The 241,387-nt window shown below is 40.0% G+C and overlaps 6 protein-coding genes across 7 annotated transcripts; 5 read left to right on the top strand and 1 right to left on the bottom strand.

The window, feature by feature from the left end:
* The first annotated feature begins 67,693 nt into the window (after positions 1–67,693).
* On the top strand, positions 67,694–73,758 carry LOC128357806 (cytochrome P450 3A40-like). Its single transcript, XM_053318187.1, has 13 exons — positions 67,694–67,861; positions 69,424–69,517; positions 69,613–69,665; positions 69,813–69,912; positions 70,009–70,122; positions 70,263–70,348; positions 70,479–70,627; positions 70,721–70,848; positions 70,946–71,027; positions 71,503–71,663; positions 71,746–71,972; positions 72,056–72,218; positions 72,294–73,758. Exons 1-13 carry the CDS (start codon positions 67,791–67,793, stop codon positions 72,393–72,395), a joined length of 1,530 nt encoding a protein of 509 aa, XP_053174162.1. The 5' UTR covers positions 67,694–67,790; the 3' UTR covers positions 72,396–73,758.
* A 1,977-nt stretch (positions 73,759–75,735) lies between these two features.
* Positions 75,736–90,996, top strand: LOC128357801 (CTTNBP2 N-terminal-like protein). The gene is made up of 5 exons (XM_053318180.1): positions 75,736–75,818; positions 78,813–78,920; positions 87,315–87,566; positions 88,118–88,225; positions 89,373–90,996. Exons 1-5 carry the CDS (start codon positions 75,813–75,815, stop codon positions 90,660–90,662), a joined length of 1,764 nt encoding a protein of 587 aa, XP_053174155.1. The 5' UTR covers positions 75,736–75,812; the 3' UTR covers positions 90,663–90,996.
* Positions 90,997–91,881: 885 nt separating this feature from the next.
* Positions 91,882–96,756, bottom strand: capza1b (capping actin protein of muscle Z-line subunit alpha 1b). The gene is made up of 10 exons (XM_053318186.1): positions 96,683–96,756; positions 95,120–95,183; positions 94,926–94,977; positions 94,629–94,692; positions 94,338–94,544; positions 94,166–94,245; positions 93,898–93,976; positions 93,733–93,804; positions 93,556–93,618; positions 91,882–93,428 (listed from the first exon to the last, which is right to left on the bottom strand). Exons 1-10 carry the CDS (start codon positions 96,719–96,721, stop codon positions 93,288–93,290), a joined length of 861 nt encoding a protein of 286 aa, XP_053174161.1. The 5' UTR covers positions 96,722–96,756; the 3' UTR covers positions 91,882–93,287.
* A 2,370-nt stretch (positions 96,757–99,126) lies between these two features.
* Positions 99,127–107,505, top strand: apeh (acylaminoacyl-peptide hydrolase). 2 transcript variants are annotated; one of them, XM_053318177.1, is made up of 23 exons: positions 99,127–99,169; positions 99,687–99,816; positions 99,905–100,031; positions 100,133–100,220; positions 100,427–100,502; positions 100,816–100,907; positions 101,502–101,576; positions 101,702–101,839; positions 101,963–102,054; positions 102,149–102,189; positions 102,804–102,925; positions 103,152–103,212; positions 103,310–103,407; positions 103,565–103,616; positions 103,803–103,891; positions 104,042–104,180; positions 104,686–104,769; positions 105,355–105,435; positions 105,878–105,966; positions 106,225–106,415; positions 106,533–106,635; positions 106,717–106,823; positions 106,929–107,505. In XM_053318177.1, the coding sequence occupies exons 1-23, from the start codon at positions 99,158–99,160 to the stop codon at positions 107,032–107,034; spliced, it is 2,193 nt and encodes a 730-aa protein (XP_053174152.1). In that variant the 5' UTR covers positions 99,127–99,157; the 3' UTR covers positions 107,035–107,505. The 2 variants fall into 2 exon arrangements, with proteins under 2 accessions (XP_053174152.1, XP_053174150.1); XM_053318175.1 differs by lacking the exon at positions 99,127–99,169 and having other exon boundaries at positions 99,609–99,816.
* A 1,111-nt stretch (positions 107,506–108,616) lies between these two features.
* tlr9 (toll-like receptor 9) lies at positions 108,617–112,290 on the top strand. Its single transcript, XM_053317968.1, has 3 exons — positions 108,617–108,639; positions 108,953–111,968; positions 112,084–112,290. Exons 1-3 carry the CDS (start codon positions 108,617–108,619, stop codon positions 112,288–112,290), a joined length of 3,246 nt encoding a protein of 1,081 aa, XP_053173943.1.
* A 3,686-nt stretch (positions 112,291–115,976) lies between these two features.
* LOC128357310 (ERC protein 2-like) lies at positions 115,977–230,612 on the top strand. Its single transcript, XM_053317636.1, is given in 18 exon segments — positions 115,977–116,813; positions 120,526–120,549; positions 120,693–121,448; positions 130,190–130,234; positions 131,605–131,760; positions 134,527–134,694; positions 149,062–149,229; positions 164,215–164,352; positions 168,940–169,128; positions 175,271–175,312; positions 176,379–176,578; positions 186,021–186,114; positions 188,851–188,857; positions 190,639–190,778; positions 194,433–194,593; positions 221,140–221,287; positions 225,959–226,120; positions 230,586–230,612. Coding segments are annotated over 18 exon segments (3,462 nt in total).
* The last annotated feature ends 10,775 nt before the right edge of the window (positions 230,613–241,387 follow it).

Genomic DNA, 241,387 nt, shown 5'->3' with positions numbered 1-241,387 from the left:
CATTACTGCTTTACTTCCAATTCGTCACTGTTATGTTGTGTCTGACCCTAACACTAAATGCAACCAGGAGACATTATGCATATATGGGTTCCCAATCTGACCATTTTTTGTGTATTATTTCAATTTATGTCCATCGACATTATAATGAATAGGCTATAGGCTTAATATTAGTTTGCATCCAGCGTGCTGCATGGACTTCATTACATCTGCTGCACCGCTGCTACCACAATTATGAAATGCTAAGTTTCTACAGTCTGTGACTGTGACCCTCATAAAAGTAATATTTTACAAATCTGCATTATATAAACTAACGAAATTCATTTAAGTAAGTCATCTGGCGACTTCTAAGTCATTCAGTTAAACGAAGTCTATTCCTGCGAGCGTGAATGATCACTCGAAGTGATCGAACTTTCTTACTTCTACTGGAGTAAAGAGTTAAATCAGTGCATCTGCTTTTACTAGAATCTTTTTTACACAAGTATCTGTAGTACTTTTGCCACCTCTGCATACTACACAGGCAAGACTCAGAAGAACATGCTTGCACTTTTGCCACTTTTCGCCATGTACCTCCACGGTAGCATCCCTCACATGTTTCTGTTGCTTTTTATTGACCCAGGAAGAGGAAGGGACAACACTTGTTCCTGAGCAAAAAGGTTACTTTGGGTCTAGACACACCTCTCTTGGTGTCAACAATCAACAAGCCAAACAGCAAGAGGATCTACCTCCAATGTCTTTTTATGGCCAGCAAAAATGATAAGGCACATGAGGCATTTTTCCTGTCAGAGCTATAGAAAAACTATTGTCAGATGATACAGTGTATTTGTCACAGTCTAAACCCTGTCCAGTTATCAGATCTGTTGGACATATCTGGGTATATATTTCTGAGACGTAGAGCCCATAATGCAGATGGTTTACACTTGTGCTGTCATACACTATTTCAACACTGGATACTGTGATACTGAGGGCGCTTTCACACCACTAATTCGATTATTTGGTCTGCACCAGGCAGTAAAATTGTTACTATGTAGCGTACAGGCTGCGGTGTGGTCCGCGTTCACACCTGCAAACGAATCAAGATTGGTCCGATTGACGTTCCCTTCATCTTCCGGTTGGTCGGCATTTGGTGCGGAGTCAAGCGGGCCGAGACCATCTCTTTTTGGAGGTCTCGGTCCTCTTCATTTAGTGCGCACCCAAGTGCGATTGATGCTTTCACACTAACGAAAACAAACCAAACTAAGAGCTTTTGGTCCGTATGGACTGTTTAGTGCGCACCAACTGCTGTTGGTGTGAAAGCGCCCTGAGAGCGTTCACTGCATTAGTCATACCTTTTGAACCTCAGTGCTAAGTGCTGACAGGCATAACATGAGGTTAGCTTATTTTCCACTATTAATGGATGAGGATGACACTGACCATGACTGACTTATTTGTTTGCACTGTGGCAGGTAATCAGATCTGTGTGTGGCAAGTTGTCAGCGTGATGCTATTGCAGCTGGGAGCTGAAGTCATTGGCCTCAATAACTAAGCGAATAGAGCCCTGTTTAATATGGTAAGTGATATGAGTCCACTAATGAGTTGCCATGGCACTCACAAGTCTTTGTGGACTGTAGAGTACAACTATGTTGGCCTTATACCATAGGGCTTATCCGGACTGGCTGAGTGAATGATTGTGAATTTAACTGCACTGAAGAAACTCATAAATTACATTTTTGAACTAAAAAACAGATTAAAGGCCTCCTCCTATGATAAAATATTTATAGTTATCTGTAGAGTATGTATGAATATTCTGTATATCCAACATCAAATATGGAGACTCTATGATACAAATAATAGATATACAGATATTTCCCTTTAATTGCTCACTGTAGTGATTGGTTAAACAGTGTGACTGATCATCTTCATTTGTCACTGTCTTGGCAAATATATTGGAGTTGGAGCAATATGTCATTGGTATTATTGTTGCCAAATGTGCAGTTTACATTCTGTACTCAATTCTTAGCCATGATTATGTCACTGAACTAGTGTTTCTCCCATCATTTATCATCTTTTAGTTTAATAATTGAGTATAGTCAAATTAGAATGTATGTATTGGCCGTGAATTAAACATGAGAAGTAATTTGAGCAGGAAATGGAACCTGATTTGCCAAGGTATGTAGTGACATCCAAATGTACGACTAAATGACTCACCAAAGCAGATTTGAGAAATAGCTGTAAAAACACATGAAATATGCATGTTGGAAGGGATATTATTAGATCACAGATGTTCTATTCAGTCTACACAAAGGTAACCCACAGTAACCACCAGAGAACCAGCACTCACACCAACCTAATGCAGTCAGTGTTAGTTAGCAAACTGCCAGAGGAAAAAGCTGCAGAAATGTGAACACTGATGGGATGCGAAGGAGTGTTCCTAAAAATTATTTATAGTTCTTTCAGCTTTTATGTTTGATCTAACCATGTCCTGACAGATTTATGCAGTTACAAATTCACAGTTTTTTTGGAGGTAAAGGCAACAGTTGAAAGTGAATCTGCAGTAGCCTTTAGGTGTAGTGATGAGAGAAGCAGCTTTAAATTGGTGTGCGGAAGGTTCAATAGCAGCATGAAACTCCCCTCATTTGGAACTATGCTAATTGTAAGATTTGGACCAAAATTAAGTGAGGCAGGCAGTTTCATCTACAGGATATGATGTAGCCTCCTGGACAATCTGCCCCAAAATCTCAGTACCCTCTCCTCTCCTCTCCTCTCCTCTCCTCTCCTCTCCTCTCCACCAGAAGTAAGCTTAGTCTAAGCCTCAGAATTAACCACAACCCAAACACTGAATATCTTTAGATAACTTTTCATCCTATTTAAAATATCAGCGTCAACCATTTTCAATAGCTTTCAAATCTCTCTCTAAAATAATGCAACCCAACTGGCTATCCTTTCCTATTAGAAGTGAAGGAAATATATCAGGAGCTGGACTATTGACTGTGTTGTGTTCTTTTGTAAACTAAATGAGAAGCCTTTATCACAGAAAGTGGATACACCTGAATTACTGTACTGGGTGTCAGATTATATTGGATTTTTTTTTATTTGTTTCCTGGCTTTTAGCTCAGGACAGCCAGACAGCAGGGAAGTAAATGCAGCATTGTGAAAGATAATTTGTTCTTTAATTATGGCTGTGCAACACAGAATGTTCATTTGACATCTTAGTCATTGTGACCATCATAAAATATGTTATTTCATCTTTAACTCAATGTTTTAATGTCTGGTAATAATTGTAAATATAACTAACACTAAGAGCCCTCGTTCCAACTCAACAAATACACAAACAGAGGCTGAAAATGACTACTAGCATATGTTGAACCTAAGGCGAAATATGGGAAAAACAATACTCTGTTATGCCAAATAATGAATGGTTATTTTACTCTCAATCATCAACAGTGTCTGCAGTGCTTGAGTGAAGCACCTGTAACGAGTCTGCTTTCAAACAAGCGAGGACCAGACAGAAAACAATTTTACATAGTTGTGTATAATGACTGAATAAGGGCAAAAACCAAACTGAGACCCATTCAGCCACCAAACTTCCAACATGATGATGTTTAAGTGAAAAGTAAAGTTTAAATTATAATGCATAATGCATAATGTGTGTGTAAGCCCCTGTGTACTAAACCGGACTCAGACTACAGGAGCTTTAAAGTCCTAACTGATTTTGAAATTGGGTTGCATCACACATGTAAAGAGAAACTCTACAGTTCTTCTCTTTAATCTCAAACCTGTACATGCCAGATTGGAAAATAATGGCATATCACATGCTACAGGATATTATTAAGATTATCCAGAGAGAGAGGTGCACCACCTCACGTGATCTCACATGATCTCATGGGGGAGCTGATATGATGCAACAAAACAAAAGCAGACCAAGTCTGTTCGAAAAAAAAAAAGGTTGTTTGAGAACTAGAGGTGAGATTTTTAACTGTCAGTTGTAATATCTCTCAACAGTAGTATGCCACCTAACGTTAGCCTCATGGGCTAGAATTTTTACTGTTGCTCAGAGATACCGTCTGATACTGAGACTTGTCTCTCTCATTGGCTCATCCAGATTTTTAAATCCTGAATATGAGTCAGTTCTGGAGGTTTAAGATTGGATCTGTAAAGCCCTCACATTACCAGATAATCTGGGCCAAACACTGGTGTAGACCAAGGTCCCAGACCAGATTATCGGGAGAGTTGAATTGGGGTAAATCAGCCCAAAACTCCTGTAGTCTGAACCCAGCTTCAGAGAGTTACACAGAAAGATAATGAGGTTTAGTAGAAAGTGATATACCCTCATTCCAGCTGTCAGAGGTAGGAGAAATAAAAGAGGCTTCTGCAGTGGTCAAGCCATATTAAACTGAATTTCATGGGCTTTATTAACCCTTAATGGAGAACTTAAGCTGCCTTTTTAATATCATTCACTGTATCTGCACTCTATCTTATGAGGAATATACTGTGGTATGAGATGACATGTTCACTGGAATGAGAAATGTGTTCATTTATTGTGTGAGATATGTAGCAAAGCATGAACATAGTGGCCCCAATTTAAGTCCAAGCAGTCCAACTTAAAGTACATTTCTCAATATAATGTACACTACTAATAGGTTGATTTTTGTCTCCCAGTCAAAGCACAATTTTGTTTTGTTTGCAGTTGTGTTTTGAGGGCCTGGTTTCCTTTTTACAGCATTACTAAATGTAAGGTTAGGAAGTAAAATCCATGGCAACCCAATATTTCAAGGCCATTGCTTTAGTGAAAAGAAAATCCTGCGGCTTATCTGGCTGTTGAATTTGTGAAAACAGAGTAAAGCTTCTGGCGTCAAGTCTCTGACCTCATCATTGCATGCAGACTCAGCATATAGAAAAATGAGTTGTGAAGGTAAGAAACTTCCTTATATGGGAACAACAGGAAGAGCCTATGGGTGGATGCTGAGGTGGAGGTGGGGCTAATGAAAAGTTAAATAACTTAATGTTATATGTTAACATGCTAAATAAGGAGCAACAGCAGCTGTGTAGCATCAGCAGAGCAGAAAAGGGAACAGTAGATTGTCTGATCATAATATAGAACCCCTCATTTGCTGGATGTACTGTAGTACAGAGTTTAGTGCAATCAACTCATGTGTCATAGATTATTGTGTAAATGTACAATAGTACAGACTTGAAGGTTGGATTCAATGACCTCATCACTCCCCACAAGAAATCATTAAACTCAGCACAGAGCAGGGAATGATGATACTGCCTTGCCACCAAGTACACTCAAATCCTACAGGTGGATGCTGCGCTTATGAATAGCAACAGCATCAGCAAACAACAGTGGTAAGTGGTGTGACAGCAGGCATCAGCAAAGGAAAAGAAAAAAAAATGCTTGATGATGCTTATTTGTTGGCAAAAAAGTATAGCGTGATGTTTTTATAGAGCCATTACATACACAGATGGCGGATGGTTAGCTCTACAAAATGCTGGACTTTGATATTGGAGATCACTGTTCATTTAGTACTGTGTTTGTTACAAAACCTTGACCATGTGGTTATATTTTAAACAATGCTGATGAAAGTCCTCTGTCTGATTTTAACCAAATCATGCTTTCACATTACTTGTGTAAATAGTTGTGATGTCACAAATCATGCTCATGTCCACCCCTGAAACTTAAAGACCTTCTAGGATCAAACATTGTAGGTTCATCATTCTGCAAAGTGAAGCTCAAACATACAACTTTATCCAAAGTAACAAAAAAAACACATGTTTGAGCACAAGGTGGACTTCAACCAATTTTAACACTAACCATAATCTTTCCCTACTACTAACCACATTTTTTGTGCACCTTACCAAACCTTACCCATGACAGTGGTATTTTTGCAATACGCTACTGCTTTGAAAGGCAGTAACAAATCAAGTTGTCCTGTAGTGAATGGGGAATCAGATTAGAGAATGTTAATATGTGTTGGATATGTTTTGCAATGACAAGAGTATGTCAGGACAGATGTGGTGGTGGACTCCAGTCGACTGCCTGTACAGTAGCTCCCAGGCTTTGCTTCGTTTGTTGAATTATGTGCCTGAACTGCCTTGCAGACATTGCTCCATGTAGACAGTATTAATTATAAACTTTTAAAACTCAACAATGTGTAATAGAATTAAATTTTTAAATGACTTGGGGGGTTTGAGTCTGTGGTTACAGCAATAAGTTACAGGTCTGATTTGGTCAAACTATAATGGTTTCATCGATTATGAAAAGGGCAAAATAGCGGGCAAAAGTAGTAAAATGAGCATGAACATATTTTACAGATGTCACTTTTTCATGCCTAGACATGCTAAAATGAAATAAAAATGAAGATATTGTGGATGAGATCCAACATCACTGTAGTTTGGATGAAATATCTGTAGCTTAAAGCCTTATGTCTCCGGCAGCCATGACAAATGAATAACTCTAATCATATGTCTCCCAACTCTGAGACTCATGAATCATTCCACATGAACAGATTAATAGCTCATAAATCTTATGAGGAACATTATATCTCTGCAATTAGAGCAGTTGAGCTGCAGCACAAGCCTCATGGTATATTCACAATGTTTGGTGAATATTAAAGTGAAAAGACCAGTTAGGAATACAGATCTGAGTGCAGAGAGAAACGAATTGTCACTCCAGGAATACATTACGAAAAGGAGCTTTGGTAATGTCAGAGAAAAAACCAGGGGAGGGGGGAGAGGGGGGGGTACAGGCCTTGATACACGAGTTCTGCCACAGTTATGAAAATGTTAAGAATGTCTATCAGCCCATTTATAGATGAAGGCTGCTGTTTAAGGATGTGGTCATTACACCCCATTCTTCTTGAAGAATACAGCTTCACAGAGGCACAATTTAATGTTGGATGAATGACAAAAGTAGATGAAAAAGCTTGCAAGGCCTCAACATCTGTGCTGTTACTGTATCAAACAGTAAATAACACAGTTACCGAACAGATTGAGCATTCAACTCATTCCGACTCTCCAACTTTTCAACAAGCTTTTTTTGCAAGCATTCCTGATTACTGCAGCATGTGTTCTCAGTGATAAAGCAGGAGAAATTCCTTGGAGTGCTGGAGGGAAGTGGTGTATTCAGCAGCATGTAATTATGATTTGGCAATCTGACAACTTATGAATAATTGTGTCTGGAGCATGAACTGCAGACAAGAAAACTACATCGAATCCCAAATAATAATCTACTCATATACTGTTTCAGGTGATGTCCTTGGGTCTCTCTTCACTCATTTTCTTGCTGCAAAATATGATTTATGAAGCAAGTATGGCCTAAATCATCCCTGTGTGTTATTGAGTAAACTTCACAAAGTATGTCTTGAAGCTAAAATGCTTGATATGAAGCATTCATGTAATCAGTATCAGATATGTCAGGTGAGTTTCTGTCTTGCCATCACTTGCTCATGGTCTGCTGCTGCTCTGCTTCTCTCAGTGGTACCACAGCATCCATTTGTGGGCCTTTTTTAAAGTAGTTAAAAGAGGGCTGCTCTTGATCTGCTATTGTTTTGACTGTTTTTAAAATTACATTTATTCAAAAAAAAAAAACCCCAAAAAACAAAAACTGGTTATTTCATTTGTGAGTTGCTTTATTGAGCCATGTTTTAATTTTAAAATGACTTGGTGCTGTTTGCTGATATCTGTATCAGTGATTTTAGATATGGAATTATTTTCTCCTAAATTATTTTGACTGGTAGTATAATAGTGCTTAAATTTATGAGAAACTATAACATGTTTTATCCTAATCCTCTTTTGTAACAGTGACGATTAAAGAGTGGATCAGCAAAACTACAGCTCCAACTCACATTTTTTTCCCCATTAGGAGACAACAGTGAATGTTCAGCTAAACAATGACCAGATTTCTGCTTAAGAAATGAAGATTATTTGATGTTGAAGGTCTCTAAGAAGCACACTATATCTTCAACACTGGCAGATATCCTGATTGTAGGGCTTGGCATGTTATATTTTCCATTGCCACACAACACAAGGCAAAATATTTGAGCTGACGTTGGAGATTGAAGATTAACCTAAATATTTTGTTATTATTCTTAAAACCCTTTATGTATATTTCTTAGGCCATAATCTGCTTCTTAGTTCTCAATGTTGATGAACTTTGTATATGTGTTTTTGTATGTCTCTACATGTGAAGCATCCTACATATACACATACAAGCTCAAATGGAAATCTAATAAAAATAGGGTGGCCGCTTTTGTTACGTGTCCTCATTTCGCTATAAGTGTGTATAAAAGAGATGAAATTGAATTTGCCCCCCCTTTACTCCCTTATTTATTGTGTTAGGCCAAGCCTGCGCAAACACCCACACTGACTGACAAATAAACAAAATGCATTTCACACGTGTTTGTAAAACTGAGCAAAATGGAAAATGTGCCCCCGTATATGAAACTGCTAGAGCACATACTGTCACTTAATCTGGCTGCTTTGCTTTGTGTTGCGCAGTGGTTACATTGCAGGGTTAGATGGTGTTACTGTGAATACTGAACCCACTATTTTCAATCTTCATGCACACCCACACACTCCCAACCACACACACACACTTTCTGAGCCTTGCTATCAAAAATGTATGTGTCTAAGATGCAGCATTATATGGATACAAAAAAAAACATATAATGGATCATGTTTAAAAGCATTGGGAATTGGGCATATCATGTGAGTAAATGTCAGCAGCTGACAAAGATACTTCTGCTGTATACTCGCTGTACCCATACTCCATTTTGCCTCTGATAATCACCTAACACTGGGGATGAAGATGGAGTGAGACACTGTCATTCACTGCCAAGAGCACTGGCTGCAAAACAGAGCCCTGACTGGCCTTTAACGGCTATACCATGCTCTTGAATATTCATAGGGCTTTGGAACATGTCCCAGCATTCAGAACAGAACAAAGTGGAGCACTGTGACAGATATCAATCTGGCTGCTGGGTTCCCGCCACAGGAACTAAGAGTAGTCTTTTTTTACAGCCATATAAAGTCTGCTAATGAAATCTATTTCACTGGAGCATAAACAACTCACAGTGTGGTTGTCCATCAAAGTAGTCTCCAAGGACTCTGATTTAGACCATGGGGAAATTAAATCATGATCCACATCACATCATCTGCTTCTCCTTTCGAATATGTCATTGTTTTAGTTAACACTCATTATATAATACATAATTAAACAATGTTTTAGATTGAATCCAGCATCATGGTTATGCAAGAAATGAAGCCTGCACAGCACACATTAGACCACGGTCACTTTTGGAGACATTACATAGACTTACATTCATTTCCTGGAAACTTAGCCTAACCCTTACCATCACCACTATTTGCCAAATCCTAACCCTTACCCTAACCTTAAAGCTAACCATTAAACTAACCCTAACCATAATCTCTGACCCAAAAATCAGCATTTTCCCAATGGAGGACATGGCTTTTTGACGGCCCCCAATTAACTGGTCCCAAGTCTGAAATTTGTCCCAAAAAGTAACCTATGACAGACCACACACATACACACACAGGAACAGACAGAGAGAGAGAGAGAGAGAGAGAGAGAGAGAGAGAGAGAGAGAGAGAGAGAGAGAGAGAGAGAGAGAGAGAGAGAGAGAGAGAGAGAGAGAGAGAGAGAGAGAGAGAGAGAGAAACTACCAGTGTAGTAACTACAAAAAAGTAGAACTCACTGAGAAGTATTAAACCATTTTATTTTGTTTACTGCAGGGGTAACAGGTGTGTGCCTGGGTAGGTTTATGTGTGTTACAGTACCAGGTTGATGGTTTATGGGTTTTCTCCTGAGTGACTTATGAGAGAGAGAGAGAGAGAGAGAGAGAGAGAGAGAGAGAGAGAGAGAGAGAGAGAGAGAGAGAGAGAGAGAGAGATGCTGTCACATATCAAGCTGACAAAACAAAAATAGAGATGCAAGCATTTTAGAAGTTTACCACCTGAATCAAAACTTGATCACAAAGGTAAGTTTCATTACAAGCTCTCTTTGGTGGGTGTGTAAGTCTGCTGTCCTTACTCATTCTGCCCATATGGCAAAGAGAAAAACAATTGGCTTTGAATTCATCAACGTTCATTATGTTAGAATGATCTTCGGCTTTATGAGTACTGCTCAGTATTTGCATATCCTAAATGTCAGCTGAAGAAAAAAATCAATATTGACAATAGACCAACACAAATTGCTTGTACAGCACATGTGGTCGAACACCATGTCCAAAACAGCTGTCAACAATCAAGCCAAGTGTGATAATCAATGTTATATCATTGGACATTAGTTTGTTTGTTTGCACTATTGCTAATTTTGTCTCCACTGACTGTATGATCTCAAACAACCATAAACCACATTCAATTACTGTTGGTGACTTTTGCTCCTTTGAGGTAGTGTTGTGGTTTTATCATGATCTGGGAAACAGCAGCCTGCCACTTCATAGGACAACAAGATATGTGTGTGTAACTGTTAAACGTACAGTAACAGCAAACATGTGACAAGGGAGACATTAAAGTAACATGTGTTAATGGTTTTGAGGATGGAAAAATGGCAGAAAGCTCCAGGGCCATTCACATCAGAATATATACCTATCTATACCTACCCAGACATAATGATCAATAGGCTTGGGAAATGTTTTCACAAAATGGCCATCAAATATCTGAAACACTAGATCTGCTGTAAAATTAGTTCTTATAGTTTAGAAATATGGCACTGTATGTGTCACTGAATGGCTTTAAAATAAGACTAGTGTGTGCTGAAACCCATGAGTCTGAATATAAAAGTGTTGGAAACAATGTAAAATATAGTTCCCAAAGCAGGCTCTAAAGTGAATAAAGCCTCATTTAAAATTAATGAAATAGATGAAAAATGGTCTTGGTCAATAAAAGCAAATGACAGTCCTCAGGTTGATTTACAGCTTGATAGGGGTGATGCAGAACAACAGTTTTTCATCAAGCTACTAGCTTCCAGCTACTGTATTAGAGCACAAGTCAACCAGAAAAGTTGTAAGTAAGCTTCATCAAATATTAAATTGTGTCAGTTCTAATTTTCCAATGTCAAGTCTGGAAGAAATGCAGTCAAGACAATACACACTGAGGTGATAAAACAGCAGCAGGTTGATGGGCTGTATGAGTTACAGCCAGCTACACTCTAAATTTGTTGGGACAAAAGAAGTGGGTGTGTGTCTGCACATATGCTCCACTATGCATGTGCCTGCCAATGAGTTGTGTGATATTGTACATTAGTGAGAATGAGAGATATGCTTAGCGTGAGCACATGGTTGACAGCTCTCATTAACTAGCAGACTGCATTGATGAGATGTAGTGAAATGTTATGGATTAAAAATGGCAAATATCTCCCTGTAGATCTTGGTGGCTGCTCCCCCAGAGATTAAATAGGTGGCAGGAATGGCAAGGTACATCTCAAATGTCTGTGACACAAATTACTGCCTATTTTACGAGCACTATGCAGCTACAGTCCACATCAGTTACATATACTGTAGGTGAGGTGTGGGTTCACGAATACCTTTTAAAATATTTCCAAGCAGTGTTGATCATAACAATGTGCTTTTATATTTACTATGGTCCCTCACAGATATATAATGACAATAGCATTAACAGTATACTTGTACATCACTGGTTCTACTACTGCGTTGAGTGAGCACACTAATTGCTGAATTGACCTCACAGCTATCATAGTTCCAGGCTGCAACTCCTGTATGACCAAGCAGGCCTGGAATGGTTATAGTAAAGTCTGCCTCTGGAAAAACTGAAATAAATCCACTGACTTGGAAAAAACCCCCATGTTCTGAACAGGTACAACATGAACATGATACAGTCCATCAGGATTGGTAATAGTCTCTGCAGTCTGAGACCATCGGCAGTACAACAATGCAATTGTTTTTCATTTTGCCGTGACCACTGAGTGAGTACATTATGATATTTTACCATAAGTCTTGATACTGGTGGTCAAAACATGGCTCAGAGGCACAGTTATGTTGCAGTTATTACATCTGAAGTTATTTGTGGTTGTATTACTTCAGCTCTGTTGCAAACACCCTAATATAGTATCTGGTGGTTATTGAACCATATTCTTACGCCATTTCATTTACAAAGTATCTTAGTTTTGACTTTGACTTTTGACTTAATCTTAAATTTGACAAACAGCATGTGATAACAAAAACAATTAACCAAATAACAAATATGTGCTTTAAGTGGTTCTTACACTAAACTACCAACTGTAAAGCTAGCTAACAAATTATTGCCACTTGGATTAATCATAATTCTAACTCTGCTTTGACTGGCACCATTGCTATCAACGCCTCTTCCGATCATTATCCCAAATGAATTACTTTTCCATTCCACTCCAATGTCTCAACCTCTGCCTTTCCACTTATCACTGAGAGCAGAGGAGTGAAGGTCCTGTATCAATCAACATTGAGATCCAACTCCACAGCGGAGAAATAACCTCTCTTCTGTTCTGGCATTTATCATTTATTGATGACAGTAATTGTTCCTGGCACCAGTGAACAGAGCAGTCCAGACACCGTGGATATTAAATCAGTTTATCACCCCGAATGAATGCTGCCTATTCCACTGCATCAGACATCATGTGACAGTTTACTTTGTGATACTTTTCATCGTCAATTAGGACCTGAGGTGAGTTTTTCCACTGTCCATTGTTTATATTGGTGTCCCACTAAATGAAACTCTCTAATTCGGTCTGAGCCTCCCTCAACGTGGTAGCCAGTACATGAGGTGGAGCTGTACATCTGTTATACTAGGATGAGGGAGGGTTACGGTTTGGGTAATTTCCTCTCCACAGGCAGATGAGAAGTGCTCATTGAACCTGTCCTTTCTTTAATTATTTGTGATGCCTGTAAGTGGTTTAAAAATAAACAGTATAACCTGGGTGATGTGTACCTTAATTGCTAGCAACTATGCCATGCAATTCTACATATGAGGTACATTTAGGGATTGAACATGTTTCAGAGTATACAGATTACTTGGACTACAGAAGTTGTATCAAGGTGGCTGTTGATCAGGAGAGGAGAGGAGAGCTGGGGCAGTGCCACCTGGACATAAGCCAGGGTTTGGTCAACCCAAGCTCGGTCACCTGGCTGAGGGTGTCTGATTGTTGAGAGACCAAAAACACCCAATGACCTGAGATAGCATCACTGATTATGTGTCCAGGTGCATCACAAGATGATGTATGTCACAAGAAAGCTCTGTTGCAATGACACTTAGTCCTGGATATAGGGACAGCCAGAAGTATTAAGTGAGATGATCTCAGGTCCCTGGCAGTATGGTATTGGGACTGTAATGTAATCAGCAACAAGGCCGTTTATACTTTATGCACAAACAGAAGGATTTTAAATTCAGCTCTATAGCTAACAGGGACCAGTGTTGAATGAATGGAGGTAATGTGGTCCCGCATTCAGACTATTGCTGCAGCATTGTGAAGTGGTGTAGTGTTCTTCTTCTTAGCTGGATGTGAGAGATATCATCACAAGTACAGACAACAGCCTGCTAAGAGGGATAGGCATATTAATGATAACAAAAAGTTAATTTATGACATTGTAAAAATACAGATATTAAATAAATTTAGACTTAGTGAAATAAAAATCTAATAAAAATGAACTTAAAACTGTAACTATGAAAATAATTAAATGCAACTTTGGTATTATTAAATCTGTTTATTCAGTATTAACTATTTTGAAGTTCTTTGACTATTTTAGCACTTTTCTGTTTGCTCTTTGAGGTTCTCTCACCAGAGTGTTTTCCTACAGTTGCCTGGAGGGGAATCTAAATAAGCAAATGATGACTGAGCACCAGCTCAAGAGTCATTTTATTTTTCAGACCACTTACTCAGCAATTTACACAATTTTCTTTCTTGTCTGTATTCAATTCTCCACATATGGCTTGACATTCAGTAATACTATAACATAATTGCCTTAGATTACTGGGGCGGATTGAACATTATGGGAATATTTCTATAAAAACTTAATTTTATTTTGGGTTTTTCTAAAATGTGTGTAGCAAGTTTTGAGTGAATCAGCAACACTGAATGTATAAAATAGCAGGAAACATGGTCACAACAGAGAATAGTCAGGATATAGAAGGGGTAATGAGTGCATGAAAAAGCAGAAAGACTTTAGCATGATAGATATCACTCACTTCTTTCTTCCAGTTCTTTTCAACAACTCAACTCTGAAATCACTTTCCCTTCAAAAGTATTCTCTCATGATTTTCCAAAGGTTTTTTATCTGTTCAAAAAGCTGAATGGACAAGTGGGAGGTCCTCTGAGGCTGAAAACCTGCATGGAAATTAAGTGATTTGAATATTAACTACGATGCCCAGAAACATGTATCCAGGACCAGTAGCTGGAAGCGAAAAGGGATTGAGATAAGCCCATTGACTGAGCTGGGAGATCAGCAGAGATGAATATCAAGTTCAAATGTCAGTGCAATCTGATAAAAAACTGATAAAGAGTCAATTAGCCACGCCAAATATCAGCTTTGTTTATCTCAACCATCAAAAGATCTACATTAACTTTAACAGCCTCTGAGTGTCAGTATTCCAGAGGTGTGCATATCTACTGCCAATCAGCTTCATATTCTTGATCCAATTAGTTCAAAGGGATTTTTTAAATTGCTCCAAGCAGAGAAGGAAAAAGATCACAAATTATTTTGTTCTCAGTGTAATATATGATAAATAAAGTAGGAAAACCATCTTATATGAAACTAGTGCCAACATTAAGATTAACCCTACCAAAGGGAATATAAGTGAGTGAGTGCTAGCTACCCTTGTTGGCTTTTTTCCTCCTTTGTTTCAAGAGAATGATTGTCCCAACAGACATGTTGAAGGATTGAAAAAATTTTTCTTGGAGCGCTTTGGTAGCCAAATGCTACTTTCAAATAATAAAAAATACCTCCAAAAAATATTTTCTTCAAATATTTATCTTATAGCTTTAGTATCAGACATTGCACGTTTTAATCATCAAGCTGCAGCACTCACATGTTTATTGTATATTAGGGATGTAACCTTCACGGTACGGGCGTCACGTTTTGGTGCACGCAGTCATACGACGAATACGTCAGAGTGAGTTTTTAAAAAAGTTGAGTCCTCACTTTAATCCAGGTGGCGGTAATGAGCCTAAAAAAAGAAATGAAAAAAGCTAGTCTTTTTCATGTGATTTTTTGTTTTCCTGTTGTACTGAACCCGTACCGAACTGTAACCCCGTGACTTGTGTGTACCGTTACATCCCTATTGTATATTGATCAAAAATATCTCAGTAGACATTATTGCTTTCTCAATTAAAGGGGAAGTAAGGAATCATTATGTGACAGTTTAATGAATGTTTTGATTTATTGAATGTCAGATGCAAAGTTATGTGTTTGTGCTCTTCACTATTTGATTTGTGTATTCTAAAATGTCAAATTAGTAACTCCTACCATACTACCATGCCCAATAAATACTTGCATTGGGCATGAATGAATTTATTCATGGATTGATTATCATCAGTTTGCATAAATCAATTACACATATTAAAATAGAGCTAATTTGATAATTGTATTAGGGATTCAAACCCTGAAGAAACTGATACATGAGACAGTCTTGTATACAAAATGACATTTATACGGTGGTATTACTTTTAGTGGTATTACTTTTCATCTCAATTATTGCTTTAGATAAACTACATAGTAAACTCTCTGCATCTGTGAAAAACCGGGGCCAATGACAGTTGAAGCAGTATGTTTTTACTGTGGGCCACTTGGAGAAAAGAGCAGAAAATGCTGCATCAAAGACATCAATGAGTCCACCTCTCCTTGGCTGTCAGGGACACAACATGACGTTGCAAGCAATCCTATCCCCGCTGTTACAGATAATAGCTGGCCTGATTCCTGATCAAGGGACCGCCGAGAGCAACTGAGAAGGCTCGTCTGATTCCCAAATGCAATCCTCTGGCATGAGGTTTTTGACAGATCAATTACACCATCTTGCCCATGCCATCCATGGTAGGTGGGTGGGTTTTTAAAAAAAAAGGCTGGCATAAGCCTGTGAATGAATAGCAATGCTGTCTTCTTGTTGGAAACAGTGGTAAATGGCTCCAAGCTTGTAGTGTTCGCCTGGGCATAGGGTTACACATAATCGTGTCTTTGAGAAGAGGACAGAGGCTGAATAGGGGAGCTGGGATATCATTGGTTCTATCTTCTAGGCTATTGTATCTCCGTCAGTGTGGTGAGTGCATACAGACAGGTAAAGGTATGGAAACATCTGAGACATTATCTCTGAATGACAGCTGATACCAACCTGGGAGACAACAAGACATTAAATACTGACAAGGTTTGTGTGTACTGAAATGGTGATGGAGAGATGTGTGTGTGCTTTTAGTTTTTAGTTTTTTCCTTTTTTCCTCAGTGTCTATGCTTTTGTAACCTGTGTGCATGCATGTGAATGCAAAGTGATGTGATGACGCCTAACCTGCAACTATCTGTCTCTTTCATTCCTCGCCAGTGTTTGGTGAGTTGTTTAATATTTCATCAGTGTTGGTGGTGGTGAGTTCTCCTGGGCAGGTGCGGTTTTGGTCCTCACCTCAGGTAGGCTTAAATTTCCTGGCGAAATTAAATCATAAGGTTGCAAAGTAAAAGAACGTTTTTACAGTCAATATTCTAAATATGATTGACACAAACCTCTCTGTCATCAAGGGGTGAAAAGCTAAAGTAGCAGAGAGATCGAGCACATCCAAGCAGCAAAAGGCCAGCTAATAGAGTGAGCTTCACGAAGAAAACTCACACCAACAGTGTACATAAATCTGGGTAGCATACACACGTTACAAAAAGACACAAAAGAGAGACCAATGGGTGTGCAGAAGCTGCCCTCACAAATCTAAATCTAAATAAGCACAAAGGATCACAAACACACACAAACATACAAACATACACAATCTGATGTCCATGGGCGTTATTTTTTTGGGTTAAATCTGCCCATCCTGGCCTTTATTAGTCCAAAAAAATTGGGATGTAGTCTTTCTGATTTGGTCCAAATATAGTCCTGTACACTACACCCAAATTAGTCTTTCTGAACATTTTTGCATATAATCACTGCTGTTCAAAAATGTATTTATATAAATATAAATATGTTTAAAATAGGTTTTCTCACTTCTTCATGACACACACACACACTCTCACAAACACACACACAGGCCAGATTGGTCAAAACAGTTGCAGGTGACTGGGCATGGAGGATCAGAGGGGCAGGGCTAGTGAATAAAGCTAGGTAACAAGATTTATTTAGGCTAGAGCGAGAGCCACAGACATACCTTAATCTGGGTATTAATTAATTATAATTTATTTAGATGATACAGAAATCCCGTTTGACTGAAAATTAGTCAAGCTAATCAGTTCCAAGGTAAAGTGAAGCTGAAGAAGCTAGGTTTACCATTAGCAGCTAATGCTAGCGTTGAACATAATTGTCAGAGGCTAGCTAGCACATTACACTTGAGCTACAGAGTTAAACTGGATTTCTGAGGCTTTAGCAGGGTTTTTGTGAGACGTTCCATCTGAATGGAGCACAGCTCTGTTTACGGGAGACTCTCTCACAGCTTCCACTTGTTCTTCAGTATTATTGAGCATGTTTGCAGGGTGTCTATGTCTAATGGGTAAAGTTTTTTTGTCTCTTTTTGGAATGCAGCCCACTTCGCTGTGTGCGTGTGAGTGGCATCTGATCTAATCAAAAGTCCAACTTGACAGAATTAACATTTAACCACTTAACGCACGCTGTTCTCACGTGTACTCTGAGATGGCCATGCAGGTCAGGAAATGACGTAAACGGACCGTATATGGTTTGTTATTTGTGTTATTACGTTACGTGTTGGACTAAATACATGGACATATTGAGGAAAATATTCCGGTTTTATGGAAACGGATTTCATATTTCACAAGAATGGATACTTGGCGAGCTGTACAGAAAGTCCTGAGTCATAAGATGATCGTTGTGGATAAAGGGAAGACTTTGAAGGTATGTAGGCATTATAGCTTTTCTCACTTAGCTGAGTGGCTAGCCGAGCTAATCGGTAATACTATTACGGCTGTGAGCAACCATATAAGTCGTGAGTGGTCTTGAATGAATCAGAACAACCTAAGCTTTCCAACAATGTACGGTATGAGTATATATGTTTAAGGGTTGGTGTTTAAAACATTCAGAAGACCGTGTGGCTACCTCCTAACATCCGTCCCGTCCCGTAGACGGAACAGCGTGCGTTAAGAGGTTAATGATCAAATATCAAAATCCGAATAGCGTCAGAAAGTCAACCCACTCTCCACATTTCCATTGCTACCGTTTTGATACTTCATGGTACACAAACAAATAGCATCTCATATGAAAGCTAAGACCCTGGCGAGTTCACCAGTACCACTATTATTGCGCTAAAAACTCAGTGAACCAGCAGCATACAAAGGTAAACAACCACTTATTTACAGTGACTAACAGATATTCTGTCTTACCTTCGAAGTTTTGTGATGAAAAGTTGTACTTGAGAGCAAAAAACGCTGGTTTTAGTGAGTCCAACACGGCCGTGTTTGTTTACAACTCCATTTCACCCAGTGCCAGCCTACAGTAGCTGCACCGGAACAACAGACAACCCTGGCAACCCGCAATTCCGGCCGTTAATTGGCTGGTACAATGTACACAGAACGTGTCAGAACTGAGTCTGAGTCTCAAACTATGTGGGATCTGTGCTGCTCACAACTTGGGCATGTCGTTTAGGCTAACGACATAAAAAACAGGGGCGTGTGTGTGAGCACTACCACATCATACCTCCTCAGCCAGGCCCCCCTGTGGGGTAAGTAGGTCTCCATACTGTAGCAGCAGCATGGGAGAACAGGATACAGCCTTAAGCCCCACTCCCACAATTATTACGTCTATTACTAATATTATTGTTGTTACTGTTATAGTATATGTTCCAGTCAGGTATAAAATCCAACAACAATTTCCCTCTGAAGGACTTTTAATATCATTAAAAAAATCTACTATACATTACTACAATCATCCTACATTCTCCTACATTCATGCTTAAATTGTGGATTACATTATTTAACAATTAAATCCTCGACAAGCCAACTAAATTGACAAATTCAACAATAGCCCTACTAAAATAACCCAATTCAACATTGTTAGGCCTATTTGTGCAATTTTACTCTATTCAAATAATTCATGAACACATCAAAGTCAGTTGGACACTTTTATCACCAAACGAAATCATCACTATGCACCATGCACAGCGCTGCTTTTCATATCACTGCTTCAATATGCAGCGCTGGACTACCCGTCCAGCTGAGTGGAGAAGAAAGGACTCTCCTTAACACTGTCCTGCACCTTTTCTTTCACATCAGATGCCTTGCCTGAGATGTGGCACTGGATGTTATTGTCAGACATTGGGGTCGCATATAGTTTGCCAGCAGCTTCTCCCATCATTACCAAATATGTTTCTTTAGCAGCAGGGAGAAGTAACATTTTACCAATGTTGTGGGGCTTACTGCCTAAGCTTTGTGTAATGCCTTGCGATATAATGCTGCATTACCATATGCCTTGGTATTTGCAGTGCTAAATGTCTCAATAACTTTCTTCGAATGTGGATGCTTGGTCTCAACATGTCATTGTCTCAATTATATAAGGCCTGTGACAGACACAGGCCCTATGAAATAAGAACATTAGCTAGTATTTTTAGTAACCTAATCATCATTCAAAATTAATATACATAATAGACAAAATAATTTACATTTTACTCATTAAACAAACAGTTTCTTTTTCCTTTTGTTATTCATTTTTGGCGAAAGTGAACCATCCAAAGCCTCTCTGTTGCCCAAATTTCCCCCCTCTGTTAACATGAAATGGTTCAGTCCTGCATCCAAACCAGGGGCACTTGCTAGAAATGAAGGGGGAGTGAGAGAGTGCAGCATGGGCGTAATGTCTCAAGAGCATCATAAAATACAATCAGGGTTACAAAAATGAACAACAAATAAAAAAAAGACAAGAGAGAGAACTGAAAAGGAAACAGTATGTCACCCATGGGTCTTGTCCATGAGTCGTGACATTTAACCTGTTAGCTAATATGAAGTTAGTTATATGAAGGGGGAAAAATTGTAAAATGTCCGAAATGATTACTACAGAAATGTGACAAGCCAGTGTATATTTTTTCTTTTTCACATACAAATGTCAATCAGAAGATGACAGCAGTCATCTCTACAATAATACAATTGTTTGTTTTGTTTTTTTGATAAAAAATACTCTCATTTACTTGTTGATTAGAGATTTTACAGGGTTTCTGGAGGGCTGTTGTTGTTGCAATTGGGAAGAAGGGATGAAATGCTATAGCCTGCAGTAATCCTTCACATTTTTGTGAGTGATTGCACTGTGCACCATAAAAAAAATAATCACAAAATGACATTGGTAAAACATGGCTTATAGTGAAGGGATTTGAGCTGTGATTTTATCATCCTCCCAAAGTCAGGATGAAGCCAGCCACTAACCAGCTGAAGGGTAGGTAGAATTTTATCTTCATCTTATCCATGCTGTTATTAGTCTGTGTCTTTACTGAACGCTTACTGGTTCTTTTCCATTACAAAAGAATTGAGATTCTTGATCTGCATTATATTTTAAATAACTTAATATCATTTCTAGAGCAGCACTAATAATTACCACAGCAAAATCACTATATACTGTAAGCTGAATCTCTCACTGGAAAAAAATAAATCAAAATACTCAAAAGTTTAGAAAGAATGAACACAGACAGAAGTCACTATAAGTCATTCCTCTTAACTAACCAAAACAGTAATATACAGACAGCATTCATTTTAGCTTGTTCATATTATTAGCTGTTAGCTTAGCCAGTGAATAGGATACTGTCAGGTGGGAATATTGTTTATCAACATGCTCAAGCTTGTTGAATACATGGTTTGATAAATTACTATTGACTTTTTACTCAAAGCTTTTACTGCACCTATGTAACAAGTGTCAACTTGATGTCAATTTCAGTTATTTCAGTTACATTATCTTCACTTAAGCATGTACAGCTTTCAGGACTCTACTGTGTGCAGTTATGAGATCTCTTGCGGTGGAGAAAGCGCTCTCCACAGAGACACTTTTGCTAGGAATGCACCGGAAACATTTTGCTACTCTGGATATGTTCATGTTGTTTTTCTCAGAGTGACAAAGGGGTTTCCTCTCTAAACGTCTCAACTGCAATAGCATCATGTGCAGATTTTGGTGCACGTGGACCTAAATGTGGAGAATGAAGGAAAAAAATGTCTTTATTCTTGAAATCACATGGGAAAACACAAAACTAGCTAACCAGAAAAAAAACAAAATACAGAACAAGACCGAATACACAGAGCAGAACCAGAACAAAGGATCCAACAAAAGGCAAACAACAAATGAACAAATAGGGAATATAGAACAGGTGACTAGACTCAAGTGCAGGCTTCGAGTGATTGGGTGGGAAAGACATTGGGAGCAGGGCTAATGATGAATTTCCAGGTCAGGTGTGGAGGGAAACGGAGAACAGAGACAGACACACCTACAGCACATACAAAGAGAAAGACTCCCAAGACAGAAAATAAAAAACAAGAAGACAGAGAGCAGACCAACTCTGCTACATGCAGCTATGTACAGCATGCTACACCTTGACAACCCAGCTGTATATTGACGGTGCTGTGTTAACATATAGACTAACTTATCAGAGTTAACTTGAATGCATCAGTTTTGGACTAATTCATGCAGGTGTTCATGATACTAACTATTTGCGAATTCTGGTTTTATTCTATTTAGAATTTGGCCAGGCATCGCTGAGGAAAAAACAAAACAATTCTTCCTCCCGAGTGCATGTACAGTCATATGAAAAAGTTTCGGCACCCCTGACGATTTCCATGATTTTCATTTATAAATAATTGGGTGTTTGGATCAGCAATTTCATTTTGATCTATCATAACTGATGGACACAGTAGTATTTCAGTAGTGAAATGAGGTTTATTGGATTAACAGAAAATGTGCAATATGCATCAAAATAAAATTAGACAGGTGCATAAATTTGGGGACCCCAACAGAAAAATGACATTTAGTAGAGCCACCTTTTGCAAAAATTACAGCCTCTAGACACTTCCTATAGACTCTAATGAATGTCTGGATTCTGGATGAAGGTATTTTGGACCATTCCTCCTTACAAAACATCTCCAGTTCAGTTAGGTTTGATGGTTGCCGAGCATGGACAGCCCGCTTCAAATCATCCCACAGATTTTCAATGATATTCAGGTCTGGGGACTGGAATGGCCATTCCAGAACATTGTACTTGTTTTTGACTGTTCTCACCATCCTTTGCCTTTGCCTCTCCGATATTTTACCTGGCCTGCCATTTCTGGCCTTAACAAGAACTGTGCCTTTGGTCTTTGATTTCCTCACAGTGGAAACTGACAGCTTAAATCTCTGAGATAGGTTTTTATAGTCTGAGCAACTTGCATTTGGCCACATTAAATACCTTTTCTCATGATTGGATGCACCTGTCTGTGAAGTTGAAGGCTTAATGAGCTCACCAAACCAATTGTGTGTTCCAATTAATCAGTGCTAAGTAGTTACAGGTATTAAAATCAACAAAATGACATGGGTGCCGAAATTTTTGCACAGCCTATTTTTTTTTACATCATACAACTTAATATTGCTACACTAAAAAATCTTTGTCTGGAGAATACCCCAGTACTCAGCTTTTATTAGAAAATGAAAGGCATGCCACTGTGATCAGTTTCTGTGACGACAGAGTAAATTATTATGCAGCCTCAGAGGGGTGCCTAAACTTTTTCATACCACTGTATGTAGTGGAGGGGCTATTTACACACATTCTGTTGTCAGTGTATTTGAGACAGAGAGTGAGATAGTGGGGAAAGAGTGGCTGAGCGAATTAAAATGCTGCATGTATCTAGGCTATAAAACAAGATTTGATCAAATTCAAATAGTAAAAAAAAAAAAAATGTGGCTTATATTGATCCACAAGTAATTAAATGTATGGTAAACCCTGGGCATCCTTCATTGGCTTGAGTGCCTGAGCGAAGGTACCTTGCTCAGTGTAAATATATCCTTTTCACTGTCTCTCACCTGGAGTGTTGCATTCCCTAGTTACCCTACAATGTTATCTCCTGTGTGGCTGTAATGCATTGCTTTTCTTATACAGCTTCCTCTCACCTGTAATGTGATATGCTGTTATGGTTACATACAATTCAGTTTTTACCTGGTGTAACGTAGGCACAGCTATTTCAGTGATGTGTTTTCAGGAGGGTATGGCGTAACAAGGCTCTGTTGTATCCTTCATATTTCAGAAGCCTTGATTCTCTTGAACACTAAGAGAGTGCATATCTTTTCAAATGAAAGAAAGTATTGATTATTTTGGTTGCTTGAATTGAGGTCTGTGTTATGTGAGTATTTGGTTTTGGCATTGGATCCTAGTGACCACCAGTTACCCAGAATGTTTAGTCATAATATTACTATTTATTGTATCTCGACTCCTCAGTGCCATCACAATAAAAAGTCCTTATTTACAAACAAGATAGTTGAAATGCTTAAACAAATTGTCATGAAATACTTTAATATGAAATATTTCAATGGGTATACAGTGTTACAGTACAGAGCACATTGTTGGATTACATGTTCTGTCAATGAAACGTTTCAATGATTGAGGACACTGTTCTCACCACATATAGCTGCACCATTCAGCCAGCCTGGGCCATTGTAAAATCATGATTCATGGTCCACAATTGTGGCCCTTATGTATTTCATTGGGAACATGTCTGTGTCCTTAGCCTCTTTTACTTACTCCTCCTCTTCTTTCTGGCCATTGACCCTGTTCATTTGCTTGCTGTTCTTCCATTGTCAAACATAATAACTGCGTTGTGCTCTGTCTATATATTCTTACCATTTGAAGCTTCATGAGATTTACCTCTGAGCTATTTTAGAGAACTGGTCGTTCATTGGTCAATCTAACACTTCACACATTCTCCTTAATTAATGAAAGTCCAGACTCACCAGAGAGCAATTCATCAAGTCAGGACACAGTTTGCATGTGATGACTGGAGGTCAAGCAAGTTTTGAGAATTTCAATCCTGATCATAGAAATGTATCCAAGCAACTGAGAAAATCTGTTTATTAATGCTAAAATATTTTAATGAAATGTTATCGCAAAACTTTTTTTTTTAATGTTGTTATCCTCTAAAATAATATTTTGGTAACATTGAAAAAAAAGAAAGAAACTTGCTGTTTTAAATGTTTTAAGAATGTTAGGGCAGAATGTTCTACCAATGTTATCACTTAACATTTTAAGAAGGTTATCAAAAAAAGTTCCTGTTGTTAGGACATAATGTAATTATCAGCAAACATTTTATAATAATGAGAACATTCTGGGAACAATAAAAACCCTTTCTGCTGAAAACAGTATTAGAACATGTATGTAACATTGTAACATTTTTTGTGGGGACAACCACGATTATTAACATAATTCCACACCATTATATCCTTTTTGTTACCTGAAATGTATTACTAAATATTTAAAGAATACAGATGATTGATAGCCTCATCAGAAATGATTCTATTTTGATGGCTAATATCTTCATTAATGTTCTGTAATGAGTTTTACTTTCGTGCCAGCAATCATTGTGTCAGAGAGGGTGTCACATTTTTCAGATGGCGGCTCTCATTTTGGAATAGGGCTCTTCTTGTGCCCTTTACATCATATTTAATTATCAATCCTGTTCAGAGGGCTTTATTGGCATGAAGGGTTCAAGAACAATGTTGCCAAAATATCAAAGTACAATTTGCACAAAACATTCCTCTTAATCTAGCAACACATGCAGGTAAAGGTTAGATGCTTGTATACACACTCACATGCACTACAGGAAAAAGATGAATATCAATATGTTGTATAACCTATCATTTTGAGACATAATCAAAGTCTTTTTTTTCAATTTCCTGTCAACATGTAAGAATACAAAATAATTAAAATGGGCAGAATTCATCTAAAACAGGCAAGCAAGTAAACAAGGCAGTGGATCATTAACCTTCATTCTCCTGAGAATTAAGTCAAAGAGCCCCAACATAAACATGCTCTATTGGATAATTACTTGTCTCTCAAAGTGTTTTTATTGTGCTTAACAATGATTAATATCTTTTGTTTTTAATCTGCTGTATTGTGTTGATGATACAGTGATAATGTTCATATCTTTTTTTTTACAGACTTTGCAATTATCGAAAGCATGAAGGTGAAGATGGGTTGTACCTGTCTTTTCATGTTTTGTGCAGTGATCACATCTTTATTGCCTCTGTGACCTGGTATTTCTACCTGAAATTAATCACTGTCAAGAGGAAAGAGGTTTACAAAATATCCAAGGTCAAAAGTCTCTAAGCTCCCCTTAAACCTTTAAGCCCTGAGTAGGGATGCTTGGAAATTGTCTTCAGTTTTCTGTTCAAACTGCAGATAAATACAATTCTGTCTTATACATTGATATTATCTTTAAAAAGTATAACAAAGTAAATAATATCTAATAGACAGAAATGATCGGTTTATACTTTCTCACCACTTTGCCAGAAAAAAAAAGAAAAACAGAAGAAAATTATGTATCAAAGAACATATTTAATCTTAGAAAAAGAAGCAATATTAGACCTAAGTGACAACAATGACGTTTTTCAGTATATATGAATGAATATGGGTTCATATATTCAACATATATGGTGTCTGTGATCCAATACATTCATTAAAGGATATGTACTGTACTAATAGACACACACAGACAGAAAACTTACTTGCTGCTGCTCAATGTTTAAAAGAATTGTAAAATCTCAGATCTCTCCTTCCACCAGAGAACGTCTTCAGATCAGAGTAGACTCCTGTGTTAGTTGTGGGTCTGCTCTGGCTCTGCTCCCGGCTCTCTTCTCCCGGCCCCCAGCAGCTGTCTGTCCCCCTGTTCTGTCCGAGGCATTTATAAACATCTCACACACTCAATGCTGCAACATTGCTCGTATTATATCTGGATGATTTTTTTGTGCTCTAATTTACAGCAAGTCAGTATATGAGGAAGGCATTATCAGCAAACTGTGTGTGTGTGTGTGTATGTGTGTGTGTGTGTGTGTGTGTGTGTGGTGGGCCAGGGCATCTAAACCATGCCAGTGCTTTTTGCTAAGTGTGTATATCCATTTGAAAACCCCGAATGAAAAGCAATTTGATGTAATCTTGGATTTCTATGATGTCCTCCAAAACATTGGTGATATTGTAATCAGTTAACAAGCTAGAGGTGAAAAGGAAACAGTATTGAGGAAAGGTGAGCAGCGATCCTAGCGCCTGTCACATTCTGGTATCTCAGCAGCACTGTGCTGCTCCACAACTGACCATGATTGTAAGTAGCATACAGTCTGGCCCTCTCCTCTGTGCTCTGCGTGAGACACTGTTGATGAAATATTGAGTAGAATTTGATTTGAGATTATGGAATAGTTATCGCTCACTAGCACAAGCACAAATAACGCTGCTCGTTTGAATGTTTATGATAAAGTACATCTATAATTAATGTGTGATATGAAGTTAAATTAACTGTGAGAGAGAAATTATTATACAATCTGGCTTCAATTTACCACCTTACCATCTGCATCACCAATTTCCCCTGTCTCAAATGTGTATATGAAATACACACATTTTTTCCTAACACATTTCCCAACACATTTTTTAAAAATAAATCCCAACTTTTTTGTGGGAAGTGGCGTATGCCTCATTCAGGCCCCATTTTTTTGTGTACACAATGGTTAAAATGAGGCCCGAGGTGAGCAGAAATCTTCATGATGACACCCAGCTCCACCCTCCATGGTTCCTAAGGGAAAGACAGCTGCCCAATTTTCAATGACTCCTGTAATTTTGAATCCTCAGTTTCCCATAATCAAATATTTGGTGAAACGGTTACTCAAAATGTATTAGACTGATCTGCAAGTTGTAATTGATAAAAGCACACATTTTCATATACTGTAAGCATCCATGCTGTGTTGTTTATTACAGGGACATTGAAGTACATATACATATAAATGTGGAGCACAATTCTCCAGGTGTTCCTCATGTGCTTAAGTAAAATGTCAAAAAAACTAATATGTCATTAATTAAAATGCATTCAGTGAACTTTGTGGAGATCAAACCTTTGAAATGAAAGAACATACTCAGAGAAGCTATAGACTCAGGCCCTTTACGCTTGTCAAGACTCAAGCTGTGCTCTGTTAGCAAGCAACATGAAAAGCTCTGCAGGCTATCTCTCAAAAAAGGCCTTTCCAGGATAGTGATGTAACTATTTCAAATGAGTTGCTGAGGTTTATATTTATTTCATTAAAAGTGTGTTTTTTTTTCTTTGTCAAAATGTTGGCTCAATTGAAAAAAGATTTGTTGATGTTGGGAGTAGGGTTTTTTTTTGGAGGGGTCTGTGCTGGGTCAGTCCTTGGGCACTGACCTTGGGAGGTGTATGTCGGTCAAGTGCCTCTAAAGGAAATCTGGCATGGAGGATGGTTGAGTCCAGGAGAAATCATAAAAGATAGTTACAAATCCCCGGATAGAAAGAAAGAAAACAAGGAAAGGACCGGAGGAGAAGGATGAGGAGCAGTTGTGGAAAGAGAGAGGAAGAAGAGGGGGGCGGGGGCAGGTGGTAATCAAACGGTTGTGGACTGTGAGGTGATTGTGGTGTAGTGGCCACATTACTGTATTACTGTAGTGCATCAGCTAACCATAGACTGTACAGATGGACACAGTGAGGTACAACATTACCCATTGGTTTGCTTTGGAGCCAGTTTGAAGCTCAGAGTCATTGCTTAGATTGGCGCCATCTTTTCCATTTGGAGCCAGGACCTTCCAAATGAGGAATGAAGGGTGTTGCCTTTCACGCTGTGGAAACTGAACTTGTTAACACAGCATATTGTTAACACCGTGCACAATTGGGCTGGCATTAGCTACTTTAGCTAATAGGGCAGGTATTGTAATCAAGTAACATTAAAACATATTGTCATAGTAAACTGACAAGTCCCATGCACCTGCTGCTGGGGGGAGCAGCAGGTGAGTGGACTGCCGATCACAGCTGTCAATCAAAACCCACACGGCATACATCAAGGTTACTATAAGCCTTCAAATTTTGGACAAGAACACTTATTAGAGGGCCCAAATTTAGCGATTGAGACCATAATGACTTGAAATGATTGATTTCTCTTTATATTAAGTTAAAATAGGTGGAGGGAAAAATAGAAAAAAGGATGAAAACAGTAAGGTAAAATGGTAAGGAGGAATGGAAAAGAAGTAGGCCAGGAAAGGTATAAGAAAGAAAGAAAGAACAAAATAAAATAAAAAAAATTTAAAAAGAAAGAGAAGGAATGGAGGGAGGGAGGAGAGCAGGTTGGCAGGTAAGTTTTGACAAAAGGCAGAGAGACATTTCTGGCATGCAGGGCAAATGATCCGCAGGTTGTCTTGCCAGAAGCAAGGTTATGTTTATTTCCATGAAGGACATTGCTATAATATTTGCAAGTTGTTTTGCAAGAGACAGGGTGATTCTTTCAGTCCGGGCGGTTGGTTTGCCACAGGTAGGGCCATATTTCTGACAGGTGTTGTGATTTTGCAAAATAGAGGCATGTAAGGATGAAGGGGAAAAAAGAAGAGAAGACAAGGTATGGCAGGAAATTAGGATGGAAAATAGAAGGAACATGCAGAGAAAGGGATGCCAGGAAGGAGATGTTTCATAGATGCAGTTGATATTTAAAGGGACTGGTTGATATATATTAGCGGACTGATTCTTTTTAGACTCCAGTACAAGGTCACTGTTGGTTTGAGCAAATTAGTCAAAAGCAAATTAATGTTTATATGAAATTAGACACAGGCACTTGGAATCAATTACATTTTAAATGGCAAACTTATTATTGGCTCTTCAGTGCAAGATGTGAATGCAGCTCAGAACACAGCTATACTACATCAGGCTATCATGGCTAGTGTCTGCTCCATCAGCAGGTGTCAACATGCTGGGCAGACTGGCCTGTCAGACTTCATTTTCATATTCCAATGTCGTCCATCTCTTCTTCTTGTTATACCTCATTCACACTACAGTTATAGTTGCAGCCAAAATAAGTTTGCATTGATTTTTGTACAGCCATTCTCCAAAACTTTATCTTTCTTCGCATCACTTTCTGATGGTCCTTAAATATGATGCTGCATAGTATTAACAACTACAATATAATTACCATAAAGTACTGTGTTTAACAAATGTATTCAACTTTTGAAATTAAAGAAAATGAATAACCCACCTGATATGATGCCAATTTTACAGGAGAGAACGAGAGTAGTCACAAGTATCATTGGCTTTTGATTGTGTTGTTAGCATATGACTTCTGGCTTCTTGTACCTGGCTCTTGCTCTCATCTCCTCCATCGTGTCTTCCAGTCCAATGGAATCACCTGACTTGTTGCTTCAGACTCTAAATGATATGTTAGTCTGGTCTCTGCATTGTGGTCCGTAAAATTGAGCAGCAGCATGCAGCACTCCCCTTGCCTTGACAGAGTCAATATAGTTTGCTGTTTGTGCAGCTGAACCTTGTGCAGATGGTGTGATATAATCTTCAGCAGTTAATCATACTTCAGTGAGATTGAACCTTTCCCAAGGGCTTTGAAAAACAACTGTGGATGTGCTTCAAGGGTGTTGGTAAGCACAGTTGGCATGCTTGTGTGACTCGGCCACCATTGTAACCTATAGTTCCAACATTTTATTCTCATTCATTAAAATGACTACATCTGGTATGGTAACAGTTTCCTGTTGGTAAACAGAAACTTGGCTGACTTTTTCATAGGCCACACACAAATAATTATTGCACAACAGCAGTGACATTACGATGTAAAAAGCTAATTAGATTTGAAAAAGCTAATTAGTTTTGAATGTGTATGAAAACAGCCAAATGTATGAGACAAAGCACAAAAGGGGCCCAGACCAATATATAGCATCTATTATTAAAAATAAAGTTTTTTACTTCCTTGACTTTCATTCCCTCTGTATCTACCAAACTATTCATTCCAGTCTATTCTTTACTTGTGATATTTTTTTCTATATTTCTGGTTTTTCTATGTGCAAAGCCAAACCAACATTGAACTCATCATTCTTTGTATTGTGTGTATATCTAAAGTTTGATAAGTATCCTTCTGTGCCGTAAACCTCTTATGTTGTCCAAAATCAATTAAAAATATGTCAATGAGACACACCATTGCACTTGGTGACATGTTCCTTCGACCATAAGGTCAGCACTTTAGTTTGTTTAGAACTGACCAAAGACAAATAACAGCGATCATGTTTTCAGTCACAATCAAACAGGTTGATGCCACTGCACACATGGGAACAAAGAACACAGTTCTGCTTACAATGCTTTTGGTAGCTTGTCAAACTCCTTGACTTTCTGAGAAGTTCCTTGAGAAATAGAAAAAAGATGCATTACAAAGTCAAGAGCTTGTGATATGTAGCATAACAAGCTAGCAAAGCACTGTAAAGAGAACCACAGTTTTTGATTGACAGCTGTAGGGCTACAAAATATGAGAAAAATCTGTGATGTGCGATAACATTGTTCAATATTGCGACTAATGATATAAAACCCAAATATTCAAGTCAGGAATATGATACATCAGTCTTTGGATTAGTGCCCGACCAATTTATCGAAAGGCTCATATCGGCCGATATATCAGTATTGACATGCATGTTTTCCGATTCCTATATAAGGTGCTGGAGCATATGGTTTTGTCAAAACCATACAATCGCTACATAATAAACCCACAGCTAGGATCACCTCATGATCACCACATGAAATGTATTGATAAACAAGAAAAAAAGCATTTCTGATTGGATTTTCTGATTAAATCAATTTAAATGACTGATACTGTACAGCACTGATGTTTGTTTTGCTATTTTATTTTTATTTATTTATTCTCTATTTTGTTAGTGTTCATTTCTAGAAATCTTAACAATGTTGGAAATACTTCGTTAGTTAATAGTTTAATAAAGCAGCCTCATATCAGTGCAAAATTAGTGAACAATCCACATAGAGAGGGGTCTGGTTTAATTTCATTTAATTTCAGTTCAAAAATTCATTACATTGGCCACCATATCGGTTAAATTCATATCTGTGAATTTTACCACTCTAAAATAATGATCGATTTCGGTTTCAAAAATCCCATATTGGTTGGGCTCTACTTTGGATACATACACAATAAGTAGGAGTTTTTCATTGTTGGTTTGGTTCTGCATGTGAGATATATTGAGAATAAGAAAAATATAGAAAATCGGCAGGCATTTCCTTTAAGAATCAAGTTTATTGTATGTATTTCTTTTAAATTGTGAAACTCGACATGTTTGTTTGTGTCTATGCATGTTTGTGTGGACTGGTTACATGTTGTCTTACATGTTGCACAACCTGATCACCTACTCTCCTCAGTCCTTTCCTAAGTAGACAGGGATTCAGATGACACCAGTGCCAAGTGCATAGGTGTCTGGCTGGTCATGCTGTTGGTAACTGAGACTCTGATAGTAGTGAGTTATTCCTTTAATTGCGTAGATTTTGATCCCTACCAGTGTCAATTCACTTGTAATGTAATACACTGTGGAACTGTGGTGTAGATTTGCTTTGTTTTAGTTACGTGGCTATATCCAGTGCCAGTCTGACCACACTCACAAACACCTACACACACACCCGCCATCCGCTGTGCGCCCACTGCAAGATGGGGCCCCAGGTCTCTAACAGTGCCCTACTTCGATTCATTAAGGATCCCTCCAGAAACACTTCTATGGCTGGTATCATTACAGGGCTCTCTGAAATAAAGATATGCACTCTCATTCCCATTTTCACACACATACTGTATGCATGTACACATACACAGCCTTAGTCCAGACATCAAAGCAGTGAGAGGAGGCCTTGTTGAGCCTCCATAGGCCCTGTTCAGCAACAGGAGACAAGCAGCCAAATAAAACATTTAAAAATCTAGGTTACTGGCACGCATGAATATCTTATGCAGCTCTTTTTATGTGGGAGGGTGACACAGTGATTTGAAGCAGGGGGAGAGATGCTGCACGCCTCTGCATAGCATAACCTGATTTCCCAATTCTGCTGCATATCTGGAGACAGCGATGCCTTACTTCTTTGATTTGAGCAGTCGTGTTAGCATAGTATTTGCAAATATCAACATACATATAGCAGTGTGCCTAGGGGTCCATCAGGGCCAGTTGCTCTAACTACATCCTTGTTAAAAACTCATCCATGATCTTAATGGAAAAAAGGGATTTAAACTGATACTGCAGCTTCAATCAATTAGTCATCTAGTCAGGAAACAGTTACTACGAACCTGGAGGGCAGATTTAAAATGGTAATGTTGTTTACCTGGCAATCAATCATTTGTGAGTAGAACCAGGGACAATCTGTTAGGGTTGATCTTTTTTGCTAACCTCTTGCGACTTGTTCACCAACATCATTCACTGCTGGGGATGAACAGTGTGATTCAGGCTTTAGTAAAAGATTACATTTCTCCCAACTGAGCCCCAGTGTTTGGTTGGTTTCACCATCCTGTGTGTCAAAAACCTTTCCACTCAAACATAAGGCATTACATTGCTTTTGTCGGAAAGCAATGAATACAACCTATGCAGCCACACGTGTAAAATGAGATGCACTTATTTGTGTACTTTGGATTGAAGTAAAAGCTGGAACTAGATACTATAGGTTCAATCCTAAAAATCCTGTGGTATCAGAGCAAAGTGCATTATGTAATACTGCAAGGAATTAACTCTTAAACTTCAGTGTATCACGGTGTGTTGTTTTTTTGAAACAAATCTAATCTCTCTGAAGGGAAGTGTGGTAGTTATGCATAGTACATTTTAATATTTCAACAAAATATGAATGGTTAATTAATCTTTACAGAAAAAATCTCTTTGTTGTTATGGGTCAAGAACATTGTAACAGAAATGTAATGGGATAATTTAAAAAGTAAAACAGAAAATCAAATCTGAATTGATCAGGTCAAAGACATTATTTGAGCTTTGCACTTCTAAAAATCCATCTTGTCTGATAATTCACAGTTGATGCGCAGCAGAGTGCAATAGAGTTCTACATTATATATAAATAATATAATAATACATTTTGTGCATGAGCAGCAGAGTGTAATGCAGTTCTGTGTTCCTAATGACTTTGACCTGAACATCATCACAACATAATAAATTGTAAATGGGCTGAGCTTTTCAGAAACACTTTATGCTAGGAAGCATTTATAAGCAGTGTAACGTTTAATACATGATTTCAAACACACTATTGTAAGCCGATACAAGGACATCCTAACTGTAATAATATAAAGAATACAGAAAAATGTTAACTTCTATGAAAACATTTTTTGATATTGTAGTTGTGTTTTAAATTGTTGAAATTTGCAGTTCTAGAGTGAGCTATGTGGAAGCAGAATTTGTCACTATGTCACATCAGAATGTCAAATTAAATATGCTTGGAAGCTTTAGCCTGAGCCTGCTCCTGCCATAACTTCTGCAGTCAGAGTTTGAATCTAAACCTGATGATGAGCAAGACACAGGAATTTAAAGTTTATGACCTTCAGTCTTTGGATTAAGTTGTAAAACAAGCGTTCTAGTAAACATCTTGTCTGTTCCTCAACTACACACAGCTACCCTGGCTTTTAAATTATTTTAGCTAGAAAACTTACTCAGTACTAATAAAAATAAGTCAAAAAAGGTCATAATACCAGATCTTCAAGGTGAGCACTGAGAAACTTTCCACCTTAAGCGGATGAATGTGAAAACAGCCTTCTAGTGTCAAACTCTACACATATATCATGCTGCTCAACATCCAAGTGAAGGAACAAGAAGAAAAACACATTTTTGACCGGAGGGAGCCTTTAAGTATTTATATACATCTTATAAATACTAAATGGGTGTGGTGGGGCTAAAGTGAGGTGTTATGAATGGCTTTACAAGCTCATTTACACACACTCTCTCACTCATTAATGGTGGCAGAGCTGTGACTGTATATCAGGAGCAATTTGGGGTCTTACTCAAGGATATATCAACATGTGGGCAGGAGGAGCCAGAAATTGAACCACTGCCCTGAGATTAATTGATGACCCGTTCTACCTGAGCCACAGCCAGATGTTCACTGAGTGTAACACTGCTGCAGTTGCCCTCTCCACTTCTCCTAAGCCAGACAACGGTGGATGCAGTGTGTCAATTTTACTGACCGACCAGCATCCACAAAGATTTATTTTTTGATCTAATATGGAAATGTCAGTCTGGGTCCTCCTACAGTGAAAAAAACAAATTACCTTTGGATATTATTGACTCATAAAACCACATTGACGCATGTAGGCTTAGCAGTTGTTTTACAGCTTGCGTCTTAATAAAGTGTGGGAAGATAGGGCTGGCCTTTAAGATAATGTAGTCCACCTTCTCTTTGACCCTTTGGGGTTGGGGGACAGGCGTGTGTTGAACAATACCACTCATCCTCAGCTTTATGGTAATGTGACTCATTATTACCATGACCTTGAAGGCATAAAATAGCTATGAACATATATGCATGAAAACGTGTTTGTATGTGCAAGCATGGAAAACTGTGGCTCGTGTGTGCGTGTGTGTCAGTATGGAACTGTGCAGCTCATGTGAAGCATTATGCTGAAATATTGCAGCCTGTGGCATTCACAAATCCAGGATTATATACTACACACCAATGCCACAAATTATCATGCTTCCTGTACTACTCATCACTGTCTTCTACATATGAAGTCATTCAGTAAGTCTCTTTGTTTTTTGTTGTCCCTCTGCTGTGTTTCCAGTGTTCCTGCATGTATCAATGTCATCTGCCCTCCCTATCGGCTTATGATTTATGAATTCTATCCTGGTCTGCCATTACTACCTCCAGAAGGGAGCATTGATGGACCAATATGTTGAGTCTGTCACCAGGAGAATTGCCCCACATCCACAAATATCATGAATATTCTTCTGACAACCTGTGGCCTGCAGGAGTTCAGATTTCGATGATCCGAGATGAAATATTAAGATGTTACAAGAGATTCTGGGTTATTTCAATTTGGAGGTACATCACTTCTTTTGGCAGAGGTCCTCCCACAAATTCAATGTTTCATAGGATATATTTCTGTGGCTGTCATAGCACTCCACCTGGACAAATCCCTTTTCAAGAAACTTACAGTAGTTGTTAAGTGTAACAAATGATATCTTCCTCATTTCTTCTCTTTTTGGCTGGACTGCAAAAGGGGCCAGCCATACACACACATATTTGTGTCCCTAGCACCTTATTCTCAAACATTTCCACAGTTTCCCCATGTAGCAGCCGGTTCCAACCATCATCCCCAGAGTAGTGGGCATGAGGACAAAAGGGCAGCCTGAACTCTAAAAATACAGCCAACTCTATCAGTCTCCAGCGCTTTTTTAATAACAGTAACCCAGGGCGTGATACAGTGTAATTATCACAGGCAGAGGCTCCAGGGCAGAGCTGTAGACAGACACTGCACACAGTGGTCATGTTAGAATAAGGACACTGCACAAAGCTTTCTACAGAGATGCATCTATCTATTTGCCTGTCTGTCTATATTACTCTATATTACACTCACATATATAAATCCTACTGTTCATACTGTGTAAAAGCAATATAAAACCAAAAAAAAAAACAACCTTATCATCAGACAAAAATGTCAACTATTTATTGAGAGCAATATTTACAACCAATGCCAAACGTTCTTCAAATTCTCATTTTCTGCAGTATCTGCACATGGTAAATACGGTATGGTTAAGGTTCAGGCATGCGACAGGACTCCTACATCCTGCATGTGTGTTGGTACACTACACACTACACCTCCATCGAGCACTGTGACCTTCACACTACTTGCAGCAATCTGGATACTGGGCTGATATAAACACAAGGAAACATGCTGCGCATATACATACACACATACATAAACACCTGTACCACCACTAAGCCTCACTTAGTTAATATTTTCATGTAATTTTTTTTAATTTCATGTGTTTTTTTGTCTAAAATTGCCTCTCTAAATTGATGTATTCTTTTCAGTTTTATTTCATTTCATTTATCCTACTTACTTGACTTTCCTGTCAAAACAAAAGTGAGTCTCTCTTCCATTACAGCTTGTTCCTTTATTCCCTCAAATTCATTACATTTTTATCTCAAATTAGTCAACTAAATTCACTCTGAAAGAGAATATGCTGGCTCAGATTTAAAAATTAGGAAACAATTTGCAGGGATGTTTTTAAGAATTTCCAACTAAATTACTAAATCCCATGAAACTTCATAGTGAGACTAACTCAATAAGTTTCACACAACCAACATGATTTGCATTGTCTTCTACAAGTTTCATTAAGTTGAACCAACTTCATTTCAACTTCAAAGTGTTGGTGTTAAGTGGTAGTAACAAGTACAACTTATTTAATTTGAGTCAGAAAAAATTATACATAGCAATTCCAGTTTTATGATCAAATTGAGTATTGTAAAATCAATATCAATACATGTATAAATGTTTTTTGTGTTTTGGGGGATTTAAAAATTTTTTTTTAAGTGTGACCAATTTTATACCATCGTCTGTACACAATATATAAATGCCCATTTCCAACTTGGACAAAACAAACATATAAATAAATAAATCCACACCCAAATAAGTTTTAACAAAAGCTAACAGTGTGTTTGAGAGCTCCAAATGAACACATTAAGTAAAATATTTACAGGCATTTACCAGAAAGTTGCCCATAAAGATAAAACAAAAACAACATATTCAAATTTTTAGTGTAGGTTTTCAACTGAACTGAACCCAGTGCTTCACTCTCTGTGCATGTTAAAATAACCCTATACACTATGTGAAAAGGAATACATCAATTTAGATTTGCTTTTGTTGGCAAAGACACATCAAATAACTACATTTATTCATGTATTCTTATTGAGGGATATAGAAGCATGTTTTCCAAGTTCAAAGTCCAAATCACAACTTTCAAAAAAGAATACAGAAAACACTGATTTGATCAACATACACTTATAGTTGTCATGTTATTTGATCCACTTAACTAAAACTAATCCAGTTTTTAAAAGTCTTGCCATCAATCCTAAATTATTAAGGCTTAATCAGTTTTTGTTCAGGCAGCTTTAGGGAGGTGTCAACTTTACACACTGTATAGATTGTGCTTTGTGCTTGTTGAAAGACTGCATTACACTGATGTGCTTCTGTCTTCTATCCTATTTATTTCAGTGAGAAAAGACTACTTATTGACAACAACTCAACAGCAAAAAGTACAGTTCAACATCACAAACTGCAGCCTCCAAAATGACCATAGTCATACTAATACCCTGTTAAAACTGTCTCAAAAACACTGGCCATTGTAACATTCATGCTGGTACGATGTATTGCAGTGTTGTATTAAACTGCATTACTTTTAGTTAGTTGGACCCAATAAACTGTCAGGTGTCAGAACATATAACAGTGTAATATTTTCTGTTGAAATTGGGGACAGTCTAACTCTTCATATTTTTGTAGTACAGCAGTTTATTTTTGAGAAACATTACCTTTGGACTGGCTTTCATCCATCTCAAGGAATATATTTTGAAACACTTCAAAAGTTTTTTTCAGTTCTATTTTGTAGCTGAGGTTGAGAGTGTATGTCAGCCCCATTAGCAAGGCACAGGCTCTGGGTACATCCAGGTCTTCAAAGACTTCTGTTCCCTCAATCCCGATGCTTGTGGTCCCTGGATCAGACGTTATGGAACCTCTGGTTATGACAGTCTTGATCTCTTCATTGGTATTATCCCCACCATCCTGGTATAAGTAGGTAAGAATCAATGTCAGAGTTTCATCAAATTTTGAAATGAGAGTAGAAGTATAGTAATTATCTTGAGCTTCAATGGATATCAGTAAAATACTATGTCCTTTGTCAAGATTGTGGAGTAATGGCAACCACAGCAGAGAATTAAGCCACACTACCTCTGTATGTTGTTATCTGTGCTTCTCTATTCTTTGTTTTGGTAGGGGCACTGGGCCATGCATGCATGTTGGTACATGTGAGTGTGCATGTAGTGTGTCGAAGTCGAAGCAAATCGAAGTTAAAGGACAGGAATATACCATAAAAGACATCAAACATATCATCCATCTTATAAGCATAAAGGTTGTCCAACATCCACTTTCTGTAGCAGTGAACCAGCATAGCACCACCCATAGCCTGAGATAATGTATAAATCATGATCAACTAACCCAACATAGCCTACTAGAAAAAAGTGGATTTTTCTATTTGAAATGAACTACATTACATTTATTCATACCTCGAGCAGCCCTTCCTCTTGAGGACACCAAGGACTTTATTTTGAGGAGTACTACTCCAGTTTTGCTATGAATGTTGATCCTTCAGAATTCCTTGTTTATCTGGATAAAAATAAAGGCACAAATAATAAATTAGTTGATTCAGAGCTGTAGTGCTTACATCTTGTACAGAATCAGTCTTGGAGTAATCTACTTTATATAATATGCTTACAAGAAACTGCATAGATATGGAACATTAATATGTGAACATTATAGCAAACTACACTGCAAGGAAAATGCAAAGCTTTTTAACTACAGTGTTATCATGATCAGATAGTGAATCTTTATGAAAGAAATGTAAAGATTTTAAACTATATTTTGATTTTGTCAGTAACCTGTTGCTGACTAATGCATCTCTCTAAATGTCTGGTCTGTTTGGGTAATGACCAAAAATGTGAAATTAAGAAGGAAAAAAAGCAATTACCGTAAAGTTTTATACCTTTTTTTCATAACTATTTACAATGGTGCCTCCTATACACCAGTAAAATAAAGAGAGAGGTTGGATCCCGATTTGGTTAGAGGTCTGTAAAGGGCTGTCCACACTAACAGTGATAATTATAACAATAACTATAACTATAATAACGATGTGAGCATCCACATTTATAAACTATAACGTCCTGTAACCTTCCAGCTGTGTTGGCAGCTAATAAAAATAGAGAGGCTATTGGTGACCTGTTTTTTAAGCGCTCTATGGATAAATTTGACCTTGACCATGACCTTGCTTTTATATCACATTACAGGAACATTTGATAAGAAACGTTTGGTCATCTCCAGCCTCAATGACATCCTCAGAACATTTTCTTGTTCATTTGTCATCATGTAACATTGAGCGAATGTTTTTTATAAAATATCATTTTATAATCTTTTACCTCAACATTGTCCACAGATTGTTGCAGGCAAAATGTTTTACCTTTGTTAACATATCACATTACAGGAATGTTCTGTAACAAAAGTTATCATCTGAAGAACAAAAGCCAAATTCACAAAGATATATGAACAAACAGACATGCATTCACTTTAAGTCGGTTTATCTTCAAGCATCACTGTGTGTGTCATGCTGTGGGGAATCACCTCTCTTATGGGAACAAAAAGTAAGACCTCTTAACCATTTAATTTTAGAGTTAAGACTTGGTTTAAAGTTAAGGTAAGTTTAAGGTGGTGTCTGGATTAGGATAATGGTTTGGGCATGTGGTCATTATGGTTAAAGTTAAGATAAGGTTCCAGGAAATGACAGTGTGTCAATGTAATGTCCTCTGAAGTAATGGAAACACCACTGTGTGTGTGTGTGTGTGTGTGTGTGTGTGTGTGTGTGTGTGTGTGTGTGTGTGTGTGTGTGTGTGTGTGTGTGTGTGTGTGTGTGTGTGTGTGTGTGTGTGTGTGTGTGTGTTGGGGGGGTAATGCTGCACCACTGTAATCCGACAATCCTACCTCATCTGTCTCTGTCTGACGCTGGATATCAAGGCCTATTGGCATTCACTAGATAGCAAGCTAAAGCTAGGGTGATCTCTTGCCACACACACATCACCCAACCTCATTTGTCTGTGGATTTACTGATAATAGAAACTAGTGTGATGTGTAGAACTGTACATATTTGTTGTTTCTCTTTTTTGGATTGCTTGACAATGACTTCTACTGGTGTCACCATTTAAATAAACGAGTTTTAATGTTTACTGAGTACCTCAGATCTCTTTATGGCAATGAATTCTACTTTCATCATAAGGGTAACAATAGACAAGGATTATCATATCACCCTGTTACCCGTTTAATAAAAAAACGTTTAAAAGCAGCTGTTTTCATTGGGTTTGTAAGATGAAACAGGTGCCCTCTGATTACAGCATATTTCAGTGCATTGTGTTGAGTGCTGTGCAGTGGGGACTGTAACAGGAAGAATGAAAAAAAAACACTGCTGCGGCTTTCTCAGGCAGGAAGATGAGTGATCTTCCCATCACTCTAATGAGGATGGATAGCATTCTGTTAAGCTTCACAACCCTTTTATCACAACACAAACAGTGGCTTTATGAATCACAATCGCAGAGGTCTGAATGGGAAACAGCAGAAATAAATCGCATGCATTACTGAGGGATGGTAAGTAGATGTATTGTCATCATTTGAATGCAACAAGAAAGAATAGCTTTGTTGTTGAGGAATGTGTGTGGCTCAAAGTTAGCTATATGTTAGTGTTGCATGGGTAAACACTTACCTGTACCTCCAGGGGAGGTAATTTAAGCAGGAAATGTAAATTATGGATAATGTTTATGAAAATAGCTTTTATTGATATGAAATTTTCGCCTCTATCTTTTTTAACACATGAATAAACAGCAATTGATATTTTTACAGAGAGGATTTAAAACTCTTTACATAAAGTATGACAATACAAAAACAGTCAGACTAAAGGTCTAAATGTTAATTTAGACTTTTCTATTTTTTACATTTGCATATGTTTTAATGGTTGTTTCGTGTAATACTTAATGTATACACATAAGCAGCACCTAGGAGAATTGTCTGGGAGTTTATTGATAGCAGTTGGTTAGTAGACTTTTTACTGGCATAGCAGTTGCTTGATAACAATAGGGCAGAATGAAGAGGCTATAAGAGCAAGGGGTGATGAGCCCATATTAAATAAGGTTGATAGGGCCAAAGCCTCCCATAATTATTCTTATTTTCTATTTGGTGATGCTAGCTTGCAAAACTATCACAAAGCATTCCTGAATTATTTATTGTGAAGCATGTCACTACAATTACATGGCAAGACATTTTGTTTGCTATCTAAACTAGCCTAACTCTGACACATTAACATTGCATTGTGAACTAAAATGTTGATTGATGTGTACTGTCCCTGCTAAGTAAATCTTGAGTAAAAAAAATAGTAATAAAGTAGTCTAAACCTGTTGCTGCTGCTGTATGTGTAGGTGGGTAAAAGGGTTGAAGATTTTGGCTAAAGAGAGACTGAATGGACTGACCACTCAGCAGGCTATTATCTTTTGAGAGGATTAGAGCTTGGGACATTGATATAATATATTTTGTTGAGGGTTTTGTACAATACCAAGCTTATTGGAGGCAGTTTTAAAAGGTGAGAGATTGCTTTTTCAAAGGGAATTGGAGTTTCTGATCAGCTGCTATATCAAGTTCGAGTTAATGTAAAATGGATTGTTGCTGACTGTGTTTGTGATAAGAATTATTATAAGAAAGTATACAATACATACACAATACAATATCACCTGTGTACAACTTTCTGTCTGAAGTGTTTTGCTCTTCTTCCCCTACTGATATATAATTCCTAAAACAAATATGGTCATTTAGTAAATGAGTGTATTTTTTGACCTAATGTTTGCATTGGTAATTTAAATGAGAGGCTGTACTGTGAGGCCCAACTGTGCTTTAAGCAAAATACTGACATTGGCATACAATGCTCACATGCTCACTATAGCAATGCTAACATGCTAATGTTAAGCAAGTATACTTGGTTTCCATGGTAGCTGTCTTAGCTGAGTGTTACAGCTCAGGCTGATAGGAATGCCATTAGTTTTGCATTTGGTCATTTGGATTGGACAAATTAAAATGCTGACGTTATTTTGGCATCATAGCTATTGCAATTCATCCTGAGGGGGCCATGAATGTCTGTACCTAATTTTGTGACAATTCATCCTGTAGATCTTGAGATATTTCACTGGTTAAATGAACATTTTACAGGGTTCCCACAGTCATGAAATTCCTGGATAAGTTATGAAACTGTTTGGAATGAGGTGAATGTTTTGGAAAAGTTTTGAATAAGGGATGGCTTGATCTGATATCAAAGATAATTGATGTAAGACTGCATGAACTTGGACCCCCCACTTTTACCATGTCGAAAATAGATTCATTTAATATGAGTATACAAATCAGCAATTTCTATATTTAGCTTTTTAATATCTTCTAATTTGTGATCTGGGGGCAAGATTATTAGGATCTGGACATCATGGGTTTCATGGGTTTCTTCAGCAAATTTGATGACATCAAACAGTTGTCTAGACAACCTCATTGGGGCCCTGGAGGACAACTCAGTCAATAAGATTCCTTCTCTGGGTACCATGTATGTCTTCATAAAATCTTATAGAAAAAAAATATGGAAACACTATAGATTAGGAATTGAGCAGTCTGGATCAAGGTAGTGGACCAACTAATAGAAAAACTGACAAACAGACTAATATTGGCATCCATAAAGGCTTTGTTGCAGTGTGTCTGTGTCAGTGTATGTGTTGTCTCACAGCAAGAAGAGGAGGTCCCATTCAAAAATCTTGCACTGTAGACCTTCATAACCAAGCAACTGCCACTTACACACATACATGCAGGCTTGTGACCTCTGTCTAACAGCGCAGCTAGAACCTTATCCTCCTAAATCAGAATTGTGTGTGTTCGCCACCGTACTGGCAATAGCCTATTTCAGAGGGGGATGAGAGGATAATCTCACTGTAATGACTATTCTTGGCCATGGCTTCACACATACACGGTATACAAGACATAGATACTAACTCATGTAGTAGCAAGTCAAAGGCCTCTGATAAATCAAATGCCTCCATCCACTCTCTTTTTTTAAATATTGCAGTTGTGACCATTTCCTTTTTATTTATTTTTCTTTTACCTTCTAAAATAGACCATAAATCTTGTCAGACACATAGTTACTATATATCCTCTCTCTCTCTGTCTTATCTTTCCTCTAACTGATGAATGAAGAACAATATTGATCAAAGCTGACGTCCAAAACTTCACAAACAGCAGCCTTGGGGACATCCAATTCATTCACATTTAACCACTTATAGAATAACAGGTGGCATCCAGGTGGTGTGCTGTTGGCAGCAGTGTTCCATTTAGAGGTCATGCCAATGTCATATGTCCTAAACAGTAATTGTAAGGATAGAAACCCACTGTAAGCTTCCACATGCATCTACTGAATGACAATATGAAGTTAATGGTTAGATATTTATGTCCTGGACGGTCTTCTAAGCATATGCATGCTCTTGAGTTACATGTTTGACAGTGCTTTGCCCTGTGTCCTCTGTGTGTGTGTGTTTGTGTGTGTGTGTGTGTGTGTGTGTGTGCTTTTGTATTACAATTTCAGCTGTCTGAAAATGCTGAGAATGAATTCCAGTGACACTACAGCCCCTGTTCTACAGCTCGGGGTGGCCATGGTATCTGTCTCAAATAGCATTATGTCTCAACATACACATGACCTTCTCACAGAAATGTAAATTTTTAATAAGAATAAAATTGGCCTGTCGGGTCTGCTTGCTAATGTGCTGTATTATTCATGAATGAAGCAATAATGTTTCGAACTACAGTATTTCTTACTTTCTGGAGCAGCTTTTCATACTGCACAGCTTTAAGACATGAGTCTTAGCCTGAGCTGTAGATGTTCTCATCTATAAAAAGGATTTAGTTATCTCTCTAGTTTCCCTCCAAATGGGGGAAAATACTTGATTTAAGATTTAGCATTTGTTATTCTTAGAGACTCTGACAGCCTGATCAATATTTTTGAGCATAAACAAATCTTTTTGGTTACAGGAAAAAATCCAAACTCCTATCTTGGAGAGAGACCAGCCCACTCACTGTCTTTCTCATCGGTCTTTGTCACAAGTCACACAAATCAATGGTTTGATTGGCTTCTCTAGGGACTCACAGATTGTTCTAATACATTTATGCACATTTGTACACACGCGCACACACGCAGCGGAGTAGCAGACGCACTTGAACACATGCTTTCAGGTCTACATCAAAGCTTCACACTCTCATTAGCATGCAACAGAGCCAATCTCCACTTAAGGAATGGGTTTGTAATTGATGACGTTATCAGTTCTGCAGCAGATGATGACGAATGCCATTACTAAAGGCACTCATTCGGTTGGAACATGGCAAGTCAGTTATTATTCTCCTGTCTGTTTGGAGAGTTACTTTCTGTCAGAGACACCATGTCCCAGCATATCTTCAAGGGAAACAGCTATTAGGGACTCACCATGCCATCCAAGGATTTCACATCCACCCAAATTTCCCTGAAAAGCATCTGCAAACACCCAGATTATTCAAAGCAGCCAGAGATATTTTTTTTTAGCTTTTGAAGACACCCTACTCTCAATCAAACCCCAACTTCCCCTAAAGCACAATCAATGCTTACCAACAAGGTTGCCTAGCACCAGTTGCTTAGTAACCACCAGCCCATTGCTTTCTACTACAGAACGTCTCACTAATTCTATGTCAGAGCTAAATTTAGAAACGCCTTTGATTTATCCCCCTCACTGGATTGACAGAAGTTGGCTGCACAGAGGGAGTCTTTCTCGAACAGGAGCGTGCTTGATTTTCACTCAGCACTGTCTTCCTCATACTGAAATCAAAAGCTGCCACCTATAACAAACAGGTACAATCTCATTTTATCAGTGGAAAGATGGAAAAATGATTCAGTCCTGTCATGTGTAGCTTAGTGCTACTGATTACAGCCATTCAGATGTCATTGATGCTGATTGAAAGATAAAGAATAATAGCTGCCATTATGTCCCACAGTAAGAAAGACAGTTTGCGGTAGTTTGCAGACTGTAAACACATCAGCGTGATGCATCTGTATTTTCTTAGATGATCAAAGCCCTCTGTGGGCCTAAAATTGTAAAACTGACTCTGTCAAGTCTTCCTGGTAAGCTGCTTATTCCGATTTTTAAAGATGACACATGATTTGTTGTATAAAAAGATTGGAACTGGGTAATATTTCAGCTCAGAAAAGTACTTGTAGATGTATATCAACAATGTGCATATCTAATAGACAAGGTCAGCCTGGAAAAAACAAAAAACCAAAAAGTAATTTCTCCATCATATCAAACACTCACATACAGACACACAAAGCATTCATTCTGAATACTCAATTGGATACCAACTATTTCACCAATTGTCTTTTGGGGCCTTCACCAACACAGTAGACTGACAAGTCAGAGCTGCTGATACATCCTACTCACTCCTCTAAATTCAGAGAGACAGAGAGGGAAAGTAAAGAGAGAGGAGAGAGGGGGAGAGATTGAGGGTAGATAAACAAGCAGGGATGCCAAGAAATGCAACTGTAAATGGAACTGAGCAGAACTGAACATGCAGAAGCAATGGCTCATCACCTCATTGTCTATGAGTCCTCCTTATGTTAATGAACTTTGAGTGAAGGGTGATGTCTGTTTTTTGTCGGTTTGCATAAATTGTATGTTTCTGTGTGTGTGTGTGTGTGTGTGTGTGTGTGTGTGTGTGTGTGTGTTTGTGTGTGTGTGTGTGTGTGTGTGTGTGTGTGTGTGTGTGTGTGCACGTTTGCCTTATCAAGACGTAGTAGCCTTCACTTTCTTGCTCTCTAGACATCCATCAATGTTTTAATCATTTAGATGGGAGGCAGGACCAGCAATACTGCCCAACAACCTGCATTACAACACACAGCAATCACAGTCGAAACACAGATTTACATACAGTACTTCATCTCACTTTGACTTTCTCTTATCTTTTCAAACTGTCTAACGTACTCATAAAAGGGAAAGAGAATGTACAAGATGACAAACACGACTTCTTAGAAATATACAGAGTAAACGTGTGTGAGAACCTACTGGTGTAGCAGAATTGTATTTCACAGCAGACACTGCAAATGTCTGTGCTGTACCTGAATATAAATAATTGCGTAGGCTGAATCTGAATATTCCAAAGCTTATGCTGTCTCTGTAACGGTATTGATCTGTGGCCTAAGCTAAGACACAATATATTCTTTCTCTCTGTCTTTCTTTCATGTATTTCCCTATTTGTGTTTATTACTTTATAACACATATTTAAAACTCCTCCATATTCCCTCTCTATTTAACACTTCAAAGAAATGATTTCAATAGTGTAATACCTCAATACACTGCAGCATTTTTCAGAACTTTAAGCTCAGTATGCAGCATTGATCTCTTATTGTTTGTAGGAATATGAATTGCTATAGAATTTGCTAAAACCTGAGAGGTCCTTTCATATTGCTCTAAATGCTGGCAGCCTTTTTTATTTGACCCTTTAGAAGGCTTTGCAGAGGCAAAATCCTCTTGCTACGTCAAGCTAATATGGTCAACCATGTTGTGCTGCTATAACTATAAACTCTGAATTTAAGACAGGGAGGTATTCATTTATTTCCTGAACTATGTATTCTCATTGCATTAAAAATGTGTTTTCAAAAGAGCTTCTTTAGCCATCATTAGATTTCTATGCCACAATCAACATTTTCTTGAACTTAGTGTGGAGACCTTTTGCTAAATGTTATAACAATTATCTCCAGCTACACATACTGAATAATAATGTCGCTGTTGATTTGATTACAACACAGCTGTCATTTTCTTCAGAGACAGAGCCAGGGACTCTCCAGATTGACAAACAAGCCAAAATTGAGGTAAATTGACAGTCACAGGCGTTTATAGTTAACAAATTAGCAGACGGTTGTGGAAGCATGTTGGATTAAAAGAGACAGGTCATCAGAATCTTAATCAGGACTGTGTGAACGTGTTGCTGCACCACTGATGGAGCAGTTAACAGGTTTGGTCTGTTGTTGCACCTCAGGTGCTGTGACAGTTTTATCTAGCGTTTCTTTTGTGTGCAGGGGGAAATGAATGGCTTGCCTAGGACAACACATGCCATGTTCTCATTAGTAAGATAAAGCATGGTGTTTGATTTACTGACAGAGGTGGTGGTTGGCTTGACTGTGTCATGATGCGATACTTAGGCTGATGTCATTGCAAACAACCATCAAACATAAAATGCATTTTTTTTAATTGTATGGTTGTTTCTGAAAGCGTGAACAAATTATGTTTTTTTGTTCTTCTGTTGTCCTTTCCTTCCTTCCTGAGGTGTTTGTCATTTCACATATTACTGTGAGATCAGGTTGGGTGTTTGGTACACAAACACATTTTTAACATAGAAATCTTCAAACTGAGTTTATTGTACTAAATTATCATTGTTACTATCCAAATCATCAGCTTTTAGCAGTAGAGCTCACCTCACTGATTAGTGACAGCACCTTTAATAGCTCAGCATTACTGGTCAAAAGCCTATAAAAGACCTTGAAAGTCAAAAACAAATGACCTTATATAATAAATACATTAACCTTATTACAAGACTAATTATCTTTCACAACACTACTGGCACTGTGAGGCTGTATTTAGGCACAGTGGTTCTTTGAATTTGATGCATAATGCCACCATGCTAACATGCTCTCAATGACTCTCTCAGTGATGTTTATCACCATCTACAATTAATTAACTAATTACCAACAAACATACAGTGCGGCAATGTCATTAGGTTTTGTATTGAACAAATATGAATTTGGACCTGATGATGATACTAGATAAAAAGTTTATGGATGATCAAAGCTGTTCCAGTTCATCCTGTTAGGAACATGGATGTCTGTACAAAATCACAGGGAAATCCATTGAACCATTGTGGTGATTTTTCACTCAAAGGCAAAAATGTCAACTTCATTGTGGCTTGAAGAAAAGCCAGGGGGTATCTTAAGTCATTAGGATACATTGTGTGGGAACCATGAATGTGTGTGTGTGTGAAATATAAGTGCTGAGATATTTCCATCTGGACCAAAGACTGATTGACTGCTTGTATGGGCCTAGTTTTGTACTGAACTGGATGTAACAGTTTAAACAGACTGATTCTCTGAACAGTGACAATCAGTGCAGCGCTATTAACAGTGATGCAATCCTGTAGGTAAAGAAAAATATGAAGAAAAGGCAGAGTGACCATGAAACTATGACTTGAACAAAAAAATATTCTAATCAACAAGATGGCTCGTAAAGTCCACCTCAACTTGTTTTTCTCACCAACCTCTCCACACAACTTTCCTCTAATGAACAGAGAGGACAGCAGCACAATGACAGATATGTCAGATTCCCTCCGTGCTGTCCAGCACCCACCAAACCATGACATGTCATTCTGGTACAGTGCCCTGCTGTCAATGTGCACACGCCACAGTTCTTTGACAAATCCTGTGACATGACAGAATAATTGTGGCATATGAGAAAAAGAATTGCCTCTGCTGAACAAGATAGATTTAAGGGAACAGGGTAATATATTGTATAGTATTACATGACCTCTAAAGGTGGTTCCTTGACTGAAGTCAGTTGTCACAGAGAAATAGCTACTACCATTAACAATGGCTAAGTTTCACTAAGTGCTTCAGCTTGCACTGGCTCACATGAATGAAATCCAGCCATCATCAATGTTGTTAATTACACCTGTGCTTTTCCTGCTATGACATGCTAAAATACCAGCTGTGAAAAAGGTTTGATTGCTCTGTGACAACAAGTCAAAATGTCTATGCCCACCTCTAATTTACACGTTCAGGTAGTTAAGTTGAATTCAAATCAACTGAATTCAATCAAATTAACAAATCAAATGAAACTGACCTCACCTGAAATTAATTAAACTGATCTCTGCTGACTCCATTTGAACTGAAATAGCATTTGAGATAGCAGCAGTTTATCTGTTGTTATCTTCCTGCTCTGCTCTTCAACTCTGTTTCCATAATGAGACCTTGAGAGGGTCAGTTAGGCTGTCTGTAGGCAATACAAATCAGTGCAGATATCTACACTCTTGGCTGATTTGTTTTCTTTAAATCAGTCTGGAAGACTTTACCTCCTCTTTCCTCATGTTGTGATTTCCCATGAGTTCTACCTTACCCTGAGAGATTGTGTGTGGGATTGTGTGTGCTGAAGCGAGTGTTAGCATGCCTATGTTTCTTAGTGCTATAGGGTTTTCCTTGAAAACTTGCTGAAAGGGCTGTCTAGGGTGCTATGAAAAAACACACACTAGACATGCAGCTGCTGTTTCTGTCATTTCATGAAAACAAAGACACAAAATAGTGATTGGTCAGTCAACCACCACTGCTAGCTTCTATACAGCCATAACATCATAAGATAGTGACGGGGTACTGCAATAATTCTGAATAGTCTTTCCTCCTCTTAATCTAATTATCTATCTATCTATCTATCTATCTATCTATCTATCTTTCTATCTATCTATCTATCTATCTATCTATCTATCTATCTATCTATCTATCTATCTATCTATCTATCTATCTATCTATCTATCTATCTATCTATCTATCTATCTATCTATCTATCTATCTATCTATCTATCTATCTATCTATCTATCTATCTATCTATCTATCTATCTAATTTTTGTTTGTTAGTTAGTTTGTTTGTTTATAATTATTTGAACTGCAAAATTGAGTCTGAGTTGTTTGCATGCACTTTTTGAATCCGCTAGAATAAATTGGATTCCAAATTGTTGTTTTTTCAAATGAACAGTCTGTGATCCAAATGGAAACAAAAGAGTCACACCATCAATACCTGCTGAGCACTGTGGGTCTAAACTTTGTGTTTAAATTGATCAAATCTTCTCTATTGCATGCAGAAACACATTTTTACAACATGTCTCTATGACAGCCGTAGGTTAGGAGATTTTTTTTATCACATAAAACCACTTGAAGCCAACAGACCAGGCTCTATATATCATTTAATGTGATTTACAACCTGACCTGTAGGCCATACATCATTTAGAAGTTTCAGGGCAAGAGTTATAGGCTATGTTAGTGCTGTGGTAACATCCATGTGGCTGCCTCAAACAGTCTTACAGTGGGGAGGAAAAAGAGCTGGAGGGGGGAGAGGTCTCAGTGACGGAGCAATGGGTTGAGAGCACCTTACAAAGACTCTGTTCTCCACATGACACTTTATAGCATGACCTTCGATCACAGCATGACTGTGTCTTTTGTGCTGTACATTTTCGAGCACCAGCTAAAAGCTTTTCCAGGCTCCTTTGAGGAAATAGATTTGGTCATGGAGAGATGAGAGTGACACAGAAAAACAGGATCTATACTCTGAAATCTACAATTCTCTCTCTCTCCATGTCTCTCTCTCTCTTTCAAAATTGTGCAAAAAAACACCCCTGTGTAGCAAATGGATAGAAATGCAGAGAGCTCTTTACATTTCCTCAATTTTACATTCCCCCAGATCTGCCTCTATTCATTTCATTTATCTCTCCATGTCATCCCTTGTTTTCTCATTGTCTATATTTTTTTCATACAGGGGTGAAAGAGAACAGCAGAGTCTAGAATATAGGGTTCACTTGATTTTATTTTTTGCAAAAGACCAGTAGTCAACTCCAGTGACCCCTTTGTTAAATCGCTTCCACTTTTGACGTGTTGTTGTGAACAGCATTTGCTTCCCTAAACTATTCTTGTACGTTGCCATTTTAAAACCTGATAATGAGTTAAAGAAATAAAAAAATAAAAAGAGAGAGAGAGAGAGACAGAGAGAGAGAGAGGAAAATAGGTGTCAAACATCATGCGCATCCTTTTACACATGAAGTGGGACAGACTGTTAGTGAAAATCGGGGTTACCAGGAGATAATTGCAATAACATGGCTGTGGGTCATTCACTGATTACATCTGCATATCATTTATTTCAGTCGTGGAAGTAAAGACTCTCTTTGGCTGCTGAAGACTGATGTCTTTATAGAAAAGACAGCGTTTATCCTTTGATCCTCTTTATTGACAACCAAGATGGATCAGATCAGAAACTGGCCTGTTTACTGCAGCACTGTATGTATATTAAGCTTAGCAACACCTCTGCCAGCTTCCTACAGAGTCCTAGAAGTTACACCTTTAAATGCTCAGTGTGTGATATAACAGAGCGTGTGTGCATACGTTTTGTGTGTTTGTATGAGTAATAGAGAGGTTTGCTAAGCAAGATGCATAGTAATTAGTAATCATCTCACCGTATGTTACATGCAGGGCTGTGCGTGCCTGCAGTGGCTGCTCCAGTGTGATGCAATAGAAAAGAGCAGAGAGAAACAGTCTAGGAACGTGGCCGGACTGTGAAAATGCTGCTATGGAAACACATTAAAAAAACAAACTCCAGGTCAGGCATAATAATGAATAAAAGAACTAACAAAAGAAACAACAACAAAAGGAAAAAAAACATCAATTTTAAAACGCAAAAGTAAAGAAAAACACATTTTATTTGTGATTTATACAATCATGAACTCCACTGTCTTCAGGTGGGTGGTGTCTCTCTCTGGATTAAGGCATTTGTTACATAAAAAGTAAATTTGTTTGAGAGAGTTTGTGAATATTTTGACCTGATGGTGGTATTAGATGACAATTCGGAGGAAGGCCATGATGTTGAAGAACCATCCTCTGGAGACTGTGAGTGGCATACCAAACTTACTGGTGCGACAGGATAGGATTGGTATATCTTGATCAATGTGTTGGACGGACAAAAAAGCCAAAAGGATGAATGATTTACTGTCAAAATGTGACACACCAAAAGTTGAAAATGCTGAGATTTATTTCCAAGTAAAATCATCACTTTTCCTTTCTGATAACAGCTGACACAGAAATGTGACACCTTTATGAAATAGTCATTCCAAAACCCAAAAGTTACTTCAAGCTAAATAATTGAAAGTATTGTCCAAATGTATTGAAAGATTGCTCTAATCTTTGTCTCCCGATTAACACAACATTAAAAGCAACTTTCGTAACAATGCAGGCAAATACCAATAACATAACCACTGTACAGCCTAAAAAAATAATGTAGATTTTAATCAAAAGCTCTTTGTCATGGGGGCAACAAAAAGAACGTTATAAACTTCAGAGGTTGGATTGTGTGAGATGTTCAAGTGCTCTTAATAACTCAGTGAACACATTGTTACAAAGGAGCAACTCTGCAGGACAAACCCATCCCCAAAGCCCAGACTAACAATGTAGTCATCCCAGTGGGGTATTTCATCAGTGTGAGATTGTGCTCATGTACAAATATCCATACAGACACACACACACAGAAAGAGAGAGATATGTACATGGCTACCACCAACACACAGTTCAGTCACAGACACTATAGGATAATATAAGGAATAGTTAGATTTGGTGGAAAAGAGTTCTCAAAGAATCTGAGCAGCAACAAGACTTCTGCTGCAACTATCTAATCCCCCTTTCATGAAAATGCATGAAATCTTAGTTCAGTCAGCGAACTTGTGTGGAACAGATTATTTAAAAAAAGAAATGCAAAAATTACTAATTAAGGGACTGTCAGAGGTGTTGATAGGTAAAGTTTGTTATCTTTGGACAGAGCCAGGTTAGCTGTTTTCAGGCTGCCAAGCTAAGCTAACAAGCTGCTGGCTGTAGCCTTACATGTACTGCATGAATGACAGTGCTATTAATCATCTTATCTTACTCTTGACAAGAAAATGAATGAACGTATTTCCCTAAATGCTGAACTGTTGCTTTAAGGTATGAGGTATGAATATTTCAAAACATAAATGTGTTTGTTATGTTAACTGGTTCTTTCCCGGATTTCATCCATTTGCTTTGCCACGTGTTGCTTTTTTATTGTTTATTCTATGTGTGTGTGTGTGTGTGCATGGGTGCCTCTGTGTGTGTGTGTGTGTGTGTGTGTGTGTGTGTGTGTGTGTGTGTGTGTGTGTGTGTGTGTGTGTGTGTGTGTCTAGGGTTGCAGCGTTCAGTTATTTATGTGTGTGTTCTTATGTTGTCTCACATCTTGGGCTGTTCTAACAGGCAGCCGAGCATTGTCAGAGAGGCATTAATAAGTAAACAACATGGCCTTATATCTGATACATAGACACACACATCTGTGATTGCCACTGTGTTGTGCATTGTGTTCAACAGCTGCAAGGAGTATTTGCAAAGGAAATAAAAGCACAACAGAGCACACAGACATCAATGTATCGAAGTCTGTCCAAACTGTCTGTCCAAACAGACAAAAATACAGCAGCACTGGGTAAAACACACAAACACACTCTCGTCTATGTGTATCAGATATTGGCCTTCCATTCAGAATTAGATGCCAGGCCATGCTGGATGTGATGCAGATTTTTGGTTTAAATTTTCATCGTGTAAATCATTTAGATACACCAGACACTACCAGGTTTTTCGATCAGGGGTATCAGTTAAAAATATATTACTTCTCCCCTTCACATTGATCAAAACTTAATGTGCACTCCCCACTGCTTACGTGTGTGTGTGTGTGTGTGTTTGTTCATGTGTACTACTGCTGCACATGTGTTCCTACAGTGTGGCAATGGTGATGATGGATGGTGGGTCAGCATGGGAGACTGTGTGATCCATGAGCAGTGTGAGTCCATCACCACACTGACAGGCTAGGCTAGAGTATGATTAATCCCCACTTCCTCTGGGTATTTGTCATGAAGCTTCGATGTTATACGTATTTCCCATAATGCACTTCTTACCATGCTGACGATAAGGGGTTTGGTGAGAATGGTGCTGAACAGCTGAACAGGAGTGCTTATAAGGGCAGTTTGGAGTTATTAAGGAACAATTTCTACTTATTACAAATTGGGTCTCATTTTCATAGTTTTGGCGATCATACCTATCTGTTATGATTACGTTGTGCGCATAAAAGTAACTGATAACATCTGGAATGGCAACATTGTCACAACGAAGTCTGACGGAGCAGAAACAAGAGCAGTCAGACATTCAGACGCGTTGTAAACAAGCTGACATTTTAGTTAGATTATCTGAACAACTTTATTAGGAAATTGTGTTGTTAATGAGTCCGAATCATGCTTTAAAACTATCTCAGTCTTGTTGGCTTTGATACAGCACTTACCCTTACCACTGTTCCACTCTTCTTCATGCACTCTGACAGATGTAATTGACTCTAACATCAGAAGCTAACAAGGTAAGCCTGGTTGGGGTGGACCATCTCTAATCTGTTGTGTTTGCTGCTCTCTGGTTGTGAGGTTAAAAAAAGGAGAAGAGAGAATTACTAAATTTGCCGTCAGTAAATCCATGCAGGTTTTTGCACAAGCGATGGAGCCCAAATCCAACTAATGCATGTTATAGGACCTTTCTGTTCCCTGCTTTTGAGATTAGAGAGACTACCACTGAGTGCAAAGTAAGATAAGTGTGACGTACATCACAGATACACACACGTGTATAGACACAAACAGAAACTAAGTCATCAGATGAATGTGTGTATATCTGTACAATGTGTGTGTCTTATACTTGAAAATCCTAAACTAGGGTCTATGTCAGAATGACTGACACAGTTTGGGGCTTTAGTGTGACAACAGCTGTGTCATCCTATACATCTCAATAAACCCAGTCAGTTACAGTACACACACCAGCTGCATGGGAGATACAGAAACACACACACACACACACACACACATAGAGAAGCAGGGAGAGAAGCACACTGAAACACAGTGAAAGACAGACACATAAATAGATTGTCTTTTATAGTATAGGATGCAGTAATGCAGTAAATGAGAGGAAACATTTGTGATGACTGTCTGCTCGGACAGCCTCAGCCACTCCATTGGCATCTATCCAAATATCAACACTGTAGATATCATACTAGGATAAAAGTGTCATCTTAATTGTGTTGGGTCTTGTAAAGATGTCTGTCACTAATACTGCTGCCTTAAAAGAACCACGAGTCATCTAAAATTGAAAAATATATAATCAATAAAACAATAATGGATATAAGGAGAAGGAAGATATGCAAGAAAAACTAGTGACCCATCAAAAGGACTGACCAACCTGGAATCCATCCTACAGACACAAAGCACAAACACTAATGAGGTTTATTGTTTTGTGGCCACACCTGTCATAGATCTCAGGTCATCAGACAGTTTGTTCCAGGAAACAGTACAAAAGAAACTAAAGGCACCCTAATCAGATCTGGAGCTTGTTCTTGGTACAGTTACAGTTAGACAACCATCTTTAAGTTCTTTATAAACTGTTTTTAAGACTGTGTTATACTGCCAGTGAAGTGATTTAAGCACTGGAAAAAAATGTTCAGCTTTGCGTGAAAAGCATGAGGAGTCAGTGTGCTGCATTAAATGAGCTCAAACCTTGCTATTTCAGCAAAGAGAGCTTTACAGTAATCTAAATTGAGATTAACGTATGAACCAATTTCTCAGAATCAGCCTGAAATGTAAATCCTCTAACTTTTTAATATGTTTTATTCAAGTGATAAAAAGCTGCCCTACTTATCCTGCTGTTGTGACTTTAAAAGTTAAGATGAGAATCCAAACAATTCCAAGGACCTTTAAAGCAGTGATTCCCAACGGGGGGGGGGGGGGGGGGGGGGGGGGGGGGGCCCTCAGGCCTCAGGGGGGCACCAAAGATCCACTGAGGGGCGCAAAGCCCTCTTGATTTTAAGGGGCATTACCATTTTAATGTGTATATTGTGGTAAAGAATGTGATATGTGTAACAACAAAATGAATGATCGATCATAAAAGGAAACATAAAAATGAGAATGACCACTGATTTCAGAGCTACTGATGAAACACAAGAGCCAGTTACTGAGAAAATTGCCACTCCTGGCTTCCACCCTCTAATAATGCTGTTCCTTTGATGTTTAATCTGTCACAGATATAACATAATATATAGCCTACTCAACTCAACTAAAACTTATTAATAAACTACATTTAAAATGGGATAATGTCTGCTATCACTGCTGTTGATACTGTAGCAAACAAACACATGCCACATATTTAATGTCTGGAAGCATTTCATTAACATATAACTTGAGAAAATAATCATGTCAATCATTTTCAACATCATAGAATAGATCACACACACATATATGACAGTGAAATAAAAAGGAAAAGGAAATCATAAAACAGAAATTGTGTTAATAATAATCAGAAAATAAGAAGAACATAATCTGTTCTGAAGTTTATATATTACTAATTTTACAATTTTACACAGGTATCCTGCAGGTATTAAGAGGCTAGGTGGTCACCAAAGTTTGTAATGGTAAAAATATGGGTCCCCCAAGAAAAGAGTTGGGAACCACTGCTTCGAAGGATAGGACTCAAACTGTATAAAAATACTATTTATACTATCAACAAGTACTGCCTTTGTAGTCACATCTAAGTATCACTTATGGCTCTGTGACATACTGTAGATCTCCATTGTTATCCAAAACCTATTGAAATTACATGAAAGCATAATATTGCATTTGAATGATATATACTTTCATGGTGGGAAAGATATCAGTGGTATAATTTAGAATAACATCCACAAATATGGTCACATGGTAGGAAATTTAAAAAAACAACAAAAAACAAACACTGGGATAGTATGTGTAAGCGATGCTACACATAGCTACTGGCTAAACAATCAGATAACAAATATGGAAAGAAACACAAAGTGTAATGGGGACACATAGTGTGGTGTCACCCACTCTGTCACACCTATCTCAACAGGTTTTATATTGATCAGTTGATTCTTATATCTGTGATGTTGGTCGCTCATGCATGGTGGCAAACTTGCTGGATAACAGACATTAATGAGTATGTCCCCTGACTTTGTCACTTTCTCTAATTTTCTCCTGTTACACTGCATTTTACTACACAACACGATGACATCTTTAAAGCAGCTGACTCAAGAGTAAGGTGGCCTATTCATTGTGCCTTGTAGTTATGATTTGAGGCCACAGTAGCCACTGTTCAGCAAAACTTTGCATTCACTTGCAAATCCTCCAATGAGATTTTATTCATTTAGATTTTGAATGTGTCTGTGCTTTTTCTCATGCATCTGTCTGTGTGCCTGTGATTTTGCAGTGCACGTGTGTGTTTTAGTGTAGCTCTCTCTGTGTGTGTGTGTGTGTGTGTGTGTGTATGTGTGTGTGTGTGCGCATGTGTGTGTATTTGTGCTGATCTCTGCCCTATCAGTAAGCAATCAGTTAGACAGCTGACACACATCCTGCGGCCAGGAGCCTGCCCAACAAACCAACAAAACTCTAAACCCTTCAAAACAACCCAAAGATGGATTGAGAGATTAAGATTCCTCATCTCCGAGCAGCTTTCACACGTTCCAAAATGCCCCTGGTATTAGAGCGCAATCTGCAAATATGACCCAGAAAACCCCTGGGTGTGTACAGCTGCAAATGCAGCCAAAACACATATGCTGTCAGGCTGCTTAAATCTATTCTGAAGAGAAACACATATTGTATGTGCCATTTTAAGCTGAACTAGTAGGTTGATTCACATGTTTGCTGATTCATTACCAAACCTTTTTGGGCAGTGGTTCTTAACCTGGGGGTTGGGAACCCTTAAAGGGTTGCAAGATAAATCTGAGAGGTCACATCATGATCAGTACAATATAAAAACAGGAAACAATATTTTTCATTTCCCTCTAATCTTTGCTATTTTCCTCTAAATGAATTGCAAATATTACCTCTTCAAATCTCTAAAAAGGACTTTGTTGGTGGAAGTGCAAAAAAGTGTTTTGTCAGCAAGTCCTGCTGTAGGGCACAGAGATTCTTATTGATCAGTGGAGTGATCACATCATGTGACTAAATGATGATATTTTTGGAGGTTTTATGACTCCCAAGCACTACAAGCAAGGTCAGGTTAGAAAAGTTAAATGGTAGGCTTTAGATGTACAGTTTGGTTTAGTTGACCAATTTACCCCTACCGTATGCCATTGTATTATGTAAATTCAGTTTTAATCTTTAATCTTTTTTAATCTCCATAACTGCTGCAATACTTGAGTGAAAGTGGTGAAATGATAGTTCTGTAACTGCACTTGTAGAATTAATGGTAACAGTGCTGTAAAATGCCAGTCAGATAAGGATACAGCTCTGACCAAAGCTGTCTGCCCTCTGGCGGTTTCAAACTACACTGAGCCAGGATTTAGAATCGTAAGTAACAGGCTCTGTACCTCTCAGAAAACCTTTGGAAAGGCAGCCAAATGTGGAGCAAGTGGATTTAGTGGATTCAGTGATTTAGCACACACCACTGATTGCAGTGATGGAGTCCTGGTCTTCACGGTCTTGCTCTTTACAGTGGAGATCTATGTAGGTTTCACTGCCCTCCCTGCTCACTCTGCACTTTTCTCCGCCTTCAAGTGTCAGACAAGAAACAATTTAATGGACCCTCAAGCTTTCTGGCCCCCGACACCCACAAACCCTGGGCCAAACTGAGCCCAGTGTCTGACTGGAGTAGAATCCTGTTTCATGTAGTGCACCGATGTTTGCAATCAAGTGCTGTGAGAAATGGAGCGACAGGCAATTTAGGAATGATTAAAAGCCACTAAATCACCCTGTCACTGTACCATATACGAATGTGCTGTAAATCTGTATGTGCTTGCTTGTTTCTTGCTGCATTTTTCCTGCAAAGTTGCCTTTCATCACAGCAGCTCGCTTGAACAAGCAGCCATAACTCACTGGAAGTGGCCACCAGATGGAGAACATGATTTCCTGTCTAAATTAATGGGATAGATTGGACACCAGTGTTGGCATCGAACAAGTAAACATTACATGCACACCCCAGAAACTTGCATCAGTATCTCTATCATTCTTGCATACAGATTTTCCATCTCTCTATCCTTCCCCCTCCTCCTCTTGGTTTTCCTCTAACAGAGAAAAGAAACTGCATTCACATTCCTATTTTCCATCATATAAATACATGAAATACAAAGATAAAGAGACAGTCCAAACTTTGGCGCACTGTCACTGTGATGCAGGTGTGTGACTTTGCAGTAGCACAGTCACAATGTTAACTCAGCTCCCTGGAGTGAGGGTGTGTGTTGGGGGGGGGGGGGGGATCTTTGTACCTGCTGCTGCACAGAGACACATTGCACCAGCCTGACTGCCATTAAGTGTTCCTGTATGACCCCCCCCCCCCCCCCCCCCCCCCTCGCCCCACACACACCTTGTGACTCCAGTGGTTCTTCCTGTTATAACATATCAGAGGTTGTGCATCCGGACTCATGCTCAGAGGACTAAAACTAATTGGTAGAAAGTGCATCAACCTGCAGAGAAGAGCTACACATGAACAGAGCTAAGAGCTACTATAAACCTTAAGATTAACACTGATTAGTAAGTGCATATTCTATTACTTCATTTAACCTGAGAAAATTGTGATAGAGTTGGTGGATGTATTGTGACATTAATAAGGAACCATATTATATGACCTTTTGAAGAGGAGGAAAAGGTTATCTAAGAAAGCCAGGCAGCTGTTTACATCTTACTTTCAGCAACTCCCTGCTGCATGATGTGACCATCGCAAATGTTACCCTGCACTGCCCTCTGCTGGTACATCCAAGCCTCTCTGGAAAGTGGAAGATGCCAATTATATGTGAGTATTTTCTAAAAAGCAGTCATAACAAAATACTTTCTTTTTCACTTATAGATATACAGCTTCTGGCTTTGCTTCTACTTCAGTTATTGTGGTAAAAGTGACTTTTTTTTCACCTTCAAAACTATCAGGCCTTCACTGGTCATCTGACTCCTCTTGATATGGCACATTAAACATCTCTCCTCCTGTCCAGCAGCTGCAGCCAGACATTCCCACCTCTCCTCAGCATGACTCACCATGTGCTACTTACACATGCACGGCAATAGGAGAGACCAAGATAGACATAAACAAACGCACAGATGCACATGCACACACTCCCTGGTTTTAGGAGGTGACATTCACCAGGCTGCTCGCCAAATTACTAGGCAAGCCAGGGTGGTCACAGCCGACCGCACAAGGGCGCAATTAACTTTGGGAGTCTCCTGACAGCTCTATTACTGTATGTATTTATTTGTGAGAGTGCTGAATAAATAGAATATTGCTGTTCAAAGTCTGCACATCAAATTAACTCTCATTGAAGGAAATAAAACAGCCTTGTTTTAAAAGCATGTTTTCAGATGTGTGGTTTGGTGTGTGCCTTGTTACAAGTTACAGGATTGTCATCTGGTCAGATAGGCAGGTGTCCCTTCCAATGTCACAGACTCTCTGAGGCTTAGAGCTGACAGGAGGAGCCCAGACTTCATTAGTAGGTCGATTAACATTTCCCAGACAACATCTGGAGGATACACCGGCCATCCAGTTGCTATTACACACCTCTTGACTTTCCCTTGTCCTCAGAATAGCATCACAAACTATGTAACTGCAGTCTAATGACTCCATATTCAACTTGTATTCAATGTCGAACTGCATTAAAGCGTGTAATTAAATACGGTTGGGCAAAGTACCCAGGAGCAACTTAAAAACAATCGTTAAATGTAGCTTTGGACTTTATATCAATCAGTCTGCAGTCTGTTTGATACATTTGCACATTATTCCCCATCCTTCCCCCTACTTTATGTTCAAATCTTATCAACAGCTTTTTCTCTGTGTCTTATGGCTTCTCATCAATACCGTATCTGTCTCTTGTGGCCTTCTCTCACTATTGCTTGGAATCTCATCTTTACAAGATTGATCTCAGCCGAACCGAGAGCTGCAGCACTATTGCCACTGTGTAGCACTGGAGGCAGACAGGTGTTTGCAAAATTGTGGTTAGAAACACAATGTGTTGACACTGATACATTCACAAGGGATCACGGAAATATGAGAAAAGAAATGAGGAAAACAACTCTATTTATTCTCAGCTGACCCAGCTACAGCCAAAGGCAGCCTCCTCACATCACAATGGAATATTTTCTCCACCGACTCAGTTGACAGGTATAGGCCTGTCTCTTTGTGGTTTTCTTGAATGAGTATTTTTTCTTGTGTTGTATTTATTTATTTAATCACAGAAACAACAACTTATCATGAGCATAAGGAAGATTTTGTGGTTGATGAGAAACTAATGAGAGTTAGAAGACACACTGACAGGTGACATGATTTTCATATAGAAAAGATACAGCTACTTTGTAATCTGAACTTGTTGAACCTGTTTTTAAGAGTTTTGCCTGAGTCCAGTGAAAGGCTGGTTATTGTTTGTGTAGTAAAGAAGGATGAGAAAGCGGATTTTATGAGTTTATGAATAAACAATTTGAACAGCCAGTCTGGCAGTGAAATGTCTTTCCATGCTTTAGCTGGTGCATATTCTGTCAGACAGAGCTCCGGCTGGATTGTGGCCTTGGCTGGAAAGTTGCCAATTGTGGTCACTGATCGTTCAGTTACCCATGTACACACCCATGTAGCTGACGGCAGCTATTTGAAAAATGTTGTACCTTTCACCTGCACTCTGTCTCACTGTGCCTGAACCAGCAGGCAGAGAGAACACTTCTCTCTCCATTTTCGGGTTTTAACTCTATTATTAACATTTTTACTTTGGTTGATTTTAATCATTCATAATAAATCTTGCTATCACTCATATGCCTCTGTGATACCACCATTTCTACAAGAAGGCATTTCCAGTTTAAGCTAAATAAACATTTTCTTTTGGAAAAGCAATTAACGCAGCGTCCACATGTGTGTGTGTGTGTGTGTGTGTGTCAGAGAGAGAGGGGGAGAGAGAAAAAGAGAGATTATTGAAAGTAGTTTGCGATTCAGTTCAGTCATTCATTCACAGCCTAATTGAATACAATCTGCATTTTGACTTCAGTTTTTATTTCAAATCAATTAATTTAAAACCTTAAACATATTTACTGTTTTCCAGTTTGAACTGATTTGTGCAGAAGCTGGTTGGCACTGGTTTATTTAAAGTCATGCCAGTCATCACAGGTGCACTGATGGTCAGAGGCAAAAGGAGAGAGTGCTATTTTTTGTTTTATTGTTTAATTTATTTAAAAGGATTTCAAAAGGTGCAGACAATGTGCACTGTGCCATTTGGTAAGAAATTAAATACATAATTCTATCAACTGCAAATAATGAGAGCCATGAGCAGCCAGTAGTGGTTAAAGTTTAGGGCATAGTCACTACATCAGTGGAAAAAGTTTGTCCTTTATATTTTACCCATTTTCTGTCACTTTGGACTTTTTTGGTGTTCATTTTCTCAGAGGCTTTAATTATTTATGGGTGGCCCTTTTCACATTTTGACATGTGAGTAGAAAAATATTTTAAGTGATGATGGCTTAATTCTTTGGACACAGAGTCATTATTTATTATTAGTAACACCTGTGCTTTTCCTGCTATGACAAGTCAAAATGTCTGCTTTGAAAAAGGCCCATTTAACAGTATGCCATATTTCACATCACTCACACAGAAATATCTGGTACTTCCCAACTTGTGTTTCACTGTCTTTCATCATCTTTTCTTGTCATTGTTCTTCTCACAATAGCTGCCTTTGTTTGGAAGGAATGAAACACTGAACAACTACAGTATATCAAAATCACTTTGAGTTATTTGACCTGAACCAAAGGACCGTGAAAAGAGAGAATAAAAAAACATATTCAATCAAAGTTATATAACCTTTATTTCAACTCAGAAATACATTGAGGTAGAGACCTCATGAGAAAAAAATAAACAAATAATAGATCCAAGGTATCCAAGGTAAGTGACAAAAAGTTAAGAAATAATTAAAAGCCAAAATAGTAAAATAATGAAACTTTAAGAGCAAATAAAAGCGGTTACAATTGAAAACAAATGAATAATCTAAAACAAGAACACCTGCAAGTGAAATAGGAAGAAATTAAAAAATGTAAATGCCCTAAAGATAAAAATGAGATTGTTCTGCATATTATTTCAGGTTGCAGGTGTAAAATACGAAAAAATGGGTTTTCCAAACTCAGCAAAAACAGCTGGCACCTGCAATGTAATCCAGTCATTTGATTGTCCATATTAAAATACAGCAATGATCTGCCTTAAGGGGATAAACACTAGTGAGGGCTTTATATATAAATAAAATCCAGTGTTTATTATGACTACAAAAGAGACACAATGGTAGCACACAGCTCACAATGATGAGTGTCATAACTGGGATCGCCGGTAATAAGTGACAAACAGCATCTATAGGGGCTTCAGAGTCGCAACTGAAGCGTGTATAAAATGTCACCATAATCCAGGAATACAAAAAAGTAAACATCCTTCTACCATGCAGAGGAAAACATGATTCATACTTGAATACAATTTGCACAATATTTAAAGTTTTTAAAGGTATATAAAGTTGGACTATTGACATGGAGTTTATACAACTCGAAAGACTTTCTACCATTATTTCCATTGACATCTCCAACACTAACACATTTAGTCATTTACCATTAAATTTCACATTGTTCCTATAATAATTAATTATTATTGTTTCACTCCTCACCACTGAGCTCTTTTATTTAAATCGCTCGTGCTCGTTTGATAATTAATATGAAGATGAAATTACATGCCCTATACAGACAGTCAACGCTGTTTTAAAAAACAGACTTGCTCCATGAGTGTTACCAAAGTTACTTAACAGGCTGAAGATAACTTAATAAGGTAAAGATAAGATAAGGGTCATACGTACAAAGCTCAATAGCCATCTGTGGAATGATCAGTGATACGGGGGTGGGTCTGGACTTGGACAGATGATGTTACGTAACTGCTAACCCTAACCCTACTTCGAGAAACAAGCCCTCACGTTGTTTTGCGGTATGTTACCAGACATTACGGTAAGAGCGTGTGTGAACTGAGGTCAATGCAATAGCAACACTCTGTTGAACGTGATTGCACATCCAGTCAATAAATCAGTAAGTAGGCAAAACCAGCCAGTCATTAATACATAGATAAATAATAACTACCGCCTGCAAACTGCATTTCAAAGAAACATTTCAACTGTATATTTAGTCAAACTTAATAATAATGAATACATTTCCAGACCCAATTTGATTTTTAAGCTCCAAAATGACAGACTGCCATTGAGATTGATTGTCCCCACAGACCAGTTTCACTTCAGATTGACAGCAGACTATTTCATTGTGTCACTAAGACCATATCAGGACAGCCTGGATTTAGGCAAAAGGGATTTTCATTTACAGGGAGATCATGTTCACTGTCTCTGTGATGCTTTATATCATATGTCTGGGTAACAGGGATCACCCAAGAGAAAACTGTTTGCCGAAAAGGAAAAATGAGGAAACTTGAAACATTAAAGTGGTAATAAAGAGTGATTACTTTTGTATTTCTGTCTTGCACTCTTGAAATTAAGTTTTTTTGTGTGTCCAGCAGGCTATTGAATCACACTGAAGTAAATGTTGAGTGCATATCTAAATAGGCCTATATGTTTCATGTAGGCGAATTGCTAACTTTTAATCACTGTGCTTCCTTGTGAACACCAAGGGTTTTTTTCATTCCAAATTTCCAATATGTGTTTATTTGCTTTTAATACTGTTCTCCATGTTTGTTTCACATTGTAATTTTTATTTTAATTTTTAATTTTTTTTTTAATGTAGGTAATTGATATCACCCAGTAAACTTATTTTTAATTTAATGTATTTCAGTTGAACTTTGAATTCACAATGCAAAAATGTTTTCCTGTTTGGTTATTGTCATGAAGGTGAGCACCAGTCAGACAAACTGACAGACTGACTGACAGACTGGCACAGTTCAATTATTTATTGCTAAAGGGGTGATGATGAAGATGAAAAGGGATTTAACCCTTTCATGTATGAATTATGATAACCTATTGCTTTTTATCTTCAAATTCTGCCCCACAACACCTGCAAAGGCCACTAAAAATAGTTTAAAGGCAATATGGAACTAGTATGATATGCAGCCTTTATCCCAATTTAATTCCATTAGTTCAAAGACTAGCTTCCAATACTTTCAGTAAGTCCTGCAAAGACTGCTTTAATTTCTGTTAACACTTACTGAACAACAAATATTTATAAATTGAAACTATTTCAAAAGGCAGCATTTGTTATTGTGGTAAAATCAGCCCTGATGAAAAAAGTGAATTATGTGCTATGGCAATACTGGTGTGGGTAAGCTCATTTCAACTGGTGTCTGTTAAGGTCCCCTTCATCTCTCTCTTTTTCTGTGATTGTTCTGTGTATCTCAGTGCAGATCCCAAACCTCCAGTCCACCATGCCTCACCCAAACATCTGGTTTCTAAATTCCCGCTCTATCATCCTGCTCTGCTTCACCACTGCCTCACCACACTGCTCCCCATTTAATCATCTATTAGCCTTCATTCTCCTGCTCCCCTGCAACTTTTACTGTATCAATCAATTAGCACACCTGTCTGTTGTTAGAATTTGCCAGGGTGGTTTACCAGTTTGTAATTCCAGCCTTTTTGGACATACATTGTCATTACTGTTTATTAATCTTTTGCCTGCCCTGTGGATTGTTTTTTACTTTTGACTCCTGTTGGGACGTTTGCCTGGATTGTTTGGTTTCTCCGGCTTTCACCTAGAGTGTGTTTTGGGGTTTGGATTTCCGGCACAGTAAAAGCTGTGTAGAAGAAAATGTAACCTAAAACTTTTAGTTTTCCTTAATCCCAATGTTGTCTTTTCTGTGTGCTGATTAAGTCCTGCATTTTTGTCACATTAACTCTGTGCTGACTGAGACAAAGTATTTTACACTGATTAACAGATCCCAGTGTGGAAACTCTTTGTGCTACTTATGGAGGAAGATAGCTTTGGAGAGGCTTTCTTGAATTTACATGCAAATTAAATCTACAAGACTTCAAGTGTTGCAGGGATAAGCAAAATGGGCCACTGGCAGATTGAATCTGATTGTGTTGTTAATTAGCCTGTCCAGGATTTCCTGAGTTCTGTTAACAGTTGTTGTCACTCGGATCTCTTGATTAGCCCAGACCACAACCCGCTGTTATAGGCTGGCCTTAATTGAAGATTCAAGATTCAAGTTTATTTGTAAATTTGCACTCAGGTCCAGCAGCGTACAATACAATGGCTAAAAAATATACAGATAAAAAATATATAAATAAAACAACACTAATATATAATAAATAACAAATACATAATCAGTGCAGTAGATTAAAAACAGACCTGTAGAAAACAGAGCAGCATGTTGTATGAAGGTATGTAAGGCAGGAGGAGGATGAAAGTGCATTCAGTGATGTATGGAGTTCATCAGTCTGACAGCCTCAGGGTAGAAGCTGCACCTGAGCCTAGTAGTTCTGGCCTTCATGATCCACAGCCTCTTACCCGAGGGGAGGGGTACAAACAGTCCATGGGCCGGGTGGGTTGGGTCCCGCATTATGCACCTGCACCTCCTGATGTAGATGATGGATGGGAGACTGCTGCAGGTGATCATCTGGGCAATTTTCACTACCCTCTGCAGCGCCTTCCTATCAGCAGCAGAACAGTTTCCATACCAGGTCATGGTGGAGAAGGTGAGTGTACTCTCCACCACACACCTACCCTCCTAAAATCCACAACTAGCTCCTTTGTTTCCTCACGTTGATACAGAGATTATTCTCCCCGCTCCAGTCCACCAGATCTTCCACCTCCTGCCGATATGACGACTCATCACTGTGGGATATCAGTCCCACTACTGCTGTGTCGTCAGCAAATTTCACAATATGGCTGCCCAGGTGTTTAGCTGTGCAGTCATGTGTGAAAAGCGTGTACAGCAGGGGGCTCAGTACACATCCTTGGGGAATGGTCCAAATTGTAACTGGATCCACAGCATAACTAATATTACATAGGATTGATATTTAAATGCACCCAAATAATCTTCTCACATTCTTAAGTTCTTTCCTAAATCCATGTCTTCTATTTCCCCATCATACAATCACAAAGGATCACCAAATGCCTATTGAACAACCCTGAATGTAAAGAAATGCATTATTTATTTTGCTACAATACAAAATCTTTGTCATATGTTTAATGACAATATAAAGTGTGAATTTATAAAGGCAAAAATCAAGCATACTGCCAGTGAGAAGGGCCCCCTGCCTATGTTGACAACTTGCACATAAATGCTGTGCCAACCTCAGGAGAAGTTGTGGCCCTCATCTAATAGGTTCTGTCTACACTCAATTAATCTGGACACACACATTGTATCGCACCTTGTATTTCATGTTGGGCTCCATCCTTTGGGAATCTCGCTATTGGGATAAATGTTTAAGCTGCACTGCACTATAAATGCAACCAAGAGCGTGTGGATCACAGAGGGCAAAGAAGCATCCCACAGATAAAAACAGACACATGAGAACTTCCCATTGACAACCCTCTGTGGAGGCCGTTTTAAGATGACAAGCCCCTGGAGGTATAGTCCCTAACACCACCAAGTGAGTCCCGGCCAGATACCACACAGACTACGCTTTCTTACACTAGCACTAGCACCATGAAAAACTCCATCACATTCACCACATGGATATGTAATGCTGATTGATTCAATTAATAAATGTTTGATTCTTTTGACTTTGAGGTTATATTGCCTGAGTGACACAGTGAGGAGGCCTGCTGTCATTCTGAAGTGAAATTGGCCTGTGAGAACTGGAATTTCCTCAGTGACAGTCTGATTGACTGATTGACTGACACTGTCCGTCACTAATACGTTTGTTTTAATTTTACCGTAATGGCGATAATATGGTTACAACCAAAACAAAACAGTCCGGCACACCACGCCTCGCATTATGTTTTTTTCTGTGTGGTACCGCCTCCATACAAGATACTTATAAGTGAGAAGTTGTTGACTAAAGTCGACAGAAGTGTTCAAGGAGGAAAAATGGGCTACTTTCCAGACTTTTCCGTCGAAACCTGGACTTTAATAGTGATTGTCATCACTCTCATCGCAGTGTACGTATCTTTTACCTCTGTCTTTACTGAAAATGTAAAAAACAAAATGAACAAGTTTCATCTGTAGCTTAGATGATCGAGGGCAGACATGATTAAACTGGCGGTTTACTTTACAGACAGTCGTTTCTAAGTGGAGACTGAGTGAATATATACTTTCTGAAAGCAGTAAGTGAGTCACAGCACACCGGAAACCAGGGGCGGATTTAGTCATTTGGGAGCCCCAGGGACACTCAGGCCAGCGTCTCCCCTCATGCCTTATTCTCACTCTTTTCCTGACCGGGAATGTTTTTGCAGTGGTGAAAGATGTAGATCTTTTTCCTTAAGGACAACTGTTACCACAATGTAAACACACTGTTGTACAGTCCTCTAATCAGAATATGGGGAATTTTTGACAAAAACAAGGTTCTCTCAAAATGACTTCTGGCATGTAACTGAATAGTGTTTCAGTGTGACCAGTGCATTAAGGCATTTTTAGTGCATTGTTAGTACATTTAGCCAGCCAGTGTGAATGATCTCATGAGCACAATCATATTCAATCTGATAATTTTCTATTAAGTAAATTATACAAACAAAGAGGTCACTGTTAAGTAAATGTCAAATTTAACCCATGGTCACATTTTTTTTTTAAATTTTGCCTGGCAAAGACACCTTTATTTAGCACCAGTCAGACAGAAACATGGGAGAGAGGGAGGTGTGATATGCAGCAAAGGACCCCCGACCTGACTGGCTGCGTATATGGCATGCGCTCCAACCACTCAATCACCCACGTGCCCGGTCACATAGTGTTTTAATATTCTTTCATATTATTCAGTTATGCCGCTTTCTTCTGAAAATGAATCCTGCGATGCCTGTCCCTGCAGTAATTTCCAATCGTCTAGTCTCACCACACAGACAGTCCAAATCTATGTTTCTATGGCTGTAACAATGTCAGCTGATATTTTATCTTGCACTGGTAGTGTTTATGTTACATACATAAAGAAGTAAGTCAGGCACTTATTCAGACATAAAACCTAAAAGGAGCTTCTGCCTGTACAGTATAACCCCTCACAGTTCTTTTGGTTACACCTATGATTTTAGATTAGAGATTTTATGGTCCTATAAAGTTTCTAATATCTCAACTGCTTCTGCTATCAATCTTGTGGTCAGCATGTTTCAAAAATATTCAAGCTGACCGCTGCTGCCAGATGAAACTGCTTATCACAGCCCTCTCAAGCCTACAGGGGGTCATAATCTAATAATAAAGATATGGTTTGGAGTGTCACCTTACTATCATTGGAGAAAGAATAAACACCCTCTGCATATAAAGCTGCATTGTGTTCAAAATACGGCTCACTGAACCAGCATCACTCTGCTCAAAATGATATAAAGGCTGTAAAACATGTCATATATTGATTGGCCTGAATGTTTACTGTTGTTGTTTTACAGTGGAGTTGACAAAATGAAAAAGAGTTTAAACATTGTTGTCAATTTAATTAAAATGAATAAAATAAAGGTTGGAATGGAAGTATGATGTCAAGTAAGTTTTTAAAAGTCGGTTTTTAAATCCTGTTTTTAATCCTCAGATATGGCTATGCTCCATATGGATTTTTCAAGAAACTAGGCATCCCTGGACCCAAACCTTTGCCTTTTATTGGAACATTTTTGGGGCTTGCCAAGGTGAGACACATTTGTCATATTAGTACAATGATCAGACAGGCAGGACACACTGCAGTTAATGTCTTTGTCACTTTTCTCTTTATTTTATTCCTCAGGGCATGCACATTTTTGACACAGAGTGCTTTCAAAAGTATGGAAAGATGTGGGGGTAAGTGTGTGTGTGTGTGTGTGTGGGGCGTGTGTGTGTGTGTGTGTGTGTGCATATATTTCTTATTGCCTATTGCAAGAATATGTCATGCCATACATTTCTTATGTAGTGCTGCAGTTGCTACAATGTCTGCTATTGCTATTGCAGGACATATGATGGTAGACAGCCTGTATTGGCTATTATGGACACAGCTCTGATCAAACTTGTCTTGGTTAAGGAGTGCTATACTGTCTTCACCAACAGACGGGTAAGTAAAAACACTCACAAATGGTCAAACTCACAAATGAATACCTCAATACCTCAACACTAATTCATTCTCTGTGTGTGTGCATGTGTGGTTTAGGATTTGGGCCTAAATGGACCATTAAGTGATGCTCTATCTATTGTAGAAGATGAACAGTGGAAGAGGATTCGCAGTGTACTCTCTCCATCATTCACCAGCGGACGACTGAAAGAGGTTGAAAAGATAACAGATAGATTTTTATAATGCATAAAATTCATTTTATGTCCTGTACAGATTTACATTTAGACTGGTTGTTGTTTAATGAATGTATTTAATGATTTGTGTACAATGAGTGGTTATTTACTTTTGGGCAGATGTACACAATAATGCTGCAGCACTCAAGCAATCTGATCAAATATCTTCAGAAGAAAGAGGTGGATGAAGTAATAGAGATTAAAGAGTAAGTAATGACATTAGATCTCAGCAGTATTCCTTTTTTAAGTAAATAGATAACAACACTGTTTTCAATATGGATGGTTTAACTTATTTTTTTGGAATTACAGTTTTCAGTTTTCTTTTCATTTTTACAGAGTGTTTGGACCTTACAGTATGGATGTAGTGACCAGCACTGCCTTCAGTGTGGACATTGATTCCATCAACCATCCCTCTGATCCTTTTGTATTGAACATTAAGCGAATGATCAAGTTTAATTTTCTGAATCCCTGGCTTGTGCTTGTGGGTATGTTACACATGATGCTGTAAACCAGAGTTGTCTATCTTGTCCTCTGGGGCCATGCATTCACTGTATCTTCTTAATTCTTCTTGATTTCAGTTCTGTTTCCATTTTTGAGGGGAATTCTTGAGAAGTTAAATGTGTCATTGTTCCCTGCTGATGTGACGGATTTCTTCTACAACTCCCTGAGGTCAATCAAATCGGATCGGAATAAGGATGAACGCAAAGTAATTCATTATAACTACAATGATTTTTTTGTGCACAGTATTTCCCTTGAACACAAAATGGAAAATAAACAAAGGATTTCTACTTGTTTTTGTTTAGCAAAACCGAGTGGACTTTATGCAGTTGATGGTGGACTCTCAGATTTCAGAGAACCAGACAGAGAATACAAGCCCCCAAAAAGGTAGAGAAAGAAACCAAATGGAGAACTAAAAATGTATTATTTTCTTTATGTGGCTTCCTTTTTTCCCCTCTTTATTATATTTAATGTACACACATAATGCACAACCAGTGTAGTCAAAGATATCAAGGGTCAAAAACATTATTGTTCATTATGCTTTATGCTTCGTTGTTATAGTGTGTGCATTGTAAGTTTGTCTAGTCACTAGTAATTAGAAGTTGGAGTTTGAACAGAAGTAGAAGTAACTTTTAAATGTGTTCTTACAAATAGGCAAAGTAGCAGAGTCAAATTGCCAAAGAAAGAATCAGATTGAAAAGTCAAGTTAAGTGTTGGCACAATCAGTGAAAGTATAAAGAGCATGCATGGCAGGATTTACTGTGTCTCAGAGCTCCTGAACCATGTGAACAACTATTTAAAGTTGTTTTTAAAAGTTTCATATTTATCCAGCCACTGATGTTTGTATGCATTTGTGTTGCAGGGTTAATGGATCATGAGATCCTTTCTCAGGCCATGATTTTCATTTTTGCTGGCTATGAAACCAGTAGCACTACACTGTGCTTCACAGCCTACAATCTGGCAACCCACCCTGACATCCAAAAGACCCTGCAAGATAAGATTGATGAAACTTTTCCAGAAAAGGTTACTTGAGTATTTTTGTACTTTTGAGCAACTGGTTCTGTGCTACCAACTTATGACTACATTGTGCTTTATGCCCCCCTAGTGTCGGCCCACCTATGAGGCCTTGATGGAGATGGAGTACTTGGACATGGTGGTGAATGAGTCAATGAGGCTGTTCCCTATTGGTAGCCGCTTAGAAAGGATATCAAAGGCTTCTGTGGAAGTCAATGGTCTGACCATCCCCAAGGGAACTGTCGTCATGGTACCACTTTACAGCCTCCACCGTGACCCTGATTTATGGCCTGAACCTGAAGCCTTCAAACCGGAAAGGTACTATACTGGCTTAATATCAGGCAAAGGTCAGATTCGACTAAAAAATTATTTGGCTAATTAATCACGTTCTTCTTTTCCAGGTTCAGCAAAGAGAACAAAGACAACATAGATCCATATGCCTTCTTACCATTTGGAGTAGGGCCAAGAAACTGTATTGGCATGCGATTTGCAATTCTGATGATGAAGTTGGCTTTGGTGGAGATCCTTCAGCATTTCAGCTTTGTCACCTGCAAGGAGACAGAAGTGAGTAGATTGACATTGAGGCATGTATGGTTTATTTGCAAAAAAAACTTACAACAGCATTTTTTGTTGTCCTAGATTCCATTGGAGCTGGCAAGTGATGGATTTGTGACCCCCAAGAATCCGATCAAACTGAAACTGAAGCCAAGAGAAACTGATGCAGATTCTCCTTCAAACTAACTCTGATTGTCTGTAATGTGGAAATTCTTAATTCTCGAAATTCTTCACTTAAACTTGTTTCTGTAACAAATCAGACTACTGGTTTATGTTTCCTAAAGTACCTCTAAATAATCAAAAATCATTTATATTCTTCTAAATTGAAACTGTCTGTACTACAAGTATACTAACCTCTCACCTGCAGGCATGTACACTGTATTATTTTAAATGTAGGACTAGTCAAAAAGGAACATCTATCTGTAGTTTTAGTTTTAGACTCCACTTATAAAATGTAAGGATTTCTTTTATTTTTCACTTGAGACCATTCAAATGATTTTGAATAATACTGTACATAATATTACTCAGCACATAGCATTTTTCCACACATAGTGTCTCCTCTCATAGCATTTCTCCATGCAGATTGTCTAGGGTAATGCCATATACAACACATCCTATTTACTGTGCTGGGTGCAAAAATCACAATTATGGATGTATTTGAATGTAGTTCAATGTTGTGCCTTATTATTGTTGTATAGTATATATGTTCATATGTATATGAACTACCGTATAACATTTCAATTTAAAATAAGTTAACTCAAGAACACAGTTTCAGATTAAGAATACATCTTTCATACTTTCAATTAGGAATCCAAATCCACATTCAACCACAGCTTTTGTATTACTCAGTTTAAATCAGATAACAGTGAAGCTCAGCCAACAACCTGGCTGCAAAAGCTCTTTTCTACTATGCAGACCACTGATGATGTTATCATCCAGATGTATTAACAGTTTAACAGATTGTGTGGTTTATTCTAATCTTTTGGATATCTTGAATATTATCTAAATGTGTGAAAGTACCATGGCTTATATATAAATTGACATGTGGGTGTCAGCTGTTGTTGATTTTACTTTTCTTTGGTTATCTTAATGATCTCCTCTTTCATATCCTGATGATGTTCTAAATAACTGTTAAAAATGATCAATCACATATTATCATGAATATTGTCATATAACAAAAACTCAATGTAGAGAGCTTAGATTTTATAGTCATCCAGTTTGGCTTGTTTCCATGTTGTATATGTTTTGTGTTTGGTGCTTTTTGCTCCTCATTTCACAGGTTAGAGAGGGTGGAGCTGAGTTTGTCACAAAGTGTCCCTGACTAGGTTGGTTTCAGGAATAGATAAAAGCAGGTCTACACTAAGAACAGACAGTAATCTCATTCCCTCCCACCGGTCATCAAAGTGACATGGTGTGTTTGATTTGTTTTGCATCAACACACACTCACATACCATATTTCATTCATGGCAACACTGATACGCCTCCAATCATATGTCTAGTGTGACTTTGTAGTTCAATTATCAAATAAAATGCTTTGTTTTGAATTGGAAAATAAGGGGTCTCCCTCCTTTGTCAAGCTTTTGAGAGTGGTGATGAAAATGTAATAGCCGTGATGAAAATAAACTCAATATTGTAGTTTACACAATTTTGAGGTAGTTGTGCTTTGCCATTTCCATTTTACTTGACTGTTCTCTTACTTCCACTCCACTTCATTTCAGTGGTAACTCTTCATGATGTAAAATTGCATCATGTTACAAAACATGATACAGTGCTACACATTGATAAAGAGCACCGTCCTCTTAGAGAGCTAAAACTTTAAAATTCTGTTGCAATGCATCTGAAATAACCATCAATTCATGACAACAAATAATGCAATAACATAAAACACATCATCAATTTTTCTGTATGAGTAGGGCTACAGTACATTTACTTGTATTGATACTGTGATGAACATTTACTTGCAATTGACTACATGTACACCATTGTATTGCTCATTTTACACAAGGATCTGAATCATTCCTCCACCAACATTAAACTGTAAACTGTGAGCATTGCCATCTGTGCCATTATATTACATCAGCTGTACCTGAAACACACTTAGCCAGAAAGCTCTGGCATGATGACATTACTGAATAATAAACACCAGCAGGAAGTTGTAGGCTACATAACAGATAGATAGCACATAGAGCTGTTTGAGTCAACACTTTGTTTTTGTGATGATAACTGCCAGTGTTGTTCATCTTTCTAATTATTATAAGAATTCCTAGTGAACATGAGACCAAGCTTTGACTGAAATGTGTCAGGGCCTTGTGTGACCTGTGTTTACAGCACTTTCAATACTAATATTGAAGGACAGCTCAGCAGTCTGACATCTGCAGGGTTGAGAATAACAGGCTTGGAAGTGTGAGAACACTGGGAATTTCAGCAGCAACAACTGTGCCCAATTTGGAACAGATCCTTTAGCAGAACATCTTGTCTATCAGGTTTCTGTTCCCACAGTGCAGTAAGATATGGATATGGGTCATACTGTAAGCAGGTAGTAATCACAAAAAGACAAAAGAAGGAGAGGTAAAGACCTGAGATGGACTATTCAATGCCAGAAACTTTTCTATTCTATTACATGAATAAGTGGCTTACTTTTATTAGTACATTTTTTTGGGTCAGAATCCCATTGTGACCTCCTTCTTGCATATTGCATACCAAAAACAGTAGGCTACTTATTACTGCACCATTTTGTATTTCATGATCTCCAATCTGTGGCAAATGAGTAACATTCTACTGACAGTGTCACAATTTATGAATGCATCATAAATCCGACTTTACATAAAATGTATTATCCACTAAATTAGGTAGAGGGATTTGATCGACTCACAAGCGCTACAATATCCGATCAGATTAAGCACATTAAATTGTGGGAGCACGCGGAAATCATGTAATAGATTTCCAAAATGCCATGCCATGCGCATGCTCACATGCCAAGATCTGATCATCGGGTATTGGTTGGCATACAGAGCTTAAACCACTGTTGTGATGCTTTCATTTGGCCATTGAGGGGAGTTGAAACACCATGTGGAGCAAGGGCTTCCCAAAATGCGTCAGTTTTAAGGGTTATTTATGAGTTTTTAAAGTAGGCTAAGTTTAAGAACTGTCTCTGCAGCTACATTTACAGTCGTTTTTAACATAAATATAGAGGCTACTAGATGACAAAATCCACAGCCATTCGTACACTTTAAATTTAAACTGCCCATCAGAAATGGTAAACATGCACTTATATGGTGCCATTTGGCCGGATCAGCAGTAGGCTCGCAGGACTCACGCTGAGACACCGCGCAGGAGTCCACACTGGACGTCCGAAACAAAGAGGTTTATCACACGGACCCGGGAACGCCCTTTTCCCCGCCCCCTAGCGACAGACCCGGCGGCCATTGGTTAGCTCACCGCACTACACCTCTCCGATTGGCTGGCGGCGGCGTCATTGAACGTCTGCAGTTCACACTCGCCTCAGAGCAGGAGCGTCTGTGACAGTGGACTGCTTTGATTCATGCTGTTGAGGGGCAACATTTTTGGGATTAGCAGACTATTAATGCATCCAGAACTGAGCGCATGAAGGTATGTCTACACGGAAGGTTTCGGGAATACTTTGCTTCTGGCTTTAAGAAAGTCTACCAGTATTTTCATCGGGCTTTTCTTAAGTAAGAAAGCACAATGCAAAAGTCCAAACACAGGTTTCTGACCCAACCTGATATTATGCTCGTTTTGTGTTGGGCTTTGTCATTTCTGGTTAAACGGAATTTACACTCACAAACCCCTTTATTATTATAATAATGTTAATAATCCAAAAGTAATCTTTGAATAGTAGAAAAGAGTAACAATCGCTGTGATTCGGAGCTCTAGTGTTGAGTTCATTTTCAGGCTAATGGGTGTGAGTGCTAGAGTGATATTGATGCAGTATTGATTATGCCATTAACACTCTAGGCAATTTCTATAGATAATAGCTAATTTGATGTTTTTGTGATGTCTGTGTGACACTTAACGATTTAAGTGAATGTTGCCGAGATGGAAAATAATGACAAGTCCCATGTGTCAGACAAAGGGTGAGGACGGCAGGTGGATCCTCTGCTGTTTCTGAGCAACCACAGCAATCATTTATCGCTTTGAACACACTGAGCAGTCTGTTCCTGTCCATTGATTACATTTGCACCTAGGTCCTTCCTGGTTTCTCAGCTAGGAGGAATACATTTAAACCCACACTTTTTGTTTTATACCTTAGACCAAGAAAGAGGGAAGGAATTGTTCCAGGCAAACACCCAGAAGCAGCGTGACATAGGCTATACAGGCGTTTTTTGGTGTTATATGGTGCCACTTGATTGTTTTTATTTTTATTTGCATGGATATAACATGACTTGACCAATGCTCACAAAGCTAAACTGTAACACTGCCTATTGAAACCTTGAGGGTTAAGAAGTGGGGCTTAGGGATTTACTCTTGAGTGTCGACTCCCATGGTGTGGGCATCCCTGGAATGTTGGAATGACTTTTCATGGAAACTGATCCACAGATATCGAGTGACACAGTGAGTTCAGCCAACAGCTCAAACACACACTATCTATACTAGCAAATATCAGTGTGCGTGTGTGTGTGTGTATGTGTGTGTGTGTGTGTGTGTGTGTGTGTGTGTGTGTTTTCATGGGCGGGCAAGACTGGAAACCACCCTTGCAATACATGTCAAGTTAGTGGCCAGTAAATAACTAATGATTCACACTCGTGAAGCGCGGCGTGCCACAGAATGAACTGAGGAATTTTGGAGAGACAGTGAATATTCTGGGACACGTCAGCCTGATAGTAAACAGTACACTGGATATTCAGCGTTCTCTGGCAGTGAAGAGGAGACATTTGTATAAAGTGACTACTGTAAGGACAATTGCATTCATTTATACAGATAAAATAATCTATGATAAGAATCCTATGCTGTGTCCTTCACAGTAAGCAGGCCAACATGATAGACGTCACTCACATTTTCAAGACACCACATGAGGGAACCTATTTCAGCAGAATGAGATTTGGAGAATCCAAAGAACATTAAATGTGTTCTAGTTAAATGTGGTGGCCCAAGTTTCTAACTCGTAAATAAGACATTTTATATCTCAAACTTGACTCCCCTCTGTACACAGCATGTAGTAAACCAGGATCAGCAAGTAGTTCTTTCAGGGATTTTCATAATGAGGCTGTTCCCAGCACATTAGAAACAGAGGCTGACATGTTTTGTTTATTTTGTTTCATTTATTTAAGAATAATTTTGATTCATAACATTGTTTATGATTGTATCTGAGTGCAGATAGGAAGTGAGGGCTAACAAAGTTGCAACTTATTTCAAAATGACTCATGCACATTTCTGTGCTGGACTAAGAAAGTAGAGACGTACTGTACTATAAGGGTTATACAGCAGACTACTTCATTCATGGCTGATTGAAAGTCTGCTGTTGTTGCCTTAGTATTTCTGTTAGACTGCCATTTGTGTTTGTGAAGAACACATCTGCTACGGACAAATGGGCTTAAGTTATAAAATGAAAACATCATTTAGAATTCACACATTACAATTCAAGTTTGGATAGCATGGTGCAACATTGTAGTAACAACATCATATTTATTGGGATTTACAGAGGCTTTGTGTTTATTTTGTTATCTACAGTAAATTTGTGCGTGTGTGTGTGTGTGTGTGTGTGGTGGTGGTGGTGGTGGTGGGGGGGGGGTAAATGTAAAACTATAAAGGTTGAAACAAAAGCTTTCATCAGGGGACCAAACCTTATTGCTTTTAAGGCGGGATTTGGCCCACGAGTCATTATTTTCATACAAGGGTCAGCATCATCTGTATCATCTGTTAACTTATTCATGCTATGTGAGGTGTAAATTTACAAGCTGATCATTGTAGCTTCTGTTATCTGACTTCCCAGCTTGCACGTACCCTGTCAAACACATAATTAACACCCACCCACACTATTATATGGCACTGATCATAATCTGAAAGTGACTTCACCCCTAATTTAAAAAAGATGAAGTCAACTCAGAGATTGTGTGTTTTGTCTTTGTCTTCATTTTAAGCATGATGTCAGCTGTGTGAGGTGTGTTTACGTCTGGCCCCGGTGACTAGACCAAGGTGATGAATCACAGGATACAGAGTGTGATAGCTATAACCTTAAAAGTGTGTGCCAAATAAGATGTTTCAAACAATCACATTTCCCTACTGTTTTGAGCTTCAGAGAACATTGAACATTCACAGTGGACAGTTGGGACTGAGTAAAGCAGACAGCAGTCCCTCAGCAACTTAACATTCAGACATGCTAATGACTTCCTGTTTATAACCCTAAGCACAGCCCAGTGAGGCCACAGATGGGACCCCCAAGTCTCATCCTATCCTGAAAAATGCATTTAGACAAGCCACCATTTGTAATACCCCTGCAGCTCATTCTAAATGTGTTTTATATTCAATGGCCTCACATTTTACAAAATAACACCTGGTTTTAAAAAGGTGGTATCATATTTGTGCCTCTCTCTCTCTCTCTTTCTCTCTCTCAATCTCTTTCTGTCTCTTTCTGTTTTTGTTAAGGAGGAGAAGATGAATGTGGAGGCTCTGAGTAGAGCAGAGCTGCTGACTCTCCTCAGTATTTTGGAGGGAGAGCTGGAAGCCCAGGATGTCGTCATACATGCCCTGAGGGTGAGTTGTCCTCTACAAGCGACACACGCTAATCCCTCTACAAACACCTCACATACATTCAGACGCATACGTACAAAATTATAACGAGAATAATATATTATAGCCATCCTTAAATGAAATGAAACACACTCTGGCTGTCCGTCTTTACCGAAGATGTCCTCAGGCACTAAAATTAACCTGTTTCAGCAGTACACCCCCAAAAAGAATGTCATTGAGCAGGGAGGGGATGTGTAAACAGGAAACTGAGGAAACAGAGGAGGAGTTAGTAAAGACAATGGGACAGGAGCCATTCTTTCCCAGGACCTTTACTCCAATACAGCATCAACATATTGCTGGCTAGACAAGTCTTTTTTCACCTGTTTCCCATTCAGGCACTATTCAGACCTACATATTTCTAAATTATATCTAGATCCAGTTCCGACTTCCAGTTCATTGTAACTCAAATGTATCATTTGTTTAAATGTGGGGAAACTCCCTGAAACTCCCAGAAACAAAATTTGCCCTCAACCAAGGCGGAGGACTGTGGTTTCTGTTTGGTACTTTGGCTCGGGTACACACTTCCAACCCTTGTAAGAGTTGTTTGGCCGTACCCAACTGTGTTTGAAAGCCTAAACACAGATTACGAAGGCAGTCTTTCAAGGCAGTCAGAGATGCATTTTAGATTCACACAACACTATGTGGACACACAGGCAACCCGGAGGATCTTTGAATGTTTTGACGTACATTGTCCACGTGGGGAGCTGGGATCACCCAACAGCACACTATGACAGAAGTGTTTGAAGACTATATATTAATCAGGTGTGCTTAGTTATTCCTTTAATTCTCAGTTCAGATTCTAGTCAAAGAGCATAGCTTTCCTTGAGCTACAATGCTTTGCAGTGTTTGAGCTTAGTCTGATTGGCTTTCTCTGTGTCCCTGATTACTTTCCACACTCATGGCCGCAGCAGCTGCTCCATGCTTGGATGGAGCTGCTTAGGCACTGAATGCTTGACTCATTGTCAAGCATTGTGACTGAGGTTATAATGAGGACACATAGCAGGCATGACTGTCTTGTGTTGCAGTATTGAAGCCTCAGTAGTGAAGTTCACCTAGCAAGCAAGACTGTAATCATGAGAGGATTCTAGTGCTAGGGCCTGAAGGGAAGCTCTTTCACTCACACCAGCTCAGATGCATCTTAAAGGACATTTGTCCAGATCTGACGTATGAAGGGTTTGACCCAAAACTCAAAGCACAATCACAGTCATCCCCCTAGGACAAAGGTACAGCCGCCTTGTTGTCTGCACTTTTTCCTCTTTCTGTATCTCTAGCTATAGTGCTTTTTTTCCATGCCCCTTCCTTTCCTCCCTCTCTCTTCCTCACACACAGCCACATTACGGGGGGTCTTTCATGTTTGACCATGACCCATGTCCTATCTGCCCACGCACACACACTCTGGTGGTCTCTTGTGTGCCAGTTAGAGGCTGCAGTGTTTATTGTGGAAAGGATGTACGGTATAGAGTTGTAGGCATACAAATCACTGACTTCCCTTGTTTCCACTGGGGGCCAGTACACCATTTTTACTGACTGGTCGATGTTAGGGCTGATAGTGTGTAGACATGTGGCTGCAGTATCAGAGAGTGATAGCAAATTAATGTGCATCCAGGAGGCCAAATTGTGCACTGTCTGTCTTTCTCTATCTTGGCTTGCTTTTCCCAATCCCACTGATTTTGCTCAAATTCTGAATACGCCAAAAGCTATGTGTGTATAACAATATTATTCTCCAGCTGGAGTTCTCCTCTTTGTCTTGCCAGTTAACATGCCGCGTTAACCAAACTCAGTGTGTGCCAATAATGTATAATTGCATGTGGGGTTGAAAGGCAAAGAGGTTCTCAAATCCTCTCCACTCTTTTCCAGCTTTAAATATTTTCCCCTCTCAGCAGCAAGTACTTGGGATGCCTGTAGATTGCTCGGGACAACCACATTGAGACGCTTTTTAACCCTTCTTTCACCTTCAAATCTCCTGAAAACTTGCAATTGTCTCAGGGTTTGCCTATTTATAAAAAAGGCGTCATAAACAGGGACATGTCTCTACAGATCGTTGAGGATAATGTTTACACTTCTCATCACCAAGGACACATAGCAACAGTTTTATAAGAGAGAAGATTCCTGAGAACATGACACCAGAAACAGGTCCTGCATTCCAACAAGAGTGGCATATCTTTTAAGTTGATGTTTGTCTGCATGTCTTGTATACCGAAAGTAATACTATTATTATCTTCTCTCTGTTAGGCATGAATAGAATAGAGCCAGTTCTCTGTAGCTCAAAGGAATGCCGGTAATAGAAATGAAAGTAAATGTTGGCCAGAGCCTTTGACTGCAGCTACTGCACTTTGAATTACTCATTAAGGGGGCACTTAGTAAAAAAGTGAACACAGTGGAAAACAAACTTACGACACTGAACATTCAAACAAACCCCACAGCATCGAAATATGTTCGGAATCGGAACACTGCGCTGGAGGGACTGCTTCATATTTTTGTGGACTTTGACACAAAAAGGCTTTGTGGTCATGAGTACCTGTGGTTGGGGAACAATTAATGCCGTTTGGCAATGGGTTCAACTGTTTTTGTTTACCCAGCCCATCAGGTTTGTGCTGTTAAAATGTTATGGTCATTCTCAGCAGGCCTTGTTTTGTTTTTTAATATGAGGTCATATCCTGTAATCCTAAAATGCTTTGTCTATTTTTGCTGGGTGATGTGTTTTTTCCAACCCCGTAAACAATAGAGCCTGGCTAAAGCGTAGTGTTTAGATAAGATTGTATATTCTGTTACTCTAACAAGATTCACTGCCCAATTTGGACATGTTGTCAAGACTTGGGGGTAAAAATAAGAGTAAAAAAGGAGTATTTTTGCAGAAACGACACAGAAGGTGCCCTTAAAAGTAAGGCAATACCTAACATAACACTGTAATGCACACTGGTCTATGATGTCAGTGAAATGCTATCATATCAACAGCCTGAGCCCGAGGCCTACCAGTGTAAAGCTCCCTGACCATTGCTCAGATGACATCAAAGCACTTAATGTAACTTTCTTTCTCTTATTGTACAAAATACATTTACAGGAATACAACACTTACATACAGAACATCACACATGCTATTCACAGCCATGGGACCCACACAGACCCCTAATGTTTTCTGAAGGATGCCTTTTTATGGCGATGTTGCTTATCCACAAACGTGGCTAGAAAATAAATGTTCATATCAGTGAACTCCTTCCTTGAATGCTGTTTGCTCTCTGCAGGAGAATATTTGCCTGCTACAAATAAAAAGGTGATATACTGTACGAGGTCAGGATTTAAAAATCACAAACTTGAACTGGAGTTCTCTGTTTGCACTTGTGTCAGCATCGATTAATTGCCCCGATGAGTTTAATGTTTGACTCAGCAGTTACAAAAAAATGCCAGAGGACTTCCTTGTTGTACCTAATGATATGTTATGCTTCTCCAAAAGCATTGCCTGACCAAGTTTCATCACTAACCACTGATGATAACATTTGAGGCAGTTAAACATTACTTAGAAGTTGTTTTGTTAGGCGTCTTCCCAGTTATCAATCTGTGGTTAGTGTGTGGGTGGGAGGTGTGGAGGATATGGCTTAAGCTTTAAGCACACACCTTAGCTTACACTTCAAAAAGTATACACTTAAAATCTCATCTCTCTCTCTCTCTCTCTCTCTCTCTCTCTGTCTCTCTCTCTCTCTCTCTCTCTCTCTCTCTCTCTCTCTCTATCATATCTCTCTCATATCTCTCTCACTTTTGTTTTCCTTCTTTAGGAGAACAAAAGCATGCCACTGGGGCAGGTACCCTACTATGTTATAATCAATATTCAACACAAATGATTCTTTGTAACTTTAAATGACTGAAGTAAATGCAGCATTAGGTTAAGGCTGAATTACGAACACATTTGCACCTTTGCTATTTTCAGTAGAAAATATCTTGTGTGTTCTTGTGTATCTTCTTTCATTTCACTCTGCTGTGTTCTCTGCACTATCACTAAATTACTTTTTAAGACTGATTTGGTTTGTTTTTAACATATAATATGAACCCCAATTTTTGCCTTGACTGTAGTGACGTTCCCAGATAGTATTTCAAACATACCTATTTGAATTTATTTCTTTCCCTTTGAACAAAAGATGCATACATTATACAAAATATATTCAAATGGCCAATATTGAAAGTTGAAAATCTAGCAAGCTCATGGTACATATACTGTGTTTCTCAGGTGTTGGTGGTGACTAAAACAGAGCTAAAGGAGAAGTGACTATTGAACTTACATTTGTCATGTGAAACACAAGCTCTAAAGAAGCCGTGTTTCTGCTGGATGTGTTTGCTAACACATTAGGTATAACGACTTTATGAGTTGATAATATGTCAGGTTATGTTAGCTTGCTGTACAGCTTTTTTTATTGGATTAAAAAAATCAATTAATGCAACTTTAAGTCATTGAATTTGCAATTTGATATACTTATATATATATATAAGACCAACAGAGGTATTACACCAAGTGCTCAACCAAATTACAGTAGGCATACTCAACTCAACTCAACTTTATTTATATAGCACTTTAAAACAACCACAGCTGAAACAAAGTGCTGTACATAAATAGATAACACATTTAACAGGAACATAAAACAATTAACAGGAAATAAATACTAAAATAAAACAAATTAAAAACCACAAAACACTAAAACAGGAGCAGAGTCTCATGCACGGTTGAAAGCCAAGGAATAAAAATGGGTTTTAAGACAAGTTTTAAAAACAGACAGTGAGGAGGCTTGTCGAATATTTAGGAAGCTCGTTCCATAATTTAGGAGCAGCAACAGAAAAAGCTCTATCCCCTCTGAGCTTCCCCTTTGACCTCAGTACCTCCAGGAGCAGCAGATTAGCTGACCTGAGGCACTGAGCAGGAGCGTGGGGGTGAAGGAGCTCAGAGAGGTAGAGCGGGGCCAGACCATTTAAAGATTTAAAAACAAATAAAAGAATCTTAAAATGGACTCTAAAGTGTACAGGTAGCCGGTGGAGGGAGGCCATACTGCTGGGTATGTTATTATTAAGGCTCCATTGGTTTGTAGTGCTTATCTTAATACAAGAGGTTGAATGTTGAGGATATTTCTCATTTGCTATGAGTTTCTCCAGCAGCCTGTTGTTAATGTAAGTTTAGCTCTAATGACCAGCACCAACAAAGTGGATCAGAGCCTTTTGTGTTCACTTGAGTTTGCAGCCTCACTGCCAGTGGATTGATACCTCTCACCTGCCAAAGCTTGTTACTCAACAAAGTTGACAATTGGTCCATTGACTATATTCCTTGCTCCACTTTTTAGCAGCACATATTCTGTCCACTCCTCAGGAAAAAAAACTGCATCACAGAAGTCTTAGATCATCATCTGGGAAAACACTACTAGAGGCTCTGCAGCTAACCTACTGTCTAACCTCTTTTCTACTACTTGTTCTCTGCAACAGGAATTATGTCTGATTTTCTACTCTTGGACAAACAATTACCACAACACTGTGCTTTTCATGCACTGTAGATTTATAATCACAATTCTGAATGAATAAACAACTTATTTGGTTTGAAATAACAGAATAAAGCGGAAATATAACCTATAAGATGTTGGAGCATCCTAGTGCATATTCTCTGTTCTCCTGTTGTGAAGACGCTTGTGTGGGACTCCTTCAGTTTAAGTACTATGAATGAGGCTTTTTCATATTTGACAGGTCTGGTCCTGCTGTCCTTTTGTCTCTAAGAGTCTAACTGTTCCACCAAAGAACAGACTAATTCACCAGGAATGCATACTTTTCCCATAACCCCACACTGCAAAGCTTCTGGACTTTGGATGTTACCATGGAGATAGTCCGTTACGCTCAGAACCATATGCAGCATGGTGCGCACACATTGGGCAAATGTATACCAGCCGCATACTCATAGATGCATGCAAAATAACAGATACTCACGTGCATATCCAGTCATACTATTTTTTATTTTTTAGCAATTATGTTTTTTTCCTTCTCTCACAGTATTATTTAGGAGTCAGATTAAAGGCTTAACTGTACATTTGTAATAGGAGATCTGCACCCTACACCATTCAGAGCTGTAATGTTGTCCAGACCAGCTGCTGGATTCATTGTGTGACCGTCTTTACAGGGACTCGCTAAGGAAACAAGACTCCCTGGCTCTTTTCAGCTCACACAAGGGCATGATTGTGCCCCGAGGCTGTAGGTAACTGACTGACCGAGAATTTGTCCAGGTGAAAAGCATCAGGTTGTCTTTCACACCTCGTTACAGCTGCAGGAAGGCATTAGAGGATATACAGACTGTTGAATAAGTCAGTAATTGAACAAGTCACACATGTGGCACACCTGTTTCAGTAGCTACAACGTTGCATGAAATCATAGAGGAATTCTTACATGTTTGATGCTAATTCAAAAACATTTAATGATTATGAAACTGGGTATAAAAAGAAAGTGAGAGCATGTAATTTATTTCTTGCCGATGCTTAGTTGTGGAGACATTTGTCATCAGTGGTAGAAGAAATGAGAGCTTAGCAGCAGGGGGAGTTTGCTTGTTGTGCCCTCTCATAAAAGAAAGCACACTCTGTCATTATGATCAGAACTATCCTGAGACCAGACCCAAGGACTGCTACACACACACACAAACACACACAAAATCCAATCTAATCTAAGTCCGTCCCTTAATGATCTGTATAAACAGTTATTTAACTCAGGAAGCTGCACTTCTGTCTCCAAACAGTCTCCAAACAATGCACGCAGCCACAGGTAAACATACACACACATTCATGTCTATATTCACTTACTAAGGGAAACAGAGACACAGGCATACTACACAGACACAGACACATGCGTTCGTACCCACTCTCACACATTGAAGCCTTCTGGGTCAGACATGGAGACAATGCAAGGGACTGAAGGCATTGAGACAGTGTCTTTGTGTGAGTCCTGTAATCTCTCTACTGAGGGTCACACTCTTTGTTCAGCTGGAGACAGAGCCTCAAATACAGCCTCCTTACTGATGCCCTTAGGGTGTATGTGTGTGTGTGTGTGTGTGTGTGTGTGTGTGTGTGTGTGTGTGTGTGTGTGTGTGTGTGTGTGTGTGTGTGTGTGTGTGTTTGTGCTAATGCAGCCTGTAGTACATACAAGAAAAAGAGGCAGAAGTAGACACAGAGGCATTTTCTGAGAAATGATGATGAACCGGCAGAGGAATGCAGTGCAGTGCGTGTTTGGGCAGGGGGATGATGGGGGCCTGAGGAAAGGGGTGTCAGATGAGGACTGCATGGGGAGACAAGCGGCGGGTGTCCCGAAGGCCCGTGAAGTGAACTGCGTGACATGTGCTTACATCACTAGCACCGCCAGCTGACCCCACATGGCTTCAGAATTCAAACACAGTCACTGTATGCAGTTAATGAGACCTCCCAATGATATATCAGATTGACCTGGAGCGAGGTCGATAAGGCTGTGTCACCTTTCTTTTCGTTTCTTATCATTCCAGCCTCTTTTTCAAAAACAAGGTGAAATAATTTATGAGGTAAAATGAAATAACTTAAGTTGCCTGTGATAATTTGTCCTTTTGGATCTCATTTTAACTTTTTAAGTAGTGTAATCGCTTTTTATTCTCTTATTTTGTTTTAGATGGGGTATAATCAACCTGCCTCATTACAAACAGCTCTGTGTTTGTGTGTGTGTGTGTGTGTGTGTGTGTGTGTGTGTGTGTGTGTGTTTTCTGGTTTCATGGCCCCGTCCATCATCCTTGTATCCCTGGGGAAGAGTTAACATCTGCCTCTGGTGGGGGTGGACAGCGTTGCCTAACCTCTTTGTGTTTGGGTTGGACCATCTGCTTGTGCTCACACTGACAATAAAATCACGGCACACAGATTTCCTGCACACACTCACTCACACTTCAGAGTCTATGTTTGACGGGGATCCCTAACATCATTGACTGCAACTCAACCTTCGCTTTTGCAAGATAGGCTTAAGCGTGTGTGTTTACGCACACTGGCAATGGGGCCTCATGTTGTCATCTTTATGCATTTTTTTCATTGCTGCAATGTGTAAAAAAGGACACTCATCCTATATAATCCATGCACTGACGTACACAAACACACTGCTCATTCTTTCTGCTCAGTCAGGACTGAACATGTATAGCCCACAGGTAGATATCTAACACCTTTGCTTTTCTTGTTACAACTAGGTTTAAGCTACACATGCCAATGTATGTATTCATTCATTATTTGGTATCATTTGGTTAAACTGATGTCTTTTTCAGCCTAACCCTAACCCCAAGTTATGGGTATTAGTACAGGTGAATGGAATGGCTTTAGACAGTATTTCTTTGTGTGTATCCTCTAGGCTCAGCACAGAGATGCTTTCGTCCAGGAGCGCTATGGCCAGTATGACCTCAGCGATCCATTTCTGGCCCTGCAGCGAGACAGCGAACCCGAGGAGCGCCAAAGCACACTCAACCAACCTCACACACACCTGCAGGAGCGGGCGGTGGGCCCAAACCCTCTGGCTGTGCTTAAACTGGTCATGGCTCACTGCAAGAGGATGCAGGAGAGGATGATGGGACAGTTGGCGGCTGCTGAGAACAGACATAGGAGGGTAAGAGGTGACACACACCCATACACAGTCATGAATACACACACTCACACGTTCAGCTTCAGACCAATCCATGTGTATTTCAGATTGCATGTGGGGACGATCCTGCAGACTTACACTTATACAATAGGCTTGTTGTGTGTGTGTGTGTGTGTGTGTGTGTGTGTGTGTGTGTGTGTGTGTGTGTGTGTGTGTGTGTGTGTGTGTGTGAGGCAGACAGAAGCTGCACCCAGGGTTTATGGGTGAAGCAAGCTTTATTACAGCAGAGTTCAAGGTCTGACAGTCCATGGGAGTCTTTCTTATCCAGTCAACCCACTAAATGAGTCAACTTTATAGGGTTGATGAAAACTTTGTAATGAAGGCTAATTAGTCAGGGGACAAGTTAGCCAAGTTTCACAGAAGCAATAGTAGTGGGCTAATAACACTCATATAAGAGAAAAAAGGTTTCATACTAACTCAACTCAAAACTTAAATTCATGTGGAGAGTCCTGCAACAACACAAGTGTCGGCATGTCATATCATCTAATTGTTTCTTTCGGCTGTGTGTTTGACAGATGATAGCTGATCTAGATGAGGAGAAACGCCGGCGTGCCCAGGAGTCTGCGCAGAACGATGATTTCACCTTCTTGCTGCAGACAGAAAGAGACAAACTTTTGCAGCAGGTGTGGCGGACATGTAAAAGACAGAACATGTATTTGCAGTGCTCTTGTACTGTGTGCTTATGTATTTGTGTATTATATGTGTTTATGTTTGTCTCAGCAAAACCAGTGCTCACAATTCTACATGGTGATAGATGATCACAAGAGATTTTTTTATATTTCCGCTTCTCTTATTTCCCTTTGCTAGTCTGCAGAGTGTTCTCTTTAAACTGGTAGCTATGATTTAAAACCCAGCGACTGAGCAGGAAAGCTTCAGTGGACCTCCATTGTTTAACTCAGTAGGGTGGAGAGGGCTTGGCCTGTTGAAGTGCAGACACACACATATACACAGGCACTGCTATGCACAAGCACTGGGCTGTTTCATAGGAAACAGAGGAGGAAGAGACCATTGTTTAGTTGTCCAGCAGCCATGGGGCTTTATGGCCTCAGGAAACCTGAGATAATGGATGTCCATGTCTAAAGCGAGGTCAGCTCATGCACACGTTGTGAGCACTCCATTAGGCACTGTACAAAGTTAGCACAGGGGCCTTATGTAACACAGGGTTCCTGAGTGTCTCTCAGTCTTCCTCAGCTTTTCCTGCCTCTGTTGTTTTTTGTACAGTAATCACACACACTAGATTGTATTTCATCACCCCCCATTTCCTGATATTAGTCATCAAAGCATTTTAAGCAGCATAGTCACCCTCTAATGAGCTCATAGCTAACTGGGGTTTCCATAAATGTGCCTTGCAAGCAAATAATTATTTAAAGAGACAAAAAGTGAACAATTGCTTCTTTATCAGTCTTTCCTGACTCTGAAACAACACGTCCTTTTTCTGTTTGACTGAAGTTTACTTAATTTAAATGTGGTTTATTAGACAGTATTGAGTACGGATAGGGACCACAATGTTGAGAGGGAAACAGATTAATGACCTGCAAACGATGTCAGCCAGTGTAAGCCTTATGTCAGGTACTACCAAGTCAACTATATTATATTTTTTCAATGGGTTTAGTGCAAAATATACTTTTATAATACCTTAATGTCTTTTTTTAATACTTGCATTTTCAATAACTGGGAGAGTTTTTCATCCTGTGTTTTTTTGCCTCCTTGTGGTCAAATTTGGAAAAGTTTCCTTGTCTGACTTTTGCATCTTTCACCTTCTCTGTCCAGTTGGAAGTTGAGCGAGCAGCAGTGCGGAGGTTAGAGAAGGAACAGGCCCAGGCGGTGAGCCAGGTGGAGGAGTCGCTATCCCAGCAGCAGCATCTTTCCTCAACTCTGAGTCTGGAGCTCCAGAAAGCCAGCAGCCAGGCCCAGGAGGAGGCTCAGAAGGTCACCCAGCTCCACACTTTGCTCCAAGAGGAGACTAGCACACTGAACAAGCTCCAGGGGATCCTTGAAGATGAAAAGAGCAGGGCAGCCCAGCTAGAGGCTATGTTTGAGAGGCAGCAGGCTGATTTTGAAACAGAACGAGAGCAGTTGAAAGACAGGATGAGCAAAGAGGAGGAAAGGAGTAGGGAGCTTGAGAGACAGATTGAGGAGCTGAGTAAAAGGTTAGCTGAAACTGGAGGATGTAAAGAAGAGGTAAAGGAGGCTGTGACAGATGTGACAGATGTGAAAGAGTTGCCTTCCAAAATGATGGCGGTGTCCACCTCTGTTCAGACTGAGCCAGATGGAAAGATAACTGCCACTCCTAAAACCACCTCAAAGGTCAATGGTCATCACATTCTTAAAGAGACAGAACTGACACAGGAAGGGAGAGGAGCAGAAAATATTGGGTTAGTGGAAAATGGGGGAGGAGCAGCTTTGCCTTCTCCTCTCCACCCTCATCATCACTCTCCCTCCAGCACAGCCTCATCTTCCCTCTCCTCTTCCCCCATTTCATCACCTGTTCTGGCTAAGCGTCTCGGCAGCCCAGGCTTCCATCAATCCTCCTACCAGGCAGGAGTCAACCAGCGATTCCAGGCCGCCAGACACAAGTTCCAGTCCCAGGCTGAGCTGGAACAGCAACATCCAGTTGGCCCTCTTTCCCCCAGGGACCTCTCACCCACCACCGCCTCCATCCCTCCTCCACCAGAGAACAGCACAGCTAAGCAGCTGGCCCGCAACACGGTAACGCAGGTGTTGTCTCGGTTCACCAGTCAGCAGGCTGGTGTCAAGCTTGCTCCAATCAGCAACTCTCCGTTTGGTACAGACTACCGCAATATAGCAGTGTCTCCTACTGGGGGGAGGTCGCCTTCTTCAGGGCCTCTATCTCCGGGCATCCGCTCACCCCTCACTCCACGCTCAGAGAAGACCCATCCTCCTCCAATTCCTCCCAAGAAGCCAGGCATGAGTCCGACTCCGGGCTCCCCAAGTCACACTGCCCGGACCAGCCTCTTCCCAGAGCTGACAGGGAACTGTGGGCACAGCGGGCAGGAAGGAACCAAGGAGCCAGACCTGGTTTTATCTTCTAGCAGCTAACAGCCAGATTATACTGTTAAATAAGTCATGCCCAAATCATCAGCTACTGTAATATTCATTTTGACTAGCTCTTAAATCCACATCATAGCACTCATTATTAGTTGAATAGGATCCAACTAAACACTCCAATGCTGGCCTGTTTCAAACAGATGTATTTGTTGAACCCTACCTGTATATCACAACCTGAGAAACTATTAGAAAAGAGCTAAATAACTTTCATTATCTTTATTCCTTAATATATAAGTTTGAGGTTTTAGGAGGAAACTATTTATCTGTTTTCTACTTCAACACTATACAAAAGGTGTTGAGAAACATTTTTAAGAGACCAAGATCTGTTTGTTTTGGGAAAAAAAAAAAGTTAATGTACCAACAGAAGTCCAAAACCATGTAGTTAGTATAAGGAAAAGAATGAAAGTAGAGCAAAGCAAACACGTAGCTGACACCAATCCACAATAGTGAGTAGTTGAAATGCTTTCCTAGTTTTTTTTTTTAACAGTTTAACATTATACTGTAAATAGATGAAAGAATCCACACTTGATTCTCTTTTAAGTCTATGAATGCACAGCTTTTCTATGTTGTTTTTTTCTACTACACTTGTCATGAGTACACTGAATCTTGTTCTTGAAAAGGGAGAGCACACTTTGCACTACATTACTGTAAGAGACTGTATGTCTACAATTTTATTTTTTATTCAGGGACAGTTCATTTCTGCTTTACCAAGACGATCCATGTGTCATGTTTATGCCATAGTGTCATCATTTGTTGGGATATTCCGTCCATGAACATAATGGGGACTTAAAGGTTTGATTCTTGCTACTATAACTGCTGTTTCTAAATCTGTCATATAATTTACATAGTATTGTGTCTTGTCTTAATAGTTCTACATATCAGATGTTTTAGGTTAAACAGGTTTTTTTTAAATGTTTTCAACGATGGCTCATTACCTGGCTTTAAAACTGAGAAGTAAATTAAATAAACTCATATTTTAGCCATTCAAATTACAGTTGATTTATACACTACTGTGGCTGTGAGAGGAAATCCCCTCACATATTTATATTATGAACACCTGCATATGTAGTGTCATTTTAAATAAACTGTCCAAGCCTTAAAACATAAAGTGTGTCAAAACTTTTCTATTAAAAGAGAGTTTCATCTGATGATCCTCTGAATCTTGATTTTTTTAATGTGACAGCATGAAACGAAAATAACAATCTAGCCTAGATGTTCAGTCCATTTATTCGTACAACAGAATGGGGCAGTACAGTCTTGAACTTTACAGTATAACTGATCGGCACACAGTTGTAGTTTAGTGTGAGGGTTGAACACAGCACATAGTATCGCTAACAAGTAACTGATCCAAAGTCAGCTTGCTAAGGAGTAATGTAACACAGACAGTATGATGTGGCCTTGCAGAAGTCATGTAACACACACACACACACATACATATGATCTTGCCTTACATGGCGACTGCTTTGCGTTCACTTGGCATTGACCAAATACACAACTTGTTACAGTTAAGAGTGCAATATTCTAAGACTCCAACAAAAACCAACGTATTAAAATAGAAATTTGCATACATGGGTTGGAGGATGGAGTTCTTTACCATAGGAAAGAGATTTTGGCAAATAAATCTTGGTTAATATGAGTATGTTTCCTTTCACAAGAAAAAGCTGTACAGCGATGGAGGTGGTGTTGCCAAAGAGAACAGAGTATGCATTTTACTGTAGATACAGAAGCGTAATAGTCGCTTTATCTTGTTTCAGTCATCATAGCTTGCATGGGTGGAGACACGTACATCAGGGGAGCACAAAAAAAAAAAAACATTCCCTCAGCCCTGACAGACACAGACAAACATACAGGTCTACAGTGCAGGGACAGAGCTATGCTAAGGATTGTGCTACTGCTAAATGTTAACAGCTGCATAAACTCAATTTAATTAACACAATATAACTGCGTTCCATGTAAGTTAAGTAATATTATGAGGTTGGGACTAATTAAAATGTCAGACGAATACTACTGACTTTTCCCGTCAGTGTTAATGATGCACCTGATTTCCAATTCCACCTTACATGACAACCCCTTAATGAAACAAAAACCTTCAAACAATTCATACCTTCCTTTTCAAAGTCAAACCCTGATATATAATGGTGTGCTTAATTTCTCTCATCAGCTGCCTTGTGCGGTCCTGGTTCCTGTCCCTGTGTGCTGGGATCACCACTTTCATCAGTTTGATAACGAAAAAATATCTTATTGTAACTTCTGACAACTGAATCTTTGAAAGCCGTAATTTCTGGGAAAATCGAGGAACGAATGACTTCCTCAGTGTAGCAGTCCTGAGCACAGCCCTGCACACCGACCCACCACAACTCTTTCACAACACACATTCAGAAGTAACCACTTTCTCCAAACCATGATTATCTTCATAACCACAGCTTCCTTATAGCAGACAGATACCGGTGCCTAACAGTCTGCAAATCTTCAGTTTTGCTTTTTTTTTTTTTTTTTTTAATATTAATTTGTTGCCCCATACTGATATAGTTTTGCTTTGGTAAGTCCTTGCGCATGTATAGGTGGGTTGTGGGCCCAGTGGAGCGTACATCTCCCTGGTCAGTCCCTGACCTTCCATTACGCATTCTGCATCTCCTTGCCAATTTTGTAACTTAGGATCTTATTCCAGTCGATTTTAGTGCGTGTGACAGGCAGCTGGCGACGCAGGGCTTTAAAGGTGGTGTCAGACATGGTCTGGTAGTTCTCACTGATTGCGGTCTGAGGGCAAAGTAGTTTAGGGAAACACATTAATATTTAAACATTTTCTCCTTTCAAAATGTTTCACTTGTTATTTTAAATATTTGAAAAAAAAATCAAGTGTAAAGTCAATAAAAAGGTAGCCTACCTGGTAATCATTTTCAGCGTTCTCGATAATGTCAACAAATTCCTTAGCCGTCTGGCTTTCATTCTGTCTCAAAAACACACAATCAATCGTCACCTTTTAGGTGGAGCTGACACAACCAGTCTAACAGTATGTCAGCAAGACTGTGCTATTCTGCTTCAGCATAAAATATTTACTTACAGTTACTGGTATTGACTCTTCTACCTCCTTATGGCTAACCAGCTGCACATTCCCATCTTCATAATAGTGTACCTGGAGACAGAATGAATCAAAAGTAGTCAGCTTGTGTTTTTCTCTTTCACTTATTCATCATTCATGTAGATGGGCACATTGAATTTAACTCACCTGGATTTTCAACACTCCCACCACCTGAGCAGTGGACTGGCCAATGGTTAGCTTCCACTCTGACCTACAGCGACCATTCCTTTGTTAGAGAAATGAAGAGATGCCCTGCATTACAATCAGATGTCAGCATAGAATCACTATGCAACTGACAGAAAAATGTTCATTAATACCCTTTGTGATATTCTAAATATTAGTGTTGTATCATATCATATATACATATTGTATATTATGGTGAGCTCATGAATAGTTTGCAGGGAGGACAGAATACCAGAAGTTTTTGGGTTGAAACTGATGTCCCTCAATGCAGGCTATAATTGTTTGCTGGCCGTCAACAGTTTTCCCATATACCTGCAGCACACAAATGCATGAATAAGTATGGGTAAAATGCAGTCTCTGTTGCTTAGTTTATTGTTTTGTAGAAAATCTTTTGTGCCCCTTACCGTGCAGACTCCAGTAGGGTAGTGCTCTTTGACATAGGCACTAAGGACAGTATCGCAGGCATCTCTCCAGCCTTTCAGGGCTGACTCTCCTTCATATGGCTGCACGTCGCTCACCTCTTTCCTAAGGTGGTCGAAGCGGAAGGACACACGGTTGCGGGGGTCCAAGAAGCGTCCCTGACCCAAGTCACCATGCTCTGTAATCAGGACCTATTAAGAAGAGAAATTAAATATTAAAAAAGAGTCTGGCTCTGACAAAACAAGAAAAAGGATGGAAATGAGGATGAAACTTGCCGGCTCATCGTAGCCCTCTAGTTTGGCAGGAGTAAACTGATCCATGTTGTACTGGGCAAAGGAGCTAGACAAATAGGATGGGCACAAAGGTAGAGTAGGCATTCATAATATGAAACCAAAATGCATTCAACAGATGATTAACACTAACCATGTCAATATTACCCACTACCTTCATCTTATAAATAATATACGTCAATCTGTAAATATATCTCAGTGTATGCAGGTTCAGGGGTGTTAAATATTGTATCTTGAGAGTGTTTGAATTTCTGATGTTTGTCATAAATGAGTGATGCTTACTGTGATGCCCCCTCTCTGAGGAGGTTGTCATTGTTGAGAAGAAGCCGCACATCTAACAAAACAAAAAGAAACCACTGTTTGCACAGTACTCTTAAGAGACAAAATAATATATCATGACTATCATAAGAATAATATACCATATTAAATAATGCACAATTATCAGAGGCATCTTTCCACAAATAGCTGCTTCTTACCATTGAAGACTTCATTGAACTCTCCTGGTGGGGCATGAGTCACAAAGTTGGCCGCTATGCGGACCTATGGAGGCAAATAATTAATTAAATAATTAAATGTATTCCAATTTCAACAGGTCTACCATCAATAACATAAAAAATATGCTAATTAAGGGCACTTCACAAGCATTAAAAGCCCCCCTCCACTCAGGAGAGCTGCAACTAATGATTATTTTCATTACTGATTAGTTTGTTGATTGTTTTCTCTCAATCAATCAATTAGTTGTTTGGTCCATAAAATATAAAAAAAATGATGATGCCCATTTCACCCAGAAGGGTGACATTTTCTCAGTGCTCACCTTAGAATCTGAATTTAAAGATCCTCTGTGCACTGGAGGGTTCATGTTTCCAAGCTGCATACAGGACTACAACTGGCTTAAAACTAATTGAGATGTCATAAATCACGCAAGGTGAAACTTTAATCTCCCCAGTAGATTAATGTGTCAAACTCTACATTGTAAAACTCGATAAGCAAAACATATTTTTGAGTGGAGGGTAGTATAAGAACAGGATTTTGTGACATTGCAACTAATTTGGAAATTATTAAATGTGAACACTTTATGTCTTGGTCCAATCATTTTGAAATAAATGATAAAATAAAATGAGGAATAAAGTATAAATATAATTTCAATATTTATGAAGTAGGCAAAGATATTTTTGTGGAAAACCTGAGACATACATTATGATTTAAATAGAATATTTTTTTTAAATAACTTAAAAACATGTCTGAAGACCATAATGAATACAGATTGGACACTGAATCAGAAACAGCAATCTCGACTATGTGGCATGTCTGTAAAACCATGACATCATGTTGTCCTCAATTTCCCTGTTCAATCGACCTGTAACCTTAACATTACTATTGGCCTTATCAGGAGTACCTGGACACCCTTGATAGTAGTTTACTACCTGACCGCCCTGTTGGGTCACCTAAGGTACGCATACCATTTAGAAACCTTTCCTTGCAAACAAGACTACAGAAAGTTTGTCTATCATAATAATAATTTGAGCCACTACACCTGGTATTAGGGGGGTGTCACTATCAGACTCCATCCAAACTGTAGACACCCATATCCTGATCTCGAGTCATGTGAGGCAAACAAGTATTTGAGCTGCAACTGAATCTGTTTGACCCAGAAATCCAAAAGCAAAGTAACGTTAGCCGCTAATGCTAGCTGTAGGAGGAGAGGTAACACCACTGCATTTACTGCAGACGAGCACTGCAATACAACTTTTGGGGAGTGCTTCTGTTAAAATAAATTCAAGCACAACTACTATGAAGTTCTGAAGTAGGGGTATCCAGTGTTACACCTATATATCAGCGTTATACGATTTAATTAGCTATGGCTAAATGGTTAGCTAGTAGTAGCTTGAAAACTCAAGTTTATCAACTCGATGCGGGACCTAATAGTGCCTTTATTCTTCCCAAAATATAACCGTCAAACCGCGACAATATATAACAGTGGTTGTGCTCTGCCCACAGGACAATAGTGTGTGTAGCAAAGAATGAAATCGTCTACAAACCTTCTCTTCATCTGACAGCGGCTCCTCAAAGTCAGCCATCTTGGCTCCTTGTGACCCCACCCACCCCGCAGCTGACTGACAGGAGAAGCGCGGCGGGTGTCAAAGTGTCTCGTCAAAATATGTCTGACCGTGTTTAACCCTAACCACAAAACACCTCACTCTGATATTTCAATAATTATACATCAGCACATTATAATGCAGCACGAACACTAAAGGGGGGATAAAGCCGCCCCCCCTTTCTGCTTCCTTCTGGGTGTAGCGCAGGACATTGTCCTACAAAATAAAAGCATAGGAATGATGTGGCATTCAGTTAATGTCGATATAATTGAATGGTAAAATTCACACTAACGCCCCTCGCGGGTAACTAGCTACGGGTATGAAAATTAAAGCCAATGCAGGATGGCCTGGTTCAATTATGTGATGAGTCACTCATTAAATGTGCTTTCGACTCTGTGTTTCTTTATTTTAACTACAATAAACTCAACCAAGTATCAAAATGTAACCAAGCATATTTACAACTCAAGTACTTTTCAGATAAGGATTGTACATGACATTGTTAAGGACTCAGAGTCTCAGGATGGACAGTTTGCAGGATGAATTCAGTGTGACAAAGACATTGTCAGAAGAGGACAAATCAGACTTCATGTGTCCAGACCAGGAGTGACTCAGGTCTATGTGTGCAGTGAGTACAAATTATGGTTGGAACAAAAGAAAGGAAAGATGATTTGGTGAAAATCAGCAGGACTTTCTATTAGCTAATGTTTCTGAGAGATATATTCCAAATCTGTTGTGGTTATTTAGCTTTGCTCTTAAGTGAAATGTTATTTCATCACATGGATGACACAGATGTGTTTGGTGTCTTTACAGTGAGGGATTGGTCTGACCCTGAGAGACCAAACACAGACCACACACTCTCCTACTGTGGACTGAAACTGACATCAGTAGCTGTATCTGTACTGGCTGCTTATTCAGTCACTCTCTGCCTGTCAAACCAAGCTATAGAAGGAGTAGAGCGTGTAATGCTACACAGTCAAAAACACAAGGCAGAGAGAAGCATCTGATTCAAAACCTCAGACAGATAAAAGTACACTTTGATCTAATAGATAAGGGGGAACAGTGTTGGAAGTGACTTTTTTTTTACTTTGAATTCCTCAAAAGTTGTATCCTGAATACATTCCCTTTCAATGGGTAATGGAAGCCTAGAGTGCCTCTATGGAAGCCTAAGTGTCAGGTAGAAATGGAGTGGTCTTACTCTCTGGAAACTGATTCTGTTCAAAAGATATAGACCGTCAAATATGTCTTGTGCACTTGTAACAACCATTCCCATCATGGGGTGTCACACATGATTGGTTTTCATCCCTGTGTTATTTTAATGGGGAAAAATAACAAATGTAGGCAATCTTAGAAATTAATTCAAAATGTTTAGTTTAATTAAATTACAACAACCTGGCACAGCTCCTGCATTAAGAGAACATAAACAGGAAAAATAATTTCTAAAACAAAGAACAAGACATTTACAGTTTCCCATGAAAAGCACTAAACCTCTCATCTCAATGTCAAGTGGTTTATTCTGCAAATACCTCATGTCAACTCCAGAAATGCATCTCGCCCAAATTCAGAAATGTTCAGTACTGAGATCTAATGAATGGTGACAATCTACCCTGTTCTCCCTTATTATACACTCAAGAAGAAATAGGTGTCACTGAATATTATTTCAGTATATTAATAATAATAATAATAATAATAATGCATTTTATTTAAAGGCGCCTTTCAAAGCACTCAAGGTCACCTTACAAGGCACATATAACACAAAAACAGTACATCAAACAAATACAAATCAGGTGACATTTAGTGCAGAGATAAAGAATAATGAAAGAAAGAAAATAAATAAATAAATAAATAAAAATAAAAATAAATATGAACGTGACTTCAAAGTGCATTAATATAATGAAGATTGCATATGGGAGACAGAGTAGGCCACTCTGAATAGGTGTGTTTTCAGGCGGGATTTAAAGGTGGAGACAGAGTCAGAAGTGCGAATGTCTGGTGGGAGAGAGTTCCATAGGCGAGGGGCAGATCGGCTGAAAGCTCTTGACCCCATGGTGGTTAAGTTGGCAGATGGAGCGAAGAGCTGGTTGGCAGAGGTATATTAGTCCAGTATATTAGTATATGAATGTTTTAAATGAATTAGTATATGAATGTTTTAAATGAATTTTTCTAAACACTAGGCATTCTGATTAACACCTCAATGCGCCAATTTGTTATTTGAAATAAACGTCAAAGAAGATCAAAGGATAATCTACTACTGCTGTTACACACTACAGTCCAGTAGGTGGCAGTAATTTGTGTGTAGGCCTGTTGGTCAACTGAGCAAAGCTGAAAGAAGAAGCAGAAGCAGAAGAAGAAGAAGAAGAAGACAGAGAATAAGCTCCACGGCTGAACATTTTGGGACGAGCGACACACACCGTCCCATCTATGGAGTCACAGGTATGATAACGTTAAAATACATGTTTTTTGATCTCCAGAAAGATGACATACCCTGCAAATATAAGCCTTGTATATGTGTAGCTAGTTTTAATAGCTAGTGTTAATTATGCGGACACTATTTTGGTGTTAATTACTATTAACTGTTAGCTATGTTAGCTGTCAAGTCAGGCTAGCCGACGGGGATCGGTTGTGCCGCTGCCTATCCCTGATTTAGCTGCCACAGGAAGTTCTTGGTCATGATACATGAAACACTGCTCGAAAATGAAACTAACCTCTTCGCTTGGGCACTTTGTTTATCTCTTAGTAATCGCTTGATTTGTTTACATAACGAGTAATGTTAATCAACTGGCTTATGTGTTTGTTTAGTTTGTGGCGAACAGTGTTCAAATCTGCAAAGTGAAAGTCCATGACTGGCTAACGTTAGCATCCCAGCTAGAAAATGAATAGGGCATTGTTCGCTGTGAGACAGTTTGTATCAGTGAGATGTAGTTTGAGTTATTCTGCTGCGTGTTGTCAGGTGATGAGCAACCTCGAGGAAATTGCAAAACTTTACAGAGAGCTCAGCCTGTTCCCCTCCTTGGCCAGAGCAGATGTGGGACCTGTTATCACCTCTCAGTATGGAGGCAAATACAGTAACATCTACACAGGTGGGTGTCTGTACAATACTAAGATGTTCAGATATCTGTATTGATCAGTCATTGATATTGATAGCATTTTGTTAATTTTCTTCTGCAGAATGGAGCCAGCGTGATCTGGAGAGGAATGAGAATGTCAAGTTTTGTCGACAGTACATTGTATTTCACGATGACAAGTCCGTGGTCTTCTCTGGAGCCTCAGGGAACTGCACTGAGATCAAAGGAGAGTATGTAAACATTTTGTCATTTTATCTCCAGTGGATCTGAGCAAGTTCTCCTTGACTTAATAAGTTAAATCCAAGCAATGCCAATGTGTTTCTCCTGACAGATTACTAAGTAAAGATGCCCCTTCGGGAGACATGAAGGCTGTTGTCAGAGAGTGCACAATCAAAGGAGAGGAAAAACAGTTTCTGGAGGTTTGTGGCTGTCTTCTCAGCTTCATCTGCATCATATCTCCCACACAACCTTCTTTCTCTATGCTTTTTTGTGTCTCTGCACATTAATATCTTTCCTGTTTTCTACATGCAACCTTGTTGCAAAACCTCACGAGTTTATATTTTCATTCTCAAAATCTTTTACTTCTCCCCACAACCTCTCCCCTGACCTCTCTGTGACATTGCAGATATGGAGTAAAAACATCAAGATGAAGAGCATTAATCTAACAGCCTTAAAGAAGCATGGCAAAGTTTATGAAGATGGTGAGTTATCTTGACAAACAGGTTCACTGAGATTGTATCATTACCTTTGTCACACTATTCCTGGTGAAACAGGTTTTCGGGGCAGAACAGAACGTAGCATGGTAAGGAATTAATCCCCAGTGTAAACCAGCGGACTGTCATTTATAGAGAGAACTGCAGTGTGATTTGACAGGATGGGCATAAGCAGGATTGTTAAAAAAAATGAGTGATAGCTTTATCAGTTGGACCTTTAACCTAACCTAACCATTTTTCCATCATTTGAATTTACTTGTGGCAGTCCAGATAATATCCACATTATATTTTGTGTCCATAGAACAGTTTGGCTGCCTGGTTTGGTCCCATTCTGAGACCCATCTCCTGTATGTGGCAGAGAGAAAGAGACCCAAGGCAGAGTCCTTCTTCCAGGTCTGTCAGCAACTCTGGGTTTGCAGTGTAAATCATCATCACAAAGCATTGAACTGCCGCTCTATTCTGTATATGTTGAAATTTTCAAGCATATTAATTTTCACTGATGTCAAAACTGAGGTTATCTTCAGCACTGCCAACAATTTTGCAAAATGTTTTAAGACTAGTAAACATGATACATAGATTCCCTTTTTGTACATCGTTTTTACAACTAGCTACTAAAGCGTTAACGAATGCTATTTTGTCTTGAAGAAATTGTCAGATAGCTACACCCTAACATACATACCAAACTGCATCAAAAATATTTCAAAGGTTGTTGAAAGGAATCTTGTTTTAAAAAAACAAAAAACTTTGTAAACAGCTGCAAGATTGTTTCATTGTGAATGCACCTCAGGTATTTTCCACCACCTTACGAAAGAAAAATACCCATCATTGAGATACAGCATGACCAAGAGCAGTACAGCACTTATCTTTCCTATATCTGATTTAGTTTTTGATTTACCATTTCAGTGTCATAAATATAGAGCCATAGTTTTCCAAAAAAAAAAAGCTACTAACAGGTGTTTTGTATTGTCTCATTTTTTGTGAATCTAGACTGAATCACCGGAGTTGTCTTCTGTTGGGGATGATGACGAGACTATCAGAGTTGACAGAAAGGAAGCCGTCAAAGTGAGTGCAGTTAAAAGTTTTGAAACACAAAACCATTTCACTGTGAAAAGTTTTCATCAAACTGTCTGAGATGATATTCTTGCCTGTCTGAAGTTGTAGTTGTTTTTTGTTTTGTTTTCCTGCAGGGGGAGCAGTTTGTCTTCCATGAGGACTGGGGAGAGGCACTAGTTAGTAAGAGCTCTCCAGTGCTTTGTGTTATGGACATTGAGGGTGGTAATGTCTCTGTGTTGGAGGGAGTTCCTGAAAATATCTCACCAGGGCAGGTAGGTACAACAGTTTGAAGCTGCATTGATGATGCATGGGTTTATTTTAATGTCTGTGTACTTCTAGTGTGCTCATACTCTCTGATCTTGCTGTTCTCTCTCTCTTTGTCTCTGTCTCTACAGGCATTTTGGGCTCCAGGTGACACAGGTGTGGTGTTTGTGGGCTGGTGGCATGAGCCTTTCAGACTTGGCCTAAAGTACTGTCCCAACAGGAGGTGATTACAGTTCACACTGAGTAGAGAGAGTTAAAGCTGAACTGTTCAGTAGCTAATACTGACAGAATGTCCCTTTTCCCTTTTTCTTTGTCAGGTCCTCTTTATTCTATGTGGATCTTACTGGTGGGAAATGTGGTAAGTTCATTCTGCTCAGGAGACATTTAACTATCATGCTATTACATGATCAAATTGCCGTTGTATACCTTTTGTGTTCAGCATTGTGGACAACAATATGATGAAATATGACAAGCACCAAATGTTCACACTTGGGATGGCTGTGGCACAGGAGGTAGAGCGGTAGTCCTTTGATTCCTGGCTCCTCCTGTTTGCATGTCAGTGTGCTTGGGCAAGATACTTAACCCCATATTGCTCCCAATGGCTGCGCCAATGGTGTGTGTGTGTATGTGAATGGTTAGTCTCCCTCCTGATGAGCAGGTTGGCACCCTGCGTGGTAGCCCCTGCCGTCAGTGTATGAATGTGTGTGTGTGTATAGGTGAATGTGACATGTAGTGTAAAAGCGCTTTGTGTGGTCAAAATGACTAGAAAAGCGCTATGTAAGTACAGTCCATTCACAATGCAAAGCAACGTTCAAGACAATTGTGATCCTTCATTACGATTAAGAGTATTTTGCAGATGTCCAGCTCACAATGATTCATGAATTTCCCACCATATATAACTGTTCTAGTGTAAAATTGGTATGTATTAATATTGCAGGTGTTCATGTGTATTGTATTTGTTATGTCCCTCAGAACAGCTGTCATCAGGCACCAGCGCAGTGTGCTCCCCCAGGCTGAGCCCAGACCATTGTCGGATTGTCTACCTGGAGTGTTCTGTCTATGGACCTCACATGCAGTGCAGCAGGCTGTGCATGGTACTACATGATGATGAAATGTCTTTTTCACAAGTCATATTAATTTTCCCTTTTTCACAAAGACTTACTTGTAAAGAACAAGTAGGAATTACTGTTTCTTCACACAGTGCACCATCTTTTGGGTTTCTGTTGTTGACATATAGATTTATTGAAGCAGAAACACATTCATCAGTCATTAAATGCATTTTCATATGCTTTCCTCTGTGCTTGTGTATTTTAATTCTAGTATGACTGGTATACTAAGAAGACTTCAGTGGTGGTGGATGTGGTGAAGCGACCAGGAGAGGGTAAGGAATACTTGCTAGTTAGATGAATGCACCCATTTCTCTCGATCTCTCAGTATTAAAATGAGATTAAAATGTGTCGTGTGTTGTGGCTTTACAGATGGCTTCACTGGTATCTACAGCTCTCAGTTGTCCCCTCTATGCTGGTCAGCTGATAGTCAGCGTATTATCATTTCTTGTCCTCAGCGCAGCCGCAAGGTATTATTCATTCCTGGGAAATTACATGTTATTATGACAAATGAGAAAATAAGGCTTGGTATTTTTTCTGATTCATTTGCATATAAGAAGTGTTTGGACAGAGAACATTAATCAGTCTTTACTTGGTTTAAAATAATTGCCATCGTCTCTCTTGTAGGATCTGTTGATGGTGGATACAAGCACAGGGAGTGTCACCTCTCTGACTTCAAGTGAGTCACTACATACATTTATCAGCCTTTGCATTACTCACACTTTGGTCTAGACATTCTTGTTTATGGATATTTGATGTTGGCAATTTGTAATAGACTATTTGTTCACAATACAAGTGTTCTGCTTGAAAGTCAAGTTGTGTGTGTGTGTGTGTGTGTGTGAGTAATGATGGTTTCTGTCCGTAGAGTCTGACATCGGTAACTGGTGTCTGCTAAACATACAGAGAGATCTGATGGTGGTCAGCTGTTCCTCTCCAAACTGCCCTCCAAGTCTGGTAGGATCAGTGTGTTTAATTAGAAATGTCTTTATTTTAGTATTTGTATTTTGATATATAGTACATACCTAGTATAGTGTTGCATACATTGAATTGACATGGCATTTTCTGGATCGGGGTGGGGCTGTGATGTCTTTTTTTTGTCTCCAGAGGGTGGGTTTCCTTCCAGCCAGGGACTCTCAAGAGGAAGTGGTTTGGGTTACTCTGGAAGACTCCCAGATGTTGCCAGATATTGATTGGCAGATCTTGACTTTCACCCCTCCACCAGATGAAGACAACAGTCAATACCGTAAGAATACAAATTTTATACATTAGTAGTATCTTAACAGGACTTAAAATATATTGTTTTTTCAAATTCACAAACAGTATACAAAGTGGACAGAATAGGTTAGAAATACCTCTCCTTATATTGCAGCCCAGTACACCTCCATTATCTAAAGCTTAAAAAAATGACCATAGAATTGAACCACTCCTTTTTGAGAGCCAACAAAAGCAAAAATTATAAGGTCATAAGGATAAGATTTTTTGCAAATTTATGGATTTGGATTACATTGGTTTAGACAGGTTTACTAAACTAGTACTTATCCACTGTATATGTAACATGGAGTTAACAGCCACCTGGCTCTAAACATAAATGTAATAATCACAGCGGTTAACAGATTTATTGTTACATGTTTGTAATCAGGAAAATGCACATGGATTGGAGGGTTGAAAATATTTTATTGTCTATGGGACCCATGGAAAAAAAGCATATGTCATCTTAGTCGGACTGATTAATTTTTTCTGTATTCTAGCTGGCCTTGATTTTGAAGCTCTGCTGATCAAACCAAAGGAGGTGAAGGATGGAGTGAAGCTGCCTCTCATTGTCACTCCTCATGGTTTGTTACTGTTTTATAGCCATTACTTATTTTCTAGTGCAAACAAAAAAAACAGTGTTGCATGTGCAATACTTACACAATTCTGATATTGTTAAAGTAAAACATTTTTAGGTGAACACATTTTTCTTTTAGATTAACACATCAGCAAATTGTTACATTAAGTGACACATGCTTACCTGCCTGTGCATATCTATGTAGTTGTTATGTTATGTGTATGTTATGTAGTACAGCTTCTTTATCTATATTGCTTCACAATATGCTTACATTCACAAGTAAGAAGCATGCACTATTAATCCATGCTGAATTTATTTTTAGAATTGAATCTGTGCTGCGATTTTTTTTCTGTTAAGTCAAGAGCACAGATAAGATTGGCAGTGCCAACATTGGTTGCCATGACAATTTTCTCCTTTGTAGGAAAATGTTTTATCATATCCTCAAAATCAAGGTTCTTTTGTTTTTTTTCGTAACAAGCCTCATAATCCTGTTTTTTTCCTTATTTTAATTCAACAGGCTATTTAATTTTTGACTGTTATGCCCCACATGACTAAGGACAGAAAGACAATAAAAACTGTTTCTTTGACATAGGGGGTCCTCACTCAGTGATTGTAGCTGACTGGCTTCTGTCTTCTGCCGTGCTGTGCAGGATGGGATTTGCCATATTACTGGGTAAGTTCAAATGTTATGGTAAAGTGCTTTTTATGTGAGACACCTGCTGAGAGGACAATCCATCCATTGATAGGATATACATCACTACTTGATTTTGTCATTACACTTATCAGAGAGAAATTACTTTGAAAACTATTCTAGCTTATGGACAGTTTATGACTTAGTGTGTCTGCTTGGATTGTAAGGCCATGTATGCTGTTGTATGACCTGTAGTATGTTAGTTCCATCCTATCCAACTGTGGAACACAATAATAATAAATAATGCTAATTTTCATTTTGAAAATCTGTTGGTCTATTTAGTTGGCCCAGGGATTGAAGTAGAAGCCCTCTGGTATTGAGTACTCTTGACTAATTTTGCTAATTTCAAGGGTGGTGTCATCTTGTGTTTATTCTAAACATATACATATTATGATGCAATTTTTTTTGCTTTTTTTTTTTTCAGTGAACTATCGTGGCTCTATAGGGTACGGCCAGGACAGTATCCTCTCATTACCTGGCAATGTTGGCACCCAGGATGTCAAAGATGTTCAAGTAAAAGAAAAATGCTGTTTAAACAATAATGGTCAAGTTTTTCAAGTCAGGAAAATTATTGATTGAAATGTATTAGCTCTAAAAGTATCTTTTGGTCTTACTGGTAAATAATGACTTCTAGCGTTGCTTTATGGTGATGTCTTGTTATGTTAATACTGTTAAATGAAAGAGTTCTGCATTTAGTTTAATTTGGTTTCGATTTCTCATTGTTCATAAAAGTTATCGTTTTTTCTTTTTCCATCTTTTTCAACCCTCCAGTTTTCGGTTGAAAGTGTTCTCAAAGCTGGCCAGTTTGACATGCAGAAGGTGGCAGTTGCTGGGGGCTCCCACGGTGGTTTCCTGGCCTGTCATCTGATTGGCCAGTATCCAGGCTTCTACAAGGCCTGCGTGGCTCGCAACCCTGTCATCAATTTGGCCTCGATGATTGGCAGCACAGACATTCCAGACTGGTACATCTTGACATGCACATTCCTCTACTCTTGCCCACATTTATTCACAATTTTGTGACTATTGTATCAGTGTTGCGCAACTGCATATCTGTGATATTTTATTTCTAATTTTTGCAGGTGCATGGTTGAAGCTGGATATGACTACAGTACACAGTGTCTACCTGACCCTGCTGTTTGGGAACAGATGTTGAACAAGTCGCCAATTAAACATGTTACAAAGGTATGGGTATTTCTTTGTCTTTTGACTGAGTTTATTTGTGTTATTGGTCTATGTATCAACCTTTAGCAATCCCTCATCTAGGTACAGACACCAGTGCTGCTCACCTTGGGGGAAGATGACAAGCGTGTGCCTAGCAAGCAAGGCATTGAGTACTACAGATCTCTGAAAGCAAAGCAGGTCCCAGTCCGGTAAGCAGTCTGTCTTAGTGGCGTGTTTTATTGGTTATGTCAGATATGTGGTGCATAAAAGAGTTTTTTATTGTGTATTCACTAATGCTCTGATTCTTGTTTTAGTTTGCTGTGGTATCCAGGGAACAACCACTCCCTCTCCAAGGTGGATGCTGAGTCTGATGGATTTATGAACATTGCTCTGTGGATAATTCAACATTTGTGTCTGTAACGGTGCTCTCAGATAAATATGTGGTAGTGTGTTACGACTGTTGTCACTGCCATCAAAGATGGTAAACTACTGCGGTGTGTTAGGGGGTATTCTGCTACTGTTTTCAGGACAGTGTGAGGTCCAATCCAAAGCCAAAAGTGCTCTCCAACCAGAACACACCTTGTGTAACTCTACTTTACTTGTAAACTGCCTGTGGCTTTTATAATTTCATATATGGTGCCACAGTGTCTTCCAAAAAGTGTATGGGGACTAGTTTTAATACAGAATATTCATTCTTTGCACTACATACACACAGAAAATAAAGGGCTTTTCAGTGTGTTGTGTTTTGAAGTGTATATTAGCTAATTAAACTCATTTAATCACTCTTTTCTCTGCTCGTGTTGCTGCTTGATTTAAAAAGAAAAAAAAGTGTACTCTTGCTTTTACAGAGTTCATGATATAGTGCACTTAATAAAGTGATTGTAAACTCTACCTTTGCGTGTGGTGGCCATTTGTTCAGATTGAAAGAGATTAGGGCCGTTTCCACTGAAGAAGTTCCTGGAACTATTTGAGGGACAGGAACTTTACAGGAACCTTCCTCTCACTCGGCCCTGTCAACCGCTGTGTCTCCACTGAGAGAGCCGAGTGAGAGGAAGTTCCAATCAGCACCGTAGAGTTTTTCGAGGCCGTTCTGAGTACCTACTCCGAGGCAGGGACTCGCTTAGCTCCTGTAAAAGTTCAGGAACCCTGTCCTTTGGAGGCGGTTCCTGCGGTGGAGACACGAACCAACTGCCACGGCCCCGTAAAATTACCCCGAAGTTCCTGCGGTGGAAACGGCCCTATTATTGAAGCAGGTGATGTAGTGGTCTGAGTTCCTCATGCTTTCATTAGAACTCATTAGAATATAGGAACCATCCTGCTTTGTCCAAAAGTGACAAACCTCTCTTTCTCTGTCCTTCCTTCTGGTCTGTCTGTATTGTCAAACATTAAGTAATTTTGACTACATACAATCAGATTGGTTGTCATTTAGGTCAATACAGTTTTAAAAATACACTGCAACCTTTGATGTGACATCTGCATCTGATGGCTTTTGTTTTAACAAGATGGGTCACAAGATTTGCATCAGACTGCTGTATATATGACCACATGCTTTCACTTCTGCATCAATCCAGTTTCTAGTTCCTGCACAAACTTTTGGACGCCCTTATCGAACTGTCCTCAGATGGATTAAGGATTGCTTCATCTGGCTCCTTGTGTGGACTTTTAAGATACATGCTGGATCAGTAATGGTAAGTAAAATAACATTTATTTAGACCTTTCCCTCAGTATACAACATTTCACTGTAAGAAAAATAATTTATCTACTGTATCAATTTATTTGTAGAGCACTTAGCATACATGAAATGTGAGTCAAGACGCCTCATGTAAATTGCATAAAAGATATTTAAGGAATTTAACAAATTAAAGGTTACTAGCAATCAAAACTGCAATACAAATAAGGTAGAAGATACAATCTCACTGAGTTTTTAATATAATAGGCAAGGCAATATAAATATAGTGTACTCAAAAAGGAAGATTTTAAGATAAGCTATTTTAACAGTGGGATGCGTAAGGTAATTGTGTTAGGGTAAATGAAAATGCACTGTATGTTGCTTGATGTGATGTTACTTCGGACTTGATTTGCTTTACTCAGACAGCTGAATTGTCATCTGAGCTTCGGGCAAACTTTTCAATGTATTTTTGCACAAAAGAAGGATTGTGGATTTTGTCCCCCATCATTCACTATACATTGAAACTACATTAGAAAGGGAACTTTTAACAGCCAGTATGAATAGCTGAAATGATTGCAGCAGCTGAAACTTATTCCAATCTACATATGGGTACCTCAGTATTATGAAAAAATTGTAAATCTATCATTGTAATTTGCCTTACATTTTCAGCTATCAAGAAACAACTGAAATTAGTTTGGCTTCTTTTTTTCAGGCTCTGTTGAAAAATATCCTCATCATCAGTCAGCTCCTTCCACTAGTGAGAACTATAAATACCATCTTCTTCCCATGTGACACTGATGTGAATACCACCACAGTGGACTGCTATGAAAGACCACTTACGCATGTTCCTCTCATCAAGTCTACCACAGTAGTGTCACTCAATTTAAGTCGGACTAAGATACACCAAGTGCTGCAGTATGATTTCTCACATGTCCCAAACCTTGAAACCCTGAAAATGATGGATAATTGTCTGCCGGTTCACCTGAGAGCTTTAGTAGATCCCTCTTGCAAAATGGAGATTCACAGAGATGCCTTTAAGAACCTATTAAAGCTTAAAATTCTGAACCTGTCAGGAAATAGCCTCACCTCCATACCCTTGTTACCAAAAAACCTAAAGGTTCTCGATCTGAAGAATAATCGTATCTCCCACATTACCGAACCTTTAAATACTCCACATCTAGAGCATCTCTTCCTCTGCAAGAACTGCTTTTATGCAAACCCTTGCAACCAGTCCTTTTACATCAATGAGACGGTTTTAACAGAGCTCCCTGAACTCACAAATCTCACTTTAGGGTATAATAATTTGACAACTGTCCCTAAAGGGTTGCCACCCTCACTGAAGATGCTGGATTTAAAAGAGAATGCAATTCAGGGAATCTCTGGAAGACCATTTGCCAATCTGATGCTCCTACAGTATTTGAATATTGAGTGGAATTGCCAGCGATGTGATCATGCAGCCAGGCCCTGCTTTCCTTGCCCACAAAATCGCCCCCTATTCCTGCATGCAAACTCCCTATATGCTGAGAACAGCTCCATCACATACCTAAGTCTGAGGGGAAACTCTCTGAAAACATTTCCAGAGGGCCTTTTCAGACCTTTGAAGAATTTAAAGAGATTAGACCTCTCTGACAATCTTTTGGCATATGCCATACAAAATGGTACCTTCTTTAAAGAGCTGAAGGGCCTCACTTGGATTAGCCTTATCTATAACTATGAACCACTGAAGACATTTAAAAACATGAGCCTTTCACCACATATTGGCAATATATCTGGTCTACAATATCTTCTTTTGAGTGGTAACTTTTTCCACACACTTTCAAGAGAGAGCCTTGAAGTTCTGTCCAAACTTCAAAATCTAAAGACTCTAGAACTGAGAATGAACTTCATCAATACTTTTGACTTGAGTGCTCTGAAAAAGTTAGGTTCTCTAAAAGTTATTGACCTCTCCCAAAATATGCTTAATTTCCTTCCATGCTGCACAAGTCCATCATCTAAGATTATTTCACAGCAAAGCTGTCAGAACCAGAACTTGTATATGCATGAGCTTCTTAACCCACCCCTTCTAGTGGATCGAGAAGTCACACATGGAAGTGACATCTGGGAATCCAACCAATCAACCAATGTGCTGGAAGTGTTGGAGTATAATGTGTCACGATTTCCATCAATTTGGGACTTTAAAAAACTTTTTTGTCACAATAAGCTGACATTTGATTTGTCACAAAACGACATTCTGTCTCTTAACAAAGATGTGTTTGTAGGCATGGAAAATGCTGTCTGTCTAGACCTTTCCTTCAATTACATGAGCCAGACACTGAAGAAAGGGCTGTTCACTAGCATGAAAAACTTAGTTTTTCTTGATTTGTCATACAATAGACTTGATCTTTATCAGAAAGATGCCTTCAGTGAGCTTAAAACCACTCTGAAGGTAGTAGACATTAGTAATAATGAGTTTCACTTCAAAATGAGGGGTATGGGCCATCGGTTGGAGTTCCTTCAAAACCTGACTAATTTAGAAGTCCTAAGTCTGGCAAACAATGGCATTGGGATGCGTATAGATCAAAGGCTGATCAGCAGCTCTGTGAAGTACTTCTACTTCTATGGAAACCACCTGGACATCATGTGGGAGTCTGACAACAACAAGTACACTCATTTCTTTCAAAACTTGACAAACCTCATCTACCTGGACATCTCTAACAATGAACTGAAATCAATCTCACCAGAAGTGCTGTGCAACCTCCCAGAGAGCATTAAGTTCCTCAGCATCAGTGACAATCTGCTGAACTATTTCCCATGGCTAAACATCTCAGCATTCAGCAATTTACATCACCTGAACCTGAGTCAAAACTTCCTCTTTTATTTACCCCGTAAAGACATAAAATTTGGAGCAAATTTTTCTTTTTTGGACCTCAGTCACAATCGACTTAGTGTAATTCCTGAGGACTTTTTTAAACAGGCAAAATCATTGCAATATCTCTATCTCAACCACAATCAGATTAAAGAGTTGAACCATCAGTATCTCCCTGCCCCTTTTAAAAATGGTAGTGCCCTTCAGAAACTCACCTTGCATGCCAATCCCTTTAAATGTGACTGTGCTGCATCTTGGTTTGCAGACTTCTTACGTACTACTCCGGTTCAGATTCCTTATCTCACCATGCATATACACTGTCAATTCCCCGAGTCCCAACAAGGCAAGAGTGTTTTGTCGATGGACCAGCGTTCCTGCCAGGACATATATGGTAGCGTAGCTTTCCTTGTCAGTTTCTTCTTGGCTGTGATATTCACTGTTCTGCCCCTGCTGAAGCATCTCTATGGATGGGATCTGTGGTATTGCTTACAGGTGCTTTGGGCAGGACAGAAAGGATACTCCCAGCTGGCTGGTAGTGATTCACAGTATCACTATGATGCTTTTGTGGTGTTTGACACCAATAACCAGGCTGTGAGAGATTGGGTCTACAATGAGTTAACTGTCCATCTGGAGAACTCAGGTCACAGAAGATTTTGCCTTTGTTTAGAAGAGAGAGATTGGATTCCTGGGTTTTCATGTATTGAAAATCTGCACAATGCTGTCTACAACAGTGTGAAGACTGTATTTGTGCTGTCCAGTGGTGTTAATGGTGGTGAGACAGTGAATGGTGTGATCCGCCAAGCTTTCTTCATGGTTCAGCAGCGACTTCTCGATGAAAAGGTTTGTTGAATTAACTTCTTTTTAAAGTGCATCTTGTGTACATATCTATCTACTTCTTTCTGAGTTGTTGCCATGTTTCCACAGCACAAAATGATTTCTGATTTAATCCAAATAGGTTGATGTAGCTGTGCTGGTTCTGTTGGATGAGATGTTTCCTAAACTGAAGTACCTTCAGTTGCGGAAGAGGTTGTGCAGGAAGTCTGTGTTGTCCTGGCCGAGAAACCCGAGGGCCCAACCTCTTTTCTGGAATCGAATAAGAATGAGCCTGTCATCAGATAACCTCAAATTCTATGACAACAACATTAGTGAAAGTTTTATATGAGTCCATTTGAACTTCTAATACACCTGGGTAGCAAAATATACCTTTAAATGTACCTTTTTTCCATCACCTCATTTTGGAGAATCACTCTCTTATTAATACTCCATGACCTCTTTCTGACAACACTTGATTGATGTTCGATGTTAAATCTAAAATGTATAGAATCTTTCATGTAAATATTTTACTTTTAAAAATTGTATTTTGTTGCTTTATCTGACAGTTTGGTTGTTCTGTTGGTTTGAAATGCTATAATGTTTTTTTTTTAAAAACAAAAAACTAGTTGATGCTTTGAATTACTTCTACTGAGGTTTTTTTCAAATTTTTTTGAAGGTTTTTTATAGAGTTAATCTTTGTTTTAAAGAGTTTTTGCTGATTAGGGAAGTGTTGCTGTTGTTAGCTGTAACATTAATTGAGATATTGTACATTGTGCAAACTGATAATGGGCCATGTAAATAAACTTGTTTTCAGTTAATTAGCTTGATTTCTTAAGTATTACATATGGTAATGTTGTATACCTGTATACTCTCCTCACCCAATGCCAATATTTCACTTCTCTTTATTTAGATGTTAAGAGGAAATGAAACTGATAATACTCTCTTACAGGTTTCAGATGACTAATAACTGCATCTGCTTCATGCATTTAAAGTAAGAGAAGGCCACCTGTGATTTCTCAAGAAGTGGAAAACTTGGTATGAGTCTGTTCTATAGTAACACCAATTCACTGGAAACATAAGAAAACCTGTAAGTTTTACTTAAGTAATTTTGCAGCCACTTTTGAGTGAGGCACATGCAAATATATTGAAAGTTAGAGCAGATTTGACCAAGAGAAAGCCTGACGTGTTAACAGTGCAGCTTACTGTACTGTGCACTTCTTTTAACCTGTGCCTTGGGAATCCCAATTTCATTTTTTGTTTCATGCTCCGGAAATTTCCATTTGACAAACAGAAGCCTCTGACCAAAAATATCTCCTCTGAGTTATATTGAGTGAATGAACAGTGAGATGAACAGCTGCAATCCATTTCTAAAGTTCTCAAAGAGGGCCCTTTCCTTAGGCCCTGTTGCATATTAGACACTAGGTGGTTAAGATACTGTAAAACTTTTATCCATCTAGTCATGTGATGTAATTTTAAGATTACTTCTAATACTGTAAAAAAAAAACAAAAAAAAAAAAAACTGATTCATTGGCTCAAACAACTGATGGCTGTCAACATAGGCTATCCATTGTGTGGTCTGTATGAAGAAGTATTGTGATGCTCATCTATTAACATCATAACTGTATATTTTCAAAGTTGGTGTCCGTGTTGCTAAGACCTTGTGAGTGTCACACCCATCTGATGTTCAAGTAGGTGTATGAAAAAATGCAACCCGCCAATCGCTGCTGCTCGAGCTGCCCCACCAAGCCGCGTAGGTCGCGCAAGCGCCAACTAGGGAGCGCGCGCCCACGCGGACTCGATGGCAGGACAGGTCATGAGAGAGCTGAGCCGATGAGATCATGGAGCCTGCGCCGAGGTCGGACAGGGTACGTCTAGGACTTCACGGTGATGGAGAGGGGTCTATCCGGTAAGGCAAGAACAGGGTGTCTCCTGCACATCTGGACTTTCTGGCATTATATGGCAACATTATTTAAACAAACGAAACTGTGTGCTTGCAGTTTGCGGTGCAGATTAATTATTATGTAAGGTACCAAGCTCGAACTCACGTAGCCCTGTGCATATGAGCAAGAAACTAATCCTTCATGCCGTGGTCGTAGTAGAATTATTCTGCTTCTGTGTCCAGTCTCTGCGGTCACATGCGCAACGACCGTTTTATTCGTGCGACCCATAAAACTGAGCGCGGTTGACTTGGTAGTTTTAACGTTATATTGGCAGTATGTTGAGCTTTATGAGAGGGGCTCGTATGTTCAACATGTTATGCAAATCAACGCTGTTGCAGTAGGGATGGTGACTCGAGTTTTTTCTTCGCTGCAACAGCTGGCTGCCAACTCAGAAGTAAGTGGAGAAGCTTGGGGACCGGTATGAAGTGTTTTCTACTTACGGCATTTTTATTTATTTGTTCAATTTGACAATTTCACCAGTCTGTGCTTTCTTTCTTGCCAGTTTTGTCGTCCGTTCCTTTTGGTCAGGGTGGGTTGGCAAGCAGGTCTGCAGCTGCGTAAACTGCCCAGTTGCACTGACTTATGATACCTCAATTTACTCCAATAATGTCTGTGGACAAAGCCTCGATAGGAGTAGGCTAACATGTTTGCAGTTTCCTTGTTGTAAAGGTTTTAAACATATTTGTGTGTTCACTTCCAGTCACTATTATTCAATTTTTCTAATCTAGATCTAGATGTAAAATTGTACCACATTAAACACTGACTCCATGGATCCGTCGATGGCACATAAAGCTGAATTCATTGTCTCAAACAAGGATGGATAAGGGATTGACAGCTATGTTATGACTGACAAGCAGATTTAACCAATCTCTCAGTTGCATCCTGACTCCCAGCACCCAATCCTTTTGGATTAGAGGAGGGATTATGAATTGGATTTGCCTCTGCTTTGCAGACAGTGCCCAATATCTGGTCCATCACAGACTTGGTTGTGCTTACTTTGATTCCCTGAGGATATATTTTCCTCACTTGTATCGCTGTATGGGTTTTTAGACATTGAAGACAATACATTACCTTATAAAACTTTGTATGATATAGACATACATGCTTATTTTATTGTAATATGGGCACAATCATAACATGCTGCACTTTTCAAGTATGATTTAGCCTATATTCCAAGCATCTATTTTTGTCCTCTATTTTTAGTAGAAGCCTAAGGTATGTCTACAGCCTTGATATAGACTGATGATGAGTTTTGCAAGTGTCCCAGAGGGATCATGGATAATAAAGACTGGTCTTCCAATTTCCTCTGCAGTCTGCCATGGCCATAGCTGATTACACTGTTTTGTTCACTGTTCCCTTCAGACCTGAACAGATACTTGAATCCATGTGCTTTTAAGTGAGTAGATTTAGAGCTGTCCATGGTTCTGAAATGGTTGAGCTGGTCAGTCTCTCACCATCTACTGTGGTGACTGTGGAAGTGATCTGTAATGAGCAAAGGCCTTCAAGTAGCCAGTTTGTCAGTGCCACTGAGAATCAAAAAACATAATGTACTAAAGGCTGGCATAGTTAGTTTGATTTGTAGCCTTGGTTACCTATTCTTTCATTAGATAGTTTGTGATTTAAATAATACTTTCATCAATTTTAGATCTGTATTTTTTGGTTTTGCTTTGGAGAAATACATGTTTATATTGCTCAAGGCAAAGTAACAAAAGTAGTTTTGGTATCAGCACAGAAAAAGATAACAGATTCTGCTTGTGTTGTTTTTATTAAATATGATTTGATTGTTTTTCTCTCAATGTTTGTCTTACTTTTACTCAACTAGAATCCATGATGTCCTGCACAGTAGCTAAAACCACGAGACATCTGGCCTGTGTGTCTGGGAGCCCTGTAGCCAACATTCACTGCCACTGTCTTCTAATAGGACTAAATGAGACTCAAGCCCTAAACAATCAGGGATGGACAGGTGAAAACTTAGATGCCAAGAGGTGGCCTTTATTTTAAACGTTGTTATTCACTCTGGTTCCATAAAGGGACATGAAAATATTAACAACCTTAACAGTGTCCCCTAGGAAGTTGTCTTTTGCCATATAAAAAAATGCCTTTAAACATTAGAGCCAAGCCCACACAGAGCAAGCTGCCTGCTGGCTCAAAGAGCAGTGCGCACACTGATAGTGGTGCATCTCATTCACGCTTTTTAAGATCCCCTAAGGGGAAGGGCAAACAGGCTGTAAGTTCAGCACCAGGCTCCCGCTCAGGTCTAGAACCAGGATCTGTATCAGGTGGTTTGCCTGCACCAGCGCCTAAATCAGCTGGAGGTCAAGGGTCGGCGTCAAGGCCAGGTTCAAAGATCAAACCTGGCAAAACATCAGACAAAGGAGCAACTCATGGTTCAGCTACAGCTCCAGGGGGTAAAACACTGTCTATGGAGAACATCCAGTCTTTGAGTGCTGCCTATGCCACTTCAGGCACCATGTACCCCTGTGAACGGGATTCCTTGGAACCCTCTGGTGGTTACCCCAAAGGCACCATGACGCTGGGCAGGAGCACCAGCCGCTCCTCCTACACTGGCCGGACAACAGCTATGGGCAGCAGCCCAAACATCACCTCAGACAACTATGGAGACCAACCCTTGCTTTCTGCTGGGATGTCCAGTTTGCGACGCCAGTCTGGGAGACAGCAGGCTCTGGATTCATCCGGACGGGGAGAGGCTCCCACGTTTGATCTCCAGGCTCAGCTGAGGGAGCTGCAGAGGGAGAATGACAACCTGAGGAGAGAACTGGATGGAAGTAGGGATGGAAGGACAGGCCCCAGCACGAACAATGTCAACTTCTGGAGTCCAGATTTAAAGAGAGACAAGGGGGTTAGGCGAGAGGATGGCGGGAGGACCTCAGTTCTGAAAGACCCTTACAGGACGAACCAAGAGGATGTACAGGTGAGAAGACTGACAAGTTAAAGAGTCTGTTCCATAAATATTACATTTCACTTTCCACTGGTTACCTAACCAAATGCTCAACAAATTCAGCATTCAACAGTGAGTCACTTTCAAACCAGTCTTTTAGTCACATTTTTCAAAGGGTGGAAATCTAATTTTGAAACAACACTCTTTGATTTGTTCACTCACACATCACATTCAGACTTTTTGTGTTGACCCGCCCATCTCTTATGCACATCATACCTCTACCATCATACCTTTTGTTCCTCTCTTCAAGGTTGCATAGAAAGGCTTCTGTGCAGTTCATGTGTAAAGACGTTTGCCAGGCTCAGCGCCGTCTGTGTTTCCATGGGAACATGCCCTAGTGGCAGCCATTAGCCAGATTCTAAAAACGCTCACAGCTACTCCTGAAGGAATAGTGACCAGTCTGTCCTGTGCCACCTCTCCCTGGAGTCTGTCCCACTCACTCTGAGATGTTATCCATTTGTCTATCTTAAGGCTACTGTAGATCTCTGTGTTATTCCTCTCTTTTCTGTCATGCTGGCCTTGTGTTTATCCATTTGTCTTGTGTGGTATTTTACCTACTTGGGTGTCTGTATTTATCTTGTGGAGAAAAAAAGTGGTATTTCTCTGTAGGAAAACCTGATGGTCTGTACAAGATATACTTCATCCTCCTCTAATAATCTTTAACAATATACAGCTTGTGCAGTTTCTCTTGTATCTCTTCATTGCTCTCTCTCTCTCCTGCTTTTCACATCTCACTCAAGCATGCAAAAAAGTTTAATCATATCTGTACTCTTCCCTTGGACTCCTCCTTCTTGTAACCAAGGAGCCACCTCTGCATTTGTATTTATAGATTTTTCATCTCACATTGTCATACAGTGTGAGGACACTGTGGCACACACACCTACACACATTCTTCTGATTCTAAAAACAAAAAAAACAACCAAAAAACAAAACAAAACACAGGAAGTGTGAAACAGAATGTATGTGTTCCATCAGGAAAATAGAATCAGTTTTCTTTATAGAGTTTTGATTTATAAATATCTAAAAAAAATGTGTTTATCACTATCGTTATGTTCTTTAAGAGAAAGACTAATGCACACACAAACTCTCACACACACACAAGCGTTGTAGACAATGAATGTGTTTGCCACTGAAAATGGATCAGACCAGTCGATGTTACCAGTCTCTGTGCATCTCCAGACTTGTCCCGAATTCACCCTGCCTGTGATAGATGGATGTATTTGTCTGTGCTGTGCACCTTCAGACGGACTCATTGAACTTGCATATTACATGTCTGTGATTGTTGGCCTATTTGTTTTTCCTGTACTAACTCTCTTTTTCATACTGTCTCTTTACCTTTCTGTCTTGCGCATGCATTTATCTACCAAAACCTCTTATGTTATTTTGCCTCTACATTTATGATCTTTGAACCCTTATGTACCTTTAGATAATTAAACCATATATGCTTACATGTATTTGTGCACCATTTTGGTATTTTTTTTTTATGAAAATAGGCTCCTAAAAAGCAATTTTATTAATGCAATTAAAACTGGTGTTATAAAAAATAGTGAGGGGCAGATGCAATCCACCATTAGATTATAAAAAAGATCCTGCATGCTGTCCAAAGATCCATTAAATGCAGAAGCTATGATGCATCCTCCAGCCATCATATGTAACCTGTCAGAATATAAAAGAATGCTGATTTATCAGTTTTTGGTCATGCTGAACTCAACTGTCCTTGATCTCTCCCCTGCATTGTAATTAACACCATCTGTAATGTTTCTAGGGAGTTTAATATGAGTGAAGTTCATACAGAAAAACAATGTGGCACACACCAATTAGTAACATGTCCAATATGAATATCACTTTGATAATGTGGTTGCTGTAGCCTGGTAAGTCAGTTTGCCTTGGCTGATATATCTTGCTAACAAAACACAATGTGAATCATCCATCTTAAAAAGAGCAAAGACCTTTAGGCGTTCCTCTGTCTCTCCCTGTTCTGTTCTGTCTTTCTCTTTCACTCTCTTTCTCATACACCCTTTCTTATAGACATGCACACCTAAGGATAGTTTAGCGCCAGTTGATTATGAAAGCTGCATTGTTAGCAATATTGATCGCTCATTAAATTTTTACCAACCCCAACTTTAACCTTCACTGCCTCTCACAATGTTCACTACACTATCATATAGAATTTTTTTAAAAACTCAGAGCCCAGTTTCTATCAATTGAATAACTGTACCTCATGCAGAAGATGTCATTCTAACTCTTATCTGCTGTCACCTCACTCTCCTTTATCACCTCTACCCCCATCTGTCCATTCAAGTGATTACATCTCCCTTTTCTTTTCCATTACCAATATTTTTTGCCCTTGGAGACACACTGGGAAGAGTTGAGTGTGACAAGAAAACTTTGTAATTTGCATAAGGAATGTCACCTTTTCCCTCAGTGCAATGACCAGAGTTGTCCCCTAACCATCTGTTTGTGTGTGTGTGTGTGCGTGTATATCTATGAGTGTGTGTATATACATATGTTTTTGTGTCTACAGTCTCAATGGTGTGATTGTGTGTGTGTGAGGGAATGTCCACCCACTCTGACTTGATATTCAGTGCTAACGTGTTGCATTGATTATCTGTGCTCAACCTCGCCTCCCTCCTACATCTCAACTCTGTGTCCTTGGTGCCATCCACCTTCTGGACCCACAATATGTGAGGAAAAATTGGTAATATCTTCACAGATATGAAAAGCTTTAGAGTTTGCATCAATTAATCTTTTACACACTATATGCTGTAAGGTGTTTGTTTCTCTCAGTTGTTTCCCCATTTGTTTGATTTCCTTACAGCCTTTTCTTAATGCTCAATCATCAAGAATGCTCAGTGTCCATGGTTTCAAGCGAGCTGTGTATGTAAATTAGCATATTGTATTTTGTACTACTTTGCACTGCAGAATGTGGTAAAAACAGGAATGCTGTGTGAAATGTGTTGTTCTCCACAACACTTTATGGGTAACTTATTTGTATAGCTTAGTATAAGTTTCCAAATGATAAATGTATTGAATCAGCCATTGCCCCTTAACCTTTTCAATCTTGCTAATTCACTGAAGTGTCCATCCTTAAACATTCACGTTGCGCAGACAAATATTGTTTAAACCCACCAAAACAAAAACAAATTGCAATTTAGGACAATTTCCGATGTCTTTAAATCTCATGCCATGCTGCATTATGCTGCGAACTGCTTGGCTGCGGCCGTTGCAGATTTTTGATTTATCAATTCATTTTTCAAGTAATTATTGAGTGGCACAATTGGGTCCTTTTAGGCTTGGAACTGTCACTGATTCTTTTTGAGGTACTCTGTAAATTTGGAAAATTGTCATCCTTTTGTTTAAATGAATTGCAAAATTGTTTTCATCTGGAACACCATCACCATTCATCCTGTCTTTCCCCCCTTTGAAGTTCATCTCACTGCAAGCAAACATATGCCATTTGTGTTTTCAAGCATAGTACATTCTACTATTTAGCCTATGATTAGAAGAGAAATGTTGCCTCCTCATGGACAAAGTGTGTAACCATCGCCCCAAAAGCTTTCTAAACTGAGAAGACTGAAGCATTTTACACAGTAGTTTTGATATTTGGAGGATCCTTTCCATTTTGCTTTCTCTTTGGGCTTTATGCATGTGTGTGTCTTTCTTATATCACATTTTTATGCTGCAGCTTGGGGATGTCAGAAGAAACAAGGTCTGTTTTAAGTACCCCATCATATATTTTCTTTATATGTGTGTGTAATAACTTAATCAATGTTTTATGTACATGTCTATACATGACTGCTGTGTTTGTTATCGAATAAATAGACATTTTATCATTCTCTTCTTTGTTTGTAGCAGCTTCCATTAACAGTTCAGGAGCTTCAGGAGGAGCTGAGGGCTCACAGGGAGATGAACAGTCGTCTGCAGCACCAGCGACAGCAGGGGAACTCTGCCTCCAGTCGAGAACTCCGTACGGACCAGGACCACAGAGGGGCCCCCAGCCCTGGCCCCAGTCCCAGACAAAGCCCCAGCAACCTCCACAGTCCTGGACCAAAGAATAGCCCAAGAGCCAGCCCATCCAACACCTATAATCCAAGGCAACAGGAAGCTGACATCATCATTCACAGCCCTGGTTATGGCTGTAACACTGCAGTGGCCACGCAGAGAATCAGCCCAGCCAACACCCTTCAGCCTGGGCCAAGGACTAGCCCAAATCAGCCCCTTTACAGTCCCAACCAAGGTCCGCTGTTAGTTCCCAGCTGTAGTTCAGTGCGGCCCTGCAGCCCCTGCCAGGTGCCCGGGTGTGACGGCTTCTCCTCACCCCCTCCTCTGGATCCGTCAGATGAGAATTTCTTCCGCCTGCAGTCGGAACACGAGCGCCAGGCCAAGGAGCTGTTCCTGCTGAGGAAGACCATGGAGGAGATGGAGCAGAGAATCGACTCTCAGAAGCAGACGCTGGGTGCCAGGGATGAGAGCATCCAGAGGCTGCTGGAGATGCTTCAAGGCCAAGGTCAAAGTCAGGGACACTGGGGCCGGGGACAGAGAACAGGCATCATAACTATGGCGGCGCAGGAGGCTGAAGCCCAGCTGGAAAATATGCATGTGAGAGAGGTCTGTGTTTTTCTATATTTTCTATATCTATTTTCTATATTTGAAGTGTTTATATAATTAATAGTTATGTATCTAAAACATTTGTCCATATTATCAAAGTAATTCTAAAAAAGGACATGGTAGTATGTCAGCATTTATCATTTATCATCTATCACTTGAATAGGATCATGGGAGTTTTATGATACACAATTGCTTTGTGTTATATACACAGTTGCCTGTGTTAATAACACAAAGCAATTATTAAGTCAGATACAAACATTCATACAGTCTAGTGCATGAAGGTAAAAAGAAAACCAAGACAGCATGGTTTTTGATACCAAACATATTGTCATATACATGACACAGTATGTTTGTTTTTTCCATGACATCACTTAAATGCATTCATGATCTTTGATATTTTGGTTTTATGTGTATTTTTTAATTTGCATATTAATTTATGTAATTAATTAATGATTTGCATGTATTTGTATGTATGTACGTGTGTATATGTTTGTGTGTGTGTGTGTGTGCCTATTATGTAGAGTGTGGGAGCAGAAAGCAGCTCAGCAGGTCTTATCAATGGGCCAGATTAACATACGGAGAGCCCTAAGCCTGTGTTCAGCCATGCAATTTTACAATCTGACTCTGTTTGTTTGTGTGTGTGTGTGTGTGTGTGTGTGTGTGTGTGTGTGTGTGTGTGCTCGTGGATATTCACATGTTCATATGGCAGTTGTCTGTGCATTGTACATGACATTTACAGTATGTGGCATAAAGGGCCCTTATATACAATACAACTGTAAAATTAAAAAAGTTTTATTGATTGAGAAAATAAAAATGGCAGGCCTCCAGTGTGTAGTGGTGTAGCAGTAGCACAGGTGTGTCTGTATCCAGGCCAGGAGGACTCGCAGTAGGCTGCTCTGTGCTCCTCATTCCTGCCTTGTTTATTTTTAACTCCTAAATCTTCTTAGCCCTTAATTTCTCTACCTCTCTGTCATTGTGTGTGTTTGTATGCTGCGTGTCTGTGCAGGACTCCACTATTGTTTGTGTCATAATGTTCTTGTTTGTCTGCCTATGTGTTGTTTGTATGCCTCTATGTTTGCAGTGTCTAGTCAGAATGATTGCATGCGTACATTTGAGTGTGTGTGTGTGTGTGTATGTGTGTATGTTAGCATGCGCGCACATCTGGGACCTGTCGGCTTAGCGTTTCTACCGAGGACACTCCCTCTCTGGGCTGCCGGTGGCTGATGGGATATCCACCCATGCTGGGTGTTTGGTCACTGTGGTGATTTTGTCAAAGAGGAGTGTGAGTGTCTGATAATGCTAATGAAACCATTCCTGTGCGTGTGTGTGCCTGTGTGAATGTTTGGGACTTAACCATGCTGTGTGTGTAAGAGGTGAGTACCTGTTCACACACACTCTCTGTGTCGTGCTATTTTTAACTCCTTGACAGCTTAACACATACTGTGTGTGCTATGGTGGAGGGGGGTGATTGGTACTGAGAGGTGAGAGAGAGAGAGTGTGGGAGAGATGGGAGAAAGAAGTGTTTTTCTAACGTAGAAAAACAAGCTATGTTTGTCTGAATATTAATGCATGATTAATGAGGGAAAACACTCTGACCGCCCTGATTGAAGAGAGAGGTGATTGTTGTTCTTTCGTTTTTCCCCTCGCCTCCTTCTGGCCTCCTCTCCACTGAGGTTGAGATGGGGCTATGAAGTATAGTATGCCCCCCCCACCACACACACACACACACACACACACACACACACACACACACACACACACACACAAAAGCACAGAGGGCAGGCAGGTTCGTTTGCACAGTTTGTGGTGTTGACTTGAGCTTCAGTGATTAGAGCTCAAATTGCAGTTAGTGACCAGTAACCTTGCTTAAAGTGAGAGAAGCTTATTAGTTCATATGCTGCAGAACTATGTGTAGGTTTTTATTGTGTAGATTGTGTATCAGAGATCAGAGGTTAACATTTATAAGTATATTCCATATAAAATAAAATATGTTAATATGTTTTCATATTATTTTAGAATCACTTAAATAATACTAAACGTGTCCTAAGATCAACATATGGTTTTGTAGAAACTGTAATGAGGAGCAGGAATAATGTAGTGTTCAGTCAGGAACACTCGTCATAGATTAAAGCATTTACTGCAACAAATGGAAATACAGTTTTGCTTGGCACTGACAGCTCCACTCTAAAATGCTCTCTTGGTTAGCCAAGCAGGATGCAAAGCTAAAACAGGGAGTGCAAGGCAGAAACACCCATGGGTATACAAGAGTGGGCCCAAAGCAAAAATTGAAGTATTGAATTACAATTTAATCTTTGAGACATGTTAGGACTCTGAACTAGAAAGGTGGAGACAAATCTTTGCTAGCATCAGTAGTGAGTGTGGCAGGGATCATTGTAGGAGGGAGTCATATTTAAATAGGCCGCTTTGTTGTGAGTATGGCTGTAATTGGTGTGAGACTTGTTAGGAACGCTGATTCAATCAGTGTGCTGTCAGCGGATTACAGCTGGGGCGTATGACTTCTGTGTCCTGCCTGAATTTACACAGTTGTTGATATGATGAAAAAATGCACTGTCAAGTTTAAAAATAATAGTAATAATAATGAATAAAATGATTAAAACAAAGCAATAACAAATAATGATCATTTAAAAAAAAAAAAAAACCCAAAAAAACCCAAGCAAAAAAACCCATAAAAAAATTAAAACAAAAAATAAAACAAAAAAACGTTAGGGTTAATCTGAATAGTTCCTCGCAATTGAACAACTGTTGCTTAACTGTAAATTATGGATAGAGGGCAAGAATCATAATTGTCATTATTCTGTGTTTTTAAATTACTTCTGACACTTTTCACACACACATTTATCAATCAAAATGTTTTTCTGTTTTGCATTACTAGATATATTCACTTAAACTGTGTAGTTACATAATCTTAATCCACAAAGAAATATGTTTGATCCAAACCCAGTTTATTAACATTGTGGTAAAGAATGATCAAGTTGTCTGTCTGTTCAATGCTCTCATCAGTTTGTGTGGAGTTTGAGTGTCAATAAGTTGTCAAATTAAGTCTCCATGCAGTGATTTAACTTTGAGACACAGCCTTCTTCCTGTGAATGTCTCTCGCCTTTGTTTATGTGTCTGAGTAGTAATTTAGCCTTACATTTGCACTTGTCATAATTAGCAAAGGCAGGGCGGTCATGGTAGTGCTGCTGTTGCCTCTATTAGGGGGCACTACCCTTAGTTCTTTTGATTAGCTCCAAAGGAAGCCAGCCCAACTGTCTTCCATTACAGGGCCTATTACTCTCTTTTAAATGACCCGGCTTGTTCAGCTTGAGTTGATAATAAATGCCTCCATTTTCAGTTCACCTCTCCTTTTATTTATCCTTCAGACATGACTGAGGGTAGACGGGGGGCCCTTTTGCTATTCTTTTCCAGTATTAGGAGAACTTATTATGTTTATATTTGCATTCATATGATCTTAGTTTTGTTTTTGAATTTCCCAAATTTTCACTGAAGGGCTTTTTGAATCGAAGATGGGTGCCCATGCAAATTAGAGAAGGGTCAAGTCAAGGTCCACAGAGAATGGAAATCTCTTTTTGTCCTTTCCAATTTTTCTCACCATTGTACCACTCATGACTTACAGACCATGGCCAGATGTGAAGTTACTTGAACCAGCTGTCTGTGTTTATGTCTGGACAGTATGCTGGTGTGCAATATGTATGGATGTACAGCTCACTCCATCACTCCTTCACCTGCTGATGTATGTTGTCAGGGGATGGTGTGTAGTCTGGTGCTCTTGCTTGTGTTTTGTATTGAACTTTGTCAGCTGTCAGACTGTCTTAGCTGCACAGACAACTTAGAGACACAGTAACATCTATGTCAGCGAATTCACTTGGCAATTGAAATAGAAAGAATACACTTCACTTACACAATGTCGCCATCATTTGTTAAAACAGTGTGGAATCCACATGTTAAGAAGTGTATTTGAGTATGCCATATGAGCTTTCATTTCTTATGTTTACTGTACATTTCTTCAGTACCAGCAATGTCCACAAAGTGGCAGTGTTTGACAAAAATTTAACTATTGTGTCCATTACGTACTCTAACCCTAAGTTATGTGTGATGGCACACACACACACATACACATACACACACACACACACACACACACACACACACACACACACACACACACACACACACACACACACACACACACACACATGCTGAGAGGCATAAATCTGGGCCTAATCGACTCTCCCCAGCCGCCAGGTCTCTGTAGACCCAATAATAACAGCCGTTCCACTGGTCTGTTCCTGCCCAGTCCTGACCTGCTGCCAAGGGCGAGCACACACACATGCACACACACACACACTATGAGATTTTTACTTGGAGATGGCATATCTACTTTCATATGTATCATACTGCAGATTTGACGTCGTCCTCAGGGGCTCTGGATAGAGTTAAGGCCCCTAAGACTGGGTATGTAGCATTGCTCTACTGTTAAGGGCAAAGCACGTATGGCTCCCCTGTTTTTCTATAGTATGACTGGCTTCAGAAGTCCTGCTGCTGTTTTTGGCAAACGCTCTATGTCTATCCCCCCCGCAACCCACCCTCCCTCTCTTAAACACTGATAAAACTTCAGAAATTCAACTTTTTAAACCTTTCTAGCACCAGCATGGTTAAAAGTGGAAGCAAATCAGTCTTTTTTAAAATCCCTTTCCTGCTTTTTCTTTTTGCTCACTTTCTCGTGCCACCAGCCAATCAGTTGCAAAGTTTTTTATGTCTTCTCCTCTCTCCTTTCTCATCTGCTTGTCTCTCATTGTATGTTTGTCTGTCCATCCACATTTCCCACTCTCTCTTTCTTGCTCCCCAGACTGATATGCTATCTGCCTTGATTAGGTTAATTGGTAAAAGGGTGGGCTTTTTTGGGCTCCATTCTTGATTGGCTACTTTCAGCCTCCGCTAATGAAGCCCCCTCTCGACTAACATTAGAAGACCACTGTAAATACCATCGGCAAACACACACACACACACACACACACACACACACACACACACACACACACACACACACCAATGCTCCCTTCTCCCCACCACACCCCAGGAACCACATACTCGCCACGCTCTGTTGATCTCCCAGAATGTTTGAGCGGAAAAGTTTATCGGGACAAAATTACACCCCTCAAACCTTCTCCTCACCCCCTCCTCCCCTCTTCCCCCTCCTTTTTTCTCAGCAAAGCTTTGATTCCCTCAGATTAGACTTTTGTCTTTTCAAACAACCCTTTTAAGCCATTGAGCTGATAGACACATTTTCACATTTGTGTCAAGCAAATGTGTTTCTTTTTTTTCTCCCTTTTTCTCTCACTGATGGAGAAAGGATGGGATTGTGATTGATGAATGTGTGTGTGCGTGTATGTGTGTGTGTGTGTGTGTGTGTGTGTGTGTGTGTGTATGTAGGATCTGTGCATGTTCTTGTCTGTGCGTGGTGTACATGACACCATTGCCTTCAGGCTAGAATTGAACTTTTTGACCGTATCCTTCTCTCAGGATGCCAGCACTTATTGCTATAGTGTTACTTTTGATCCTATTCATTCCATATGCTCAGTGCTCTGACACATGTGGAGCAGAGATGACAGTCTTTGATGACATGCTCTCTTGCATGACTTAATTTCCCCCACTCAGTTTTGAGAACTGTACTCTTGACCATTGATAAGGAATTAATACACACTCTTTCTCAGAGGGACAGATAAATACTTAAATGTGCACAGGCAGACAAAGAGACAGACAAGCACACACACACTCACTGTAACACATTATGGTCAATAGAAGATTAGGGTTGTGGCAGCAGTGGGCATGCCAGTCTGTGGGAGGCATGCTCTGACAGCAGTAATCCCCTCTTTATCCACAATTGACATGGACAAGAGGATAAGAGCCTAGTTTTCAACTCACTGGGAAAAACTGGGAAGAATGGGAGCATTGGGAAATCATGGAAACCTGATGCCATGATCTCCCTGTATGTCTTACTAAATCACCCTCGGACTGATGTTGATTTTATTTCACTTTCTCTCTCCCTTTATCCACCTGTAACTTGGAACTGTGTCCCACAAGTGAAAGAGACAATTTTTCAGTGCCCCTGCTGACTTGTTCATTTTCCTCAGAGATGCTATATATTAAGCATTAGTCAGTGCATGTGTGCTTGCATGCTTGTCTGTGTTAACCCTTTTGTGTACCATAATTGGTTCTCCCAATTTAATATGGGCTTTTGCATTCCATTGCATTTTTAAACCTTGCTGAACTGAGAAACTCCACTGAGCATGTTGCTACCTTTCCAGCAGCAGTCTATAACATAATCAGGCAGCTCCATACTGTACAGTCATCCTGGAGCTTCTTAGTATTACAATAGTCTTCCATTGTTAACCATTCAGGAGGTCCACTGGAGCTGTTTTTTTCACTGTTGACACAGAGAGGGTTTTTTGGTGAGTGATGATAGCAGATAAAGTATCTTCTCTTTTCAACCAGACTCAGAGTCTACAGGTGGATGTTTGGGTGATGCTGAGGCTGATTGAAACAAAGCAGCAGCAGCAGTGATAGTTGTGGAAATACTAATACAGACCAATGAAGCAATGGCAGAATAGGCAAAGTAAAGGGATAGCTGCACATTTTTGACCGTTTAAATAATCTTTTCCATGGGTATGTTTGATAGGTGTTGCTGAAAGTAGGCCATGTCACATGTGAATTTGTAAAATGTAACTTGCCCACAGCTCTATAGTAATTACTGAGGCTTTTGTAAGTGGTGATATTCTATTTCATTATAGTATAATGAAGGCATTTCTAATACACAAAATAGTGCAACATATTGTAGCCAGGAAATGGTTAGTCCAAATATCAATTTGAAATGTTTCTAAATATTGCAGGACTCGTGCTCCATGTAGTTGAAGCTCTTTCAATTGCAATATTGTTCTTTCTCTCAAATGGACTTGGCCTAATTTCCCAAATGTGTGTGTGTGTGTGCGCCCACTACCTTGAATGTGTGTGTGCTTTTTTTGTAGGCATGGTTGTAGGTCAGAGCTACCATTAATTATTGAAGAAGAAACTGAGCGCATGTGCTGGCAGACGGTGTTGCTCAGCAAGAGCTTTAGCATGCCAGAGACATCTGCGAGAGAGACACAGAAAACAAGTGAGATATAAGAAATAGCAGATAGAGACAGATTCATATGACCTATAGCTGACTGTGTCTCAGAAAGACAAAAAAGGAAGAGCACAGTATAGAGACACGAGCGTCTGCTGTTAGAGACAGTAAGAAGTCCTCGGGAGAGCATCAATCCAGGAACCAGCTTAAAGATAATAGGAAAAGTATATTTGAAAAACAATATTTTCTTAGTGATAGTAGAGGATAATGCATCATTTTTTCAACAAAGGATATAAGTTATCCTTATTAACAATGTAATAAAAAGGACAGGAGAGGATAGAAACTGGGACTTGTCAGACTCAACAGTGTATCGTTTTAAGTGGCTCTGAAGCCGTGGGTGTTAGTGAGTGTTAAAGATGATGAGCCGCCAGGCTTATTTTTACCGGGTCCCTCCTCAGGAGCTTCATCGACGGAACCAGCTCCAGGCCGATCCGGCCAAGACCAGGGCTCTGCAGACTGTCATAGATATGAAGGTAGGACTTACTGTGAATTTTGAACTGTCAAGAGCAGGCAACATTTTAGGTAATAATTTGCTACATGGGGTGAGTGTGTGTGTATCAGTTCTCACCTTCATAAATATCAGTGTTTTTGCTTTTTATAACACCAGCAGCTGTAGAGAATGTGTTGATTTGTCAAACTAATTTGGGATCAGTGGGGGTTAAAGCTGCAGTAGACGTGATAAAAAGTTGATATCTGCTATTGTTATCCTGTTTCAGCAGTGTACTTTGCTCTTCCAGTTACAGGATGATTTCTAGTTTAGTTTGATATCACCTTCATACCAACAAATTATTGATGAGCACTACTGTAATGTCAGTACTAGTTGAGGATATGGCTTGGTTGTAAATGTGGACATAAAACATACATGCACAAACAATTTAAGAAACTCTTGCCTTATGTCTGTATGGCAGCCATGCCCAAGTAAAGTCCGTTATTGGCCCATGCAAAGTTGAGCACTTATTCAATTTGTTTCAAATGTCACATATGGAAGCTTTCACTCTCATCTCAGCCCTTTGAAGTCATCAGAGCTGTGAAAAATGCAGTTGACTCCACATGTGTCTGCGTGCACACCCACACACAAAGCATATTTAGTGTTCATTCAGCAAACTCTTGTTCCAAAAGTGGCTCCTTTACAGCAAAACCACAGTTATTTTTCACACATACTTTGTGATTTGTCTGCCTATTAACAAAGTGCACATGTGCTAGCCTAGGATGCCCACAGTGTGTTAAATGCAAAACCTGACTGTATTAATTAGGAACGGCAAAACGAACATTGCCAGAGGGATTAGACATATGAAAGGTGTGAGAGAGTGAAAAAGTCAGAGAGATACAGTAACAGTAACAGTGATGCTGATGATGTGGACAAGATATTTCCCTGCATTGGTGATAAATAAAACTATCTCCTGTTTCGCTAATTGAATATCGATACAACTGAGAGAATAGTGCATGTTCTTTGTCCTGTCAGCATGTAACGTTGATACTGTTTGTTCCAGTGTCTTTGTTGCCTGTGATGCCGCTTGTCTCTAAGTGGTGTATATTTTTCGCTTTGTGATTACAGAACACCTCCCCCCCTTTCTGTTTTGATCCTGACGTTATCTGGCAGGTACAGTAATGAGTGCTGATCTCTTGATCCTTCTGTCAGCTCAACATGGGCTACAAATATACAGCATTTTTCCTCTATCCCTATCATAAATCCCTCCCTGGGTTGGAATTCAGCAGTGTCATGTAGTTCATGTTACAGTGGTTTTGAAGTGCAGCTTTTATTATTATTATTATATGTCAATATTATGTATTCATATTGTTTGGAATTTGGTTTTTGATTTTACTCTGTGTTTTCTTTTGGTTTTCCCTTTACTCTCTTCCTCTGGTTGATATTTTTCTCTTTTGAGAAAGATTTCTGAAACGGAAACAGATAGCAATCAATTATTATCATACAGAAATCAAAGGGAAGTAATGGAAATGATTCAATAGCATAGACATTGGGTGGGCCTTTTGTATTGGATTGGATTGTATGTGTGTGTATGTGTGCTTTGGGTATGGTGGCTTTATTCCACCAGATGCCTGAATGTCTCACCTTGACTGTTTTTGGAGTCAACAAGAAAAATCAACATCCTTGCATATACTCTTTGCCTGTGTGATTGATTGTACATTATATGTTCAGGATGGTACATGAAGCACTGTGTTCTAGGCAGGGCTGATGTCAGAGGATGTAATAGAGGTCAGATGCTTACATGTTGCCTGTGGTTTGTGCTGATGGCATCATGCAATCTGCTTCCATTTATTCAATTACCTTTCTCTTCTGTTCCAAGGTTTAGCATTTAACGTATGTCTGAACTCATGCAGCCAAACAACCTCAGGACCTGTCTATGACAGACCCTTCCATTCCCTCATAGATACTGCATAGGAAAACATCTTGGCTGTGCACAGTTGCTTGCCTAGATATTGCCTCTGTTTTTCCATGCTTTCTAGTCAAACACTGGGCTATACATTAATAATATAGATACAGAATTCCATGAGGTCTTTTCTGAATATGCTGTGGAGTGCTGTTGTGTGATCTTGTGTTTTTCATATTTCCATATTGCAATGGATATTTTGTTGCTAGTTGAAAGTTCAATCACTGTCTCAAATCACCTTCAGTTTTTATAAATCTCATATAGTTAGTCATATAGCTGTCAGTTATCTTTTGTACAACCTCCTTGAATTGATGCCTGTCTCAGCTATTTAATGCACGGCATTCCTTGACAACTATAAGTAAAAAGAACAAGGTCAATATTCTTTTTCAGATCAACAACATTTTTTCAACCTCATCTCTTCTTGTATTTGGACTCTTGTGCATATTTCTTTGGATAAATAGTTAATAGATCACTAGATACACAAATCATTTTTTAGTCAAAACATGTAAGACAGGTACGCCCATATTAAAATCCAAAACTCAAGTCTTATTTTTTTGCCTGGCTATTGTTGCTGGTGCAGGACACCAAGATCTCTTCCCTGGAGAGAAACATCCGAGACTTAGAGGATGAGGTCCAGATGTTAAAGACCAGCGGCCTGCTGCACTCTGACGACAGGCAAGATGAGCTCAAGCAGGTGGAAGTCTACAAGAGCCATTCTAAATTCATGAAGACTAAGGTAGTGCCTCTGCATGCTACCTGAGACCACGCCACATTGCATAACCTGAGTGATGCATGTCAGTCAATAACAACTGAAACTGTAATATGCATGTCTCTTGTCTCCATTGCATGCTCATGTGGATCTAAATATATATTGAGATTTTAATGCCAAACTGAATATTACAGTATGTTGGCTGTTTTTGAGGTTCTTAAGCTCCTGTGTTGCATGGATACCAAGGACTCCTACGCTTCTAAATGTGTTCTTTTATATTTAGTTTGCCTGTTATTCCAGACATTTAAAAGGTTTTCTTGCTTTCCTATGATGTTATTGTGTTCCTTATCCACCTTACCTGAGTGATGACTGAGCATTGCGTTGCTCTCCTTACTGCTGAATATTCTGAGGGAGCTAACTCAAGCACTATATCAACTCACAGTGCAATGTGTCTGTTTACTGTCCTACCTTGCGTTAGTAGAAGAAAAGCATGCCTTAGAACCAATCTTACTGATTTATCCATTGGCACGTGTACACCAGTGCACAGACTGACACACACACACACATACACACAATGAACAAAAATGCAAGACCCACATTGAAAAATGTAGTTTAAGGTTACAGATATTTTCTAGCTGAGTTTCCATGATGGCTGAGGCTGATGAGAAGTGCTTCATGTGAAACAGTTTTTCTCTTTGGTTCATTAATGGTGCTCTTTGTAGGTCCCGTTTGTCATTGCATTGAGGAAGTTCCTGATGCAATCATAAAAGAGATGTTTTTTTATGAATGGGGCCCTGACAGATGAGTGTGAGCTTACAGTGACAGAGGAAAGCTCTCTCCTCACTTGTACTGACCTGGGATGATATACATCACAGTGATGGCCCCGACTCGCTCTCCCATGTCTCATCTTTCTGCATACAGTCACACAGAAACACAGAAACACACCATGCACACAGATTCATTCTATATCCTTGAAGTGCTTAGGGTCCTGGCCTTTCAGTAGTGGTGGTGGCTGGTGTTGAGGTGAGACAGTGATCAGAGAAACCAGAGAGGACAGCATCCCTGTCCTCTTTGGTTTCCACTCTGGGCTTTGATCAACTCGAACACCAGAAAGTGGCTTCTGAGAACATGACAGTTTGTTTAAATATGATAAGTGGGCATTAGAGCAGGTGAATTTATTTTTTCAGATAATCTTGTCTTGTAAAACCTTGCCAAGCATAACATTCAGAGGCCTCTGCTCTCTGGAGGAGCGTGGTTGAATATGCTGGGAAACTTTAGGTTTCACCAGCTGGCTGTATGTCACAGTGTAGTGGCTCGCTGTGCTGTCTTCTTGTCTTTGTGTCTTTGTAGGAGCAGGCCTTGTCACCATGTGTGTCTTCCATCAGACCAGCTCCCACCTTCCTACTCTCCACCCAACAGCCCTGGATCACAAAACAAGCAGAAGTACCCCTTTCATTAGTCTGAATTTGAACTGCTTGTTCACTTTTCTTATTCATAATGATCTTTCTCCTCATCATATTATTTCTAGTCCTCTCCTTACCCATTCCCTAACTTCTTTTTCTCCATATCTTTCCATCCTCTCACCATTGTCACCCTTCTCATCATGTCAACACTGAATACTTTTTTGACTCCTCCTCACCTTTTGACCCCTTGTCTCCTATTACTCTGCCCCTCTTCTCCCTGCTCTCTTGTTCCCTTTCACTCTGTGACCAGAGATTGATTGGCCAAGCTGAGGTCCAGTCAGAATTCCCCTGTTATGAGGTCAACCCTGCTCACACAATTAGAGAAATCTCTCTTCGAATCAGCTTTGTGCATTTTTGGCACCAGTAGCTAGCCTCAGCATAGAAACCTCCCTCTGTTAGTGCATTTGATTTCCTTTGTGGGTTTTCTGACATGCTCTATATTGCCTCCTTAAAACAATCTGTAATCTGTCAGCTATGTGAGTGCACTTTTGCTTCCCATAACTCTGTCTGCATGTAGTGTTTCACCCTTTGGCTATTTTGCTTGGTGTATCCATGGAGTGGACAGTAGACCCTACAATCCCCTGAGTGAGAGCTGATAATGTAAGACTGGGTAATAATTCAATATCATCATGTACCATCTCTCCAAATAAATGTATCATGACACAATTAACATATTGATATATTATAGTTTACAATGTCATGTCTAAATGAGTTATAACAAGTTAAATTTTGCCAAAATGTGTCACAGCATGAAATGTTAAATATGTCAGACTCTCCTTCCCCCAATAGTTTATTATAGTAAAAACAATTCAGTATTTGACTTTTTACTACATTATGTAATTTTTGAATGCTGTGAAAGCATTTAAAATCACATGGTAGTTTGCCTGTATTGCCCATTCCTATATTATAGAGTGCGCCTAAGCATGCATCCAAAAGAATGTATGCTGTCAAAACACTTGTGCTGAAAGTTCTGAAAGTTTAGTTAATTAATAAAAAAGAGAGGAAACTGGTCAGATTCAGTAAGATGTACTGAATCTTGTCACCTAACTGAAGAAGAGGTGTGTGCCTGCCTTTCATAGTAAATCTGTGTCATAGTACACATATTGAAGGGTATTTGCTTTTATGTCTAAAATCATGTGTACAGCATGCACAAGTAAAACCAACAATATTTCTTTGAGTGTGTACGTGTTGTGTGCATGCATGTGTTTGCTTGAGAAGAAAAAACACATTTTTCAGTTGTTCTTATCTGCAAGTGTATCAGTTCACTCAAAGATGACTAAAAGGTTTTCATAACAAACATGTATGTGTGCGTTTGTGTTATGATTGCCAGATAGAGCAGCTGAAGCAGGAGCTGAACAGGAAGGAGTCAGAGATGCAGGCCCTGCAAACCAAACTAGAAACACTGACCAATCAGAACTCGGACTGCAAGCAACACATCGAGGTATTGAAGGAGTCTCTCAACGCAAAGGAGCAACGCGCCAATACACTGCAGACAGAGGTCAGTACACACACTCACAAATACACCCATACAGATGCAAACTTTCACCAAGATGCATTGAGCTACTCAAGCTTCCGGGGAAAACACACAGTGACAGACAAATGAGGCTGTCTCAAAGTAAAGATTTCTGTACATGGCTACAATAGTAACAGTGGTGAGGGACATAATATGTGAAGGCAGTTTTCTGTGGAATTACAAGGATTGATGTATAATTGCACTTTTTGTATGTTTCCTGTTATGCTCATCTTACTGTACATGTCTTCTTTCTTGCTTTTATATTCACCTCACTGGCTTTGATTTAAGATACAGTTTTTGATAGCACATTAACACTGATGCCAATCAATGTGCACTGGTCCTGAAAACAATGTGTGGTCATCCTAACCATACATAAATAATCCTGTCTTTTGCTGCCTTGGTTTCTTCTCTTTCTGTTTTTCTAATGGGCATTGAGGTGGGTGTAAAAAATGCGTGTGGCTCCTTTAGTCCACCAGTGGGCCTGTACGTGTGGGCGGGTCATTTAGTCAGAAGGCTGTAGAAAGCTGGCAGCTTTTCTTTCTTTGAAGTTTCTAAACTCCCTGGCTCTAATGATTTTATCACTGCTGTGAGGGATGGAGGCGGGTGTATGTGGAGAGATGGAGGTGTCTATGTGTGTGGGGAGGCGAGGCGGTCGGGGAGAATTTAGCATTTTTCTACATCACTCTCTAGACTTGGAACTGATACTTTAGATCTCTTTGTGTTCGGCATTTGAGAGCAGCCTGCTAACTATGTCCACTCATCATTACAGGAAGCAATTTGGGCCAAAATTAGGCCTAATTGTCCATACATGTGCAAGGAATTTTGGCCCTCGCAGTAAGCTGAATACATCATACTTAAAGGAATTGCTTTTCAGTGGGTGGTTTTGTATGAGTACATGTTTTTGTTTGTGTGTCCTACTGAAATGGAATATAAAGAAATATGTGTGTATGCTTGTGTGACCTTTTCACCATAGGTATAATTTTATGGGTAGACCAGGAGACATTTCACCCTCAGTAATTTTAATTACCGATATTAACGATGTCTAACGATGCCCAACTAACTCTATTAAGTGAGTGAGAAAGTGAACAACCTTTAATCTCTAGTTCTCTAAAATTCTACATCTCCATTGTTTACACATGGAGACCTCAGCATACCAGTATAAGTGATACATTTCAATCAGTTATTTATACATTTGACTTGCTGAAACATGTCACTACTGAGCTTAGCTTGTGCTCCTTATCTCTAAGTGGTTAATGTGTTATCAAAGTTCAAACAACTGACTCTTTCACAGTGAAGACAGAAGCAAAGTTGCATCCACTTTCAGCCATGTGTGTTGCTTCTGTACCTAGTCATATGTTAACACATTACAATACTGTAAATGGCAATATGACAACTCTTTTATTACAATAACATTTATACTGGTATTATGACAACAACACACCTACTGGCAGTCATATTGTGTGTGTAAGTGTCCCACCTACACTGAACTAGCTTCACCATTGCTCACACTGCTGCTGGCAAAGCTTGCCTCCACCACACCAGCCTCCACCTTTCTGGTTCAGGGTCCCATCATGGCTCTAGGATCAATCTGCAATTCATATCTTTCTTTCGGCCCCACTCCAAGGGGGTCTTGCATTGTGCTCCCTGTTTTTAGCTCAGCATGCTGCTGGCTAATCCAGGGAGCATCTTAGAGTGGAGCCTTCAACTCCAAGTAAAACTGTATTACCATTTGTTGCAATAAATGGTTTAATCTGTGACAAGAGTGTTCCTCACTGAATTGATCGTAATATATTAAGAAAGCCAATTTAATCTGATTCATTTTCAAATTCACAGAGTACAGGGTCTAGATACTTTTTATATATGTACACAACTTAATCATTATGATCATCATGTAAATCACAACTGAAGCTAACATACCCCTCTATGAATATAATTCTGAATACTGTCCAGGTCAGGATGTCATTTTAAGTTTCAAAGGATTACACATAAAGTAGTTTACGCAATGTATTACACACATAAACATTATAGCATTAAAACATATTATTTTTGCTGGTGAAGACTATAATTGTAGTAGTTGGACTGTTCCAGTAAATGTCTCTCCCAAAGTTGAAATGAAAATTAAGCCCATAAGTGGACAAGGGTGTGCGTATATGTTTATGTCAGTTTGTGTGTGTATGTTTATGCATCAACGTGTAGGTACATGACAAGGCAATGATAGATAATTGATTATAATGCTCCCTACACGGGAGACATCTCTATGCTTTCTAGCCTGCCCTTTTCTCACTTCCCACAGGCAGCCGGACTGTAATCAGATCTGACAGTCTTGATCACCACAAACACACACACTCATATAAACACACAAAAAAACACATACACTGTCAGAGATGATTGCTCAACTCTCATCACCAGTCATTAGAAGCCTTTTCCTGCTATTGAAATGGCCTTTTCCTCTGCTTGACAGAGGGTAGGGTTTCCTTGTCTAAGTGGGCAAACCAGAGGATGAGCTATTTAGGGCATTTGAGGCCAGCTTTGCCCTGCATTCCCCTACTGTCTGTCAATCATTTGGATAGAGAGCTCAGCCATTCTCACAGGATCTCCCTTCTCACCTCATTCCTTCCATTCACTCACATTATTACTTCATCTCCCTTCAGCAGTTTGTTTCAGATTTCCCGCATCTCAATTAAAATTCCTCAACTGCCTCACATTTCCGTTTTGTCTCACTTATGACTATTGGCCCATCATGCCCATTCCCATGTATTGTATGTGTGTGTGTGTGTGTGTGCCAGGTGGGTCTCATCATGAATGACAGTGATTGGTACACAAAGGCACAAAGAAACAGTAATCCACTCCTACATGCCTCCCAGACCAGCATCATCATCTCACAGACACTTGTCTCTAAAAACAATCCACATCAGGATGGGGCTGAGAAGGGAATGGCCACCGAACAGAGCAGGCACTGTGAACAAGGGAATGAGAAAATGGAAGTGTATTTTTTTGTCAGTCAAAGTTAAGGACAGCTTCCAAATGGGTGTGATTGAATCCGTCTCCAGATAACCGAAAATGTGGAAAATAATGAGTGTGCGCTTGTGTGTGAGCATTGTGAGTTCACTGCCCATGTCTGTGGAAACTTAACCCTTTAATACAGTAGGTGTATGTGTCTTTGCTGCCGCAGTCAGGACAATGCAGGACTGTAACTATACTCCAGCAGATCAGGTAACCTATCAGACCTTCCTGCATATTTAACCAGCCAGAGACAGTAACAAGCCACAACCCAAGTGGAAAGCAGTTTGCAGAGGCTTTTTCTTTTACTTTGAGAACCTAATTTTGAAAATGAAATTTGTACTAAAAGAGGTCAAATCATACTCTGTCAATACTTATGGGTACTGTATAATGCCAATTTCCCCCAACTTGCAACATTTAAGCAGCTATTTATAAGTTGAGATAATTTCTTTGTCATTTTTCTCATCAAAACAAGTTCCATACATATGACCCATGGATGAGCAAGCCAGAGCCCTGAAAGACAATTTGTGAGTGACAATCATTTCATGATGGGACCCTGTTACTATTTGCGTGTAAACAGTGCTTTCACACAAATTGATTTTATGAAAACATCCTGTTTGTTTGAATCATCTGTTCTTTGTCACACTTGGTTTCTATGTCACGCTGAGGTCCAGAGTGTACACTGATCCGATTTAAGATTACAGATCAAAGTAACATTCCTTCAAGTTCAGATTTTATTAACTCAAGACAATGGTTGCATGATATGGAGTGAAAAAAAATCCCCCAAAACATAACAGTCATGATAAATCAATAGCATTTGGCAGGAATGAAGTTCACATAAATTATTTTGAAAAGGCGGAAGATTCTTCAAGAAGGCACCTAATCTTGCCCTTACAATCTTACGTTCAAACTAATTATGATACTTGACTCCCAGGCAGTTTTCATAGAAAAACTTATAGACCCTCTGATACCCATTCAGGCCTTTATATTTTCCTGTGACCTTGAAAATCCTGGAGGAGCTGACCATCACGTTAAGCACAGCCTGTCTGTAATTTTGGTTTTCATACAGTATGATACTTTTCCATGAGCCAGAGATAAGACGAACCACATTCATTTAGTATTGAGCTTTACCTGGAAAATCCACAGTAATGCATACACTCCAGAGTTATACAACAAATGGCTGCACAGTGTTTTTACTTTCTAATAACCTCCTCCAAAAACCAACAATTGTCTATAACTGCAACTCAAAGTAGATTTCTTCCCAGCTCCCCGTACTGTCTGTTTCCATAGTCATACAGGCCTAAAATGATCTAATATGAACACCAATATTTATAGAAGAGGGTGTTGTGTGGCTGCATTGTATGGTAAATTTCCCATAAGACAATCACAAGTTATTGTATTAAAGTAAGTAAATGATGATAATTAGGGGTGGGACGATATGCTTTGGTCACGATTCGATTGTATCGCGATTCTAAGGTGCCGATTCGATTTGTATCACAATTCTCGATAATTGCGATCCTACAAGTATTGCGATTCGATGTAATCAATAATTGCAATTTTGTTTTCCTTACTTAAAAAACAAACAAGTTGAATCATACACTTCTAGAGATGATAAACCATGAATGACATTCCCATAAGCAATGAACACCAGTCTGTGTCAATGTAATGTATTGTTCAATAGATGAACCAATATGTTTTTAAATAATAAGTAAAGTGCTCTGACCACTCAGTGCTCTCTGAAGTAGTGTAATGTCTGATAGCTTTGACAAAATAACATAAACATGTATGCTACACAAAAAGAGGTATTTTCTGTTGTTCAGTCGACCTGAGCTGTTGGAACAATAAATAAAAGATAAATAATAATAATGGTTTATTTTTGTAGTTACCAGTTTTACTTTTACCATCATTAGGCTATACATATACAAACTATGTGCTTCCATACAAACTATAACCAGGGAGCACACTGCAACAAGGTTAATGATCCACACAGTGACATTATATCATTGATATGACGCGCAAAATCTACATATGTTTTATGTTTTATAATACTGTGTGATACGCCCCAGCACCTCTCCTGCTATCTGTGTTGGATCCTTCACCCCACTTACAGCAAAAAATGGGCCTTTGTGTTGTGGCTCATGGGTTATAAAAGGTACTTCAGAGATTTATGTGGAGGTACTTGAAACAATGAGTGTTTTGTGTGATCTGCCTTTGCTGTCTTCTTTAGTGGTAATTTAAGTTATTACCTTCAATTTTTTGATGCAACAAATCATATTATATTTGATATCTTTGGCAGATATTTCATTTCGTGAAAGTCAGCATGCTTTGATTTACATATTCATCATTTGAGATGCGCATTTGGCAGGTGGCCACTTACCCAGACAGGGGAAATCCAGACCTAGGGTGTTTAAGTCAAAGTCTGAATCAGGCACATAAATAATGATGGAACATTTGATATTTTGTTCCTCCCTTGATGCCAGCAGAAACGTTAGTAGCAGCACGTTTTGCAATGTGGCAACATGTCTACAGAGAACACACTGTGATGTTTCAACTAAACTTGCTCAGATGTGACCTCAAATATCTTTTGTTCTCTTTCATCACCAGCGTTCGCAGTATATGAGCTAGCTAGAGGACCTCAATTGAGTTTTGATTGAGATTGGGCTGTAATGATTTGAAGACGACATAAATGATTCAAAAATTACTTGCTAACATCAACCATAGCAACGGCAATGAATAGGGAAAACAAGAGCAAAATAAAAATGAAACTGGACTGGGAGAGGGGAAGAATCAAGGATAGATGAGTGACAGGAGGAAGTGAGAAGTGAGAGAATTGAGTTACTTGATGGCTTTAGAAGGCTGTGGACTTTTTTCAGTGAGCGATGTGAAGGTACGGTCTGCTGTGGTCCCTGCTGGACTATTTTTGTTGATCTTTCCTTGTCTTCTTTGCTGATTGATGGCCCATATAGGTAGTGAGCCGGAGAAAAGATGTGGTCTGAACCTGGTTACACTCCACCCTGAACTCTCCCCCTGCTTTGTTCACTCTCTGTCTTTCTTTCTGCCTCATTCTCTTTTGCTCCCTCTGTCCAGATTTTTCCCCCCTCATAATATCTGCCTCCATCTGTCTTCACTCCCCCAGTTTTCATCTCCTTTGTCCATTCTCATCTCCTCTCTGTTGAAAACAGCTTCAACGAAGGGTGTATGACGCGTTAAATGTAGGTGACAACCTGATGATTTAAGAAGACAGCAAGTAGGTTTGCATAAGCAACTAGAAAATAGGTCCTGTAATCTGATTCCTAAAACTTCACATTCAAACCCTGGACCTTTAGTGATGGGTCTATTCAATGGGACCTGGTCCCAACTTTTGAAGACCAGATACGATACAACCTCATTTGAACTTGACTGACCATGGTCACCATTCTCTGGCCCAACAGCATGCTCCTGGGTTCTTGGGGTGGTGCGGTTTGGGATGCATTGTGAGCAGCAAAGCATTGGGGCCCCTCAGAGCAAACATGGTACGGTCCAACATAAAGCCCCCGCGAGTTCTTCAGAGGCCATGTGGAAAAGCCATAAAGTGGAGTTATAGGGGTCAGAACGGGGATGAGACTTTTAATGGTTTACACAGGGAACGAGGTAAATATGTGCACGACCGAAGGGATAGACAAACACACGTGTGACAGTATGCATATACACATTACAGTATGCACATTAGTGTTACCATGTAAATACACATACTGCATACTTCAGCTCAAATGATACGTTAAGTCTGAGGACATCTAAGGTAAATGTCATTTTTGTGGTGATTTATACCACATGAAGGTCTATTGGAAGATCGTTATTGGGCCAGAACAGTTAAATTTTGGCATAGAAAAATAAGTTCCACTGAAAAATAAAACAACGGCATTAAAAAAAAAATTACAATCTTTTATTTTTTCTTCATGTCCTTTTTTTTCAGTGGCAGTTTCTTTTTATGCTGTCAGTTGTTTTCAGTGTCACTGGGTTTCAGTTTCAACTTTCTGTCACTGTTTTGGCGTAGAGAGGATGGCTCTTGCGCTGCCTACATTACCCAGTATACCTTGTTGTCAGCAAGGATAGCTAAGGACAATGGCATCAGGACAGAGATTTTGTGCCAGACTGTAATTTTTATTGTTATTATTGTAGGTTTATAATTTTTTAAAACATTTTAAATTAGATTAGAGTTTTCAGCCAAGAAAGTAATCATGTAGACTCTCAATATGTGGTCAGTTTATCCAAATAATGCCTGTAAATCTGCTGCGACATTTCCGGTGATGTGAGAGCCGCTGGCCAGGTGAGACCATCTCACAGCAGCAGTCCTGTGTCAACATCCCAGGGAGAAAATGATCCGATGAACTGTGCATGTGAATCTGTGCAGCTCTTAATTCATTTTGGAAGATAAATGTAAACCTAACCATCGTAGCTGTCACATTAAATTAGCCTCTGGTGCTCTATGTCACCACATTTCAATAAATAGAAATGATCTGAAAGAACAGTTTAGCCAATTTTAAATTATGTTTTATTACACACACACACACACACACACACACACACACACACACACACACACACACACACACACACACACACACACACACACAACAATGACTTTGAGATAGTACTGACTCTCAGTTTTAAAGGGTTTTGGGGGTGTTAACGTCCATATCCGGGCAAAGTGAGGATTTGTTGCATAATAAATGTGTAAATGAATAGTCCTAGTGATACAGAGTGGATGATTCAATGAATGAATGAATCAGAATTGGTGGTTTATGCCAAAATTATTTTGCTGTAGAACATAATCCAAAGGGAATAGACACAAATAAAAATAAATCAAACTTTCTGTCTTTAATAGATAATTCAATAGTTTTTCACTGTGACATGAAATCTTCCATGCCACATTGCAACCAAACAAAGTAAACAGGTATATTATAATTAAGACAAAAGTTGAAATCCTCAAAATAACAGCACCAGGTTTTACATGATATACAGTACAGCAGACAGAAGACAGCAGGAAGCTAGCCTGGGTTTAGTTAGCAGATTAATGTTATTTAGCTTCATTTTATGCTCAGATTTCATGAGAAATTTTAAATGTTTTGTCTGTGTGATGAGCTCAGACCTTGCATAATTTTATTACAGAATGATTCAATAAATAAAGAAAATCTAAATATTATGGTGCAGTACGCCTGCTGTCCAGTTTAAATTTGAATCTTGCACAAGTATAGACAGTAGCATACAAGGAGTGGAACATGAATGATTCACATACCTGTAGTCTACAGTGTTCTAGAAGGCAAAGGGAACTGAAGTATACTTATAAATGTTCAGTTTTTGTTGATACAATTTTAACAATCGTATGGAACAATATCTTCAATATCTTCTATGCTTGAATCTTTTCATTTGCAAGCCAATGGTGCTTCCCTGTCCTACTGACTTTGAGAGCATACCTACATATGACTGTTATCTTATGTTTTTTGAATGGTCTTAGGCTAAATTGCAAATGTGTTTGTAAGGAATATAGTAAAGAGCACTGATGTGTTGTGCTGGCTATTTCAAATATTGATACTGTTCATCCAACCAATGTCTCTTGAGCTAAAATTCATGTTCTCTGGACTAAACAAACCTGAGTGTGTTAGATGGACCAGCATGATCGACACAGAACATGAAGAGATTGTTTCACTTGTTGACCAAGGAGAAATCCAGCTAATTTCAGTGTACCTACTGTGCTGTAGATTGTAGACCTGTGTCATTCTTCATGTGTTTATTAGAGTGACTATTCAGTGTGGTTTGAGAGGAATTAGATTCCCTGGAAACAGGATGTAGCAACTGGCATGCAGTGCTGGAAATGATCAGGAAAAATAATCAAAGAAGGAGCAAGTGTTAATGAGGGGGAACGCCTGCAGCGTCTCTTCCTTTATATGTGCATGTGTGTATCTTGTGTGTGTGCTTGTGTGTGTCAGTCCATCAGTGGTGGAGGAAGTAATGATGATGGATGGAGGATTGAGGCAGCTGTGTGCAGTGAGGGTTAACATGATGGTACTCATGGCGAGTCCCCTACATTTTCTGTGCCATATATCCATGCGTTGGTACAATACCAAAAGCATGGCATGATTGTCTTTCATGCTTTGGGAGAAAACATTCATTCATTCTTTTGACAAAGATCCTTTTGTCAGTGAATGTGGGAGTTCTGTGTGTGTGTGTGTGTGTGTGAGCATGTGTCCTTGTCTATTTTTTTCTACATCTGCATTTTCCCATGTTCCTTCTATAGCCTGTGGCCAGACAGCTGTGTTGCCATCGTTTCATCAACAGATGTTGGAGTGTACAATGAGACTGTGCCCCGCACTCCACCCTCCAGCCCCTGCTGTGAGGCAGTTTACATCCGCTTATTATCCCGAGTCAGCCCTGAGGTTATCCGTCCATTATACAATTCCTGATCAGAGCTTTGACTACTACCTTATCCCCAGCTTTGATGACACACCTCAAATGACACCCTGCCTAAGCCCCAGGACAGGGGATGTCCTTCATTTCCGCACAGATCAGTCCCAGTGTCGTCATGTCTGGTGTGTCCAGCTCAGGTGGAGAGGAAATCTTCTGTGTGCATGTGCTTGTAGATACAGTATACTGTATGTGTGAAGTGAGATAATCCAGAACCAGCACTAGCTTTTAAGTAAGCCTGAGCTGTGCTCATAGTTGCTCAGTGAAATGCTTCAGTCTTACATTGGACATTGCAAATTCCACCTTCACCTATACGCATGCACATGCACGCCAACATGCATGCATGTGCTTATATGAAAAAATCCTACTTTGGTCTTTAGGCTGTCTAACCTCACAGCCTTCAATAGTGACCTCCTGACATCTATTGGAAGTTTCTATTGCCTCATCAGGAAACTATGGATCCTTTAACACTACTCCTTCTCACATCTGTGTGAGGAAGTTACCCACAGTCATGTTCTTATTCACCATCTGTGGGAGGCTGTACAGTTTATATAATATACGTGTAATTTTTATGAACTGGATTAGCCAATTATTCATTCCCTTTTAGCAATCTTTAATAACACAGACATTAGCCAGAGTGAAAGCAAAACTAACAGCAACTGGCTGTTTGAACTCAGCAGTCCACATTCATTCTCTTCCTGCTTCATTATATGTCGGTTTTTCTTTGATGCACATTTTTCAATGAAAAAAGATATTTAGATGATTATAACTGGTATGGGAGACTCTCTGGTGGTCTAGAATCATCTTGAAATGAAATAGCCTCCTTTCATTTGTGATACAACCCAGACTTGGCCACATTAATGGCTAGGCAAACATGAATTAGTTGAATATTATGTCATAAATTTAGATGATTAATTTCACAGCACAGACCTTTAAATAAATGAAGTCTAATGGCTGCCCTCTGCTGTATTTATACAGGCTGACTGGATGTCATACAGCCAAAGAAGTGAATAGCTCACACAGCTGTGTGTAGTGCTCAGCAGCATCAAGAGGGGAACTGACTTCTGACATCAGATACACTCCACCAGACCCACTGCTTGGTATTTACGAACTTTATAGCAGTGTTGTCATCTGAAGACACATTTAAACTTATTTGAACAGCAACACATACAATGAGTGAAGCTCACATGTATGAAGATCAGAGATTGGTTAGGAGATTTGTGATCATATTAGCAATGTTCTCAACCTACTTGTCTACTGGCAATATTGGCCAAGTGGGTGAGTGAGAGTGCAACTGTTACTGTGTGAGTATGCAAGTGTTGGTTCATCCCCAGGCCTTTGCTGTGGTCTCCCCATCGTCTCTGGTTCTGCCGTTTTGACTGTGGTCTGCTCTATAGTCCCCATGTTGTTTATTGCGGCCCAGAGCCGACGTTGGGCCCATTACCTTTGCAGCTTCGCCTGCCAGAAAAACTTTTATGATGAAATGTGAGGCAGGCAAAAGGGAGGTGAGGACAAACAGAGAAGTTGTTTTCTTTAAGCCTCTGTTTTACTTTGCTAACCAGTGTCCAGAATCCACATTTGGCTGTCATTACAAGAATGAGAGAGGAAGTCAAGGAGAATGAGAGTGTGTTTATGCATGTGTGTGTATGTTTCCATGTTTAATTGCAGGTACATACATGTGTGCATGTAGGAAACTGTTGCTTTAGAGTGGTTGTGATTTTGTGACTGTATTCGTTTAAAGAAATACCACATATTGCCAAGAATTAATAGTTTTGCAACCACAGGATCTTGAAAACATATCAAGGTCATTTTTTAAAATGATATGGTGTTGAGTGAGGAGCTGGAAAGCCTAAGTTGGGTTTTGGGGGGGAAGACAGGGTGATATAGATGTGTTTTTAATTCATCTATTCAGAGAAACACCCCAATGCAATCTCCATTGTCCCGTTCGGATTTGAACTGGGTCTGACTGGATAACAGTGGGAACCTTTACCTCCCTTCTTTATCTCTTTCCTTCTTCCCTCATGCATTACCCCCCCCCCCAAAAAAAAAGAAAGTAAAACAATACTAAGCCCATGAACAAACAATTTAATTGCAAAACAGAATATCTTCCCTCGTGTCCAATTTAGCAGGCATAATAAGTCTTCTGTTTGTTTTGGAGACTGTAGGCTGTTCTGCTTTGCGTTTTATCTCTCATATAGACACAAATACAAATCTGAACTGAAACACACAAGCCTACAAATTCACTGTTGGAAAATGTGGGCCTGTCCCAAAGACAATCTGGCCTAAAGGACATGAGGGATTTCTCACACCGACACATTACTTTGTCTCGCTGCACGACATGCGCCTTTAAACGGCAATAGGAAAACTCCTGGAGAGTTTGGAGCATGGCTGGAGGGATGAGGTATTGAGAGAGCTGTAGTTGTGGCGGTGTGAGAGAGAGGTGTTGTTGGAAGAAGACACTGAGAAGAAGGGGACTAGAGGGAAAAGAAAATTGGACAGGAAATTGAAGGAGAAGAGAGAGGTTAATCACCTTGACTTGCTCGCTGTTATCTCAGCATGTGTGTCAGCTGATAAAGCCATACAATATTTCCTGTAACAGACCTACTGATGGGGTAGTAGTTCTAGCCAGCGGAGGAACAGGGTGTCAGTGTTGTTAATATGCTCAAGGCAAATGCTCAATGGAATTCCCATCTCTATCCAACTTGTTTCACCCTTTCTTTCACCTCTCCTCTTCAGCCGTGCTCCTCTCCATCCTTCCATCCCTCTCTCCTCCTCTGTCGATCTCGGTCTCCTTGTTCTTTGTGTCTGGCAGTGGTGAGTTCTTTAAGATGGTATTAGCAGGTCATTTTTACTGTACTATCACAGCTTAGTGGGCCAGTGCAGGTGAGACAGCAGGGATTTCCTGTTAGGCCTCTCTGCTACATTCTTGGTAAATTGCTCCTTGCCAGGTCGGGTTGGAGGGGAGGAGATCTCTCTCTCTCTTTTGCTCTCTTTTATTCTGTCTCATACAGCTGAACAGTGACATATTCACACGCACATGCACACAATCATGTAGTGGAAAAGAAGCATCAGCACACAATGATGTGCAGGCAATACCATACTGTACTGTGTGTTCAAAAGATTAGTGGTGTAACCCTGTGTGTATGTGTGTGTAGTATGTGTGTGTATGTGTGTGTGTGTGTGTGTGTGTTCATGCCAGTGTAGAGTGGAGTGGAGAGGACAGAACAGGGCTCAGTATTAGACTCTGGTTGTCTGCCAGAGGAGCAATATGAGATAAATACTTCACCATCTTACACCTGGGGGTCCTGGCCTGCTACTACTGTACTTGAGAGGAGCCCTCTGTGTCTGTGGACTGCATGGTGCACTCTCATTTTACAAATGGAGACACACACATACAGACAGGTAGAAATTGACTGTGGTCCAGCACAGCCATACCTCTCAGTTGTGCTTTTGGTATATTACTGCATTGCTCCTAACCAGTGGCCAAAAAAGTATTCAGATCATGAAAGATAGCAATAAAAAACAAAAAATAGCAATAGCACAATGTAAAGTAAAATACAACACAGTACGTAGTTGCCCCTAAAATCACATATAATTGTTTTTACATTTCTGTTTTATTATTTAACTTATTTTTATTAAACTTTTTTATAACTGTAACTGTAAGGTAAGGTAATTTACAGTATATGCAATGATCATATATTTATATATGATCATTATGTGTTTTATATCTCAATTTGCAAAGTAACTATTTGTCACTGTAAAAGAAATGTAGAGTGGGAGAAAGTATATTTTCCAATGTAGTGGAGTAGAAATATGAAATAGCAGAAAGTTGAAATAGTCAACTAATGTACATACCTGAAAACTGTACTGAAGTACAGTACTTAAATAAATGTACTTAGTTACTTTGTACACAACACACCCCCTCCCTTTATGGATCTTCTTAAGTGGCCTGTGAAATGGTTGAGGGCTGAGCTGGAGAGCATAACACAGCCTGTGCTTTAAGTGTTTTCACACTGTCCTGTCTGTGTCCAAGTAAAGCCTGTTAAAATCCCTGTTAACAAGTCCTCCCTTACTACTTCCCTTTATCTCTGTGTGTGTGTCTCTTGAAATCACATAAAACACACATGTGCACCTTGAAATTAAGTTCAAACGGGTTCACTCATTGCACCATGGCAAAAAGTACTGGAAATGTAATCAGGTGTTGAAGAGCAACAGAGGAGCACATAGTATGCTCATGACAGCCAGCGGAGAGTGTGTGTGTGTGTGTGTGTCTGTGTGTGTGTGTGTGTGTGTGTATGTGCACATGCCACTGTAGGCGGTGCAGCATAACACTGATATATGTCCAATATGAAGTTCTGGAGTGAGCTCAGATATCACTCATCTCATTGCATACAGCCAGATACAGAGGATTTTAATGTGTGAGTGTGAAGTCTGTGAGCACTGTGATCTGCGGCAGCGCTGGTCCAATCATACAGCACAGCACTCTCAATAACAAATGATGGGACAGGCTCCAGCCTCTCCTTCTCTTGACACATACTTTAACTGCATCAGTCCACAGTGGTTCGTATTATGGACATTAGGTCAAAGCTGAACTTTTATTACATCCAAATTTCAACAAGTAAATGTGTTGAGACATATCATTTCCAGAACTGAATAATAACATATGGGCCACCTGACTGAGGTAAAAAAACACTGTGTAAGCTTTTTTCTTTTTCTACCCTTCTGTCTGTCAGTCAATCTATCACAGATTACTTTCAACCTCCAATTGCCTGTCCATCAGAGTGTCTAGCTAAACTACACTATATGAATATTAGGTTACACTGTATAGGTTTAACTCCCTGTTCTTCTGCCTGTTCTTGTTTCTGTCTGACTTCATATCCACACTTAACGTCTTGTCTTGGCCTGTTCTAGGTAGATGCTCTGCGTGTACGTTTGGAGGAGAAGGAGCAGTTCTTGACAAAGAAAACCAAGCAGCTACAGGACCTGACTGATGAAAAGAGCACACTGACTGGAGAGATCAGAGACATGAAGGACATGTTGGATGTCAAGGAGAGGAAGGTCAATGTCCTACAGAAGAAGGTATGTGCATTCAATCACTTACATTATTGTACAGCATCTGTACATTTTTTGCCTCCTTTGTTGCCAGAAATATCAAAGTACATATCAAACTAATTACTACATTTAGTTAATGTTGCACTAATCAAAATGTTTATATTGACAATGGATGAAAAGACTATATGTATGTGAAAGGGGGTCAACTGTAGTGACAAACTTTATCACTTGACTCTGCAGATACCCTCAGCTGTACTGAGCATTTTAGCATCTTTTAGCTCAGTGTTTTGGATTTCAAGGCACATAACCTGATCATTTTGTGCAAACTCACCACTCTCATCAACATTCTTTGTGCGTAAATATTCAAAATTCAAACCTTTAACTTACCATCAATGAGAGCCCTGCATATGCAATCATATTGAGGCATTATGTTTATGAGTTCCAAGCACAGTGGGTTTTTTACACCCAGTCGGTGCCGTAGCCTTGTTTTGGTAGCATAGGTAGGTCATTTGGTAGCAAGTTTAGGGTATTCTGCCTTAACATTGAGACAGAAGGGACAGATAGCAGTGTAATTTAAGTCTTTAATCCTTCATTGGACTTTAGCATCAGTTTGTTCTCTCGTCAACTCTGCCAAATAATACAGTAGTTTTGCTGTAAACACAGATTTTATCTGCCACTCTAAATACTGCTGACATCATTCCCTGAAGTGAAAGTATCACATAAGTATGCTTACTTCACCATCTAATATTACATGGACCAGTCTAATATACATGGACGACCAGGGGAGAGCCCCTTTGAGAAAGAATCCCCCCCCCACACTTTTTAATTTTTTTTGGCATGTTTTTATAGTCAATAGTGCAGAGGGTATAAAGTGCACAAGTTTTTAATACACTGTTGATCTCTGGTGATACATTTTTACTTACCATTATTTCAGCTTAGATGACACACACTTGCCTTTTCAGAAGTCAGATAAGGGGCTCGTCACTGCAGTGGCTCCATTGGTGAAAACACCAGCACAGGAGTCCCTGCTCAGTCATCATCCAGAGCCTTAAATATTTCTTCTCCAGTAGTTTTCTTTGGCAGTGTTAAGGCACACAATAAATCCTCCTCCATCTTGATAGATGTATTGGACATATACTACCATATACACCTGCTCGCTGTCTCTCTTTCTCTCACACGTACACACACATATGCATGCGTGCGTGCACACACATTATCTCTCTTTCTCTCACACTCCTTCTTTCTCTCATGGCATGTTTCAGAGGCCTTAATGACTTTTATAAGGTTAGCTATTTAGACGGGGCCTGTGACCACCTGTGGTGTGCATGTTGGCAATTCCTCTATAGACCAATTACACACACATAAAGGTCCCCTCTCAACTTCCTTGTTTCCTCTCATGTCCTCAAATTAGATCTCCCTCTCTCTCCTCCCACCCTCCCCCTTGCTGAGTTTAATGAAAAAGAGCTCCAAAGGTCATATGCAGTACCATCAATCTGCATGTGTGCAAATGTGTATGTGTGTGTGTTTGCGTGTCAAATGAATTATTTTGCAATTTATTGAAGGCAGGTTTCTGAGTGTTTCTGTGTTAGGTGCCTTAAAATGACCTTCAAGTGCACCACTGTGCTGACCCCCCTTTGTATCCGACTTAAAGCGCTTTATGTGAGGCACACAACAAGCAGGTAAAGGCGGCCCTCTGCTTACTGACATTTCATTCATGTCTATTTGAACTTTGTCTTTATTTCATGGCCAATGAAAGGTTTCCAATAGGATAGGTTCATGTTGGAGACACTGTTGGGAATTTAAAGTTGAAGTAAAAACAAAATAGTGTATTTTTTGTATTAGTATTTCTATTTTTGAATATGAATAATGTGTTTTGGATAAGATAACTTTGATTTGTTTTATTATTATTATTGTAGCTGCAGTATTTAATTATAAGCCTTAGTTCTCATTTTCATCCCTGCAGGCCCAAAAGATGATGACTGGTTTCTGGCTGTTTTTTGTTCTTTTATTGATGCTTTTTGTTTGCCTCTCAGCAAAAAGTCTTCACTGTATTATTATGTGGTGTTGAATGTAAAGGCATTTCTAAAGCCAGTTATACAATACAGTACCATACAGTATTTTCAAATTTCATTTAGTGATCTCAGTGAGAATCAGCTTTCATGTGGTAGATTTGCTTCAATGTGACTACTGTGTATCTCTCATAGACATAGATAGTTTCTGTCAAAAACATTATTTGACATTAAGGTCAATATTATGCTACTTACCACCAAGAAAGGTGTGTCCTGTAAAAGTTCTGTCAAGGACGTTTCAGATTAGTTCCTGCAAATGCAATGGAGGCTTTTGTCCTCAGTGTGTCATTGTGTTCAGTACTCAGGGCTCTGTATAATGAAATGACTGCTTATCAGCTACCATCACATCTCTGTTCAACCAGTTCCATTATGATTCATATACATGTATATTGTATGTACGTGTCACAGTAGCGGCAGTTGTCTCACACACTCTAGTTTATACAAGACAGAGCTCAATTTAAAGCAAATGCTATCTTATAAACATTTACATAATATAAATAAAAGATGGTTAATGCTGGAGTTTCATACCCTACTCTCACTCTTCACTCTTTAAAAAAACATAATCAAGTGTTTGGAGCATTTTACGCCATGCCTGACTGTATGTGCAGAGGTATAAGTTGTTCTTAAAAAGGCCTAGTTCAGAATCCAGGAGGCTCAGCTGTATTTCATCAGCTTCAGCTGTAGTCTGTGTTTTTCAGCTGTAGTTTGTTTTCTCTCATCTGTACTTCCTCAGCCTTGAGCTGTGTGTCATCTTCTTCAGCTGTCCTCTGTCAGTTCAGTGCCAACATTAGTGTACAACATATGCATGTTGGCAAAAGTGGAGGATTGTTGTAGCCACTTGCACCAAGAGTTGATGGAGATGTAAAGTAAAGATACAGAATTTCTCACAATCTTAAAGTTTATGACAGTTATAAAAGAGTACTGTAATTTAGTGTTCTTCACCGAGTTTTGATCTTCAGAAATTTGGATTGTGATTTACCGGCATCAAATGTGTTGTCAACATGCTGTTTTTATAGAGACTCTATTTTCAGTGGAAGCACTTCCAATGAAAACTGTTCACAGTGAAGCATGTGGATTAGCCAGACTGAGCAGGACATTGTTTCTGGAAAGTGATGTTGCTGTACTTTTTGAATTTTTTTTTTCAGTGCTGAGAGCACCACAAATAAAATGTAAAATTCCATTAATCTCAATTGCATTTGATTGGTGCCAGAAAACATGGCCAAATATACTAAAATGATATGTGTTTCTAGCTACCTCTAGAGGATATGATAAAATATGTTTTTTTGAAATATGGGTAAACCAACCCTATAATGTTTCATGGCTAATAATTCTCTGGTTATATCTCTAAAAAGGGAAAATGAGTGCTGTTTTGGTGACACTGTTCAAATGGAATCCAAAACTTACTGTAAATCTTAGTTCAACGTAACTAACACCTGGGTTTATGTTTTGTTACGATTTAGGGAGCCACATATCCCTTTCCTTTACAAAATACATCTCTTTTGACATCCTTTTATACACTGTGTACACAGAATCAAATCTCTCTGTCATTTGTTTAACAGTTTTCCAGTTTCCCAGCAGTTATAGGATGCTATAACTTACAAATCTTTATACAATGAGAAAGACAGAAGTAAAGCTTGGAGTTATAACTTGTTTCCTTTGTAAATTCATTCTGTAGAAGTCATTGCATTCCAGCCGTAAAAGACACAGACTGACCCTCACTAAACAAGGACATTATTCAAATGACAAAACATCCTCTGAGGATCAGCTGAATGTAGGCCACTGGAGAAACTTCTGAAAGTTCTGTTAATATAATAATAATAAAACCTTTGCTGTGAGCAGGTGCTTGCTTTTGTTTTCATGACACAATGTAATGAGGTTTAGCTCAGATCATTTAAAAGTTGATTGAGTTGCAGACCTCCTCCTCATAAAATCATCAGCTTTGAATGAGTCAGATAAACACAGTTCATAGAGCTATTAATCTTTTAAATATGTTTCTCCACTGAAAGATATTTATACCAGACACACACACACACACACACACACACACACACACACACACGCACACACACACACACACACACACACACACACACACACACACACACACACACACACACACGTCATACCCACTCACTCAGTCTCTCTCTCTTTTCTCACACCCACACACACACACACACACACACACACACAGTCATACCCATTAAAACACACAGTGACGTGTGTCATCTTCCTGAACAGCTTTGTGGGTTAAAGTGATGCATCCGTATTATTACAAGAAGCTTTCTATGTTCACCACAAACAAGTCTAGTTACCCACCACCCAGAGTGTGTTAGTGCAGGCTCATGATAGGTCAACTGATAATATGTGTGTATGGGAATGTGTGCTTCTGTGTGTTTGAGTGTATGCAAAGTTGATCTCACCCCAGTCATATGGAATTGCCATCTGGAGAACTAAGAGGAAAACCAGTTTGTAGGATGTTTATGTGGGTGTGTTATAAAATGGGATGGAAGAGGCTGAAAAATATTTAATGTAAATAACAACAGGGAGTCTGTTTAAACTATAGCTTGTGGACCTTTTACTGTACAATTTTGTAGTTTTTGAATCACACCTGTCTCCCTTGGTGCTGTGGTTTTTGGTTACCTTAATGTACTGACTTTATCTTGATTTTATTTATTTAGTTTTTTTAAGTTAGTGATTAAAAACTTGACACACCCATGTACTCAGTTTAAACAAATGTAACAGTTTCCATGTCACATTAAAGTTTGCATCAAGTACTTTTTCATGTAAATCAAGATGAGAAATGAGAAAATAGGCCCTCTATGGTGCTGGAATAATTCTTTAATAGAGCAAGTGATTCTTTAAATGTGGGAGAAATGATTGCCAGACTGCTGAACAAATGAGACACAGATAGACACGAAGATAGATCAGTGCTAAGCACAGTGATATCTGCAATGACCATTTTTGAAATGATTATGGTGCAAGACTGCTCTAAATTACAGTATCACTCGTTATTGCCCTATTTTCTGTCTCAGGAAAGTATGAGGATTGTTATCTTTTCCTATGGGCCTCTCCACGGACAGTCACAATGACTTACAGCATGGCACCATGATGTCATTGCTGTAGTTTGAGCCCTAGAGTGATCCTAATAGAGGCTGAATTTAACTAAAAATAATGAGCAACTGGTCTTTAGATGAAAAAAGAAAATGCATATTCTAGGTTTGTGCGGGCATTTTCGGTCTTACGAATCACAACACAGAACAGTGGAAGCTCTGTTCAAGCCCTTGGTCTATGCGACCATGACCAATGCATAATGATGCATTTATTTATTTATTTTTTCATTTTTAGTTCCTTTTTTTTTTTTTTTTCTTTCGCTAGGGGGGTAGGGGTGTGGGAGGTACACACGCAGAGACGGTTGTGGTGTGGTTTTGGCATACATGTGTTATTCATGTTCAAACATTGTGGTCATCTCAATCCATATTCATGCTTTTAAAAAGCCTTGCTGTGTGCATGGAAGTATAGTATCCCCTGTCATGTTCCCTCCCTATAGCAACCACAGACAGGGAGATTCAGTTACGTCTGCTTTGGCTGCTTTGGGCATATGTGTGTGTATGTTTGTGTATGTGTGTCTATATAGAAGGATGCCCTGTACACCAAGGTCTCAGTTAGTTATGATAGTGTCTAGCAGGTCCCCCCTAGACTTTCTCAGGGGACCCAGCTCTGTTTCAGTGCAACCTCTGCCACACTCTTTCAGCACTTGCTCTGGCCTGGTGTCATCGGCATGGCTAGCGCTTTCATTGTGAAGAAAAGTAGGGTTAGGGTTAGAGAGGGAGAGAGTAATATAGAGACAAATAGAGATGTTCCCTGGCCTTCTACATTTCCTCTTTCCTCTCCCCCACTTCACTCTCTCTCTCTGTGGAGCAATTGCTCTTTACTTCGTCCATTTTTCACAATTTTATGAGCTTTCACTTTTATTGAAATACACCCTGTTTTAATGTCCCTTGTTGAATAAACGGATCCACACTGTCTAATGACAGTCTTCTGTTAACATTGTATGAATTTTAGCAAACAGCTACACCTATTCAGGATTTTGCTGACCTAATTTTTCCAAAACAACCTTCAGTGCTCCTTCTCTTTTCTCTCCCTCCTCCCACATGTTTTACACACTGCCCCAAAACAACAGTGGCACTGTTGAATCTGATGCATATGGATAGCAGGGGAAGTGCTGCATGTTGATAGAAAGGAAAATATTAGTCCAACATTGGCACAGTGTTTATTGTGTGTTTTGTGAGTGTGTGCTGTTTATAGACAAATATGAACCTTGCTTAATGCAGTTAAGGTTTGTCAGATGTGATCAAGACAATGATCAACTCCAACACAGTCATATAATAAGTGTTGTCACTTAAACAGATTTTTATGTCCAATTACACCCCATTACAAAAGTCAGATATCGTCTAAATTCTTCTTGGGTACTGACTGAAATGTGTTCATTGTATCTAAAGCTGTCAAGTGCTGAAAGTTACAATTGGATGCTGTCAAATTCTTGTTTAATTATTCCTTGGTCTGAAGTCTAAAACAGAAAACCTTTAACACTGATGAACTGGTAAATGTAGCATATTTCAGTAAATGACAACAGGTTTTGTAAAAAATGGAATTAAATAAACATGGAAGTTCTGAAACTCAAGTATATTGTATTCACACTAGTCTCAAATATTTACAAAAGATACCCAGCCTTAACCAAAGCTAATACCAATAAAGTTAATACGGTTTGAGGGGATGTGAATACTACTGTTCCCATGAGGTAAATAGTGAATTATTGACAGACATGCATTACCTGGATACATTGTCGGGCGTAGGTATCCCAGGTGAGTGATTGCCTGTGTGTGTAACAGATTTATTTCTCAGAGATCCTCATAGATAACTCTTAACGGTATGCGTATGTTCCTGCATGTGAGCGTGTGTGATCTTGATAGATCTGTGATGAGGCCACCAATGCCTTTCATCCTAATGGATTCCATCTGACCAATCACAGCACAGAGACATGGCTACAGATAAGCCCGTTGGAGCTGGGGAGGTTCCGGTAAACAGCCTCTGATAGGCCCCCCTGTATCCCCCTCTGCTCCTATCAACAATCAGCTGGGGTTAATGGTGAGAGCCTGCGGCTGGCTGATTGGAGCCAGGCTACACATCAGTCAAGACAAACCCAGTGTTGGGCCATATGTCAGGCTCCAGCTATTCAAGTCCGCCTTCTGCCTGACCACAACACCTGCACTTCAATTCAAGAAATCAGACGTGTTTGATGACTTCCTCACTTGATGAAGAACTTAAGCCTGACTGTATCCTGATGATGACACAAGCCATAACTCAAGCTGACCTCTTTTGACCTAACCTGTCAGCAATCCAGTATTACTATTTTATACTTTAAGATCTGAGACAGGCATTTTAGTTGCTGTCTAACCCTCTCAAATGAAAGTGAGAGTTTGAGCCCTTGTCTCCCAGTTGAACCATGTTACTATGCTGTATTTGACCTGTCTGATCACTATAAAGTGGACCAGGGTCAAAAGCTACAGGCAGACACATTGCTGCTGTGGTCCCCGCCGGGTGGCCACATTTTTTTCTTTCTTTCTTTCTTACTTTCTTACTTTCTTACTTCCTTTCTTTCTTTCTTTCTTTCTTTCTTTCTTTCTTTCTTTCTTTCTTTCTTTCTTTCTTTCTTTCTTTCTTTCTTTCTTTCTTTCTTTCTTTCAACCAGATCAAAGCTCTGCTGTTCCTACTCTCCAAAGCAAAGAAAAAGAAAAGAATTAATACTAATGGTGCTGGGAGCAGAGGAATAAAGCGTCAGGGTAATTGCCCAGCAATCACTGCAGCATTCCGCAGCTGAGGGGGGCAAAGATAGGGTCTTGAGCTTAAAGAGCATGGACGTGGATCAACTTGGCCAGCACACACACAGACACACTCACACTCACGTACAGCCTAGGTTGCACAAGTGCAATCTGTCTTCATTGAACAGCTCTGGGTCTGCAGGAGTCTCTCCGTGCTCATTTTGCTCTGTGGTTGAGCAGGAGAAATCACTATGAAAACAATACTCGCTTCGTCTTTCTCGCTACTTCTCTGTCATTGTCTGTGTGCATATATGCTTCGCTGTGTGGGTTGCATGTGTATATGTGTGTGTATGTTGGTTTCTAATTGATATGTATGAATGCAGCTGAGGGTCGGTGTGTAAATGACTTTCTAAAGGAATGTGCGGGAAGAGGGGGAGGATGCCTGTTCTGCTATATGCAGCCTCCATCGCTTGAACTTGGCCCAACATTCATGATAATAATCACAGCCTGATTGTGTGTGTGTGTGTGTGTGTGTGTGCGTGTGCGTGTGTGTGTGTGAGAAAAATATTAATTTAATTGATGGTAATAATTCAGGTGCATCTGTAGTTCAACCTTATAAACGTTCAATATAAAAAGCAATGATTACTTTGTAACTTTTGTTTTTGATGAGGCAGTTATGTCAGTGAAGTAGTTGTTGAGTTTGCACTCCATCCCCGTGGGCTGCTGTGGAGTCTGTGACTTTCATCGTTTAAAACTTCATCTGTGAAGTGACTCTTTGAGAGGATTTGTGTGTTTGCTGCTGGTTACTGGCTGTAGCTCAGGAGGTAGAGCGGGTCATCTACTAATCGCAAGATCAGAGAATGAATGTGTGTGAATGTTAGTTTCCCCCTGATAAGGAGGTTGGCCTGTGTGGCAGGCCAACCTCCTTATCCCCTGCCATCAGTATACATGTGTATACAGTATGTGTGTGTGATTGGGTGAATGTGACATGTAGTGTAAAGGTACTTTGAGTGGTCGAAGGCTATAGTACAGGTAACCATTTACTCTCTACTGACAGGGCAGGCGTTTAAAATGTTTAATTAATGTTTACAAGCATTCATTTGTTTAGGGGACTTTATCTGTCATTCCTCGTCCCCCTTTTGTTGTTTTGTCTGCGGACCAAATGTGTATTTGATTTATAAAACAGTGTTCAATTTGACAAAAGATCTGACATTAGAATATTCTTTGTGCATGCTTTGCTTTACTTTAGTTGATGTGACTGAGCCATAAATTTAATTCATTGTAATTAAGGTCATGCGATTAAGGTCATGTGATTGCAATTCTATTTTAGGAATTATTGGGATTTATCAGTGTATGTGTGCTGACAACCGTGTGTATCTGCAGGGAATTTTGCTTGTCTGTACAATTATACATGACAGCTTAAACACGTTAATGAAAATTGATACATGGAGCTCATCATTTGTATTCATGTGTGTTCTGTATGCTTCTTTCTCTGTATGCATGAGTGTATGCCTGATTGCTTTTATGTATGTTTATGAGCATGGAGTGCTTTTGTATTTCTAAACAGACACTAGTGCTTAGGAGTAGAGTTAATGTTAGTGCCATGGAGAGGAAGCTGCTGGGAGAGTCACAGGCCTTGGTCATGATCGTAGTGAAACCTGTAGAAAATTATGTTGCTTTCGTTTGCACCTAGTTTGACCTAATTTTCCCTTGGCTGTAGGATAGGCGAGGACCTGCCTATTTGGCTCATCAACACAGGATCCTGCCTATGCATGGTACTTTTCAGTTGGAAAGCATGGGTCATTTGGTAGAGGCCAGCATAGCAGATACAGAGAAACATGCAGGCACGCCAGCAAATATGTAGATACACAGTGGCACAACACATGTTTTTGTGCAATAGTGCCCTGCCCTCCTCTGCAGGCAAGTGTTGGCCAACAGATTAAAAAGCACTTTTACTTAATTGCTTTATTTGTGGGGAGAGAGTTTGTTCTCTTTTGCTCTCTTTAATATGTAGTTTGAAAAGGGGAAAATCCAAACTGTTCTGCAGCAAAACAAAAAAAAGGAAAAAAAATGGCCTTTACTTTTCCTCATTTAGAAAAGTGTGGATGATTTCAGAACCTCATCATCATACTTTGAACCTCCCTTCTCTTCCTCCCTCTCTCAGGCACCACTCGTCTTATGAAGTCATTGTGCTTGGTTGTTCCGGACGATAACAGATGAATAATGACTCCTCGAGCAAAGTAGCATGACATCAGGAAGGTCATATGAGGGGAATATGGGAGAGGTGTCATTTTTTGTTCCTTTAAAGGTCTCTGTGTCATGATGTCCCTTCACATTCCCAACCAGATTACTCAGTGGTCTTTAGAGATCTGATGGGGACTCCACAGCCACAACGGCAATTTGTTTTCAGTAGCTAACTCTATTTGTTCAATGCAATATTTCTCGACATTTTTATGATTCTTATTCAGAGCAACTCAAAATTGTGCAAGCAAAATCTGGGACCGCTGTAAAGCTGTATCACATCTCTCAGATGTGGAGTTCAATAATACAAAGAACTTGAGAATTTGAGTATCCTCTGTGGTTGTGTGCACATATTCTATGCTCATAAATTGGATGCTTGGAAGACAAAACATAAGATTAGCATTCTAAATTTTTTTTAAATCAACTGTCAGGAGTTGTCAAGTAGATAAATTTGCCTGTGGCAGTAAACTACCACATGGGGGCACCAGCTTACACAATATCAGTGCTTCCACAGTCTTCTGATGTCCTCTGTGTAGTTCTGTTTCACAGGCAGAGCTAGGGGTGAGAGGTGATGGAGGGACTGGGGTTAAATGAAGTGCAAGCGCACACTCCTCACACTGAAAAGGTCACTGTCTTCCCTGAAATTCATGACAAACTGTTATTCTCTTTGAAGAGCCATCTGAGAGCCCAGGAGCGGGAGGAAGTTTATTAATCCGGGAATCAACAAGCTCTGATAGCACGACATTGGACCAGTGTGCAGGTGTACAAGTTTAAATATACTGTAACACGCACATGGGAACACACACATACACACAAACAACATGAAGTCCCAAGTTTAATCTGTATATGCTTTACTTGGATCGCAGTATGTGACTGTGGAGCACTTGAAGTAGTAGCGGTATGATATTTCCAGTATGTAGTCTTCCATCATGTTTCTGTTGGACTGTGACCTAGATTTCTCCGGGGAAGTACACAGCATGTTACTACATATTGTTCAGTTTGCGGTTATTGTCCCTCTGTGTATTTGTGTGTATGTGTATGTGTATGTGTGCACTGTGTGTGTGTACATGCATTTATGTCAGTGCCAGAATCTCTGGGTTTTCACAACTGTCCCTGTCATATTTTAGAGGCGATGACAAGCACAGAGAAATGAGTTGCCTTTCAGAAAGGGTGACCAATTATTGTTTGGTATTTTTATTGGTCCAAAAGAGTTTTAAAAATACAAATGATTGTACTTTTTATGGTGGTCACGCTCCACGCTGGTCTCCTTTTTGTTCTGCAGAAATGATTCCTCTGGAGGCCACAGAGTTCTAGTTCTTAGTTTGGATGGAAGACAGACGGGTCGACCGGGTTTGTGGTTCTGCTCTGGAACAAACTGCTTTTAGATCACTATTTTTTTTGCCAGACACTGGGCCTGATACTATTTCACTAACCTCTCTCCCATTACATTAGAACTCAGCTTGTCCTAATCATGATCATACTGTACAGACTGCAACCACAACACAACAGCAATGCTCCCAATGGGTTTCAAAATCCACTGAACAGAGAAGTTTGTTTTGTTAACAGCTATTAACTTTTTTATTTTACATGCGTGTATGTCAGCTAATGTTAGAGGATTTGAATTCGAATCAATTGATGACAATATCACAGTCCACTAGTTTGATCAACTAATTGACACAGTAAGTTATAAACAATAGGCAAGGCAAGGCAAGGCCGTTTTATTTATATAGCGCATTTTATACACAATGGCAACTCAATGTGCTTTACATGAAACAGACATTTAACTATGACTGTAGCCAGCCTCACCAAGTTTGTAATAGTTAATTGGTAAACCATCTTTAGTCCCTCATTTTCCAGTGAAATACAGCAATCATTTTTTGAATGGTGACTATGATGTGCCTCTCAGCATCCTCCTGTTTACATAACGACGTCAATGATGACTTGTCAATGAGTCAACTACTGTTTTGCAGAAGCTGTTGACTTGTAAAAATCTGTAGTCATGACATCTCTACATCCCACAGCCACTCAATGTTTTAGAGTACTTTATTGTCATGCTGTATTTTGTCAATAGCATGTGCAAAGTCAAGGTCAGTGAAAGGTAACTGCACGAAAACACTCCCACTTTTAAGTGAAACCTGGTCCAGTCCTATCAGCATGTTGATAAAGTTATCAGAGTCAAAACAGTTAGGCAGTAAACAGTGGTGAGCCATGTGTGTGGGAGGTGACTGAGACAGACGTCATGGTTTCTCAAGAGGATACATACTCTATGAGACAGACAGTCCACACCGCAGTGCCTGGCCCATAGAGTCATGGTAGCTGCCTATCGTAGGTGGTCCGCTGCAGTGGGAGGTGTGTGTGGTTGGAGAGTGGGATGACATATGCACAGCGGTTTAATGATAAAAGCCTCTGTATGTGTGTATCTGGCTGTGCGTCTTTGTGTGTTTAAGAGAGATGCGGGAGAATAGTTTGAGGAGCCTCATACACTGAGAGATAAAATGAATGACTGCTGTTCTCATCATAACAACCAAGCTACTGGAAGGGAGGCCCCCTCTCTCCCAAAAAGGCATAAGGCTGCCCTGCGCCTCGCCTGTCCACAAAAGGCAGTTCTCTTCAGAGGGTATGTCGGGTTTTGAGAATTCTGACAGAATTCCTTGCCCTCTTTCCCATATCCATGACTCACATGATTCGCTGTCATCCGCCAGTACAAGGTTTAAGTTGTGTTTAATGTTTTCTGGACAATTTCACAGAAGACCAGGCGACGCGGCTAAATATTTCATCGGGGAGTTGTTATTTTGTGCGACTAGGCCAAAGCAAACTTAAGCCTGGTGAAGACTGTAATCATTTATCTAAGACCAGGGGCGACATGCTCAATTTGACCAGAACTAGGGCTCCGTAGTGCCCACAGGGACAGGGAGCAAGGGTGTGCATGAGTGCATGTGTATATGTTTCAGTGCGTATTTAGGAGAACAAGGTATGTCAAAGCCTCTGAGCTGTCACAACTAGAGGCCAAATCGAGAATTTTGGTTTGTTTGTACTTCCTCCTGTGTTTACTTATATGTGGAGATAAGCATGTCCCAGCATCAGTCCAGTATACTCTGTCAGCCTTCACCAGCACTCGATGATGTGGAGATCGCATATGAAGTGTGTAGTTTTAGCACTCATGTAAGTGCCTACATCCCTAGGAAAATAAGTGAAACCTACTTTACCTCTTCAGACCACTCACGTCAAATGAGAGAAATGAGACGAAAAATTAGGAAACCTACATAATGCTCAACTCTCTCAGCCTCTTTCTTTTTTACAGTGCCCATCCTAAAATTCCATTTCATACACTCATGGTAATCATGAATTTCTGGGAATGTTATCTGACTATGGCAGTGTGAAGCTTTCCCATCATTCCCTAAAGGGTTTATTGTCCCTATCGCTTGTGGACTGACCTACCAGAGCCTTTAGCTTGGTTGTGTAATGACTGTCATTAACCTATCAAGATCTGCCGAAGGGTGCTGGTCACTATTTCCCACCCCCTCCTGCCACTTTCCCTCCATTGCCAAAACGATGGCTCCCTTAAACCCTCAGTCTTGCCCTCTAGGGAGCAGAGAACACCAAAGACTGCAGTCTAATTGGATTAATTTGTAAAATAGCTGTGGAGATTTGAACATTATCTATCTATGTACCCATGACTGGAATGCAGCTTATTCTCCCCACAGGGCATTTTTTTACCATGTCACCATTTCAGTTAAAATGTGGTCTCTTGAAGGCCTGAAGTGCTTTTCTTGTTTTTATTGCATTCTCATGTTCATTAAATAATGATTTATTTTCAGTGCATATGCCTTTCTTTTTGTACAACAAAAGCCCTAATCTGAAAAAGGACCACTTGGGTCAAATGTGGAATTAATGCTTTGCAGCAGTGAGTGAATAGTGCTTTGTCTGTGTGAAGAAAAAACATTAAAGAGGTGGAAGCAGAAAAATACAGTAAATGCTATATTTTATTATATAGATCTTAAAGAATCTCAAGGAGACTTTCCATACTGAACTTCCTTTTTCCTGAAGATGATATTAATTTACACTTTAGAGGAATGTAGAGCGTGCTTGTGGGAATAATGATAAGCCACAAACAAGTCACCATGTCCTGTCACCAGATGTGCTGTGCCTTTGTAACTGATTTGTAGACCTCTTGTGTCTCATTGCATAGCACTGTGTTGTACCCCTGCATCTGCTAGTGTTTTGTTTGGTACAGCTCGGAGCGTTTTGTGTTTGTGTGTCTTTGTGTGTGTTTGTGTTCATCAGATAAAGGCTGTTGAACACCACAACTGGCTATTACACCACCACTTCAGCGACATGAGGTTAGCCACAGAAAGGCAGATGCAGAGACACAGCCCCTTAAGTCAAAGGGTTGAATTAGCTCTAAGTATAATACTAAACTGGCACTGAGGCTGTTTTGGTCAGACTGTCCAATGGCTTTGTTGTTTACACATCTCCACTAAGTCCTCTACTCAGCAATAGAATAAACTTTTTCTCTCTTTATGGATCCAACCATAATTGTTTTGACCAGAGCCCTACAGTGGAGGCTTTCATTGTAGCTCATCTTTGAGATGCCAGGCGAGAATGGAAGACATTACCGCAGGAAATTGAAGAATGCAGCCAGTGGCTGAGTGCACTATTCAGTGTCTAGATTCATCTTTTCGATGAATCACCGGTCAATGAGATAATTTCTTTTTGTGGTTCTTTGGTACCACAAGGTTTCTAGTTAGTCCAGACAGGTACATTGTGCATCTGCGATTTTCAAGTCCAGTTTAAATTGTTCTGTCTCTGATTGTTCTGTATTTGTTTCAAATCAGTGTGTGGCTAATATGTTGCCCTCTGTTTCTCTGTTCCTCTCTCTCCAGATTGAGAACCTGTTGGAGCAGTTAAAGGATAAGGACAAACAGCTGACTGGGTTGAGGGAAAGGGTCCAAGGCCTACAAACTGACTCCAGCAACACAGACACAGCCCTGGCAACATTGGAGGAGGCCCTATCAGAAAAGGTACACAGGATAAAGACAGGGTGAAGATAGAGGTTAAGCAAAGTGACAGCGACTCAGTGAGAAAAAAGAAATGAAGTTCAGGGGCAACGTTGAGAGAGATGCTTTGTCTGAAGGGTTGCTGTGTAGATGGTGTGAAGAATAAAGCGTGCTATTCATGCAGAGGCTAAAACTTGTTTGTCCTACAATAAACTCTCACAAAGTGAAACCTTTAGACCCCACTTGGTCTAGAACTATCTGGAAATGTTTTCCCATTTAGGCACACTGGTCTTTCAGGAAGTTGGTATATGGCATAAGGATAATTAAGTTGCAGGCTTTGCTATGACCCACTGTCATAATTTACTGACACAGCCTCCTAATTTATAGACCTTGGACCACACTAGATGAGGACCTGTCTGAAAACAGTGACGGAAAGGAGGTACCGGGAGAAGGAAGGTCTAAGGTGAACATAGACAGAGGATAAGTCCCTGTCTGTAACTGTGCTGAACATAGGGAGGGAATGATCGATAGAATAAGAGGAGGATAGAAGTTTTGAAAGGGGGAGGAATGGAAGGATGGAAAAGAGGAATGGCAGAAGAGGCACAGCCTGATGGAAGAGGTGGCCTCAGAATTAAGGGAGGGAGAGGTCAAGGAATGCAAGGGTGGAGGCAGAGTAGAAAATGAGTAACTTCTGCAAGCCATCTGAAAGAAGAAGAGAAAGAACAGAGCCGGTGAAGAGAAATACAGATAGAATCAGACAGGGATGAAAATTCAGTAAAAGACAACACAGCCATGCACATATGGAGAGTAAAAATCAACTATGATTGTAATATAAAGAGAGATATATCGCAGACATGATGTACTGTCAAGTCTCAGTGGGACATGTACAACCCAGGTCCAATGTTAGTATAGTATCAAGTTTGTATTTAAGTGTTCTCTGTGGTCTACATTGTTCAATTTGATATAATATTGGGATTGCTTTTTTTAAACTGGATTGACTGGTCTCCATAGCCTCAGCAAACAATATAACGAGTGTTATGCCCCTAAATAATGAGGGAAAATGAGCACAAGAGTGAATGATAAATACGTAATATACACATTACTGTGCAAAATATATCAACAGATGTCTACAGTACATGGAAACAGGAAACACAAAATAGCCATCACATTTGGGGCAGTTGCAGGTTCTAACAAGCAGGGGCTGTGATCGCCACGTAAACTTCACAATATTTGAAGAAACTTATTCAATTCAATTCAATTCAATTCAATTCAGTTACCTTTCTCCCTTCTAATGCTCATTCACACACACATTCACACACCGATGGCACAGCCACTGGGAACAATTTGGGGTTCAGTGTCTTACCCAAGGACACTTCAACATGTGGACTGGAGGAGCTGGAGATTAAACCACTGACCTTCTGATTAGAGGATGACCCCCTCTACTTCTGAACCACAGACCATGAATTTACCATCTTTTAAATATTGCTATGAGTATATTATCTTTAACTTGTCACATGACCACAGTTTGAACATACAGTAAATGTGCACTGATTGAATAACTGCCATGTGAATCCAGGTGCACTAAGCATACTTACAGAACTTCACATGAATGGATGGCCTGGATATTGGTCATAAACATTCAGCATTTGTTGTTTTCTGGCAACATGAGAAAGCATCTGGTCTCCATAAAAGCCTCACCTCAACACTACTGAGCTAGCGAGCCGCCGCTAACCCTAAAAGATGAATGGCCTCACTGGCCACTGTGGTGTTTTGTTTTCAGAAGAATGCATAGCATTTCATCGCACAGGTCATTTACACAATAAAACCCCACTGATTTTACAGTATTCCCTGGTTAGTAAGTTACTTTCGAGAAGTGTGGAAAATTCTGCTCACCCAAAAAAGTTGGAATGCTGATTTTTTTTTTTTTTTTGTTTTCCTGGTTTACACAAGCTTTTAGAAATGTGTTTATGAATTTGGACTCATGGCTACAGAGTGCCAACGATTTCTAATTGGAGACAGGCTTCACACAAGGCAGGTTTGATGTTATATACTGTACTGTTATGACCATGAAGATGTCAAATCTTCGTCTGGCAGTGTATACATTTTTACCCTGAACTGACTGGCTTCATTTCAGAGTGGCTCCATCGTGCTTAGCTTTGTTACATATTTAAAGTTGTTGCTAGCACACATTTGCTTGTAGTAAATTCTAACAAAATGAATGGTTTGGCAATGCAGTCTAAAAAATGGTTTCCAATTTACATGTTTGTTTGTACTGGAGGCTAAAAGATGGATGCTAGTTTACATTTTGCTGGCACTGGCTGCTAGTTAAGAGTTTATAGAGTTCCCAGTTAGGACAGATGTGGATGTCAAGCTGTACTGCTTGTCTTTCAGTGGCTGCCTCTTTTTTATGTGTTTATGTGTCCGTGTGTTCCAATGTACACATACTGTTTTTGAGTATGTTTGTGCCCTTGCATTAATCTTAATGTATTTCTTATGCAACATTAGCTTGTCTTTGTGATCTTGCCTGCCAAGGCTATTTTTGAATTAGGAGTTATATTAGGAGTTAACAGATGAATCTAAAATAGCTTTCCATAACAAGATCCGAGTGATGTGTTTAATGTTAAGTTGGAACTACACATGAAAAGAAATAAATGCTGCTTGCAAGATTTCAAAAGGTGATGTCAAAATCTGATCAAAGTTCAAACTATTTCAACTCCAAACATTACATCTCAATGTTTGGTCAGTGGTTCAGTGGCAGATGTAACATTCGTGCAGCCAACAAAACATTGTTGATAAAAAAATGAATGTCTTTTTACACTGTGTTAAGGGCTTTGACACTTCTTATGTGAAAGCAGCTTAAGTGGAGTCAGACAATGGTTGTTTAAGTTTGTTACTAATATGAACCGATATGTGTGCTCACACTGCTGTGTTTCAATAGTGAGTATGTGTGTGTGTGTGTGTGTGTGTGTGTGTGTGTGTGTGTGTGTGTGTGTTTGTCTCGGACTTATGAGGCTTACTGCCCATACTATTTTCCTTGATTGTGTTGAATTTTATTTAATCGAACTGCACTTAAATGTCTATCAATTCAATCAAACATCTCTAACTTTGTGCTCCCAGATGTCAGTCGATTAGTAGCCTATGTCAGCTGATGTGTGTTTATATGTGCGTTCTGTTTGCAACACATGGCGGACCGATAAAGTACATAGATGTTTTCACTTAAAATTATCCTTTATCAACTAAATTTGTTTTTGTTGCTGACAGACTTTGAAATGAACAGCATAATGGCACAATAAACTGGAAATCCCTTTTCTTTGTCGGCCCATCTGTTTACCCAAAAACCACTTCTGATGCAGCCTACATATAATTCAGCTGTGATGAGGAGAACATTGGCGGGCTTTTCAGACTTTGTGGTCAACACAGGGTGTGTGTAATGTGTTTACAAGAATGAATGTGTGTGTTGCTAATCACACACCCTGTCACAAACCTGCTCTTGGAGCCATTCGCTAGCCACATTGCTATGGTTCTAATTAACAGGCTGGGGCATTGTGCCCATGTCAAGCCCTGTTTTTTAGTGTATGTGTGTGTGTGTGTGTGTTTTCCGTCTGTGATATCATGTATATTGTGTTGTGTTTACGTGTGCTCCACACTTAAGTTTCATAGAGGCAGGTTTTATTATCATATCCTGGTCTCTTTCCCAAAACCCCAAACATCCTAGAGATATTTCATAAAGTGGGGAAAACACCCAGGACCTATTAGCCATGTGGTCTCTCTCTCTGTCTGTCTCTCTCTGTCTCTCTCTTGCCCTCTCTTCCAAAGCCCACTATGCAGTGCTGTGCTGTGCCAGGTCTAGTTAGTGGCTGTATTTGTCCAATTACCCAGGGGTTTAAAGCTGCCAATCATGCGGCGATGCCACATCGTAAAGCCTCATTGCTGAGCTGTGCTCTGTGCCTAAATAAACACCTGAATAAACACCTTGATAATCACTACAGTCCACACCTAAACACACACACATTCACCTTAGCACACACCTACTACACACACCTTCCATGCTCTGCCACCCATGGCGTGGACATGGTCTCAGACCAATGCCCAAAGACATGGTCCTCCGGCTGTCCAATGTAATTAGAGAAAAGAGAAAATTACAATGTAAATATTCCAACTTGGTTTATCAGCAAGTAATGTTGAGTTGTTAGGAAGTGATGTATAGTACTGTCCAATCTGTTCTCAATAAATCTGTATCTGTCCCTCAACCCTTCAGTTCCTTCTGCTCTACTTGGCTCTGATTTCTCTCTGTCCCTGGTATTATTTATGGTGCTATTATTTATGACGGGCATTTATGAGTTTGTCTTTGGCCGCACTTTGCAAAGCAGGCTATTGAGCTTATTCAGCAAGACTGCATGGCTAAAAAATTTCAGTAATGATAGGGAAGACCTGTATCACACAGGGCTGACAATCCTTTGCACTTTAGAAGCAAAACAACATCCATTTTATAACATGTCTTAAATGTGAACATGGTTTTATGCAGATTATAGCTACAGTATCTAGGCCTTTGATCACACATCACATATCACACTCATCAAACCTCTCACAAATGTTTTCTCCCTATCTTAGGAGCGAGTGATTGAGAATCTGCGAGAGCAGAAGGAACGGGAGGACAGGGTTCGGCTGGAGGAGCTGGAGCAAATGAGGAAGGAGAACCAGGAATTGAAGGACAAACTCTTAGCCGTGCAGCCCCAGAAACTGTCCCAGAGTCAGCCTGCTATCCCTGTGCCGACCCAGAACCAGAGGCTTGATGGAGAGGTCTGTGTGGGGAGTGGTTTGCACATTTGTGTGGTCAATAACACCTGAGTAGCAACTGAGGAATAACTAAAACATAGGATTGAGGGAGATCACATTAAAAAGTGTGTTTTGTGTGTAGTATAGAGTGAAGTTTCATTTTTGGTTATTGTTGTAATCACTTCTTAATATAACATGAAACTTGAATAATCCCAAAACAATATAACACACGGGTGAAACAGTGTGCATGTTGATACAAGCAATGCACACACTCAAGATTGATAGTCTGGTATGTGTGTGGACTGCAGACAAACAGACATCAATATTTCATCGCCATCCACATCATAACAGACTTGCACATACTGCACCACTTGTGCCAAGCTCTAAAATGAGCCCAAAGACAAAACTGACTTTCACAGACATCATGAAACAAATGATAACAAGTACCTTTCACAAAACCCTCTACTGTTAAACATTTCAAACAAACATCATGACACTTTATAATTATTTTTTTATTGTACAAAAAGAATTAGAAGAATTTACCTTTACGACCACTCCGCAGTGGTTGTAATGTGCTACTTGTGCCCTGTATTTACACTGCTAACTTATACAGTAATAGTAATTCCACTCTCTTACCTCCCTGTGAGCATCCACACTATTGTTGGCAACTTGCTAGTGAAGGGTGTGCCTGCACTTTGTCCCACTGGATAAAGAGATGAATTAAGAGAGAGTGATTTATGAAGGTAAAAGATCCCTCTATCCCTGTTCAGGTGCCAAGTAAGAGGCCTTGCTGTCTTTTTTCCTCTTTCTTTTTCCTCTCCCAGGCTTACAAGCCAGGACAGACTCTCGTCCTGCCAGCATTTATGAGGATGTTTTCTTTTATACTCATAAAAATAGCATACACACATCTTATTCCTGTGAAATGATATGATATGATATATTGAATGTTGACGCGGCACCACATGAAAGGGGCAGCAGCTCAATGAGTCTTTGTAGCGAGCAGATTCACTCCTCGTCAGAAGTGTTGCCATAATTGGACTATTTTGTGTACTCGGCAGCAATCAGACCTGTTATGTAAACGTAGAGATTCTTCAAAAAGAAAAAAAAAAGTTTGCGTGTTTATATGAGCTTGTGTGTGTGAGTGTCTTTCTCTGTGTATGTCTGAGCATGCATGCCAGCACAAAAACAACTGTGTATGTGTGTGTGTTTGTGTATTCACGGTGTGTCATAGGCCACTTTCAGACATCGGACACATTTCAGACTTAGGACCAGTTAATTGGAGGCAGCTTGTTTTGGGTCAGTGGTTTAGGTTAGGGTTTGGCAAGTCATGGTGATTGTTAGAGTTAGCGCAAGTCTCTAGGGAATGAATACAAGTTCATCTAATGTCCCCAAAAGTGACCATGGTCTGTGTGTGTTTGTGCACGAGTGTCTGCATGTGTTCAAGTATGTTTGTGTGTTTGATCCTATTGTTGTGCAGTGGACTGTGACAGGTTGTGAGGCTTTAAAACGCAGTAGGTCAGAGGTGAAATGACTAGCTGCCTGAGATTATTCTGATCAAACTGACTTACCACACACATTAAGACATACACACAAGCACATTCAGTGCTTCAGTGTCATCAGCCAGTGTGTGTACTTTTAGGTTTTGGAAATAATGTGATACTGTTGTATTAAACTGTTGTTTCAAATTCTAATATCCAGCACACAACAAAAGCCTTACTGCAAGGTGCTACACATGGCAGAATTCCAGCAGCACTAAAAGTCAAATGGAAGTCAAAACTCAACTGACATTTCCAAGCAATGGCCGAACACCTCAGTTCAGCACAATCTACCTGCACTGTCACTTTGGGGGTTCTGTGGTCGAATGGACTGCACACTTAGGTCAGAACAGCAGACATACTGGTCATCTTCCGTCACAGGCTGAGAACTCATCTTTTCACCTCACCACCCTACACTATCTTTAATTTCTAACAAGAAAAAGAGCACTTGTACTGTAGTACTGAACACGCTTTAATGTTTTTGTTTGAAAGAATCAAGCTTTCTCTTGTGCCTATCAACTTTGAATGCACGTATTGTGAGTTGCTTGGGACAACAACAACAAAAAAAAACATTTCAGTCAGGCACACTTTTGTCATAGATCAAACCATTTATTGCGACAAATGGAAATACAGTTTTGCTTGGCGCTGAAGGCTCCACTCTAAGATGCTCCCAGGATTAGCCAGCTGCATGCTGAGCTAAGAACAGGGAGTGCAATGCAAAACCCCCTATGCAGAGTGGGCTGAAAGCAAGACATGAATTTCAGTTTGACTCTTAACCAGAAAGGTGGAGGCTGGGGTGGTGGGGTGCCAGTAGCAGCAGCGGTGTAGCAAGATCAGTGTAGGTGGGAGTCATATCTAAAAAGGGACTGGCTTGTTGTGACAATGGCTGTGATTGGTGTGTGACGGATAAGGTATGCTGATTCAATCAGTGGCTGACAGTTGATCACAGCTGGGGCGTATGACTTCTGTGTCCTGTATGAGCTAACGTGTTGCTTCATTTCAGTCAGGAACACTCTAGTCATTGATTAAACCATTTATTGCGACAAATGGAAATACAGTTTTTCTGGGCGCTGAAGGCTCCACTCTAAAGCCCCGTTTCCACTGCAGGAACAATTTCCCGGAACTTTCACAGGGCTAAACGAGTCCCTGCCTACCTCGGGGTAGGTACTCCGTTCAAACTTCTGGGTGGGGCTTGAGGTTGACCTGGGTGTACTCAAAGTGGGATGTGGCGTCAACGGAAAGCGCTAAAATAAGCAGTATTTTGAAAACCCAGCAGAAGACGAACAGAAGCATCTACACTGACGAGAAAAGTCCACCGCCATGTACACAGACACACAAACCAGAAACGTGGCAACCCGCTCAACTCATTCCATGTTTACCTCCTCGTTTTCATTTTCTTTGTTATGCTTTTGGTGCGTCACCTCGGTGACGTCATGGTCAGAGTCCGGTGGGTCCTATCACTGCCCTACTCTGCTATGTGGAGACACCACGGCCTGGAGGACCAAGTTCTGTAAAGGTACTGCCTCCTAAATTTTACCAGGAACTTCCTTAGTGGAAACGGGGCCTAAGATGCTCCCTGGATTAGCCAGCAGCATGCTGCACTAAGAACAGGGAGGGCATGCAAAAATCCCCAAAACAAACATGGAACCCAACACCAAGCCTAGATAACGCTCATGTAAGCATCAGCCAGACTACAGATAAATCATGTGTAGCAGCCAGCATGCTGCAGACCTCAGAAATTTGTTAAAGAATTAGGACGCAGCATGCATCCTGAAGAGGCCAGTCTACTGTTATATAAACTATGTGAACTATCAATGTGAAGCAGCAAGCATGCTGCAAACCTCAGAAATGAATTCTCAAGAATTAGGACTCAAGGACTGCAGTACCCAGGGTTCTGTGTGGCGTGACGTTTATTTTTGTTATTTCTCTTTGCATTGTTATTGTATATTATCTCTCATAAGTGACGTTTTAAGATAAGCCCAGAGTGGGTTTCTACCTCACCTGCACATATTTTATTTTTATTGTTATTTTTTAGATTTCTCTGACTTCTATTTTTGTGCAAAAAAACTAAAATGTCAGTCGGGAGCCCGCTGACAGCAGTGATCGCAGCGGGAGCCAGTGGTGGTGCTGAAATTGAAGATTCGAAAAAACTGCTGGAGCAAGATTTTTGTAGTTGGAGGATTGAAGAGAGAGTCTCATCTGATGCTCAGCATGTGTTTGGAATTGCCCTTTTAGCTGCGGTGCTATCGCTAGATGGAGTGGAGGCAGGTGTATTTGCCCTAAACCTAACATTTACAGCAGTGTCAGGGCATCAATAGGTTTTTCACATTTTCACAATGTCAAAAAATCATTTCTGTACACCTCATATATTTCTGTATATCAGGCATGATATACAGAAAATGTTTTAGAAATGGTTGCATTAATCCAATAGTGATATATCCCTAACCACCCAAATAAGTGTCCTCATTTGACATTCATTACAAATACCTCCCATAATGGAGAAATACGCCTTTTTCCTGGACAGTTCTACACAGTCATTACCCACTCAAGGACATGTAGAGTTTATGTTTGCCATCAGGTCGTGTACTCACAGTGGCCTACTCACTGTATCTGCAGATGTTTGTATTACTCACTCTGTCAAGCTGTTAGCGGAGCTTTTTATCTTGACCTCAGAGCTTTGTTGACTTCACTGCATCCTCATCCTCTTCCCATAAAACAGTATTTGTTGATCCCGAGGTTAATAAAGGACTTCTGGAACTAAACACTAGCTCTTCAAAGAGAAAAACAGTAAAGAACCTCAGGGAAGGCAGTGACCTTTCCAAAGCGGGTTGGCTTAAATCAGCGAGGAGGCACCACACCTTAACTGACTTTTTAATCCTATTGAAAAGACAGTTTAGTATTTTCAAACCTGTCATATCATCTTACATTTCCATTTTTCTTGCTTTTTTGTTGTTCTCTGTTGTCTTTTTGATCACAATATGGAGACAAGCCCAATCACACAAAGATTTTTGCACTGGTAGAGCAAGTATATGAGGACTGATATCACCTTTAGGTGTCAAACCTTTTTTTTAATGCTACCAAGCCTCTGTGCTGCCGGGTAGCCCCTGACCAAACGTTAAATAACGCAGTGCAGAGCCCGCTGGCCACACATATTTAACTTATTTGTAATATTTATACTAGAAAGAAATTTCCAGGAATGATAATAATAATTTCAATAACTATATATGTAATTTTATCTCAACCGGTCTTCCCCCTCCTGTCATAATATCACTAATTCCAGTTGGACCCGCTGTTCTCTCAGACCCCACTTTCCTCTTTTCTGTGTTTTCCACAGAAAAAACATAACAAACTCTAGTTCACTTAGGGCTAATGCATTTTCTACTTGCTGAGATTGGACTTGATGTGTGTGGATGAGTGTATGGGGCTAGTTGTAGAAATAATGGGGGTGAAGAGGAGGTAAACAATGATTATGCTTGCCGTTCCAAGGAGTCAAGTGTTTCCCTTTTTGCACATAATTTAACCATTAGTATACAGAGACAAAATCATAGGGCTCTACAAGGTCACGTTAATCACACAAGGACACACACACATGCTGTCTGCAACTCAAGTGTGTGAGCAATACACAATCCAATAGTGTGTAATAATGTCATCATTAACATTTTGAGTGGATGTTATTGTATATTTTACCATTTACAAATGTGTTCCCAAATTGTGCATGCCTGTTTTTTAAGCTTAAGGAGTATGAGCCCCACATGCTCATGCTGTGTCCATGGCTGTATCGCCCAAATGCAGGGGACAACTTGAGCATCTTGTTATCTTGTGAGTTTGTTACAATTAAAAAGAGGCATTTGTTCGGATCGGCTAGTGGTAATAGCTAGCAGACACTCCTTGGGGATTTTCTAATGACTCAAGCAGTCCCAGGCGTATCTAGACCTGACAATAAATTATTCAGTGAGTATGTGTGTGCGCATGTGTGTCTGTGTGCGCATGTGTGTCTGTGTGCCCGTGTTCACTTGATGATGTTTAAACGAGTGGTCTCAGCTGTCTCAACAAGTTAAACAACCATTGCAAACACAGTAGACAGAGAGAGGTAAAGACCAATAGAAAGAGGGAGAAGTCGAGAGAAAGATAATTCTAGGTTACAAACTTCCTCTGGGATATTTTTCTCAGAGAAGAAAGAATTCATCAGTGCTTTTGTTTTTTTCAACATTTACTTCGAAAAAAAAATGGAGATGCTTGGTGGTCTCATAAAATCGCAGCCAAACAGAGGTAGACAGTAATTTTATAATGATAATGACTGAACTGCAAACTCTACATGAAGGATGCCCCGGGGAGGCAACTGATAGAAGCAAACCACAGAAAAGCAGACAGTAGAGGAACCAGGGGGTGATGAAGGGCTGAGAGCGGATGAGGGTACAGATTGGTTCTGCTTCAGCTAGATTGTGACCTTAACCACATATTCAGGATTGACTTACCTTTTCCATTTTGGGCTTCCCATGTGAGATGATCTCACATGTATATAATTGTCAGTGTCCAGTCTTTCAGTTTGAGATGACATAATTTTAGGAGTATCCTTGCTACTTACACTATTTCTTTCCCTTCTGTTTTCCCTTGTTTTTACCAATCTGTAGGTGCCAGCAAAAGTAGATCCGCTACCAGCAGTGAGCCCCATGGTAGGTTATTTGTTATTTTGTGCCCCTCGTTTCTGTGTGTGTATGTGTACGTGTGTGCAGAGCAGCCCTTTGAGGACACTCAGCCTCTCAGTATTCGGTTGCCAAACTTGGCTCAAAGTTAATCAGTCTGGGCTGTATTTTGTCAAGCTTAACTCAACCTCCACCAGCCCTACCTTCACTTTTGTCATCTTAGCTTTACTTGGCCAGCCTGAGGTGCCCTGTCAGCCTCTATTTTGCACTGTCAGTCTGAAATGTATGTTGCTAGCCTCAGCTGTAGTTCTTACATTTTGCATACTAACATATTTGCATATAATACCACTGTAATGTTATCATACTATGCTAACAGTTGCAGTCTAACAGAGGTTATGCTTATATAAATATATTTGTTGTACAAGTATTGTTTGAAGGTGCAGCTTTATGATTATGTTGCCCATTTTATTAATACATTTTGAAAAAACAATGGTAAGTCTTGTGCTGCACAAAGCATTTGAAATGTGCCAAAGTTGTGCATTGCAGAATATACAAATATAAGTTAAAAACACAATAAATACTAAAATTCAAATGTGCTGACAAAGGACAGCAGAGGGTGACGGATGTTGAGATAAGTCTAACAAATTGCAGCGTACACTGAAAGTTCAGCTAAGTCTGACAATGATCAAAAAAAGGCAGTGCTCGAAAGGTTAAGTCTGATTGGCCCTAAACTGGCACCTGTATATGTGTGCTGATACTGCACTAATTGTAATCAATCAATCAATCAATCAATCTTCATTTATATAGCGCCAAATCACAACAAAAGTAATCTGAAGGCACTTTACAAATGGAGCAGGTCTAGACGACACTCTTTAAATTGAATTTAAAGCGACCCAACATTCCCACATGAGCAAGAACTTGGCAACAGTGACAAGGAAAAACTCTTGAACAGGAAGCAAGCAGATCCGGGCTCTTGGTGGGCGACCATCTGCCTAGACTGGTTGGGGATGAAAGAAAGAGAGAGAGAGATTATGTTGTATCTGTCTGTGCACCTTATATATCTGCTTCCTCTCTGTGTTCTGTCTCCCCTTGAAAGGCCCAAAACATAGAAGAAGCAGTGCGGAAGTGTCCAGACATCACAGATCGCCTGAGGCTACTGGAGCAGGAGGTGGCTCGCTACAGAGAGGAATCTGTAAAGTCACAAGCTGAGGTGGAGAGATTAATGGCAGCACTGAGAGATGCTGAGGTGGACAAATCGGGCAAGGAGAAGAAGATTGCTGATCTTGAAAGGTGAGGGTCAAAAATTCAGTGACAATAATATTCATCACAAGACAACATCTGTGTGTCCTCAGAGAGCAGTGTCCTTCCAAGTGACCGGATCTTCGTAACATCTCGATTCATTCCTAAGTGCTCTATTTATAAAGGAGTAATCCACAAGACGTAAACTGTCTAGATTATGTCCTCCCACCACTTGAAACCACTTCCACGCTATCATGCTTTTTGCCTGATGTAATCACATTCAAGAAATGCATACTGTGAACAATGTACATGTGTTGCTTTTAACGATTTGGCTAAATGTCTTGCCATTTGTTTTTGTGTATCAATGTCTGCAGACCTGGGTGAGTAGATACTAAGTGTTCCTGTTAAACATATCATCAACACTGTCCATGACCATTGCTCTTGACATCATGCCGTGACTGTTTGGTTGGGTTTACATTTTCCCAGGTATAAAGTTGGAAATTAGGGCATTTTGGCTTTAATCTGATCCCCAGGAAGCTAAGATTTGACTATCCCAGTGGGACAATAAATGTACGATGCATTTACAGCAAACGATCCTCATTCCTGTTATAGCAATAACACAATGAGAGCAGTATATTTTCTGACTTATATCGCTGGAGATGCACAGTGTGTTATGTTGAGTGCTTAAAAGCTGATTCACATTACATTGCTATCATGAGTGCTATCATGTGTGTTTCCTCTTATCACATTCTGCATTACTTTATATTTTGTGTTTTCACATATGAATGTGTTCAATCATCAGATAAATATTTTGTTTCTGTCTTTGTATGTAGTTACTGTAAATTCACACAGTAACTGTGTTTGTCTGTGTGTTTTTGAGCTTGCCAGGCAGGCAGCCAGCAGCATGCCAGTGGGAGGTGGTGTATCCAGCCCAGACACTGGCTGTTTATACTGCTCTGTTTATTACTGGCACAGTGCTACTCAATTATCATCTGATTTATGGATTGGCATGGTGTGTATATGTACCAAAATGAGTGGTTGTTAAGTGCCAACGCAGAGGTATTGTATGAGAGTGTGTGTGTGCGTGTGTGTGTGTGTGCGTGTGTGCGTGCGCACGTGTGTGTGCATGTGTGTGTGTGTGTGTGTGTGTAAAGAAAGAGATATATTTATATGTGTTTTGATGGTGCATATGAATGAATGTGTGTCTATACATACTGTGTATCTGAGCTTGTAGCAATACTTGTGTGTCAGCATGCATGTACATTAAGAGTATGGTTTCTCAGTTGGGGGATCTCCATGAGAACACCATGAGTGTGAAACTCAACAGTACATGAAAGAACTTTTTTTTAATACACATTGGCCCCATCAGGTGTGTTAATGCTAGCTATGGTTCTAAATAGTTTAGAATGAATCTGGGTTGGCTGCATGTACTGGATCCAACACAGTTTCCTGCCTCATTCATTACCCGTTTTACAGACTCTTACTTTGGCACGGAAACCGTGTGCTGACTCAAACTGTGTGGGAACGCATGAGCATCAAGTATAATAAGGATACGGTAGCTCCCGCAGAGTTTGTTCACACAGTCTGCTCTCTGTTTCCTTGTATGTGTGTGTGCGTCATGCCTCTACCTCCACCTTTATAGTTCATGTGTCTGCTGCTCAAATGCAGCTGACAGTGTGCATATGTAAATTAATGTGTATCTGTGTTTTGTTTCTGTGCACATATGTGTACAGACACTTGTTGGGCAGGACAGTTTGTTTGAAGAGTTTCTTTCCCCTCAGCTCGTACATCTTATCTAGACTGCTGTCTCATTAGTATCAAGTAGGCACTCCTCTCAAGCTGAACTCTCCCCTCTGGTCAGCGTGTACAGGTCAGAGGTCATATGCAGGTTAGCAGCAGGTTATCAGAGGAGGATCCATTGCAGCCATGCGCTGCCAATGTAAGCATAACAAGAATTCATGAAAGTATTAGCACATGAGCAAACCTGCAATTTGTGTTTGTGTGGCTGAAGTGGAGATAAGTGAAGCATCAAGTTATTGTACGATAGTCATGATTTTGTGAAAGTTCTGATTAAACAAAGCAAACACTAAACTACATTTTACATGTGTGTGTCTGTACACATGTGGCATATGACAGCATGGGCAGACAAATGCCTGCATGTGCTGATTGGACTTGTGTGATGAGACTGTATGAGTGTCTGGGCAGGAGATGAATGTCTTTTTAATCAGAGTGTTTCTGTTGGAACTCGGTCAGATGGCCTATTAACCACTATCGGGATGACGAGAGAGGAACAGATGAGGAAATAGACACTTTCTCATCCAGTTGGCAATGCAGCAGAGAGAGTCAAAGATGAATGCAGCCAGCAGGTCATTGTAATAAATACCTTCCAGCGCAGGGGAGACTCTCATAGCTATTTCATAGCTCAGATCTCCTAGTGATCTACTATTAGTTATAAAAACATTAGGTAGTTTATGGTTGGTGTAGGTGTTATTTATAGCTAATCTGCCCAAGTGATCAGTGACACTGAACAGGCTCAGCATCTGTATCAACACACAATCAGCTGTTAGCACTGATGCTAATAGTTGGATTTGTTAAGTAGAGCTATGAAAGAGCCATGATGAGCCATGGTCACTGATCTTGTGGAGCATTTTATTTTAGATATAGAGGACTGAAACCGACACAAATAATATATTTTGTAACCATTTTAAATAGTTTGTAACATGATGTTGAGTCTCTAAAAAGACAAGAAATTGGTTATTTGAAACATAACCAGTTTTAATTTAATTCCAACATCAGGAGTCATTTAAGAGCTCGTTACATTCAAGCATCTGGAGTTGTGACAAAAAATCATACCAAAATGAAAGTTACAAAGCTTCTTTATTTCTTCAGACATTGAGTGGATATAAATCCTTGTTTCTTTTTCCTTCACTCCTTCCTTCATAGCTGTATATTATTACAGTAAATAGTGGAATTCTTATAGCCTTCTCAATGCTGTCCTATAGTTTGGATGGTTTCTGCGGTGATGTGGGGGCTAAACTTTGAAAAATAAATCAGCCTCCCAGTCTGACCATATCACAGCTACTGACGTGGTAAGCACTCTGGTATGTAAGGGAGGGTTTCAGGAAAAGGGAGGTGTATGTGTGTGCTATATGTGTGTGTATGTTCTTGCTTATGTGTACGTTTGCATGTGTGTATCTGGGTCGAGACAGAGGAGAACGCATGCTGGGCATTGGGATTGGCATGGTTTTGTTGGCTGGGAGGAATCAGTGGTTGTTGGCCGACCAGTATTCATACATTCACAAACAATCGCACACACATAAACACACACACGTATCATTTTGGGCCTCGTTCCTATGACCACAATTAAACTCCAGATGTTGGAGGCATCAATCTTTTGAAAACACACACACTTTATGCATGCACACAATCTCCAAAATCTCTGTTGATAATATTTCAGCATGAAAATGTTTGTAAACAGTGTACATTTCTGTGTGTATATGCAGGTGTTCAGACAATTTAAATGGTCATTTTAGATTTGAACTTGACCTGAACACTTCCTGTTTTACTGCAGAAATATAGACACTTTACACCTGCACCAAAGAGGAAGTGTTTCATCACACAAATATTAAATACATAGACAATCCTCTAAACAAACAGAATCACAATTTCACAATTTCTTCCTGTTTAATCTATTCTTGGTTTCACTCTGTCATACACACAGATAGTTTATCGGCACCAGTGAAATGCTATTTGAACTGCGATAAGACATGTATAAGCACCATAAAGCATCTACCAGTAATAAACAGACTTGGCTGTTTGGATCTCTCAGCATTACATCAAGACAAGCGCCTCAGATAAAACTTCAGACTCCCAATGTTGAGCCAACTGCCTCACGCTTTCATAGCTCCCCTGTTTCTTCTCCTTCTCCCCACTCCTTTTCCAGTACCCCCTTCTCTTTACAGAGAAAATGTATTTAATTCAGATTCATATCTGCCTCTTATTCCATATATTGCACAACCCTGAGTAACTGCCGTAGTGTGTCCCTGTCTGCTTGAAATCAGAGGATTTTGTTCCACCCTGTTGTTTATTAAACGAGAAGAAGGAGAGACAGAGCAAGAACTAAGAGTTATGAAAGAGAGATAAAAATCTGGATTTTTTTTTTCTTAAAAGGTTATTACTCCATCTAACTTCTTTTTTTAACCCAGGAAAGGACAACTGAGAATGTAAACTCTTTTCCAGCAACACCCTACCTATGGTTTCCCACACTTGAATCTGGGAGTACACCGATGTGACTACAGCTTCCTGCTGTTGGATACTCAGCAGCTTTACTGCAGCCATTCAGTTACTCTATGTGAATTGTTCAAGGGCACATCGGAAGTAGTCCTTAATGGATGTTAGAGGATTATTAATTCATTTTATTATTGTTTATTATTCTAAACACTATCCAAGTTATAAGTTCCAAGAGAAGAATGTTCTATGTGATAAAAGATAAGAAGCTTTATTGTCATTGCATAGCGAGATACAGTGAAATTTCATTTAGCAGCAATCCTTGTAAAAAAGGAGAGGCAAGCAAGAGGAGAAATAGAAAAAAAACAGTCGTAGTAGCAGTCAGATGGCCAAATGAACACTGACACATGGTTTTATGCTGTAATCATTCATCTTGTTCATACTGGCCATTAAGAAATACCCACATATTTTCATACTTTTTTGATGGGAGACGAAATCCACTTTTTTTCTTCAAATATATTTGAAAGTTTACTTGAAGCTATTATAAGGTTTCAGCCATCCAATGTAGCCAATTTAAGTCACAGTGTTACAGACCTTCCAAGGCAGCTGAACAGGAAAACATGTCCATTAAGACAAAAAGAGATTTTTTTTTCTTTACTAAAAAGACTGTAACTGTGGAAGATGTCCACTTTATTTAACTAACTGAGATGACTGAAGCCTCATATTATCTTCAGATTAACTTTTAAACATATTCTCAACCTCAATTTGCATTCGAAATGTATTTGGAGAGGAGTGTCTAATGGCCAGTATACCTTTTTCAATTTACATATGGGCACTACAGTGTTTTAAGACACTCTTAAAACATTGTGAACCAATCCTTTAAAGGGGTAATGGAAAAAGGCAGTGAGAGAGATACAGTATAGAGGGAACGATGGAGAAATATGTATAAAGAGAGATATACAAGGTAAAAAAAACAGCTGTGCTTTGACAGCCAGAAATAAAGCGGAGCTGCTTATGTTGGAAGGTGGATGTGTGGAGTCGTCCAGGTGGAAGAAGTGAGAGGAAATGTGAAAAATTACTTATTACGCTCACTTTAGGAAATGGTTGGATTCATGCACAGTGCTCTCTCTCTCTCACACACTCACTTCATCTTTCTAAGAAATGTCCCAGTAATAAAATATTTCTTTCCCCCCATGAATTTACTCGTTTTGGTAATCAACATATTACAGTTCTCCTTCATATTTTCCGCTCACTTTCAGCCCAGTCTGTCTTTATTCACACTCTACATGCCCTCATTTGCCTTCACAGCGGTCAAAACACTTACTTCATTTTGCACTGATGGCTTGATGCGGGTGTATCAGCTATCAAAAGGGACCAGCGTGTCTGCTGGTTTATACACCTGTGCCAGTAGCAGCTATGTGTGATAGCTGATATGCCCTCATGGCAAGTTTGTTCTCCATGGATATGCCTTGGAGCCTATAAAAACACACACACAGACATCAAAGATGAGAATATAAACATATTCTTCCCCTCCTCCTTGCTGTGTAAATATCAGTGCACATGTACATATGTGTGTGTACATATACTTCATTCATGATAATAACAGAATTCAATGATAATCTTTATTTATGCAGCACTTTTCAAAACCAACTCATTAAAATGATAAAAAAAACCTTATAAAATCAACAGTGGAGTCGGAAGTCAATTAAAAAACTAATAAAGAACTAAGCAAAGGCATGAAATGACCAGAGGCTTAATAAACTGACCAGCCCAGTGTGTGTTTGTGTGTGTTGTGTGTGTGTGTGTGTGTGTGTGTGTGTGTGTGTGTGTGTGTGTGTGTGTGTGTGTGTGTGTGTGTGTGTGTGTGTGTGTGTGTGTGTGTGTGTGTGTGTGTGTGTGTGTGTGTGTGTGTGTCAGTGTGTGTTTATGGGGGAGTAATATCAGATATAAATGTTGAGTACTCCTCTCCTCTGTCTCTATTATAACAAACATTTTCTCAAAATTTCTTTAAAGATACTGTTGTGTACATGTGTGTGGGTAGGTGAGTGTGCATTGAATTTATTCATCATCTCGTTAGATATATTTCAGATTAATTGCACACCAGCATTACTCATAAAATCCGACACACACACACACACACACACACACACACACCATTTTAAGGGCCGTGATAGCAAATATTTGCCCACATGTGGGGGCAGCTTGTAGATTTTACCCAGAGTAAACACACCAGTGTGGATGTGGAATAATAATGTGGCGCGTTTTAGCAGCTGCTTGGTCACAGCCTGTTTACAGTGTTGGAGGGTTCTCTTAAGCGCTAATTTGTCACTGTCAACTCTTCTTATATTTTCTTTGTATTTAAAAAAAAAAAAGGTGTGAAGGCCAAAATGGGAGCTCAAAGAGTATGCTTTGATTCTATTTTGAGTGTTTGAGGGGGGATTGTGTATAAGTATAGCTGTGTGTGTCTTGTGGTTCATTTTCATGGGTTTTTTAAGTATATTTGTATTTACTTGTGTGCTCGTGAATATTTCCGTACACTACTGTGCAAAAAGCTTTAGACACTTAAAGTAAAGTGAAGATGCTTTAAAAAATAATGACATGGATAGTTTTTTTATCGTATCTTCTTGCAAAGTTCAGCAATAGGAATCTAAAACCTAGATCTAAAACCTAAATCAAATCAGTATTTTGTTGTGCACCAGTTCTCCTTGGTACACTTGCACACAGCTTTTCAAGGTACTCTCAATGGATTCATTTCAAGTCTCTTAATTGCATCCATGTTTCCCTCACTTGCATCTCTTCCCACTGAGGATGCATGGAGAGATGCAAGGAAACCATGCAAGGAGAGAGGAAACAGGAACTATGTTTTTTAGAGAAATGAGCCGTACTTTCCTCTGAAGCGTCATGTGAGGCGACATCCGTTTCTAATGATGGCAGCAGCAGATCACAGCCTATACATCCTTGATCACAGCTGGATCAGCTGTCAACCGGATTTAACAGTAGTGGTGACTTTTGATGGAATTTGTGTCTGCACACATATGCACTGTGTTAATACTAATATAGGCGCACAGTTATCACTTCACTATACTGAATTTGAATTATGCAATTCACATCAAACTTGTCACTCAGGACTTTTGACTGAATTGAAATTGCAACAAATTATGTAAAATATTAATGTGCTCAAAAAGTATTTCTTGCTGACATACTCTGCTTTACTTGAATTGTATGCATAATAAAAGTTAATGGGGCAAAGAACAGATCATGAAAAGAAAAATCTAAATGAAGAGTACTGTCTTTTGTTCTTTTGTTGATCAGACTGACAGATGTTTAACTAGATGCTGACTCAGAAAACAAATAAAATACAGGGAGTGATACACTTCAGTCTAATCTATAATCTGTCTCCAGATCTTGGGGTGTATCAGAGCTGTCCGATCAGCTGCAGATGTTAAAAGACTTCTGTGAAGGCTGCTCTTGTGTATCCTTGCTCTTCATTCCTCAGTGCAGAAATAAGAGCTTGGAGACTTTAACATGTAATGACTTCCAGTTCAAGTGAGGAGTGAGGAAATATCAAATAAGAGATTTGAGATGTACCCAGTGTCTTCTGTCTCTTCATGTAATCCCAGACTGACTCAGTGAAGTTGGGATCAGGACTGTGTGGGGGGGCCATACCATCTGTTGCAGGAATCCGAGTTCTTCTTGTACTCTGGTTGTACTTTTGTGGTCAGTGTCATGCTACAGTATAAATTTGGTACTGCCTCTCTGATGGTATTGCATTAAAGTGCCTAAAGCTTTTGCACAGCACAATGAACACATATTTGTGTGTGCCGAAGTTTTGGCTAAGTATGTTTGGGAAATGACAAGCAGCATGTCTGAATGTGGAGGTAAATACACAGTCATCCTGGCTGGTTGATATGCGGGTTAGCTCTGTAATCAACACCTTAGCAATGTGCAACACTGACAGCAGATTTATTATGTGTAAGTGTGTGTGTTTCTGGCAGTGTTTCTGGACTTGCATCAAAACACATTCCCCTGTGAGTGTTTTTATCAACTGTAGGCTCACCTCACTTGCATGTTTTATCAATTTTTGAGAATGTGTGTTTGTGTGCTTGCACGTGCCTGAATCTGTGTCGGCATGTGTTCGTTGTTGAAAGATTTACACAGCAGCATCTCACCTCCATTGGTCAAGTCTTGTCTTGTCCCAGTCAACCATGTTACTAAGACTTTGAAAAGATTGCAGAAAATCACACATTTAAGGACAATTTGTGCACTTCCTGTTGGATTTAGGTCAGGGGTGTCAGCACGTGATTTGTAGGTCGTGATAAGACAAACAATTGAGTTTTGGTTTGATCTTTCTATGACATTCCTATCAGGCGTAGTGGCTGTTTTACTGTTTCTAGGTGGCGCTAGAGAGCACATTTTGGCACTTTTGGGGTTAATTTTTCCATTTTATCAAATTTATGGCCAGACTTGATGTGTGTGGTAAATGTTTAGGTGGTCAAATTTAGGGTCAAAGTGGCATTAGACTCTCCTCCCATTCATTGTCTATGGGAGCTTTTTGGCGAGGTGTTTTGGGCACTTGACCTTTGAGGGCTTCTAAAATCCAAACCGGACGAGTAATGAAAAAATTCTTCAGAACTTTTGTTCAGCAGGGTGTGCTAAGTCAGCTATTTAAGTTTGAAGCCACCACGATGAACGCCCTCGGACAAGATAATGTTTGTAAATCATACATTTAAAGACAAAATATGCACTTCCTGTTGGATTTAGGTCAGGGGTGTCAGTGTGTGATCTGTAGGTCTTGATAAGACAAAAATTTAGTTTTGGTTTGATCTTTCTACCACATTCCTATCAGGCGTAGTGGCCGTTTTACTGTTTCTAGGTGGTGCTAGACAGTTTGACGTTGTTTGTTTTTCTATTTTATCGAATTTTTCGCCAGACCTGATGTGCCTGCCAAATTTGGTGAGTTTTTGAGCAGGTTTAATTTGAGGGTCAAATTGAGGCTGTTGAAAAGTGTCGATAGAATAAGATAAAAAAAAACGACACAAGAACAATAGGGTCTTTGCCTCCAGGCAAGGGCAGGGTTATGGTTAGGGATTGGGTTTAGGGTTCACGGTTAGGGTTAGCGTTAGGGTTAGGGTTAGGGTTAGGGTTAGCTCCATTGTCATATTGTGTGATGAAGCCTCTTACTGTAATCCATAACTTTAATGATTAATGCAAATCTTTATTCAACCTCTCATTGCCTCTTGTCATGTGTTTCTTCATCTTTCTGTAACTGAAGGCAAATCAAGTCTCCTAACATCCAGAAGCAGATGGTGCCGGGTGAGATGAGGAAAGATGTCCTGACTGATGGACATCCGCACTCTTTATCGCAGGTTTGAATACAGTATATGTGTGTGTGTGTGCTCACATGTGTACACTCCTTGGCCTCTAATTTAGTTCTTCATTACCTGTTCATCAGTTCATATTGGCTCAGATCCACTTATCTTTTTCCTACTTACCATTCTTGCACATTTTTTCCCTGTCCTCTATTTCTCTTTACATTTTGTCTTCTCACCCACTCTCTTTAGAATTTGGCTCCTCAGAGCAGAGAGACCCCCCCCCCTCCCCCTTCAGTGCATCTCAGAGTCAATCCTAAGTGGAAGAGACAGGCATTTAGTCCAGCAGAAATCAGCTCCATACACCTGCCAGGAGCAACAGCACAATGGCTCAGATGGGAATAATAAAGGATTGAGTCTAGTCAAGCAGGAGAGAAGACCTTGATGTTCCTTTTTTTGGCGGATAAATTAAGTTACATACCTTGTATAGTTACGTACTTACTTAGGTGTCAACATGTATGTCAGCTGTTTGCTCGATAGTGTCTGCGTGTGAATGCTTGTGTACTACCCGCAGAGCTATGCAGAGGTGTTAATATGGAGAGTGCAGCTATGCCAGGTTATTCCCTCAAGACCGATGAAGTAGAGTACACCTCTCTGTACCTCTCTGCCAAAAAGAGCCAGAGTCTGTTTTTGGTAGAGCTATTTTGTTATTTCTGTGTGCACTGGCAGGCAGCACCCAACATCCTATTTCCTCTTCTAAACAGTGTCTGAGTAGCAAACATTAATATTGCTACAACCTGGAAAGAGACATGAGGCCAGTGCCAGGAGGGGGGAGTGCAGGGACAAGTGCAAGGGAGTAGTGTGAGTCAAAGGGATGTTTAAGTAGAAATTAAGTTTCACATTTTTTTAAATGTTTTTTTTAAATTTTAGTTGAGTTTCTGAGGAATGTGTTCCATGTTTTCCAAAATATTGACCAAAAGAAATACTAGTGTTAGAACAGATGCATTCAAGCTCAAGATCAAGTTTATTGTCATTCATCCACGTTTGTGATAATACTGATCAATATTTGAAAGTTAAAAAAAACCCTCAAATTCCATTACAAATTTCTTCTTTACAAAAAACACAAGCAAAGTCAGCATACTGTACAGTACACACTGATGCGATATACTGTATCAGTGATTAGTATGCAGTGTGTTTCATGCTCTAATTCATGTACTAATCTACAGATGAACAAAACGCTGATCCTCTTTTGAAGCCAAGGTGCAAAAGAACAACACTACACTCCAGACAAAACATTTGACAACAAATCAGCAAGTCCCCGAGTGTAAATAGAGCAAGTGCATCTGTTCAGAATATGGTATGATATAGTAAATATTAAGAGTGTGATTTAATGCAGCATCAATATATCAAAAAGCAGCGGTACTTTAGAACAAAAAGTAAGATTACGCAAGACTGCCATTCCAGCTAACTATCTATAGCGGTGAGATGTGATAAATACAGTATGCGTTCTGCACATTGTGTTTACTCAGCAGTCAGGCATTGTGGCCTCCATGGTGCTCTCTTTCCCCATCTATCTGCGGGTCCATCAGGAACACAGCACGCTTCGAGGGTAAACACAAACAAACAGGGCCTTCCCTCATCCCTCCCTCTCCCCTTCCATCCAGGAGAGTTTATGTGGGATGGAGAGATAGCATCTCTCCGCTCCATCGTCTCTATCGCGCCACGCTGCACTTCACAAACACAGAGAAAACACACATCGGAAATGTCCACTTCGAGCCTTTGCACAGGCTTATTATTTCTCTTCTATCTGTAACAGAGGCATCAGAGCCCCCCCCCCCCCCAACACCACCGCCCCGCTCCCTTGTTTAGAGTCTCAAGGATAAAAGAGACTTGCTTTATTTTCTTTAAGATCTAGGGACAGTTATACAAGATAAATTTCAAGATTCTTCCCACAGTCTATACAGTTGTCTGAAACTGCTCATGAGAATTCAGACCCTGCACACATACTTTACATTTTTTAAATCATGAAATAAGACACATAGAGGTTGATGCTGTGCCCAAAAGCTTTTTGACAGAGACAGAGACAGATGTCTGTGTCTGCCTGGATCAGGCTATGTGGGTAAGTGGTTTGTGTGTGTGTGTGTGTGTGTGTGTGTGTGTGTGTGTGAGTGTGTGTGTGTGTGAGTGTATGTATGTGTGAAGCAGAGGATCGTAGGTACGCAGCTGCTGGAAATGTGCATTCTCTCACTGCCTGCTCGTTTATTTTAGTGATTATAATCCCTCCATCAAACCAGAAAGGGCCAGACTCCATAATGAGCCTTCCCAAGGGCAGTAGGTGATGATTGGTTCTGCTGAGGCAATTATCTTTCCATTTTTTCCTGCTCTCTGTATCTCTCTATCTCTCTTGTACTTGCCCTTTCTTGTATTCTTGAAAACGAGCAATATTCTCTTGTTGCTAATAACACTCAAGAACACAGACAGACACATACATTGCACATGTGCACACATTTACACAGACAGACAGACAGACAGACAGACAGAAACAGCTTTCTGGTTAGGTTTCACTCGGGGGTCCAGCAGTGGCAGCCCCATCTCAGTGGGGTGTGTGTATATAAGTGTATGTGTGCGTGCATATGTGTGTTCCTGTCTGTTGGGCGGAGTCAGACTAGTACTTGTTGATTCTGGTGCATCGAATTACTGCCCGTCTGTCACATTCAATTACAGCTTTGGACTGCTGACGCACACAGCCTGCCTCTGTACGTGTGTGTGCGGGTGTTTGTCGCTCACCTCCAGCTGTGTCGTGCTGACGTGACGAGCCACAAGTATCCGCTTGTGATTTGGCTGACTTGGCACTATTTTCATCACGCTAAGGGATAATCCCATTGCTGCTGTACCCCAGTTATTTAATATTTACTATTGAGTTTGAAGAAACTGTAAATCATCAGAGCTGGCTTGATACAAATTTCTTTCAATTCTTTTTGGACATTGCTACCACAACATTGAGGATCTGATGGCACCAAGCAAAAACTAATTTCCTCCTCTTTAATATTTACCAGTTTAATAAGCCACTTATATAGATCTTGCATTTTCCTGGCACAGCCTCGTAAAATAACTTTACTCTTTTCAACTTTCCGTGGATTTAGCATCTCCTTATTCGCCGTAACAATGTATTCCCCATGTATGAGCCACAGCTCTTTTTAGCTTAGAGCTCTGCTTTATGCACTGCAAATAATTGGTCTGTCCAGAGTGCTTTCAGACTCACTAATGATATTAGACATGCATGTTCACGTTGTGCTCCATATATCAGCTATATGTCTACTAATCTGGAATTGTTTCCAGTGTTCAGAATTTACTAATTTACTGTTACAAAACATGTCTGAGATTAGTTGCCAGTTTAAAACATTGAAACGTTGCCAAGCAATGGTCATCTGTCATAGAGAAATCCACACTTTTCTCTGTTGCGAGATTTGCTTGGTTGCTGTTTGAAAAGGGGTTTTAATGCATCTTCATTGCTATTAACAATCTCTGCTCTGGGCACACCTTCTTGCCACTTGTACTGCGTCACATCCATTAGTTTGATGCCTTTTTTTTTAAGTGTCTACAAGTTTGTGGTGTGGAGTGTCTCATGTCCAATGATTGTAACCCTCAAAACACTCTTTTGTAATGGTTTGCATTCTGTCATTTTGTTTTGGTGGCTGGGATGTGCCTTCACCGTCATGCAACACAAACATTTGTTTGCATCGTGCGGCTATGTGTTTAGATGATATTTTGATCAATAGTTCATATTACAATGCAATTTTTAGTTTATATCTTATAGCATCTGATCTTGTGTTTTTGGGAAGATCAAATTGGCACATCCATCAAAATGTTATAGTGTTTTCCAATAAGGATACACAACCGCTTGAAAGTGACTTGTTGCCTATGTGACTCCAAGGCTTCTGCTCTGCTACTCTAAGTGTGAACGTGTGAACTTGAAGCCAAATCAACCTTTGACGACTGGGAGAGTGAGTGAGAGAGAGAGAGAGAGAGAGAGAGAGAGAGAGAGAGAGAGAGAGAGAGAGAATCTAGGGGTTTATTATTTCTGTCCAGTGTTTTCTTTCACAGATCCATCACCTAGTGTGGAGAGGGATCCTTTTCCCACTCACCATAGGTGTCAGAGAGGCCACACACAAACTATGGATGTGAACGTGTGCGCTCTGCTCCACACATACATACACACTCACAGTGCACACACACATATGGATGTCTGCAAAGGTCATAGCACTTACACAGTCTCTCTCTCCATCACTTATCACTCTCTTCTATTTTGGCTGTGTCTCTTCTAAGAGAATCTTGTTTCCCTCTCTCACCACAACTTTTGACTCTCTCAAGTCTTTCTTTTCTCTGTTACATGGAACAGAGTCCTCTTAGCAAAGGGACCAACAATTACACCTTTTTTAAATTATCTTTTGCTGGTGTTATTCTAGTGTGAGAATATTTTGATCGGGAGTTTTTTAAAACAAACACTCTCTCCCTTGGCTTTTATTACTTTTCTTCCACCCCCCCGTTCCTATAAACTCGACCCACAGCTTCCTCTTTCAGCTTCCCAGGACGCCATGCGGGAGACGGTGGAACGGATCAGGGAGTTGGAGAAAGCACTGAGGGAGAGCATGAACACCTCCGCACATAGGGAGTCACTCTGGGCTCAGGAGGAGGCTGCCCGCGTTCAGGCCCAGAGACAGGTTGACCTGATGTTACACTCACTGATGGAGGACCAGCTTACATATATACTTACACTTAAACATACACACACACATATGGTCTTTTGTATCCTTACATACTACAGTACGGGCATTCTGGTCTACCTTTTAAACTGAGCACAGGTACCAAATCACCAAGGACTATGGAGGACCACAGGGAAAATGTGATGAACTTAACTGCACCCTCATGTGGCTAAGTGTGTAACTACAGGCAGACTGCAGTCAATAAGTGATCCTGAATCGCTTCATTTGGTGCTCTTAACCAACAAATATCATCATTACAAATTGGATCATTGTCTTTTGCTTCCTATCTGTTATTGTCTTTTCTTCTTCAATCCGTTTTTATTCTCTAAACATGCTTTTTCTTTCCTGACTGAAATTTAAAACTCAAACAAAACATTCCAGCATTTATTTTCTGTCTCTCATTAAGTTTGCTGTTGCATGCTCAAAATGTATGCATATGTTGAGTATATGTGTAATCAGAATTCATTAACATAGAGGTACATTTTAGGCTTACAGTCTTGATGGAGTACAGGCTACCCTTTAACTCTTTATGTCCTGCTATCTATCTGTCTTTCTGACTGCCAGCTGGTCTTAAAGTGCTTCCAAAAAAGTGTATGTGTGTGCTTTTTTATTTGTGTGTGTGTGTGTGTGTGCGTGTGTGTGTGTGAGAGTGTAGGTGTGTCTGTGGTGGGAAAGAGAAACAGGGCAAGGGAGTGTGTTTCCTCTCGGTGTGAGTGTGCATTTGAATGAGAATGACCTTGCATTACTTATGAGTGCCACGAGTAATATGAGAGCAATTGGCGGTTAGGACAAGAGCTAACATTTTGAGGCAGGATGGTGGCTGTATTGCTTCAAACACACATACATACTGTATATTTCCTCTTCACACACACACATACATTCAAAGACAGAAGTTGAGAAGAATATAAAAGATGAAGAGAGGAGACTGGTGGACAGAGCGAAAAAGTGAGAGAAGGTCAAACTCAGTTTAGAAAATTCAACGAGAGCCAATGCTAACTGTGGCTTGTTTTCTAATGTTTTCCTCCTTTTTCGCAATTTCTGTGCTTTACACGCTTGACTTACAGTCAGCATGGATACTGTGTTTATCAAACAATATTTCGATCCAGTGAGAAGTCCGAAAGAAAAGCATATTTATATCTGTGGGGCTTTTCGCACGCACAGAAATGGGTGATTCAGCTTTGACCTAAGTTTACCCATTTGTAGTTGGGGAAATCCTTTTCTAACTTGTGACATGTTAACACTCATTGACCCCAAAAGCTATAGGCAACATAGCTTTCATTTCAAGACAATCCAGACCCGACACACAGCGAAAATACTGAGCCATGCTGCAGTAATGCTGGTGACCGCACTTGACACATATTGAGCCAGAATAGAGCTGCAGTCATGCTGTTGACGCAAGAAAAGATACCCATTTCGCCTGGAACTCAAGTTGCTTGGTCCTTAACATGCTAACTTCTAGGTGTTCTTAACACACTGAACAGTGTGAGCCAAAATGACATCATCACATAAGCATGCAGCAAATCAACATGCTATTGCCATGCAGTTATACAGTTGTCAGCTGCCACTCTTGCCTCAAACTGAGGGTGTTGTGTCGTGTTTGTTGGGCTAACAGAGAGAGGAACAGGTCCTTCTGAAACATCACCTGACCCTGGCACCGTTTCAGAGTGCCTTGCCAGACTCACATTCTCACACCCTCCCCCCGTAATTTTTTTCTTGATTTTCCTCTTTCTTCTCCCCTCTGTCCCAGAGTAATCAGTCTCATGATGTGTAATGCGCTGAAAGTCTTCCATCAGCCTGACCTGCTGAAATGGAGCATGGGTAATGCCCTGGGTCACTTTTCTTTATATCCCCTTGGTCTCTGCCACTCTCTGTCTCTTGTCTTTCTCCTGCTGTCCATTCATCGTCCCGAGCCTTGTTCTTTCCCATCTGCCTTCTTAAGTTGTCTCCCCCAATTATCTCCACACTCTCTCTCCCTTTCTCTCCATTTTGCTGCTGTCTCTCTCCCTCTCTCCCCCTCTGTGGCGTTTGAACTAGGCCTTTGAACCAGCAACACCGACACAAATGGACAAGAGGGATTTGGCCCTTACCTCTGAGCCCCCAATCAGCTTAGCAACTAAAAGGGCTTTGGGCCAGTCTTAGTGAGCCTTAGCCTGGCTGGGGGGCTTTGCCTTGAAGTTGAGCTAAATTAGCACGCACAGGCTCACCACTAAGCTGATTAGGTCCCTAATTTCACTAAAATGCATTGTATTCCTTATTAATGATGTGATTGTGAAGTGAGGGCGAGCCTGGGTGGTGGACTAATGGGTGACTAAGATGGGGGAGTTTGAACATAAGGGTTGATAGACATGTGGTGGGTGTAAATGGAGTTGTGTGTGTGTGTGTATGACCCTTGGCTTTCAAGATGAAAAGAGTGGCTTTGGATTCTTTTAAGCCTGAAACAAGACATCAAACATTAAACATAGTGTGATTGTGGACAGTTGGATGTCTTGTTTAGATTGGGTATATTAGCTGCTGGATACTTTGGAGGTCAGTTGTTGTTGGCAGGGCGGTGGGGTATATTTTATTTAAAACAATGCTTTGATATGTTTCCTGGAAGTTATGACTGAAAGTTGTCACTTTCCCACCGCTGCAAATTTCTGTATTCCCCATTCGCTTTGCTTTCACCCTTTCTTCTCTCACTCCATATGTGATATTCATGAACAGTCAGTGAGCACATTATCTGACATCTGTGAAACACACCTAGAAAACCGGCGGAGATGGAGAGTGTCCTGAAAATGTGTGAACGATTTGGCCCCGTCATAAAAGAGGCCCAAGCCTTTTTTCATGTCCTACCCCATGGAGTGCTTTCCCCTAATACTCCTTTTCTCAGTCTTTTTTTCTTTTTGCTTCTCCTTCTCTTTCCTTCCCTTTGTTCATTTGAGATCCAACACTCCAGAATGTATTATTTGACTAATCTTATATCACAAATATGCAAATCATCAGAATTGAATAAAGATAAATTAATACTCTTGTGGTCCTCAATTTACATCATTTGAACATGCCTGCCTAGTACTGCATCCTATTGTGAAGTACTTGTTAGACAATTACACACTTCCTGTCTTAGGATAATGACGCCCTCAGGTCACATCCTGTCTGTCAGACACTCAGGTTGGACATGCAGGACTGCATGGCTGGAGGGCATGTGTGCACTGAGGGAGGAGATGCATGCATTATATAGGAGAGCATTATTCTCACCTGCTCGAAAGTAGAACCACACTTGAGAATGAGATACAATAAGTGGAGAAAGGTGGAGGAGGAGAAGGAGCCCTTGTTTCCACCACATAGGTCAGCAGACATATCATTCAACTAACCTTTGAACCCCAGTAATTTCACCTGCACTTTATTGTCCACTGGCCATTCATTTTCATGCTTAGAAAGTCATTTCATCACCATCCAGCACCCCAGAAGTGTGTATCTGATTATTCACCATGTGTGTGACTGTACATGTTTAAGTGTAAAATAGATTTTTATTAACTTTTTTTTTTACATTTGAGTTTTGTTTGGGTATTCTGTCAAGTTTCCTGTTTACTGTGTACTGTTTAAACCTGTCTGTGTGTGTGTTTACTTGACTAGTTGGAGGAGCTGATGGGGGCTTTGGAGAAGACACGCCAAGAGCTGGACGCCACAAAGTTGCGTCTGTCCTCTACTCAGCAGTCCTTGCATGAGAGAGATGGACACCTCAACAATCTGCGCCATGAGAGACGCAAACAGCTGGAAGAGATTCTGGAGATGAAGTTAGTCTCATCTGTCTGTATATAAAGCACAGTATTTATATCTTATCCATCTACTTTACACTACCCTACCTAACTATGTTTTCATGTGTTCCATAAACAACAGTATAGGCCACACAGAATAATAATCGCATGGTGTGTAACTGTAAAATATGGTTAATTCATGGCTTTAGATTTCTCTAATTGGCAAAAGAAAGACTTCAACATAGCAAACTCAGTACTCAATAATGTGAATTATTTTAGCTGCATTTGCACTGCAGAGCAAGAAGTGCTGGTAACTTAAGTAAGACACACAGCCATAAACTGTAAACCGCAAGTGTTTGTGGTAGTGACTGCAAACCCAGCCCCCAAAGAACTATAAGGTATAAGATCTGGTATTATCATTGGCAACATATTTGGCTCAGTGCTATTTCAGGAGCATTGTTATTGCCCTAAACAGCAGCTTTGTTGCTGCAGAAAAGAAATTCTGTGTGTCTACTACTGTGCTGGTTTTATTGGCTCACCTGTTCACATGTGCATCTGTGCATGTGTCTTATATAGACGTCAGTGTTGAGGTGTGTTTTGAAGTAGGATCAACCATTGTCTATAGCTGCCTTGTGAAAAGTTACATTTATTGAGGACAGGTGCTGCAGCCTTGGACAGCAGGTTAAAGGAAAATGTGTGTGAGGCTGTTTTTTTTGTGTATGTCTGGGGTGTGACAGAAGAGTTAAAGAAGGAGGAAACTAAAAAAAGGGTGAGGGACTGGATGCATTTCCATGTGTGAGTGTGTGTCAGTGGGTATGTATGAAATGTGTGAGTGAGTTCAGTGATCTGTCAGTGGAGCGGCTACATGTGCGTTTGCTTTGAGCACTCTGATTGAAGGAGCATGGAGCCACATATCTGGTTGTCATGTGCCGCAGAGAAATGCCTTTAAAGTCAGCCACTCAGTACAGTACAAAAGGAAAGACTGGCACACATGTATTGAAAACACATCTTTTAAAATCCATTATGCCTCGCAAGACCCTCTGATCACACTAACTTTAAAAGAATGTGTGTATGCATCTGCCTACAATATCAGAGAAAAGGCAAGAAAACAGTGCCCTTGCCCATATCTTACACACACACACACACACACACACACACACACACACACACACACACACACACACACACATACACACACATACACACACACAGATGATACAAACCATCTTCGTCGTGTCTGTTCCAGTTTCCACCATCCAAACATCACCAGGGATGTTTAGCAGAGGAAATGTATTACACATGATACAGACACAATCCGTGCTTCTAGGTATATACGTGAAATTACAAACATGCTCACAGACCTGGCATGTGAAAGATACTTCTGCACTTTACTGGCACTCAACTTAAATCATTATTATATTACCATTAGAGAGATGGTTAGTTTGATGGTTGGCTGACATATTCAGCAACAAAGTAGATGGGATTCTTTGCCTTTGTGTTCAAAACTTTGACTGGATACAAGTCTACACTGGTAAGAGCTAATGGAGGGGGCACAGGGGGCATGAGTGTGTGTGTGGTCTCTTGTGCATTTGATTCTGTGTGTGTTTGTGTGTATGAAGAGGTCAGAGTCAGGGGTTTGGGGTCACTGATGATGAGGATTAAAGGACTGTTGAATTGCGAGGGGTGAAGCTTCGTGAGACTGACTTGCATCTGAATAAGCCACAAAGATACGCATGCAGAATGAACACACAACCTCAGTGGAACTCACATATAATCACTCACGTCTGCAGACATGCACATACATACTTACACAAACTTTGGCTTTGTGCTTAAAGGGGCCATATTCCCACAGCACAGCTCTGGTCCAAGTTAGCACAGAGAAAACTAAACAGGGAAGATAGGGCAGAGAAAGAGAGGTAACAGGAGATAAAGAGAGAGAGGAAGGGTGTTAGAGTAAAAGCAAGAAAAAAATAGAAAAAAGTAGAATGAGAGGGAAGGGAGGATAGAGTGGAGGAGGGTGAGGGCTACACAAACTGAAGTATTTCAAATCTTAGAAATCATGAGAGAAGTTTGATTGCATGCCAAGTTTCTCCTTCTCTCCGCTCTAATGTGGCATTTGTCAAGAAGACCAGCTGAAGCAAACCATGTGAAGCACGTTCCCCAGTGAACTGGGTAGCTCTCTGTGTGTGTTTTTTAATGTGTGTGTATGTGTGTGAGCCAGAAGGAGAGAGAGAGAGCAGACTCTTGGCTTTTCAACACTATTAATGAAAGAGACAAGAGGGGGAAAAATCATTTTCAATATCCTCTCATTGCATGCTGGGTTTCCTAGCTTGTATTGTGTATGTGCCTGCATGTGCATGTGTGTGTGTGTGTGTGTGTGTGTGTGAGAGAGAGAGAGAGAGAGAGAGAGAGAGAGAGGAGAGAGAGAGAGAGATTTTCATATTTGCCTTTTTCAGATATAGAGCTGAATGCTGGATGTATAAGGAACGGTGCGGGTTTACTCTATCACCCCACACTAGATTGAGTTTCCACCATACTATACAGTATTCACACACACACAGACATAGACACAGATGGCCTCCAGAGGAGCTAGTCATTAAGTGAGTCCAGGGTCATGGGGTGTAGGTGCACAATAGAGAAATTATGTGTTTGGACATTTTGAATAGCTAGTCATTGAGATGTTTCCATAGTCTGAATGGGATAATACTACATGCCACAACATCACAGTGGCTTACTGAACCTGATCCTCCTGAAGACACTGGGAATGTAGCTGATATTATCTCTGTTTACATTTTAGTGATGCAAAATGATGATAGAGCAAAGAAAACGTAGTGGCAGCTTTGACGGTGATGCATAAAGAAATGCATAGTTGACAAGGTGGACATTTTTAGAAGCAGAGAATGGGCAAGTTGATAATTTGTGGTATGGAGGGAAAATCATGCAGACATCAGTCGAAAGACTGCAAGACAGTAGACGGAGGAAAATAGACAAGCTGTGGCAGAGGGTTAGGGAGGAAATAGTAAATGATAGAGGAAAAAAGGATGATAGATTAAGGGAGTGATTGATAGATGAGGAGATTGATGGTGGGTGGGAGTAGGGGAATGATGAAGGGAGTGGTGGAAGAAAGAACAGGGAAAAGATGGAATAGAGCTGTGAAGAGTGGGAGCGAGCAGGGTCTGGTTAGCAGAGAATGGCTATCGAAAGAGAGGTGGGAAGAATACAAAGACAGAAAAGTGGGTGAGAGTAGAATGACTGAACACAACATGCCATGTGTCAGCAAACACCTGCACCAAATCAGATGATAAATAACATTGTCATCCGTGTTTTATACACATTTTGGTTTGTGGATAAAAAAAAAAAAATTCTCAGGTATTCCAGCCAGGCTGAGTCAGAGAAGTTTGTGTAGTCACAAAAGAGAAAATGTACAAACATGTGCAAAGATTTTTGAGTAAATTATGTCTTAGGTACCTGCTTTCAATTAATCTTCCTATGTTTTGTTTTACACTTCCACTTGGCCTACAAAACTACAAAACTAGTCATCCAAAGGACCTGTATCAAATAAATGCTCTTCTTGTGCCCTTGCTTGTTAGAGTATATGCTTACAGCAACTAAATGTGCTACACTTTTCTGGTTTTACCAGAAAATTGAACAGAACAATTACTTTACTAACAGTTTATCTAATGCTCACTCCTTTTCTCATGCCATTAACTCAGCACCTACACATGTTGGCAGATGAGCTATGCTACATTGTGGAAATGTAATAATCCCAATCCTGTAACCCCAAAATTCAGTTCTGTCCATGAAGTGTGTTCATGTATTCAGTTTGTTGGCTAGTTACAGTAACTCGTGGCATAATGAAGCTTAAGAGCAGTAGCGAGGTTATGACTTCCAAATCCCCGACATAGACATCCTGTCTGCACAGTGCCATCGCCATGGTTACACTGACTAAACACACAGAAAGACCAGCTGTACTGGCAAGGTCATGTCTCTCCGAGGGGCCTGGACACACACACATACTGTATATACACCATGTGCACTCAATCGCACACAGGGAAACACATTTACCAGCCCCAGGCCCCCCTCCCCACGACAATATTCACATTGAAGACATCATCATCATCAAGTCCAATGTTCAACAAATCAGTTTTTTTTGTTGATTAGAACTCTGTACAGTAGCATACTGTACATTTATTCAGTCATCAAGTGCATTTTGATGTGGAGATGCACAAATGAATTTATAGAACTTTGAATACTAGTGAAACACTATTACGTTTTGCCAAGGATACTCACTCACAGGCATTCATTGGATCACCTCTTCCTGTAGCTGCTCTATAATAGTTACCCACAGTGCAGGATCTCCAAGGAGCGTCAGCATGGAGGTGCAGAAGATGCTTGCAGTCCCTACAGGTGACCGCAACCCATTGCTAATTCCATCAGTGGTCACACTAGTGCCGTTGTACGCTGCTTCTGGGGACTTCTTGCAGAAGTGAAGAAACTACCTGCTTTAGGTGTATATTTTAAATTCTCCACCTTTCCAACCTCTTTATCTTATTCAATTTTAGCTGCCCTCCAGGCTTCTCCATTTTTGAGTTTTTTTAATGCAAACTGAGGCTACACCTACGTGATTGTTGAGGATGTCACCTGCGTCAGTGCCAACTTGATGTTAATTTGGCATCACCTTTGAGCTTTTCAACTTTTAGAGGAGGGTCTATCAACTCCGAGTCGCACACTCTCATTGTTTTGCTTGTGCCCTGGGACCATTAGAGATCCTGAGTTGTGGGCAATTATCTTATTGCCCTTATGGTTATTCTGGCCATGCCATTTACACCAAGAAAATACATTGATATATTTGTTTTATATATTTACATAGATAAGAATGCATGCAAATACACGTATACATACTGTATACTATGCAATCACAACCCCTGCGGTTTTGAAATTACATTCATATTGATAACCACCTGCAAAATATTGTACTATTCACCAACGAGCAGAAACACAAACACAGTCACAGCCTTTTGTATGCAAGGATTTAAAGGAGTTACACACATGTATGCACATTCACACAGCCACATGTGCACAAGTGTGGTGTTACAGTGCGATTGTTTTGATAGGTGATGATGAAACATAGAAGGTTGCTGCAGTGTGTGAATGGGATTCTCTGTACTGCTGTGATGAGGAGGGGCTGACCACACATCACCTTCCTCTCTTTCTGAGCAAGTTTGCATGTGCGTCGCCTCGTGGGAACTTGGGTCCATTCATCATGTCTGTCTGTGCTCCCGTGCCCTCTGACATACGTGTTTACCTTCGACATGTGTGTCGGTTGTCGGGCCTGTAGGTGTGTTATTATGTCAGGGCCTAGGCATGCTCCACCCTACTCCTCCTCCTCCTCCTCCTTTGAGGTTTTGTCAATGGATGGCTTCATCACATGGAAATCCCTGCTTCTAAGTCCTTGTTCAATACAGTGAGGTAATGACAGACCTCTACCTGGGTCCCATACAGTAAGCCTTAAAATATGTTAAACCTGTTTTCAGGCTTATAATCCCAAATTCAAACCAAGGATAATTAATTACAGGTTTTAACAATGGCCTACCAGTGGTATTACAGCAATAAGCCATATAACTGACAAGCATGTAATCCAAACTTCTCAAACATTAAATAATTTCTTTTGAAAAAACAGATATAAGATATTGCTCAATTGCTTTCGGTGTTCTTTCAAGGTTTGGTGATAACCCAAGTTATTTCTACAGTGTATTTTAGAGATAAATGGGAAACGTCATAAGATGTCTGGTACAAAATATAATTATATTATTTATTACTTTCAAAGTAAATCCTCATGACAATCATACTGAAGACTGTGTGGACAGATTTAGGATCATACTTGTGTTTTCAAGGAATCAAAGAAAATGGGGAACTATGGGTAGCGTTGAACATGATTATACGTAATGAAAAACCCAAGACGTGTGTTGTGCTATATTTAAGAGATGAAAGAGGAAAATATACAACATGAGCAAGGCTCGTGCATGATCTGAAAATTCAACAATTGGGGTCATGAATGGAAAATATGTACTGTTTATAAAACTCATCACAAAGACACTACTAAAACCTTGACATAAAGCATTTTAAGAATTGTATAGGTATTTACCTTACTGACACTGTTTCTGGGGTTCCTTATCTATCAACAAAGTGTAAAGTTAAAATATGTAAAGATTAAAAAATGTTTAACATTTTATGAGACATATTAATGTTGATGTGTTCAACCAAAATTGCCACTTAAAGTAGAGACAGAGTAACAGTCCTAAGATACACCTGTAAAGTTTGCTTCTATGTGCTGTTCAGTTAATGGAGATGTGGGTTCAATTAAAACTTTAATTTAAAACTTTTTACCCATTTTTCTTAAACTATTATTCCATTTCTCAGACCATTTCTTAGACCTGTTATTCTCTTGGACTGCACTCTGCAGCCCTTAAGGTTTTAGCTCACTTCTCTCAGGATTTGGCTCTTCTATCATCAGTTACATTTATTTTTATTACTATGTATTAATATTTTATTGGTACTTACATCCACTTAGTATTTAGGGAATTGTGCCACACCATAAGTATGAGGTTTTGTGTCCTGTATGTTAAATCAAGTTTTGTAAAACTGGCATAACCTCTGTTTTCCTAAAGTATGATAACAGCTGGCTTGCTCACATAGTGAAGAGGATTTGTGAACAGTGGGCATTGTTTCTAAAAGAAGTGACTGGTAGATTAGAGTCTTATGTAGTCGTATGTTTAGCTGACAGATACACCGATGATCATAAAAAACGTCAGCCAAAAAGGAGGGGGGGGGGGGACCTTCATATGTATGTTTGGTTAAACTGATAGACAGAATTGGAAGAGTCTTTCCAGCGACTTAAAAAACTTCTTTGGAGACTGACATAGTGAAGATGGGGTGAATATGATGCACAAAAACTAAGAGAATGCAGTGATTAACAACCAGAAAAGAGGATAGGGAGGCCTTGTTAGGGAGGCAATGGGAAGATGTTGCATGTGGAAACTGCATTCACCTTTGTACTGACTCAGAATTTGCCCCAGTAGAGTATAACCATTCTTTCATTATGTCTCCTCACTTTTACTTCATTACTCTTGAACTACTGAACTCTTTAACTTCCTCAGAGTATTAAATGCTCTCTCTCTCCTTTTTGTCTGTCTTTCTCTTGTTCTCTTGTTCTATCCCTGGACGGGTGGAAGAAGGCCTGGAATTTATCACACATACCTAATAATTACTATCACAGGAAATGGTCCTGAGGAAGTAGGTGCACTAGCCCTGCTAATTAGTGTCACTCGCAAACACACATACATGTGCACGTACCTGAATGCCCCCCCTCCCATAAACACACACACACACACACACACACACACACACACACACACACACACACACACACACACACACACACACACAAACACACACACACACACACACACACACACACAAAGCTAATTAGTGTCATTTGGTTTGTGTGGAAATCTCGGGAAAGCTCAAACTGATTGGCCTTAGGGAGACTAACACCCCCAAACTTTGCCTGGTTGTATAAATCTCAAGACTAATTGATTGTGTGTGTGTGTGTGTGTGTGTGTGTGTGTGTGTGTGTGTGTGTGTGTGTGTGTGTGTGTGTGTGTGTGTGTGTGTGTGTGTGTGTGTGTGCAGGAGCATTTAAGTGTGTGCATGAGTGGGCAATTGATGAGGTGGGCCTTGCAGGCATAAAGAGGCAGTCCATGACACAGCACCCAAAAGTGACCACTGACAGCCTCCTTAACGACAGTTCTGCCCTTAGGGTCACTAAAGGAATGAGGAGAAGGAAGGGAGGTGATGCTCTAAATGCTTATAGGTATGGTCATGACACTGAAGCAAATCTTAATTTTAAATTTGATTCAGACAGACAGACAAAAAGATAGATGGATAGATACACAGATATGCAGATAGATAGATACATGGATAGATAGATACATCGCAGCAGAATGGAGCATGAGGGATTAACTGAAAGTGCAAAGAGCAGCAGTTTCTTTTAGGATAAGAGAGGGATGGACTATATTAAATGCAGCTGCATGTAATATGTTTTTTGATGTGATTTGTTGTAAAATGGCCATTAAAACTGTGGCTTAGTAAAATACCCTTATGATTTACCATTATGGGCACATGAAATGCTGGTATACCCACACAAATGAGTCAATGGAGTTTACTGGCATAAATTCACACACCTGAGCTCCCACTCCTGTCTTTTTCCTCTGTGGCTTCTCTAGCTATGTCTGTTTGACTTTATCTTGTTCGTCTTTCACTTTATTTTTGTCTGTGTCTCTGTCACCCTTCGTTTCTCATCATTGTAACATTGGGTAAAATCGAGGAGTGGAGGAGACTGCTTCTCTGCAGTTTTACTTCTACACATTCTCATCTAGTTTTAGTCAGAGTTATAGATTGTTACAGAAAGCCCTTAGTAAGGGCAGAGTCTCTGACTCTTTGTTGGTTTGACTTAACACCCCACACATCTCTCAGCCTTGCTTAGATGGTTCCCAGGAGGTTTCAGTAGAGAACAATAGTACAACGGACCACTTCCCAGCACTGGGTTGTTCCAACACTGCACACCAGTCAGCATTCACCACAGCAGCCCCTGGCACTTCTGGATTGTGTGTGTGTGTGTCTGTGTGTGTGTTTGTGTCTGATCTGGTTAATTCAGGGATGTAGACCCAAACTGTAATTATCATTATGTACTTCTCGGCAGTGGCAGGAAACAGCCCAAGCAAGTTTGGATGAATGTGTGTATCCTTGCTGATATGTGTTGAATGTGTTTGTGTGCACTGAACAACATGTGCATACATGAATTTGTCTTTCTGTGTGTGTGCGTGTGTGTATGTGTGCATGTGTGCATGCACATTAAGGAGCAATGATGTGAAGAGCATGAGAGCTATTAGTAGTGAAAGATAAGCAGATTGTGCCAGTGGCTATGTGATGATTTTTCCTGCTCTTGTTCATTTGGTCTCTGCTAAATGGAGACATATTGGAAACATGGCTGTTCTCTTGGGGCCAGTGGGTATCCAAAGTTTAGGACTGGAAAGGAGAGAAGAAGAAATGAGATGAGAGGGGGAGAGAAAAGGAAATTAAGGGAGAAGAGTGGAAAGAGAATAAGAAGAAAATAATAAAATCAGAAGAAAAAGTAGGGGTCACTGGAGTTGCTTGTGGAGAGAAATTACCACTCACAAGCATCACAGACTCTGTTAACTTTCACAACTCTGCAATAAAACCTTTGTCTCACTTTTACGATATCAGAGTTGATGTCCAAGAAAAAGCTGAGCAAAACCCACGGAAAAGAGAAGGAAAGAGAAAAAAATACAAAATACTCAAACCCAAAGTTTATTTGAAGCAAGCGTCACATCTATACAGGATGGAAACCGCGGTTTAATCTGTGTAGTCCTTCATTTATAAAGCTAGCATCAATAAGACAGATGAGACCTTCATGTGGGTGGATAGACTGGGTAGAGACAGGACTGGTCACCACTAAACAAACAACACCAGAATCCTGCAGAGACAAGAATGACTGGGGGGGGTTGTGAGCAAAGACAATGGCATGACTTTCAGGCTGTAGATGAAACACGGAAAATAGACAGCGTGTGCATGCGTGATTGAAAATGTGGGCATTCATGAATGTCTTGATATGAGGGTTATGTGTGTTTATGTCTGGAGTAATTTAAGTCAAGATCAAAGAACTGTGGAATATGTTGTGTCATTGTAGCATAGAATATTCTGAATGAGACAGTATGTGTATACTCTGACATTCAATAAAACCTCAGTTTTTAATATATATACGTTTCTTATATTATTATTCTGTACGTATGAGGCAGGCTAGTGTAGACATTGTGGTGGTGTGTTTCCTTTCATGTCCATCTGTGTTTGTGCTTGAAGTGAAGCTCCCACACCCACACATTTTCTCACAGTCATAACTTAAAATGAAAATAAAAACGTGCATTATATCAGACTTTTCCTTGTAATTATTAAATGTATCAATGATGATGCAGGTGATTGTTGTCTGTGCATCTGTAGCTACAGTGTAAACAGGTATTAGTGATTAAAACAGCATGACTACAGGAACATGGGGCTTAAATATCACCCATGATGCTTGCCTTACATCTACAAACTGCATTTTTTAAATTGTATATTTTTATATTAGGGTTTAGTATGACTGTTGTCAACTCAAGAGCTTGTTCAGGCAGGCCATGCTTTCAACAGCGTTAGTGGATAATTGACAAATTCAGAGCACATATTTATTAATTTTTAACACAGACTTTAAAGTTACACTAAATTACTTCTGCAAATAATGCGTGGCATGGCTAGCTAACACCTTGAGACTAGAAATGAATAGATTGAAAACCTTGCAAAGGGTTAATTTTACACAGATCAAGCAGGTGCACTTAAATGTCCGTGTGTTGAATAGTCATACAGTCATCACACATGAATCATTTCGACGTAAAATCCAAAAAGAAATATCAAAAGTAAAACCCTTCCTTTTTTCCCTGTCTATACTTTCTCTCTCCTTATGTCACACACGCACTCACATACTCAAAATAACGCGCACTGACATATCTGACATGTCTCTGGTCCATTCCAGCCACAGGTCCCTGAGTTCAGCATTTACTGAAATCAAATGTGTGTGTTTGGCCTTGGGTTACACACTCGATTGAATTAGAGAAATGGTACACACACACACACACACACACACACACACACACACACACACACACACACACACACACACACACACACACAGCCTCACAGGGACACAGATCTCTATTAAGTTAAAAAAGAGAGTTGAGTGTCTTCTTCCATTGCAAGGGCTTTTATGTGATAAGATCAGCTCGGGGTGCTCTCCTATGCAGAATTCCTGAGCACATCAAACAACAGTAAACCACATCACAGAGGCAGGAAGAGCTCAGCTCCATTAGCCAGCCCATAAAGAACATGTGTGTGTGTAACAGGAGAGCTAGGCTAGCCACTACAAAAGGTTTACACACATAAGACAAACATACAAAGGTATGCAGCCTCCTGACATATACTCACAAATTGAAGTGCAATTTGGCGCAAGTGCACATACATGCACATACCTGCATACTTGCATACAAACTCATTACTGTTGGGTGTGTGCATGGTGTTAGTAGAGAACAGGGACTGTATCATTGTTAATAGTTCATGTACACACACACACACACATATATATATTTATATATATATATTATACATACATACATACAAACATACAATTGCAATCTACACAGGCATATATGTATATAGATCTATATATCTATATATCTATATCTATAGATATATAGATATATATATAGTTCTGGCTTCATCAGTATCTTCTGAGTCCATTCTACATTTCATTCATTCCAAATGTGTCTTAAGTTTAAAGTAATAATCTGGTTGGCTCACAGACCAGACTGCAATAATGGCCTGGTAACATAGTGACATGAAAAAGGAATTCAGGAATCTGTTCACAGGCCAGATGGCAATCATTAGCTTTATTAGTACACAACTGGTACAGACATACCCCCAACACACACGCATGCACGCACGCATGCATGCACGCACGCATGCACATACGCACACACATACTCCTACTGCTTCATTCCTCCTTCCTGTCCTTCACTTTTTGCAGAGATTGACATCTCTCTTATAAGATGTTTAGTGACAAGGGGCCGAAGATACACCCTAATGCATCTAGAGTGAGACAAAAATACAAAGAGAGAGAAGGAGAGGAATTTGGTGGGAGAAAGAGGTTGACCCAGATTGAGTTTACCAGTATTTCTTCCATTGATCAGAAACAGATCTTCACTGTCTCTGCCACAGGCAGTAAGATATCACTCTCTACTCAGACTCCAAAGGATCTGATTCAGACTGGATGTCCATCAGTCACTGTGTCTGCCCACACTCTGCCATTAGAGGATGTCTTAATCATCTACTGCGCAGGAGAAAATGTCTGCATTTGACGTTTCAACCTGCGTCAAACAATAGTCAGTCAGGAGAACACGTAGGTGTATTGTCATAATGTGGCTACAGACAAATGTGTCCCAATAATGGTCTGAAATGGAGACACAGAGCCCACCCGGCTCCCTGCTAAACCATCCTAATGTGTATTAATCCAAGGGATTAGGCTGCCTGCTTGTATTTCAGCATTCCCGTGCCAGTCAGCGATGTTCTACCCACTGAGGTTAACATGTAATGCTGAAGATGACATACACACAAACAGTGTTATTGCTGCTGATGCCACACAGGATGCTAGCAGAGACCGAGCACGCAAATGGTGGCATAGTCCTTGAAATATGTGGTAGAGAAGGAGACTGGTGGATGGCAAGGGGGAAACAGAGGGTGTTTAGAGAGGAGTTATGCACTATGGCAGGCCCTAATTGCTTGCGGCTCCTGTAGTGTGTTTGGCTTTGTTTGAGCATGTCCAATATAACCAGTCACAGGGGAGCCTCCGCCAGAGCAAACACACACACAAACACAGTGCTGAACCATAGAGAAGGCTTTTATGGTGTTGAAGACTTCAGTAACATGACACCTAAGGCAAACACTGAGTAATAAAGCAATTGCGGGACATTGTTTAGATCCTCCTCCTGGCATGGTTTGTTTGTCAGACTCAAAGTGTCTCAGTTTCCTGAAATCAGTGTCCTGACATGTCACTTTGGGAACTCAGTGCACGATAAACACACATGCATTTACATGCACCTATTGGCAAAAACAACACACATGCAAGATAAGCACACTCATACACACACACATACACAGAGACACATGCCCACATGTATGTGCACACATGCCACACTGCAGCTATTTTGACATGTCAGTTTTGGTGTGCTTCGTGCGAGTGTTTCCCCCCATCCAGGAATCAGCTTCCTGGTATGTCTTACTGCATGACTGCAGATAAAAGAGCAATAAACATTTCTTTCTTGTTCACTAACTTGTGTTGCTCACATGCTCCTCACCACCTTTTAAAGTTGCTGTTCTGTGACACAGACAGATTTTCATGTCAAAATGTTTGTACACGTGTCTGAATCCTTCCCAGAGTCTATTTTGGATCTTCTGTAGCTCTGAGGTGGTCTCTAGCCCAAAGTAACTTTTTTTCTCTATCTCAATCCCTTGTCTGTATGACGTTCTTTCTGGACTATTTCAATGTTTCTCTTTCAAAAACCCAGGAAACATGAAAACACACCTTCTTTTTCTCTGTTGTCTCTAAAATTGGCTGGTGACGTTAAAATTCTCAAAAAGACAGCATGTTTACAATATTTACAACACACTCACACACATGCAAACAAATCTGCACATACATACAGACTCAGCAGGGGCTACAGCAGGCCCAGACTGTGTTACAGTCTAAATCAGATTCAGTGTTACATGTATACTGTAGTGCAGTGCTCAGAAGAAATGGTACATTTGTTGTACAGATTAATTATGTGATGTTATTCTATGATAGATCAGTCAATCGACATTGAACGCACATTGAGAAGCACCTGTAGCCTGTATTTACATGAAGAATTGTCTGTCACATAATGGCATCACAGTGCTTATTTGCTTAGATAATCAGTGATAGAGTATAGATTATAATTTATTGTCAACCAAAACTGGAAATTTGTCTACAGTTTCAAGTCCTACTGAAATCTCATTTAGTCATCTCTTTTTGGAATAAAAATAATATCAACATGTTTTTTAATGTATTTTTTATATTTTAATGAATTAAAAGTCTTGGGGAAATATCAGAAATGCTCATTTTGCTCTCATCTGCTGCAGGGACATTTGATTGACAATAACTGGTAGGCTGAGGGAACAAGAGTCCGAGTAAACAAACAGGAGCTGCAGCTTACAAGACATGGGCACACAGTGTGTTACTCACAGTGGCATTGAAGAGTAAGACCCACATCAGCATCTAAATGGACCAAAGTGACATTTACAGGATATGTTTACATGCGGTTTAATGTGCTGCAGCTGACCAGCTAATTAGCTATGGTACATAGTCTACAAACTGATGTTACCTCGCCTTTTCCTGGTGAGTGTTTGTTTGGTTGCTCGTTCAACAAGCTAAGGTGCAGGACAAGACAAGGGTTAATGTTTGTTAGTTAGATAAGAAGGGGACTCAAATAGGAACGCTAATCTGGTTTGTTGTTCAAGGTCTGTGAGTCTTGTGTTGTGTAGCAGTCTGCTGCCTGACTTTCAGTGTGAGCATCTGCCTATGATAGAACAGTGCTGTTACTGCTTTAAGCAAATATGGTTTAAATTAAGCAATTTGATTGGCTGTATGGAAAGAAGTTTTCCAGCTACGTAGAAGGACTAATGCAAGGATAGGAGGCGCCATCATGAAACCCAAAAATATAAAATGTAAATTCCTCCCTTTGAGTTTTTTTTTCTCAAAGCAAAACATGGGGCATGTGGTTTACAGAACAGATGTGCATGCTGTAGTAGAAAAAGATGCAATTTATTTTTGGTTGGACTTTAAAGACCAGGCAGCATAAAGACTGACCAAATTATTTTTCTAAAAGGTATGTTCTTGCATAATCTAAGATATTGTCATGAATAGCCCTAATATCACTATTTATAGTAAAATCAAATTAGGCTTATTCATAATAAGGATAGTTGTTTTTATACTGTAGATATGATCATTTGGAGGTAATTGATTATGGGGTTAAGCCTGGGACCCATACCAGAACCTTTCTTATTCACCTGTGGGGAATAGCTGATCAAGATGGAGTGTCACAGCTGAATGGCATTCAGAAAGAAGAGAGATGTAAGGTCAAGAATCGTGCAGTACCCCCAGATGTCTGTAGTGTGTGTTTTTTGTTTGTGTGTGTATGAGACAGTGCAAGATGGAGAGCTTACATGAGGAACTCATTTAGTTAATGATCTCACTCTCACCCGCAACTCTTAAACTTTAGTTGAGCGCATCCACGTCTTTACATCAAACAACACATCGTAATACTCTAAACCGCCAGATCACAGCATGCGCGTGCATGCACACACACACACACACGTACACATACACTACCATACACTCAGATGCAGAAGCAAATGCACCAAGCTATGTCCCTCTTTTGCAATATACACACAAACACAGTAACCTCATTTGAATTTGTTTTCATGTTACATTTATCTAGCACTCAAAGTAACTACGAGGATATTGGGATGATAACGGAATGTTTTTTTAAGAGTACAGTGCCAGAAAAATAAATAAAGGCCTCTTCACTTTCTGTCATGCACACACACACATACATACGCTCCTGTATGTAACCACAGCCAGCAAAAGGACTGAGTGGAAGCCATTATTAAAATAACTGTGATGTAATATACCAAGGGAGCTGGCTTGGCTGTGTATGTGTGTGTTATCTATCTGGAAATCAGTGGGTCTGTCAGCAGAATCTGACTGCACACTACCACTGGTCCCTTTATTAAAAACCAGACGTATGTTGGAATCTATGCACAGGTGTGTGGGAGGACCAGCTGAGCACTTATCACAGTTTCAGCACAGTCTGTGTTTATCTGTGTATGTTGTCTGTGGATCGGTTTATATTTTATGCATGTTTGTGGGGAAGTGAAGCAGACTGCAGACAAAACATATCAAAGACAAAAGGAAACTGGATTGGAAAGGTCATAGAAGGAGTGTACTCTTTCCTGCAGTGATTACAAGGCGCAAACTTTTGCTGTGTCATGCTTGTATGCACGTGCATGCTGCGCTTCCACCATTCATTTTCATATGCTTGTTAAGTTTAAACATGCACATACTCAATCTAACACAAACACAAAGTGCCATTATGATAAAAGTGCAAGTTGCTTTATTGTATCGACTTCACACAAAACTTACTCACAACAACTATACTTTATAAGAAGGGGCATGTCTCTATTGGGAATTCACACCAACTGACAAACAAGTGAATGCAATGACAAACCAGAGTCAATGTACCAGAGGCATGATCTGTCTACACTAGCTTCAACGTACAAATTACCCAGATTATAGAGCGGTGTGGGTGTATACAGTATGTCTGTCTGTGTGTGAGAATGTGTGTGTAAGAGAATGTGTGTGTGAGTGTGTGCGTGTGTGTTGACTACCTGTATGTCTAGTGTGTAGCAGGTACAGTGCACTGTATGTCTTTTAATGCCGGGACCTATGACTGCAAGTTTGTATGTGTGGGGGTGTCTGTATGGGGGTGTGTATGTGTGTCAACGTACTCAGATATGTGTGTACTTCTAAGTGTGTATTCCTGGGTGTATCGACAGGGAAATAATAGTGAGGTTTTTTATCAGAAGGCCAGGTAGTAATCATGTTACTCTTTGATCCCATGATCCTCACTGATCTGTCTAAATATACAGCAGACCTGTCCAGACCTGACCACAGCTCCTCTAATCATCACCCTCACCTAGACCACTGTGTGTGTCTGTGTGTGTGTGTGTGTGTGTGTGTGTGTCTATTCCTCATATTGTGGGGACTTGCCTCCCTTATGAGGACAAAAAGCAGGCCCCCTTAATCATGCATTTTAGGGTGAAGACTTGGTTTAAAGTTAAGCTTAGGTTATTTTAAGGTTAAGGTTCGGGTTAGGCAAGTAATGGTTAGTGGTTATAGTTAAGGTTAGGATAAGTCTCCAGGAATTTATGTAAGTCAATGTAATGTCCTCTGAAGTGATGGAAACATGATGATGATGTGTGCGTGTCTGTGTGTGTGTGTGTGTGTGTGTGTGTGTGTGTGCGTGTGCGTGTGTGTGTGTGTGTGTGTGTGTCTCAGTGCATGCATGGTGTATTTGTGTGTACATGAGAGACTCTGTCTGTCTCTGTGTCGTCTGCATCTTTCATAATTTCTTGCTTTGAATGTATTTTTTCTCCCCACACACTTAAAAGCACTTGAAAGCCGGGCTAATGAAGTCTTATAAGTTAATATGTGGTCAGAGAGTGTTTGCGTTGCAGACTGTAAAAAGAACATGTGGTTCCTGCTGCTTCAACACAAAGCAGAGCAGTTTGACCTTTTTTTTTGTTTCACTTACATTTTACCATCCTTCATTAAAAGCAAACTATTAACCAAGGTTGGTTGGAATCAGAGGATTGCTAATTATTAGCAGATGTGTGTGTGTGTGCTCATTCTACTGTATGTGGTCATTTATGTGCATGCAGCTTTACACATACAACTTCTAAGTACTACTTGAGTCTCTCTTTATTTTGCACAGCTTTATATTTTGGCTCCATTACATTATTTAGTGGCAAATTAAATATTGTACTGCATTACTTTGCTGTATTTTTTGACATCTATAGTATGATAATATCAGCAAATGATCATGATGCATTCTCATATGTCAATTTACCCAACAGCATAATGCCTGCACAGTAATAAGTATGAATAATTTTTCCATTAAGTTTTACTTATGTACACTTCTTTTTAATGATCTGTACTGTACCTTTACCTATTCAAAACTAGGATAGCAGACTTTTACTTGCAGTGCAATTCGTTTTTTTACAGACAGGATATATGCGGCAGGAATAATCATATATGTTTTGCTACTATATAATAAAGCTTTAAATCTGTTTTTTACTTTCTAAAAATCTCTCTCATGACCTTTCGTTAAGGTTTAGGTTTCATTCTGCTGTGAAGATGCGCTCAACGCATTTTGGGTATTGTAGTTCTCTGACCATGCAGCTTTTATAAAGTTGAGCTCATATGGCTGTGATTGGCTGATGGAGTGTGGGGTGAATGTTAGTGTGACCTTGCATGTCCTCTACACACTGACGGGAAATCGACTAGTCCAAGCTCCAAGGAAAGCTATAATAAAGAGTAATACAGGCCAAAGGAGTGTACACACATTTTCTTTCTCACGCACGCATACATGCACACTCTGCTTGCACAGAGTAAAGTTCTAGCTGTGCTGTAGTAACCACATTAATTGGGTTGTGTAATTGTCTGGCAAAGCATTGTGGGAAACAGCCCATACAGATCTGTCCCTTTACCTCAAACCACTTTTTAAACATGGACTCCCATCGTCATGACAGTGCTATCCAGGAAATTGCTGAACATGTGTGTATATGTTTGTCTGAGTCTGAGTGTGTGTGTGTATGTGTGTGTGTGTGTGTGTGTGTGTGTGTGTGTGTGTGTGTGTTATTCTGTGATCGCCTGTGTGTGTGCATATGTGTGTGTGTGTGCGTGTGTCTCTATGGCTCCTTTAAGGGAAGTGAGTGTGGTGGCCTCCCATTCCACCGCATGTCGGCTGTGGTTCAGCTGTGGTCCACCGCCAGGCCCTACATTTGGAACACAGTGAAAATACACCAGGGGTACTCGCTCCCACTGTTTTCTGAACCGGTCTTTCATCGGTTTGTGTGTGTGTGTGTATGTGTGTGTGTATTTTGGGTGCACATTTGTGTGCATGTGTGCATGTGTTATAGTGCTGTACTATGTTGTACTCTTTGCCCCTGATATTTTAAGGTTTTCTGGCCCCACGTCATGAGTGTGCGCTGTATTTCCAGGCTGCAGTTAGATGACCGGAGTGAGAGAACCCGTACAGAGGACAGGAAAGGCAGGAGGAATGGGGAGAGAGGAAAGCAAGGCGGGTAATTGAAGGGTTCAGGGTAATACTTAGGCCAAGGATGACTGTTTCAACGTGTTTGCATAACCTCCTTGAACTTAATATTTAGCCCCACTCTGGAGTGAGTATAGGGCACAACAGAGCCAAATAGAGAATGATAGAGGGAAAGAGCAGGAGAATGATAGAGAGGTCCAAGTCCAAGGCGGAGGTGATGCCATTCTCTTCCTAGATGAGTGGCTCCTCTCTTTGATTAGCAAAACAAAGGGAGGAGAGAAGGAGTGATGGAATGAGAATGGAAAGAAATACAGCAGATTGTATTGGCCTTCCTGTCCAAGAGCCTGTGATAAACTGTTTGACAGAGGATTATTTTAACAGAGTGGAACATACAAGGCAATACAGAGAACCTCCATTTTAAATGACGCAACACAGAAGGTGTCCTTCTGGTATTTAAAGTTTACATTACTGACAGTTTAGAGTAGAGGCTTTAGCGTTGCTCCTCTCAACCCAGTAGAGAAAGGCAGATATGTACAGTACCAGTCAAATGTTTGGACCCACTTTCTCATTCAAGGGAATAAAAATGTGTGTCCAAACTTTTGACTGGTACTGTACGTCATGTTCATTCGTTAGTCTTACAGTGATCTTGCACAAAGAAAGCGTGCTTTATTTACAAATGTATTACAAATAGCGAGGGAACCAAAAAGAACAGTTGATACAGAATCCTCATTGTGAAAGTGCTGACACAAAAATGAGAAGAAATTAACAATACTGGAAATCGACTTATTAAACAATAATAATAACGATAAAATAAATAAAATAATAATTCTTGAATGTGAGGATCCGACACTTTTCCCTGGTTGACTTCACAAACTACATTAAAGCAATAGAAGGTGTGACAGCTTTAAATTTTTGGATTTGTCATCTTGTTTTCTTTCACATGGTGAGACCTCTCCTTTGTCACATATTGTATAGTTTCATCTTTTGATGTTAAAACAGCAGGGGGAGGGGGTTGTGGGACAGAGTTCTGGTTGGATCAGAGACAGACGAGGGGGAACATAACTCATCAGTGTTTATACTGAGGCCTTAGTGCTCTGTCTTAACACGCTGCATATGTGTGTATGTTTCTCTCTCTCCCTGCGTGTGTGTGTGTGTGTGTGTGTGTGTGTTACAGTAGTGTGACTGGAGCAGTGTTACTCATTTTGTGACCCTCACCTCTCTCTCAGATGACAGGGAGCTTTAAACAACCCAGCTGCTGTGTATATGTGTATGTGTTTGTGTGTGTGTGTGTGTGTGTACTTGTGTCTGACTGCGAGGCAGGGGAGCCCTACTCGTGTGTGGTACAGTACAGCCCCCTGTCTTGTTTCTTGTGCCTTGGGGAGACATTGTCAGTCAGCTGAGCGACGATAAAGACAGAAAACAAACTTTCCCTTTAAGAGAATGGAAACCCTGCTCTGCTATTGGGATGTTCCCTGGAGGTTTAGGGTCAGAACTCACCTTATTGGCCGAGGTATTGTAGGCGGGCCTTGTACCAGATGGGTCTGGTGATTGGCAGTAGCTTTGACTAATCTGATATGGATTGTGTTTTTCTCGATTTGATTTGAAAGGCCGAGGTTACAAAGGAAAAAGCATGCATGGACATGCACTCAAGCAAATATGGGTGACATCATAATCATCACTGACATCCCACTAGGCCTGGTTTATCCACGCCATTTTTACAGCAACAGCAGTCCATCTGACCCCTTGGTGATCCATAGAAGGAGATGCAATGAAGCTGGAAGTAAGACAGGAGATGACTAATATCAATCTTACGGTTCTGCGTTAAATGTAGAGCTGGAGTCTTGAGGTGTTCAGGTTAGTTTAGCATAAAGCACTGGAAGCAGCAGGACACAGCCAGCCTGGCTCGTTTGATTTAAAAGAACACACATATCAGCACGTCTAAAACGTATTAATTTTCACAGTGCATCTTGTTGTAATCCTCATATGAATGGAAAATATCAATTTGTGATTTTAGATGGAGTTAAAATAGCAATTCCTCCATTTATAGCATCTTTGGCTTAGTGTGAACTATAGTTACGCACATATTTTGGTCTCTGTGCAGACACAATGGTACCAAACCTGTTAAGATCACTGTAAAAACACACATATTTTTAACATTTCTGTTTAAAAAAATGCATTAATGCGTTAATCTGCAGACACATAAACAGACATAAAACTGATATTGATCTTTTAATCCCACTCTCTTGGAAACATATTTTCCAAAATGTTGAACTGTTTCATTAAAACAAATTAGTTTTAGATTGCATCCTTATGTCCTTTGGATATAGTCAATACCTTGGCAAAATAGTCTTTAGTTTGGAGAGAAAGAAGAATGCTCTCCTCATTTGTCACACACACACACACGCACACGCACACACACACGCACACACACACACACACACACACACACACACACAGCCGGCTCTCTCTGTCTGGGTCTCTCTATCTCTCTCTACCCCCTCTCTCTAGCTGGAATGCAGTGGTGGCCGTCTGGTCCTGCTCATCTCTGGGAGCAGTCAGCCATCTCTCCTCGTCCCTGCTCCCACTCTAAACATTTGGCTAGTTTTGGCAGATTTGTTGATTTTTGTCCCCTCGTATTTTCCCTCTTGTTGCTGTAAAACTGATACATACTCTTGCAATTAGACCACCACCCCCTCCCGGCGGTCAGAGCACTAGTATGGGAATGGGGGGTGAGCAGAGTAAGTGGGTTGTATATTTTATTAGTGAAGTGAAAACACACACAACCTGGCCCAGTTTTGGGAGAACCATCTGCTGTCATGGATTTTTCTTGGGAAGCACAGCTCAAGGTTAGCATGTAAAGTCTAGCATTCCTGCTTGAATCTCAGGATTACCATGTAATGTCTAATATAACTGCTCAGGAGGAATATTGGAGTTGACATGAATTTCCAAACAAGACAGGCATGGCACTTTATTTGTGGTGTGTGTGGCTAAATCCTATCTTTTAGATTAAGATAAATATAGGCTTTAATCCAGGCAAGCATACAGAAGGAAGTGGATCTGGCATGTGGCTGCAGGTTAGCTGCTACGGGCTAGCATGGATATAATCCTACCCAAGGTAGCCAGAACTTGGACCTCATAAAAATACATTTAACCCACATTTAGAGTTGAAACACAGATTTAGCATCTCAACTGGCTTTGCAGTACGTTTTCAAAATTAAGCCAGAGTGTGTGTTTAATGTTGGAAATAGATATTTTCTCTACCTCCTCAGTTGTAAATAACACAGTATTCCAAGGCCATAAATAACAGTGTCACTCAACCATGCCCCATTCTCATGTCCTCTGCTTGCTCTCACCACAGGCCTCCAGTCCTGCCTAGCCAGGGGCCCCCGACCCTGTGCCGCACCTTCACACACTCACAATCAAGGAACAGCCATAAAATGCCCATGGAATGTTTCTGCAAAGCTGGACAGTTAAGTGGTGGAAAAGGCATGATCACAAACTAGAAGAACATATAATGGATGTTCTGGGAACTGATATTAGAAGGCTCCCTATGTTCTTGCTAACAAAATACATCACACATGCACATAAGGACATGAAAGCACAAATGTGTGCACAGACAGGCAAATGCACGCACACATGCACACACTGCACTTAGGGGCAGACAGTATTGATGGTTCCCTCGGGCATCACACGGACGCATCTGTTTCTGTCCCACTGACTCTCCACACTCATAATTTCAAGTAAGTCATAACACAAATTATAAACACATATCCCTCAACCGTGACGCCTAGGAATAACAACATGAAGTGCGCTGAGCTGATTTAGGGTAGGCTGGGACTCTTAAATCTTTACCTTTGCTTCTTTCTTCCCTTCCTCCTCTCCTTTTATTCCTTTTTTTTCACCCTCATGCAGCACAGGTGGCAGTCACTCTTGTCAAACACACACTTTCCTCTCTTTTATTGCCTTCATATTTTGCCATATCTTTTCCTTTTTAATCGTTTACATTCTTGACCTGTGCTTTTTCACCTCTTTCACAGCTACAGTATACCTCCTCTAACATCCTCTTTCTCTGAATTTATTTTGTGCAAAAGCATGCATGTGTGTTTATGCTCACTCTTAACCCCATGTTAACCTTTCATCACCAAGAAATCTGTCTGACCTGCCAATCTCCCATTTGCTCTGTGACATCACAGTCCTTCAACAGCAGCCCCACCTCTAAGATGTCTTCATCAAAGTCCTCACTCCTCATTTTTCATTCCTTTGTCCTGAATATCTCCTTCTGCCTCATGTCTGTGAACCCGTCTTTTCTTCCCCTCTTTGCATTCCATATTTTCTTTCCATCTCGTCTCCACTGACCTGCCCCCCTCCACCCCTTTTCCTCTCACCTCTCATTGCATGGTCGTGTACTTTAGCCATCCATCTCCCACCTCTGTAGATCCAAATGTCTCAAAATGTCCCAGGGACCATGAAGGTTCAATTGGAATCACATGTTGTAGTTGAGCTGAGAATTTCACCCCTTATAAATAAGATGTCAGTCCAGACTATGCTATTCTACAGAGAATTGCATGCTCCCTCGCAGTCTTGAAACTAAGATGGCATGTGACATCTACATAAAAGCACAGCTGTTTATTTGAGCATTATGTTCATCTTGTCTGCTAAAATATTGTTATCTCATAGAACAGAAAACCTAAAGTAGATGAGATTTTTGACACTGGAGAGACAGCCACAGGATTTATTTATCCTTTTATTGGAGTGCCTTATGACTTCTTAGAGCACGAGGTCTGACTTTTATGAAGACTAATCACAAGATTGTCATGAAAAACCATTCCATTGTCACCCTTTCATTTGGACAGGAAATTAAGATAATCCTTTGTTTGTCCAGGACACGCCAAGTCTAAGTTAAGCAGGGAGTGAATCAAGATGGGAGGAAAGAGAGAGGATTCACCCACTCAAGATGAGCCAGCAGATACAGTACAAGCATTAGTCTTGTGTGTGTGTGTGTGTGTGTGTGTGTGTGTGTGTGTGTGTGTGTGTGTGTGAGTGTGTGTGCGCATGCCACTGATTGATGAATCCTGTCTGCTAGATTCATGTACATTGAAAGTGTGTTCTACATCGAAGGCCAAATGGCCACTCAAATTAGATGTGATTAAATACTCTAGTGTGATTCAGGTTCAAAGACTGTTAGTAATACTAATCAGCGCACACATGCAGACACACACACACACACACACACACCATGTGCACACTGATTGAGGATGTGGGAGACAAAGTTTACTAGCTGGCTAATCATAATAATGCCCCATTTTTATTGTTTTAGGAAGACATCACTCAGCAGAATCCTGCAGCACCACTCAGAGAGCACACACAGGGAGACAGCGCTCTAATCTGTTGTGTTAATTTAGAGACTGGAAGTGATTTAGTTTGCACTGAAGCATGGCAGCCACTTTGATTCAAAGGTTTAATTCAATGTGGCTCAGAACATGCAAAGGTCAAACAATAATTCACTTGGGAGGTCTGTACCTGTGCTAAGGAATGCAGGTGAGATAGATGTATCTTAGAAGACAGCAGCCTATGTTTTGATCATAAAAAGATAAACATAATTTTTTTGGAGTAGAGCTTCCTTGTCGAAGTCTACAGATGCTGTGATTCTACAGATGGGGTTAGCTTGCAATGGTCTAAAATGTCAGAATGCACTGGCTTTTCTTAAGCTTGAGAGCGTCATGAAGCAATAAAAAACTGGCAAAGTATCCTTGAACAAAACACTTAAAGCTCTAGGTGAGCTATAATCAAGCTGTAATCAACAAAGTCTCACGTCATTATTATTTAAATTTTTGTTTATTTAGCAGCAGAGACAACCTGATAGAAGTGTAACAATCCTTGATAAAGTGACTCAGTGGTATCTAGAAAAAGATGGTTCTCTGTTTGGCTCTTTCAGATGTCTTCACTGATAAGATAAACCTTCCCATTTAAAACTGGTGTGGGGGTGAATGCTCTTAACCTTTCATCACACTAATTTCTTCCACCATATTGGTCCACCTAATGCATCATCCACTTAGATTCTCAAAGCATTCTAAAAGTGCAGTCTCATTTACAACAGTGACGATGGTATTCATCTTGTGCAATTATTCTTTGTGTATTTATAGAAGAATACTCAAGCTGTGTTTGCATGCAGATAATTCCAAAGGAGATACAACATGTAGGAATGATAATACTAGGATGTGATCCAATGTTGGAGTTCCCTTGTCTGGTAGTGTGGTGCAAAGATGGCCATCGGTTAGTGCTGTTAATCTAACACATAGTTTATGAACAAGGACACATTGTTCTGCATTCTTTGCCCATATATGACTCTGTCTCACAGCTAAAGATAAAGTAATGGAACTGGGATTGCCATTGTTCCATACTCAGATACATACATGCTAAATTTGTCTTTAGGTTTTTTAGGCCATGGATGTTAAATTGGACAATATGAAGAGGAATTAATTAAGTAAATCAGTTGCATTGTTGTTTGATTTTTTTAAAATGCAGATTTCTTCAATTAATCGTTTTAAACATAAAATAATTATTTTTCCCATTATATAGTGAATGACCATGTCAAGCAGAATAAGCTTACAGTCTAAAGCACTTGCTCTGGTACAAGTCTAATGTAGGTCTGTGCAAGTGTGTGTGTGTCCCTTACAGTGAGCATTAAAAGAAATAACAGTGGAGGTGTGGGGAGACGAAAAGTGTCACATTGATTCTGCTCTGTGATTAATGGTGTGATTAGCCGCTCCGATCCATGTCATAACACACATTCATGCGCACACAAATACATGCGCAAATGTGAGCACACACTCGCGAACACACAAACACACGTGGCCTATTAATGGTCTTGAATGGGGGAATCCAGAATCCAGATGCGGTGCGCAGATAATTGTACTAAAAACACCAAATGTGAAGTCCCAGGCCAGCAGGACTTTATTCTGAGTTCAGCATGTTTATTTTCGCAATTGAGTTATTTCTACAGGGACTTAAATCATGGAATAAAAACACTCCAATGCAGGTCAATTTTTAATTGAGTCCAAAGTGTATTTTGAATACAGCCTCCCTCCTCCTCTTCCTCCTCCCTTTAGCTCACACATTACCCACACATTACCTTACCATGCTGGTTTAATGCCCTCCTAATTTCAAATGCAATTTAAGAATATGGAGTTCAGCCATGTTATATTTATCCAACTTAAAATACCTTCAGTGCCACTAGTTAGACAGCTTGAGACTCCTGCAATGGTCATTCAGATGAACTTTACAAAAAAGGACCTATTGTGTACAGTATTCTCTTTTATGTGTCCAACAACACTGGATTTATGACATCCTGTTTGATGATGAGCATAGTCATAACAAATGTGCTCTGAAGACGCTGACTTTTCTTTTCTAAGGGTTACGCAAGGCATTCTCCTGTGTATTGTGGGAGTAAATGTGTATGTCTGCTTGTGTGTATGATGAAGCTTGGTGGTATGTTTCTGCTGCACCTGTGGACAGTCATTTACCCCCCCTAGCTCCTCTGTACACATACTCTCACACACACACAAACACACACACACTTTGTGGTAACCAGTGGTGACACAGGAAATATGTCATATCCGCCTCAGTCTGCTCTTTGAGGCTTCATTACATTATTACGTGCTCATGAGTCACACTGAGGTACCACATACTGCACTTAGCAGACCACTTCAAAGATATCTGCTTCTTTTCTGTGGACTCTGTCTGAGTTTTAAGGAGCTCTAATATGAGTGAGTTTGCTGTGACATCTGCACATGTACAAGGGCCCACAGCTGCAGATGTTGGGACTTTGTATCTGTCTCTTTGCTGTCCACCTGTCATCTTTCTATACCGAAAAAACAAATGTTTTATCATTCTAACTTCTTTTTTGGAGAATTAATATGAATAGTTTTTTCATATTGTGTCCATTTACGTTAACATTCCTGTTTACCTTTTTTACCCTGTCTTACACTGTCTTTTCCACTATCACCCCCTCAGGCAGCAGGCTTTGCTGGCAGCCATCAGTGAGAAGGATGCTAATATCGCCCTGCTGGAGTTATCCTCCTCCAAACGGAAGAAAGCCCAGGAGGAAGTAATGGCTCTAAAGAGGGAGAAGGACAGGCTCATGCACCAGCTCAAACAGCAGGTACATCCAACACCTGCGACCACAAAGCTAGCTATGCATGTGAATGTAAGCGATTAATTAAACTTACAGCACTCATAGTAGAGGTTGTCTGGCCTGTGCTTGAATCATATGGAGCCTGGCCTTGCAGTCACCATTTGGGACAGATGCTGTTTTTTTAATCAAAGCAGGACTACAAATTCAAACCTTCTGTAGGCTGTGAAGCCTTGCCTGCTTTAAAGCAGCCTCATGGGCAAACTTTTGAACTTTAAAACCTGGAACAGATAGAAGTTAATAATTCCTTGTAATAAACAGAATAGACTTCCCCGCCTCAAACCACAGTTACTGTGTTCAGTCATCATAAACCAAACCAACAGGACCTGTGACTCCAAATATAGGCAGATAAACACATCGTGCTTAACAGTGCTAGTGTCTTAACAATAATGTTGCAATCAGAGTGATTGGATGCACTACCTCAGTATGACTGGTGAGTCACTAGCAGACTTTTCTGTTTGACATCTGCTGGTCAAACTGACGTCAAATCTTCCCACACACTCATACACACTGGTGTACCCACACCTATTTCCCATATGGTCCCAGTGCTCAACATGACCTGGGGCTGATGAAGATACGTGGGTCATTAGGGTCTGGTCAGACCACAGCAGTGACTGAGCTAACATGAATGCTAATGATTATGAGGCAACAGCAGGGAGTCCACATATACAGTCTCCTGAGTCAGAGGGGCTTCTGGGAAACATGGTGAATTTAAAAGTCAACAGATGCAGTGGCTGGGTGTCCATTTAAGTGCCAACCTATGTTTGCTCGTGTCTCGTAAACGATAAACAGTTCCTAGGGGGTGCATTCCATTCAAGGAATTTCTAGGAAAGCCTATTATCTGTTTATCGCCATTGAGTGCGTCATGTTTTCCCGTTGGGTAGTTAGAATGCACCTGATGATGTGATGAGCTCTAATTGCAATGATGTGGCCTCCAGGACTGGAATAGAGTAGTGGAGAAGAAAGGGAAAGGAGGAAAAGAAAAGAAAAAAAGGGATGGGAGAGGAGTTTTTCTTGTTCTTTTCTTGTTTTCTTGTTGATCTTGTTTCTGAAAAAGTCAATGGGCTTATAAATTCATATAACAACACTACTGCTAAGTGCAAAGGTGTACCAGGCAGTGCTATGGCCACCTAGTACTGGGGCAATAAAAGTGTAGGACTTTCCAATCTATTCATGTGGAGGTTGTAAGAAAAGTAGTTCTTAGAGAGTCCTCACACTATTTGGGTTCTTTTCATTCCACAGAACCAGCTCTCAGGAGGTTATGTTGTTCAACATGACACACACCCGCTCTCTGTCTTCTGACCCATTGACACACATATCAGGATAGGTTGCTTTCCTCAGGCCCTCAACAGCCATGGCGGAAGGAACCTGACCAGGAAATGCCAAAGAATTATGGGACTCAGAGTCTCTTAGGAGAAAGCTGATCTGGAGACAGCAGATAGATTTACAGATAGCAGTGCCCTATCTGACCTCCCCACATCCCACTTCTGGAACAGTATGTGTGTTTGTGTGTGTGTGTGTGTGTGCGTGTGTGTGTTCATGAAGCAGGCAGTCTAAGATAAACTTTCCTTTCTCAGACAGACTTACTACCCTTTGAGGGTGAGCCACACATTCACACTAGCACACACATGAAAAGTGCAGTGTTTAGACTTCCTGAGGAGAGAGTCAGAACAAATGTGTCCCCATGTGGGAATTCTCAGAGTGGTCCCATCCTAGTGATGGATGGCCAAACGTCACTGGTGCTTTGAAGCTGAGAAAAGATTAATTTGTAATTCTCAATGGTGTGTCATTCTCTGAGACTTTGCCTCTCTCTTGCTTCTCCATCTCATTTTCCCCTTCTCTTTTTGGACACACTTGAACATCCATCCTCTCTCTATGCTGAAAAGATGGATTTTGTGTTCTCACATGTGTGCCATGGAGACAGGGTTATGTAAAACAATCTTCCTGTGTTACTCAGTTTGTGTCACACACACAAACACACACACACACACACGCGCACACACACACACACACACACACACACACACACACACACACACACACACACACACACACACATATGCTGGATCAAAGAAATAAAGAATAAAGAAAGTGTTGTGAAGATTGTGCAGACTTTCCCCATCTGCCTCTGTGTATAAGTCCTTTCTTGTAAGTGTTCCATGTCCATATGTGTTAATAAAACTCTATTCTAATCAGGGCAGGCTTATGATTTACAGAGGGCTTGAACTGAGGTTTGGATGCAGCTGCAAGCACAGCAGAGGGATCATCACTGCCATGTTGTGCCAGCAGCAGCACTTTGATACACATGCAGACACAGACAGACATATAGCACAGGGAAAATGTGTTATGCTAAGATATGTCAGTGTTTTCAGTGACACCTCTTACATAACATATTCCTCCTCTCCTCTCCTCTCCTCTCCTCTCCTCTCCTCTCCTCTCCTCTCCTTTCCTCTACCTTGCTTTACTCTTCATCAGTTGTACCACCTGTGCCTATTCTAGGCTGCCTGATCCACGGGCAGGCCTGGAGGCCATCACAGAGCTGTTTACTCAGCAAAGCCACTAATTAGCACTAATTAAAATACACACATTCCACCACATTTTATGTGTGCACACCTAATTTGTACAGGCACACAGTCTGTAAGAAGAGAATGACTTTGTGTGCATTTCCATGTGTGTGCCTATGTCTGAATGAACTGGATAACCAAATGTGGGCTATCCTGACTAGGGTTCAGTATCATTTCAATTGTATCGTTTGTGATGGAAATTCTGCTTATTGATTATATCAATTCCCAATTTCAATTCCAGTATTGTAAAAAACAAGAAAATAAGTCTGCTTTACATGTTTGGTCAAATATATTGTTCAACCTGATTAGGGCTGAACAATTAATTGAAATTTGATCTATAGTACAATATGTCCTACTGCAATTTTCTCATTGTAGGGGGCACAATATTTGTTAGAGATTATTTTAGATTAGATATTGTCATACTATTTTACAGACTTAAGAAAACATCTTTTTTGGTAAGATCTCACGCACAACTATCACACCATAATTATTTTACAACCAAAATTAAATGAAAAATGCCTTTTTAACCATTTTAGATCACCTTCCCAGTCACATTATGCACCTATTACAATATATGCCAAAAACATTTGATTTTTGTATTTCATTAGTACAGCTTATGTAAGCATTTGATATGGCATGTGCTTACATAGGCTAGAAATAATTATTCCCTCCAATATCGCAAATCATATTGCAATTGCAATACCAGTCAAAATAATTGCAATTAAATATTATTCCTTCAGCCATAAACTTAACTACCCTCATCCTGACCTCACAGTCAGACTCCTCCATTTGTGTTTGTGTGTTTGTATGCTACCTAATAGGGTTCAATTAAATGAACAGGGATAAGTGATGTGGTTCTTATTAGATTAGCAGCAAGGATAAAACACATATTAACTTTTTTGACCCTCAGACATAAACTTGTTTTGAAAATATTTTTCCATGACAATTCAAGAGTCTGGGTGAAGGCATCTACACATTATGAGCAGTGCAGTAGTTTCATCAACTGCATGGTTCTATATTTATGATAGTAATTGTTCTGACGTCAATGACAAGTGTCAGCTCTGTTACTGTTGCATTGAGGCCTGCCCAGCCACACCCAGCCACAACTGCTAGTGTGAACACCTGAGGTCAAGGAGGGCCGTACACCTCAACGTAGCCTTTAACTGCTCTAAACACTGGTCTGGTGTCTGTCTGAGCCCTCCTCCATCCCTCACTCTTCATCTCTATCTCTCTCCTTCTTTCCCTCTCACCAGGGTGTCAGTGTTCTCACCTTGTCTAAGTAGCTCTTCTCCAATTTGAACTAATTGCTAACCTCTTTAATACTAGCTACATCCTCTCCTGTGATCCTGACTGGCTCATTTCCTCAGTCATTAGGCCTTAACTCCTTATCTCAGCAGTGATGTCCCCAGGCCACATCTCCCTCCTCTCTTTGCAGCTGATTCATGCTTTCTGCCTCTTCCTACCATGGCTGTCTCTCTCCCCACTCTGTCTCTGTCTGTCTCCAAGACAGCTGGTCTCACTGGAGTTAGGCTGATTGTTAATGTTAGTCAGCCTAGGCTGTTATCTCTCTCCAAAGCAATGATACTGGCAGTATGACAGCCTCTTCCACCAACACTCACACAGATGTACACACATACACACACAGAAACAAAGGACACACAGTCTTACTTGCCCATTTACAGGCATGCAGAAAGACGCATATTTGTGTGTAATTTTAATCAATGACGTCTAAAATGCAGGTGCTTCACTCGGGCTGAACGTCTGTAGCCTTAGGCTTTCTGAAATACTGACTAACTGTTCTCACTATGATTTGTCTAATTCAATTAAATGATCAACTGCAATATGGATGACATTTGACAGACTTAAGATATTTTCATCAGGCACTCTGACTCACTTAGTCAAGTGTTGTTAGCGGCACTGTTTTTATCATCTTTGATGTCTTCCTACTATCCAAGATTCCCTCTGCCTAATCAGGCTGCAAGAACATTTTAATGAAACAAATAAGCAGTGTTGGGGAAATAACATGCATGTTATAATTATACGTTATACATTTTCTTGTTCATCTCTTGTTTTGCAGACACAGAGCAGAATGAAGATGATAGCAGATAACTATGAGGAAGATCACATCCATCCCCAGCATCATCCTCACCATTCTCACCACTTGCATCCAGCAAATGTGCATCACCGAAGCCTGCCGAGAAGCCTCCCCCATGCCAACCACAGACCCCCTATGGACCAGGTCAATATGAATGTACACACGCACACACACGCACACACACACACACACACACACACACACACACACACACACACACACACACACACACACACACACACACACACACACACACACACAGTCTTCAGTCAACATTTTACCAATTGGGGACACAACGTTTGTCCCCAACTGCACAAGCTGGTCAACTGGTGTTAAGTCTGGTTTGTGTCCCTGAAAGTGGTTTAAGTCATAGCCACACACACTCATACACACACACAGACAGACACAGACACAAACACACACAAGCACACATGCTGGCACACACTCACCCTCAGCAACCAGTTTAAAGTCTATGCTTGTTTACACAAGTTGACATGTTGTGCAGCTCTCATCTTCTTGCTTTTAAAGTTGATGCAATTTCATATTTGTCAGCCCTGCCATCAGTCAGTTGTGGTCAGACCAGGCAGCGTAGAATTTCCCCTCTGTCTCTTCTCCCTCAACCCCAATACTTACTGCCAAGTTAGTTATTTATATCATTTAGATAAGGGGCCTGAAGGGGAGAGCTGCCAAATGAGCATTTTTGATCGATGGGATTTGTATGTTAGATTAGTTTATATATCATTCATCTCTCATATGAGCTCCTTCTGAGTATCATATCCAGACTGCCCTGAAGACAGACTTAATGTGTCTCTTTGAAGACAGCTGAAAAAGAACAAACTGTTATTGTTATCAGCACAAAATGCTTGTGTGCATGGTGTAGGCATGTGCATACCTGTATATATGTGTATGTGTGTGTGTGTGTGTGTGTGTGTGTGTGTGTGTGTGTGTGTGTGTGTGTGTGTGTGTGTATGTGTGTGTATGTGTGTACTGACGCACCTTCGGGGATATGCACCTGAATCTTTGTTGACACTATGTAACCAGATGATATCGCTATCGGGAGAATGCAGTTTTCACAGAATGACAGATGACTTCACTGTTTTTCCATTAGCTGATGAAAGCTTCTAGTTATTTGAATGCAGTATAAACTCATCACAGCTCTATTGTTGTCAAGAAGCTGCAATCGGGGGGATTCCAAATAATGAAGATGAAATGTGTGTGTATTTGTTTGAGGGTTTAAGATGAATACCTGGGGATTTCCACCTGAGTCTAAATTCCCACATCAGTTCTATCGGATATGCACTATACATGTTTCTAGACTTTATAAAATGTTTCTGTAACTGTCTAAATTGGAGTTAAACATGCACAGGGGATCCCCTGTACTTAATACCTTACAAATACACGCACATGGATATAAACACACAATCCTGTCCAAGCATCTCCTCATGCTTAGCTGTAAGAAGACAGTGTGGCTGGTTTTATTATTTTTAAGGAAGTTAACACCTGTGGAAGGACTCTATTTTTTTATTTCTAAAAACATGTAAGGGTCTGGTGTTGACTGACATCCATAGGCACACTTTTTATTCAAGAATCTCAGACGCACTTGCATCATTTTTCAACTAAAAAATGAATCTACATCTAATTTGGAAGATATTTGCGGCAATCATGCTTTAGTATATAAACGTTAAGAGTGAGGAAACTGATGATATGGAACATAGCTTAACCCTCAAAACCACCTTATAATCCCACAGGGACCACTATTAAATTCTTGCTGTGTAGTTATTAGGTTATGTTATGTTAAGTTTTACATCTACGAGCTAAAATAATATTATCAAACCATTAAGTCTCTGCATTGTTCTATTGTATTGCAGAAAACTTGTAACCATGACGGGCTTCATATTAAACTGTGAGCTGCAGGGGGTCACTTTTTAGTATCATACATTACTCCCCTTTACTTTTCACTTATAAATATCTTTCCTGGAGTGTGGCTACCCAGCACTGTTTTACTGCAACAATGTTTATAGTGTTTGACATATGAAACAGTAGCTCTCTCCAAGTGATATTTCAACTTTTCAAGTTGGACTGAAAAAAATTATTAGGGTTGCTGGGAAATATTGTTAAGAATGTAGAGAATAACAAAATAACTCATAAATCTGTGCTGATTGGCTGAATTATACTCATAAAAGTTGAATTTTTATGTCTATAAAAGGCAAGTGTGATGGCTCATGCATTGCATGAATTTGAGGAAAAATGAAAAGTGTCATTTTGCACATTACTTAGATCTAGCTAAGTGTACTGACACCTTGCATGAGAACAAAATGTCCAAATCAAAGATGCATATCAAGATGTCGTCACCCTCTTCTTTCCATAAACTACAGCAAAACAGATTATTATTTAGGCGAGTTGTGTCTCTTGTGTCAAGCACACCCACTTCAAAAATAACAAACAGACCCTGTTGGCAGAGGTCAGTCTATCACCTCATGGCTTTTCCTCATATCTGATCTTTGACCTCATGGGGAAGTTCAGCAGAGGTCAGGGCAAGGGCTCCACGGTGTGTGTGTGTGTGTGTGTGTGTGTGTGTGTGTGTGTATGCAGTGTTGATGGGGTATGTCAGGTCACACAGTCTGGATGTCACTGAAGTCCCTGAATTGAGACTGTTTTCCCTCCAAACAGAGGGCTCTACATCTCCTTTAATCTCCCTCTTTCATCTAAATGTGATTAATTACTCTATTTGTTTTTCTTTAACACTTTGTTCAGTCTTTCCCTCCCTTTTTTCTCTGTAATTTTGGCTCTGCTCTTTTATTCTTTACTTTCTACTATACTTTTTTCTATACTCATTTTGTTTTATCATGCCTCTTACCTCTCTCTCTTTTTTTACTCCTTTAACATCGTTTCTTCCTGGTGTATTTTTTCCCACCCAACTCTCTCCATGTCTTCCTGTCTCTTTCATTAATCCCTTCGGTCCCTTCTCTCCTTCTATCTTTCTCCATTGCAAATATAATATCCAAGTGTGGCCAGGCCAGTGGTTCCAGGAACGCCACTAGAAGGATGATTGATGATGATAATGATAATGATGATGAAGAGGGTCCGCACACTCACCCTGGAGACCACAATGGCTTTCCAAGATTCTGCTTGAGCCATGAATAACATGAGAGCAACCACACATTTATTTATTTATTTATTTTATTGCATTGGCTCACACATGCACATCACATGCACACCTAACTGGCACATTTAAGTCATGTAAGCACAAATGCATACACTGAAGTAGGTTGTCCAAAGAGCCAAACCACATGTCATTCAAAGCTCATTGGTACAGACAGTTAGTGGGCCCATCCCAATCCGCTAACTCTACTCCCTGTCCTCTATTTAATCTGTGATGGACTTCAAAAGGACAGGTGAAATCTTATTGTAGGAGACAAGCATAGGAAGTGGATTTAGCCTCTTGAGATGTACTCCAGGTCTGTGTCTCAGCAAGTAGTGTGTGCAGTTTGACGGCCATGTTGTGTCCATGTTGTTCTCATTTAGCTGTGCCAGTACCACTGCCAGATACTTGGCAGCAACCTCGGAAGGAAACAGAAAACAGCCATAAAGTGTTTATCAGAATCAGAATTATACAACCTTTTCTTTTGGGTTGTTGTTCTTTTTTCTAAGCCTTAACATGCTGCCTGCTTCAAGTTTATGAGAAGTAGCACATGGTATTTGGCCTGTTTGTGTGTATGTGTGTGTGTGTGTGTGTGTGTGTGTGTGTGTGTGTGTGTGTGTGTGTGTGTGTGTGTGTGTGTGTGTGTGTGTGTGTGTGTGTGTGTGTGTGTGTGTGTGTGTGTATGTGTGTGTGTGTGTGTGTGTGTGTGTTTGCCTGTGTGTGTGTGTTTAACCTGGCAGAATGAGTGGTTATAGGTCTGGCTCTGTTTACAGGGCCTGTCACAGCCATTCATTGCATGCTAGCATTTAGCATCTAGCATGTTCTACTGAAAGGCCATTATATCTATAGCTTAGCTGCTTAGGTGTAGCCTACTGAGTTTACTGAGCTTGTCACAACCACTCAGTCCAACCAAAGCCACGGTGGACTGCAGCCAAGGCCCTTGTGTTTTTTGCTCTTGTGTAGCGCTAACACAGACTCTGCTTTGCCGAACTCTGGTTTAGCATTATGCAGGCAAGGGCTTGGATATAGTGAGCTGCCAGCTCATGCTAACCATTGTAATGTTAGTGTCTGAGTGAATTAGCCTCCCTGTTAGCAGGGCTGTTGTCTGCACAGTTTCAGCCCTAAGGAAACCCCTTGTGTGTTTAGTTATTGGTTCCTAACAATCACAGTGCAGAAAGCATTTCATGATATCATACAGTTTTTCTGAATGAGGCACATGAATAGGATTGTTTTGATTAAAACCCAAAGGAGGTTAGCAGGACCATGGGGACTCTACTTGTAAAGACATAACCACTGGGTCGGTGTTTGTACAATAAAAACTTTGTTTGAAAGGGAAGCCATCTTTAGCCAAATACATGCAGTTTTTTGTGTCTTTTGAAATTGAATTATTGACTACATGTTAACTGTAACTGTTAATAGATAGATAGGCCTAATGACAATTGTATTTTCCCCTTCCTTTTCTCTCAGGATGATGAAGAGGGAATATGGGCATGATGGCCATCACCATGGGAACCCTGCATCCATATTTTCACAGTGAGTTTCTATTGTACATCTACAGTTTTCTACTAATTTTAAAGCTAATCTACTCCTTTCCAGGGTATAGTAGGCCTACTGTACGTTATATCTGCTCCAGAAATTTTAATGATCTCCTGCACAATAGGCTTCAGTGGGCTAGAGTAACCATTAGCCGGGTACATTGATGATACCACAATAACCACACCATTACCCAGCTCTGACAGAAGAGAGTGTAATAGAACCCGGCTCCTTTTCCCATTGCTTATGAAGTTCAGTTGAGTAAAGAGCCTCAGTTGATTCAGAGGTTTATGGCTGCCTTTCTGTTAAAGCCTCATGTGCTGGTTGTGCCACATGCTGTGCACACACTCTGTGACCATATAGGTAACTGTGTGGTATTAGATCTGTATACACTCAGCAGCCTAAAGCGAGCGTACCCGGGTCCAGAGGTGATAAAAACGACACAGTGAGAAAAACCAGAGATGGACAAGTCTGTCTCTCCGCGCCCTGATTTTTCAGTCATAGTAAAGTTTTACCGCGCTACCCCACCCTGTTTTGTGCCAGTGTGTGGGGCAGTTAATTACAATACAACACAGAACAGTCATGAAGCTTTTTTTAAGGCTGCAAGCTGAAAAAGCATAAAATGAAGAATGCAGAGTCATAAAGGATAATTCCTGTTTTGGGGGGTTTATATCAATGCCCCCCATAGACTCAGGATGCCTTTGAACGCAGACGTGCGGGTAGGTTTGAGGTTTGCTCCAAGCTAATACATATGTGTGTAAGAGAAAGAGAGACAGACAGAAAAAAAAGATTTATGAATATACATGTTAGAGATGAGAGACTGAGAAAAGAAGAAAAGAAAGAGAGATGTGGAAAGAAAGGTAGAGAAGAAGGGTGCTTGTGTATTTATGTGGGAATGAGAGAGAAAACCAGGCATGGTATAGTCATAGTTTCCAGTGCATCTCATTTTTTTCCCCCAGTAATCCACAGGTGGACCATCACAAGCAGATTCTCTCTCTAACCTCAATATTTTAGTAGTTGTGCACTTTGCCCTATCACTGCTTTTGGGATTAAGAGTCCTATAGATTGTGTGTGAGCAAATGGTTTGTCTTCCTGCAGTGTAAAGCTTGTGTGTGTTTTGTCGGGATGTTTGTGTGTGCATTTGCAAGTGTGTGTGTGTGTGTGCAAGAGAGCATTGCTGAGCTATACAGTGCTGGAGCAGCCCACATAGCCTATAATCCAGTCCATGTGTGCTGAGAATGCAGCAGTGTCAGGATTCACCGTAATGAAACAGACCACACTGCCCCCTTTCTCCCTCTCTTTCCATCCCTCCATCTTTTTCCATCACTCCTGTTCTTTCCACCTCTCCCCACATTTTAGCATGCACAGCTCTAACATATATTCCTTCAAGGTAAACCTAGACTTGGACCCGTGACCGGCCTACTGCTTCAGTATCTCCAATCAGATATCATGATGGCATGCGTATATATGTGTGTTAATGTGTGTGGGTGTGTATTAGTTCTTCTTATCCCAATCTAATAGAATAAGCCAGGCACATTAGCCTTTAGCGCAGAGTGGTGTTGTGGCTTGCGATATCAGTGCTGCTCATCTATCCACTGCTGTTATTCTGGCAGTGCACTACGCGAGCGCAGCTAACCTGTATTAGCCATCCTCTATGAGAGAACAGATGGGAGCCATTTAGCGGTGTGTAGCTACAGCGCAATAAGGCCAGACCTAATCCCCATATCCTGTCCCTGAGTGAGCCCTCCCTAATATGAGCAAACAGAGATGACAGCACTGATAGACAAATAGCCAGGGATCTGTGTGTCTGTGTGTACATGTGTGTATCAGTGTCCTTGCATGCATGCATGCTTGCTTTGATTGGTGTTTCTTATGGATAACCTTGACTCCCAGTGCGAGGCCACATTTTGAATTCCACACAAACCTAAGTGCTGAGTTTAAGTTGGCAAGTTCGAGTTGTGGGCGTCCAGGTGTGGATTTGGATTGGTTAGCCATGGTTCTGTCTAAGAGAACACCAGGCTCTGATTGGCTCATTGTAGTTGTGTATGTCCTGCTGTTGATTACAGAGGTTTTGTTTACCCTCTTGGCCTCCCAGACCCCCCTCTAATGAAATAAGAATGTCCTTTTGGACAGAGAGCACAAGAGAAGGGGGTTGGAGGAAAAAGTGAGAGAGAACATGGGGCCAGAAGAGTGAAGCAGAGTGGGGGGAAGAGGTTTTCTGGAAACATTATGCTTTTATCCCACCGTGAAGTTATTTGTACTGAATGAAGCGAAAAGAAGCTGAGAGGCTTTCCAAGTGGGGACAGAAATATGTTTGTGTACATGTGTGTGTGTGCACGCAGGAAGGAGTGAGGCCTTGTTCAGGTTAAAACAAGTCAGGAAGATGGCTTTCATTTGCCCATGCTGTGTTTGTATTGAATGCCGTGTTTGTGTCTACACTGTGTATGTCTGTAAGTGTTCCACTTATGTGTGTATGCACGCCTAAAGCAAATCAGAAAGTAGAGTATGAGTTCAAGGAAAGTTAGATTAGGCAGCAGATTCTTAATCCCATTTATTATTCTAAAGTACAATTTAGTGTGTCACAGAAATGCCAGTGCTGTCTCTCGATCACCAGCAAACAAGGACTAAACAAATCCAAGTGCTCCTTACTACTGAAATTTAAGTGACAGCTTTTGAAACTCATGAACTCAAAGTACAGCAACTATGGAAGTAGGAAGCTGGTTGACAAGACGTCAGATCCCCCACAAGCAGCAGATTGTGGGAGGTGTTTGATGGCCCCTTTACTTTCTATCTGGAGTGTTTTGGGGAATTGGAACAGGAACAGGAATGCTATTTACACATAAACCCATTATGAGGTGTTTATCCTACTGAGAAAAAATACTTTTAGAGCATAATTTATCTTATTAAATCATACCCTTTTCAGTGGTGGAATGTAACTAAGTACAAGTATTTACTCAAGTGCTATACTTAACTGCATATTTGATGTACTTTTACTTTACTTATATACTCATACTTATCCATTTCATGGTCATCAACCCTAACCCTAACCCTAACCCTAACCCTTCATGTTCAACTCCCCCACAATTCAGAGGTATTTAAGAGAAGAAAAAAAAGTACTCGAATTAAACTATTTGACAGATATCGTTACTGCTTACTTTTCTGGTTTTACACACAAAACATATGATCATCTTATTTAAAAATGATGCATTTGTATACCTGTAGACAGAACCTCCCAATAGTTTAGCAAATAATTGAAACTAGTTCCACCTCAGCCAGTTACAATAGTAAAATGCTTTTTAAAGATTAATGCATTAAAATTTAAATCCAATAATATAATATCAAATAACATGGCACTCAACAATTTTTTGTCCATTATGAACACTAATCACCTAATAAACTAAAATACTTTGACTGAGGACTTTTTATTGTAATGGGGTATTTTCATAGTGTGGTATTACTACTTTTACTAAAGTAAAGGATTTAATTAGTTTAGTTATTAGTTTTTCCACTACTGCCCTTATTGTATACTTAGCTAATATTATAATTAAATATGGGGAAAACAAAACTACATTTTAAAGGTTTCATAGGCTCTAAAGAAGTCTGACATTTTGCATTTTTATAAAGGTTATGTTTTTTTGTAACCAAAATAAAATTTGGCTCTATAGGCTTCATTTATTATTTGATTGATGTAGTAATTGGAATTGAGCTTCAAATTATAAATGCAGTGCAACAGAAGTGATTCAATGATGACTGTGAGAGGTGACGTTAGTTTTGTGTAACCACAATTCTACAGCTGAGATCAAAACCGTTTTGGCCTGCAGCAATTCAGATGACTCTTCCTTTTGTGGGAAATGTAATCACTGTAGTCTTATAGAATATCTATAATGATAACAGTTTACAGTTGGGTGTCTGTTTTTCATATCTTAATATCACCTCATTTGCTCTCTTTTCAATTGTAAACAATGCTTTAAATATCATGTTTACTGAATTACCAGTAAGTTTTAATTAATAATTGGCCTCAACAGAAAATTCTGTCAGCGATGTCTTAAATGGTTGAGCCGGCTCATCCACTTTTTCTGCACTATGTGCCAGACTGGATCTCCACTATAAACAACAATTACCCTACGCATTAATTAGTATGGCTGATGGCATATATTTCTACAATATGCCTGAGGAAATATCTGCACCATATGTTCACACAACTCAATCAGTGTAAATGGATGCAAGCTATTATGTATAAACAGGAGTCAAAACAAGAAAGTGGCACATGCCATCGAAATGGTAAACTATGGTTCAACATTCAACATAGGTTTTTAACAGGAAGTGGTCATTTACTTGATTATATTTTGAAAAAGGCATTTCTTGCTGGATATAAAAGGTCTTTGTGGACTTTGAATTTGACTTTCTTCAAGTTCAGCCTGCATATATGATTGTGTGCATGTGTAAGTACATACTTGTGTTAGCATGGGGGTAATGTTAGGGTGTGTGAATATCTCTTCGCACATGTGTGTAGCCGTGCTGCGCCGAGCCTCTTTGGTGACCAGTGAACCACAGTTTGGAGGTCAGAAGAGGCGTCTGACCGAGGCCATCCCTCAGCCAGCTGTCAGCATCATCAATCTGTGAGGTCAAAGGTTGTTTCACCCGGTTGAACATGAGTGGAGAGAAGTCAGCGACACCTGAGGACTGACATCTGAGTGTGCTGTATGTGTATCTATTTCAATGCATCCCCGCTTCTTGTGAAGATGCAAAGTGCTGTGTGTCTGTATGTGAACAGAAACATGGACAAAGCAATTCAATTGTTAGCATTCAAAAATGACACCTCCCATGATGTTTTTCGATAACACAACCATGTCTTGGTTCGTCAGTTTTTGAAAGATAAGAAAATATTTAAAAATGCTGAAATGTTACCACCAATGCAGTTGTTGATAGTGGTGTAAAAACCCCAATGTCAGTTTTTAAACCAGCCAAATTAAAGAGATAATCTATGCAATAATACATTGTACAATGGACGTTAGACAAACACAATACATTCACCCAATGCCACATGTCATGTTTAAGTAAGCAAATGAAAAGCAACAATGAACTTGCTTTGTCACTGTCATCATGTGAAGCTGTAGACAGACAAGACCCAGAGATGCTTCTTTGGCCCCAGCAGACAGAGGAGGAGGTGGTGGTGAGAGGAAAGGAAGGAAGGGCAATGTTATGAGACAGGCAAGTTTATTCCTGTTTTTTTGTGGTTTTCTTGAAGTTGTGAGAAGGAGAGGAGAGTTAGGCACCTGACGTGTGGATCATAAGGCAGTTTGTCTGAGTAAGCTCCCTTTCCCCACCCACAACACCCTCATTACACACGCCAAGACAAGGCCACACGCACAATCCCTGCAAATGTGCAGGAACGAAGATTAATAGTCAGGTTTTGTAATTCTCATTCTATAATCGCACGTAAGTCCCCACCCATCAATGTTAATCCATGCTTTGAAAATTTGAATGCATGTGCTCATCTAATCAGAATGAATCTATCACCCCGGTGTTGGCAGCACATCAAGTGGAGGGCAGCACAACCAATAAATACAGATCTGAGGAGCTTGGAGGTCAATTGATTGTCTCACTTCTGCCTTTGCTCAACTGCCCCTTACATGTCTGCTATGGTGATTCAGAGGCATATTCTCTTCTAGAGTCATAGGTCTTTCCTTCCCCATAAACAGCAGACTCGGACCAAAAAGGGATTTGTCCTTTTGGCTATAGATCACCGCCTTGGTCAGCATCCTTTTCCTGCCACAGTGGGCAGTGAGCTCAGGCATTATCATGGTGGATCCTTAAAAAGTCTCAGGTTAGACTTTCAGAATTTAAGCTCATAAAATGTCTTCAGCAATCTTATTTTAATCATGGTGAGTCTTAAATTTTGAGGTGATGCGTAGCTGCATGAGAAATATACGTATACCCACAAGATTCACTTATTTAAATATGATTTGGTCTTAGGTTGTTACTGAGTCCAGTCTAGCTCTTTCTTCTTGTGATAATTTTTGATTTGTTCTTCAAAGGCTGCGACCTGCTCTCACAAAGATAACAGGATCAATCAAAAGGTAACAGGATTGACTTCATATGTAAAGTTCAGCCCCAATATGCATTTGTTTTGCAGTGGAAAGGGTATAACATTTTCTCTGTCATGGTCATTAAAATATCTAGAAAAGCATTAAATTTCATTTCATAAAGTGTGTAGTAACCCTGATTATCACGACAGATGCAGCCATCTAGAATTGCCAGCTGATCCATGATAGTCCATAACAGATCCATGCTTATCTGAATGGAAAGAATGGACATATCCAGCTGGGAGCAGAAATTATTAGTTTTTCTTAAATTTAGAGCAAAACCAAAGAAAAAATTAACAATAAAAGACACAAAGCATTTTGAATTTTATTTTGGGTCAAACTTGTCCCAGCACTTTTTGAAGAATTTTATTTCACACAGTTTTATAGGTATTCAATAAATTCAACAAATTATATCAGTGCCTCCTCTTTTTTGTGCACTGCTCTCACCATCTTTAATATGTGAAGCATGATGTTACAATGTGTCGGTTAAGTTGGGTGGTTTGGTGATTGGTGGTTGGTTTCTCCCAGTCATGCTAGTTTAACATTGTTAGCTAACTTTGGTAAGTTTGAACAGTTTGGGGTTTTTTCAGTTAAAGTGCACAAACACGTCTGCCAGAAGACACTACACATATTTTTGTTTCTCATTTATGTATATTAAATTACACTATAGTAATTTCTCATTTATGATCACTTAATCACAAGTAATATTAACCCTGAAAAATGGCCTTATCCTTATAGTTTTAGTATATGTATACAGTGAGCAAATTTGCATGGACTTTTAAGTTATTATTGAAACAGTCAAAGCTAGTGGATACAGTATGTAGATATGTATAATATCTTACTGAACCACACCATCCTCCCTCTCTGTCTGGACATGCCAGGTGTGATTCAGTCTGTGTCTGTAAACTCCTCTCTGGTTTGCTCCTTGGCTGGCTGAGCCAGCCCACAGTCATAAATCAGTACACCTCAAGCTGTAGCTATATTTCAACTTCCTTTCCTTCCTTTTTTTCTCTCCATTTGACTCTTTATCAGTTATCTCCATTGCTTCTTCGAATGCCATTGCCACAAGATACATCCAAGTGTTTTTGTGGCTGGCTGACAGAGACCAGGAATATTACAAATGCAGATCATTGTGTGTGTATACGTGTGTGTGTGTGTAAAAGAGAGATCAAGAAAGAGAAAAATATAGAGTGAGAGATCCTGGCAGGATTATAAGGGTGTTTTGTGAGCTTATGGAGATGGCAGCACACAAAAGCCCTTCCCTCAGGAGAAAATCGCACCTGTGGAACCACTTGGGAGCATTTGTGTGTTAGGGGGAAGGGGGTGTGCATACATGTGGGCGGGTGAGAGATATAGAGCAAAATCATTGTGCATAAGGGAACTCTCAGTGGGATGCTCTTGAGGTCAGATCCCTTGTTCAAGCCAGATGACATCCCAAAGAGAAAGTCTGAACATCCACAAAGAGGCACTGATGGAGGGAAGTATAGGGATTTGGAGACAGAGAAAGGGGAATCACAGCCTTTTCACTTTAAACCTGTTATTTTCCTCAGACTTCCTGTGCTCTCTCTCTCTCTCTCTCTCTCTCTCTCTCTCTCTCTCTCTCTCTCTCTCTCTCTCTTTAACAAACACACATAGACACATGCACGCACACAAACACACACGAAAAGCACTAAAAATACCACACAGCCTCAGGTCTTGGTTAAGGCCTCTGTTGTTCTCCAAACTGTGTTTTTAACATATAGACCCACCCCTAGGCTGCCAATCACAGACGTGGCCACTGCTCGGAGGCAGGGGCAGACATGAGGGTGCTGTGGGAGGGGTGGGGGTTTCTACAAACTGGAGGACTCACACCTGCTGACTTTACTATATGTGACCCTTGATCACTATTGATATCGTACCACTCACCCACTCACTTAAAGGATATCACACCCTGCAACATACAGCACTTTTGATGCCTCAACTCCGGCACCACTGCACACACACATATGTAGATACATACACTTAAATTGCCTAATATAAAGCTAACATTTATGATCAAGATTGACACCCATGGAAACACTGTGGTGGAGAAATAACACTAAATGTATTTTAATAAGTAATAGCAGAAGGAATTTCACTATTTTCTTTCCTTATTCTAGAAATGTCAGGGCTGCTATCGGACACTCCTTGTAGAATTGAAGAGGAAAACTAACAGGAATTTACCTGTTTCCTCCTGCTGAAAGTCATCCCAGTGCAGAGTCAGCGCAGAGGCTTCATAACTTGGGCTATTGCGGAGTTACTATAATAACATCAACAACCTCTGGACTGCCACTCAACATTAAGAGCTGACCACTAATTAGGCCTCGTATAACAGTAGGCTGCAGTTTATTTCTCACGCTAGCCCAACACTTTCCCAAAGGTCGTCCACATCTAGGAAGCTTGTAAAAAGGGAGATGTGCTGTGTTGCTATTTGTCAAAACAACAACACTTCCCTCTATAACTGATGTCTTGCAGTGTAATTAGTTATGATAGCCTTCTCTTGCTCAAAAGAGTCACTGACATTCTATATCAGTGACCTTTTTCAAACCTGCATAATGTTTGTTGAACTTAGGCTTCAAATCCCAAAATGGGTCACAGGCCTTTTTGCTGCAGGGTACCCATATGACATGGGTAGTAAAATGTTTTAAAGCCCCCGAGTCTCAGGGCTACAGAATAAACTTCTCATTGGGCCCCACGCTGAAAAAAAGTGTATAAACCCCTGGCCTTAACGAAAGTTAGTCCAACACAGCTCAGCTTGTTGGACTGAGTGGTGTGTTTTCAGCCAGGTTGTGTTTTCCAGTGAAACCTTAGAATTGGATGCCAGAGTGGCCTCTTGCTCTGTCACTAGATCAGCTCAGACAAGCAGATTAGTGCTGTAGCCACTCTGTGTGTCCCTCACAGCTTACTGCATGTCACTGCTATAATCCTTGTCATCGAACCAATGGGTTAGGGTACTTTTGAAGGGTGTCTTTCCCATACATACTAATGTATGCACTTACACTCACAAGTACACATACAACTTACATGTGTGTTGTAGAACTCACTCTACCTCTCTTTCTCTCTTTCTCTCTCTCTCTCTCTCTGTCTCTTATCTGGGCTTGTGGAAAAGCCACACTTGTACGATGACATTCAGCACAGGATTAAAGCCCATGTAAGACCCTCCTCAGCTTACACTGCCACTGCCAAGTGGGGATCTATACAACCACACACTCTCATGCAACCCTGTACACACACTGGCAGAGACACAACTGCACTGACACACACACACATACTGTAAGCAGGCAAGTCCAGGCTAGTTGACACACACACACACACACACACACACACACACACACACACACACACACAAACGCACACACACACACACACACACACACACACACACAAACGCACACACACAAATCTCTGCACCCTTGTTGCTTAGCATGTTGTCCCTTTTGCTACTCCAGACCAAAGGAAGTCTGTCTACTCAACAGACACAGTGAAACACACACACACACACACACACACACACACACACACACACATACATACACTGACCTCCTTTTGTCTGGCATTCTGCAATTATCCTCCTTGCTTTTCTCCCTGAAACACAGGTACCCTTGCCAGAAATGAGCCCAGACACCAATCCCATCTGTCTGCAATGGAATCATGGACCCCCACCCCAACACACACACACACACACACACCTACATGGACACGCACGTACTGTATGTGCTAGTTTTGCCAGGATGGACAAAGAGATGAACAGTTACAGTACAGAGAGAGGATAGAGACTGGAGGTAGATTGAATACAGACCCTTTGGCTTTTAGCTGTGCTAAGGCCAGGCATGGTCAGTACCTTAGTTAAGATACTGCTTTTTATCTGGGTAAAACTGTGTATATGTGTCTTATTTTTGGTGCATGCCTCCAGGGGTTAGTTGGTTCGGTCTGGAGAGGATTCTAATAGGAATGCGTTGTGATTGGGATAGACAGCGATATTGTTCTGATTGGTTGTTTATCCCCTGGTTTCCACTTTGGGGGGTGCTTTGAAACAGTGCATCTCTGTCACTCCCTCTCCATTTCTCTGTCTGTTTCTGTTCTTCTCTCTTTCTATCTCTGTATCTTGTAGAGTGCTGCTGGCTATGTGTTTGATGTGAGTGTGTTTGACGGGCTAAAACAGAACCAGCAGTAGGCTGCTCTGTGTTTCTCCCAAGCTAGCAATGCTCAGTGTGTAGATGGTTGCCCACAGTAACCTTAAGTGCTTAGTGGTCAATTACAATGGGCTTTATCAAAAGTTGTATTGTTGTGAGTAGTTGTGTTCATACAGTGTTATAAGTATATGGCCATAAGATTTTTTGCACGTCATCACCTTTAACCTCAATATTGGCAAAAAAATGGCTGTGTCGAGTAGTGAAATCTACAAGAATTTTATTTATTAAAGATCAGTGCATGGTCACGAATGAGACCAAACCTTTGATGCCAGCTTTACTTGACAGTTTACCATAGTGTATGCTAGATAGATAGATACATTTAGGGCAGTATTTATTGTTGATACCCACTTTTATTTGTATCATGTCAGTACTCTCTGGTGTTTCACCTGTTGCTGGCTGCAGTATTTCAGTCAGACTATACTGTATTGACATGAGAAGG

The sequence above is a fragment of the Scomber japonicus genome, chromosome 4, assembly GCF_027409825.1.
Source record: "Scomber japonicus isolate fScoJap1 chromosome 4, fScoJap1.pri, whole genome shotgun sequence".
Classification (NCBI taxonomy): domain Eukaryota; kingdom Metazoa; phylum Chordata; class Actinopteri; order Scombriformes; family Scombridae; genus Scomber; species Scomber japonicus.
The sequence above is the reverse complement of the archived record's forward strand: the minus strand, read 5'-3'. Positions and strand labels throughout refer to the sequence as shown.

Bases quoted from the DNA above. Each gene is read 5' to 3' on its own strand.
- LOC128357806 (XM_053318187.1), top strand. From the start codon at position 67,791: ATGGGCTACTTTCCAGACTTTTCCGTCGAAACCTGGACTTTAATAGTG. The intron at 67,862-69,423 runs GTACGTATCTTT...TTTAATCCTCAG, and splicing joins GTCATCACTCTCATCGCAGT to ATATGGCTATGCTCCATATG. The intron at 72,219-72,293 runs GTGAGTAGATTG...TTGTTGTCCTAG, and splicing joins TCACCTGCAAGGAGACAGAA to ATTCCATTGGAGCTGGCAAG.
- LOC128357801 (XM_053318180.1), top strand. The intron at 87,567-88,117 runs GTAAGAGGTGAC...TGTGTTTGACAG, and splicing joins CTGAGAACAGACATAGGAGG to ATGATAGCTGATCTAGATGA. The intron at 88,226-89,372 runs GTGTGGCGGACA...TTCTCTGTCCAG, and splicing joins GAGACAAACTTTTGCAGCAG to TTGGAAGTTGAGCGAGCAGC.
- capza1b (XM_053318186.1), bottom strand. From the start codon at position 96,721: ATGGCTGACTTTGAGGAGCCGCTGTCAGATGAAGAGAAG. The intron at 94,545-94,628 runs GCAAGTTTCATC...TCTTCTTAATAG, and splicing joins TAGAGGGCTACGATGAGCCG to GTCCTGATTACAGAGCATGG. The intron at 93,619-93,732 runs GTAAGTAAATAT...TTTTTGAGACAG, and splicing joins AAGAGTCAATACCAGTAACT to AATGAAAGCCAGACGGCTAA.
- apeh (XM_053318175.1), top strand. From the start codon at position 99,609: ATGAATAGGGCATTGTTCGCTGTGAGACAGTTTGTATCAGTGAGATGT. The intron at 100,032-100,132 runs GTATGTAAACAT...TTCTCCTGACAG, and splicing joins TGCACTGAGATCAAAGGAGA to ATTACTAAGTAAAGATGCCC. The intron at 101,840-101,962 runs GTAGGTACAACA...CTGTCTCTACAG, and splicing joins AAAATATCTCACCAGGGCAG to GCATTTTGGGCTCCAGGTGA.
- tlr9 (XM_053317968.1), top strand. From the start codon at position 108,617: ATGCGTAAGGTAATTGTGTTAGG. The intron at 108,640-108,952 runs GTAAATGAAAAT...TTACATTTTCAG, and splicing joins CGTAAGGTAATTGTGTTAGG to CTATCAAGAAACAACTGAAA. The intron at 111,969-112,083 runs GTTTGTTGAATT...TAATCCAAATAG, and splicing joins AGCGACTTCTCGATGAAAAG to GTTGATGTAGCTGTGCTGGT.